At 46.4% G+C, this 275,936-nt stretch overlaps 14 protein-coding genes, 3 long non-coding RNA genes and 1 other non-coding gene across 69 annotated transcripts in view; 7 read left to right on the top strand and 11 right to left on the bottom strand.

The window, feature by feature from the left end:
* Positions 1-16,944, bottom strand: part of SMARCC2 (SWI/SNF related, matrix associated, actin dependent regulator of chromatin subfamily c member 2) — a 17,026-nt gene extending 82 nt beyond the window's left edge. Inside the window, exons 1-30 of one of the 10 annotated variants that reach the window (XM_056797861.1) lie at positions 16,812-16,944; positions 14,818-14,937; positions 14,520-14,605; positions 13,722-13,845; positions 13,532-13,624; positions 12,919-12,988; positions 12,627-12,696; positions 12,359-12,434; positions 11,886-12,017; positions 11,697-11,812; positions 11,377-11,501; positions 10,833-10,892; positions 10,584-10,621; positions 10,211-10,341; positions 9,683-9,754; positions 8,767-8,880; positions 8,399-8,552; positions 7,688-7,780; positions 7,430-7,549; positions 7,232-7,294; positions 6,771-7,029; positions 6,391-6,552; positions 6,121-6,185; positions 5,772-5,907; positions 5,516-5,682; positions 4,822-4,956; positions 2,919-3,300; positions 2,262-2,345; positions 1,926-2,009; positions 1-1,356 (exon numbers count right to left, since the gene is read on the bottom strand). The exon at positions 1-1,356 is cut by the window's left edge and continues 82 nt beyond it. In XM_056797861.1, coding sequence (XP_056653839.1) covers positions 1,283-1,356; positions 1,926-2,009; positions 2,262-2,345; positions 2,919-3,300; positions 4,822-4,956; positions 5,516-5,682; positions 5,772-5,907; positions 6,121-6,185; positions 6,391-6,552; positions 6,771-7,029; positions 7,232-7,294; positions 7,430-7,549; positions 7,688-7,780; positions 8,399-8,552; positions 8,767-8,880; positions 9,683-9,754; positions 10,211-10,341; positions 10,584-10,621; positions 10,833-10,892; positions 11,377-11,501; positions 11,697-11,812; positions 11,886-12,017; positions 12,359-12,434; positions 12,627-12,696; positions 12,919-12,988; positions 13,532-13,624; positions 13,722-13,845; positions 14,520-14,605; positions 14,818-14,937; positions 16,812-16,922 — 3,516 coding nt within the window. In that variant the 5' untranslated portion in view covers positions 16,923-16,944 and the 3' untranslated portion in view covers positions 1-1,282. Of the gene's footprint in view, positions 1,357-1,925; positions 2,346-2,918; positions 3,301-4,821; positions 4,957-5,515; positions 5,683-5,771; positions 5,908-6,120; positions 6,186-6,390; positions 6,553-6,770; positions 7,030-7,231; positions 7,295-7,429; positions 7,550-7,687; positions 7,781-8,398; positions 8,553-8,766; positions 8,881-9,682; positions 9,755-10,210; positions 10,342-10,583; positions 10,622-10,832; positions 10,893-11,376; positions 11,502-11,696; positions 11,813-11,885; positions 12,018-12,358; positions 12,435-12,626; positions 12,697-12,918; positions 12,989-13,531; positions 13,625-13,721; positions 13,846-14,519; positions 14,606-14,817; positions 14,938-16,811 lie in introns of all 10 variants that reach the window. The other 9 variants (XM_056797862.1, XM_056797857.1, XM_056797863.1 and 6 more) reach the window with 9 other exon arrangements.
* A 5-nt stretch (positions 16,945-16,949) lies between these two features.
* Positions 16,950-43,846, top strand: LOC103094710 (uncharacterized). 8 transcript variants are annotated; one of them, XR_008911990.1, is made up of 8 exons: positions 16,950-17,064; positions 18,169-18,329; positions 19,327-19,439; positions 22,447-22,553; positions 23,108-23,182; positions 39,747-39,871; positions 43,035-43,124; positions 43,330-43,846. It is a non-coding gene; the product is annotated as an uncharacterized LOC103094710 (long non-coding RNA). The 8 variants fall into 8 exon arrangements; XR_008911985.1 differs by lacking the exon at positions 39,747-39,871 and having other exon boundaries at positions 43,035-43,170; XR_008911983.1 differs by lacking the exon at positions 39,747-39,871 and having other exon boundaries at positions 22,447-22,561.
* Positions 18,064-18,145, top strand: TRNAS-CGA (transfer RNA serine (anticodon CGA)). The gene has a single exon. It is a non-coding gene; the product is annotated as a tRNA-Ser (tRNA).
* A 6,868-nt stretch (positions 43,847-50,714) lies between the features above and the next one.
* RNF41 (ring finger protein 41) lies at positions 50,715-76,168 on the bottom strand. 5 transcript variants are annotated; one of them, XR_008911982.1, is made up of 8 exons: positions 75,904-76,162; positions 72,661-72,845; positions 59,633-59,744; positions 56,138-56,409; positions 55,280-55,415; positions 54,879-54,982; positions 53,393-54,129; positions 50,715-51,589 (listed from the first exon to the last, which is right to left on the bottom strand). XR_008911982.1 is itself a non-coding variant. In XM_056797886.1 (7 exons), exons 3-7 carry the CDS (start codon positions 59,720-59,722, stop codon positions 53,778-53,780), a joined length of 954 nt encoding a protein of 317 aa, XP_056653864.1. In that variant the 5' UTR covers positions 59,723-59,744; positions 72,661-72,845; positions 75,904-76,168; the 3' UTR covers positions 50,715-53,777. The 5 variants fall into 5 exon arrangements, 4 of the variants coding, with proteins under 4 accessions (XP_056653864.1, XP_056653865.1, XP_056653866.1 ...); XM_056797886.1 differs by having other exon boundaries at positions 50,715-54,129; positions 75,904-76,168; XM_056797887.1 differs by having other exon boundaries at positions 50,715-54,129; positions 72,629-72,845; positions 75,904-76,144.
* Positions 57,255-67,620, top strand: LOC130454349 (uncharacterized). Of its 2 annotated transcripts, XR_008911994.1 has the most exons (4): positions 57,267-57,382; positions 58,045-58,145; positions 62,244-62,288; positions 67,472-67,620. It is a non-coding gene; the product is annotated as an uncharacterized LOC130454349 (long non-coding RNA). The 2 variants fall into 2 exon arrangements; XR_008911993.1 differs by having other exon boundaries at positions 57,255-58,145.
* Positions 76,169-76,239: 71 nt separating the features above from the next.
* On the top strand, positions 76,240-82,966 carry NABP2 (nucleic acid binding protein 2). Of its 11 annotated transcripts, none has more exons than XM_056797895.1 (7): positions 76,240-77,023; positions 78,503-78,605; positions 78,889-79,027; positions 79,124-79,195; positions 79,532-79,613; positions 80,480-80,543; positions 82,463-82,966. In XM_056797895.1, exons 2-7 carry the CDS (start codon positions 78,527-78,529, stop codon positions 82,657-82,659), a joined length of 633 nt encoding a protein of 210 aa, XP_056653873.1. In that variant the 5' UTR covers positions 76,240-77,023; positions 78,503-78,526; the 3' UTR covers positions 82,660-82,966. The 11 variants fall into 11 exon arrangements, with proteins under 11 accessions (XP_056653873.1, XP_056653879.1, XP_056653871.1 ...); XM_056797893.1 differs by lacking the exon at positions 76,240-77,023 and adding an exon at positions 77,991-78,173; XM_056797896.1 differs by lacking the exon at positions 76,240-77,023 and adding an exon at positions 78,026-78,173 and having other exon boundaries at positions 78,506-78,605.
* A 103-nt stretch (positions 82,967-83,069) lies between these two features.
* Positions 83,070-87,017, top strand: SLC39A5 (solute carrier family 39 member 5). Of its 4 annotated transcripts, none has more exons than XM_056797882.1 (12): positions 83,070-83,145; positions 83,480-83,564; positions 83,715-84,075; positions 84,194-84,356; positions 84,641-84,803; positions 84,957-85,126; positions 85,329-85,448; positions 85,683-85,773; positions 85,871-86,047; positions 86,161-86,241; positions 86,436-86,626; positions 86,752-87,017. In XM_056797882.1, the coding sequence occupies exons 3-12, from the start codon at positions 83,786-83,788 to the stop codon at positions 86,893-86,895; spliced, it is 1,590 nt and encodes a 529-aa protein (XP_056653860.1). In that variant the 5' UTR covers positions 83,070-83,145; positions 83,480-83,564; positions 83,715-83,785; the 3' UTR covers positions 86,896-87,017. The 4 variants fall into 4 exon arrangements, with proteins under 4 accessions (XP_056653860.1, XP_056653859.1, XP_056653858.1 ...); XM_056797881.1 differs by having other exon boundaries at positions 83,071-83,145; positions 83,480-83,581; XM_056797880.1 differs by having other exon boundaries at positions 83,071-83,145; positions 83,480-83,585.
* Positions 86,977-102,168, bottom strand: ANKRD52 (ankyrin repeat domain 52). The gene is made up of 28 exons (XM_056797870.1): positions 101,967-102,168; positions 101,644-101,727; positions 101,435-101,513; positions 101,286-101,356; positions 100,376-100,576; positions 100,100-100,187; positions 99,825-99,967; positions 99,419-99,631; positions 99,036-99,114; positions 98,392-98,506; positions 98,210-98,292; positions 98,004-98,121; positions 97,820-97,888; positions 97,544-97,684; positions 97,375-97,455; positions 96,628-96,739; positions 96,414-96,485; positions 95,902-96,103; positions 95,153-95,240; positions 94,951-95,068; positions 94,157-94,376; positions 93,911-93,998; positions 93,723-93,806; positions 93,452-93,597; positions 93,213-93,295; positions 92,963-93,045; positions 92,742-92,833; positions 86,977-92,332 (listed from the first exon to the last, which is right to left on the bottom strand). Exons 1-28 carry the CDS (start codon positions 101,991-101,993, stop codon positions 92,082-92,084), a joined length of 3,231 nt encoding a protein of 1,076 aa, XP_056653848.1. The 5' UTR covers positions 101,994-102,168; the 3' UTR covers positions 86,977-92,081.
* Positions 102,169-103,929: 1,761 nt separating this feature from the next.
* LOC130454348 (uncharacterized) lies at positions 103,930-110,968 on the bottom strand. Of its 2 annotated transcripts, XR_008911992.1 has the most exons (3): positions 110,887-110,968; positions 104,661-104,872; positions 103,930-104,554 (listed from the first exon to the last, which is right to left on the bottom strand). It is a non-coding gene; the product is annotated as an uncharacterized LOC130454348 (long non-coding RNA). The 2 variants fall into 2 exon arrangements; XR_008911991.1 differs by lacking the exon at positions 110,887-110,968 and having other exon boundaries at positions 104,661-110,221.
* Positions 110,068-114,724, top strand: COQ10A (coenzyme Q10A). 2 transcript variants are annotated; one of them, XM_056797890.1, is made up of 5 exons: positions 110,068-111,832; positions 112,285-112,431; positions 112,918-113,110; positions 113,250-113,351; positions 113,943-114,724. In XM_056797890.1, the coding sequence occupies exons 1-5, from the start codon at positions 111,702-111,704 to the stop codon at positions 114,108-114,110; spliced, it is 741 nt and encodes a 246-aa protein (XP_056653868.1). In that variant the 5' UTR covers positions 110,068-111,701; the 3' UTR covers positions 114,111-114,724. The 2 variants fall into 2 exon arrangements, with proteins under 2 accessions (XP_056653868.1, XP_056653869.1); XM_056797891.1 differs by lacking the exon at positions 112,285-112,431.
* Positions 114,725-115,886: 1,162 nt separating this feature from the next.
* On the bottom strand, positions 115,887-136,531 carry CS (citrate synthase). The gene is made up of 11 exons (XM_056797879.1): positions 136,268-136,531; positions 125,646-125,693; positions 124,318-124,425; positions 123,721-123,786; positions 123,419-123,550; positions 122,957-123,145; positions 119,047-119,246; positions 118,418-118,547; positions 118,209-118,310; positions 117,822-118,031; positions 115,887-117,493 (listed from the first exon to the last, which is right to left on the bottom strand). The coding sequence occupies exons 1-11, from the start codon at positions 136,514-136,516 to the stop codon at positions 117,323-117,325; spliced, it is 1,605 nt and encodes a 534-aa protein (XP_056653857.1). The 5' UTR covers positions 136,517-136,531; the 3' UTR covers positions 115,887-117,322.
* A 14,841-nt stretch (positions 136,532-151,372) lies between these two features.
* CNPY2 (canopy FGF signaling regulator 2) lies at positions 151,373-152,888 on the bottom strand. 5 transcript variants are annotated; one of them, XM_056797907.1, is made up of 6 exons: positions 152,673-152,888; positions 152,486-152,590; positions 152,206-152,321; positions 151,802-152,011; positions 151,628-151,724; positions 151,373-151,501 (listed from the first exon to the last, which is right to left on the bottom strand). In XM_056797907.1, exons 2-6 carry the CDS (start codon positions 152,571-152,573, stop codon positions 151,458-151,460), a joined length of 555 nt encoding a protein of 184 aa, XP_056653885.1. In that variant the 5' UTR covers positions 152,574-152,590; positions 152,673-152,888; the 3' UTR covers positions 151,373-151,457. The 5 variants fall into 5 exon arrangements, with proteins under 5 accessions (XP_056653885.1, XP_056653886.1, XP_056653882.1 ...); XM_056797908.1 differs by having other exon boundaries at positions 152,739-152,844; XM_056797904.1 differs by having other exon boundaries at positions 151,373-151,724; positions 152,673-152,861.
* A 169-nt stretch (positions 152,889-153,057) lies between these two features.
* PAN2 (poly(A) specific ribonuclease subunit PAN2) lies at positions 153,058-168,227 on the bottom strand. Of its 2 annotated transcripts, none has more exons than XM_056797868.1 (25): positions 167,514-168,227; positions 163,164-163,333; positions 162,897-163,017; positions 162,609-162,686; positions 160,854-161,121; positions 160,156-160,498; positions 159,861-159,957; positions 159,033-159,152; positions 158,676-158,795; positions 158,173-158,301; positions 157,871-158,070; positions 157,612-157,757; positions 157,399-157,505; positions 157,130-157,228; positions 156,955-157,028; positions 156,725-156,866; positions 156,434-156,574; positions 156,257-156,316; positions 156,005-156,095; positions 155,230-155,387; positions 154,999-155,142; positions 154,723-154,902; positions 154,498-154,591; positions 153,704-153,901; positions 153,058-153,602 (listed from the first exon to the last, which is right to left on the bottom strand). In XM_056797868.1, the coding sequence occupies exons 1-25, from the start codon at positions 167,769-167,771 to the stop codon at positions 153,568-153,570; spliced, it is 3,573 nt and encodes a 1,190-aa protein (XP_056653846.1). In that variant the 5' UTR covers positions 167,772-168,227; the 3' UTR covers positions 153,058-153,567. The 2 variants fall into 2 exon arrangements, with proteins under 2 accessions (XP_056653846.1, XP_056653847.1); XM_056797869.1 differs by having other exon boundaries at positions 156,434-156,571; positions 167,514-168,217.
* Positions 165,325-174,992, top strand: IL23A (interleukin 23 subunit alpha). 3 transcript variants are annotated; one of them, XM_056797910.1, is made up of 6 exons: positions 165,325-165,396; positions 165,610-165,698; positions 172,655-173,178; positions 174,022-174,123; positions 174,264-174,410; positions 174,545-174,992. In XM_056797910.1, the coding sequence occupies exons 3-6, from the start codon at positions 173,014-173,016 to the stop codon at positions 174,698-174,700; spliced, it is 570 nt and encodes a 189-aa protein (XP_056653888.1). In that variant the 5' UTR covers positions 165,325-165,396; positions 165,610-165,698; positions 172,655-173,013; the 3' UTR covers positions 174,701-174,992. The 3 variants fall into 3 exon arrangements, with proteins under 3 accessions (XP_056653888.1, XP_056653887.1, XP_056653889.1); XM_056797909.1 differs by lacking the exon at positions 165,325-165,396 and having other exon boundaries at positions 165,419-165,698; XM_056797911.1 differs by lacking the exons at positions 165,325-165,396; positions 165,610-165,698 and having other exon boundaries at positions 168,384-173,178.
* Positions 174,993-175,602: 610 nt separating this feature from the next.
* Positions 175,603-203,468, bottom strand: STAT2 (signal transducer and activator of transcription 2). 8 transcript variants are annotated; one of them, XM_056797874.1, is made up of 26 exons: positions 202,659-202,743; positions 187,847-187,933; positions 186,314-186,399; positions 185,934-186,191; positions 185,701-185,851; positions 185,479-185,577; positions 185,284-185,376; positions 185,118-185,196; positions 184,797-184,882; positions 184,474-184,622; positions 183,182-183,334; positions 182,947-183,039; positions 182,188-182,247; positions 182,034-182,054; positions 181,766-181,853; positions 181,402-181,449; positions 181,246-181,329; positions 181,062-181,160; positions 180,831-180,966; positions 180,634-180,683; positions 180,455-180,549; positions 180,181-180,320; positions 179,850-180,032; positions 179,635-179,692; positions 176,344-176,600; positions 175,603-176,227 (listed from the first exon to the last, which is right to left on the bottom strand). In XM_056797874.1, exons 4-26 carry the CDS (start codon positions 186,062-186,064, stop codon positions 176,070-176,072), a joined length of 2,511 nt encoding a protein of 836 aa, XP_056653852.1. In that variant the 5' UTR covers positions 186,065-186,191; positions 186,314-186,399; positions 187,847-187,933; positions 202,659-202,743; the 3' UTR covers positions 175,603-176,069. The 8 variants fall into 8 exon arrangements, with proteins under 8 accessions (XP_056653852.1, XP_056653850.1, XP_056653856.1 ...); XM_056797872.1 differs by having other exon boundaries at positions 186,328-186,399; XM_056797878.1 differs by having other exon boundaries at positions 176,344-176,507; positions 186,328-186,399; positions 202,659-202,742.
* Positions 203,469-203,568: 100 nt separating this feature from the next.
* APOF (apolipoprotein F) lies at positions 203,569-205,721 on the bottom strand. 2 transcript variants are annotated; one of them, XM_056797884.1, is made up of 2 exons: positions 205,630-205,721; positions 203,569-205,375 (listed from the first exon to the last, which is right to left on the bottom strand). In XM_056797884.1, exon 2 carries the CDS (start codon positions 205,347-205,349, stop codon positions 204,441-204,443), a length of 909 nt encoding a protein of 302 aa, XP_056653862.1. In that variant the 5' UTR covers positions 205,350-205,375; positions 205,630-205,721; the 3' UTR covers positions 203,569-204,440. The 2 variants fall into 2 exon arrangements, with proteins under 2 accessions (XP_056653862.1, XP_056653863.1); XM_056797885.1 differs by having other exon boundaries at positions 203,569-205,371; positions 205,630-205,692.
* Positions 205,722-212,601: 6,880 nt separating this feature from the next.
* On the bottom strand, positions 212,602-234,087 carry TIMELESS (timeless circadian regulator). The gene is made up of 29 exons (XM_056797855.1): positions 233,975-234,087; positions 223,840-223,994; positions 223,584-223,737; positions 223,389-223,503; positions 223,242-223,304; positions 223,040-223,141; positions 222,805-222,960; positions 222,587-222,720; positions 222,405-222,492; positions 222,145-222,321; positions 221,657-221,874; positions 221,429-221,532; positions 221,176-221,345; positions 219,349-219,486; positions 219,111-219,262; positions 218,899-218,996; positions 218,675-218,810; positions 218,386-218,587; positions 218,111-218,256; positions 217,675-217,760; positions 217,229-217,356; positions 217,069-217,147; positions 214,741-214,871; positions 213,954-214,149; positions 213,807-213,875; positions 213,585-213,703; positions 213,333-213,507; positions 213,153-213,245; positions 212,602-212,971 (listed from the first exon to the last, which is right to left on the bottom strand). Exons 2-29 carry the CDS (start codon positions 223,922-223,924, stop codon positions 212,886-212,888), a joined length of 3,600 nt encoding a protein of 1,199 aa, XP_056653833.1. The 5' UTR covers positions 223,925-223,994; positions 233,975-234,087; the 3' UTR covers positions 212,602-212,885.
* Positions 234,088-235,416: 1,329 nt separating this feature from the next.
* Positions 235,417-240,865, bottom strand: MIP (major intrinsic protein of lens fiber). Its single transcript, XM_056797854.1, has 4 exons — positions 238,566-240,865; positions 238,119-238,283; positions 237,834-237,914; positions 235,417-236,893 (listed from the first exon to the last, which is right to left on the bottom strand). Exons 1-4 carry the CDS (start codon positions 238,923-238,925, stop codon positions 236,708-236,710), a joined length of 792 nt encoding a protein of 263 aa, XP_056653832.1. The 5' UTR covers positions 238,926-240,865; the 3' UTR covers positions 235,417-236,707.
* Between the last annotated feature and the right edge of the window lie 35,071 nt (positions 240,866-275,936).

The raw sequence follows: 275,936 nt of genomic DNA, 5'->3' as shown, positions 1-275,936 counted from the left end.
ACGGGAGGGGAAGAGTAAGTGTGGGTACATTGTCAAAGGGGTGGGGGTGGGGAGGGGGGTGCTGGCTCCAGGAGGAGGGTAGATCTGAGTCAGCTTTGCTTTTACATCCAGGATGAAGCAAGAACTCAAGAGTAGGAGAGGTGCTGGCAGGAGCCCTTGGCTCCCCAGGACACCCCACGTTCCTCCCTGCAGCCCCAGGTTCCAGAGATGGTGGATCCCTTGGAGAACTGAATGCTTCTGGTGCTCTCGGGAGGGGAAGGGTTGAGATCACAGGAGGGAGGTGCTTAAGTGCTTTCTTTTTTCATTCTCATTTCAGGTTTTCAAAACCTTCCATCTTCTGCCAACTCTGCCTTTCATCCCCTCATTTAAGTTTAGGCAGCTGGGATGCAGACTCCAGTCCCTCCTCCTGAGCATCTTCTGAAGGGCTCTAAATCCCTGCCAGCCCGCCCCCGTACACTCACACTCACACTCACGCTCACACTCACACACACTCATACTCACACTCTAAGCAGCCAATTAAAAAAAACACACATAAAACTAACATTTAGAGGGATTTGCCTAGCTGGGGGCAGGAGGGAGGGCCTAGAACAGTGACATTATCTGAGGAAGCAGCAGCAGCAGTTTATTCTCAATGATCTGGGGAGAGGACTGAAGGGACCTCACAAGAGTCAGGAGGCTGAAACTGGGGAAAGGAAGGGGAGCCCAGAGGCTACTGTCTCCCTCTAGAGTTCCCTCTAGCTCTCAACCCTGTTCTTGTCAATCCATGGCATCCCCTCCCACCTTTCTTTTGCATTGGAGGAAGGGAAGGGGGAAAGCTCTAATGGGTGGGATTCCTCTCCAATTCCTTCTTTCCCTTTCAAAGTGTTTGAATTTATTATCTCTTAAAAAGGATTCCACAAAGCTGCATGAAGAGGGGGCGGCACCCCGAGAAGTGGTTAATCAGAACCTGGTCTAAGTGCCCACAGCCAACAGCTCCCTACTAGCCCCCCATCCCCGGGCCAAGCTCTCCTAGTACCTTCCTCAGACATCAGTAATCTCTCTTAAATACACGTCTTCATACAATCAGATAGCAAATTTATGCCTGAGAGGCACAAATGGGCATGGTAGGGAATGGGAAGAGGCCTTTCCTTACATGGTGCTGGGTCGTCCGGGCCGGGGAGAGGTCCACCTTGTAAAGGGTTTGGGGAGGCAGCACATTCTGTCCTTTGGGGTGGCCAGGCGGTTCCAGGAGGCCAAGTCTCCAAACCAGGAATGGGCAGAGAAGAGGTGTCCTGCTGGCTTCTCACTGCGGTGGCACCGGGGTCACCGTGCCGGGGCTGGGGGCTGTAGGGTCAGGGGGTATCGGGGTGCCTGGGTCTGTGAAAAAGAGGAGGACGAATCAGCTCATCTGAAAGGCAAGACTCCCATTTGGGCCAAGGATGGGTGAGATACTGTGGGCTGGTACCTAAGAACGGAGAAGGCTGTTGCTCCCCCAGCCTCTCCCTTGCTCCCCTGGGCCATCTAGTAAGTGATCCAGCGCAACCCCAAGCAGGTCTTCTCAGCCTGTAAGCTCGAGAGCCCACATCTCTCATGACAGGGTCAAGGGTTGCAACAGGGACCATTTGGCCACAAAATAAACATGCAGAGGAGACGCCGGTCATGCAAGTTAGTAACATAGCGGAGTCCACAGCGTGAGCGCTTTGCAACACGACCCTCTCTGACCCTCTTCATGCCAACTGTTACAGCTGTGTCCCAGCCCTGGGCAGGCTGGGCTCCTAGTTCGAGGGTTGGCAGAGGAGCATTAGAGGGTCCCCTTGTTTGATATGAGCAGAGTCAGGGTGCAGCAAGGGACGGGAAGCTCTAGGGAGCTACTGATCTTCCTATTTGTCCCTGACCCCCCCATTCCCTCCTGTCCTCCCCCCAAGTCCCCTCCTGTCCCTTCTCACCTGGCAGCAGGCTGGCACTGGGCATGAAGTTGCCCTGAACAGCCGCCACAATAGCAGGGCTCTGGGCTGCAGCGGATCCCAGCCCTGGCCCGAGAGGCAAGGAGGATGACATGGTGGTGGTCGCCGGCAGGTTAGGATGTAGAGGGCTCGCCATGGACACAGGCAGGTTAGGTGGAGGGAGGGTTCCCGGGGCAAACGGAAGATGGTGGTGATGCCCATGCAGGTTAGGAGGAGGAGGGAGGTTAATATTGATGGAATCAGCTAGGCTACTAAATGGGATGATGGATGACGGAGGAGGAGGAGGTGGCATGCTGAAAGGCAAACCCAAAGCATTACCGGCCACACTTGGGTGCCCACTGCCTGGCACTGCCCCTGGTATCATTGAGGGAGGAGTTTGTTGGCTGGGGAACGGTGAGGGGCCTAGAAAAGAAAGAAGAGCATGTCAAGAGTTAAAAAGTCCATTTCCTACTCTGTTTGCTTGGCCAAAGAAACCTCCTTCTCGTCAGTACTGCATGAGCCAGGACAAAGGACAGCATTGCAGAGTAAAGAGCATTGAATGGTCAAATAGGGTTCTCGGTTCCTCTAACTTAAACTCCTCAGAGTCTCAGTTGCTTCATCAGGAAAATGGAGACAAGCACATTCACACACCTAGCCAAAGGTATTGTCACAAGATACATAAAAATTGTAATGAACCGTCAGGAAAAAGTCTCGTATTCGGTTTCCCGGGCATGGGGTTGGTGCTGTCAAATGTCAGGACAAAGAGCTTGCCAGTGAGTGACCTCTACTGGCTTACAGATGGAACATCATCTGGCCACTGGGCACCCCTTCTGTCCCTTCACCAGGCCCCCTAAGAGGGCAGCCTCGACCATTTGGCTAGTGGTCAGAGTACCCTAACACCGGTACACTATGCCCAGAGGACACTGGCCTCGATGGGCCACAATCCCCCCACCATTCTCAAGGCAAGAAGTTCCAGGACATAATCTGATAACTCACCATGGGGTCCAGTGGGGGGTGCTCCAGGTGGCACGGTCCCAGGCTGGGGAGCTCCGGCTGGCTGGAGCTGTTGTGACCCTGAAGCTGACCCTGTCTGTCCCATCTGTTCAGTGGGGGCCAAGCCACCAGGAGGGGCTCCAGTACCAGCAGGAGTGGGAGCCACAGAGGGTGGAGCCACAGTCAAGCTGTGGGCAGGGGGTGGCACAGAAGCTCCTGTGGGTGGAACTGGCTGGGAGCCAGGGGGTAAGTTTTGGGGAGGCTGCTGTTGTTGTTGGTGCATTTGCTGGAAATGCTGCTGTCGGGCCCTCATCTCTGCGTACTTCAGTTGTTCCATGTGGAAGGCTTGTCTGTCAGCCAGGAGCTGTTGCCTCTGGTATTCCAGCTGTCAATGTGATTTGGGCATTATTATGCCAGCTCAGGAGGCAGCAGAAGCAATACCTTGACACCCTCATTTGTTTCTGCCCAGCCCCTAAATGCCAATTAGATGACCCAAGCATGGTTTCATATTTGTTAGGTCAAATCAAACCCGAATCCCTATGCTTGATTTCCAGAGTATCTTCCTTAAAGGTGCTTATTACAGCATATAGTCTCCCCTCCCCAACAAGGCTCCCTCCATAAGCTCTAAGGAAGGTGGGATCAGGTCTCACCCAGTACCTAGCACAAGGATGGTAATATTTGTGGAATGATAAAAGAAATGAATAGATGGCTTCTTCAGCCTCACTCAGCTAACTGGCCCTCCACCTTTTGCACATAACGTACTCTTTCCTACTCTCAGCTCTCCCTCTCCCTCCCTCCCTCCACCCTCCCTCTTTCTCTCCTCTCCCACATCCCTCTCCCTCCATCCTTTCCCCTCTCTCTTTCCCTCCCTCCCTTCCTCTTTCTCTCTGCCTGGGTTTCCCCTTCTTCTCAAGACAAGGGGCTGCTCATAGGCCCAATCCCCCTACTGGTCTACATAGGAGTTGTAACTTGTTCCCCTTTCTTTAGGTAACTCGGTGGGCCCCAGCCCCTGGAGGCTAGCTCTATTGGTCCCAGACTTAGTGTGAAAACCCAGTTGGCCCAGTCTCCTGTAGCTCTAAACTCTAGAATTCCAGAGAACCAGCAGCCATAGCTTCCCCAGGAGCTGGGATTATAGGTATGCACCACCATGTCCAGTTGTTTATCCCCTTCTTCAAAACCTAATTCAAAGTTCCCTGACCAATCCACAAACGCTTATTAAGTGCCTTCTCTGTGCTAGATATTGTTTTTGGTGGTTAAGCTACAACAACAAAAATGAAACCATTCCTCAACTCAAGAAGGGCAACATACATACATACATATATATATATATATATATATATATATATACACACAAGTATGTCCCCAAAAGATACAACATAGCATGGCAAGGGAGACTTGTAGGACCAGGAAGGGCTTCATGAAGGTGGCACCTAAATTTTGCCTTAAGGCCTCTGATTCTGAGCTCAACTGAACTCTCTGAAGTCTTCTTGGGATTCATCTATTTACTGTATGTTTGCATTAAAATATTTGCATTTATAGGTCCTTTATCTCCCCCCAAAAGTCATTGTTCCTTCCCATGGTCACTCTTTCATCATCAGCCCCTTCTGCTCCTTCCCCAGCTCACATTCTTGATAGTAAGCCCCCCACCCTTTCTCCACCCCCAAACCCGTGGCCCTTTCTTCACTCACCTGCACTCTCACACCCACTGCCTCACTTTCCTCTTAGCTGCCTGGGGTCGACTTTCCCCTGCTCTGGCCTTGGCTACTCTCCACTTGTCAGGAGCCCTGCCAGACACCGCTTTCTCTCTGCTCTGCAGCTTCACTTTCTGTCCTAAACTGAAACACTGGCTCAATGATGGGGGTACTTCCAGAGCTCCTGCTGAGACCCTGGGGGAGGCGCTACTCACGGCCTCTCGCTCCCGGTCCATGATAGTCTCCAGCTCCTCAAAGTGCCGAAGCTTGATCTCCAGTTTCTTCATCTGAGTCTCCACTAGCAGGGCCACCAGGGACTTGATCTTCCTCTCTTCAACAGCAGCCAAGTGCTGAGGGAAGGGGAGAAGAGGACACTGAGAGGCATTCACTGGGGAGATCTCAAAAATTATAAGGACAAGAAAAAGTCTGGCAGTCTCCAAGAGGTCGCCAACTACCCTAGCCACAGTTCTGATCCAATATGGAGTCTGACATTTTAAAAAAGGTATTAAGAAATTGAGACAGACATCAAAGAACAAAACACTATGTGTGACCTTGGGTCACACATTTAGCTTCATTTGTCTAGCCTCTTCTATCTTATCTTAAGTTGTTACTAGGATAGAAAGGTTTTTTGTTTTTTTTAAGGAAGAAAGAAATGAGATTATTTAAGGTAGAGAAGGAACTAAAATACACTACCTATAACAGTTGGGTCACCTAGTATTCTCCATCTCTATTAATGATAGTAGAAAGGAAAGAGGTAAGAGAGCAGAGAAGAATTTCTTGTGAGCAGTAAAGAGAAAGCAAAGAATGTCAGTTCCTTTCCCAGAGAACCTAAAACAAAAGTGACTCATGGACAAGCAGGCTGACTGAGTGGGAATCTATGCTCTGGTGATCTCAAGGCCAATGCCTCACCTTGGCTTTTACAGCAGCTGCCGCCAAGGCAGCAGCAGCTGCAGTGGAGAGGTTGCCTTCACCAATGTCCCGTTCCACCTTGGTTTTCCTGTCCCCCTCAGCCTCCACCACATCCTTTAGCACCTCCTCCTGTCCTTCCTTTGGCTCTTTTTCTTTTTCCTGGTCAGCTAGAAATTGGAAAACAAAGATTAAATTAGCTCTATGGGTTGCCATCTTTCCCTCCTGGCCTCTTGCCCAACCCATCCCAAAGCCTCACCCATGGGGTCTCCATCACTCTTCTCTGATTCTTTCTCCATATCCCCTTCCTTCCCCTTCTCTTCCTCCTTTTTGGGTGCTTCACTCGGTTTATCCTTCACTTCTTCCTCTGTGGCAGCTCCTCCTTCCCGAGGTTCCTAAAGTCCCAGAAGGAAAAAGGGAATCAGAAATGGAATCTCTGGATACACATGGAAGAATGAATCTTATGTGAACCTCGTATATTGCTTTGCCTTGAGAGGCTGATTTGGGGATACACAAGACATATCCAAAATGCTTCACACTAGTTTCCACTTGTTCTCTACCCCATGGTCTAGCCAGAACACTAATCCAAGAAGCCAGAGCTGCTGTACCTTGGGCTCTTTTTTTTCCTCTGCAGCCTGGTTTTCTGCCCGAGGCTCATCGGTTCCACTTTCTTCTATAAGAGAGAGAGAAAACAAGAAATGTGACCAGAGAGGTAGGGTCTAAAACTGACCTCCAATTTTTTCCACTATGCTGGTCAGAACTACAGGGTGAGGACAAACAAAGGAGGGGCAGAGATTATCCGTCACAAGTCTCATAAGAGGCCTCTACAGAAGACAGAAACACCTGCCCACGATAACACAGAAGGGCAGTGTCCTTACCAATCCGATCAGGTTCATCAGAGGTGGTTCCTGCGATGCCACTACTCTCCAAACCAAAGGATGGGTCTGCCTTGCCCGTCATCTTGGCTGCTTCCTCCACCTTTCGAACATGGGCCTCCACCAGGGCTGTGGGAACTTCCTCTTTCATCTTGGAGAACTCCTCTGCAATGCCCAGAAAGGATGCATGGTGGTCATTAAATCTGACGGTCTGGAGGGTCTTCCCCACCTCAGAGGGAAAGATCAGTACATCTACTACTGACCATGCAGAGCCCAACTGTTTGGAGGCCTGGGCTGGCCCTAAGCCAGTGGGGCTGGTGGGCCAGACAACCTTTGATATAACTGGCTGTGTGAACAGGCAGAGGACACCGTTTCCATATTACCTAAGGCCGACTTGGCAGCAGCAGAAGCCACGCGGGGGTCAACCACAGAGGCCAGGAAGGCAACGGTACTCATGACAGGGTTGCCAGACTGGCTGAAAGGGATAGGCTGGTAGGCAAGGGGGCCCAGCGAGGCCTCGGAGTCTTCAAGATATGGGTCTTCAATGGGCAAACGGAGGAAGTGCAGGATGCACTCATCCTGTGTACGACTCCCTACGTGCTCTGACACCTTGTTCCAGTCATCTTTGTACATTTCCAGTGCCTGGGAATGGGGAAAGTCATGACTTAGCCAGGCAGCACCAAGAAAGAGGGAAGAAGGGTGTAGGACAGTTCTTCGTTTAAAATATGACATTTGTTGACTGAATTGATGGTTCAAATTCTGCGTGAGAGAGTTCTCCAGAGCATGGTGAGAGGGCAAGTCCGGAAGGGGAGAAAAGACACAATGCCCTGGATGTCCCAATTACCTCCAGAAGTAGTAGAGTCTCCTGTTCTGTCCACTCACGGGTTGCACTGGCTGCAGCTTTGCTCTACAGGGAATGTAGGGAAGGGTAAAAGGAAAGAAGGCAGAATCTGTAAGGAGGTAGCTTCCAGTACTGATTGCCAGGCAATCCGGATGCTGCCCCCCCCACCCCCGTCTCTGAATTCCACCCCAAGTTTCACACCTTGGAGGGAACATTCTTTTTGGTGTACATATCTGTCCGCAGTCCAAAATTCTGCATGTCTGTTGGTTTCTCTTTGCCTTTGTCAGGAAAGTTGAGCATTTGCTGGGACGCTGAGGTCTGCTGTTATGAGGGCAGATTGAGCAAAGACAGGGTAGATGAGACCAGGACAGAGAGCCTCCTGCCCCGCGCTCTTTCCCTCTATTTTAGCACTTCGTATTTCCACAGCCCGCCCCTCGAAGGGTGCTGCGCTCCACCTACCAGCTCTGGCTTCCCCTTAGCTGTCTCTGGCACCAGATCATCTAGCTCTTTGCCTTTTCGCCCAGCCTTGTTGTCAGCATCCACTTGGCGGCCCTGGTGGACAAAGCTTGGGGTCACGGGGGCTGGGCAGGTTCAACATGTGAAGTACGTGGAAAGTGGGGACCGCTCTCCCTGCCATGGCAATGTGGCCTATTCATTCCCTCACAGAACCGACAGGAAGAATTTGGCATACTCTTCACTTAGATATGTTTCTCTGTTCCTAGAGAACTGACCTATATTTGTGGTTCTGACTCTGAAATGTATGCATGGCTGACTTCTAAGCCTTTTTTATAGGTAAAATGGAGATGACTGTCTACCTGCCTTACTCTCCTCAAAGGGCTGCACTGAAACACTAAAATGCCTCATGAGGAAAATGTTCTAAAAGCTCTCTCAGAGCTCTGTTTTCTTGGGTTTTTTTTTTCATACACGTTTGTCTCCTGTATTAGATAGTCTGTCCCTGAGAAATTTTTCCTTTCCTTGCATGTTCACTTGGCAAAAGGATGCTATTAAATACGTGGGGTCTGACTTGCCTGGTCCCCTTTATCCCTCCCAAAAGAAGGTAGAACTCTAACAACACCCTGGGGTCTGCCCATCTCCCCATTCCCCAAAACCATAAATGGAAAGTCACATTTGTGTGCCCCCAGCCTATTCCCTCTAGCAGCCCACTCGTACCTGGGGTGTCTTGGGTTGCAGGGGCACCAGCCCTGAGGGTGTGTCAGCGAGGACGTGGAAGTGAGAAGTGGGTGGGGGTCCCATGGGAGTTGGACGACTCTCTGCATCCACCTGGTAGTTGATCAGACCCCACTGTTCCAGGAAGGCATGGACCCTGCGAGGGCCAGGAGGCAGAGAAAGAGGTCATTGCCGGGCACTCCCAGAAGCAGAGGGAGTGCTTTCTTTCTGTGCCTTCCCCTTCTTTCCCAACAGTTCATCTACCTGGGGTTTCTACTTCTGCCCAGAGACACTTGAGGGCAACCTGGACTCAGGTCTGGCAAGGGAAACCAACATCCTCACTACCTTCTTTCACCAGTCACAAGTCCTACCTCATGATGGCACAGACATCACCTGCCAGGTTCCGGCGGCAGGCAGTGGAGGTGAGGTACTCTTGCGGGTTCAGGCGGTAGGTATCAATCATGAAGTTTCGATAGGCCAGGTAGCTGAAAGAATGGAAGAAGGCTTGGCACAAGCAAAGACAAGTTAAGTGAAAGGGCTACAAGTCAGATCAAATACAAGATTAGCATCTAAAGGCAGCAAGGTAGCACAGTGGAAAGAGAGCCTAGCCTAGAAATGGGAGGTCCTGGGTTCAAATGTGGCCTCAGATACTTCCCAGCTATGTGACCCTGGGTAGGTCACTTAGGTCACTTAACCACAATCACCTAGCCTTTACATTCCTTCTGCCTTGGAACTGATACTTAGTAAGTATAAAAAAGAAATAATTTTTTTTCTCTCTCTAGAATACAGACCTAGTAGTGATATTACTGGACCAAAAGGGTATAAGTTGTTTTATAAATAATTTTTTCAAAATGGGAATTTATGATCTAATCAAAGAGTTGGCTTGGCAGAAGAGAAGAATAGTAAGGGTTATGCAATTGAGGTTATGTGACTTGCCCAAGGTCACACTGCTTAGGAAGTATCTGAGGGCAAATCTGACCCAGGACCTTTTGACACCAGGTCTAGTGCTCTATCCCCTGAGCCACCTAGCTGCTCCCGCTATTTTCTCTTTAGAATCAACTTCATGTGGTTTCCCCTCTTGGAGTCTTTGTGTTCTTGTTAGAGACTTGTCTAGTGTTTAAAGAACCTCAAACAAATATTAACATGGACTTGGGTTAAGGAAGTCTTTCAGAAACCCCAACAATGTACCACTCATACCCAAACAGCACTCTAGGGCCAAAAAGACCACCCCCGGCACTGAAGTATTAACACCGAAGGTAGGGGAAGCACAGGCTGAGGCTTCCTTACATCTCTGGGGTCTTGGATTTGTTCTTGCCGTTGAAGAATTCTGGCAGAGCCCTCCTCTCAATAGCGTGGACGCTGTAAGAGAAAGCAAGGAGGTTTTAGAAGGAACCAGTGGGTAAGGAGAGACTATAGAGGCTTCAGACCTAGGATTTAGAGCTAGAAGGTATTCATTAAGCAGAGTCCATCTGTTCTGAATAGGAGAAAACTGAGCTGCATAGACAATAAGTGACTTGCTCAAGGTCACATAGGTAGTAGGGAGTGAACCAGAACATGGACTCAAAGGCAGATCCTCTGACTCCAAAGCCACTACATTGGACAGAGGAACAAGTAGCCAAAGTTGGCAGCAGGAAGGATAGAAACTGGCTGTTAATCTTGCTGGCCAGAAGGCTATGGACTGAGGCAACCCTGTGAGGCTGGGTAATCTTTCAAGACAAGAGAGTGTTATCTTCTATCTGGGTTAGAGCAGGGGCTCCAGAAGACATCAGCAAACTAGAAAGAAAAAGAGCCATCAAGAAGTCGAGATATTCGTACCTATTGTAGTCAAACCAGGCCGCGTAGCTAGGGATGATGATGTGGTGGGTCTGTTCGGTCACATTGTCTTCATGCAGGTCAGGGTTCTTGGTCTGTTCACCCTTGTTGCCAGTGCTGCTCTCATCCTCATCCTAGAAGCACGGAGAGGCCGACGATGGAGCAGCCCCCTTTCGTCCTTGTACCAGCTCCCATTCCTCCCACATCTTGGGTGGCGAACATTTGGGACAGGGAAGGGGGGCACGTAGCTAAGGGCTCCAGGCCCTCTTTTATGAGGCTTGAAAAGCAGCCAGAACTGGCCCTAGATGGCAGACCCTCGCCAATTCTGGAAAGGAAGAATCTTTGTATTTATTATTATTGTTGTTCATCTTCCCACCTTGCCTGCAGTCTCCATGCTCTCATCCTCCTGCTCATCTGGAATGAAAAATGTTGGGCATGAAGGGAAGGTTAATTTCCTAGACAGGTGAGTAAAAAGCACCCCCACAGGAAACCCCTAGCTAGGCCAACTCACCTGGAGCAGAAGGGCTAGCCAATCCCTTAAAAGGTCCCTCTCCTTCCCCCTGGCAAAGGTAGCCACCCTCTTCCCCACCTCAGGTTCTTCCTCGTTGCAAGTCTCCCTCCTTACCAAGGTCAGTCATGGTGCCTCCTTTAACGGGTGCCGATTCCGAGTCCTTCTTGGTATTGACTATATTGAGACAGAACTAGGCTTTATTACAAGGCTCCAGCTTCTACTGCACAGAATGCTTTACAAAAATGATCTCAGGCGAGCCTCACAATAACCCTGAAAGGTAGATGCCGTTATAATCCCCATTTTACAGAAGAGGAAACTGAGATCAGCTGGTCAAGCGGCTTGTCCAGAGTCACACCACTAGTGAGGGTCTGAGGCCACACAGGGGCTGGGCTCTATCTACTCTAGCTGCCTCTGCCCTCCAATCCCACCTTCTTCAGGAAGCTGTTTTACTACAAAACGTCTTTCCTTCTCATTTGTTCTCAAACGCGCCTGCCTCAACCGCTTTATTCTCCTCTCTGTGAGAGTCTTCCGAGCCCACCTGTCTGGCCTAAGGACTACGAACCCTTGGCGGGCAGGGGCTAGGGGTGACCGCTGCTCTCCAAGGGGCCGACTGGGCTGGGGGCCCTGGGCACAGGTCTAGGCGGAGGCCAGCGCTCACCGGTCTTGGGCAGCGTCACTTCTTCCACGTTGGGGACTGGTGAGGGCTCATCCATGTCCTTGGTCAGGTCCTCTTGTTCTTCTTCTCGGTGGCCACGCTTGGATTTCGTGTAGGGTGTGGAGGGCCTACATACGATAGGGAAGGGGGGAAAGAGGCCAATGGCAGCTTCCAGAGAGGCTGGAAAGCCTCGGGAAGAAAAGCAGGACAAGGTCCTTGGATGCGGGCTAGGTCTGAGGAGAGCTTCGGAGGCAGGCACAGGCTTTGGCTTTAACAAACCAATGCGAGCCCAATGATGGACAGAGGTGCAGGCGGCCACCTACCCCTTCTTTGCATTTTTCTTTTTGGCTTCGGGGGTCGGAGAGGGGGAGGGGGAGCGCTTCCTTTTCTTGTAGTTGCTGCCCTTCTTGTCTCGCCGGTCTGAATCGGGGCTGTTCACCTGCAGATGGGGAATTGTGTCAGGAGGGTGCCCGCGGGCGTGACGAGGGCAGGAAGCAGCGGCGGCGTCTCACCTCGTCCGTCAGGGTCTTCGCCGAGATCTTCTTGCGCCGGGACACAGGGTTCTTGTCATCGTTCACTTCGTAGTCTTCTTCATTCATCCACTCGTTGAAAGTATCCGTGTCCAGAATCCACTTTGCATGAACCTGCAGAAGCGAGGCCAGGCTCTGTGAGGCCTCTCTAAGGCTCCTGGGCTTCCCCGCGTGCCCTGGGTCGCTTATGAACCCAAAGGGGAGGCCAAAAAACCCTCTGATTTGCCCTCAAAAATCAGTCCTGGACCCCAAATAAGGCAAATATCTTTCTCTAGGCCTGGAATAAATGCTGTCTCTGTCTTTGATGGTTCCTGCCAGGCCCAGCAGAGGCTGTGAGCTTCAAGCCATTCCTCCCTAGCCTCCGAGTTCCTGGAGAGCAGGTCGGCGAGCATCCTCCGCTGCCCCAAGCGCAGTGGGGGCTCAATAAATGGGCACAAGCCGGCTGGGCCGGTTACCTTCCTCGGCTTCTCGGGTGTCGGGGCGTCTTCCACAGAAGCTTCCACTTCACTGGCTGGAATCCAGGTATCATAACTGTGATGGGAAAAGCGAGCAGGACTGTACAAGGGAGGAGAGCTCTGAAGAACCAGGTCAAGACAAGGCGCTCTCGGATATCCGAAAACCCCTCCAACCAGGATCCCTGCCTGGCTGCTGCCTAGCCACCCAGGGGGCTGCGTGCAGATCATCCCTCTCTTCGAATGCTGTCCGGAGGGGCCAGCTCCTCACCTGTCGGGATAGTAGCCCCAGTGCAAAAGAACTTGCTTGTCCCTCTTCATGACTGGCCGTACCCATTCCTCTGGGAGAAGGAAGAAGAAAGGATGTGGGTTGGGCGTGTAGGAGGAAAGCGAGGCAAATCACCCCGAGGTGAAGCTGCCTCGGGGTCAGGGGCCCGGGGCCTGAGAGGTCCCTCTACGCCTCTCCTCGGCCAGGGAGCTTTTCCTGAGTGAAGGAGAGGAGGCCCTCTTCCTCCCTCTCCCGTCCGCAAGCCTCTCTGGGGATGCGCCCAGCTGACGCTTACCTTCCTCCAGGTTCCCCGGAACAGGGCACACTATATGCGAGGCATTGCTCTTATCTTCAGTCACTGTTCCCTGGGAGCAGAACAAAGCACATCAGGCGGGGTTCACTCAGTGACCTCTGCTCATCGAAAGAAGCCAGAGCAAGTCTCCCCTCGGAAGGGATCCTTGAGTGGCCGACTGGCCTTTCGGCAGATGGTTTTCTTTGGGTGCTATGAGTCGAAAGTCCCCCGGAATTTACAAGTTAAGCAGCTAGGTATTTAGCCGAGAGCTTAAAGACTTCTAACCTACCCAGAAGACAAGCTCTGAATGAAAAAATTCCGATTCAATGTACCTAGCAGCAAATGCCTGCTCAATGCGCAGGTAGTCATTTCACGAGCTGCCTTCTTCCTATGATAAAGTTCTAGCACTAACTCTAGAGGCTCCATTGTGGCTGGGGTTGGGCAGAACAGAGCCTGGAGCAGGCTCAGTGTCTTGAGTTTCTCCTTCCTCCTATTTCCTTAGCTAGTGAGAAGCACTAGCCAGCAGCAAGGACTCGTCCAATGCTACTTCTTGAGAAAAAAGCTTGAAAAAGGAAAGTCACGGGATTTCAAGGGTCCCTCAGGCCCCTCTATTTACCTGATGCCTTTTGATAATATCCTTCAATTTCCCGAGCAGCTTGAGGTCAATCTCTGGGTGTAGGAAAATATTGGGTCTTGCCAAACAGTTATTCTGTAGGAAGGATAAGCCGACAGTCAGGTGGGTTGGAGTATTCTGAATTCTCCCTGCAGGATAAGGAAGGGGCCAAAGGGGCCATTCTGGCATGTACCTGCACCAGGGACTTCTCAATGGTCATGAACATTTCCACATTTCGGTCCATGCGGGATGGATTCTGGAAATCATAACGCCGCCTTGTGGAAAGGCAAGAGCCCAGTGAGTGGCATAGCCCAGGCCTGGGGATGGGGGTGAGGGTGGGAGGGACACATGACTTCATAACTTGGGGAATTTAAACAAGGAGCAAAAAGAGCCTCTCCCTGGCAGGCCTGTTGTCCCCACGGCCAGCTGGTCTGAAAGCCTCAGGCTCTCACCTCTAGAGACCACCAAACCCCACCCTCCTGCTAAATCCTTTGGCTAGCCCATCTGTTTTGTTTTCTCACCTTACAGCCAGGGGGGAAAACCTTAGCCCTTCTCCCACTCCCAAACTGGGCACAGATTCTTCTCAGAACAGAAAGTAAAAAAGATATCTATTCTAAAGGAGAAAGAAAAAGACAGCTCAAAAGAATCCCTGCTCTCCCACTAGGTCAAGCCCATTGATACCCTCACAATAAAATGATCACTAGCATTCCTAGCCATATCCCTTCAAAGACTCTGGGTTAAAGGGGCAGTTAGATGGCTCAGCAAATAGAGGGCCTGACCTAGAGACCCAGAGATCCTGGGTTCAAATGTTACTTCAGGTAGAGTGACCCTGGGCAAGTCATTTAATCCCAATTGCCTAGCTCTTACCACTCTGGCTTTGGAAACTGTTCTGAGATAGATGATAAAGGTTTAAAAAAGAGACTGAAACTGGTTGATCAGGGTGGCCCATTCCCATCAAACTGAATCTAAGAAGAGTCGGAGGATCTCTCACCATCCCTGGTCACTCTTGAACTTGTAAGCAGCTGCAAGGATGTGACAAAGGGAGCCTCCCGCTTTGAAATCTAGGAAACATTTGATCTGCAAAACCAGAAGTGATGTTGAGAAGCTGCTGAAGAGTGGTAAGAGTGTGTGGGTGTGCTGCCTCCCCTCTTCATTCACATTTATCTTCAGGAACAAGGGACAGCCATAATCGGGGCCCCAAGCCCTTAGGTCGTTCCCCCAAATCCCCAGATAAGAGTAGACTAGTCTAGGGGTGAGAGGGCCTGGGATCCCCCCCCCAGCAGACTCACCGGAAGTTTGGTGAGCGGTGCATTGCTCACATGCTTGCCAAAGACCTCCTCTTGGAATTGTAGCAATTGTACCACGAGGCTAGACAAGGACTTGTTGGTGGGTGGTTCCGCTTGGATATACTAGGGAGAGAAGGAGTGAGGAGGCTCTCATCAGATCTCCCATAACCCCCGAACTAGAGGGAGAAGCCTCCCCAAAGACAACTCTGTGAAGAGGAGGCTGAGGAGAGAACCCTTCACCCAGGTGGGAGCAGCTCCAGGAGCTAAAAATCCTGCAGCCAGCAAATACGAGCGGCCAAGAGGGAAGAAGGGCCTTCTTTCTCCAGCTTTTCCCTGCAGTGGGGGCTGCCTGGACCCTCTCAGCTCAGGGCCATAACAGGCTTTCTGGAATCCAGCCTATGTTGTGGGGGGAGAGGAGAGCCCTTTGGGACTCCCTGAACAGAGGAGGAGGGAAAGAGATGAAAATCGTGGGCAAAATTGCTTAAGAAAGGCAGGCCAAACACAAGGGCCTTCTTCGGGTCTGGTTGTACACTGAGACCTCCATTAGATCATGAGGTAAGGAAGACCTTCCCTATAATACCCTGCTAAGGGGGGCCAGCCCTGAAGGGGGAGGGAGGAGCCCGATGCCTACAGACCCTCACAGCCACCGCCTTTCCCAAGCATCCCCAGGCACTACTTCTCTCTAGGAACTCTGGGCTGTAACCCTTGGAAAGGAAACCTCTAGGATTTCTTTTAACCTTCTGACCTCGAGAGGGAGGCTGGCACAAGAGCTCCAGGGGAAGGAGAGGTAGCCCAAGGGAAAGGGAAGTGACCAAATGCTCCCCAGCTCCCAGAATTCTCGGGCCAAGCCCCCAGTCCGGTCTCCCTCCCAAAGGTCAGGGCTTGTCCCTGCCTGGGAAGCAGAGCAGCAGCTGACTGTCAGGATTCTGACACCTGCACAGAGCCAGCGAGCACAGCTAGCTTGTAGCCACAGTGTATCCAGAAGCCTGAAGAAGGAGCGGAGCAGAGCTCCGGCAGCAAGGCGGGGTGGCGGGGCAGACTTCTGAAAGCCAGAACCCCCCAAAGAAGGGCCCGAGCCCCGTACAAACTGGCCTTCCCCCCGGGAAGAGGGGGGGGCCTCGGAGGAGAAGCCCGGAAAGGCGGCCGCTGTCTGGCCTCCAGACAAAGGACCGGACCGAGAAGGAGATAACACTCCCGGAACCTTTTGTTCACTGCTTTCCTCCGGCCAGCCTTTTAGGGGGAGGCAGAGTGGTCCGAGCCAAGTCCGGGCCAGGAGGGTACATTATTTCACTGTAAACTGGTAAGGAGAGAAGCACAATCCCTCTTCTTGGGCTCCCTAAGCCGGCGATGGGAACCCCTTATATGGAGGCAGAGCGGACAGGTAACAGCTAGATCTTCTCCCCCGCCACTGGGCAGGACAGCGGCCTTCCCTGCGAGGTCTGCTCTCGGGCTCTCCCTCAACCCCAGACCTACACAAAGCCAGGGGGATTCCTCGAAGCTCGCCCCCCCCCCCCGGGCTTCAGGGCTTCGGCCCCCTTCCACCCCCGGGCCGGCTCCCGGCCTTCCCGAGAACAGTCCAATAAACCACAAAGAGGAAGATGATGGCGTTAATAATAGCCAATAGTTCCATAGCGCTTTCAGGTTCGCAAAGCGCTTTCGAAGTGTTCTCTCAGAGGAGGGCGGCGATAGGGGGTCCGCTGGAACCTCGGAGCTGGAGAGGGGAGGGGGAGGGGACGCGAAGTCCGGGAGTGGGGAGGGGCGGCAGGGAGCAGCGGGGCACCAGAGAGGGGACAGCGGGGGAGGGGACAGCTGGCGGAGGCGGGGAGGGCCGGGCCTTGCGCCTCGAGGTTGGCCCGCAGTGTGTGGGGGCCGCGGGGCCCCTCCACGGAGGGGGGGTCGACTGTGGGGTTTCCAAGCTTAGCCAACGTCCCCCTTTGTCGCGCCCGCGGCCCCGGCCCGGCCCGGCCTGGCCCGGCGAGCCGTGCTCGGGCCCGTACCTTCTTGTAGTTCTTGCCGAGCCAGAGCCGCACGTTATCAAATTGGGTCACGGTGTCTGCGGCCTCGTAGTACTTCACGTTGGGGCCGCCATCCTTCTTCCGCACCGCCATCTTCTCCTGGCTCCCCCCCCCAGCTGCCGCCGCCGCCGCCACCGTCGCCGCCGCCACCGCCCGCCCCGCTCCCTCGCCTCGCCTCCTCCTCCTCCGCCCGCCGCCCGCAGCCGCCTGGGCCCAACGCAGCGCCCCCTGCCGGGTCAGGCCCGAGTGGTGCGGGCCCACGGGAGGGAAGGGGCGAGTGACGGAGGAGGGGGTCAGGGAAGGGCGGGGGAGTAATGGGGGACCGGGGAGAGACGGTGGGGTCAGTGAGTGATAGCGGGGAATGATGGGGAGAGTGAAGGGAGTAGGGAGTGATGGAGGGAGTGACGGACTGGGGCTGTCAGTGAATGACTGGAGGAGTGACGAGGGGATCTGCGAAGGGCGGGGGAGTGACAGGGGGTAGTGGGGAAAATGGGGAGAGGTGACTGGGGGAGTAAGTGAAGGGAGTGGGAGAGTGATGGAAGGTCAGTGAAGAGCGAGGGAGAGTGACTGAGGGGCGATTGGCGAAAGTACCGATTGGGGTTCAGTCACAGACCTGGGGTCAGTGGAGAGTCGGGGAAATATGGGGTGGGGTGTAAATGGAGGACAGGAGGAATGACGGAGGCATGATGACCGAGGGGTTACTGAGGGACGGAGAAAGGGGAGAAGGGCAAGGACCGAGGACAGAGGAAAAGGGGGAGGGGGGGGACGGAGGGAGGTCATTGAGGGGCAGGGTAGATCGCCGAGGGTCACGGGGGAGAGGGGGGACGGGTGTCTAAGCTCTTCCGGGAGAAGAAAGCCGTCCTGTCTTATGGCAGAAGCCCCCCTCGGAGGTTCTAGTCCCTGGAAACCCTTGCTCCCCACTCCCCGTGAGAAGCCCCCAGGCCTCCACAAGCTCTTCTCTCCGTCCCCTCGGACACCAGGTCCCTCGGACCCCGCCCCCCCTTCAGGCAGCTCCCGGACCCCGCCCCTTCCTGAGTGGCTCCCGCGCCCTCCCTCTGTCTCCAACTCCGGAGGGGGAACTAGCCACAGTACAAGTAGAGGGGGAAGGGGATGGGGGGAAGAGGGGGTTGCCCCTGAACCAAGACCAGAGGAAGAAATTTCCTCCTGGAGCTCAGCCCTTTCCGCGCTGCAGGCGACCATTCCTATAAGCGCGCGGCAAAGCTTCAGGCCGGGAGTCACGGTGGCCGAGTGGTTAAGGCGTTGGACTCGAAATCCAATGGGGTTTCCCCGCACAGGTTCGAATCCTGTTCGTGACGGCCGCTTCGTTTTTTTTCCACAGTTCCCTTTGGGAGGCTCCAACTGGATTCCTTCTGGACAGATTTCGGTTGGGAAAAGAAGGTTAAGCCCCTGGATTTTCGGGGTGTACAGGCCTAGGGAGCGTTTTGCGTAGTCGCGTTGGTTGCCGGTTGGAGACGGTCCTTCTGGTCGATTCTGTTCTAGGTCTGGCCGCTTTTGTTAACATTCCTGAGTTTCTTTTAGAGGAGTAGCAGGAGTGTGCCTAGGCTGAGGGTAGATTGTATACGAGGTTAAGACATTTTTAGGAAAGCTGGCCAGAGAGACTCTTAAAGAGGAGCTCTGCTGTAATCCAGCGATGGCATCTGCTTCTGGGAGTGAACGGAGAGGGAGAGGGTGACTCACCAGCAGGACGCACCAACAGCTGGATCTCCAGGCGTTTTTTAAGTGGAATGTGAGGGGGAAAGGGGCCAGCTAGAAAGCAAATATAATGTCTTTGTATTTAAAGACTCGCATATAAGAGTGGAGTCAGATAGGGGTTAGGGAGAGGACTTTCGATGCGAATATTAACCTGGTACCGAGGGGAATTTGTTACCTTGGAATCAGAAGGTTATGAGTTCCAATCTCCTTAGTTAAATAACTAGATCCCTCCCCATCTTTAAGGATATTTGTCGTTGTTGCATTCCGAGTGACCTCTACCTCCATCCCAATCTTCGCTATAAATAATTTACGGAGGCAACGGGGCTATTAAAAAGGAATTGTAACTGTAGTTTTAATATGAATGTTCTTTGGATCCTGCTCTGCTGGGGCTGTTTTGAGTCTTATCATATTTTTGTATGTGCATGAATCACCTGTTTGTTCCACACCGATGCACTTTATAAGTTTTAATACTAGTTAGACCCTAGGGCGCGGGGGTCGGGGTGGAGGTGGGCGGGGCGGTTCATTAAACCAGTATCTGCCTGTTCCCCAGGACTAAAGCTGGTTCTGTCACATGCAGGGTCCAGAGCAGGGGGCTCCCTAGGTGTAGAAGGCTGAAGGGAGTCCCCTCAAGACTGTAGCCCCGATAAGTGCAGAAGGGGATCGCTTTATCTGGGATTGTTTGATTTCTCCATTCACATTCTTGGCTCCCACTAACGCTACTATTGCTACTGTAAAATCAACGACTCAGAACTTAAGACGTGTCTTCTATTTTTTCAAATTCCAGTTGAATTTCAGAAGTCGTCTGACCAAATGGTGGCATTCTTCCCCAGGGTTTGAAATTTTGCAGTCCCTTCTACGAATCCGTCTTTGGGGTACAAGGCCTTTGGAATGATATAGGTTAGCTTCAAATAAAATATCAGCCCATCCGGCCCAGGATGATTACAGCAACATCCCAAGTCATCATCTCAAGATATTACAACAAATATACCCCAATGGTAACTTCAATAGACATGGCACCATGCAAAACGCGGCATATAGTGTCACCAAATACTGCATAGCTATCGAACACACACACAAATATGTAATGAGCAAACCAACTTAAAGCCAAAGTGGCACTGGTGGCTATACAAAATAGGAGGGAAAAGAAACATGAAAATAAACATTCAGTAAAACTACAGTTAAGCCAAAATGCATGCAAGATACTAGTACAGGAGCAAATGAACATAAGCAAAAAATAACACCGTAGCAACATGCTGTAAATAACATGCCTCAACAAACATATGGAATTACATACAAAGTATACCTAATGTGCATGAACATTAGTATCACTGGGCTCTATATTGTAACCATTTAATCTCTTTCCCCTGGTGTATCATAAGTTAGCTTGATCGCTAATATCTCCTCCTGACTCCTGTGCCCCTATCCCTGGGCTATGTTCATTGTGTAGTTGATCCAAAAATCTTCATCAGAACTATCATCTTGCTTTCTTAAACTGGAAATTGTAGAGGGTCCAGGCTGGCTCTCTGTCACAATATCCTGTCTCCCTTTGTATAAAGACCTAGGACTCTAGCTGGAGTGCTAAATAGGAAAGTGATCGCCTTTGAGTTTATTTATTCCTTCTCAAATATTTTTAAAATAGTTTTTCATTCCCACGGAGAAACACATTTTTAGCAATTGTTTTTTGATGTCTTAAAATTTGGATTTTCTCCCTCCTTACTCCTCACCCTGCCCCAGTACTTTCATCTTATAAGACAAATATCACACAGATGATGGAAATCTCATGAAAAAAATATAGTGGAAGATGGCATGCTCTGATCTCTATTAATACTCCAACAGTTCCTTCTTTGGCTGTGGATGGTATTTTCATCATGAGTCCCTTATGGCTATCATGGAGACTTGATTTGATGATAATGGTTTAGTCCTTCATAGTTCATGGTGCAATATTTCTTTTACTGTGTACATTGTTCTCCTCTTACTGCTTCCTTCACTTTACATCAGTTCATATGAATCTTTCCAGGCTCTTCTGAACTATTTTGTTCATTGTTTTTTTTAGCCCAATAATATTCCACTACAACCATATGCCACAGCTTATTCATCCATTCCCCAAGTGATGGGCAACCTCTCAGCTTTGTGAATTTTAGATTTACTCCACCCTGCTTAGTCTAGCAATCGGGAATGTATACACCCCTACTTAAGAATTAAGTATTGAGGAGGATGGCCTATGGCAGACATGTGCTAGCAAGGGACAAATAATAAACAACTGACAGACCCCCTGGGCTGTCCTAAGTCAAGCTTAAGCTACCATTGGTACATGTGAGATGCAGGAAGTGATATAAAAAAAGTCTATATATTTGCATCACTTCCTCTTTCAAGGAGGAGACATGGCTGGTGGCAGCATGCTGGGCATCTTGGCGTCTTGGCATCTTGGCATCTTGGCGTGTCTTCAGCTCTTGTCTGGGTTTGATGGTGAGCTTTCTTAGTGTGGTGACTGGGAGAAACTCAATATTGTGGGTCAGGTGAGGCGTCTTCCCTGAGCTCTCTCAGAGTTTGGGCTGATTCCTTTTTTTCCTTTACCTTTCCTAAAAATGCCATCTTCCTAGGAGGCCCCTCATCTCGGAGGAGGTCTTGTGGCTGGGAGGTCTCTGAACTCCCCTTGGCTCAGGCTAGGTCAGAGAAATTTTATACCCTTTTCCCTTTCTCTTCTTAATTCCTTCCCTCTATATTAATTAAACCACCATAAAATTCCCAAACTGACTTGAGTATTTTTATTTGGATATAGATATTAAATCCCTGGCGACCAGCTAAATTTATATTCAGTCTCAACCCTAAATTTACCCTTTATAGCTTCCAATTTTTTGCCACTACAAAAAGAGCCACTATTTTGGTACAGGGTAGGACTTTCCCCCTTATCTCTGATCTCTTTGGGATACAGACCCAATAGTAGTAATGTTGGGTATGAATAGCCTGGTTCCATATTGCTCTCCAGAATGGTTTTATCAGTGTCTCCATTTTCCCACTTCCCTTTCAACATTACTTTCCTTTTTGATCATGCTGATCATGCTGGTAGTTGTGAAGTAGTTTCTCATAATTGTTTTAATTTGCATTTCTCTGATCATAATGATTTGGAGCATTTTTCCATAGGACTCTGGATAGTTTTAATTTCTTCCTTTGAGAACTGCCTGTTCATATCTTTTGACCATTTTTTGATTGGGGAATGCTTTGCATTCTTTACAAATTTGACTCACTTCTCTATATATTTGAGAAATTATTTATTGCCTTTGACTTTAAATCTTTTCCATCATTTGAACTGATTATTGGAGTACAGTTATTAGAATGTTCTTCACTTGGAATGTCTTTTGGGGTCACTGAGTCAAGCAATCTTCATGATTAGAAGATCCTCTCTACCACTTGACATCCACTGAAATGAGAGATCATTACCTTTGATTTGCCTGTCAAAAAATCTAAATAATTCATCTATTAATAGGCTGTAAGTAGTTAGAGTGGACTGTGTTTCTGGGCCTGTTTTGAATGCAAAGCAATTTGACCAGTGACTCTATTCCTAGGTATGGAGTAACTTTGTCAAGTTGCTAATTTGTGAATCTGACAAAGATCATGACTTCTCAGCAAAATGTTATTTTCTTTTTTAACCCCTTACCTTCCGTCTTGGAGTCAATATTGTGTATTGGCTCCAAGGCAGAAGCGTGGTAAGGGCTAGGCAATGGGGATCAAGTGACTTGCCCAGGGCCACACAGCTAGGAAGTGTCTGAGGCCAGATTTGAACCTAGGACTTCCCATCTCTAGGCCTGGCTCTCAATCCACTGAGCTACCCAGCTGCCCCCCCCAAATGTTATTTTCTTGAAGGACTTGACAATTAATTTGATCATCATATTATCATTTATTTCAGTGTCCTTTTGGGCTGAAGTTGGAGCTAGCTGTTAAGCTTTATTTTCCTCCTCTTGAAGCCAAGATGATTGTGTTTGCTCTCTTTCTATCCTCTGGACCTCTAAAACAGTAAGTAGGTAGGTGTAGTTCATGTCCAACCATGAGAGGGAGGGGTAAGGCCATTGATTAGGAAAGGAAAGCCATACAGTGCTTCCACTGAGACTTTTGTCTCAATATCCCTAATATATGCTTTTAAAACGTTCGGTTTATTCTGAACTTACACACACAAACAATTGAGTACGCAGAAAAACACAAAGAGAATTGCACAAGACATTCACAGGTAGCCTGATTCATCATAGCTATTCTAGGTTGGTCACTGCCTTTGGTCAGTTATTTTTTATGCCATGTCAAATAAATAATGCTGTCATGTAAATTGTTCTCCTGGTTCTGCTCATTTTACTCTGAATAAGTTCACACTTCTAGGATTTTCTCAAGCTATCTCTTTTCTTCTTATGGTATAATAAATTCTTCATTAAAACAACATAGTACAATTTGTTCAGTCCTAAGCCAATTGATGGGGAAGCCTTTAATCTCCAGCTTTTTGTTCTTTGTTCTTTTTCTACTTTTAATTCTCCCTTTAGGATAAGTAAATTTGTTCTGTTTGTCCCTTCTTTCTTCACCAGTCCTCAAGCTCGCCAATGTCCTTATTGAGTATGATGTATTTCTGCACCAAACTGTGTGAGTTTTATTTATTTCAGGTAAGTTTTCTCTCTTTCACTTCCTTCATGTATCTTCTCATGTATCTCATTTACAAGAACTAGCAACTTCTACTCCTTTCTTGCTTGTTTCTATACTATGTGTATCTCCTTTTTACTCTCCCTTTTCTTTCCCTTCTTAAAACTGAAGGAATTGTGGAAATTGAGTGAACCACATGGGCTTCATCTTGTGACTCGGTTCTGGATCTAGCTCAGTTCCCCTTCTATTCAATTATGGGTCTAGTCCAATTTCTGCCTTGTAAGAAAACGTCATTCACTTATGAGAATTGGGAGAAAACTTTACTGCATTGTATGAATTTAGCCCTGCATTGCTGGGAAGCTTGATTATCTTTATTTGCTGTGTGAAACAGAACCCAGTTAGATTCAAAGATTGATGTGAGGAGCTTTTTCACAATTATACATTTCAAGCAACTCATATGTATTAACTGAAAACCGGGCCCACGTTGGTCAATCAGTTATCGTCTCCATGTTTACTGGATTAAATGCAGACACTTGGCGGGGAGTAGGATAACTCTTTTTCTGATTTCAGAGAATTGCACCTGTTGGCTCTTTCCCTCCCAATTTGAAAACTCTAATCTTTCCTCCAATTAGATATCGTTAGCTAATTTTGTATTCCAGTTTGTACTTTATTGTTTTCCTTTAATTAATTAGTCTTTTTAAAATTGTTTTTTAAAGCATCAAAATCTGTCTCTCCCTTTATTCAGGGTCCACTGTCAAAGCTGAGGAGGCCTGTTCTTAATTTTAATGAATCAATATGCTCAGAAGCTTGAACCCTTGTTTCCTCAATCATTTCAGATTTCACTTGCCACACAACCCTAAGAACATGATTAATCCACCTCACGACCTCTGATTTACTTTACTCCATTAATACCTGTTGAAGGCCTCAAGGTCCTGAAGGGGCACATCTTTCTTCCCTATATCATCATGTGGCCCATTTCAGTTGCTCATATAAATTTAGCTTTCTCCTTTTCTCTTGATTCTTGTCTTTGTATTTCAGTTTTCCCACTCAGTTTTAGGACATTCATCTGAAATGCTAGAAAGTCCTCTATTTCCCTCTTTTAATATTACATACAACTTTATAGAGTAACTTTCTTGGCTATGAACTCATATCTTCTGCCTTTTGAATGTTATAGTTCAAATTTCCTTGTTTTTTTTGTCGTTGTTGTTTTTTGGTGGTAGAAGGTACCAAGTCTTTGGTGATCCTCTCTGTGGTTCCTTGATACTTGACCTTTCAATATACCTGCAGGGTTTTTTCTTTAATGTGAAAGCTCTAGATTTTTGCTGTGATATTTATTGAACTTTTTTTCTTTGAGGTTTTTCTTTTTCTTTCTTCCTTTCTTTCTTCCTTTCTTTCTTTCTTTCTTTCTTTCTTTCTTTCTTTCTTTCTTTCTTTCTTTCTTTCTTTCTTTCTTTCTTTCTTTCTTTCTTTTTCTTTTTTTTTTTTGATGATCAGTGGATCCTCTTACTATTTTCACTAAAAATAGTTTAAATAGAACAGGGAAGTTTTCATTGATGATTTCTTGAAATATATTTTGGAAGGGGGGGAAGGAAGGTTGTATACAAAGGGTAAAATCACATATAAATAAATTGAATTTATGAACAATGAAAGGAAGGATGGGAAAGGAATGAGGGAGAGGTTTGCACCTGACTATAAGTCAAAGATATTTACCCACTATAATTATTTTCCTAAGCTACCCTGTCTAAATAACTAAACTACAAATGACTAAGGGGCAAATCCAACAGGGAACCCAGAATCTCACAGAGTCCTTGGCAGGTAGGTAACAGGAATCCAGCTATTGAGTCTTCAGACATCCCAGGGAACAGAGAGAAAGGCTCCTCCAACATACTCTGTCCACCAGAGTGTATGGGAAATCTTCCTCTCAGCCTTGTTTTTTATTCAGAGGTAGTCAGCTTCCAAGATGATCTTGTCTAGGTAGAGACCAGGCACACACACCCTTCAGGCTTCACCATAAGTTCCAGACAAACAGTTGAAGAACTGTGTCTTCAACGGCTTGGAACTTTTCCCCAGAATTCTCATGGAGAATTCTGAGGCTTGAAAGCTGTCAGTCAAACTCTTGTACTTCATACCTTCTTTTGCTATAGTCCTCCCCTTGCACAAAGCCTAAATCATGTTGAAAACACTATTTTGGCATATATTGTATGGCTCAATTACTAGGGTATTTAAGGTAAAGAGAAAAGCTGGAACAATGACTCTAAGAAATAAGGCCCAGTAGCTGCGCTCTTTGTGGTGGCCCAAAACTGGAAAACGAGGGGATGCCCATCAATTGGGGAATGGCTGAACAAACTGTGGTATATGTTGGTGATGGAGTACTATTGTGCTAAAAGGAATAATAAAGTGGAGAAGTTCCATGGAGACTGGAACAACCTCCAGGAAGTGATGCAGAGCGAGAGGAGCAGAACCAGGAGAACATTGTACACAGAGACTAATACACTGTGGTATAATCGAACGTAATGGACTTCTCCATTAGTGGCGGTGTAATGTCCCTGAACAACTTGCAGGGATCCAGGAGAAAAAAACACCATTCATAAGCAAAGGATAAACTATAGGAGTGGAAACACCGAGAAAAAGCAACTGCCTGAATACAGAGGTTGAGGGGACATGACAGAGGATAGACTCTAAATGAACACTCTAATGCAAATACTATCAACAAAGCAATGGGTTCAAATCAAGAAAACATCTAATGCCCAGTGGACTTACGCGTCGGCTATGGGGGGTGGGGGGGGAGGAAAAGAAAATGATCTTTAACGAATAATGCTTGGAAATGATCAAATAAAATATATTTAAAAAAAAAAGAAAGAAGGCCCAGGAGAGACTGAATTCTCAATTCTCCTCCCCCCACTCATTTTCTGCTTTCTTCTATTTGATCCTCACAGCTATTCTGAGATGGTAAGTGATAGCAGTTTTCAGTAGACTAATTTCACTTCAAAATACTAGAAAAGGTTTTATTTTAAAGGAAGAAAGGATAAGGAGTGGGGAATAAAGGTAGAGGGAATTTGGGGTTTCCCTACTCTATTATAAATTCAATATCAAGAAAGTGGAGTTGAATTGTCTTTAAGGGAATATTGTTAGTAATTTGAAAAGATCTTCAGAGCTAAGCCCAAGTCTTCAAGATGAAACTAGTAGCCAGAAACTACAGAGTAAATCTCTTTGTCAGCTTTCTTCCTCAGAGTCTCAAGGAAGAAGGTGAGTAAAATCAGATTGTGTGCCAGTTTATTCAAACTGTTTTCTCCCTGGCCACATTCTTCTTTAGAATTTTTCTGATTGACAGATCTTCAAAGTTCCATGGCTTCTTGCACTTACTTGCAAGTCTTTCTGTAGCGGTAATCAGTTTTTCACAAAATCCCCCTTTTACTTTTGCACAGAATACAACCTGTATTCTGTATCAACAGTAGTTATGTATCTTGAAGAATTCCTGTCTAATCTTTAACCTATCCTATTTTAAAATATTCCACTACCCCCAAAATAAAAAATCCTACTCTGTCTTAACTATTCTAACTATTCCTATTCTAAGTTTTGGGTATAGGAAAGTGGTGTAGGTCATAAAATTCAATACAGAAATATGTTTTTGAACATAATAGTAAACAATGCAACAATTTAAACAATATTTTTGACAATGTAACTTTCTTATATCCTAATGACTATAATTTGTTCTAAGTAAAAGTTTCTATGAACAACTGTTACTAATATTATTATGTAGCTTAACTTATATTAATAATGCTATACATCTGTCCCTAAATCATCTAGGATTCTGAACAACTTTTCTAAATCTTGCCTTATGTGTTAGTAATTAGAAAGTCAATAAATTACCCTAATATTGTTAGTCTGTTAGTATTAGTATTAGTATTTACAAATGTATATAGTTTTTATCTATACAGATTTTACATATGTACAGTTATAATACAACTTTGTATGTGATTTCTATGCAAATTCATGCAGACAAGAAAATTCTCTTTGTTTGAATTTTTCACAGAAACTTACAAGTATATCAGTATGAATTTCTTGTATGTTGCAATTATGAAATATTTTGTATACTTACCCAGTCTATAAGATTCCTTTCCACATTGTGTTTGTGTAGTTGCATATGTGTGTATGTACCTATATGTGAAGTTAACATGCATGTCACATTCTTACATGACTTCATGACCATCAGTTCAAGATTTCAAAACCTTTCCATGTCTTTGGTGTTGATTGTAGAAACATACATGTCTTGGGTTTTTCCTCTGTGCAGTATACACATGTTGTCTGTCGTCTCACCTTGATTGAAGTTCTATGTTCTTTAACATAAAGGAACATACAGGAATATACATACATATAAACTTTTTATTTTTGTGTATGTAAGACTGATTTTTGTTTGTGCATGGAAGTACGGTTTGAGTTCTTCATGTGTGCCTGTCAGTGTTCATGAGTTGATTCTTCATGCGTGGAAATATGCTTTTCTGTATGATAATCTTCATGTGTGGGTGTGTATAGTATGTTGTACTTTATAAATTTTTCTCCAGATGTATGTTATAATTTTGAAATATGATATTATTTTATATAATTTGATGTTTGATATCACAAGGGGGTTTCATTTTGTGTAGATTGCTTCTTTAAGATGTTAATATTAAGAGATTTTTTTGAATTTTGAAGTTTTCTTGGAGATAGAATTTTGCTTTTAGCCTTTGGGTTTCTGTGTTGGTATAGAGTGTTACATGATATAATATATTTTGTAGAGTCGTGTCTTCTTATTTAAATAACTTTGTTTCCTTCTCATTGTTGTTGCAAATAGAGACCATTTTTCTTTGGAGCTATTATCCTAATGTGTATGTATGTATGGGGCTATTTCATTTTCGCTTTTGTACTGCTTGTTTCTGTTGTAGCTTGTACTATCGTGTCCTTCCTTGATGTTATTATTATATGCAATACTTTCATATGTGTTCTTCTTGTCTTTTCATTCATTGCTTTCCATTTATAGGGACTGTTGTTAAATTTTGCTAGTGCCATTGTTGTTGATGCTATTTTATTCATCTTCATTGCTAGTGAGGTTATAGGTATAATGTCATTTTACATTTGAAGCGTGAAACCATGGATCTTTTTCTTCTACTTTTATAGATGTAGGAGTTACCATAACAGCATTCAAAGGACCTATCCATCTTGGTTCTGTAGGAGATTCTCTATTAAAATTCTTGACATATACTTTGTCTCTTGGTTTTATCTTATGCAATGAAAAATATAATGGTATTCTTTGTACTAGTAATCCTAGCTTTCTTAATTTTTCCAGCCTATTTTGTATTTCCACTAAGTATTCATGAAGTACACATTCCCCTTTTAAAATGGACAGATATGGTGGCTTTGCAGTTTTGCCATGCCATAATGGTTGACTATATAACATTTCAAATGGAGATACATGCAAGTCACCTCTGGGTCTTGAAACAATGCAAGAGGAATAACATCTGTCCATTTCAAGTGTGTTTCTGAACAGAGTTTTCCTATTAGTGTTTTTAACTCTTTGTTCATTCTTTCCACTTGACCTGAACTTTGAGGTCTGTAAATATTGTGGAAACTGCATTTGATACCCAAGTTCTTGTATATTTCTTGCAAAATTTGGGAAGTAAAATGCAATCTCTTATCCGAGTCTATGGTATCGGGAATGCCATACCTAGGAATAATTTATTTCAGTAGAGATCTCACTACTGTGGTTGTATCGTTTTTCTTGGCTGGATATGCTTCAACCCATCTTGTCACTCTATCCACAATAACCAATGCATACTTGTATCCCTTGACTTTAGGCATATTAATGTAATCTCTTTGTAGACATTGAAAAGGCATGTAACTTAGAGGTCTACATCCTAATGCTATGTTCTTAAAATGTCCTTGATTGTATTTCCTACATATTTCATATGCCTGACAAGTTCTAATGGCATTTGTTGTTATCCCTGGTGCCGTCCAGAAATGTTGTACTGTATCCAAAATAGCTTGCACCCCATGATGTCATTTTGAATGGATCATAGTGCATAGATGTTGATATAATTTTCTTTTTTTTTTCACTTTAAACATTATTTTATTTGGGCATTTCCAAACATTATTCATTGGAAACAAAGATCATTTTCTTTTCCTCCCCCTCCACCCCCTTCCCACCACCTCTCCCATAGCTGGCGCACAATTCCACTGGGTGACATAATTTTCTAGGAAGAATTGGTTTACCCCCTTGAACCACCCAGATGCCTTTGAGTAATTTAGCACCAAGTTGCTCTTTCCATGACAACTTCATCTCCATGGTAAACTTCAGTAAGATCATGGCTTGTCCACCAGAGGGAAATTCAGCACACGATAGGGGCTAAATCTTGCAGCATATTTTGCTGTAACATCTTCTCTTTCATTCCCCAGGGATATTCTGTCTATTCCATGAGTATGTGCCTTGCATTGGATTGCAGCCACCTCTTTTGGAGTTCTACAGCTTTTATAAGACGATCTATTAATTTGCCATATGAAATTGGTTTCCCAGATGATGTTCTGTACCCTCTGTTCTTTCAAATAAATCCAGATGAGTGAATGGTTGTAGAAAGATAAGATGAAGCTACATAAATGTTCACTCTTTTGCCTCTTGCCAAGGCTCCAGGGCTTCAAGCAGAGCTTTTACCTTGGCACCCTGGGCACTAACATGACTTGGTAATGATGCATACCAAAGCATTTTGACATTGTTAACTACAGTAGCCCCCGTGACCCTGTGTCCTCTATAAATATATGAGGATCCATCAGTGTATAATTCCATATCAGGATCACTAAGTGGTGTGTCTTTAACATCTTCTTTAGATTTGTATGTCATTTCCACAACTTGGTTGCATTCATGTAGTGGTTCTCCACCTAATGGCAAATCTGGAATTAGAGTAGCTGGGTTCAATGGTTCACATCTGTGAATGGTGATGTTGTCATTCCCTAGCAAAATGATTTCATACTGAGATATCCCTACATTTGTAAAATAATGCATATTCTGTGATTGTAGTAGTTTTTCAATTTGATGTGCAGAATATACATGTAACTTTCATCCCAGTATAATATCATATGCTTTCTTCACCATGAGAGCAGTTGCAACAATGCTTCTCAGGCAATGCACCATTCCCTGTGCAACCGGATCAAGGATAGAAATGTAAAATGCAAAAGCCCTTAAATTCAGCCCAAAAATGTTGTGCTAACATTCCAGAAGCGATGCCCTTAGCTTCATGGACATACAAATGGAACTCCTTTTTGTAATCAGGTATTCCTAATGCTGGTGCTGTTAAAATGGCTTATTTCAACTTTGACAAAGCATGTAGATGTTCTTTATTCAATTTCAAAGGTTCTTTAACTTCTTTCTTTGTCAAGTCAGTCAAACACTTGGAAATATAGATATACCCTACAATATACTGTCTTGAGAAACCAGCAACCCCTAGGAATATCCTAAGTTGTTTCTTGGTCCTAGTGATGCCTAGCTTCTGTATACCTGCTATCCTTTTACTTGAGATTTTCCTGGTGCCCCCCTACAGGATAAATCTAAGATAGGCAACTTTTGGGAGTACCCACTTGGCTTTGGACTGCTCAGGGGGTCAGCCAGTTGTTTCTGATTTGTCACATGCTAGCACACATGGGCCATAAATCATCCTCCCCCAAACTTAATCCTTAAGTGGGGGTGTATACATTTCTGGTTGCTAAAATTCTAAAGACTACGCAAGGTGGAGTAAATCTAAAATTCACAATATCCACTGTAGCAGTTAAAATTAGTTTCTCTGCTAGAAGTATTATATTTTATGAGGTTTATTAAAGATTAAGAATTTTAGAAAATACAAGTAAGAAAACACATGCCTAGGAGGGCTGAAAGGCCCATTTAATTTCACTTACATCATGAGAGACATATCTGCTTGGAAGCAGAAGTAGGAAGAGAGCTCAGTAGGCTTTTACAGCCAGTTAAATAGAAATTTTGATCTCACCCAGGTGGAAATCTCAGTGAGATTAGAGGGCATCCCGGGAACTAGAGCAAGGACTTTTGGGGATTGAAGTCCAGGGTTCAAATCTCCATTTTTACACCACTAGATCTACTACTTCTACACACTCATGTAATGGTTCACCGTTCTTTGGCAAATAAAGAAGAGGTGTAGCTGGATTTAATACACTACACTAACAATAATAACTGGAACAACAACAACAACAATAATAAAAATAATAGCTGGAATAATTACACAAGAAGGAATAATGGAAATATATGCCAGAATGCTTCCAGATTTCCCTAATCTATTATGAATTCAATATCAAGAAAGTGGAGTTGAATTGTCTTTAAGGGAATATTGTTAATAATTTGAAAAGATCTTCAGAGCTAAGCCCAAGTCTTCAAGTTGAAACTAGTAGCCAGAAACTACAGAATAAATATCTATCAGCTTTCTTCCTCAGAGTCTCAAGGAAGAAGGTGAGTAAAATCAGTTTGTGTGCCAGCATTCAAACTGCCTTCTTCCTGGCCACATTATTCTCTGGAATTTTTCTGATTGACAGATCTTCAAAGTTCCATGGCTTCTTGCACTTGCTTGCAAGTCTTTCTGTAGCAGTAACCAGTTTTTCACAATGTGCACTGACTTACTTACATATTACTTAAACTAAAATATCTACCCAAAATATCAAACAACCTACACTCGACTATCTCAACCTAGTTAATATTATCCTATTCTAGGGATTTAATCAAGGAACGGAAAAAAGGGACATAAATAATGAACAATTACAAATTTCAATCACAGATCAAATATATGCAAAAGAACAACAAGCAAATAACATCAAAACCAAAAGATAAATACAACTTTCATGCAAACATCATAAATACTATTCTTATCAGCTAATACAGAACATTCTACCACTATTGTAATGCATAATAGCAAACAGAAATTTTTTTAAAATTACAATAAACACAACATTGCATAAGCTTTACACTCACTTATGCAAACTACATGTAACAAAAGATAAAATTGAACATGTGATCTATTTACATGAATTTTATATATACATATAATAAATAAATGTATGCTATACATATATACTTCATATTTACATGTATATTACACATTGTAAAAATTAAATTAGCCTCTACTGATAAAAATATTATATTTTAAGGGGTTTATTAAAGATTATTAGAAATCAAGGATAAAGAAATACAAAAATAAGAAAAGCACATGCCTAGGGCTGATTAGACCATTCACAATTCACTTACTACATCTTGCATGCCGAGTAGAGAGACACATGTACTTAGAAGCAGAAGAAGAGAACTTGGAAGGCAGAGAGCCCTTTAAATACTAAATTGTGTTCTCACACTCAGGTGAGGACTCAGTTAGATTATAGGGAATTCTGGGAAGTACCAAGGACTTCTGGGAATTGAAGTCCAGGGTTCAAATCTCCATTTTACATTCCCCCTGTGATTGTATTGGGAAACCAGTTTCCCCAAAAGGATCATGGAAACATAATCAACTTAAAGATTACAATAGTTTGAGGATAAGAGGAAAAGAGAATAAAACCAATGATTGCTAGGCACATTGACAAAAAGCCAGTTAGGGGGCATTCCTCTTTGGCATAAGAGTATACATACAAATTAAATGTTCAATCAACCACACCCAAAGTTCATTCTTGATCTTTCTCATGCAGCTTGTGGAGGCATCTTCATGGTGTCTTCTCCAAACAATTCAGTTTCTGGATTCGGAGAGGTAGCATCTTTCTTAACCTAAAATTTCTCTCTCAAGGAATTTAAACTTTGCAATTTAAAATAATTATAATTATACATTCCCCCCTGAAGAGGGTGATTGAAAAATACAGGGATCACTTAGGGATGCATGGATGAGTTATGAAGTATATGAATCAATTGGTAAGAGAAATCAAAAAGCATAAAAAAATCCAAATAAAAAAAGATAATTTCTGGATGAAATATAGACTATCAAAGTCTTATGTTTAAAAATTCCAAGTAAAGCAAAAGTAAATCTATAACAAGTCCTTGAATCAGGGCCCAATTAAAATGATATAAACCAGTAAGCATTTACCCAGTCAGTAGCTAGGACTACAGAAAGTTGCCACATTATGAAAGACAGAAAAGGGACTAGATTATAGGAGCCAGGTAGGAGCTAAATTTGAGATACTTGTCTGTAAGTATTTTCACAAAGAGTGTGGATACAAGGAAGGCCTACGACTTAACATATGTCAAGTGTCGCAACCTCAAGTCCACATTAATATTTCCTGTGTGCTCTTTTTGGCACTATTCAGGTTTAGCTGTGTGCTTCTTTGGCCCTGTGCAATGGCTCTTTTGTATATCTTGTCTTGGAATCGAACAGAATCATTAAGCAAAGTCCCATAATTTTTTAAAACAATTAGTGACATCATTTTTATAGTCTCAAGCTTTTGGCGCATGCATTGATATTATAGCAAACGTTTTTTAAACTTATATTACTGCTAAACTAAAAAAAATTAAAGAAAATCTTAATACTGGTGACATGTGCTTCAGATATAAAAAAGAGAGAAAAAATAAAAAACTGAAATAGTATATTGCACCTGCAAGAAAAATATAATAATAAAAAAGTTTTAAAATTCAAAAAAATAGCTTATAATCATTGACACACTGTGTCAGCTAAGAAAGTATAGAATACAAGGCTTTCTCACCAAAAATGAGATCCATTTCCTTTTCATATCTGACCATGATCCACTGTGAGTACAAGCAAATGAACTTTACAAGGTAACAGTTTTTTTTAAATGGAGGACAGTAGTACAAATATGTAGGTATCAATATCCCCAAAATTTTCAATAGCCCAATTAATTATAATAGCAAACAAAAACACTATCATATTTTACATAAGTTGCTGCATGGCATTTTAAAAGAAACTGGATACTTGTCACAAGTTTTTCAGGTGTAGCAATGTTTCAACCTTGGCAAACATATTTTTAAACAAAGTAGAACTTATTTGGGTCTAGAACATCATCAAGAAATCTAGATATCAATAAAAAATGTGGCAGAGGAGTCTAGGAAAAACCCAAACCCCTGTACTGTTGATGTTGAGTAAAGAGAGCTGAAGAGTTATAAATGAGAGATGCTCCTCTTTGGGGGGTCTTCTAGGGGTACAATGCCCTGGGATTAACTTCCCAGATCCATTCACAGTTTTATAAATGTGGGAGGTGGGGATTAAATCTGTATTTCACTTCAGTTACTAAAATGGGCCTTACTTCCTGTAAGGGGCAGGTAAAATGACCAGAGATTGTTAAAAAAAATTCTAAAAATCATGTCTAAAGACCCCTTAAAATCAATTTGAGATATTTAGCTCATTAAATTTTCCAAAGGATGTTACATAATTGTAACCAGTTCTGATGAAGTCCATCTATTCTCTTTGTGACAACTTACCAATTCAAAAGAGAAAAAGGCTGTTTTTATATATGGGCTTATCCAATAATATTTGTTCAGTATAGTTATAAGGGGAAAGCAACAGAATTTAACAGTAGTTAAAACCCAGTACATTAAAGTGATTCAGTGTAACAGAATAGTATTGAATATATTAATACATGAACTTAAAATCAACAAAATTAAATCTTAAACAAAACAATCAGCAAGATGCAATAAAATACAGAGATTTTTATAAAACATTGAAGTCTGAAATGCCTTAAAAATATAAACTCCAGTCTCTTTAAAGTTGGTTTGTTTTTTTTTTTAATTATCCATTTAGATGCCTATTGTCAGAAGGCATAAGATTGGTAAGGGATAGGCAATGGGGGTCAAGTGACCCACCCAGAATTGTCCAAGGCCAGATTAGAACCCAAGACCTCCTGTCTCTAGGCCTGGCTCTCAATCCACTGAACCACTGAGCTGCTCCCCCATAGTGAGGGTGGGTTTTTGGAATCTCAAATTGGGCCAAAGAATTGCAGGGAGTTGAAATTCTCTCCTGAATCTCAGGTGAGATAAATAAAAATACCAGTGCACTCAAAAGATACCCTTTGGAATCAGCCATGCTTATAACTTCCTGTTTGGAAAAGTCTCTTACTTCTCCTCGTTGTCCCCCCCATGGTCCCTTGCCACCACGTGGAGGCTAATTGTAGCCTAAGGAAAAATCACCCCCATTTTTTACCAGCTGGTGTTTGATTCCAAAGACAGACACAGGGCAGCTACCAGCAGCCTGGGGTGATGAGCAATCTGGGTCCGAGGCCAGAGTTGCTGGGGCCAGGGATAAGCTGGGCTAGGTGAGTGAGAGAGAGACCAGGAGCCAGAGCCCGACCCGGAGCTGGGGTGGGCAGAGCCGGGACCAGTTGAGCTATTTTGGTCAAGAAGGTGTGGAGAGGCAATTGGGGATAGCAGGAAGAAAGAGCAGGCAGCAGGAGCAGAGTTGATCAAGAGGTTTTTCTGAAAATCCTTGGAGGAACGTGGCTTTAAAAAAATCTAGGCAGTAGCTATTAAAAACTGAACTTAATCACAGTAGAGAAAAGATTTAGGAAAGTTAAGAAGATTGGGGGCATTTCATCACAACCAACATGGTCAGCCAAACTAAAAATTAAATTAGTCTCTATTGATAAAAATATTATATTTTAAGGGGTTTATTAAATATTATTAGAAATCAAGGATAAAGAAATACAGAAATAAGAAAAGCACGTGCCTAGGGTTGATTAGACCATTCACAATTCACTTACTACATCTTGCATGCCGAGTAGATGCGTGTGCTTAGAAGAGGAAGAAGAGAGCTTGGGAGGCAGAGAGACCTTTAAATACTAAATTGTGTTCTCGAACTCAGGTGAGGACTCAGGTGAGATTATAGGGAATTCTGGGAAGTACCAAGGACTTCTGGGAATTGAAGTCCAGGGTTCAAATCTCCATTTTACAACATATACATATACTATAATACAATTAATTTTATAATCCTAACTATAATATACACTATTATATATATTTATATATGTATTTACAGTTTTTGTGATATATGATGTTGGGTATGTTGTAATGCAATTTTGTAGTGTAAATCAGTATCTTACCATATTTTATCTACTTTAATCTTATCTAACTAAATCCATATTTGCAAAATTCTCCTGTCTACCTATATTCCTATACTAAACTAAGCATCTAACTATTTTTCTATAGCTAATTGTAACACTGTTAGTACTCTAGCTATACATTGTTTTACTCATTCAACTAGTGAACTATGAATCTCTACCTAAAACTTTTACTGAAGATGAAGAAACTAAAACAATTGTGTAAGGTCCTACCCAATTCTCTTGTGTTGCTGATGTTTTAGCAAAATTTTTGACATATAAGATGTCTCCTGGTTAGAAATTATGGAGAGAATAATCCAATGGACCAGGTTGGATCAATACTCCCATATCATGTAGTTCTCTAAGACGTTGTTGTAAAGCACTTAAATATGAAGCAAGTTGACAGTCTCTGCCTAAGAGAGATGTATAGACTCTTACAAGATTTTGCCTGCAAGGGAGCATGTCAAAAGAGCATTTCATAGGATGATATATGTAAATATGCTCTTGATCTCATACGTAGGTAAAACAAAGCTATGGAAAAAATATCTGGCCATTTTAGATGAGTTTCAGCAAAGATTTGCCCCATCATAGTCTTGAGATCCCTATTTACATGCTCCACTTGACCTGAACTTTGTGGAAGATAAGGAACATTACATTTGGGTGTTATTCCTAGATTCTCATAGACTCTTTTCAGGATATCTTGGGTGAAATGAGATCCTCTGTCAGAGCCTATGGTAAGTGGTACTCCAAATCTAGGAATAATTTCCTTAATCAACACTTTCACCATAAAACTAGCTGTATTTGTATTTGATGGAAACATTTCAGGACACTTAGTTAATCTGTCCACAATTACCAGACAAAACTTGTATCTTCCAGATTTTGGCATGCTGATGTAATCAATTTGCAGACTCTCAAATGGACAATATGCTAAAGGTCTACCACCTAAACCTTTCTGTCTGAATGCACCTTGGTTGAATTTTTGGCAAACAGAACAACTTGTATAGATCTTATTTGCTACAGTACTTATTCCCAGTGCTACCCATTGCCCCTTTACAGAGCCTACTACAGCTTGAGTACCAAAATGACCTTTTGTGTGGATGGCTTGACATAAATAGGTATACAAATCTTTTGGTAACAGTGGTTTTCCAGTGTCTGCAACCCATATTCCATGTTCTCTTCTTGATCCAAATTTCTTTTTCCACTTTTGAATTTCTTAGTCTACATAAGCTTTTTCTACATTATCAGATTCAATAGTTGACAAATTCATTACATACACTGGAGCATTCCTGGCTGAAAATTTCACAGTTATATCAGTGCTATGATTTCCTTTAGAGACCGAATCTCTGCCACTAGTGTGACTTCTACAATGGATCACCACTAGCTGTTTAGGTTTTTGGATAGCATCCAACAACTCAGTTATTATTTCTGCATGAGCAATTGGTTTTCCTGATGCTGTAATAAAACCTTATTGATTCCAGATTTTTCCTGTAGCATGACAAACAGAAAATGCATAATGAATGTCTACATAAATACTTGCTCTTTTACCTTCAGCTAGAAGACATGCTTGCTTCAATGCAATCAATTCTGCCCCTTGATCACTAAGGTTACTAGGTAATGAGCTATACCACAGTGTCTTAGATTCTGTGACCACTGCAGCACCTGTACATCTAATTCCATTACACAAATATGAAGATCCATCAGTGAATAACTCCAAGACTGGATTTTCAATTGGAGTGTCTTTTAAATTCATCCTAGGCATATAGTAAGGGGTAAATTTTAGGGTTGGACTGAATATATTTTTAGTTGGTCACCAGGGATTTAAATTCTAAATCCCAATGAAATACTCAAGTCAGAATGGAATTTTATGGTGGTTTATTTACAATAGAAGAAAGAAATTAAGGAGAGAAAGAGAAACAGAGAGACAGACAGAGACAGAGAGAGAGAGAGAGAGACAGAGAGACAGAGAGAGACAGAGACAGACAGGGAGAGAGACAGAGACAGACAGAGAGAGAGACAGAGACAGAGAGAGAGAGAGAGAGAGAGACAAAGACAGAGAGAGAGAGAGAGAGAGAGAGAGAGAGAGAGAGAGAGAGAGAGAGAAGGGAAGGAGAACTTTCCCAACCTGGTCTGAACAAGGCAGGAGTTCCAAGGTCTACTCCAAAAGATGGGTCTCTCCAGAGGCTGGTGCCTCCAGAAAAGCCAAGGAAAGGAGAGTCAGTCTTATCACTCACCACATTATCATCTAAGGGAAGCAGTCTGAGGTCTCACGCTCAAGCTCTTCCATGGCCGAGTCCACAGCCAAGCCTCTCTCACAGGAAGTGACTTGAAACATAAAGGCAGTTCTTTACACACTTCCTGTGTCTTGCATGTGCCAATGGAGGCTTAAACTTGGCTTTGGAAGGCCCAGGGGGTCAGCCAGTTGTTTCTGACTTGTCACTTGCTAGCACACGTGGGTTATACATCTACCTCCCACACACTTAATCCTTAAGTGGGAGTGTCTATATTTCTGGTTGCTAAAATTCTAAAGACTAAGCAAGGTGGAGTAAATCTAAAATTCGCAATATTCACTAGATCTACTACTTCTACACACTCATGTAAAGGTTCACCATTCTTTGGCAATTCAGGAAGAGGGATAGCTGGATTTAATACACTACACCTCTTTAACTGGATGTTCTCATTACCTAGGAATATAATTTCATACTTAGATATTTGTTGATCTGAATATGCTTGATTATGAAATTTCCTCATTAGTGCTTCTATTTAATGTGAATAATATACAGTTAATGGATATCCCCAAACTAAGTCTGCTGACTTCTGGACTAACACAGCTGTAGCTGCTACATCCCTTAGACAAGGATCTGTACCAGCAGCTATTGGATCAAGCTGACAACTATAATATCCAATTGGATGATAACTTTGTCCTAAAGTTTGTGTCAGTACACCAGAAGCAATACCTTTAGTTTCATTTACAAATAGTTGGAATGGTTTTATAGAATCTGGGATACCCCAAACAGGAGCAGATAAAAATCGCTTCTTTAAGATTACTTAAGGCTTGCAGATATTCAGGTTTTAGTTTCAGAGGTTCTGGTTCTATATTCCTGGTTAAGTCTGTTAAACACTTTGTTAATTCACTATACCCAGGTATCCATTGTCTATAGAAACCAGTTGTCCCAAGAACATCTCTGAGTTGCTTTTTGGTCATAGGAGCACTCAGTTTCTGGATATCTTCTATTCTTTTCTGCATGATACTTCTGAAACCCTCTGACAACACAAATACAAGATATTGCACTTGATGCAAAACCCACTGTAATTTTGCCTTGGAGATTTTTATGCTCACATTTATATAATTCTATTAAAATAATTTTGCTATCTCTTAGACACACTTTAGCATTTGGGGATGCAAGGAGAATATCAAACACAAAATGCACTAATTTACTTTCCTTGAATGTTTTTAGATCTCTATTTAATATTTGTGTAAATTGACTTAGTGAATCAATATACCTCTGGGGCAGATGAGTCCACATCCTCTGGGGTTTTTTTTTCCAGGTAAAAGCAAAGATCTTTTGAGAATCCTCTTGGATTGGTATTGAGAAAAACGCTGAGCATAAATCTACCACGGTGAAATATCTTGTCTGACTTGGCATGGAAGAAAATTATAACAGCTGAACTTGGTACAACAGGACGTGTCTTGATTACATAATCATTTTCAGCTCTTAAATCCTGTATGAATCTATACACCACTTTGCCATTTTGATCTAGCTTTGGCTTTTTGATTGGAAGAATAGGTGTATTATATTCTGAGAAGCAAGGTATTATGATCCCTTCTGGATTAGGGATTCAATGATTGGTCTGATACCCTCTATTGCTTCTTTAGTTAAGGGATATTGAGGTACACAATGAGCTGGTCCTTCCTTAGTCCTCACCCTTACTGGAGTAGCTGATTTCAATAGACCTACATCTGTGGTAGACTTTGACCATAAACCCTCGGGGATATCCTCAGATATAGGATAGATTGAATCCAAGTCATCCTCTGTACTGACTGAATCCAAGAATGGAAAAGCTTTCAGAGATTCTTCTGATTAATGTAATGATATATCACCAGTATCAGTATTGGATTGTTGCCTGTAATTTACATAATAAATCCCTGCCTACAAAATTTATGGGACAGTCTGGCATACAAAGAAATGCATGCTCCACATATAAAGGATCTAAAGTCATCATTTTAGGTTGTAATTTTGCTACTCTCTCTGGTTTTCCAGTAGCTCCTATTACTTCCATTGCACCCACAGCTCTACAATTCTTAGGAAGACTTTTCAAAACTGATTTACTGACTCCAGTATCAACCAAAAGATCATAAATCTGATCACCTATAGTGACAGATACATATGGTTCTGTACTGTTAGGAAGTTGAAATGTTTCCAACACTGGTGCAAGCACAGTAACCTCAGAACAAAGCTCAGTCATTTCCTGTCCATCCAAGTTTATATCTGCTTGAACTACATGATATTCTCGGGATTTAACATTTTTAACACCATCATCAGTTTTTCACTCTTCCCTTTGGTCCTTATACTCTCTACCTTGGTATCATTGTTCTCATTTACAATCACATTATCATTATCCAGTTTATATTCTTCACTGTTTTCCATTATTACACAATCATTAGAATTTTCTACTAATTTTACACTACAATATTCTTTTTCCTTGCAATTATTAACATTAATTACATTTTCCTTTGATTCAATCACATCATCTTCATTAATCTTATTACTATTACAATCACTTTAATTTACTCTCAATTCATTATCTCTTGATTTAAGTACAGAAGAACATTGGGTAAACCTTCATAAGGAACAAGCCCCTTTGCTTTGATCACCCTTAACAACCTGACTGCATTTAGGCCTTGCTCCAGACTTAACCCAGTTCTGCATGGTGTTTAGATCTGGTGCTTAAGATCCCTGACAGCAGGCATTCTGGCATATATTTCTATTATTCTTTCTTGGGTAATTATTCCAACTATTATTTTTATTATTGTTGTTGTTGTTCCAGTTATTATTGTTATTATTCCAATTATTCTGCCTACTAAATTCTCTATACCTGTTCAGTTGTCTGGAATACTGACTTCTATATCTGCATTCCCTGACAAAATGCCCAATTCTATTGCAGAAGAAACACTGTTGGGGACAAGGTCTTCTATATCTAGGCTTGTAATAGTTGTTATTAGGTTTCATAGATCTTAATGCTGCCACTGCCTTAATCTCTTTAATCTCACTTTCTCTAGCTTTTCCTTCTGCTTCCTTTAATTTCCTTTTAAGATCTTCTATAACTGTATCCCTTTCCTCATATTTATCCTCAGGATCTGTGCATAAGTGTGTTGCCTTCCTTTTAATATCCTCCAATTTTATCTCCTCCCAATCAGGGTAATTGTTTTTAAAGAATAGTTTTATTTTAGGGATAGCATTTTTCATAAAGATTTGTTTTATATGTGCTATTGTCCTCTCTTCCAGAACATCCATGTTCAGGTATGTTTTGACTGCTTCAGTAATATGATCAAGGAATGAAGTTAGTATTTCAGTTGCTTTTTACTTTACACCTTCAAACTTAGACTATGCATTTGGTCTCTTGGTATATCTACCCATAACCTCTAATATTGCTTGTCTGGATTCTTTCATCATGTCATATTGGGCTTTGTTGTTCATATCAATGTCATTATAATGTACCAGCCATGGTGTTAATAAGGGATCCTGCCTATTTCATCTATGAACTTATTCCTTTCCCTTTTTGTCAAAAGTTCTCTCATTAGTAGGGCAAAATCATTGTAATCTGGATCAAACAAATCAATAGCTCTTTTCATTTCTTTGATTACCTTATTAGGTTCGTTGACAAAGGCAGGTGTTCTCGTTTTTATGGATTCTAAGTCTTCAGGTATAAATCTCTTATGGGTTTTTACCTGGAATATCTCATCCCTAGAAACATCTCTTAATGGGAATAAGGTAACCATCCCTTCGGTCTCTTCCTTCTGCAGTCTATTCAAATTTTTAGATGTACCATCCTTTTCCTTTGCCTCAAACTCATATTCATTATTCATATACCTTTTGTCTTTTATATACATTTCCATTTGGTCCAGTTGCAGCTTCATCAGTATGACCATTTGCTTAAGTTCAGAATCCTTTGTTACCCATACCATCGTTTTCTTCAATCCATTTCCAAGAATAAATAACATCACTCTACACTTACACACAATACAGATACAAATACACAGTATGGGGACAAGACAGTTTGTACAGTCATTTCCATGAATGGCTTCATCCACTGATAGCCCAATGACATATGGCACAGTTTAGGGAACAGGGTAAAAACAATGTATGGGATGTGTAGAACACACTTCCACATTACATAGAAAAAAAATCCATTAACTAACTCTATGTCTGTCTGGGGGTTTGTGAGTATTCTTCCATCCTTTGACCAGTTTGGTTGAGAGTAAGGTTCAAATGTCATCAGTTTCCCCATCTCTTCCCTCCTTGTTTGTATATATTATATGGGTTTGGGAGCATGCCCTGTTCTAACTAGGAGCCCAATGAGTCCCCTACTACATGGGTAGGGGTAAACTCTTTTGACTAGCTGCCAGAATCTTTCTTTCTTTCTCTAATTCAGTATTTATTTGCCTGTATCTTTAAAAGTGGCAAGACTAAGCCCTTCCCTCTCTTTTCTGCACTAGCTGTACTCCTTTCTCTTTCACCCAGAATGTATGCCACGAACTCAACTGATGAGAGGGGAAAGATTTCCTTCTCTACTCCCTCTCTTTAACTTTAGCTTTGTGATGCTCTTTGTCCTCAGTTTCAGGTGCTGGAGGTGATCCTGACCAGACAGAGTTTGAGCCATGATAGCACTGGAACCAGGATTGCAAAGAGGGTAGTGGACAATCCGGTATGGAAATCCTGGGGAACTGAGGTGCCTGGACCTCGAGCTTAAGGTGTGGGGGGGTGCAGTTTGGACTTGAAACTGAGATTGTGTGCTCTATGGTAACCATGAGATTTTGCTGGGGGAAGGATTATGTCTTCCTAGTATTAAAGGAATAAATTTGCTATTTGTGATCATAGTTTCTGAAGTAAATACTCCTTTTATTCCACAGATGTAACACAAGCTACAGTGACCCTCCCTGCCTAAAAGACCAGAAATGTTACATTTCATTCTTCTCCCCTTGCCTCCACTCATTCCTCAGTCTGGGGAGGTGAAAGAGATTAGGTTCCTTACCTGCGTTGACTACCCCTTCTCTGCCTGCATTCATCTGTTCTAGGGTGCAAGTAATACTTGGCATCTATTTCTGCTACTTGCCCAAGGTTAATCCCAGTTCTAGAAAGTTCCATGAAGTATACTTCCAGGAAAATCCCATCCCCAGTGTCCACAGACGTCTCTGTCTTCCTATGCTGACTTATACTGGAAAAAAATGCATGAGTTATTCTGCCACCCCCCAAAATTTCTCAATCAAAACTCCATCTGGTATGTTTTACAGATTTTTTAATGGAGTAATGGTTGGGGAAGGTTTTTTCTTATACCATTTTGGCTGGTTCCTCCTCCTAATTTTAACCAGATTAAATTTGTTGGTGCAAAAACTTTTCCATTTCACATAATAAAAAATGTCCAATTTATCTTCTGTGATCCTATCACTTTATTACTTGTTTAGTCATGAACTGTACTCTTCTTTCCAAAGACACCAAAGAAAATTTCTTCCTTGCTCCTCTGACTTGCTTATGATATCATGTTTTATTCTGTCCAAGTCAAATCAATTTGAGAATTTTATTTGATAGGGTGAAATTTTGGCTGTTATCCAATTTCTGTTCAACTTTTCAGGTTTTTCAGTAGTTTTATCAAATAGTTTTCTCCAGTACTTGGGTCTTTGGGTTTATCAAATACATCATTTATGTGTTCATTTACTCCTGTATGTTGTGTAACTATTTTTTAACCAAAGCCAAAATGTTTTTATTTTAAGTTTATTTAATCTATTCATTTAGAGTAATTTTATTGATTTAGAATATTTTTTCATGATTCAAAGATCCAAAGAACATGTTTCATGTTCTTTCCCTCCCCTCCTCCCACCCCCTCACTAGCCAACACGCAATTCCACTGGGGTTTATGTGTGTCATTGGTCAAGACCTATTTCCATTTATTAATATTTGCATTAGGGAGATTGTTTAGAGTCTACATTCCCAGTCATATCCCCATATATCCATGTGATCAAGCAGTTATTTTTCTTCTGGGTTTCTACTCCCACAGTTCTTTCTCTGGATGTGGATAGTGTTCTTTCTCATAAGTTCCTCAGGATTGTCCTGGATCATTGCATTGCTGCTGGTAGAGAAGTCCATTATATTCGATTGTGCCACAGTGTATCAGTCTCTGTGTACAATGTTCTCTTGGTGCTGCTCCTCTCACTCTGCATCAATTCCTGGAGGTCCTTCCAGTCCCCATGGAATTCCTCCAGTTCATTATTCCTTTGAGCACAATAGTATTCCATCACCAACAGATACCACAATGTGTTCAGCCATTCCCCAATTGGAGGGCATCCCCTCATTTTCCAATTTTTTTGCCACCACAGAGTGTGGTGGATAAATATCAAAGCCAAAATGTTTTGATGATTATTGCTTGTAATACAGATCTGGTATTAAGAGATTCCCTTCTTTCCCACTCTTTTTCATTATTACTTTTGAACTTCTTGACCTTTATTTCTCCATATAAATTATTTCTAATTTTATAAAAATAATCTTTGAAATCTTGTTTGGAACTAAATAAGTTAATTTACTGAATAAGGTAATTATATTGGCTTTATCTACACTTGAACAATTGCTTTCTCCAATTATTTAGGTATATGTATATGGAAAATTAACATTGAATTGTGAAATGGTTTCCCTGTTTGGTCCCCAAGAATAGTTTGATTTTGAAACCACAGTCTCTCTCCCAGGAGCTGGCCTAGGTCCACTCTTCCTTTGTCTAGATCTTTTGTCTTTGTTAAGGATAACAAGGGGCTAGGGCATCTCATTGGGTTGGCTTTTGTTAGAGGCAGAGTGGAGACCTGTTCCTTAATTATCTGCAGATAAGAGCTCTCAGGTAATGAAGTTCTAGAGGCCATGTCGGAAAGTGTGGTTGTCCAGCACCTCACATGGTGAGGAGGAAAGCGTATTGGCTTCCTCCTGAGACCTATCTCTTTTGGTGATGAAGTATTGAGGGAGGGATTAAGTTTACTTTCTCAGAGATTGTTTTCCAGTTACAGATATGCTGGGGAGGGACTGGATGATGTCATACCAAGGAGTAAAGAAGACTGTGTACCAAAGGAAGTCAAACTTTTGCTCCTCTCTCCTGGTCACACTCAGTTTTTCTCACCCAACCTAGCTGCCTATTATGCTTCTTTGGCCCAGCTCTCCTTCCTAGATGCTCAAGTTCTTTTGCTGTTTGGGCTGTGGAGGGAGTCTACTGGCTAGTTAGATTTTCTTGAGTGACTAATTAACAAATTAACTTAAATTTATATATGTAGCTTTCAGAGAATTTAATTCATTACATCTCTTTTTGCAAAGGGTTTTATAGTTGGATTCATATACTTCCTAGGTATATCTTGGTAGATACAACTGCTAAATATTTTATACCTTCTGTCACTATGTTTTGTTTTGAATACCATACCATACCAATACCATATTGGTATTTTAGAAGGAATTTGCCTGGGCCTCCTCATGTATTTTTCAGTTTGTTATATTGGAATTGTTTTTTTAACTGTTTAGTAGAATTCATTTGTAAATTTATCTGTGTTCCTTGGAGTTTTTTTCTTTGGGAATTATAGCTAGTTCAATTTCCTTCTCTACTACGATGAGGGCACCTAAGTGTACCTGTTTTATTAATCTGTTTTTATTTTTGTAAATATCCATTTCATTTAGACAGTTTTATTGGCAGATTGTTTGATGAATAGATTCTAATAATTATTTGTATTCATTGGTGGTTATTTTTTTTTCATTTTAAAAAGCCTCTAGTTTTATTGATTTTTTAAGTTTTAATTTCAATTTTACCCATCTCCAATTTTTAAGATTTCTATTTTAGTGTTAATTGTGGGGTGGCTTTTTTCTAGTTTTTTTGTTCATTTGTTTGTTTTTAGTTGCATGCCCAGTTTATTGATCTATTCTTTATTTTTTTTAATTGACTCAAGAGATAAATATTCCCCCAAGTACTGCTTTGGTATGTTAACTCTGTATAGTCATTATCTTTAATGAAATTATTGATTTTACAATTTGTTCTCCGAGACCTGTTCTTTGGAATTAAGTTAGATTCCATTTAGTTTAGTTGTTTGTTTTTAACTCTTATCTTCCATCATAGAATCAATACTGTGTATTGGTTCCAAGACAGAAGAGTGTTAAGGGTGAGATGTTTAAAAGAAGTGGGTAGAGGAGGATTCTAAATGCTTTCTCCCTGCCATTTTGATTCTGTAACTTCTGTCCTTCCTTTGAATGGAATTTCCTACTAGCTTTTCCTGCTGAGTGATTAGTAACACACAGGAATGCTTATAGCTTATGTGGACCTGTTTTATATCCAGCTACTTTGCTGAATGTATTATGTTGTTTTTGACTCTTTAGTTTTCTAAGTAAACTGTAATATCTCGAAGGACCTTTTTGTTTCCTCTTTACCCATTTCTTATATCCTTGATTCCTCTCTAGTTTTAAGATAATAAGCATTTCTAGAATTTTGTGAGATAGTCAAGGCTATTTATGAACATCTTTGCTTTAATTCTGATTTTGCTAGAGAATTTTTCTTAATTACGTATATTTGCTTATTGTTGCACACCAATACTGTCCAAAGTTTTATTGGCAAAAATGCTGGAATGACATTTCTTTCTCCACTGGATTAAGGTAAGTAAAGGTTAAATAACTTGCCCAGGGTCATAGCTTCTGAGGTGGGATTTGAACTCCCATCTTTGTATAGAGACAATTTTAGGGTTGTGACTTAAAATCTAAATTAATTGGCTGCCAGGGAAAAATCCCAAATAAAATACAAAAGTCAGTCTGGAGATTTATGGTAATTTTAATTAATATATAGGGAAGAGGATATAGGATTTCTTCCACCTGGCCTGTGCCAGGGGGAGTTCAAGATATCCGCCACTAGGTCTCTGAAGGAGATTAGAGGCTTCTAAGAGGATAAAGTTTGGAAAGTAAGGGAGGAAAAACTCAACACCGAACTGGACAATAGCTGTAGCCACACCAAGATGCCGAAAGGCCCAGCATGCTGCCACCAGCCACCTCTCCGTCGCCAAAGGGTACCAGAGAGAGGCAGTGATGTGAAACATATAGACCTTTTACTCGTGTCCCCTCCTCTCAATTTTCATGTCTACCAGTCCCATCAGAGAGCTTTTCTCCAGGACTGCCCTTTCCTTAGTTCTCATCTTCTTTGATTATAGATTTATATCTTTTGAGTTACTTAACACTTCTTTGTCAAGTTCACCTTTTGTGAGTTACTTAACCTTTTTGTGATTAATTTAACCTTTATAGTTACTTAACATCTTTTTTGTATTGAGATCTTAAAATAGACTTAAAGTTCTAGCTTCACTTATAAAGTAAGAACTAAGTACCTTCATTGCTCAATCAGGAGATTACAATTCCATCTTCTCCATAAAGATCTAAGTAAGGTGGAGTAATCTAAATTTCACATTTGTGAACCCAAGACTAGTACTCTATCCATTGATAGAGGTTCAGCTACTTCTAATATTTTGCTTGGATTATTAACTGTATTAAAGGTCCATTTATTCCAATGCTTTCTACTGTCTCTAGCAAAAACGTAATTTGGATATCTAGAGATATAATCATATGATTTTATTTATATTAGTATAATTATCCAGTGTTGGAGTCAGTATAGGTTTAATTGCTTACAAATGCGTTAAAATGTTTTAAATCCTCCCTCCCCCCCAAGTTCAAGTCTTTTCATAGTCTTCTTTATGAAATCCAACCCTGCATTCCTAGTAACAACCCAAATTGGATAGTTTATAATTTTCCTAATATGTTATCAGAGCCTGTTTGCTGTTTAAAATTGTTGCGTTACCTTTTACCAGGGTGTCTATAGTTTTCTCTGCTTTCTCCATAGTCTAGGTATCATAACGATATATGTATTACAGTGATTCAGAAGGGACCTTTTTCTTATTAATGTTATGTTGGAATTGTTCCTTGAATGTTTGGTAGAATACACTGGTAAATCCATCTGGTTTTCAGATTTTTTTCCTTTGGCAATTTGTTATGGCCTGTTCAATTCTCTCATTAATCTGAATTTTGCATATTTGTGAAGATTCACCCATTTCCCCTGAGGATTTTCTCTGCTTTCAATTTGTATTCAGGTTCATAAATTCTGGGCACTTATTTATAATTTCTTAAAATATATCCCAGCATGGGGGGGGGGGGGAATAGAGGTGGGAGAAGAGCTGCCTGAAGTGGGCCATAATTTCTAGATAGCCTGATAATTCTTCAATCATCTTTCTCCTTTGTTTTGGAGGTCAATTTTATATACATTACATATCTATTTCCTCCCCATTTTAAAAGCTTTCGTTTTCTTATGTCTTATTGTCTAGCCCATTCTAATTTTCAAGGGATTCATTTCCTAGGCAGTTTTCAAGTATAAGATGCAATTTCTCCTTGCCATTCTTTCCTTTTTAGCTTGTCTTGCTTCATTTTCTCCTGGTATTTTTGTAATTCCTATAACTAGGGTTTTTTTTTTCTTTCAGTCTTTGGATTTATGGAGTCACTCTTCCTCAGTTTACCCTTTTAAGTTTCCATTTGGAAGATGGAAATGTGCTTGTGTGGGGCAATTTTCCTTAACTGCTCCTACCTGATGTGAAAAGGCCATGATTAGGCCCCTCCCTCCAAGAAATCTGGACTCTTCTTTGGGCCTCTTTACCACAGGCTCTAGGGGAGACATTTGCATTAGGCTCTGACTTTAGCACGACCCCAGACTCCAAAAAATTAGCTTTAGGATTGCTTTGACTGGTCTTTGCGTGGTCCTTTTCCTCCAATTGTCCAGAGGCTTTGTACCATTTTCAACATACCCTGACTTGTTCAATTCAGGGCTTCTGCAAAATTCCAGCAGTCTTTCTGTGAGCCCTTAGGCTAAGTGAAGGAGTCTATTGGTGACTTGTCCCATTTTCCCAGGTAATGGTGTATTTTGTTTTCACCAGGGTGTTTGCAAGGGATCTGGGCTTCTCCAGGTCCTAGCCTGTATCCATCTTCCTACAATTCCTCCCTGCAGAGTCCAATGATTTAAAAATTCTCATGTTTTCTAGGTAACTAAAAAAACACTTTATACTCCAATTTTTGAGCCTTTTGACCTTGTTCTGTTTTTAAACCATTACCTTCCTAGTCTCAGTACTATATTTTGGTTCTAAGGCAGAAGAGTGGTAAGGGATGGGCAATGGGGGTTTGGTGACTTATCTAGAATCACCCAGCTAGTTACTGGAGGCCTTTTGAACTCAGGACCTCCCGTCTTTAGGCTTGGTTCTCTATCCGCTAAGTCACCCAGATGCCCATTTCTAATACTATTTTATCTTCCAATTTCACTCTATTCAGGGAGTTCACTTCAGTAACGTTTTTCATGTTTCCAGCTCCTTATGTTCTCTAAGAGATTTATCAATTCTCCATTTTTTGGATTCACTCTTACATCTCTCCACTTCCAGAAGTTCTAGTTTTAATCATCTTAGAGAACATTCCATCGTGTTTTCTTCTGTCTGGTCTCAGTTCCTGATGAGGATATCTTGAGGCTGAGCTACACTCTACCTTGGCACCATCTTGGATCGGAGGGGAGTTCAGAAGCAGAGAAACTCCTGCTCCTGCTGCAATGTGCCATACGGTCCAGACAGGGCAGCCTTCCCATTCCCTCCTGTAGGCTCTGGCCACCCCCAATGTGTCCTGAACTGAATAAAGGGGCTTTCTTCATCTTGGTCAGAGGAGCTGCTCAGGGAAGCTGAGGCTTGGTTGAAACCTCTCACACTGTATTATTTGCTAGCAGGTCTCTGCCTTCCCTTCCTAACATCTTCCAAGATTTTCTCTCCAGACCTGTTGGCACATCTTTGTGTCCTTATGCCCGCTGCCTCCATTTCTAGGTTCATTCCATACACTCTAAAAACAGCCTTACTTTCTCGGAATGGATGCTAAGTATTGGTTCCAAGGCAGAAGAGTGGTAAGGGCTAGGCAATGGGTGTTAAATGACTCACCCAGGGTCACCCAGCTAGGAAGTATCTGAGGCTAAACCACCCTAGGCTGCCCCAACTTCTGCCAGATTGTAAAACTTTCAAAAGCTACACTTTCCTATTAGTTTAACTCCAAACCTGAATTTGGCCCCCCCAAATTGTAGTACCACCTTTAATTTTCATTACTTCCCCAAACAATATGCTTCATTTGTTCCCTCTGATGTGTCCCCTTAATATAGAGATCCTTCAGGCCCAAGGGATGGGGCCTTTGAGATACTGCTCAAGCCTCTAAAAGGCTTTTAAAATAGCATTTTTTCCCCTTAGAATTAACTCACATTTATTAATAACTTACATTGTAAACCATAAAACATGTTCAGGCTTACAAAGCACGTTCCTCACAACAACCCTGTGAGGTAGGCAGTGCAAGTATCACTTCTGATTTGCAGATTCGAAAAAAGAAAGCTCCAAGAGGCTGAGATTTCCCCAAGCGGTTGTCTGGCTAGAGAGTACTAAGTAGCCGCTGGGCTTCAGTCCTCTTAAGCGACTTCAGGCTTACAAATGCGCGTCTTACAATCACATCTGTATGGTGCCTCCCAACTCTCAATTGCTTTGTGCCCCCATTTTGTGTCCAAAATTTGTCACCTAGTAGCCAACCGACTTCTGTATAGCCTCTCCCAGCTGAGCTACATCGGTCCTTGGCCAACAAGTTCTTAAAAAAAATAAACGCCAAGTTAACCACTCCTATGCCAGTTTGGGCTTCAAATGAGTTGGGGGTAGGGGTACAGGATTAAATCCACTTTCTGAATGAAGGTACTACTGAATGGTTTTCAAAAGATTTTGCCACAGGCTTTGAAGATACTTCAGAAAACATTCTGGGCAATGCAGGCCCTGCTCTTGACCCATCACCACGTTTAAGGGAACAGCTCTGTCACAACATTTGAGCCACCTCATGTTTATGCCTTGTAGTACCAAAGATACTAACATTCTGGGGAAACTCCCTGCTAATGCAGGGCAGGGCCTTCTTGGCAAATGGAAACCGTAGAGTACTGAAGTGTTAGGTGGATAGCCCAGGTTCCCCAGGCTGCACTGATCAATGGGGCTGGCTCTAAGGCCAGCTCTATCGAGTAAATGACACTCCTCTTGGGAACGGTGCTATTGTGTCCTCAGGTTCCCTCTTCATTCTCTTGGAGGATCTCTGATCAGGCAATGAAAGAGGGTCAGTTACCTTCTCTAGGAACTAGATTCCCAAAGCAAAAAGTGAGAGAAGGGGCAAAAGTTCCCACTACAGGTATCGATCCGAGGCCTTGGCTATATAATTCACAGCTAAAAACAAGAGGGCTGGATGGACATAAAGAGAGGGATCTAGGTTACAGATAGAGGTGGCTGGCAAAAGAGAAAGATAATTAAGAAAAGGACCCCTGTACCCCCCAAAAAAGGTTTGACTTCCAGAAACAAACACAAGAGTCAAAAGCAGGTTACAAAGCAAAGCAGTGGAAGGAGTTAAAAAGGAGAGACATCCAAGGAGAAAAGAAACCCTGGGAGAGAGGCCGAAGTAATAAATTTGGCTGAGTAGGTGGTTTATTATTCATGCAGTCAATACCATGAAACACAAAGCCAGAACCTGTAGAAACCGGCATGAGGTTCAGGGAAGACTGCTCAAATCACACTTCCCAGATTCATCTTTGAGTTGAGGGGCAATGATTACGTTTGGAAGAGAAGCTCTTTATAATTCCTGAGCACCTGATGGAGCTAGAACGACATATGGCTGACCTGTCTGTTCCTAGAGGTACCCCAAATAGGGGGGCGACTCACCAACAACAGCAAGCAGGCCTCCAGAGGACAGAAGCCAAATGGATAGGAAAGGAAGAACCTTAAGTCAAGCCTTGAGAAGCAAAACAATTGTCCTCCCACCAGCTTTCAAGCAGCCAATGGCCAGTTCAGAGTTTGGGAGTTGCTCTGGATGACCAACCTGAACCTAACCAAGGACAAAGTGGCCAAACCCAGCCCTCACAACTCAAGGGAGAAGAGAAGCTTGTCTACAAAATTGAATGCTTCAAACTCCAAGGAGGCCAGGCCCTCCAGCTATCCAAAGGGCAGGAGACCTGATGTGGATTTTTCAAGAGACTTTGAAGGGAGTCAGACAGAGGGCTAATTGGGAAAGGAGACACAGACAACCAAGGGCTGGTCACCTATGCTCAAGCAAAAGATGAGAGGTAATGAAGGGGAAGAACAGGCTCCATGCCAACCCTCACACCCTGGATGATCCCCCACAGAAGGAATAGCAAAGGAATAATGTTTTTAATTCTTGTGGATTTAGGAAAGGGAAGGATTTGGGTGAGGAGAAGAGGTTAGCTTTTTTGGTCTTTTTCCAGGAAGGATAGAAAAAAGGAAAGAAAAAATAATGTAAATAAATTAAACACCCAACAGTTGGCCGAGTGGAGAATGAGAGAGACCAGAGGTGTTTCTCTCTTTAAACACAAAACTAGCCCAATGGGGAAACATACAAAAAGAACAAACCTAAAAGCAAATTACAAAAAACAAAAACAAACAAACAAAAACCAACAACCACAATCACAAGGGAAGAGAGGGAAGGGAAAGGGGAATCTGGAAACTACTACTGTCCCATCCATAAGGGACATCAGCTCGCCCCACTTTGGCAAAAGCCAGGCAGTGAAGGGCTCCACCAGCCTACCCTCCTCCCCCCCAACTCCCAGAACCCATCATTCTGTTTATGAAAAGGGGAGGAGGGAAGAGAGGACACACTTCAGTATCTACTTCCCCACCCATTCCACTAGAACCCCCCCCCCCCAAGGATGGAGAGATAGATTCTCACTTGGCACAGAGGTCATGGAGCACCATTGGCACCCCTGCCCACCCCAGCCACCAGTGCTGATCCACTTCTATTTGGCATCACTCACCACTCCTATGACTTTTCTTCTAACCTTGCCCCTCCCCTGCAGGTTTCCCCCTCAATCCTGCTGAGGACCAGAATGCCTACCTGCTCCAGCCCCTTGGTTTGAGGTGGCGCCACACCTCACTGCACTCCTCTTGGGGGCAATGGATGCGTTTGTGCCTTCTGCAAACATCTGGACCCAGGGGAAGTGGAAGTAGGGGCCCTTCCAATCAGGCTGAAAATTTACAGCAATGGGGGGGGAGGGGGAGGAGTGAGATAAGAGAAATAGCATCCATATCTGGATCTCCCTCTTGGGCACAGGGGGCTAGAGGTATGAGGGAGGAAGAAACTAATGCCCTGGGGCACTTTAGTGCCAGGAGACTGGGAAATTGGGGCTTGAATATAGGCAAGTGGGGGTGGGAGGGACATGCCCAGTGGAGTGGTGGGGTTTTCAGGTTTCCTTCTCGCTTTATAGTCTTGCTGTGGTTTCCTAGATTTCCTCCACGCCGTGCGCAAATATCATGACAAGCCCTGGTTCCTGCACCATGTCATCACCCATATGCTGGTTCTCACAGGCCATAACCACCACCGCCTGCTTGCCGGGGATCCGTTTGGCTACGTAGTTCTCATAGTAGCGCCGATTCATCTGCCGTGTCTCTAGTGTGGCTAAGCCCTGGGGCCAGCTTCGCTCATGGGCATTTTCAATCAGCTCATTGACTATGGAGGCCGGGCAGCCACTCTCCACCAGAGAGCGCTTGATGACTGCTTGTAGCACAGCATCCGGTGTGGAGATCATGCCACCCCAGCGCGTCACCCGTGCGGGCTGCAGGGAGTTGACCCACCTGTGTAGAGGGCAATTGAAGAAGTCACTCCAGCTTGCCCTGGGCAGCCCTAGACTCTGTAATTTTATAAACCCTGGACATCCCATACTTTCTCTGAGCCAAAGTTTATCTGAAAAGAGGGACAAGAGCGTCTATATCATCAGTGTTACTGTGGGAAACAAAGGAGACACATAAACTACTTTTTGCAAGCTCTAGAATGGCAATGTGTATGTGAGCTATTGAATGTACTAGGCTTAACTGGGTGCTTCTCCCTTTTTCCCAAACTTGGCTCTGCCCCACCTAATTTCTCACCCCATAACACTTTTTTCCACATATTAAACTTTCATTTAGAGCTAGAGGGGAATCTTAATCACAATGTTCAATCTCACTTGTGCTTAGGGCGCATTTTAAATATTAAGAAGTTGTTCTCCTGGTTGTATATATTGTCTTCCCTTCGAGTATGAGCTCCAGAGGGGGCAAAAACAGCAGCTTCTACCTGTGTCTAGAACCCAAAACAGAACTATGGGTGATGAGCGTTATCTAAGCCTCTACCTACGGGTGGAACAAATCTCAATCCAATCTCAATCTCAATCAGGGGAATCCTGTGTTGAAACCAAGAAGCCTTCTTTTCTCTCTTTGCCCTAGATCTCTCCTGCCAAGGAGTATTTTTTCCCCTGGCAAGGCCTGAGAGGCCAGTGGCCAATAGGGTTTCCTCTATCTATCTAGGTATCGTCCTGCACCCATTCCTCTAAGTCCGGGATTCCACTTACTCTAGGATCTCATTGTACTCAATGGTCTCCTCCAGGTTCTGAAGGTTGGGATTGACACTGCGGATAGCACGCATGTAGGCCTTCAGCAGCTGAATGTCCCGCTTCTGGCAGAGGGAAGGAGAAGAAGCAGGAAAAAGGTCGAGGTCAGCCAAGTTTAGGGGGGTTTCCGAGAAGACAAAACAAAAGGGCTGTGGCATGTGCTCAAGGCAAGGCCACTCCGCAGTAACCGAGGGGACTGGGAAAGGGCAAGGCCTTTCTCCGTTTACATTCCATGTTGTCTGCATGAGACCCAGTGTTGGCTTTTCTCCAACACACCAACACGGACAGTCAGTCAGCCTCTCTCAATGGCAGAATCATGATTGTTTCCAATAGCTACCCCCAGCGCCCTGGGCACAGCATACCTGCTCAGCCAGCTGGTGCTTGTGCTCAGCCGAGGTCTTCTCTAGCTCTGCAATCCGGGTCTGTTGCTGCTGCACCACTGAACGTAGATGCTTAATGCAGTTGTGGTTGGGCAGCTCATCTTTGGGCATCTCCAGGCTGAGGGAACGACAGGGGGCTCAGTGGTCAAGGCTGGGATCCCGCTAGGCGTAAAGCAGGCTCATTCCACTGCAGAAATGGGCCATGTTGACTCCAGCCTTCTCCCCAGTCAAAGCCTTCACACTAGTACAGCTTCTACTCTTCTATGTTCCCTTCTGCTCTCTTTTAAAAACCAAACCTCAACAGCATCCTCTCCCCTGGTCTTCTGCGGGCCCCAGCGGTACTGCCTTACTTTCTTAGAAACCCTCCAACCACTGCCTCAACACTCTGCTGCTTCCCCACATCCCAAACCCCCACCTCCCGTGTGAGCGGGGCAGAGTGGAGTGGAGATGAGAAGGAGAAGGGTGGAACTTAGGACAGTTAGCCTGAGGAGGGGGCCTACCCCTAATGATGTGCAACCAATCGGCAGAGCTTGAAAGGGTTATTGGACAGTACTGAATTTGCCTTTCACCACATTAACTGAGGGAACAGCTCACAAATTCTACATGAAGCTTAAACCTCAGCAAGGCCACTCCCTGAATCGTTAAGCCAGGAGGGCACAGGAAAGCCAAGGCAGACAAGGCATCACTTTGCCAAGAGCTGTATCTTGGCATTCCCTGGGCACAGAAGCAAGAGTGCAGACAGGCTAAGCTTCATTTGTTCGGATTACTGGCACGGTAACGGGGAGATGGAAAAACCTCCACTTCTGTGGACTGGAGGAAGGGGTCAGTCACAATCCTCACCCACAGCCCTGCTCGCAGGTGACAGGCCGCTTAGGGTTGTGCTCGCAGTCACTGAGATGAGACATGAGGTTGTCCAGCCGTACAACGGCACTGCAGCCAAACACAGCGTTGTCACAGGCAATCTGTAGTTTTGAGAGCATGTTCCGCATGATCCGGGGGACAGGGCGCAGGTGGGCAACTGTCACTACACTTCGGTCCACCGGGCACGTCTGCTGCTGAGAGAACCACTGAGTGATGCAGGCATTGCAGAAGGCGTGCTCACAGTGAGGGGCCTGGCAGGGAGAGAATCACCCAGGAGAGTCAGGGTCTGGGAGTGGCAGCAGCACTGGCACCCTCTCCAAAGACCAAGCTGGTCAGGGCTGCCCTAGGTAACCATTCCAAAGTTTTCAGGAATTACAGGGCTCCCTCCTCCTCTCCTCAAAGTATCGATTTCTGACTCAGCCAACAGAGACTAAATGCCCTTTGGGGTCACAGCAGATCAAGCTAACGAATATTGTTGGGTATCTAGGATGTGCCCTTCACACTAGAAGTTATAAAGAACTACAATCTAATCCCTCAACAATAGAGTCTAGGTGGGGAGATGAAACATAAAAGTTAAAAAACTATTTTCAACCCAAGGGAAAACAAGTCAGCATGCAATTAGCAAATGAATTATAAAGAGAAAAACTGATATGAGGCCAGGATGGTTGGATGGAAGGAATTCCTGTGAGTAGCAGGAAGTTTCTGGAAGGAGCAGAATTTGGATGGGAGAAGAGAGGGTCCTGCCAGTCAAAAGTTATGGTGGAGGGGGAAAAGGAAGGTATATTTAAAAAACTGATTGCCAAGGTTAGAGGAGTCTCCTTCCAGATAGACCTAAGCTTTCTTACTTATGAAAGGCAACCACTTCCTAGCTGTTACCTGAAACCCAAGTCCCTGGTTTGGAACTCACCCATCCCTGCTGATGTTAACACTTTGCGTTAGCCCCGACAAAGAGGCCAATGAGGCGTTTTTTGAGACCAGATTCTTCTTTGGCTTTATATTCTTCACTTCAGAAAAGACACAAAAAGATTTCTCTTGTCCTTGCCCTCTCCCTCTTGCTGCCCAGCCAGCCTTTCAAAATCCCTGGGGTCAGTAATTTTGAAGTAGAAAAAACCCCTGGGCCTTTGTGAGGTCATCACCTAACAACCAGTCCCTGCTGAAGACCAACAAGTCCCCCAATCACAAGAAGGCTGAGGACAGAGATGCTCCACACTACTAACCAGAGCTGTAAGAAAGTCTCTCACACAGGATACATACTTGAATCTCTCCCCTAAGGCCACTGCATGGTCTTGTTTGGGGGTGAGGGGCAGCCACCCATTTGTCATTTCAGTCAAGCAAAAAAACATTCAGGGTTCAAATCAAGGACACATGTGATACCCAGTGGAATCGTGCACCGGCTATGGGAGAGGTGGGGGGGAGGAAAAGAAAATGATCTTTGTTTCCAATGAATAATGTTTGGAAATGACCAACTAAATCAACGTTAAAAAAAAAAACATTCAGTGCCTACTATGGGCCAGGCACCATGTTAAACACTGGGGATACAAAAAGTTGTCAAGAGACAGTCCTTGCCCTCAAGGAGCTTACAATCTAATGGGGAAACCAACATGCAAAGGGAAAGCACTAGGATTAAGAGGAGCTGAGGAATTCCCAAAGATGGGATTTTAGCTGGGACTTGGAGGTTAGTACTTGAAAGGGAGAATGCTTCAAGAGTAAAGGAGAGCCACATTGCTTCCCTACACACTTGATTCACATTAAATGACAGTGCCTAAAAACAAGGCTCAGCCTAGATGGAAGGGGGGTAGGGAAAATGCACACACACCCAGGGACCCGCTGACACGGTCACAGAACTTTCTCCTGCATTTAACACTACTACTACGCTTGATTCAAAGCTGCAAAGTCTCGAAGACACAGCTAATTTCACCTAGATGGAAACGGAATTCGTCCAGACATCGTACCTGTCCTCTGGGCAGTAGAAGGACAGAAAGAACAGGTAATCTGAGAGCTGAAGCCACAGGAGCAGGCGAGGAGGGGATTCCTTGGAGTAAAGACTACAGGCCTCTCTGAAGGGATCTTCTAACCTGAGATTCTATGGGCCTGACTAGGGGAGTCAAGTTAAAGGGGAACCACTAGTTATAGAAATGGGTATTTACTTATCCTAACCCTAGACGCCATAGAGCATACTTCCAACTGTATTTACTGGGGCAGCTAGGTGGCTCAGTAGATAAGACAGGTCTGGAGCCCTGGGTTCAAACCTAGCCTCAGACATTTTCTAGCTGTGTGACCCTGGGCAAGTCAATTAACTCCAATTGCCTAGTCCTTATCACTTTTCTGCCTTGGAACCAATACTTGGTGGTATCAATTCTAAAACAGAAGGTAAGGTTTTTTGTTTGTTGTTTTTTTTTTAATTTGGTATTTACTAAACAAGAGCACCAAGGATGCTACAACAGATTATTAGGAATTCATCTTACTCATGGTTCAGGCTTTCTGGTTGGTACTTTAACTTCTCACATGTGACAGGTTTGTAGAGAAAGGGGTGACTTAGTGGCAAGGACAGCATCTTTGTGATTAGGCTGAGAGTAGCTTCTGTCTCCACTAATCCTAGCTGGGTACCTGCAGGAGCTGGCTCCAAAGATAGGTCTCAGGAAGAAAGACAGGCAGGCTGACTTCTAGACTAAGGGACAATGATGACCAATTAAGAAGTTGTGTGAATCTTGTTCACTTTCCCCAGTCCCCTTCCCCCTAATCATACATGCTGAGGACAGGGGAAGTAGATAACCACCAGAGGCTGGAGCAGCCAGGAGGGTATGGGGCAGATCTCCTGAACAGATCTAAAAAATCAGAGGTCCTACTTGCAGGAGACCTAGCTGGAAGAGTCTGGCCATTCCAGCACAGAGAGAAAAGCTAAGGAGCACCGCAAATTCCCTGATTACCTGTGAGCAGTTAATGGTTGTGCTCAGCTTTTCCTACCTTAAAAAATAAATAGGGGCAACCAGGTGGCTCAGTGGATAGAAAGCCTGGCCTGGAGACAGAAGGTCCTGGGTTCAAATCTAGATATAGACAGTTCCTAGCTATATGACCCGGGGCAAATCACTTAATCTCCATTAAGCCAGAAGGTAAGAGTTTAAAACAAACAAACAAAAAAAGTTACAGAGGTCTCCTGGGACATTCTATCTGCCCAGAGAGAAGTGTGTGTGGGGGGGGGGTCTCCCCCTGCTTTCCTCCCATTTTGCATTAGGGAATATGAAATCATAAATGGCAATGGTTTTGTTTCAGTGGTGGCTTTCTTGATACTCGTGGGGGGTTCCATGCTCTGGGCCTCAGTACTCCACAAAGATTATTGTTTTTCAATGAAGAATGGCTCAAGATAAACTTGGCTTGCAAAAATGGTAACTGCCTCCTCTTTTCCCAATCACCAAGCACTGTAATAGAGATACATACACAAACAACACCCATTACCCTTCTACTCTGCCAATTCACCTGCACTGGCTCCTCCAGAACTCCACTGCAGATAGGACAGATAAGGTCTTCGTCAACATCCCCCTGGAAACGGGCTACATCATACCCCATGTCTCATCACTGAGACCAGGCCCTGCATGATAGAGAAGAGAAACAGCATTAGGGGTAGTCTACAAGTGGGCCCCCAGTGGCTGGGCCACATCCCTCCAAGCCAGGGGATGGCTGTTTGTGGATGCATTCTGAGGCTAGAGCAGGGCATGTGTATTTGGTTGGTAATTCAACTTTTCATCTCTATCAGATACAACTACCTGCTCTGTCGAGGAACGAGAAGATTCCTCCTCAAATACTTTTACACCATGGTTGTATAACTCCACTTTTGCCAAGACAGATCAATTAGTTCAGCTCAGCCCCTGCATGGTATCACTCTTGTCTTCTGGCAATGACTGCTTTGCCCACAACGCACTTTAAAAAATGGGGAAGGAGGGGGCAGCTGGGTAGCACAGTGGATGGAGAGCCAGCCCTAGAGACAGGAGGTCCTAGGTTCAAATCTGGCCTCAGACACTTCCCAGCTGTGTGACCCTGGGCAAGTCACTTGAGCCCCATTGCCTAGCCCTTACCACTCTTCCACCTTGGAGCCAATACACAGTATTGACTCCAAGACAGAAGGTAAGGGTTTAAAAAAAAAAAGGGGGGGGGAGGAGATGATCCCTAGTCCTCTTATTTCCCAAAGAACAAAAGCTGCTGGGGCAGAAATTCATGGGCAGTCAAAAGAAGGGACTGTAAGAGCTGGGAGATACAGGAAGTCGTTGCACCTTCAGAAAAGGGTCAATCAATGTCACTGACTCAATTCCCACTATAAGCAAAGCTGCCTTATAGGTAAGTGTCAGGCAAAGATTACAGAGGGGGGGGGGGGGAATAGATATCCCTTTCATATCACAACTTTCCCTATTGGAGTTTTGACATATCACAAGTCAGCATAGGAAATCAAATGGGAATTTGGGGGAGTTTTGAGGGAAGCTGCAGATGGCATGCAAAGGCTAGCAGATAACACAAGAAAAGGTTTTAGAAAGTTCAGAACATATAGCCTATGCCCAAATACTTAACCTAAATTTTACAAGATAACTGTAAACACCCCATAAAAGAAAATGACAAAATGTAGACTTCTCTGGTATGACTCAGATTTTCTAAATGTCAGGGTTCAGGGATGCAGCACCATTCTCTATAATGTGGAAGGGATACCTATAGAGTCTATGGAGTTTTCATCTATAGTTGGGAATTAAATCTAGTACAGATATGCAAAAACTGAATACACTGAACGGTGTACCAGAAATGTGTGAAGTAAGCCTCTATTAAGGGCCAGGCAAAGAATCTGGGTTAAGGACCCTTTGAGTCCTGAGGAGGGGGTAGGCTAGCAGCCTGAGAACATCCTTGTGAGTTCCTGAAGACTCTGGGTTGGCCAATGACTAAAGACAAAATTATTTAATCATTTATAAGCGAATGAAAAAGCCCCTGGCCTTAGGAAGGAGAATGGGAAAGATGTGTTAGAAGTTAGAAAGCACCGTCCAAACAGTCCTTGCAGGAAGCCTGTGGGATCATCCCAATGATCTTTGACCAGCAACTTGTACAGGGAGGGAGCCAGAGAGAGTACATACCAGCCGATACCTGGAGACGGGTCTTCAGGTCTGGAGCAAGCACATAGTCTTACTCACATGAAAACACCAAAAGAGGGTAGAGGTAGTAATCCAGCAGCCAGGACACAGAAGATTGCTGTCAACCAGAGGTGCTCTTGGGGACACGAACTAATCTAAATTTGTAGCACACAGTGAGTCTGACTTTCCTGCTGTAAATAATACTCTTTACACAGACATCCCTAGAACCTCTCCCTAGACATTTTTCTCAGTGATCATCACTTTCATTCCACAACTGAGGAATAAATGCCAATTTCATTTGCTTTTGCAGATCCCTTACAAGGGGGTTGAAGAGAGATACTAAGTTAAAAAGGGAGGCTTTGACTTGGTAACAAATCCTGGTATTGATTAGTTCCTTCCAGGTTGATTGAAGCAGGAATTTCTTCTAGTTCCAAAATGAGGATGGGGAGAGGGTGGGGGGGGGAAGGAGCTAAGGGAGACTCTGAAAGCAATGACTAAAGCCTAGAGTCCAAGATGGGTTTGTAGCCACAGTAGTCTATATTCTACTCAGTTGTCAGACTAATTTCCCTAGAGCTAGGTCTGACCATGTACCTGCCCATTCAATTAGCTTCAAGATCAAATTTGGCTTCTAAAGCCCTTCATAATCTGACCTCCTAGCTTTCTAGTGTTCTTGCACCTTAGTCCCTCCTCCATGTACTCCACAAACCAGGGGCCTCCTTGCTATTATTCACAAAAGACATTCCATTTCCTGACATTTTTGCTGGCTGTTTCTCCTACCTGGAATTCTCTTCTTTCTCAACTCTACTTCCTGGCTTCTTTCAACTCTCAGATAAAATCCCACCTGCTGCCAGTGCCTTCCTTAATAGGTGACACCCAGTTTATCTGGACTATATCTTTAAAAATATGTGTTTGTCTGTTGTCTACCCATTAGCCTATGAACTTCTTGAGGGTAGAAACTTTTTTTTTTCTTTTTATCCTCACAGATACAAGGTGGCAGGAGAGTGGCTGTCACAAAAGCACTAATAAAGGTTTGTTAACAACATCAGTATCTTGTCCAATAAAATTAAGGAATGGAACCGATTGAGAGGAGGGAGTCGGGGCAAAGCTGCAACTAGCACTGGGATTCTTGCAGTGTATGATTGGAAGTTACTTTAGTTACCCTTTAGACCTACTACTCTCAGAACCAGAAAAGATAGATAAGCAGAAAATGAATTGCACTGGACACCAAAGTTATTAATCCTTCAATCATGAACACTTTTTGTGGATAAATTCCAACCCAAAGCCTCATGTAAAAGATTTTCTGCCTAGTTTTGTTAAAGATAGCATAGTAGTGGGAAGAAAGTAACTCATACCCTCTTGTTTGTGCCAAACTAGAGCAAGAAATCAATATTGCAGCAACTCCCATGGAGTTAAAGTGGGGGGAGATCCATGACTTAAAACATAAACAAATCTATTTTTTAACAAGTTTGAGTTTGAAATCTGTTTGCAAAGTTAGTTGGGTTACTCCCTGGTTTTCGAAAGTATGATTTATTTAACAAGCTGATTCACTCAGTGTAACATACCTAAAAGGAAATCCCAATACAATGAAGGATTTAAATCAAGGCCTCACAATTTAATACAAACACCAAGACCCAAATCCTAAAATATTTATATTGCATCTCAAAAATGTCCCCACTAACTCTTAAAAAAAAATAGCTTAAACATGTGTGTCTTACAGGATAGTAAAATAAACTGAACATTCCAAATGTTTCACTTTTGAATCTGTTTTATAGAAAAACTTGTCTCCCAACATGCACTTCAAACAGTGTGTCTAAGTATTGTGGTAAAAGAGCAACATTTAACATAACTGAAACTGTTTCAACCTAAAATATAATTGTCTATAGGCCTAACTTAGAATACACTTCTAAAATGAAAGCTAGGGGGTAGCTAGGTGGCTCAGTGAAAAGAAAGCCAGGCCTGGAGATGGGAGGTTCTGGGTTCAAATCTGTCCTCATACATATTTTATCTGTGCTACCCTGAGTCTAGCCCTCTTCTGCCTTAGAATCAAAACCTAATACTGATTCTAAGACAGAAGGTTTACAAAAAAATGAAAGCTCAAATTTTTATTTTATTTTTACTCTCATGCAAAACATACTTTCAAAATGATCATTGTTGTAAAGGCAAATTCATACATAACCAACCCCCACCCCACCCCCCCAAAAGTCAGAAATATACTGATATGAAAGACAATGCCAACAATTCTTTCTCTGGAGGTGACTTCAATGCTTAATTTGTTTTTTTAAACCCTTACCTTCAGTCCTGAAGTCAATACTGTATATTGGCTCCAAGGCAGAAGAATGGTAAGAGCTAGGCAATGGGGGTCAAGTGACTTGCTCAGGGTCACATAACTGGGAAGTGTCTGAGACCAGATTTGAACCTAGGACCTCCTGTCTCTAGGCCTGGCTCTCAATCCACTGAGCTACCCGCTGCCCCCTTCAATGCTTAATTTTTAAAGAAAGTAATACCAAGTGAACTAGTGGAAGATACTTTAGCCTGTGAATTCAGAAATAAGAACTACAAATATATATAAGAAAATTTTTTCTTCTCTTCAATTCTTAAGTAAAAAATAATTTGGGAATTTTTTTAAATGGAAAATTCCCTCCCAGGCTTTAAATTAAATAAAACAAACAAACAAACAAACAAATGAAAACTGAACTAGCTGCTCCGTTCTCAAAGGATTCCTCTTTTGGATCCACTCCTCTTAAGGAGCTGTTTAAACCAGACTATTTTTAGTCATTTTTCCTCGTCCTCTCTTTAACAATCAGTTAATAGTCTTTCAAGAAAGAATGAAACTTTCAGTCTCCTCACAACTCCTCCCAGAATACAGTTAAACCATCACTATTATGAAGATCTTTAAAGATACAGTCTAGTCTCTGTGGTAAAGACATGCTAAGGCTGTCTGTCTTATGTTTTTACTAACAGCCTTTTCCAAATAATAACAGAAGTATCTCAATAACTTTGATGAATCTACTGGATTTGAGAATATACCTTTACATAGAAAACAAAAAATATTTCACATATGTAACTAAAATAGTTTTAAACTTTATAAACAATATATTTATTTTTGGTTGCTGAAGACAATAAGCCAGGGCACACAAGCTGTTTGTGTCCATTAAGTAAAATTAAGCATTGTTCATAGCCTTATGTAAATTATTTTAAATAAAGGCATAGCTGTTGGAACCCAAGACTTGGACAGATCACTGGACTCTGGGTCAGAGGTCATGAGGCCACATCTAATTTCAGGTACTTACTAGCTCAAGAGTCCTGGGCATGTCACTTACACTCTCAGACTCTGCTTCCCCATCAGAAAAACCAGAGATAGTCATAACACTCACCTCACAGGATTGTTGTATCTAAGGGCTAACATATATATAAAGTGATGCGCCAACTTTAAGATGCTATTTAGGGATTAACTATCATTATTATTACTATTATTACTATACTTCAATCTATAACAAGCATAGGCATACCTCAAAGAAAATGTAGGTTTGGTTCTAGACCACCACAATAAAGAAAATATCCCAATAAAGCGAGTCACACAAAGTTTTGGGTTTCCTGGTACATATAAAAGTAACATTTATACAATAATGTAGTCTATTAATTATTAATATTATGAATTTTTTGGTTACCCTTAATTTTTATACTATCACATAATATGTAATATAACAACAATATTGTTATTTGTGGTTTGATTGATATTGCCTGTAGTTTGATATAAATACATAAGTTATTACAAAGGCTATACATTATAAATCATAATTATAAAAATTTTAATAAATATGCTTATCCAAGAGAAAAAAATAAAATAAGTTTTAAATTTTATAAACAATATATTTATTTTTGGCTGCTGAAGACAACAGCCAGGGTACACAAGCTGCTTGTGTCCATTAAGTAAAATTCCAGAGAACAATAGACTCTTCGTGATTTGGGGACCTCAGGGGCCAGCCTCTTACCTAAGGGATAAATCCTCATTACAACTTCCTGATGGCATGGGCAGGTGGGGGGATAGCATTCAGTATATTAATAAATATGGTAATAATAATATATTGGATAGGTCACTTGGGCAGCTCTAATTGCTGCAGAAGCTTTTTTACTCCCCTCAGGAGTCCAGAGTTGAGGCACTGTCTCTTTTACAAAGCAGAGGAAAAAGCTTCAAATTCTAGCACTGCTACTTAATAGCTGACCCCGGACAAATCACTTAGCAAGCCTGTTGTTATGATCAATTTTATAATGTACTAGATTTCTTTCTAGCTCTATATAGTCTAATCAGTCCTACTAAACAACTATTAAGACCACAGACTCACTAATATAAACTTGGAAGAAATCTCAGAGGCAAAATTCAATCCTGAGGCCTTGAAGATCCAAGTACCCTCCCCAAGGTATCCTCTGGTTCTCTAGAGAACCCTAACCCTAACTCTTTCCTACACAAAAACCTTTATTATTTCCCTCTGGTTACTGTCTTCTCCAAAGTTAAACATATCCAGTTCATTCAACCATTATAAGGCACCATCAAAATATGAGTTATATGACTTGGTCCCATACACTTTATTAGCAGGGAACCCTGTCTTCATCAATATCTCTCATAAAATTTAAGTGTCCAGGAAAGGACACTATGTGTGTTCTGAACAATGCAGGAGATAGGTCTACTACCTTCCTTTGTTCTGGATCCATGTTGGTGAACCTAAGGCATGCGTGCTGGAGCATGCTAAAGGGGGCTGCTCCCCTCTCTATGCATGCCTGAGGACATTTCTCCCATCACTGCCCCTCTGCCTAGCAGTCCAATGGAAGCATTTCCTCCCTCCCCTGACCTGTCTGGAATAAGGGACATGAGGGTTGCAGTTTGGGCACTCAGTGTCTAAAAGATTCACCATCACTGCCCTAGATACTAAGCTTCAATTAAGATAGTCTAAGATTGTGTTAACAAATTTTGTTTTAACTGAGTTTTTTCTCAAACAATAACAAAAATATTCCAATGTTTATGACTAAGCAATTCAATTTGAGACAGTTTACCTCCCACTTTCACAATGTTTCAAATAGTTTTGTTAGGGGGCAGCTACTAAGCCAGGAAGTCAGGGGTTCAAATCTAACCTCAAGTACTTCCCAGCTATGTGACCCCTGGGCAAGTCACTTAACCCCCATTGCCAAGCCCTAACCACTCTTTTGCCTTGGAACCAATACACAGTATTAATTCTGAGACAGAAGGTAAGGGTTTTTTGTGCAATAAATAAATAAAATTTTAGAGCTTTAATAAATAAAATAACCAAATCCCCTTTTTCCAGTATAGCTGTAAAATCTAGGAAAGTATCAAAATTATTGCTGGTATGTAACTTTAAAAATGTAAAAAACAAATTAAGAGTCTACTAAAAATATGAATGGTCTTTGCAGAAAAGAAGTGATTACAGTTCTCTGGACTGATGCTAAATTAAAACAAGAAAGGAATTTAGAGATCACTTGAAACAACTGTCTCAAATGCTATCTCATCTCATCTGAGGGCTGTTCTGAATGAAAAGGACTCCAGCAGGTTTCAATTTTTTCACTCTAAATTAAATTCACTCTCTAGTTCTGACAAAACCTACTAAGATTTGCCATCTAGTCTTCCTTGGCACATATCTTCCCATCCCAGGAACCTTTTAATTTTAGTAGTTTGGATGAAATCATACTGCCTATGCCTGCTGAGGTTTCTCCAGTTATACTACTTCTGTGATATACATCTGCCCTAATGGCAGGTAGAGGTAGAATGTCTGGGCCTCTGCAATGGCTCTCACTGCCATATCGGTACCTAGATCTAGAGAGTTCTCAGGGACTCTTAACTAGCTAGTTCAGTCCATCCGAAATAAGAACAGACTGACAGAAAATGAAGAGTGTAGGGGATCTAAGGCTCTTTCCACTTACCCTAACAATTTCCCCCACAAATATAGTTCTGAGAAGCTGAATGCCTGAAAGGGGATTCCATAATCTCTTACTATTTCCCTCTATCCCTCAGAAAGAAGTATTTAAGTTATAAAAAGCTACAGGGAAGGTGAGTAGATACGAGATCATCAAAGTGAGAGCAGTTTGGGCAGGAAACACATCTAAGAGAACAGTTCTGGATTCAAGAAATCTCAAAGTCATCATTCTCTGGTTTAGTAAACCTAAACCAAAGCTAGAGCTTGTTTTGCTTTGCTTTAAATAGAGAAAACCCAAAAGGGAGGGATGGAAGGAAGAGAGACCATTGACCTAAATGGCAGAAGTATCCATGGCCCCAAGCTATATGTCTACTAAGTAAGTATCCTTTCAGAATGGGGCCCATGAGGTTTTGTAAATGGAGTCTGGAGATTCTGGACTAGTCCCACACCTTATTCTCAAGGTCAGGGCTGACACTAGAACCCTGGGGTTCCTTCTTTGGCTCATCAGGGATCCTCCCAGGTCCCAGGTGAATCTGCCTCTGGAGCAACTGGAGCATCTGAAAAATTACATTTTTTTTTTTTATCATTTCTTGTCCCTGTATCTTCCTCTTCACTCAAGTGTCCTCACATCCACAATCATGATTGGCAGAAATAGTGGAAAAGTTATCCCAATCTCGTGGTCTTGTGAATTCCCCCAACAATAATCAGACACTCCCTCTATCATGGTTCAGAGATAAGCCAATTCACTAAACTGTGTTTTCTATGCCCATAACCTTTCTTTTTAATAATAACTTCCAAAAAAACAACAAGCATTGTTAAACACTACATATTGAGTTCTGGGAATACAAAGAAAAAAAAAACAGCCCTTGGCCTCAAGAAGCTTACATTCTAATGGGAGAGACAGTATATTCATATTAATCATCAAAATCTAGCATACAAGAACTGAGCCACTTGAGCCCGAATGGCAGGAAAGGAAGAGAAGCTCCACAATGACATCTCAATTCCTCAAGGAAGTAAGTCTGCTCCTAAAGGGGCAGATGAACCCTTCCAGATGAACCAAACAAGCAGCCTCTCAGCTAGCTTGCTTCTCTTCCTTTGGGAAGTCCAAGGGCTTATAGAAGACAGCCATTCAGGGGACAGCTGGATAGCTCAGTGTATTGAGAGCCAATCCTAGGTTCAAATCTGGCCTCAGACACTTCCCAGCTGTGTGACCCTGGGCAAGTCACTTGACCCCCATTGCCTAGCCCTTACCACTCTTCTGCCTTGGAGTCAATAGTATTGACTCCAAGATGGAAGGTAAGGGCTTAAAAATAAATTAATTAATAATAAAATAAATTAAAAAAAAAAAGAAGGCAGCCATTCTCCAAGGCCCAGAAAACCTTTAGGGATCCTTTTCAGCAGTAACACATAAGAAAATATGGCACTCTGAACACAACTTCACTCAGGATCCACTGTGCAAGGTTTCCGCATTCCTCAAGTGCCAGAGTTGTCTTAGAAAAGTTCTGTATACTTTGCTTAAAGAAATTGGTCCTAAATACTGGTCCCAAACATTTTGCTCCAGCCCAAAAAAACCCAAACTGCTTGGCTATTTAGATGCTGATGTATCATAGGTATTCTCAAAGTAGTGAATGGCATTTTACCACCTCTCAACAAAGATGAGGAAATGACAAAAATAAAGAAAACCAGATTGTCTGAAATCATCTCTTATGCTATCTTCCAGCTCTAAAATTTTCCTTTACAAAAGAACCTACCATTAAAAACCAGGAATTTTTAAAACACTAAAATTCCCTTACCTTGAATGGATCTATGATGGCATTGATTTGAGTATTTCCTTCAAAGATACCTATCACAGTCTAGCCATGTGACTCTTGTTCACTTCTCACAAATTTACCACAGCTGTCCACATATTTTCCCTCACCATATGATGGACTATCTCACCTTCCCTTTTGAACTTACATTTCCCTGTGGACATCTTTAATTCCAGTTCTCCTTTCAAGTTAATTTTTTGTTCTCTGATGCAGTTTGCACACACCATAAGCCTATTACCCTCCGTGTAATATTCATTTTTGATTCTTTGGAAACTCGTATTCCATATCTTACAGCTACACAACACAAGTAGAAATTGGTATTTTAAAAAGATGGGTTTTTGTTTCTAGGAGAAATTTGAGGGTTATTAAAAGAACCGTGCATTTTTTTTAAGTCAATCCAGTCCACTCTCCCTTCCCTCCCCCATTTAATTCTAAGTCCAACTCAATTTGGGTCCATTTATATTGGGTTGTTGTGGGAATCCTCAGATATAAATAATGGTGGAAAGCTTTATAGGTTGTCCACTTAACTCTCAAATCAATTTGGGCAATAGACCATTTGTTACCTGTTTGTTATGATCAAGCCAAATCATTCCAGTGGTGATGGATTTCTTATGAGTCTGAAATGTTTGGGGAACAGCATCATCTATCTGCAAATAGAAACTGGAAGATCTCATCTAATTAACTTGGTCTATGTGATGGCTCTCCTCCAAATGAAATGTCAAATACTGTTGGCAAGTATATATTTTCTCCCTAACGTATTTCTCAACTGATGTTTTAATCAGAGGTAGGTTAAAAAGGTTCTACTGTTATCTTTTAAGAAATCTTGAATGTTTGTGAGGTATGAATGAGAACCTTTAGTGTGTTATGCTCTAAATACTCTTTTGTAACCAAATGATAAGGACAGTAGGATCTTGTATCCTTATCATCTTTCAGTAAATTGTGTGGTGGTGAAATTAAAACCCACTGTGGAATATCATTTGAAAAATCTGTTCCCTACTTACACAATATCTGGAAAGACTTCTCTCAAGAAGTTTGTATATTCAGGAAAGCATCAGTTTGTCTTTTTTCAGGATTAATGTCTTAAGTTTTTCCTACACCTTTGGTTTCTTCCTATCTTTCAGATACTTTGTAAATGATCCCTCAATGCCTTCTATTTATTTATTAAACCCTTACCTTCAGTCTTAGAATCAATACTAAGTATCGGATCCGAGGCATTCAAGTGGAAAGGGCCAAGCAATTGGGGTTAAGCAACTTGTCCAGAGTTACACAGCTAGGAAGTGTCTGAGGCCATATTTGAATCCAAGACCTCCATTCTCCAGACCTAGCTCTATCCACTGTGCTACCTGCTCCTGAATGCACAGATCTACTCTATGCACACTGATCTATTACAATCCGTTAGACTGGAAGCTCTTGGAGGATAGAGAATATCTTTTGCCTCTTTTTGAAGGTCCAGTGCTTAGTTAGCATAGTGCCGGGCACATACTAGGTGCTTAACGCTTATGGAACTGAATCTAATCCAGCTGCTTTCCTTGTCTTTGTTCATTTTAGGGTTCTACCTACATTCTGGACCACTACAAGACTGACATCCATGTAGGGTACCTCTGCTGACCTTGATAGTGAACATTTTTTTCATAAAATCTTTGCAGGTCTTTTGTTTTCCCTTAAATGGCCTCAGGATGACTTTGCTTAATGAGGTTCCTTGCTAAACGTCCTCATCTTACATCTCTCTGACCCTCTATTTTGAGGTCAACACTGCTCATAACCTTCCATCATTTTTCTTCGTGTGTGTGTGTGTGTGTGTGTGTGTGTGTGTGTGTGTGTGTGTAACACATTAGCTTATCATCTCAATGCCTTTGGGTGTCATTTCCCTCCACAATTAAGTACAGCCAGCGTGTACTCACTGGAGCATTTGTTTAGGACTAACTGGTCTCACTATGGTGACTAATTTACATTAGTTAAAAACTGTTATATGGAATTATAATCAATGTCCATGCCTCTTTTCTCTGTCCATTGCCATTTGTCATGTTTAGGTCAGGCATCTTTTTAGCATTTCCCCTTCTAGCTTCATGCCAATTTTGACCTTTGCTCTGAAAACTTGGTTGACTATACAGAGACAAGTAAACTAAGAATGACTCAAAACAAGAATGGTGAGAATAAGCATTAAGTACCCACTATGTGCCAAACACACTATGCTAAGTGCTTTACAACACTTCCTCATCTTTTATGGGCTGCTCAATTGTAGCCAATTTCATGTTTTGTGACGTTATTTAGTGCTCGCCATATCTGGAGCCTATTAAATTCTTTTCTCAGATAAAGTATGAACTAAAACAAAAGAGAAGCATCATGGCTCTACAAGTCTTTGACCTTTCCCATCCCTTATTCCTGACCAATATATTTCTCACCACCATCACCTATTCTGACTTTTACACTGAAGTTATTGTGTATAAAACTCTGGTCATTTAATTGCATTGACAATTCTGAATTTTTCTAAGAAATTTCTCCACTTTTTTATACCATACAACCAATGTTGGTGCATAGGTTGCAATAGTTTTTATGGTAATCTTTTTGCAAATACTGGATATCCCACAAAACATTTCTCACTATCTTTGATGATGTGATAAAACTAATTCCCATATTGTGATGGAATACTATTGTGTTATAAGAAATGATTGAGCCGGATGCTTTCAGGAAAACCTGGAAAGATCTGCATGAACTGATGCAAAGTGAGCAGAACTAGGAGAACATTGTACACAGTTAACAGCAATATTACACAACAATTGACTGTGAATAATTTAGCTATTCTCAGCAATACAGATACCTAGTCAATTCTGAAGAACTTAAGATGAAAAATACTCTCCATTTTCTGAGAAAGAACTCATGGAATCTGAACGCAGATTAAAGCACTCTGCTTTTAAGGACTTTATTTTTCTGGGGTTTTTTAAAAATCTGTTTTCTTGCACAACATGACTAATATGAAAATGTGTTTTGCATGACTTCACATGTATAATCTTTATTAAACTGTTTGCCTTCTGAAAGAGAAGAGAGAAGATGGAGTGTGGGAGAGAATTTGGAACTCAAAATTTTTAAAAATGAAGGTTAAAATTATTTTTACATGTAATTGGGGAAAAAATTTAAATATAAAAAAACTAAAAATACAATCCCATTTATAAATAATTTCCACTTGTACATAATTTCCCAGGGAAAATCTAATGCATAAAAACAAGGCACAATTATATCAAAAGGCCAGTTATTTGTCACTTTAAAAACATTCTGAACACTTGGAATAGAAAAATTCTCCTACCCTCACTGCTCTGTGATTGGCAGGATTGGTAGGAAAGGCACAATAAAAGGAATCTAAGTTAATTTCTTTCCCCAAAAGATTTTTCACTCAAGATGCAGCCTTAAGCTTGTTAGTAGACAGGACAGAGACATATGAAAATAATTAAGATTTTTCCAGGCACCTATAAACAAGTGAAAATGAATATAGGAAGTGGAATGTAAAATGCTGGGGAAAGAAAACCACAAAGAAACAAGCAACATTCATGTAGTGAATCAGAAATTAGGGTTTCTGCCTAGAAAGACTGACGTCTGAGGAAGGGAATGAACATGGCTTGTTGGAGGAGATCTAAGACTTACAGCATGGTCTTGAGCCAATGGTCTGTCTTTACCTGGCAGGTGGTGTGGGGCAGGGTCCCTGTTCACAAGGCTCCAGCCCCTTCACGGCTCCACTCAGTGACTCTCATGATATGCTCCCAGTAACCCATCTTGTGTGTTATGCTCAGACTCATTCTTCCATCCTAATGATGAGCTCCATCACCAAGGGGATGGTCGTGATGTCATAATCAGGATTGCTCTATTAATAGGAACAAGGAAAAGAAAGGTGAGTCAGGGAAAACATGACTCTACTCAATCAGGGGGTAGGGGAGAAAGGGAGAAATAGGTAAACAGACTTGGAACTGGCAGTCAAATGGGGAGGATGAAGCAACTGTGTCAATCATGACAGTTTCAAGAAAGGCCCTCCCACTATCAAGAAGGGTTTGGATATATAATTATAGTTACTGTGGAGGAGGTTTAAACACAGGTTTTAAGAAAAGGATAGAGAGGAACAAAAAAAAAGATGAAAACATTATCTCAAACAATCATTTGTTGTAAGATACTCTGGGAAGAAACATAACTTCAGTTATCCAAAATGCTATCATTCTTCAGAGATTACAAAATGTTTTCATGTACATTATCTCACTTAACCTTTCTTCTAAACAGAAGATACAAAATAGTTTTCTCGAAAGCTAAGTTCTTGCTCTGATGTCAATAAGCATTTATTATGACTTCCTATGTGTCAAACACTGTTCAAAGGAATGAAGATACAAAGAACAAAGATGTAAAAAACTCCCTGCCCCCAAAGAGCTCACATTCTAATTGGGGAAACAAAATCCACAGTATGCACAAAATGAATACAGGGCAAATGGAAGGTAACCTCAGAAGGAAGGTACTAATGGAGGGAAAGGCAGAAGGAGGGAATTGAGCTGCATTTTGAAGGAAGTCAGGAGTCAAAGTTAGGGAGGGAGAGCCTTCTAGGTATGTGAAGATGAGATGATAGTTGGGGAATGCTTGGCACTGAGAGAAATTCTCCACTCCCCAGTTAGTCAGAAAGTGATGGACAGACTTTAGGATAAGAAAGGCTGAGGTAATATAGGAGGGAGTAGTCCCACAGCAATGTTGTTGTTGTTCAGCTGTTTCAGACTTCTCCATGACTCTATCTGGGTTTTCTTGGCAACGATACTGGAGTAATTTGCCGTTTCCTTCTTTGGTTCATTTGACAGATGGGGAAATGGAGGCAAGCAGGGTAAAGTGACTTACCTAGGTTCACATAGCTATTAAGTGCTTGAGGCCAGACTTGAACTCAGGAAGATGAATGAGTCTTCCTGATTTCAGGCCCAGTACTCTTATCCACTGTCCTAGCTCTCAAAGCACTAGAGAAGTTTAAAAGATTCAAGTGAAGGGATTAATCTGCTAAAGAGACAGCTGCATAGACACAAGCAGAAGTCCAGATAAAGGGCATTAAGGATAGAGGGGATAAGGCCCTTTTGTACACCCTAACCACATATAATATCTATGTACTACTCACATGCTTCTCATGTTAAATAATCTTGAAGGAAATGACAGTAATTATTGCTATTATATATAATAAAGGATATGGTTCATCTTCTGAGATGAGTGTAAATGTCAATTAGTTTGACACTGGTCAGCAATAGTGACATAAGTGTGGTAGCACTATTTAAACCAGAGATTGACCCTTTGATAAAAGGGTTAGGCTAGTGCCACTCATTCCCTGTCATCTTACAGGTTCTTTGGTTCAGGAAACTCCAGAAAATGATAAAGCACTGCCCATTCTCCTCTCTACTACCAAAGATCAGATGTCATACTCTTTCATTCAGTCTGACAACACCCCATCAATTCCAGAGACTATCTGTTTAATTCATGGCCCAGGCCTAATTAGAAACCTAAAATTGGTGATTCAGCAAGCACTCACCATGCCCTTAGTGTCTCTAAAGAGCAGGTCACTAAACCAGCCTCATTCTGCACCTCCCTTCCCCCCAAGCCTTCCCTAGGTACCTCAAATCCTATCGTTTCTAAGCTCTCTTAGTCAGGACAGGATGACAGTATTTCACAATTTTCCAAAAGAGTAAGGACTGGAAGACAGAAGGCCTGAGATGTTATACAAATTCTGACCCAGGCAGTCTAACCTCGATTAGGTCAACTGAAGTCTTCATATTTCTGTTTTGTTGTTTTGTCAAATGTAAATGATTCCTTCCCAATGTATAAGTTGTTGTAAGAGTCCACAAGATAGGAGAATATATACAGAAATATAATGTGTAACCAGCTGAGATGGTATTCTTACTATATTAACAATGCAAAAGAAATTTTAGTTGACAAATCGAAAGGGCAAATTGTCTCCAAAGGGCATCTAAAGGCCAATCTCCCCCAGAAGCATGAATCTTAACTAAAACATCTACTTTGAAGTCCAATAATGTGGAACTCACCAACCTAAAGGCAGTCCATTTCTTTTTGGTCAACTTTATATGTTAGGTTAAGTTGATGTCTATTTCCTGGTAAACTACCTTACTATCACCGAGTTGGTCCTAGGGTTAGGGTTCTGCCTTGTATTGGAAACCAAGGTAGGAATGCTTGAGAGGGACCAGAGAGTGAACTGGAAGATAATCTTAGCTGCATACTCAAGGAAAATAGCATCACTGAATCAATCATCAATGCTCCTCTCTACAATTCCAGCCCCTGTAAAAACAGGGTTCCACAGCTGTCCTTTATAAGCTGTGATGGGAAAAACGCTTCTATCTTGTCATACCATTTTGCTGGCCTAATTAAACCACATCTTTTGGGATTACTTTTGAGCACTGATAGGCAAAATGAGCTGCCTGTTTCTGGGTAGAGGAAGTGTTAGCCCATTCTTCTTCCTCTTCTCCCCTCTCTAGTCTCCCCTTGGCCTCCACTTTGGAAAGATGTCTTTGCATTCAAATGTAAAGGATAGGCAGAAAACCATGGGCAAAGATGAAAAGAGTGTGGGATTCCTCCCTGGAGTAAGGAGAAAGGAATGAGAGCAAGGCAAGAAGTGGAGGAGGAAAGGAAATGCCCAGTTTCCCCTGGGGGAAAGTGGGTGAGGGAGGTCCCGGTGGGGGAGTTTGGGTTCCCAGGCTTGCCCCATCTTAAAACATCATTTTGTTCTTCAGCCCCTGCCCACTCTCCTTCAGCTTTTCTACCCTCCAGACTCCTTCCTCGGTTCTGGCCAACGCCTATACTTTAGGGTTATCTTCCCCACCTGCACGCCCCCCTTCTCCAAATCCCGACCCCTCAACCCCACCTCCCAGACACCCCGCGCGCGCAGACGCAGTACGCACCACTCTGGGAGCGGTCTCGACCCGTCGCCCCCCCGGCTCGGCCTAGTCCGGTCTCCTCGAGCTGCGGGTTCCTGCTGAAGGAGAAGCGGCTGCGACCTCAGGTCAGCCCTAAAGACCTCTAGCCCGTAGATCCCGGGAGAAAGAGGGAGGGGGCTAAGCCTCTGACCCCAGTCTGGACCCGTCCAAGATAGCCTCTTCGCTCCTCCCACCACCGCTACGCATTCCACCGGAAACACGTCGACACGCCACGGCCCGCCTCCTAATGGGCTCTGCGGCCGGAAAGGGAGATCGCGGATGGCCAATGAGAAAGGCGGATGCGCTTGCTAGGCACGCCTCCCCAGACCGGAAGTTTTTGTGATTGCCAAAGAAGACTACGTAGTCGTGTGGGAGGGGAGAGGATTGCCTTTCCCCCACCCCAGGGAAGCTGGATACTTTGTTCCTCAGGGGGCGGGGCTCCTTTGGGGAGCTGCACGTTCGCACGTGTATCTCCTCGCTGGCTTGTTTGGCCGGAGGTGTGATGGAAAAGGACCTCGTTTGGGCTCCGATTTCCTCCATTGGGAACCAGGCCTCCACCCCCTCCCTTCTGTCTTCTCCGCGGGCTCCTCTAATCTTCCCCTCTCTCCTCAGGCGGATGTAGAATCCCCCCTCTCAGAATAAGAGCTGCTTGTCCCTTGAGGTTTGGGGAAGAGGACCAGAGATGCCCCAGGCTCCTTTTGGAAGTCATACTTATGCTCCTGAATGATCTTTTGGGGGTGCTTCCCCAGAGCTACCCCCAAGAATGCTCATTTGAATGGATTCCCTCAGATGCTCTGAGAGGTTTCAGGGACAGATATAAGGGACATGAGAGACCAAGGTGGGCCCCCACCAACTCGTGCTGGGGGGGAGGACTCAGGCCCCGTTAGTGAGCACAGTCCACCTGGAATGGAAAATGGAGGAAAAAGCATTCACTAGGTGCCTACTTTACAAATATATCACATTTGAACCTCCTGGTCTTGGAAACCAGTGTAAAATACTGTGATTTCTGGGAATTCAATTCAGCAAGTATTTATTATTCGCCTACTGTGTACAAGGTTCTGGAATACCAAAAATTGAATCAGGAGCTTAAATTCTGCTGGAGAAGGTAGGTGACCTGTAAACCCAAGGTATTATTATGTTGGATTTTCTCAAATTAATCTAGGCTTTAAATTATTGATTAGTCATGGACACTTGCTATGCATATAAACATTTCTATTCTCAAATGGATTATAGTTCTTGCACAGTAGATATTCAAGTCGTTTATTGTTGATTGGTAATTTTCTCTGATTATTGTAGAGCAAGGAAAATCTGGCATCCTGTTCCCAAACTGATGGAATTAAGGCCCCTTTCCCCCTCCCAGCAGAATAGACATGAGTTTGGAGACTGCTGATGGTCCTGTGTTTAGGCTATCTTCTGGAGCCAAGAGTGGGTGAACAGTCTTAGGGCTCCCTCCTCTGCCCAAACGGGAAGGGACTGGATGGGCACTTTGAAAGGAGAGGCTCAGCATCAGGGAGAAAATTATACCATAGACTGTAAGCGACAGGCAAGGCATTGGAATCAATAAGCATTTATTAAGGGGCTACTAAGTGGTAGGCACAGGTGATAGAAAAGTAAAGACCAGCCTTTCTTGCTCCCAAGAGGTTACGGTTTAATGGGGGCGACAACATGCAAAGGACTAACTAGCGAATTACGTGATAAATTGGGGAAATGACCACAAATAGAGGGCCCTAGAATTAAGGAGGGTCGAGAGGAGGGGGGCTTTTAACTGGCACTGGGAGACAGCCAGGCGGCAGAGATAAGGAGGGACACAAGCAGGTAAGGGTGCCCGGAGATGGCGCGTTTCAGACGAGGATCCCACCTCGGGCCCTGCTGGCTCTTGCCCAGATCATTTTCACTCCGAGCCCGGGATAATTAAGGGTCCCGAGGCGTGGGCCAGCGTACTGCCCAAGGCCTCCCCCTGGTGGGCCGGCTTTCTTTCCAGTGGAGCGGGAACTGGCTCGAGGTCCCTTTAACACCCAGGGCCCGCCCCCTCCCTCTTGGGAGGCGGGACGAACGCGCGCAGGGAGGGAAATCGCTGGGGGGAGGAGTCACGAGCGCAGGCTCGGCGTCTCGAGCGCCCTGATTGGCCCGCCTCCGCCGGACCCGGGATACTTCCTGGAATGTCCGACGCTCTACGTTCCTTCGGGCTGCATCCGGCCGCGGCCAGGACCCTGGCTCCCCCTGGGGGTGGCTGAGCGGCGTGCACCATCCTCCCGGTGCGGTGGGTGGCAGTGACCGGGGGTGGTGGTGGAGGGGGGAGGCCCGAGTCCTTGGGTAAGGGAGGGGCCCTGGTCTCTTTCTTTCCACCCCTCCCATTCTAGGAATGGGCAGGCCCTCCCCGCCCCCACCCCAGCCCCAGGCCGCGCTCCCTTGGCCCTGTGCCTCCAGGCTCAGGGGCAGCCTAGCCTGGCATCCTCACCCGGGTGGGGGCTATGGTCCAAATGGGGAGCAGGGCTCGAACAATGGGGGAAGGCTGGTGGTTGTTGTGGACGAGCGGGACAGTGGGCAGCTACAGTCTGCCACCCTCACCCTTTCTCCCCTCTAGTAGGGAGTGGAGGCCCAGGGCAGCATGACGACCGAGACCTTTGTGAAAGATATCAAGCCTGGACTTAAGAATCTGAACCTCATCTTCATTGTGCTAGAGACAGGTGGGTGTGGGGCGGCTCAAGGCCAGGGGGCACACCCACTGGCATCTCCTGAGCCAGCCACCTGCCTGCCCAGCATGAGCATCAGACAGCCCAGTGTCTGGGGGGGGAAGAGTGCACAGTGGTATCTCCATCCCTGTCCCTGGAACCCAGAGCACCATGGATTCCAGGTTATCATCCTAAAACTCCCTCAGACTTTGGGTCCCTTGTGGCCTTCCTTTTCTGTCCTGGCAACTGATCTCTTCATCTGCCTCTGATTTCCCCCCACCCCCCCAACCCTTTCCAGGCCGAGTGACCAAGACAAAAGATGGACACGAGGTGAGGACCTGCAAAGTAGCAGACAAAACAGGGAGCATCAATATATCTGTTTGGGATGATGTTGGCAACCTGATCCAGCCTGGGGACATTATTCGACTCACCAAGGGGTAAGGCCAGTAAAGCACTCCTCCATCTAGGTGTGGGAGTCACTGGAAAGCCAGGGGGCTTCCCTACATTTCCTTCATCCTATCTTCCCTCTTCAGGTACGCTTCAGTATTTAAAGGCTGTCTGACACTCTACACTGGCCGTGGGGGTGATCTGCAGAAGATTGGAGAGTAAGGCTGGATTGGAGTGATGGGCTTAGGTTGGAGAAAGGAGGGGAGAAAGTGGTAGCATTAGAGAAGGTTCTAATGATGGGGCATTCCATGGAAAGAGTGATGATTCAAGAGTCCTCAGTCTCTGTTCTAAATCTGGCCTGCCACCTATAGGAACTCGAGCAAACCGCCTCCCGGTCTTGCTTTCCTCATTTGTAAAATGAAAAGATTAGATTCAATGGTCTCTTAAGTTCCTACTAGCTCTAAAACAATAATCTTATTCTATATTTCTTTGGCACCATTGAAACTGGCCTATGAGTATCTGAGCCAGGTTTCGGTTGTTTCCTTTCCTGATAGATTCTGTATGGTCTATTCTGAGGTCCCCAACTTCAGTGAGCCAAATCCTGAGTACAGTGCCCAGCAGCTCCCCAACAAAACGGTGAGTCCCTCACTGGGATCCTTGACAGCTAGAGGGGGAGGAAAAAGAGTCACTTTGACCCAGAGATCAGTAGGTGGATGGGGAGATAAACAGTGTTTAGTTTGCTGTGTGCTAGGCTCTGGGTATACAAGTACAACCAAAAAGATAGCCAGTCTTGCCCTTAGGGAGTTTATATTCTAGGTGGAGAAGACAAACCATAAAAGGTAGCACAGGGAAAGGAGGGTTCCCATGGCTGGGTGGAGAGGTGTTCTGAGGCAGAGGTATCAGATTTGCAAACTGCTTGCTGTGGAATAAAACTCCAGAGAGTAGCAGACCAAATTAAAATGTCATTGGGAAATGTTTACCAAAAAATAATGTAAAAGAACAATATAACATAGATAAGGTTAATCTGTGGTATCCTAAGTCATAGCAAGTAGAATCTGTTTCTATTTGAGTTTGACAGATTAGTTTGTGTTTCAGCCAATTAGTAAACATATATTAAGTGACTTCTGTATGCCAGGCACTGGGCTAAGTGATGGGGATACAGAAAGAGGCAAAACACAGTCCCTATCCTCAAGAAGCTTGCAGTCTGATGGGAGAGACAGCATGCAAACCAGTAAGCTGTATACAGAATAAATTGGAAATAGTTAACAGATGGAAGTAGGCACTAGGGTTATAAGGGGGTTAGGAAAAGCTTCCTGCAAAAGATGGGCTTTTAGTTGGGATTAAAAAGAAACCAGGGAAGGTTATAAGAGAGGTTTGAGAAGATCATGGTAGCTGGCCTTGAGGCTTTCTCAATTGAACTTCCCATATTCACCCATGAGTTCAAGAGCTCAGGAGAAGAAACGAGAGTCACGCAGGGCTTAATTGTGTTTGGGTCTCCTCAGGTACAGAATGACAGTACCTCTGCCACTTCCCAGGCTCCAGCTGGCCCTCCTGCTGTGTCTCCAGGTAAAATTCTCCCTTGACCTTCCCTCCCACCAAATGGGAGATCATCCCCTGTGATCCCATCCTTGGTATTCTCAGTCCACATAGATGTGAATTCCTACTCTGCTTTTTAGTAATGGTGACAGCCAAGCCCCTCTTGATTGTTCCAGTTTGGGAGAGACACTAGGGGATGCTGTCTGAGGTGCGGCTTCATTCCTTTTACTGTCTCACTGTCCTCTGGGGGGATAATATTTCATTCCCTATTAGCACCTCTCTGAATCTTTCAGAATTCGGGGCTAAAACTCCTGAACCTCTTCTCTTTCTTTGCTACTTTTGTGTACATCCCTGACATGGAACCAAATCTGGCACCTTCTTTGCTCTAGTGGTAGGTCTTAGGACATCCTTCTGCTGTCATTGCCTAAGGACAAAAAATTTGGAAGTTTTCTGTTAAAGAAAATCCCTTCTTACCAACATCTTCCCCAGTCCCTTTTTCTTGGCATCAAATCCTCCCATCCCCTTGATTTTAATGGCCCTATTTAGGAATCCACTTGTACTTTTAGCATCTATTTAAGCCATATGTGGTTTTAGCATACTTCTGCCTTAAATTCCCCTACACACCAGCAAGAGTTTTACTTATTCTTCTCTTCGGTCCGTGATGGCCATCATTTATCACTTCTACTCTATTATAATAATAATGATGAAAATAGTAACTTACACCTTTACAAATGTCTCCTTTGATCTTCACAGTAACTCTGATAAAGCAGGTGCTGTTGTACCGATTTTACAGATGAGGCAGCTAGCTGAGGGTGAAATTTCAAATGACTTCCTCAGAGTCATACAGCTAGTCATCATTGTCTTAGACTAGATTCACACTCAGATCTTCTTGACTCCCAAGTCTGTCTCCCTCCCTCTCCCCCCTCCCCCCACTTCCCCCCTTCTCAGTCTCTCTTCCCCTCCCCCCTCCATCTCTCTCCCCTTCTCTCTGTCATTCTCTCTCTGTCTCCCCACACACACCCCATCCCTGAGTGAAAATTCAGCCTCAGACACTTACTTACTATATGGCTCTGGGTAAGTCACGTGACCCTATTTGTCAGTTTCCTCATCTGCTCAATGAGCTGGAGAAGAAAATGGCAAATCATGCCAATATCCTTGCCAAGAAAACCCCAAATGGGGTCACAATAGAGTTGGACAAGACTGAATAAGAGGAACCCAGGGTGCCATTCCCTGTAATTTCCCTGCAAGAGAAAGTGGGGGAACACAACCCCAAAACGTCAAGGAAGTTTTGACGGTAGATACAGTGATCCACAGCCAGAGTCCCTCCACTCTGCAGAGAATCGAAGGAGGTTCCACTAGTCTCTTTAGCCACTCTTTGGGTATCCAGAAGAGGAAGGTTCTTCCCAAAGTGGCCCTGTAGGCCTTTGTCGCCATCCTCGCTGCATCCCTGGCTTCTGTGCCCAGGTAGCTCCTCTCCTAGTCTGCCCCCTCGTAGGCTCCGTGCCCTGGATCGATGATCCCTGCCCTTCCAAACAGCCTCTGGCTTTGGAGTTTCCTCCTCCTCCGAGGCGCCTTCTGTTTCCAGGCTGCCGGGTGTGGATGCCTCCATTCAGGGGACCAGAGTGCCCCATGGGCAGGGCAGCCTAACCAGATGAAACACTGGATATTGGCATGTTTCCTGCCCAGGCTAGAATGGAGGGGCCACTTTGCCGGGCTCTTGAGCACAGAATTCAGCAGCCCCAGGTGCAACCTCAGCCCTGCAGAGCTGGAGGGGGGCCCAGTGGGGGACGATGGCACTCTGTCCTGCTTGACCTCTGTCTTTCCCTCCTTTTCCTATGACTGGGAGCCCCCAAGTGGGAGGGTCAGTGCGTGCCACTTTGGGGGGCTGAGCCGAGGTCTGTCTGCCTGTTCTATTCCTCTCCTTATTTCGTCCCCTTTCCTAACACCAGCCTCTGAGAGTCAGAATGGAAACGGCCTAACCACCCCCACCGGCCCAGGCAGCGGCCCCCACGCACCCCACGCACCCCCGCATCCCATCAGCACCCGGATTACTCGGAGTCAGCCCAGCCACACAGCTGCCGGCCCTCCGGGCCCCTCCAACCCCGTCAGCAACGGCAAAGAGACGCGGCGGAGCAGCAAGAGATAGCAGGACGCCCTTCCTTCCTTCTGCCTTGCCCGGGGCGGCTCTCGCGCATCTCCCCGCCAGGAATTGGCGTGGCGTAGGATGTGGGGGGCATCTCGGCCTCCAGCGTGGAGGTGGCGCACGGGGGCATCGTCCCGCCCCCTCAGGCCTTAGGCTGCCCCCGCTCCAGAGCGAATGTTTGTCTGCTGCCCCTTCACTCTGGGCACTCCAGGCCTCCTGCCATTTTTAGAAACCAGACCTGGGGTGAGTATCGAGTGTGATGTGGGGGGCTGATGCCGCTCTCCCCTAATAAATGCTTACCCTACCTGCAGCTGGTTGTTTGTCCTTTCTGCCGTCGGTCGTGAGGGGCCGGGGCATCCCCGGGCCGTATCCTGCCCCTTTAAGGCAGTGCCCCTCCCCTAGCTCGAGCCCTGACCCTTGACACCCCCCATCCTGACTGAAGACAGGGCCCGTCGCCCTCGGGGCTCCTCCCGGCTCTGTTGCGCTCAGGTAATGCCAGCCCGGAGCAGGCCACGGGGCTCCCCTGCCCGGTGCGGGGGCACCACTGGGTGGGGCAGCCACACGCGGTGCCCCTGGCAGGCCGGGATGGCGGGTTCCAGGCCCAGCCTGGCCTCCCTGGCTCCAGGAAGTGGGGCGCTGCGGGGGGCCGGGGGGGGGGGCTGTGCAGCAAAGAGTGGGAGCTGCTGGGGCGGGGCAGCCGGTGACCCTGGGGTGGGGGGCAGAGGCCGACCCTCCCTGGCCCGTGGCCTTCGACCCGGCAAAGCGGAGCCAGGTGAACCATTAACCTCAGATATGAGCCCTCCTGCCCTCACCCCGCCCCCAGGCAGGTGTCCCGGCCGCGGCCTGACGTGTCTTTGCCCAGCCCGGAGGCCCCCACGCAGAGCCCCGACCGAGGTGCTGCCTGGAAGGTTCTCACGCGGCCGGTGTGGGTGAGGCCGGGGAAGGGGGGCCCAGAGGCAGATGGGGGACCGGCGGGCACTGCTCCTGCAGGGGTGGGCCCTGACTGGGCGTGCTGCGAGGCCCCCAGGGGCTCTGACTCCCCTCTCTTCTCCCCTCAGGTGCCCTGGGCCCAGGATGCCCCGGGGGGAGTAGAAGTCCCAAACCCGAAGCCTTGGCCCTGGGGGCCACCATGGGGCCCCTGTTGGCTGCGCTGTGTGTCTGGATGGCTCTCGGGTGGGTGGGGGCTCTGGACCCCTCCGCAGACCCCCCGGCCCCCCTGGGCCCCGCAGAGCAGGAGCAGGGCCATTACCTCGCCCAGCTGTTCGGCTTATATGGAGAGAATGGAACCCTGAGCATCGGCGGCCTGGCGCGGCTCCTCCACAGCCTGGGCCTGGGCCGGGTCCAGGGACTTGAGCTGGGCCACTCGGGCGTCTCGGGGGGACGGGCTGGGCCCTCCCCTGGGGACAACGGCACCCACAGGTACCGTCCCCTCGCCTGCTCCAGCCTCCACAGCCCGGCCCTCCCTGCCGCTCCCCGCCTTCCCCTCTCCCCTCCGGCGGCCCGCGGCCCCCCTCTTCCTCGGCACCATCCTTTTCAGGCTGCCGGACTCTGGGCTCAGCGTGGACGTCTGGCCAGGACTGCCCCTGGGCTCCTCGGAGTGGAGGGACCCCGAGAAGCCGGGGCCTCCGTCCTCTGGCCTCGACCTCTTCCACCGGCTTCTGCTGCTGGACCACTCGCTGTCCGACCACCTGCATGAGGATGTGAGTAGGGGCGGCCGGCAGAGATCACACGCTCTTCGGGCCTTTGGTCTTGGGCTGTCGGGAGGCGGTGAGCGGGCAGAGAGAGGGAGGGAGGGAGGGGGAATTGCCGCGGCCTCCGAGCATCCGCAGAGGCAGCAGCAGCTGAGAGCTTTCCCCCGGTCTCCGTGATGCCACGGGGCCTGGCTCCCTTTAGCGTGGGCCGTACAGAAAGCCCCGCGATTGTGTGGGGGCCGCATGGAGGCGGAGTTTGGGGGGACCCTGACCTCTGACCTCCAATTCCCCAGTGTCTCAATGGCTCCCAGCTTCTCGTCAATTTCGGCTTAAGCCCGGCGGCTCCCCTGACCCCTCGCCAGTTTGCCCTGCTGTGCCCGGCGCTGCTCTATCAGATCGACAGCCGAGTCTGCATCCGGCCGCCGGCCCCTGCCCGCCGAGGGGACTTGCTGTCGGGTCAGTGAGTGGGGGTGGGCGGGGGAAGTGGCCCCAGAGCCTGCCCGGAGCCCCCACTCTCCTCCCTCCTTTCCACCCTTCCTCCCAACCCTTGCCTTTGAGACCCTCCTCGCCCACTCCGGCCTGACCTCCGCCTGTGCCCCCTTCTCCCAGCCCTGGCCCAGAGTGCCCTGGCTGTGCTGGCGCTCAGCGCTCTGGCTCCCTTCTCCATCCTGCTGTTACGACTCCTGGGCTCCCGGCTGCTGCGTCCTCTGCTGGGCTTCTTGGGGGCGCTGGCTGTGGGCACACTCTGTGGAGATGCTCTGCTGCACCTGCTGCCACACGTACGTGACGTGCCCCAGAGCCCCGGCCCTCGGCCCCTCTCCTGGGGTGCTTTTGAGCTTCCCGCTCCCTGCCTCTCCGCTCGCCCTCTCGATCATCCGATGGAAATGGGGAGGGGGGCGCTGTCTTACTCTGCTGAGGCTTCCTTTCTGGGGAGGGGGAGACTTCCTGGGCCTTGATGACCTTCCCTCTTCCACGTCTCAGGCTCAGGGAGGCCGTCACGGGGGGGACCTGGGCCCCGGCGTGGCCATGCTGGGAGGCCTCCTCCTCCTCTTCATCTTGGAGAATCTACTTGGGATTTTCCGTCAGGGTGGGCTGCATTTGGTGAGTAACTTCCCTCCTCCCAGGCCCCCCGCACCCATTCAGAGAATTTGCCCCCAGGGTGAGCTGCCCAGCATTCAGCAGACCTCATGAGTTCCTTCCCATGGCCAGGCGTCCCACCTCTTTCCTCTGAGGGAGAGCAGGGCGCCCTGGGATGTGGATGATGGGAGCGGGTGTCACCCCACAGCCCCCCGGCTTTCCTTCCCCGCTTAAGTTCCGGGCTCACTCCTGTTTTAGAGATGCTGTAGGCAAACCAGAAGAGACCCTGGAATCCAAGACCCAGAGAATGTTTGGGGAACGACTCTTGAGCCCCTGCGAGCAGTTCCAGGTAGTTTCCCAGGGGGGCCAGACTTGGAGAACGGGACAAACAGGAGTCCGCGCTCCCCAGTTTGGGAGTCACCTCCAAACTCTCTCTCTCCCTGTAGAAACGGCGCCCCAAGGGCCATGGGAGCCGGAAGGCCCCCCTGCCCCAGCCCGGCTTCCTCAAAGACCTCAGGGCCATGCCCATAGCCACGGGCACCCAAGTGGCGGGAACTCTCCGATCACGTGGATGGTCCTGCTGGGCGACGGACTGCACAACTTCACTGATGGGCTCGCCATTGGTGAAAGAGAGGGCCTGTGGGAAGGGGATGGACGCTGGCTCTGAGGGGTGCCGGCCAGGGGCTTCTCCATGGAGCAGGGGCTAATCCCATTCCTGCCTTTGTCTTGCTTTTAGGCGTTGCCTTCTCCGATGGCTTCTCCAGTGGCATCAGCACCACGCTGGCTGTCTTGTGCCATGAGCTTCCCCATGAGTTGGGTAGGGAAATGACAGGAACAGGGCAATCATGGCGGCCTGGAGGAGGGAGGCCAGAGCGCTCCACCCCATTGCCCTTCGGGGTTTGGGGGAGAGCGATGGAGGAAAACCAAGGCTCGCCTTGGGTCGTGGCGGGAGACGCCCCGATGGGCCTGGGCCAAGGGTGTCTCGTCCTAGCGCCTTCCTCTTCCCGACAGGTGACTTTGCCATGCTGCTGCAGGCCGGCCTACCCTACCGAAGGCTTCTGCTGTTAAGCTTGGTGTCGGGGGCCCTGGGGCTGGGTGGTGCGGCCCTGGGCGTGGGCCTCAGCCAGGGCCCTGCACCATTCACTCCCTGGGCTTTTGGGATGACTGCTGGGGTCTTCCTTTACGTGGCGCTGGTGGATATGGTAAGAGGGGGTCCAAAAGGGGTGGTGGGGTTCCTCCAGGCCCAGAGGGCCCTCTAGGGGAAGAGAGGGCCTGGAGGCTCTCTGGGCCGCAGGCCCTGGGTCTGACCACCATTTTCTCCCTCCAGCTCCCTGCCCTGCTTCACCCCCCAGATCCCCTGCCTCCATCCTATATCCTGCTCCAGGGGCTGGGGCTGCTTCTGGGGGGCTGCCTCATGCTGACCATCGCCCTGTTTGAGGAGCAGCTGCTTCCCCTGCCCTCGGATGGCTGAAGCGGAGGCGCCCGGGGCCGGGGCCGGGTCCCTCCCCTCCCACCCCCTCCTTCCCAGGAACAGAGGCGGGACACCGGCCAGTAGGAGCAATAGGACTTTAATAAACAGAACCCATCCCCAAACCATGATGACTGAACAGTTGTTCTCACACCAAAGAGGGTAGAAACCCGGGGTGGGGCCCGAGGGCTCAGGGCAGGAGGCCCCCAGCCTCGGTCCGGTGGGGGGCCTGGGCACGTCCATCTGCGGGGAGTCTTTGTGCTTTACCCCGGGGCTGGGGGACGGCGCGAGGGCCCCCGTCCAACACTCCCCGTGCTGCCCTGGCTCTGGCTGTTCTCGGCCCAGGAGGTGTTGGGGCCCAGTGGTCAGACACCCTCTCCCTCAGGCCCCTCCCCGATTCCAACGCTAGCACCACGGGGTGGGTTTGGGGGGGGAGGACAAGCAGGTGTGACAAATTGCTTAGAGAAAGATTCCACTAGAATCCAGTGAATTGTGCTCAGTTCTCTTTACTTCCTACAACCGAGTACATGGGTCACGGGGTGGGGGTGGGGGAAGCCCCCGGCACACCTGCACACAGGATGGTGTTTGCAGCATCACAGGCCATGCAGGTCAAGGGGGAGAGGAGCAGACAGAGGAGCCCCCCGCGGGCACTGGACACCCAACATTCTCACAGGCTGCCCTACGCACAGCTGGGCACGAGGAAGTCCTCAGGCCTCCCCTCTCCCCTCTCTTGCTTGGCTCCCAGGAAGGGGGAACTGTATTGCTTTGAGAGCCGCCTTGGGGGGGCCGCCCCACCCCAATTTGGCACATCTGCCAGACCGAAGCCTTGAGGGCGGATGCCCTCACTCGGGCTCCCGTGGCTCCAGGGAGGCTTTCCTTCTCCATTCTCCTCCCTCCCGTCTTCACTAGCTGACCCCTCTCCAGCCACATTCCCTCCTCCCTTTGCCCTGGACACCCCCCAACGCTGAGCTATCCAGGTGTGACAAGGGGACGAGATGGGGGGCAGGTTTGGAAGCAGAGGCCCCACCCTGGAGTGGGGGCAAGACTGGCACAACAGCTACTTTAGTGCAATTGGAGACGGTGCCCAGAAAGAGGGGGAGCTCCTTGGGGGGCTCCCGATGGGCAGTCCAGTGCTCAGGCCCGAGGGGAATGGGGGGCGAGAGGAATGGGACTGGGAAGAATCCATCCTCCTCACTGTCACATGCCCTCCCAAGTGCTAGTTACAGTTTCTATCACTTCACACAAACGGGCAACAGCAGCCTTGGAGTTAGTACCTTCAAGTAGTTAAGAAAAGCAGCACCCCCGCCGCCACCCCCCAAAGCTGGAGTTTGGTCACTTCTCTGGAAGGGCTTTAGGGGAGACGAGCCAGACCCCCCTCTCAGACCTCTGGGCTTGGACCTCAAGTATTCATTGCCTTGACCCTTCCTTCCTCGCCGGTGGAGAGCCAGCCTGACCATGCGAAGGACCCCATGGAAGGAGAGAACCCCTTTGACCAGGCAGAGGAAGGGGCCGCTTAGTTCCCCTCCCCGTGCCCCAAACTCTGAAATGACAGGGGCAGGAGATCCCCAACCATCCCCCCTAGGAGGGCTTCTGGGCTGTTGTCTGTAAGGCTATTTTCCTTTGCTGGAGTCGGGGAAGGAAGGGAGAGGGGAGAAACACAGACTGGGCCTGGGGTGGGGAATGGCCAAGGAGGGGAAAGGAGGAAAGGGCTTCCTTCCTGGCACGTGAGGCCCGCTGGAGCCGGGACCCAAGAAACACGGGTGCGCCGTCACGTTCAGAGACCCCCCACCCCCTGCTCTCCAGCCCAGCTCTCTGAAGGACTCTGGGGAAGACACTCGAGGAGCCGCTCTGCAGAGCATTTCCCAAGGCCCTCAGGCCTCCTTTCCCCTTCAAGGCCAAGGGAACACAGGGGCGGTCCAGTGGGGCAACATTGGTGGACGTTGGTGGAAACAGTATTGAGTTTTCCTTTGGTTACATATTGAAGGCAAAGGTGAGCTGGACTTACAGTCTAGACGGAGGGGGTGAAGAGAGGGAAAGGGCCCTGGGGGGACAGGAAGGAAGGCAGGCCCTCCCCCGCAATTCCACCCCAAGAAACACAAGTCTTATTGGGGGTGGGGGTCCCTCAATGTTATCTCCCCCACCCCCCACAGCACCAAACAAGAAGAATAGAAGCCCCTTCCCTACGGGCTGCCCCCACCCCAACCTGGGCTGTACATTCAGTGGTTTTCAGCAGTCCTATGGCTCGAGGTGGCAGGGTGGGGGAGGTAGCCCCATCAGTCTCAGCTGGACAAGTGGCAGTGACCCTGGTCTCTCTGTTCTACCAGGACTCACGGTTTGTGCCTTTCTTTTTTAGGAGTGGGAGCATGGATGCCCCCTTCCAACTGCCCAATGTCCCTCTGATCAGAAAAGCCCCCCAAATCAGAAACTAAAAACTGGCTCTCATCAGCTGTCTTTTCCCACCAGTCTCCTTTGTCTCCTCCATAACACTCTTTGCTGGGACCCTGGGGCTGCTCTCCAGGACCTCTCTAGGGAGGCTTTTCCACAAAAGTGCTTATTACTTGAAGCAAGTGCTTTAGAGCTTTTTGGGGGGTGGGGGGTGGGGGGGAGCCTAGGGAAGGAAGGGGAAAGAGATGCCTACTCCCTCCCCTTCCTGGGGAAGGACCGGGGCCATTCTGCCTTGGTTTAATTTCTCCACACCCGTTTAAGTCAAAAAGGTTTACAAAAACTGAAAATTAAAATAAATATGCAGTGGCCATGAGTATGGGACAAGATGCTTCAAAAACAACAGGGGCATGGGAGCCCAGGGTGGGGCAGGGAATTTCCTTTGGCATAAGGAGAGGAGGCTGCTCATCCTCCAGGCCCCCTCACCAATTACACAAGGAGCTAAGGGAGCCCCCTCTTTCCCCAGCAATGCTGACACCGTGCTGAAGGGGCAAAGCCTGGGCAGCCACCAGAAATCTCTTTTAGCACAAGAATGGGGCGCTTTGCAAACACTCAGATTCTTACTGACATTGTTGAGCATCAATAAAGGAGAACACGACTGACACCCAGACGGGCTCCTCTGGAGAACCCGTATTGTCCCCTCTACCCAAATCCCTGCATCAAAACGAGGATGGGAAGGGGGGATGAGAAGGCTTGGAAGAAAGCATCAGAGTGGGCGAGTGCACTTTGAAAAGCCAGCAGAGACTGGGGGGCAGGGGCGGGGCGGCAGCCCTTAGAGAGGTCATATTGATTGTCATCTAGGGAAGGAGCAAGGAGCAGGAGGGCAGGGGAAAGGGGCAGCGAAAGGCCCTTTGGCTTTAACAGGATGGAAAACTAGAAGCTGCACAGTCCTTCTCACCAACAACGGTCATCTCAAAGCTTTGAAATGTTTGGGGGAACAGTGATGGGGACAAAGGGGAACACAGAGAGAGAGTGGGGAACACAGAGACCACAAAGAACAGCAGAGAAGAGGTCTCAGACAAGCCACAGAAAACTGGATCAATGAACACTTGGGGTGTCGAGAGGGAGGGGTCCCTGGGATATCCCCTAATGCCCCAATGTCATTCTAGGCAGAGATGGCGGAAAAGAAGTCCAAACAGGAAAGGAAGTAAAGCTGGGAAGAATGTGAATGAGGCTGGGGGCTGGGGGAGCGCCCAAAAGCACTATGTAAACGAGGCCAGTCCAGTTTTCAGGAAACAATACTGATGGCAACCGAGGAGTAGTGAGGGAGGGGACGGGGTATGGCCTCTGTTCAAGTTATGTGTCTTGGCTCCTGGCTGAGGTATTGCGTGTGAGGCGGGGAACACTGGCTGGGGGGCGGGAGAGCTGAGAGGCCTGGCTGGGAGATGGATGGTTAGGGCATCTAAGGGGACCAGGGCCAAATTCAATGCTACATTTAGAGAAAAATTTGCCCCCACCTTCCCTGGTTCACCGTTTGGGGCAGGGCTTTAGCAAGCCAGTTAGTCAAGGCCCCGGCCTGACCCCCCAGCATCCCCAGCACCTGGGGTCAGGGACTCTGGGCTCCAGTCTCAGGCGGTGGTGGTCTCTAGTCTGCCCCCGCCCCTCCCACCATCTTTGGCTTCGGATCATCAGGGATCGGGGTGGGGTGTTCTTGGACATACAGGACGATCGAGGCAAAGGGGGAGGCCGGAGGAACCCAGGATGGGGATGGCCCTCCTTCCACACACACGAACAAGCACATGCTCGAGACATACACAGAGAACATGAGAGGGCCGTGGCCTTGAAATGGACAGGAAATTCATTTGTGTCTTCCACTAAGGGGGAAATGCTTCCTTCAAAAGTCAGGACAAGCCTAAGCATGGAGAGCTGAGGAGGAGGAGGAGGGGGAGGAAGAAGAGGAGGAGGGGGAGGAGGAGGGGGAGGAGGAGGGGGAGGAGGAGGGAGCCACAGGTGCTGCTCTTCCCCAAAGGAGTGAAAATGAAGAAGCAAGGTTAAAGTGCATGGTGAGGGGGCCAAGAAGGGGCAGAGCCAGCCCTTGGTTTGCATATGAGGAAGTGGGGGGAGAAGGGAGCAGATCTCGGGGTCCCAGGTACAGTAGTTGTCGCTTCAAGTGTTTTGCATTTGGATCGGAGGGGGAGGGGGCACCAGGGTGGACGGGAGGGGAGAGGAAGAAGCTCCAGGCCTCAGTGCTAAAGGTCTACCCCACCACCACCCAGCTGCCCCTACCGGGCGAGGGGGGCACCTCCAGAGTGCTCACACAGTACCAGAAATTAAGGCTTCTCACTGCTTCGGGGGGTGGGGGGGGAAGGCTAGCCGAGCAGGAAGGGCAGTGATTGGGACAGGGATGGGTAACTGCCTGGCTCCAGAGGCAGGAAAACTGGAGGAGGGACAAAAAAGGAAGCAGGAAGGGGTAGAGGGGAGGCAGGACGGGGGTGGGCAGCGAGATCAGAGGAGCCAGGCATTTAGTAATTTTGTTCAGGTTACTGGGCAGAAGGGCCTGCCCTGGGGGCACCGAGAGCGCCTGCGAAGTCCCTGGTGGCCCACTAATGCCCTGCTCGGTTTGGGTGTCACAGGGGTGAGCAGCTTCTCTCCGGCCCTTTCCCTCCGTCCCCCGTAACTTATCCCCACTCCCAGCCCCCCCATCACCCAAGTCGTGTTCTCCTTTAAAGTGCCCTATATTTATAGACATTTTCTAAATAAATAGAATAAGATATCAGGTCACCGGTGTGGGGAGACCAGCGGAGGATCTACTCTGAGTAGCAGCCGTCTAAGCCGATGGCGCCGTGCCGCTCCTGGCTGTAGGGGCAGGAGGCCCCGTGGGGCAGGGCGCCGCAGCCGCCCACTGTCTTGGCAGCAGCGATGCCACAGTTCTTGAGCAGGCTGAAGCTGAAGGGGCTGACGGCGTCCTTAGGTGGGAAAGGCTTCATGGTGGAGAGGATCAAGGCCAGACAGTCCGCCACATCTTTGTTGGGCGCACAGGCCAGAGCTGGAGTGTGACCTGCAGGGCAGATCAGGGGAAACTGAGGTACGGGCCCTTCCATGTCCTCCCCCATCACCCTGGCTCCCCACAAGCCTGTGAAGGGAGCCCAGGCACTCAAGTGCCTGGCATGCTAAGCGTGCAGCTAAACACGTCCCGGTTCAGGAAAGAGCGTGTGTGTCAGTGCGTCGAAGAGGGAAGGGCAGGCAAGGAGGGCGCAGGAAGCATGCCTGCCCGGACCCTCTCAGGGCTCTCCTTTGTTTCCTCCCAAAAGGAAACCCTGTCACTTGGCCTCCTCTCAGGGGCCCCAGAATGCCAGGGATTGGGGGTCTGGGCCCCCTACCCTGAACGGCTCCCCTGGTGTCAGGAGGTCATCTCCTGTATAGTGTCCCTGACCCCAACCCAGGGGGGGCTCTGGGCCCCACCCCACCTTCTTCATCTACAGCCAGCACTGTGGCCCCACGACTGAGCAGCGCCTGCACCACAGAAGCCAGGCCATTCCGGGCAGCGATGTGGAGTGGCCTTGGAGGGAGAAAAAGAAGAGGAATAAATGAGGGGGACCAGTCTGCAGGGGCCCCCTGGCCCCCAGGAGGACCCTTCTCTTCCCCCATCCGCCACCCCAACCGTAGGCCCTCCCGCGTGAACACTCACATCTGCAGTGCACTGTTGGTGGCATTGATAAGGCCAAGGTCTTGAGTTTCCGCCAGGATTAACAGGGCACATTTCTCGTGGCCCTGAGGGAAAGGGAGGGAAGGATGACTAAAGGGAGGACCTGGTCAAGAGCAGGGGAAAACAATGGGTGCCACCAAGTCTGACCCCAGGGAGCCCCTAAAGCTACTTCTGGGCTCCTCATTCTATCCCTTCCTCCTTGTCTGCTGTCCCCACCGGGGGCTGCCCCTACCTTGCTGCATGCTAGGTGCAGGGCAGTGTTCTTATTCCCATCCAGCACAGTCAGGTCTGCTTTTGCTTGATATAACAGAAACTCTGCCATGGCAAAGAGAAAGCACGTCACGAAGGCCCTGGAGCCTCCAAGCCGTGGCCCATCTCGCTTAGCACGCGTCATCCTGCCCCAGAAAAGCTCTCGACGCTCTCCTCCAGCCTTCCCCCTCCCACGAGCCCCCCGCCCCACCCGGCACGCACCAACGGCAGCAGTCTGCCCATTCTCGGCTGCGGTCATGAGAGCCGTCCTGCCAGCCTGATCGATGGCATCCACCTCAGCTTGGTGCCTCAGCAGCATCTGGAGCCCAGAGACATTGTCTGCGAAGGCAGCAGCATGAAGGGGGGTCCTGTAGGTGGGGGAGGGAGTAGAAAAAGCAGGGGAGGCTACTCAGCCTAGGGGAGTGAGGCTAGTGGGGAGGGAGGGGCGGTTAGTTGGGGGTCCCGGGCACCCCCCAGGGGCCGCTTCACTCACCGTCCTTTGGCATCTCGGCTATTCACAATCTTGGCACCCAGCGCTCCTAGCAGCATCTCGGTGGTGCTGTCCTGGTTGTTGATTCTGAGCAGAGAGAGAAAGGGTCTCATGGGGGCGAAGGAGGAAAAAGCCCACAGGACAGGACCAGATACTGGACGGACGGGCGGGCGGGCGGGGGCCTCACTCACACTGCACAGTGCAAAGGAGTGAAGGGGTTTCCTTCTAGGTACGAGAATGGGCTGTGTTCAAGTAGCAACTCCAGACAATCTTCATGTCCTAAAGGGTGCGCAAGAGGGGACGGAGAAGGGGACGGAGTGAGAGCCAACTCCCGTTATCCAGCCATCTCCCCCAGCAATCCCACCCTACGCCCCCATCTCCGGTCCGCGGGGCGGACCCGCCCCAATCCCCAGTGCCACCATCCCTTGGCCCCTGACCAGTGTAGGAGGCCCAGTGCATGGGAGAGTAGCCACTGTAGTCCACTACGGCATCCAAGGGATCTGTGGACAGGGCAGCCTGTAACAAGGTCCTCAAGACAGCGGTGTGGCCACAGGCCGAGGCCAGGTGGATCGGCGTCCTGCCCTTGAAATCTCGGCATAGTACAAAGGCGTCGTGGTCCAGAAGGGCAGCCAGACAGTCCTCGCAGCCAGTCACCGCCTAGGGGTCAGAAAGGGGTGCATCTAGCCCTTCCCGCCCTGACCACTGGGGAATTCCTCCTTTTCCTCCCCGCCCACCACCCTGTATCTCCCTATGGAAGCCAACCAGCACAGAAAGGAGGTCCCAAGGCTCAGGAGTGGGGGATGACAGACACAAGAGGGAGCCAAGGAAACTCTGGGGTCCGTGAGCTCGCCATCCCGGGGAACAGGGGGAAGAGTGGATGACGGGGTGTCTAAGTGAGCGGTGTGCAGAAGAGCCAACATTTACGTGTGTATAATAAAGCCGGAGAGACAGACACCCACAAATACTTCATTTTCAGGTCTCTAAAGCACTTTACTCTGAATAAGCCTTCGAGGCAAGTGATCTCCTGATTCCAAGTTCAAGGTCCCTTCTATGTGGCCCCCAGCAGCAGGGTATCAGGAAAACAGAATGGAGGTGGAGAGCAAGATGGCTCACTGCCCGTCACCGTGCGAGGGGTCCCCAAACTGACTCCCCAACACTGGCCAGCATCAGCTTCCAAAACCTCAAATTTCTGCCCGTTAGCACAGCCCTGCCTGGAAGACCGAGCACTCACCCCACGGTGCAAGGCGGTTCGGCCCCGGCGATCGGCTGCATCAGCCGTCGAGCCTTTTTCCAACAGGAGGTGTACACAGTCCACGTGGCCATTCATGATGGCCAGCATGAGCGGAGTCCTGAAGGCAGGGTGGGAGAAGCAGAGCGTCAGGGTGAGCAGTCGGGCCCAGACCGAGTGTCGAGCCCCTGACCCCCACACTCACTGTCCATGGGCGTCCATGACATCAGTGATGTCAGCGCGCTCTCCGCTGTCGATCAGCAGGTGCAGGGAGTCAGTGTGACCAGAAGCAGCTGCGGGAGAAGGAGGCCCGTCAGAGCCGGGTCAAGGGAGAAAAAGGAAGCAGGGAAAGAGATGATGGCGGGGAGGTCCAGAGGAAGCCAGGCAGCTCCGGAGAGGGGCGATGTGCAAGGACATGGGATTCTCCTGGGGAGGACAGAGAAGGAAGGGAACCCTACGGGATGCACGGGAGAGACCCGAGCTAGACCTTAATATCCTATCACAACGTGACTCAGAAGAACAAAACCAATGGGCACACAGGGATGAAGTATTCTCCAGACTGTCCCTACCCACATCCAAGGCCTTGCTAAGGTGTAGCAGCAGAAGTGTCAAACGGGCTGGCACCAGATGGAAATGGTGAATAAAAACACAGGAAAACCGAGAGGATGCTAAGCTGTGGTTTTCTAAGCCTGTAAGCGGGCAGCTGGCCTGGCTTCAGTCTGAGATCGACATACCAACGGTATCCAGCAGTGCTGTCCACGCCAGAGACGGGGGCGCCAGTAAAGCATTCCTAAGGATTCCGACTTAGAAAACCGCAAGTTAGTATGATCTCTGCTCTGCTGCATTTAACGTTTCTAATCACATCTTCACCTGTTCTGAGCATGTTGACCCCTCTTATGTACAGAATGACTGAATGAGTTTCTGGGACTCGTCGTGGGCAGGAGCGGCCCCTACCAGCAGCATGAAGGGGCGTCCACTTCCGCTTGCGTTCCTTGACCAGGGCAGAGGCTCCATGGGCCGTGAGCACCTCCACACACTCTGTGGAGCCACGTTCTGTGGCCAGGAACAGCGCAGTCCGGCCTTTGTGGTCCCTCACGTCCAGATTCACCAGCGTCTCCGCCAGTGTCTTCAGTGCTTCACAGTGACCATTATAGGCCTGCGAGAGTAAGGGAACGAAAATGGAGATGCTCCTAGGCAACTCTGCAAACCCCTCGGACCCAACGGGCAAACACTGTGCCAAAATGTCTCCCAAACCATTAGACACAAAATGGGCTTGACATTTGTGGTTCAGTCCCTTTCCCTCAAGGTTACTCCCCCAAAAAGGCCAGGAGAGAGACTCTAGGTAGGCTGAGGCCTCCAGTGTGCCTGCTCCCAGGCTGAGCTGACCCTCAGGGCTCTGCTCTGTACCAGGGTGGGGGAACAAAAGCAACAGCCAGGGAGGGAATTGGCCCACAGGAAAGACTCACAGCTAAGTGCAAAGGGCTGACTGGAATGGTGTTCTCCACATCCTCCAGGCAGTTAAAAGACATTTCTAGGAGCTGAAAAGGATGAGCCGGCAGTGAGGAATCTGGAGCTGCCTGCAGGCTGTGGCCCAGGGCCCTCTCACTTCCTCCCAAGGCCTGGCCCCCACCTCCTCCTGCTCTGAGGCCTCTGAGGCTGCGCCAGGCCGCCCCCACCTACCAGCTCAAGGTTCTGTCTGTTGCCATAGGCAGCTGCATAGTGCACGGCTGTGTAACCCTGCCTGTCCCGCAGGGAGGGGTCTGCACCGTTATCCAGTAAAAACTCCAGACAGCTGTGGGAAGAAAGGCTGTTGGAGAAGGCCCCCAGGAGGGGCCAGAGCCTGGGCTGGATATGGGGGCTCACAGGAAGGCAGGCCAGAGTATTCTCTGCGCCCCATGATGCATCCTCTGCAGAGTCCCTGCCTGCTGTGGAAGCCTCCTGGCCTTGCTCCCCCATCTCCACTTTCAAAGCTAGCTTAGGCGCCCGCTTGTCCACAAGACTTCCTGGTGACACCAGCCCTCCCCAGGCTCCTCTCTTTTGTGTGTCCCTCAGTTGGGGCTCCACTGGGAGGCAGGAGGTGAGTGGGAGGGCCTTCCTCCCTCAGTGGTTGTGTGACTCTGGACCAGTCACTCTCCGAGTCTCATTTTGCTTTGTAAAATGGAACAATCTCTCGACGGCCTGTACTGCTTCCTTTCCAAGCTTCACCAGGGTCAAAAAGAGCAACTCCATAAGAGCAGGCCCATTCTGCTATCTCTGATCTCAGCTGAAGCATGAACCCCTTGCTTTGCAGCCCCCCAGGTCCTGGAACTGAGCTCAGAGCCTCCCGAGGATGGCCATAGAAAGGGATGAGGCAAGCCCAGGGGAGGAGGATGGGACACAACGAACCCAGGGTATGTGGGCATTTCAGGGGACCTTGGGGCCACTCACAAGAAGGCCTCCTTCCTCCGGGACGCCTTCAGTGGCTCGTCCTCTTCAGGGTCGTGGCTGGCAGCCGAGTGCGGCTCCGCTCTAGGCACAAAGGGTATACTGAGAAGGGAGGGAGGGAGGAGGCACGCTCCGGAGCCAAGGGCCAGGGGGCCGGGCAAGGGGAACTCACCTCCGGTAGGTGTCGGAAGCGGCAGCATAGTGCAGAGGGGAGCAGCCTTTACAGTCGGCTTCGTTGATGCCCGCTCCGGCAGTCACCAGCGTCACCGCACACTGGTAGCTGCCATTGGCAGCTGCATAGTGCAATGGGGTCCTAGTGGAGTCAGCGAGGGGGACAAAGGATTAACGGAGATCTTAGCCCTGCTGGGAGTCGAGGCACGAGCAGCCTCACGATGGTCCCCGCCAGACGTTCCGCGCTGGCCCAAGCCCACCCCGCCCGGCCACACACCTTCCAAACTTGTCTCTCCTCCTCAAGTCGGCTCCACTGCTCAACAGCAAATTAAGACATTCAACATTCCTAGAAGGAGGAAGGTGGCAAAGGGTTAGCAGCAAACTGGCACTGGGGAGGGCCAAGAGGGACAGACGCAGCCGGTCCGTTGTCCCTGCAGGTGCCATGGCGGGTAGCAACGCACCCTCCAGAAGCAGCAGCGTGGAGACAGGTCCGGCCAAGGTTATCAGGCGTGTTGATGTCAAAACCAGCAGAGAGAACGTGCTCGTTACTGAGTGAAGACACGATGCTGTACAGCTGACCTGCAGCAGGAGGAGGGGCATGTTTCAGGCCTCTGGGCAGCCTCAGAGAGGACCCGTTACCCGGCAGGCGGCTAACAAGCGAACGTACCTGAGGAGAGAAGCTTACGACAGCAGTCTGAAAATCCAAAGAGAACAGCTAAGTGCAGGGGGAACATATCGTGGATGCCTCGCCTAGAAAAAGCACAAGGCCCGGTGAGCCCCGGGGCGAAGCAGCCACTGGCCGCTTCCTTGGTCCTGGCGCGCCTGGGAAAGGGGCAGAGAGGTACTCACCGGGCGGTGTCAGCACCGTTGGTCATAAGGGTGCTGATGAGCAGCTCGTGTCCATAGCGGGCGGCCACGTGCAACGGCGTATTCCCGTATTTGTCAGCACAGTCAATCTCACTGCCTGAGAAAGACAAACAGAAATAAAACTAACTCAGACACAGAAACATGCCTTGGGCCTGAGGCTGGTAACAAACTCTGGGGGTCATACCTATAAAAAGTCATAAAAAGTAACCCCAAGGTGGCTCAGTGGCTAGAGAGCCAGGCCTAGAGACAGGAGGTCCAATGGGACTTCAGACACTTCAGAGCTAGGTGACCCTGGCAATTGCCTGGCCCTTGCTGCTCCTCTGTCTTGGAACTGATACTCAGTATCAATTCTAAGAGAGAGGATGAAGGTTACTTAAAAAAAGAAAAAGAAAGGAATAGAAAGGGCCTGAGCATGAGATAGAATTAGAAAGGAGGCAGGCAATATTCTTTGTTATGTAGAGATGCAGAAAATGTAAGCAATGTAAAAACAAAGGTATCCACAAAATGTTTAAAAGAAAGAAGAGGGCAAGAGTGACCAACAAAATGGACTCTTTGGAAAGCCCGCAGGGGATAAAGATCTGGAATCCCTATGGGAGGGAGAACAACATAACCTCTGGGGTCCATACCATTCTGGATAAGGATCTGAGATCGGGTGAAACGCCCATGGATGGCAGCCATATGTAAAGGACTCTTTCCTTCCTTGCTCTGGGGAAAACAAAACTGGTCTCAGCATAAAGCAGAGAAGAGCCTAATCCAGCTTCCCTCCCAAAGGACACATTTGCAGACAGCAATGCCCAAAGTGGACACTTCCCTGGAGACTAGCAGAGTATCATGGACAGCTCTGGAGAAAAGGGAGACCCTGTGGCTTTAAACCTTTTCTCAATACTTTAGTGACCAGGGAATCTTCCAGGCCCATCCAGTGAAGATTCTAACTTTGGCCCTGCAAGACCAGAACTCCCCGAGCGAGCTCCCTGCTCTCCACCATTCAGAGCCCCCCCCTTCCGGTCACCTGGAAATTGACGTCTGCCCCATTATTGACCAAGAGTTCCAAGCAGAGTGCACCATTAGTGGAGACTGCGGCCACATGCAATGGAGTAAATCCCTTGTCATTGGGCTGGTTGACATTAGCGCCTGCATTCACCAGCTCATTGGCCACAGCATCCTGGCCCAGGTAGCAGGCAATGTGCAGAGCCGTGTTCCCATAGGCGTTGGGCTCATCGATCTGGAACAAGGGAGGAAGGATGGCATAGCTGGCCAAAGAACCCAAATCCCAGTGCTCCAGCCTTGTCCACTCAGGCTCCGAGCTCCCACCATCGGTAGCTGTCGGTCCTGCCTCCCCCTCTCCTCTGTGCCCGAGCTTCCTGAGGCTGACTTCATCTCCCCACACCCTCTCCCACAGCTCTTAAGTCCCTGACCTCGGCACCTAGCCGTAGCAGGTGCTTGACCACATCGATCTGGCCATTGGCAGCAGCTGTGTGAAGCAGCCCATAGCCCTTGCGGTCCTTGCAACTAGGATCTGCGCCCCGGGCCACCAACAGCTTCAGGACCTCCAAATGCCCTAAGAGGGGAGTGAGGGGAGAATTAGAGAGGCGCTCAAGCGACCAGGCCCCCTACCCCAGAGCTCCCAATCTCTAAGCCAGGGCTATCGATGTAGGCCAAACATCCTTTTTCCACCTAGATTCTTCCTCACCTAGAAAAGCTGCCCAATGCAGTGGCTGCCGCTCCTTTTTGTCACAGACATTCAGACTGGCCCCCTTGTTCAGAAGCAGGTTCACCATCTGCGTGAGAACAGGGGAGACTTCCCTTCAGAGCCGGGCATCAGTCTCTTCTGCCCTTCCCTAGCCCTAAAGCTTTGCCCCGTTCTCAGGAAACAGAACTGATCGAGGCTGGAAGGACCATGGACAGGGACTAGAGCACGAGGGTAGGGGCTGAGCCCCAGACAGGGTATCTGGCCCAGAGAACTCACCTCCAGGTGCCCACTGTGCACAGCGTGGTGCAGAGCACTGCGCCCACTTCGGTCGGCCACGTTGAGGCTGCTCAGCAGCGGGGCCAGCGCTTCCGCACACTTGGTGGCCCGGTTGGCAGCAGCCACATGCAGTGGTGTCTGCCATAGCTTGTCCCGGGCATTCACGTCTGCTGAATGTGCTAGGAGCAGCCCCAGAACTTTCTGTTTGTGGAAATTGGTCAGACCAAGAAAAACAAAGAGCGCTAGGTGAGAGGACAAGCAGCCGACCCGGGGGAAACGGCCACGACATCCAGAAAATACAGAAGCCCTTTATCCAGTCTGCCTTCCGGTTCCCCTAAAGAACCCCCCGAACCCCTCCCGACAGCCGTCTGAGCAGAACCTCTCCTCAGCTTCCCGGAGCCAGCACAAGCAGCATCGTTCTCCCCCTCCCCAAGCCAACACAGGCCTCCGAGAGGTTCCTGGAGCCACTCTCCCCCCCCAGAGAATTCTAGGGGAAGGACCGCCTCCCACCTTCCCCACGACGCCCACCTCCACTGCCCAGCCCCCCACTTCACTCATGCACCTGGGCAATCCCCCCAGAGCTCTAGGATGATGGCTCAAGCCAGGGGAGTGCTGTGGCCCCGGAAGGGGCCCCCCTCCTGCGGCCCCTCAGGGAGGGATGAGTCATTTCGGCCTGGCATTGGGGCCCCCTGCAGTTTGCCAGCAGAGTGCTAAGCTGCCCCTGACGTCAAATCAGCTGGCAGAGCTCAGCCCCCCATCCAGGGCCTGCCAGGAGGTCAGGAGGGAGGAGCCAGGTCTGCCTTTCCTCCCCAGAGGGGACAGAGATGAGCCCAGAAGAGGATGACGGAGGTCTGGGCCTCCCCCATGGGCCTCCCTGAGCTGGGGGGCTGGGGCGCCCGGCCGCCCCTACCTCGTTCCTAGAAGCGGCAGCACGATGGAGGGGGGTCAGCCACAGTGTGTCCTTAGCATTGACATTAGCACCTGCAGAAAAAAAAGCCGTGGGTGGGTGGGCAAGCGGGGCCCAGCTCAGCCTCACCCGGGGCTGGTGGCCTCCCTTACCTGACAGCAGTAGCAACTGGAGGATGGGGACGTCGCCCACGTAGGCAGCAGCATGCAGAGGGGTCCTTCTCTCTTGGTCCTGGAGAGCAAAGGGCCGGGCTGGGGGAGCGCGCACTCCCCGCCCCCGCCCTCGCCCTCCCGGCCCCCCCATCCTCTCCCCTCCACCTTGCCCCCGCCCCCTGCCCCCCGCCACGGGCCGCCGGGCTCACCAGCACGTTGATGTTCTCCTTCTGCGAGAGGAGGGAGCGCACTTCCTCCACATCCCGGCTAAAGATGGCCTGGACCAGGGGCGGCTGCGGAGAGAGCGGAGGGCGGGCGGCTCATGGCTGGCCGGGAGGGCGCCCTGTCACCGCCGCAAGGGCAGCGGGCCGCGGGGGCGGGGCGGCGCGGGGCGGGCCCGGAGGAGGCCGCCCCGGCCCAACCCGGCCTGGGGGGCCGCGGGAGGTTGGGGCGCGGGCCGGGCCTAGGCCGCACATCCCCGAGCTCGCGTGGCGGCGGCGCCCAGCGGGCGGCGGCTAGCGCGGTGACTGACCTGGTCCGTGATGCTGAGGATCCCCATGGCCCGGCCCGGGCTCCGTCCGCATCGAGCTCCCGGCGGCAGCGGCGGCGGCTCCACCGGGGACGCGGGGCGACAGCGGCGGCGGCGGTGGCGGCGGCGGCAGCGGCGGCGGCGGCGGCAGCGGCGGTAGCGGCTGCTGGGAGAGCGGGGCCCCGCCTACCGGGAGGCGGGCGAGCGGGAGCCGGCAGCGCCCCCTGGCGGCCACAGCGGGCCCCCCCTCCCCCCCGCCCGACAGGGCCTGCCGGACCCGCCGCCGAGCCGTAGCACCGGCGCCGACCAGACCTGGCTGCGCTCCGCGCCCCCTGGCGGCCAACGCTGGATCTCAGCGCCCCTCAACTGACCCCACTGCGCCCCCTAGCGGCCAGACCTATCTCAGTAGGGCCCCGGCGGTCAAACCCAGGCGCACAGCTCCCCCTGCTGGCCAAATGCCAAACCACAGCGCCCCGGGGATCAGACAACCCCAGTGGCGGCTGAGTGCGCTGGCTGATGGAGCCTAGTATCCAAGCTACAAAGAAACGCAAAGGCCATCTAGTGCAATTCCTTCGTTTTTACATATGAGGAAACTGAGTGGCTGAAGAACTGGGCTAAGTTCACATAGGTAGTAAGTGTCAGAGGTGGGATTTGAACCTAAATTCGCTCTTTCAACCATCTAGTCCATTTTACAGAAAAGAAAACTGAAGCCCACGGATGAACTATTCTTTTAGCCACAGGTCACACAGCTAGTAACAGAGTTACTACCAATTCAAGGCTTCCGATTCCAAATTTAGTGCTCTTTCCACCAAACTATGTCCTTCTGGGGAGAAAGCTGAAAAGACCCTTTTAAAAAAGTTTTTTAAACCCTCTTCTTCCATCTTAGAATCAATACTGTGTATTGTTTCTAAGGCAGAAGAGAGGTAAGGGCTAGCCAGTGGGGGTTAAGTGACTTGCCAGATTTGAACCCAGGACTCTCCACCTCTGGGCCCTGGCTCTCCATCCACTGAGCCACCCATCTACCTCCAAAAGACCCTTTTAAAAACAAGATTATAACCTAGTTAAAGAGATAAAAAAACATTTCCCCACCAACATTTTCCCCTGGATCTCTGGAGGGGAGTATGAAGCATTGGGCCTGCCAAATTCACTTTGGAAATGTGGAATATCAAGGATCAAGATGCTCCCTTGCTTGTAGGACTCAGTCATTTGGCTCAGAGACCAGCCAGGTGGAGCAAGAGAAAGCAATGGTAGCTTCTCCTCATCCTGACTGGGAAATGCAAGAGTAAAAAAACCTGAGTCATTTTTCCAGCTAGGTGGGTAGAGGGAGGTGTAAAGGGATTGCCCTGCTGTGCGCTCTTGTCTGACCCTTGTAACCAAGAACAATAGGACCATAAATGGGATTGGGGCACAGTCTTTGGTCATAGAAAAGAACAAAATCAACTTAACTCGAGGAGTGAGCCCATGTCCTTATTGGTCCTGTGCTCTGAGTGAACCACCAGATTTCCTTAGATTCTACCTCCCCATAGTCCGCCCAGCCAATTTGCTTACTATCCTCCCCCCAAAATATATTTGCCAATTTCTGTCCCTTGTACTTTCACTCCTATCTCTCCCCAATTGAACACCCAACTTCCTGCTTCTTCTCTGCCAATTCACCATTACCATTTCAAAGACTAATCTAAAATTTAGTTCCTCCAAGAAGCCTTCCCTGATTAACTTTACTGATTAACTTTACTTCCCTGATTTACTTCCCTGATTAACTTTAATCTGATCTCCCCCTTCTTATTTATATGCACTCAGTGCTTTCTTTTATGGTTTATGTTATTTTAACTAGCATTTTATATTTTACTTTGTAAGCATTCTCTATTTGTTTCTTTATGTGTTTATCTCCTCAACAAAAATATACAGAGCCAATTTTTCTTTTGTACATTCCCCAACTAACAAATAAAATACAGGGCTCTGCATGAAGTAGGTTCTCAAAAACATTTATTGAATAACTAAATGAAAACAGAAGCCCACAAAAGGCCAAACCCTTGCCTTGAGTTCTATTTCACTAACTCTGAAATAGACAATTCTTTTTCAAACTTCTTTGAGCCTGAGGTTTCAAACTAGAACATTCCTGACTCTCCACTATCCCCAGGTTTTTTACTGGGCTCAGGAAAAAGCAGCCTCTACCATCCTATGTTTTTTCTTTCATTAGGGAGTCTCCTTCTTGTGCTGTTGGATGATAAAAATAACTCCTCCTTCACGTCTTCCAGCTGCTCATGGAACCCAGTAAGTGCCTTCTTTTCACCTTCACCCCTTCCCAGATCCAGACATGTGACCTCTGTTCATCCTCTGACTAGAGTTCCTCATATTTCCAGGGGCTATTTTTGGGCAGCATCTTTAGGCCAATCATCTAGTGATATAGCTTTACTGGTTTCTCCTCTGGAAGTTATTCTTTTCCCCTACTCCACTCACTCCTTGTTTTAGCTCCAACTCTTCATTCTATTTGATTGTTGAGTTGTTTTGGTCATGTCCAACTCTTCATGATGCCATTTTAGAGTTTTCTTGATGCAGATCCTGGAGCAAGTTTACCATTTCCTTGTATATCCCTATAGAAATTAAGAGAACAAGGACACTAGAGATTATCCAGTCAAAATACCTCATATTGCAGTTTAATCTGAGAGCTTTCAAGCTCAAGACTGGAGTAGAGCTGACCTGAATCCATTAGGGTCCAATGTACTTTCCACCAGACCATCTTGTTTCCTGCATCGTTGTATGCATGCCATCAGAATCCATAGAAGGTGATCATTAAGTATTTGTTTACACATGCTTATATGGTAGATGTTGTACAGAATCATTTAGATAGATACCCTCATCGCACTTAGACTCGTCTTCATATGATGATTGTAACCTAATCAAGGAATTACCTTGAAAACACATCAAAAAGATACACAAAAACGGCTGGAAAATTGGAAAACAAGATGGCAAAAATTAAGTTTAGATCAATATCTCACACACTATAGAAAGATAAGTTCCAAATGGATATATGACTTAAACATAAAGAATGGCATTACAAGTAAATTAGGCTTACTTGTCAGATCTATGGTGAAGGGAAGAATTTAAGACCAAACAAGAGATGTAAAATGGATAATTTTGATTAAATTAAATTTAAAAGTTTTGTACAAACAATACTAATGCAACCAAGATTAGAAGGGAAGCCACAAACTGGGGGAAAAAAAATTTATAACAAAATTTTTTGATAAAGGTCTAATCTCTCAAATCTATAGAGAACTAAGTCAAATTTATAAGAATCAAGGCCTTCCCCAATTGTCAAAAGGGCAAGGGTTCTGAATAGACAGTTTTCAGATGAAGAAATCAAAACTATCAATAATCATATGAAAAAAATGTTCCAAATCCCTCCTGTTTAGAGAAATGAAAATCAAAAGAACTCTGAGGTGCCACCTTACACCTAGCAGATTAGCCAATATGGCAGCAAAGGAAAATAATAAATGTTGGAGGGGATATGGCAAAATTGGGACACTAATGTATTGTTGGTGGAGTTGTGTGTGAGTTGATTCAACCATTTTGGAAAATAATTTGGAACTGTGCCAAAAAGGCTTTAAAAGAATGTATGCCCTTTGATCCAGAAATACCACTACTATGTATCCCAAAGAAAATGTTAACAATGGAGAATGGACTTGTTTACTGTATACAAAAATATGTATAGCTATGCTTTTCATGGTGGCAAAAAAATTGGAAAATTAGTGGGTGTCCCTTGATTAGGGAATGGCTGAACATTTGGAATCTGATGATGATGGAATACTATTGTGCTTTGGTATGATAAAAACGATTGATTTCTATAAGAATTGGAAGGACTTACATGAACTGATGAAGAGTGAAATAAGCTGAACCAGAACATTATACACAGTAACTACAATATTGTGAAACAATAAAATGTAACTGAGTTTGCTACTAATAGCAATGCAACAATCCAGGACAATTCTGAGGTTTATGCGAAAGAACTGTGGGAATGGAAATGCAGAAGAATACTTGATTTATCACTTGTTTCTATGGGTATGTGACTTGGGGGCCTCAGTTTTAAAAGATTACTGTTACAAAAATGAATAATATGGAAATCGTTTTGAGTGATAATATATGTATAACCCAGTGTAATTGCTTGTCAACTGGGGGTGGGGGGAGGGAAGAGGGGAGGGAAAGAAGATGAATCCTGTCACCATGGGAAAAAAATTTTTTAGAATAAAAATAAAAAGATACACAAATGAATGCAATATAAAGATCCTATAGCATATAAAGCTTTTATATACCTGGGGAAGGGATGGTGTCCTTAATTCAACTTCTACTTAGACACTGAAGAATTGGATCTCCAGAGTGCTGGCTAGGTTTATTTCTCCATCGAGGTTATAAGGGTCACCTTGAAGAGGATATTACTATCTTCCTAATACTAGTGGCTTGAGCCCACACTTCAGTGTATCACTGATTAGTACCCCAAATTCGTTAAACAATGAACAACAATGTTTATGAAGGGATCCTTAAGAAGACATAGGAAGAACAGAAAATTTATTTGTAATGAAAGAGTTCAGAAATCATCCTTAACAACTGTTGGCATCATTACAGAGTCCAGCTACTTATGCATCACCTGTTAATGGTGACATGCAAGAAGGATGGGAAGATGTGCAAGTGTGTAGATTACTGGACTTGAACATCAGAACAAAAGTGGGCCAGTATACCATGCCGAAAATTCAAGTTCTCCTTGACTATCAGTCATCCAGTGGTTCTCAGTGTTGGATTTACACTGCGGGGACTATCAAATTGTTATGGCAGAAGACAATTAAGAGAAAACCACATTCATCTATCTAAATAAAATTTTACCAGTCCAACCCTAGTGCAGATATCAATAATATGGACATAGGTCTTAATCAATAACACATGTAAAGCCCAGTGGAATTGCTCATTGGCTATGGGGGGTGGGGGGAGAGGAAAAGAACATTAATCTTGTAACCATGGGAAAATATTCTAAATTAATTAAATAAAATTTTAAAAAAATATATTTTAACAAATTTTACCAGTTCAAATGTATGTCCCAGGTCATCTCGGACACACAAGGCTATACCAGCTTGAACTAGCTCTTGAGTTGATGTTAAATTTTCAGGGTAAGCATTTATACTTTGGAAATCAGTAAAGGCTACCAATCAGGGTTTGATATGTTGTGTTATTGATCATCTAGACAGGAGGGTGATGGAGAAAATGTTAATGCAGATCAAACTTAAAATTGTTTTATGAATACATTTTCCCCCAAGAGAGCCAGTTGTTAAACATTTACCAGCACACCACTGGGGACCTTGCCACTTTCTAATGGCTGGTGAAATTAATCTGAGATATGAATTAGCTGGAAGGGTTGGGGTACTTACAAACTCATTGTCTTTGGAAAGACATCAAGAGAGACTGATGAAAGTATTGTATCAGCAGAAGAAACTTGTCTGAAACTTTCATTGCTTAGGCAAATTCTAATTTTTCAGGGCCCTATGGATTATGTAGGGCATGTAGTATCACAGCAAGGCATGATCACTGACCCAAAGGACATAAAAGCCCTCTTGAATTGGCCATGTCAAATGCTAGATTTTTCTGGGATTTTGTGGTTGGCATCACAAATTCATTAAGAACTCTGCTGAGGGGCCACTAAATAGCACAGTAGATAGGGTACCAGGCCTAGAGTCAGAAGGACCTGAGTTCAAATGTGGCCTCTGATACTTCCTAGCTATATGACCCTGGGCAAGTCACTTAACTCCCATTTGCCTAGCCCTTGCTACTAAGATAAAAGGTTAAAAAAAAAAAAACAACCCAATCATGTTGTTATTGTTAAATCACTGAATGACCTCACTTGTGGAAGTCCGAGAACAAAATACCAAAAACAATCACAACAACAACAAAAAAAGATTTGGATTATCCTGTATATAATTTAGACATTTAGGCACTAAAGCCTCCTGTCAAGTGATATTTTGCATTGTTCATGTAATGAAAGTATGGATTTGATGTAGATGTTCCAATGGCATGATAACCTGAGTTATTGAAATAATCACCCTTGTTATTTTGAAAAATATTGACTTTGGTGATTGTAACAGATATTTGCAGATTTCAAGTAGATCTCAACTGATTTTGTAAGGGACTGAACATTTTTTGTCCAGGAAGTTTTCCCTTTTGTTAGGGTGTAAATATCCTCTTCTTCCCAAATGCCCTTACAGAGGCTTGGTGAACCAGAAGGGTCTTCTTATGGGTAAGCAGACCTTACCCAGATTTCTCCACTTTCCTATGGCTTTGGTGGGGACAGCCCAGGATTCAGTGCTAAAGAGTCCCAGGAATAGCAGTGTTCCCCAGACTACCAGCCCTGTTTCCAGGTTGGTCCTTGCAGCCATCATCCAGGGGAGTAACCTCTGTGGAAAAGGAGTCCACCATCCATGCCACAACAACAAATAGATTGTTAATGGGTAGGTAAGCATAAGGGCCATAGGAACAACTGTGGTCCTCAGGCCATTATCCCTGCTTTCTCCCCCAAGGAACTCCCTTTTCCCCCAACCATCATCCCAGAAAGTAAACCCTGAAGGTATCTAACCTGACTCTCAGCAGTTGTAGCTGCTGAAGACCCAGAAAAGGACACTCTCACTTAGTAAGTCTTTACCATTGTCATGGAGCTCAACATTAGAAGTGGATACAGGTCTATAATTTTATCAATGGAAATGACACTAAAGATGCATTACAATTTGCCTTGGTACCAGACTCCAAAGATCAATGGATCTTTCCATTGGAATTACACCTGAAACCTACATGTATTCTCTTCTTTGATGAGAATGTGAGCTCCAATTTGTGAATTTCAAAACTACTCAACCCTGTTCAAACCATTCTTTAGAGGATGGGATTTGGCTATTTCCTGATCAATAACAATAGAGATACTTGGAATGACAGAATCAGGTCTTGGAAACTACAATCTCCACCCTACTCAAGGTAACAGGATTTAGAAAGGGCTGCAGCAAAGCTCAAGATTTAATTATTTGAGAATATGTCCTTCAACAGACATGTGCAAAGGGGTCAGACCTCTGGGCGGTCCTGGGTTAAGCTAGAGCCACCATTAGCACAGGGTAGACACAGGAAGTGAGGAGAGGAGAGCTCAGGAGTGCTGGGGACTTCCTGTGTGAAGAGAGAGGAGGTTGTTGGAGACAGGTGTTTGGGGTGGAGGCCCTCAGACTGTTTCTCCATTTTGGTCACGTGAGTGATAGGGACTGATCTCTTTTCTTTGCCTCGGCCTTTGGCCCAGCCTAAGCAGAGTAGGTATTTAAGCCCTATTCCCTTCTCTCCCCTTTCTCTCTCTCTCTCTAATACCTTTCTTCCTACTGTTTGTAATTAAAAACTCCATAAAAGGTTGACTGCTGACTTGAGTTTTCATTTAGGAATTACATAGCTGAATTCCTTGGCGACCTTAAATTAATATATATCAGTCTTTTAAAGTTATTTTCATATCACAAATTTGACTGTATTTAAATTAAAAAAGACTAAAATTACTCTATCTGGAGACTCCACCACTAGGCTTATAACTCCAAGAAGTCCATTGGTAAGAAAAAAAAGTCCTTGTATCCAGGATACCAAAATATTTATAGTGGCACTTTTTTTGTGTGTGATAGCAAGGAATTGAAAGCAATAAAGATGTCCATAGACTGAGGAATAGCTAAACAAACTTGTACATGAATGTGGTGGAGTATCACTGTGCTGCAAATGCTGAATATAGAGATGTATGGAAAGATCTACATGAACTGATCCAGAGTGAGTAAACAGAGCCTGTATATATACTTATATAATGACTATTACAGTATACATGGAAAAAAACCATACCAAAAAAAATATCAAAAGTGAATGTTGCAAAATTACAAAAAACACACAACCCAAAAGAAGAGATATGAGAAGTTATTCTCATCCCCTACTTGGTAGAGGCACACAAATGTGGTACATTGCACATATTTTCAGACCTTTTCTTTCAAAATATTTAGCTCTCTGGGAAGGGAAAGGGGAAAATTATGGTGATGGAAAAAATGACGTAAATATAACCATCTTTTAAAAATAAAATTGTATTTTTAAAAATGTGAGCTACTTGCCATTGGTTACTGTCTTCCTTTCCTGTATTCCTAGCAGTAGGCATTTATGCTGATTCCCATTCACTACCCAGTTGCCATCCCAACAATCTCTGGATAGCTTGAGGCTTTCAATATAGGCAATGCTTAAATGCCTTTTGTTCATTCATTTTAGATCCAGAGATTTGGAGGGCTCCCAAACTCATGATCTGTGGAACTGATCAGATCAAAATTTGGGGGGAGGGCACTACCCACATGCCAGTAAGAGGTGGCTGAGCTACGACTGGCCAGAGGAGTAAAACAGTGGTTTGGGCTGAAACAGCAGAGGGTAGTTGTGATGATCCTGGGTCCCCCATATTCCTGGGTCATTACAGCTTTGCTAAGCCCCTGTACCCCCAGACTGGGGGAACTGCTTCCCACTTAATAAACCATTACTCATTTCCTGTTTTTCCCTCCTACTTAGGTTTGGGGTGGGGTAGGAGGGATGGAGAAAAGCTTTTGTTTTTTCCTCGATCAGCTGCCGCATTTTGGAAGCTTTATTTCTTTGTTTTCATGCCTTTGCCATTTACAATCATGGAAAAACAGCAACTAAACGAGATGGTCACCTGCCTTGTGTTTGTGGCTTAAAATACGCCCAACAGGACTGAGGCAGGAGAATTTAAGGCCGAAAGGGAACAGAGATTTCCCCGTTTGTTTGCTTCTTCTCCGTGTAGGCTGGATAGGGAACTGAGGCAATGAAGAAATAGAACCTTCGTTTGCTATTCTGAATAATTTTCCAGAGTTCTTCTGAATAAGCTCACACTGACCTCTGGACCTTTTCCTCGAACCCAGAGAGACAGAGTTGACAAGCCACAGGTGACGGTGGAGGGAGGAGGTTGGTGCCCGCGGTGCCCTTAGCTGAATTGGCCGTCGCTAGCTTTGCCTGGCGCTGCTGTGGGCTGCACCTCGCTATGGCTTGCGGCGGTGGAAGCTCGCACATTAGGGCCCCGGGTTCTCAAGTTACAACGGCCCCATTCGCCACACGCGCCTGCACCCCAGCAACATTAGTCAAGTCAAGGCGCAGCGAGGTACCGGTTGGTATGAGCAACGGATCCAGTGAGGTGTTGACACTGTGTCCCAAGCGCTATCAGGAGCCCACAGGATGGAAGCATCCATCTGAAGGGTCACACCTCCCCAGAACTCGGGCAGAGCAAGCCCAAGCCTCAAAACGTCCAATGCTGTCAAGTAACGTCACAGGGTCGGACAACTGAGCGATGCGTCCCACGTGGGAACATCAAGCTGGAGCAGCAACCCCTCGCCCTTACCCGATAAAGTTCGGGAAACTACAATCCCCAGAAGCCTCCGTGATTTCGGTCCTTCCTCCACCCTTCACCCACCCTCTGTTGCATAGCAACGGCGTGACGTGACCCGGGGACCCGAGTTGGAGCTGCTGCGGCAGCCGGCTTCAGTCTCAGCCCAGCGGGCTGACGGGGAGGAGTGTTTTCGAGGCCCATCCTCCCAGTCTCTCTAGGCCTGGTCTCTCTGCGCAGCTTCTTCCTCACCCGGCAGCCGCTCCCAGCCTGCAGGGGTGGGGAGGGCGAGAGCGGCGCCGGAGGAGAGGGCGAAGAAAGCAGGAGCGCGCATGGCGATGGCAGGCGCGCGGCGGCTCCCCGCTGGAACGCGCGCGGCGGCCCGGCGCTGCTGCTGCTGCCTCCGACCGGGCGCGCGCCCCGCCCCGCCCCCGGGCCCTCCGCGAGGGCTGCAGCCAATGAGGTGAGGCCGCTTGTTCGCCCGAGCTGGAGTTGGGTAAAGGGGCCCACGCCGACTTGTGCTGTCCTTCCTCGCTCTGTTCAGTGCGCCTGCTGCCGCCTCCTTGGGCTACTGGGGGTGAGAGGGTGGGGTGGTGCAGCACGATAGGATCCCGAGCGCACCCCGCGTCCGGCGTGCTGGCCCCGCCTCGAGGGGGCTCCGCTCGCGCCAGAGCCCGGGCCCCTCCCCCGGGCCCGTCCTCAGCCGCCCCCGACCTTTAGCACTCGTGACGGCTTGGCAACGGGGCTGGGCGGCTTGCAGCTGGTGTTGGGGGCGGGGAGCTCACCCGGCTGACCTTTCCCCTGGGAAGAGCCCCCCTCGCTCTGCTCCTGGGGAGGACAGGCGCCTAGGTAACCTGGACCCTCGTAGCAGCCCCGGCGGGGCCGGCTAACGCTGCCTCCTTCCTCTGCCCCCAGGCTCTTGTCTACCTGCAGCCTCTTGCTGCCCAGAGCTGCCCAGGCCCTGTGGGCTGAGGCCGGCCTCTCCCACAGCCGCTCTTTTATGGGCTTTGCTGCCCCATTCACCAACAAGCGCAAGGCCTACTCCGAACGCAGGATTATGGGGTGAGAATCCTCTCCCTCGACCCCCAAACCAGAAACCTGGGCCAGCCAGGGCGCCCCCCACTGGTTGATAGGTGCAGAACTTGACTCCAGCTCCCACCCCTCTAGAGAACGATGCAATTAAGATTGGAGGACTAGCCACAAAAGCAGAGTCCAAGACTCCATGAGAACTGGCCCTTCTAGAGGCAAAGACCTCACAAGAAACTATTCTGTTCTCAGTCTCGCCACTGATGCCATTTTTCCTACTCCCAAGCCCTTCGACATCCACCACATTATGGGACTGGCTTGCCACAAGACACTGGACATTTCCTGTGGCCTTTTCCAGTTCCCAGCTCGGCAGGGGCCCACTTTCAATGTGCTCTCCTGGTTTGGCATCATGGGAATCTGCCCCTGTGGTCTGGGGAGGCCGGAGGGGTGGGTTGTGTGTCTGTAGGGTCAGTGGTGAGGGGTAACGGGTGCCCTGACTCCACACCTAGCTTATTTCCCCAGGTACTCAATGCAGGAGATGTTTGAGGTGGTATCCAATGTCCAGGAGTACAAGGAGTTTGTGCCTTGGTGTAAGAAGTCCTTAGTGGTGTCCAGCCGGAAAGGTCACCTGAAGGCCCAGTTGGAGGTTGGCTTCCCACCTGTCATGGAACGTTACACCTCAGCTGTCTCCATGGTCAAACCTCATATGGTCAAGGTAAGGCCCTACCCCTCCCTAGCCTGGTACTGTGAAACTGAAGGGATGAGGGGACAAGGAAGTTATTTTCTGTTCTTTGCTCGCTTTGTCATTTTCGCCTATAATGGATGACTTTACCGACTCTCCGTCTTTCTACCAGGCCGTCTGCACCGATGGCAAGCTCTTCAATCATTTGGAGACAATCTGGCGATTCAGCCCTGGGCTTCCTGCCTACTCCCGCACTTGCACTGTGGACTTTTCGGTGAGTAACGGTGCTGTGGCCCGGAAAGCCTGGACTGTTAGTCCTGAGCTCCAAGTGGGGTCAGCAAGCATTTAAGGGGCCTAGGGAGGGAGGCCACGTTGGCCACCCAGCTGGCAGAACTCCTGGGGCAAGCTGAACCAGATTAAAATCTAATTGGGAAATGTTTAACGAAATAAAAAAATACAACGTGGTTAACTTGTGGTTTTTTAAGTCAATATGTGGCCCACAGAGATGTTTCTATCAGTGCCGGGCCAGGAGTCAGGTCCCGCTGCAGTTATTAGCTGTGATGTGACCCTAGGCCTGCTACTTGACCCTGCTGGCCTCTTCTCTCGTCTGTAAATTGAGGGATAATAGCAGCACCTAGCTGCCCCTCTTCCCCTCCAGTTGTTGTGAGGATCAGATGAGCTCCCTGGAGCACTGTGGTAATGTTAGCTATTACTGGTTGGGCGTCACTGACCCACGCTCCCCGAGGGGACTTCTGGTCTCAGTTAGTGTTTTTGAGTGGCCTCTGAGCAGAGTGGATTGGTTGTTCCAGGAAGCCATCCTTATTAAAGGGAGGGTTCCTGTCTCCTTGTTTGCCCCCACGCCTAGATTTCCTTTGAGTTTCGATCACTGCTACACTCTCAGCTGGCCACCATGTTCTTCGACGAGGTTGTCAAACAGAACGTTGCTGCCTTTGAGCGCCGAGCCGCCACCAAGTTTGGTCCGGAGACGGCCATCCCCCGTGAACTCATGTTCCATGAGGTGCACCATACATGAAACCAGCCCCAGCACGGATTCGGTTGGACACACGTGCCACCCTCTGGGGCAAGTCTTGTTTATATCTGCCTCCCTGCCCTAATGGTTCTGGCTCTCCAGGGAGAGAGAACTCGGGAATCTGGGGTGAGCTTCTCCATCAGGAGAGGCTGAGAGTAAGGGAGATCCCTAAAGGTCGGCTAGCCTGTCTCCTGGGAAATGGAATCAGAATAGCTGGGATTTTAGATCTTGGGTTGTGTCTTGTGAGCTAGGGCTAACTTACGGTTGCCTCCGTGTCTCTAGAAGGGTAAAGCAATGCCAGGTCTCTCTTATTTATTAAGGAGCTAAAGGAAGAGGGGCAGTCCTTTAGTGTCTCGAGAAGAAGCCTTTTGAGGAAAAAGTAACTTTCGGTTTGGAATCCAGGCATGAGGTACTACCTAAAGGCTGCTTTCCCAAAAGAGAACTCCCCCCCGCTAATATATATATATGTGGAAATCTCTTTATATATATGTAATACAGGGTGTCAGAGGAGTTCTTGTCCCCCTCTCGGGGGAAGAAAGGCACTTACTCTTGGTCTGTCCCTTTCTTCCACCTGGGCTGAGTGTTTTGATGAAGAGCCAATAAACCAATTGTGTGAATTTTGATTTTGTAATGCTTCCTGGGTAAAAACTGCAAGGCAGAAAGAAAACTCAGAGGGAAAAAGGTAGCCCCTCTCGCTCTCCAGCCTCTGTGGACACAGTGTCCCTGCTAACTATAGCCCTAAATTCCTATGGCTGAGGCCCGCTCTCCAGCCCCTTCTTCGCTATTTATAGCTTCTCTTCAGAAGGTCAATTGTGGAAGGAACCTGGTGGGGGAAGGGTTTGGGCGGTGGTGCCACAAGTGAGAATGGATCTTTGCCTCCTGCCAGGAGCAGGAGCTGAGGAACTATACAGCTCTGCCATTCTGGTAAAGAAGCCTACAGACACTTTCTTAGAATGAGGTCTTTAAATGCAAATCCAATAGCCCTGTGAGTACAAAGGAAGGCCAGAAATCACCTTGGAACCCCACCCAGAAACAGGAAGTTCTGGGTTCCAGTACAACCTCCAACACTTCTTGTGGCCAAGTGCCTGTTTCCTCATCTGTAAAACGGTGATCCTTTCTAGCACTAACGATAACCTCAGTAAGTTCACCTGAAGCACGGTCCAGTCCCATCCTGCCTGTTTGGTGGGAGGTTGTTGCCCCACAAGAGGTACCAGTAGTGCATGCTATGGCCACCTTCTGGCGAGGGGACAGAAGGAGCAGCCTTTGACTAAAGGCCATGCATTAACTCCTTTCACCCAGTAGGCTGGGTAGAAGGGAAGGAAGCATACAGGTTGGGAATTACTGTCCAACAAACGTCATACACACACCAGAGTTGTTTTGTAGTCAGTGTTCATCAGCTGAGAAAACATGGATTATGGATCCCTTTCCCAAAATCCCTGGTGCCTCTTCCAAGAGGCTGCCAACAAGTTGGGAACCCCATGCTGAAGGGAGGTAAGAAAGCCTTTGAGGGGCAGCCAGGTAGCACAGTAGACAGTGCCGGGCCTAGAGACAGGAAGTCTTGGGTTCAAATGTAGCCTCAGATACTTCCCAGCTGTGTGACCCTGGGCAAGTCACTTGACCCCCATTGCCTAGCCCTTACCACTCTTCTGCCTTGGAACCAATACACAGCATTGACTCCAAGACAGAAGGTAAGAGTTTAAAAAAAAAAAAGCCTTTGAAACAGGCATGGCCAAGCCTTCCTCTTTTATCTCCATGACTTATATGACATCAAGACCCAGCTTTGTTAATAAAAACATTTATTTTGCATTTTATACAGAACAACCTGAAGTCTGCAACAGGACTCTTGACAGTTACCCAGGGGTTCATAGACAGTGTGTCCATCTCAACAGCTTGGTTCTAGGGGCAGGGGGATCCACACAAACACAGGCAGGATTGGCGGGGTTGGATGAGGGGACACAGTGAGAGGAGTGTATTTCAGTTCTTTCTCAAAGAAGAGGCAGCAGAGCATTCTGAATCACTGAAAAACCTGTGCAAATGGGGCTCTAAACAACGAACTGTTCGCAGTTGGGGGCAGAACTGGGATAAATAATTTTGAGGGATCTTTTTTCTGGGGGGGGTGGGGTGCTGTGATTTATTTATATTAATGCCCTAAGCCCTGGGGTCTCATAGTAACAAGATGAAATCCTTTTTTAAGCCATACTTCCAAGTTTTAAAAAACAAAAGTATTATCCCTGTGGCCACATTATGAAGACAACATGCTATGCCATTTGTAGGCCCCCCCACTCTTTTCAACCCAGAGAAAATGTATGGGGGGTGGGAAGTGTATAGTGGTTAGATTATGCCCAGATGTAAATATTAAAAGGGGATAGGGGTGGGGAGACCACACCAGAAAGACTGACAGAGGAAGAGGCCAAAACCAGTGGTATGTACAAAACAAGGGTAAGGGAAATCCCCAATATAATTCCTGCAAAGCTCTTCCAGCTCAGGGAGTCACAAGGACATAAAGTCTGCACTAAGGTAGTTCCTGTAAATAGTGAGACATGAGGTTTCCCAAGACCTCCTCTTCTGGGTGCCAATCTTACGGCTGCCATTGCCTCTGTTCATCGGGTGGCAGAGGGTTCCAAACGGTGCCCAGCCACTTAACAGCTCAGCTCTTGATGTGTGTGGCTGTGTGGCGGGTTTGGGGTGGGTTTGGAGCTGCAATCCAACATGATTCCTATGGAAAAGTGACTTTGGGGACAGAGTTCTGGTTGCTGGCCTACTGGTCGGGAGGAGTTTGGGTGGGTGTGGAGGGGTTTGAGCTAAGTAAAACAACCCTAAATCTCCAAAGTAAAGAAGTGAATGCAGACCCCCTGTAACCAGCATGGACCCTGTTGGGGCAGGGCATGCACTAGATTTCCACTCTAGATGAGGCAGGGGGCCCATCCTCGCCCAGATCTCTATTAGTCTTGTTCAAGCTACGGTCAATGGACAACTACAGTGGGCAGAGGAGGGGGACTAGTCAGAAAACATAGTCTCATCTTTGCCTTTTAAAAAATCTGAATTTATACTTTAAATAACCTCAAACTTAGTGTCAGCGCATCATATATAATTTAATCCTAAAAATCTTTAAAGGCCCCCTGAAACAAAAACAAAAAAGTACGTACTGTCTCTTTTAGTCCCCTCATTCTGGTAGGCATTCTCTTCCCCTTCCCCACTCTGCCTAGTCCCTGTCTTTACCCAGACTTGGAGCTTACAAACTTCATCAAGCCATCTGTGCTCATAGACTTGGGCCTCTCCAGGGGGAAGCCCAGGGCTCTGCTCCAAATGAGCTGTGCCAGCACCCCCAGTGCCCGTGAAACCCCAAAGAGAACCGTGTAGTAATTCATCTCTGTCATGCCGTAGTACTGCAGGGTAGAAAGAAAGAAAGAAAAAAAAGGGTTCAGGATGAGGGCCCAGGAACAGCAACAAACAGGAAGTAGGGTCTGGTGATTGTGATTGAGGCTTTGTTTCCCTCTTATCAAGCCCTGGGTTTAGTGCCTCAAAACTGGGATAGAGCTGGGGGAGGTGTCCCAGCTTGGAATCTAGAGGGGGACACCTCATGGACATTTGTTCCAAGGATCTTGGGAAGCACGTGAAAGACGATTGGGGAAACGATCTGGGGAACCTGCCTGTGGGGTGGACAGATGGCCCAGCAAGAGAGATCAGGAGGAGAAAGAGGTGGGACAGCCTTACCTGCAGAAGCACCCCGCTGTGAGCATCTACGTTAGGCCAAGGGTTCTTTGCTTTGCCTTGCTCCAAAAGGACATTGGGTACAATCTTGTATAGCTGAGCCACCAGCTTAAACATGGGGTCATTTGGTAGATGTTTCAGGGCAAATTCCCGCTGACAGGTGTACCGGGGATCGGTTTTTCTTAGTACAGCATGGCCATAGCCAGGGACCACCTACAAAGGGAGTGGAAACAAATCAGAACCTGCAAGGGAAGAACTCCCATTCCCTTCCCCCAGTTCTTCCAGGCGGGCAGCAGACTCCCAACTCTCTTGAATCGAAAGCTGGAATTCCTTCTTTTCTCCTACAAAGTCTACATCTGGGATTCTTCTCACTTGAAGTGCTCGGCTTACCCTGCCTGAGTTGAGCGTGTTCCAGATGTATTCACGCAGCTTTTCATCAGACACATCTTTGCCAACTTCTTTCTGCAACTGCGTCAGCCAGACTAATACCTCCTGTGGATAATGCGGCAGGGAGGAGGCCAACACATGGTTAGAAGGAGAGGAGGGAGACCAGGAATAAAAAGAGCTGGAAAGTACGAGGGCCAGGAGCCTGCTCTTACCTGATTGGCTAGGCCATGGAGGGGCCCGGCCAGTCCGTTCATGGCTGCTGCAAAGGACAGGTAGGGGTCTGAAAGGGCACTGCCCACCAGGTGACTGGTGTGGGCACTGACATTGCCGCCCTCATGGTCACTGGGGGAAATGAGAGAAATCGGGTCAGTGTATCCTCAGACACGTGTGCACACGGGAGGGGGCTGCTTGCAAACAATAAAGGCAGAAGACTGGAAAAACAACCCCGGATACCCTGCCAACGTGGTTCCCGCCCAACTAAAGGCACTGCCTTATTCTTGGGCCGGTTGATTTGACTCCCTCCCCTGTCCTTTTTTATAGTAACCACTGTAGTCCCTGAATCCAGGTTTTAGGTTCACTCTTGCCCACAGCTCCTTCCCTGAAGACGTGAATTCTGGAGTGGCTTTTTTTAGACCTTTACCTTCCGCCTCAGAATCAGTACTACGTACTGGTTCCAAGACAGAAGAGCAGTAAGGGCAAGCAATAGGGGCGAAGTGACTTGCCCAGGACCTCCCATCTCTAGGCCTGGCTCTTAATCCACCGAGCTCCTCAGCTGCCCCCTGGAGTGGCTTTGTGCCAAAATTCTCCACAAAAGAGGTACCTGGTACCTGGTCTGGCTCACCTGTGGATTGTGAGGTATAAGCGCATAAGCTCAGTGAACTGGGCATTGGTGTAGCCCAACATGTTGGTGAAGTTATGAGACCAGTCAAGTTTGGTGTCGATGGCCCCAATGCTGCTGCCCTCTCGATACAGATTCCGGTAGATCTTTGCTGCGACACAAGGCAGCTTGGCAACGAGATCCATGCAGTCCTCATAAATCAGCTTGGGAAGGGGAGAGTTAAGAGTGTTAGCTTCAGAGCTGGATGAGACCAGTTGGTGTCTCTGTGGTACTATCTCATCTCAAGAGACTAGGCCACCAGAAGGCTTTGCTGAGGGCGATACAGTTTAACCCACGTCACTGCAGTTACCACTTTGCTTATGCAAAAAACTAAGAAAGACGACCCCATGGGATTAGAAGTAGCAACAGCCATTTGTTCAACACATGTGCCCAAAGCATCACGTTATAGGGATGTTTTGTCTGCATTCATTGATGTTCTACGAGGCCCAGAAATGACATCTTAGAAGGCCATGATTGTTCTGGAGTTCTATCTATGGGACGATTTCTCTTTAATATACCACTTACCTCTTGGCTATATATTATTTCATATTGTTATCTATTAGTCTTATCTCAATTAGATTTTCTTTGAGAGAAATGCTGCACAGGGATTAGGACACAAAGAAGATGCTCAATAACTGTTTGATATCAAAGTGATATTCAATACAGCTTAACTGAAATACTAAGGAATAAGAAAATCTTGAAGGACTAACTAACCTAAATAAACAAATCTACTGAAAATTTTGCAGGAACAGTATCAATGTAGTCAGAATAAGAAGACAGCCTGGTGAATGGGGAAAATATTTCCAGTATCTGATAATAGAAGACATACAGGAAATTGGCACAAGACTATAAAGAGATCAGTGGCTAATGCTGGAGGGGCTTTGGGAAGACAGGCATGCCAATACATGGAACAACTATGAACTGTTCCAAGCATTACAGAAAGCAGTTTGGAATTAAATGGCATTCACCCTTTGACTGGGAGATCCCACTGCTGAGAATGTACTCTGAGAAGGTAGGCTGAAACGTCCCGCATATTTTGGCAAGTATTAATTAAAGCTGCTTTTGTCAAAGCAAGGAACTGCAGACAGAGAAGGGGAATGGCTAACCTATGGCACATGAATGTATAAGAACAGACAAATGGGAATTCAGAGAAACAGGACAAGTCTCCTATAAAGTAATGTAGAAAAAAGGAAGCAGAACCGGGAACATCATGACTACAACCGTTTAAATGGAAAGAACAAAAACAACGAAGCTTCATGTAAAATTGTTCAAAGCAAGCCCTGAGAAGAGCGAGAAAGCCAACCTCCCTCCCCTTGCTGTGGCTGGCAGACTAAGCTGTGACACCCGTATGCACGCAGACACCTGCTGGAGGCAGGCAGTTCGCTGAATGACTTTTTGTTTTAAAAAATCTGTTGGGAGAGAAGTTGGGGAGGCATCACTCAGACATGGAAGGGATGTGAAAACAAAAGGCAGCCACCAAAGTTGTTAAAGAAACAGGATCCTCACAACGGCTGTAACTTTACTCTTCAAGGACACTACACACAATCTAAGACTGTAATGAGAAACAGAGGGGAAGGCTATCACCGACTCCCTCTCAGACAACATTCGGACACGAAGCACCAGTCACCACGGTGAAAAAGAGAGGAGTCACTGGAAGGATGACAAAGAGGGCATCGATATGACATCAAATTCAACCAAGAGAAAGGCCTATAAATACTGATGTTCCGCGTTCTTTTCATAAACTCTAGAGCCCGCCGAAGCATCCGATCCTGCTATCTATTCCACTTTACTGAACAATCAAGCTCAGGTCGGTGGCACAGTAGATAGAGCAACGGGCCTGGAATTGGGAACACCGGAGTGCAAATCCAGCCTCAGACACTTTTAGTAAGCCCCGGATAAGCACAGCGAGTGCTCCTCAGAGTTGTTTGAGGACCAAATGAGATACCGGTCAAGCCTTTGGCACCGTGCCTAGCCCATACGAGGTGTTTTAATAAATGCTAATCCCCCTCCCTCCTTTGTGTTCGTCAATGTCATCTCCGAAGATTTGACTAGGAGATGCCAGCAGACCAAAGGCTGACCAGATGTCTCCATTTTGTTTTTGAAAGGCGAGCTTTTGAAAAAAGGAAAACCCCGTAAACTTGACCTCCGTTCTAACAAAATTCTAGAATGGGTTTCCGAGTGTTTAGGAAGGAATGTAATGATCACTAGGAGGCAGCATGGAGCCACTAAGACAAAGTCGTGCTGTGAAGACATTATACTTCAGCAGGATAAAAAGGTAGCTCACCCTAACCTGATGGAGAAGAAACAATGTGGACTAGAAAACAGTTAAGGGGACCTAGAAGTGGTAGATGATGCTAAGCCTGCCTGACCCAAAAGGAGAGGCCGCATCTGGGGAATATTTGTGAAGTCCACTGAAAATGAGGCTGAAAATGATTAGCCAGCATACTGGGAGACGCGCCTGGAGCAGTCCATCTGAAAGGCTTGGGGCTTAGTTTACTGCAAAGTTTAACATGAACTGTATTACACAGCTGCCACCCCTCACCCCCAACTTCTCTGTACTAGAACAAGAGAAGTCAATGTCACCCAGCCCTGGGGTAAGGACTCAATATCTGACAAGAACTTCTGGGAAAACTGGAGAGCAGTCTGGCTAAGTCTGGACTAATGCTTCACTATTATACCAAGATAAGCTCCAAATGATTACATGACTTCGATACAACTAAGGCTAAGGGAAGAGGTCCTATTAGACAAGAGATAGAAAGGATTCACTGAAGATAAAGAGAATTTTGATTACATAAATATTGAAAAGTTTTTGCACAACAAAACCAACACAGTTAAGATCAGAAGGGACGGATTTGCAGCAGGATTCTCTGATGAAGATTTCACTTCTAATGTATATAAGGGAAACAATTCAAATTTATAAGAATAAGAGCCATTCAGGGGCAGCTGGGGGCACAGTGGATAAAAGAGCCTGGCCTGGAGCTGTTAGTCCTAAGTTCAGATCTGGCCTTGTATACTTCCTGGCTGTGTGACCCTGGGCAAGTCACTTGACCCCCACTGCCTAGCCCTCACCACTCTTCTGCCTTAGAACTAATATACAATATTGATTCCAAGACAGAAGGTAAGGTTTAAAAAAAAAAAGAAATTTTTTAAAAAGAAAAAAGCTCCATTCTCCAATTTATACATGGTCAAAGCATATCTACAGGCAGCTTTCAAAGTCAGATATCCAAGCTGTTAAGAGCCATATTAAAAAATGTTTCAAATCACTAATAATTAAGAGGGAAGGAATTTAAAGCAATTCTGAGGCTTGTTCCATTCATAAGAAATAGAGGACATTTGCTCCTGGGCTCCCCCTTTCCTTTGTACCCCCCTCTGTCTATGGAAAGCTGGAGAACACTCAAGAGCTGTGGCTGACTGGAACTAGTCCCTTGAAAGGAATGATGATTTTAGTCCAACTATAATGGCAGAGCCTGAGATCTTCAGAGACAGGATAACAAACTATCTGGTTACTAGGAAGGAGAGGAAGGTGTCAGAGAAGAGGAATGAAGAATATTTGGTAGTTCCAAAAGCCTAAGAAGAGGCTGCTTGGCAGGTCTCAAGGAAAGCTAACTCTGGAGCAGCTAGGTACCACAGTAGATAGAGTCCCAGGCTTGAAGCCGGGAGGCCCTGGGTTCAAATCTGGCCTGAGACACTTTCTAGTTGGATAACCCTGGGCAAGTCACCTAACCCCAATGGCTTTTCTGTTCTTTTGTGGTAGAACTGACACTGAGGCAGAAAGTAAGGGTTTTTAAAAAGTGAATTCCTGCAAGTCCCGACCCTCACCTCCCCAGCCTCACACTCTGGAACCTCCTCTCATTTTATATTGCAGTTATCCTACCTCCCAGTATTTGGCCCGATTGATGCCTTCAGCATATCCCCGAGCGAAGTTACTTTCACTGTTGAGAGCAGTGACTGCTGCGCTGAGCTGAGACATGGGATGCAGATTAGTGGGGAAGTTGTCCAACATGGTGACCACGTGGGAGGGCAGAGCCGCTCGTTTTGCCCACTCTCTGGAGAGCCAGCTCACCTGGAGATAAGGAATTAAGATAGAGAACAGTGGGGATGGAAGGAAAGTGGAAAGGGAGCCAGCAGCAGCTGCAGAGCAGCAGCCAGAGCTTCGGAGAGAGCTCAGCCCAATCCACTTAAATAGCAGATCTCTGCACTCAGTCCCATCCCTCATCTTGTCCTCACAACCACCCCGATCAGGATTAAGTGTCTGGTAGAAAGAGAAAGGGGGAAGGGAGAGGAGCAGCACGCCAACTGGGTAGAGGAGAGAGGTGAGGTGTGTCTCACGCCTTACCTGTTCCTCGTTTGGGATCTGGCCAGTCACCAGCAGCCAGAATAAACCCTCGGGAAGGGGTTCTTCCCCTCCTTTGGCCTTGGGGAGCAACTTCTGGCACTCTGGGATGCTGTAGCCACGGAAACGGATCCCCTTGAAAGAAGGAAGAACGAGAAGGGCACGCTGGGGATTTGTCCGTCTGGAAAGACGCTGCTCTCCCTACCGCTTCACGACCGAACGCAGAGGTGTGTAAGAAGGAAGCCCACACGTCTCTCTGCCCAGCAGCACGAATGCAGTTACTTAAGGATGCTGTTCGTTCTTACCTCTTCAGGATCCAGAACTGATGTTTCATATATTAATCCTTTCATTCCCCGCATGCCACCATACATCTAAAGAGATAAGCAGGAGCACAATCAACCTAATCCAGGCCAGTTCTGGGAAAACTCCCCAGAAAGAAAGCGGGTCAACCCTGACATGGAAGAGACCAAGTGACTCTCAACAGAGCCATAAACAAGAGAATGGGAAGAGTGGAGATGGGGTGCGCCTAACTTCAAAATCTAAAATTAGCTCAAAGGGGATAACAAATCAGGCCCCCCTCAGTGCTCCTTTGTTCTTTTTACTGAGCAGGCAGTAGCAGCATCACCCCTAAATCCCTGTTCTGGACTGCTCAGCCTATCTGTTATGCAATGTAGTGGGAGACAGCATTGAGGTTTACAGCACCCAGGATCTTCGTCCTCCTGATCTCATAAGCAGAGCAGAATCTCCAGAGAAGGGGGAGTTACGAGGGCTGAACAGCAACAGAGGATGTACTTCTCCCCTCTTTGAGGGGTTTAGATTAGGTTCAGAGGCTGCGGGGGTACAGGGGGTTCAATGCTTCTCCATACTGCTGATTCTGCCCACCCAGCACCCAGAGCCCTCACCATGTCCACAGTGATTTGCCCCACGACATCCTTGCCATGCTGCTGCCTGAAAGTCTTGATTCTAGCTTGTTCCTTAGGTATCATGTTGCTGAGGACATCCTTCAGATTCTAGGAGGAAAGAGGCAAAGGCTCAGAGAGCAAATCACTTCATCACAAAACAAAGAAGAATGCCCACCCCTTCATCTCTAGAACGTAACTCCCTATTTCTGTCAAGACAATTGATTCAACTGCCTTGTCCAAGTGGAGCTCCCCCCAGCCAGAAAGAAGATTCCATATTTGCTTTCTACCCTAAGCTTAGCTAATGTCTCTGAAGACATATAAAGGCCATTTCCAAATAAAGCTAAGAAACAATCCCATAATTATATGGCACTTAAGGTTTACCAATGCTTTTAGTATAGAAATCCAGGGAAGGCATTATAGAAGTATTAATTCTAATAAATAAAAGAGGAGACCGTGGATCAAAGGGAAGGGCAAAGGAAGGGAATGAGCATTAATATAGTGCCTACACTGTGCTAAAGCACTTCATAAACATTACCTCAACTGATCCTCACAACAATCCAACAATGCAGATGCTGTTGTTATTCCCATTTTATAGCAGAGGAAACTGAGGTGATCAGAGGTTAAGTCATCTGCCTAGGGTCAAGCAGCTAGTATGTAATACTAATGCAGATGATAATGGTGCACTTTATAGAATTAGATAAAATTATAAACTTTACATAGAAAGAAGCAGAACAGGGAAATAATTAAAATATGATCTGCTAACGTTCAAAATATGCCCTAAAGTAATTACAAAAAAAAAACAGTGTTGAATTAGAAAAAAAAAGATGATTAGAACAGAACCCAGAAGTAGAACCAAAACCAAGAGACTAATGTTTGATTAACTCAAGATTACAAAACATTGGGGAGAAAGCAATTACTGTTCAATAAACTGTTGAGACAATTAAACAAATAAGGGAAAAAAGATTAGTCCCACATTTCACACCATATAAGATAGTAAGTTCAAATGAATCAATATGTAAATATTTGTTTTAAAAACATCTCAAATGTGGCAGAACAAAGAAATTGTACAATTAATCTCAATTCATGTTAAATAAATCAGGGGCCAGAACTTGCTACAAAAGCAATCAGGACTTTTTGGGGTAAAAAAAAAGAGAGAGGAGTCACAGGCATGGCTCATGCTTCTTCAGAATGAGCACTGAAGAGAAGGAATACACGTCAACCCTAACTACCTGTTAATGCTGGGAATCAAGAATGATCAGGTGGAGTTTTATCGCTTGTTTGCCCACCCCATTCCCCAATCCCTACTGGTCTTCAGATGTCTGACTTACTGTGGAAGCACTGGCATGTCGGGCAGCAAGAACAATACAGGATGCATTCTGCAAGAGAAAACAAAACCCAGAAAAGGTGAGAACTTGGTATCACTCATCAAGAGTTTCTGCCAGACTACTGTGCCAACCTTGAGAAATCACAGAGAAATTAAAACGTGACATTATCATTTCCTCTTCCCATCCCCAATTTGGCATTTGAAAGTAGTCTAGACACAAGAAACATGTACAAGAACTTCCCCCTTGTCGGTCAGGAAGCAGCCACTAAAAGTATTGGCCAGAGGAAGTCATCACAGCCCTATTAGCATTCACCAAAGAGAGGCAGCTCTGGTCATCTGGGCTCCAGGTCAGGCTTCACGACACACAATAGGAAGCACCAGTGAGCCAGGGCTCAAGCTGCCTTTAGGAAGCATAGGGCTGGTAGCTAGCTGGTTGTGAAAGGGAATTTTTTTATTCCCTTTGTCTATTTTAAGTTAATCAATCAGGAACTTGAAGTACCCCTACTTAACACTTAGTAACTCATTAACAAAGAGAATTCACACTTACTTAGTCAGTACCACTTAGTCCTGAAAGACCACAAGCACTGCAGTGCTCGGCAAATTGAGAGACTTCGATTGGTTCCCGAGATGTGATAGACCAGCCCATAGTGAAAAGGAGAAACCAAAGAGACAGGAAGTGACCTGGAGAAAACTGCTTATCAAAGCCAGCAGAAGACATTCTGCTTCACTTCTGCTGCTCTGGCAGGTGGGGTGGGTGGGTGGTTGGTTGGGTGAGATGGGGGGGATGGAACCTGTGACTTTGGCAATAAAAAATTTAAAAATTCCATTTCACCATCCCCCTTGTGATTCTATTGGGAGACCACCATATTGAAATCTCCCAGATTTACATGCCTAGTCTCCCCAATGAATCATTTAAAATATCCAGCTTATACCTCTAAGGATCTTCTAGCTAAAGGTGCATACAATACTGCACTTTCTAAGGGGAAATTACAATAATTGGAGATAAGAGGGAAATATAAGAGGAAGAGAGCAAAACCAATGATTGGTAGGTGCATTGACAAAAAGCCAATTAGGGTGCTGTCCCCTTTTGCATAAGAGTTTACATTCAAAATAAATGTGTTCAATCTCCTTCAGTTCAATTCACTACATCCAAAGTTCATTCTGTATCTTCTGATGCAGTGTATGGTTTTCACAGGCTTCTTTATTCTTTATTATACATGGTGAAGCAGCCTTCGTACCTAGAACCACTGGCAAGCCTTTCACAGAATTGTTTTCAACCCTCCTAGGGGACTGAAGGTAAGGGAGAGGGTCTCCCACTAGCCATTTATTATACCAAAAGGAACCAAAGTGGCTTACTCCCCAAAATGCTTTCACTTCCAGAGGAAGATGGACATAGCCAAGCAATTTCCTGGGAATATTTTAGATTTGATATAAAGACAGCATATAACTCAGCAATCTTCGAACTTAAATGAAAATTTGGAAATGAGGGACTAGAATTCTAATGTCTACCAAGGACATAGGTAGAACTTACATTTTGTAGACATTTTCCTTGATAAACTTTTTTGGGATTAACTTGGACGTGTTCCCCCTTCCCACAGGATACCAAGGATAGTGTAACATATACTTCAGAAAGAGCTGGGCCTGGGGTCAGGAGGACATGGGTTCAAATCTGACCTTTGATACTTCTAGCAGTGTGACCCTGAGCAAGTCAATTAACCAGATTGCCTAGCTCTTGCTAGTCTTCTGGAAAGAAAGAATATGCCAGGTCACTAAGACTTAGCTGGTCCTTTTATCATTTCTTTGTGTTCTGTTTCTCCTATACCAAAAGTAAGACCTTATGATTCATTAGCCTTTCTTTCTTTTTAAAATTTTTATTAATAGAATTTATTTCCAGGTATTCCACTCCCTCTTTGCCCTCATTGCACCATAGAAGTCATCATCTATCAAACAGATATCTATATACAGATTTTGTGTTTCCATTTTTCAGTTCCTTCTCTGGAGGTGAACACAAGTTATTCTTCAAATATTAAATATGTAACTATGCAATGTTCTCTTTGTTTCTTTCCAAGAATCTGCTCATTGTTTCTTATGGTACCCTAGTATCATTCCATCACCATCATATACTACCACAATCTGTTCAGCCATTCCTCAATTGATGGATATCCTCTCAATTTCCAGTTCTTTGCCACTAATCATAAAGGGAGCTGCTATAAATATTTTTGGAAAATATAGGTTCTTCTCCTTTTCCCCGATCTCCTTGGAAAACAGACATAACAACCCAGCAGCTTTTCAGTAAGCACGGCCAAATCAATACAATTTTGTTTAAGTTATTTTGATGCTTTTGGTTGTTTTTCTATACTAATCATTTCCTTACAGCATCCTTCCTTATCCCACCAACCTCCCTTGAGATAAGAAAACACCTAAGCAGGGGCACAGTGGATAAAGAACCTGGCCTAGAGATAGGAGGTCCTGGATTCAAATTTGACTTGTTATTTCCTAGCTATGTAACTCTGGGCAAGTCACTTACCCCAAATCCCTGGACCTTAAATCACACTTCTGCCTTGGAACCATTATATAGTATTGACTTTAAGATAGAAGGTAAGAGTTAAAAAAAAAAAACCTACTAAGCAAACCTAATTTAGTAGACTGGCACCAACAGCATTTGCAGTATTCTGCACTACCAGTTCCCCTAATTGCCTAGTTGTCGACCAGTTGCCCTACCAATAGTAGAGAAGTGTATTTTACCACCTATTTTTCCAGACTGGCAGCCATCCAAGGCAATGAATCTTTTAGAAAAATCTAATTAAAATTTGATACAGGGGTAAGGAGTGAACCACAGGGTGATTGCCACCTATAAAACTTTACAGATGGAAAAAAGCCCGCTAGAGAAATACAGTGATATCAAGATCTTTTTTTCTTTCAAACCCTTACTTTCTGTCTTAATATCAATTCTAAGATTGCCTAAGGCTTGGGCAATTGGGGTTAAATGACTTGCCCAGGGTCACCCAGCTAGGAAGTGTCTGAAGCCAGATTTGAAACAAGGTCCTCCTGACTCCAGACCTGATACTATCAACTATGCTACCTAGCTGCATTTCCTGCTCCACCCCATCCCCATTTTCAAGGTCATAAGGTGCCTAGAAAATTTCAGGCACTTAAACCAATTCCAAAAAGTGAGGAAAGGAGTGAATAGGCCTCCTTGAAATTCAAAGAATCCTGATTAAAGATTGGCTTGAATCCCCAACAACACCCCTTTCCTGCTGAGGATGGGGAAGAATGAAGCTTACCCACCTCAAACAGGAAAGCAAATATGTTGTCAGGATTAATTAGCATCATCCTCAAATTAAAAGGGAAGCTTCAGCTTGTTAGCCAGTGGGCTCATAGACTCTTTTAGCTTTTCCTGCTAGGCTCAAGATAAATTTCAACCCCATAGTAGGGTGTGAGGAGAAAGTAGAGGGAGAAAATGTATATGTAAAACTGCAATCTTTCCTACCTAGGTGACCCTGGGCAAGTCACTTACCTCAATTATCTAGCCCTTACCCCTCTTCTGCCTAGGAAATGATAAGTTGAATTAATTCTTAAGATAGAAGCAAACCAACCAACCAAAAAACATGAACAAACTACATACTCTCTAGTATGACCTTGGTGAAGTCAAGCCACCCTTTAGCCCTGGAAAGCTGGTCATTGGACTGTTAGAAATGAAGGTTATCTAAGTCTAAGTGACTCATTTTATAGTTAAGGAAACTGGGGTTCATAACTGCTAAGTGAACTTGTTCGAGGTAACAGGCTTCTGCACCAGCCACCCCCCATCCCTTCTCACCTGCCTGGAAGAATCCCTTACTTCCCTAAAGGCCCTTTAGAGAAAGCCCTTCCCAATCTCTCCCAAACTGCTTATGCTTTTCTTCCCTAAATTTCTTTGATTGATTCTACACATACTTATATATAGGTACAGGATTCCCCCCAATTAGAATAAACCAATGCCTGGCCATTGCCTTGGGGTGCGAGGCCAATGTATGCGCATTCACTGGGTGTGTTAGTGACAGGAAGTAAAACCTATGCGGCTATTTCTACAAGTTCAGAGGCTCCTGGGTCCAGCCCCTCTTTTATAGCAGAGGAAACTTGAGGCCCAGAAAATGAAACCCCAGCCTGCCTCAAAGAACCCACCACAAAGCTTTAGGGGTCACCTCATCTGACCTGCTGCTAGTTAGGCAGGCAGAGCTGTGCTGTAGTCATCCAGGTTAGGCCTGATTTACTCAAGCTGTGCAATCGAAACAGCACACTGTCTACTTCATCTATATCCATTTCCTCATCTGGGTCCCCACTACCCAATTCCCCCCAGGGCTGTCAGATAGAACAAATGGACCAACACAGGAAAGCATTTTGAAAAATATAACACCTGGACTCAGATGGATTTGAATCAAAACATACTATTTTTCACATTAGAGTGTTTACGGTTTTATTTTGGGGTTTTGGTACGAGTGTGTTCATACAATAATGACCAATATGGATGTGTTTTATATGATAATAAAAATAAAATAAAAAAAAATAGACCATACCACAAAAAGTTGTAGGTTTCTTCTGGAGGGAGTGCAGGAGTAAAGGGAACAGGGAACAGTGGGGAGGAACCTGCAGCCATTGACTCATATTTACAACTGTTCTATGACTTGCATAGAAAGTTGCCCTGACACACTGTGAAACTAAGTGATTGCATAGCCAATGATATGGCAAAGGTGGGACTTGAATTCAGGTCCTTGTGATGTTGAATCTGGTTAATACTGACTCACTAAACAAAAACATGGTGCAATTTATTTTTATGGAGCTTGGAAAATGATGTTGGATTATCCCCCAGGGATCAGAAGGCTCCAGAACTCTGACCCCCAAAAAGGTAGACAAGGTTCAGAAGACCACATATTCAAATTCATAGGATCAGAGGATCCTCTGAAGTTAGGAAACAGGAAGCTGATCCCCAGTCTTCCTGGTAAGTGGCCTCACATACAAAGGAAGGTCCTCAGAGAAAGAAGAATACATATACCAAAGAGCTGGTTTCAACTGCCTTTTACTATCCAACAGGCAGTGCCAAACACGTAGGAAAAAAATCAACTGTTCCCGAGAAATGGGATGTTCCTCAAGATTCAGCAAGAGTCACCCTACTTTACTTGGCAGAGATTGCTATCTGATCCCTGTAAACACAGGCTCTAAGGTTTATCAGATGTAAATAAACAGATTTCAAACCTTTTGGTCATCCCTGTCCTCCTCCCACAACTTGGAAGGAAGGGTGTCTGGGCTCTGCCCCTCTGCCCCAGGTGCCAGGCACCAACCACGTGGAAAGTCATTGTACTATGACAACTGCTGTCAGGTGAGTCAGGCACTGCTCATTCACTCCACCCAACAGGTCATTTTCTTGATGGAGTCACTTCCCTCAGTCAGCCCAGCCACTCCTCCCTAGCATGAGCTATCTGTCCTAGAGAGCGAACTCAAAGGGAAATTCTGGGTAAAATAGCATCTCATCTGCACCAAAGGAAACCACACATGAAGAAACCCATCTCTCCTTTGGCTCTTTTAGTATATTCCTGTGCGGTCTGTGTCCAAGGAAGAGCCATTTCTTTTCTTTACAGGTAAAGAGATCATGCCGCTCTTCCCATTTGCCTTCTCCCACCCTGTCCTGCCCACCCCAATGTCTGCAAGAATATCAGAGTGGAGCAGATCAGGCCCCTTGGTTCTGTCAGATTAAGAAAGAAGCCAAGCCTCCAAGCCAGCAAGGCAGGCATAGCTCTTTATTAAAAGAGATGAGGAGCTTTGGGCCGTGGGAGGGCTCCCAGGGCAGAGCAACTTCATTAGGAGAAAAACAAACCAGGACAGCACAAAGGCTCTTCTCTCCTCAGAACCAGGTCAGAGAACTCAATCAGCATTTGTATTTCACAATAGTGTTGATTGGAAGTTTTCCTCAGTCTGAACACTTGAGGTCTGAGTCTCCATTTCAGACCCTACACACTCCCCAGGAAAAGGATTTCCTTAAGAATTTAGTATCCTTATATACTTAATAATTAAGAAACAGAATTGGTTAAAAGATACTTAAATGACAGCTTGGTGCCTCAGTGGCTAGAGCCAGACCTGGAGATGGGAGGTCCTGGGTTCATATGCAGCCTCAGATAATTCCTAGCTGTGGAACCCTGGGCAAGTCACTTAACTCCAATTACTTAGGTCATACCACTCTTCTGTCTTGGAAACAATACTTGGTATTGAACTAAGACAGAAGGTAGAAGTTTCAACAACAAAGATACTTAAAGCACATCTGATTCAAAACCTTGCCTGATGAAACTCCTTTTATAGCATCCCTGAGAACGAGTCAGAGACTCTGAGAATTTCTCTGGGTCATCTAGTACAACCCATATACAATATATAGTCATCTAGGCTCCACTTTAAGCCCTCCAGTGAGAAGAAATCCCCTACTTCCCTGGGCCAACCTATTTCACTTTTGGATAGCTCTACTTATTAGGAAGGAAACAGTGAGGTAGAGTAGAGCACTGGTCCTAAAGTCAAAAAGACCCGAGTTTAAATCTGGCCTCAGATACTCACTAGCACTAGTGCAAACCTAGGCAAACCACTTAACCCAGTGATGGTGAACCTTTTAGAGACTGAGAGCCCAAACTGTAACCCTCACACCTCATGGGAGCCCCCATCTTACCCCAGACAAGGGAGGGAGGAAGTACTGCCATTGGACTGCTAGGCAGAGGGGCAGGTGATGGGAGAGATGTCTTCAGGAATGACAGAGAGGGGGAGGGGAACAGCTCCATCAGGCATGTGTGCCATAGTTTTGCCAACGTGGACATAATTTATTCCCTGAGAAAAAAAATGGCAAACCACTCTAGTATCTTACCCAAGAAAAATCCCATGTGGGGCCACAAAGGACTGGTCACAACTGAATAACTGTTAGGAAAGGTGTCTTTTTAGCAACTCTAAACTACTACTCTGAAACTGCCTGGTCCTTCCCTCTGGGCCTAAGTGAAACAAGTCTAATCCCTCTCTTCTACATGCCAGTTTTTCACTGAGATTACAGTCTTCTAAACACTACAGATTTTACTACATGTTCTCCCATCATATACCTGAACTTCTACTACCCAGAAATTCATTTCCACACAAAGTAGTTTATTCTGTGCTACTCCACAACTGTCTGCTTTGTAGTCTGTTGCCCAAAGTTCCCCTGATAGTCTGTGAGAAAAAAAGTCACCAAATAGTGTTCCCCCAAATACTGGACTTTGATTCCTTTCTGATGCGTTTTTTTTCTTCCTACCTCCAGCTTCAGGGACCAAAATCAAATTGACCAAATACTATGCTACTCTTTTGTTTTCCTTTCCAGAATCCAAATCCACTTAGCAGCTTTAGCTTCAGAACTGCTCCAGGAACTTTCTTTGGGCTCTTTAAAGAAATGTAAATATGCCTGGTGAAGTCAGTTCAGAATGATATTCAAAGTTTGGTGAATCAGTAGCTACATGTGGAACATTAACTAAAAGAAATGCAGTAGTATTACTACTACTACAACTACAAACCCCGCCACCACTAACTACTATATAGTCTAATACAGAAATGAGAGTTCTTAATTATTGTCATGCAACCCAAGGGCTTTGATCTGAAGAACATGAGGAGAGATGGTTTTGAATAGTGGAAGGAAGAAGTTTTAGGGCCCAAGGAAAGAGAAAAGTTTGTGGTATTTGAAAAGGTGCTTTATGAAACAGGCCAGGAAAAATCCATGCAATCCTGAGCCCTTTACAAGTACAGATCTGTGATCTAGCTGAACAGGGTGGGAATAGTAGCTGTCTTCAAGCAGAGAATTAAAATAACAGAGAACCAGACCCAATTACTAGGTGAAGCACTCAAGAGGCAAATTGTGGTTCAATATAAGAAGGCACTTCCCAATAATAAAAGCTATCAAAGATTAAAAGTGCTTAGACATGTACAATCTCTATCAGATCATCTCAGGGAGGGGGGAGAAATGGAGAGAATTTGAAACCCAGAATTTTTAAAAAATGAATGTTAAAAAATTGTTTTTACATGTAATTGGAAAAAATATTTAAAAATAAAAAAAGAACAGTTGCTTAGTCACTGTATTTCTTCACATCAACATTTTTTAATTCTCCCTATTATTTCTAAAGTTCAGGTAAAGGAGGCAATGATAATATCCTGGATGGCTAAAAGCCTTAAACTTACATTTTGCCCTTCAAGTTTCACTGCCCACTACTAATGTTGCTTTGTAGACCCATAGGAGCACAGAGCTGGAAGGAACTACATATGCCATGTGGTCCAAATCTATTTTATTGATGAAGGATAAAAGATCCAAAGAAGTTGTGCATCCAGGTTAAAGCTAAAAGCTAGGACTTGAACTGAAGTCCTTTTGAATCCAAATCTGGTGTTCTTAGCACTGTACCTTGGAGGACTTAAGTCAGCTCTAGCATAGGAATCACAGAAAATGCTGATCCAGTGGAGTAAATTAAAAGGAAAAGCAGTTAATCCAGGTAGATTGGAAAAGGAAACACCCCACAGACAAGGAGCTTTAGGCTATTTTCATACTGCCAAAAAATTATTTTTTTTAGCTACAAGAGTGGCAAAGCCAAATCAGTGACCTCAGGGGCCCGGAAGTGAATTACTAGCTCTGTTCAGCTCCCTAATACAGGTACAATAAGCAGTACCTGGGAAGGGAATAGTGGCATCACGAAGTAGTTACTCACAGATTTTTTCACTCCTCTTAAACTCCAAGAAAAGCTAGGTGATGGACATTACTCTTTAGGCATGAGTCATTCAGATAAATGAGGTCAAAATCCCTAGCCTGAACTAGCACATCTAGGGTTCCAAGGGATCACTTAAACTACTTGCCAAAAGGAAATCATCCAGACCTCTCAGGAAAGGGAAAGAAATCTCAGCTGGGTAGAAGGGCCTATATTTGACCTTGAAACTCAAAGGACCAGGGGACATTTCTTTGAGGTCAGATCTCCTTCTGAGGCTCACATGACAAAAGTAATGATGCTTGCTGATTAATTCTTCAGCTACCTCTGGGGGTACTGAGGCAGGGGACTGGCAGTCTGGATCACATAACCCTGGTCTCAGTACTTCCCCAATGGTGATCATTTTAAGTGTCAAGAAAAGGCCACAAAATTTCAAGTCAGGGCTCCTTAGGGCAAGCTTTAACAGCCTACCAAATAAAACTAGCAGTAGGGCCAAATTCCAGTCCAGTCACTTCTCTCCCAAATAGATTTAAAAGTTAAATTTTCTTTACAGTGAAGTTAACCTATCTGGTTTGAGTTACCAGCTTAGGAATGTGCTAATTTTAGTGTCTCCCTTTCCTTTGCCAACACACTTGCCTGAATTTCCCAAGAGATTTCCTCACCCTGTTCCTTGGCAGCAGTTAGAAATTAGAGCCAAATAGCCACCTTCCAAGTGACTGGCCACTATCTTTGGACTAGAGAAAGTCCCCAGGTAAAACTTGGGGATTCCACCCAACCTGGACTACCCACTAGGCCCAATCGGGAAACAAAACCAACTCCAAACTCTTCTCTCCCCTGGGGCCTTAGCAGGAAGGATAAGGAGATCTTGTTGGAAGGCAAGATCGACCAAACATAGAACTCGTCTAGGGCTTGGACAGTTTTCCTGTGTAAAGGGCATACTTAACAGCCAAAGTTTCTGGTAATTTGAAACCTCAGACAAGTAAGACAAAACTCTCAGAGCCCAAGAGGCAATGAGGTTCATAGATATGGAACTGGAAGGGACTTCAGAGGTCATCTGGTCCACTCCCTCTCATTTTACATAAGAGGAAGTGGCCCTTCAAAGATGTGAAGTAACCTACATAAGGTCACACCCATTGGTGACCTAAGGCTAGTAAGTTCTCTGCCTCCGAACCCAGTGAGGGACCCAGGCTTCCAAGAGTTTTGAAAGGAAGCTGATTGTGTCTAGCATGTGGCCTTGTGCCTACCCTTTTCGCCGTGCCTCCATTTACTCATCTGGAGAATAGGTAGAAACCCGATCCAGCTTTAGGCTAGATGGTCAGTGATTTTGCCTGGATCTTACAGAACGTTCGGCCTAAACCATAGTCCCTCGCGGTAACGGGGAGAGGGAACCCCAAGAACCATGCCTACTGCTTCGACTTCCAGAACGCTAAACATAGTGAGGCTGGGCATGAAGTGGAAGTACCTACCTACACACACACACACACACCCACACACACACCATCAGGAGTTAGTATCCTGCCGGCTGCTGTTGCCCTAGGGCAGCGGTCAGGAGCCCATCTGGCTCGCCCCCCCATCAGCTTTCACAAGTTTGGACCCACGACTGGGGGCGAGGCTCCGGACCCCGCTCGCACACAACAGGGGTCCCCCACCCAGCACCAGGGCGGGAGAGACGCCAGTGCCGCTCCGGGCCCCGCGTCCCGGATGTCCGAGGCGCCCGGCACACCCGGGGGAGCAATCGATCCCACATGGCCCCGGGCACCCCTGCCGCGCTTGGCTTCCAGCCGAGAGCTCGGCCCCTTTAAGGCGTGAGGACGCCGGGAGGGGATCGGGCGGGGAGGTTCGGGGGCGCGCGCGGGCCTGGAGGCCGCCTCCACCCACACCGAGACTAGCTCCTGCCGCCTCACTCACTCACCTTGGCCCCAAGAAGCCGGGCGGCCGCAGTGAGTAAGGCCATGGCGGACAGCCTGGGGAGCCGCTGGGCAGGGAGGGAGGAGGGGACCCACGGCAGGAACCGAAGCCGCAGGCACGTTAGAGGCCGCGCCGAGGAGTGGACAAGGTTGAAAGGAGGCGGCTGAGCGAAAGGGGAGACAAACCGGCGGCGGCGGCGCCCTGCCCGGGGTCCTCGCCGAAGCCCCGCCCACTCGCCGGAGCTTATTAGCATGGCCCCACCTCCCTATGGCGTGGCCCACCCTTCACCATACATTGGCCAAGAGGGGAAGCTGGGGCGGAGCCTACGCAGCAGAGGGGTTAGCTGCGGGGAGGATTGGACTGGCGGGTTTGGGGAGTAAGGAAAGGAGGGGAGGAGAGCCTATAGGTGTCTACATCTGTGCCTGACAACTTGGGTCTGTGCTCTTGTTCGGGGACCCAACCAGGACCGGAGGCCGGGACAGAGAAGAAATGTGGGGGGAAAAAGGCCCTAGAGTGGGACCGCCGCCCAGGGCCTTTTGACGGCGTGGAGCACCGGCCCGCCCCTCCCCCCAGACTCTCTTTGGGGAATGTCATTGGCTAATGACATCACTCCTGAGATAACCTTAGATGAGGTCAGTGGCTGAAGCCCAAGAAGTCATCCTGCAGCTTGGTGACATCACTCAGGGACCAGCCTGGCTTATAAGGATCCTCTGTAGCTTGTCAGCCCCGAGCTTGGTACCAAGGGCCCTGCCTCCCTCTGTTTTTTAAATATATATACATGTGTATATTTATATATCACATATGTATATACGAAAGAGGGGCTCTCCGTCCTGCTTTCTTCCACTATACACATACATATGTGTATATGCATAATTTTATATATGATCCAGACTGTAAGGAGAATCTCCAACCCTCCTTCCTCCTTTCTCTCTCTCTTCCTCTCATACAAAATATATACAAAAAAAGACCCAGGGACCTCCTGGGTTCTCCCCTGCTGTCTATATCTTTATATAAACATACACACATATGTATATGCATGTATATGTATGTACATATACATATATAAGACCCCCTATCCTTAAGATCCTAAGGAGGATCTTCAACCCTTCTCTTCCCTCCTCTTTTAAATATGTTCATATACACACATATCCATACATATATGCCTATGTGTGGGTGTACATGTATACATGCAGAGATGTGTGGGTATCTATATTAAATACGCCTGGACCCTAAGATGTCCTCCTGTCCTGGAGCTGTCAGAGTGACCACAACCTTCAGGCAGCTCATACTCCTTCGGGCTGGGAGTGCAAAGCCCCATCCATAGCCGTTCTTTTAATTGCATCTTTCTGCAACCCACTTTCTTCCCCCAGAACATCTGGCTCCTTTCTTCATTTGGCTTCCATCTATAATCCACCTTTTTCATCTTGTCCTCTATAGGCTGATGCGTGAATTAAAACCAAGGTGACTCTTCTCCTAAAACACAGCCAGTTCAATCCCACTTGAAGATTCTCTGACCCTTTCTCTTTTTCATTGACTGAGAAGGCTAATTGCAACATCTTTACCTAGTACCAAATTGTGAGAAACCCTAGGAACATGAGTGGCAGGGTTTAACTTGGTTTCAGAAGCTCTGGTCTCTCAGACAGTGGCTTTTAGAAACAAAAAATGAGGACTTCTGGTTCCCAGATTCCCCAGCTGTATACTTCTCTCTACCCATTGCCAAATTGTGGAATGGACATAGAAAATGTACCCACAGTATTCCAGATCCTCTGTGGTCTGTCTTTGGGACCAGATGATACCGAGTTTCCAATGAAAGAGGGATCCCCTCCAAAGAGAAAGGAGAGGATGGATTTAGAGTTTTAGGGAGACCTTTAACTCAGCTGCTTCTTCGGCATGATAAAAGCAGCAGGAATCAATATTTACTCCCAATTTAGGGTCTCCCAGAGGATTTGCTCAGAGCCCTAGCACACAATCTGACCTGAATACATTCCCTCTGGTTAATCATCCACAGAAATCCAGTCAGCAACTTCAGGACAGAAGTATCCCTAGAGTGAGATGTACTCTCAGAGTGGGATGACAAAGTGAAATGAAGGGTGATTAGAATAGGAACCATGCAGTAAATTTGAATTCCCCCTTTTAATTTTTCCCTTCTATCCAGTATTCTTTTTAAATCCTTATTTTTCTGTCTCAGTATCAGTTCTAAGCCAGAAGAATGACAAAGGCTGGTTATAGACTTGACTTTGCGAAAATTTCACTAGTGCCACTTGTTTAACTTGTTTAAATCAGAAAGCAAATAATTTGGGAATAAGCAAAATTTTATTTTTGGAGAATTCCACCATTGTCACTGTTCCTCTTCTGTGAATGATTTAACAGAATGTAACTGTCTAGGTGGCCTGGAAGCAAAGTTAATGGAAGGAATTGGAAGAAACTATACATTTGCAATCCTTTCAGTAATCCAATTGGAAGCGTTTTACCTGAGGAGATGAGAAAATGTCTGAACACCCTAAAAATTTCTATTTTGATCAAGGAAAGAGTAAAAGTTTTGGCAATCCATCAGGTGGTATAAGAAAATTAGTTCTGAAGTTGATCTGAGATGTTACTGGGAAATAAAGATGTGAGACAGAGAAAGTAGACATGAAGGAAACTGTGGAAATCAGTCTAGAGGGTGCTGCTGCTGGAAGTTTATGGACCTTTAATCTGAGTTCGTAGCCATGACGAAAGTGCAAGAACCATAGGCACCTGCGAAGCTCAATGAGAAGGCGATATGAAATAACAAATGGAGGGGTGAGCGATCCTGAGGAGGAGCTGCCCAGTCAATCCCCAAAAGCTCACTGGAATCAAAAGCCGTGGTCCCCCAAGAGCCTTCCTTACCTTGTACCACCTATTCAGGGAGCTAGGGGTAAAGGCTGCATGATGGCACCCCCCAGTGGCTGTGACCATGTGTGGAAGGTGGCCTGCCCCCTTGCCTTCTCAGTGAGCAGAGCCTTGGGCAAAGCAATGCAGAGGCCTGTGGGGTTAGGGCTGAACTCTCCAAGCCTGTTGTTTTAACAGATGAAGAATCCTGGGGGAGAAGCCCTTTGGACTCCAGGGCTCAGCCAGACTTCTCTCCTCTCCCCTCCTTTCTTGGGGGCAGCTGGGTCTCAACCTGGCCTCTGAAGGTTCCCAGTTGTGTATGACTTATTTTCTTAGAGCTGATACCAGGACAGAAGATAAGGGATTTAAAGTAAGGAAAAAAAGAAAAGTTATCCCTATTACTTCAATACAATGCCTTCTCTCTGATCCCCAAAGCCAGAAGTAAACACCGCTTCCTCTGGATGGACTCTCGCCATTTGTTCTGACTGAGGAGTACCTTGTGATATCCTTGACATGGGTTATCCCTGCTGTCCTTGAGTTTTGGCCAGGGAAGAAAACACATCCCATCCCACTGTACCTCTCAGGGCAGCAGGCAGGACGTTAACATTTTGGGGCACCATGTTGGAATGCTGACTCCGTGGACTGCTCAGGCTCTTTTTTCATGGGATAAGTCTGTAACTTCTTTTTATTGCTACATTTCAATTATGTTCCATCATAAAATAAGGAAACTGCAGGAGCAGAATACAAATGAATAAAAATACTTTGCTTTAAAAAAAAAAGGTTTCAATTCTGTAACCATCCTTTGACTTCACAAGATCTTTTTTCAATGAAAGAATGTTCTCTTCTGCCCTTGCTCTCCCATTATGGTTCCAATACTCAGCCATAGATCAGCTACACTTTGAGTAAAACAAGAGGCAGCTAGGTAATGTAGCTAATAGATGGCCTGCCAGGATTGGAGTCACCGGGGGTTCAGACACTTAGATATACGACTCTGGGCAAATCACTCTGCTTACCTCAGTTCCTCATCTTGAAAATGAACTGGAGAAGGAAATGGAAAACCACTCGAGTATCTTGCCAACAACACCCCAAATGGGGTAAAGAAGAATAACTTCTGATACTTCCTTGCTGTGTGACCCTGAGCAAGTCACTTAACCCCAATTGCCTGACCCTTGTTTCTGTTCTGGCTTAGAAAGTATGGATTTTAAAAGAATATTGGGTAGAAGGGACAAATTAAAATAGTGTAAATTCAAATTTGCTGCACAATTCATATACTAACTACCTTTCATTTCTTTTTTTTTTTTTAAATAAAAAAGCCCATTAAAATTGACCAAAAAACAGACCAAGTAGCTGACTTAACCAACTACAGATTTGTTGTTGCTTATGGTGTAATTTTTTTAGCTCTGAACTATAGATTTGGAAGTGTACAGAAATAACATCTTATTTGGCAAGATCATATACAACCAATACTTGAATTAGAGAGCCTGGGCATTCCATCATACTATTATAGCAACCAGTAAAGACAGAGGAAGAGACATATTCCTGTGGCTTATCCTAACTATAGGTACCTTTCTAACTTGTAGATTTCTAAAACCTATTCTGTTCTAGTAGTCAAACTCCTCCCGGGCAAAGTGTTATTTTTTGTTCCCTTCAAGTTTGTAGGAATCATTACATTAAAAATATATAAATCCTTACACTTTGAAGAAAAATCTTGGTCAGAACTCATGTCTCCAATTCCACGAATTCACTGCTAAGGCAGAAATACAAATCTTTAAGAAATATTGTCTATCTAAATGGACATCCTAATGCAAACACTGACCACATGGAAATGGGTTCTGATCAAGGACACATGTAATACCCAGTGAAATTGCATGTCAGTTGGGGGGGGGGGTAGGGGAAAGGGGAGGGAGGAATACAAAATGATTTTTGTAACCAAGGAATAATGTTTGAAATTGACCAAATAAAAATTAAAAAGAAATATTGTCTAAACATTTATTGAATTTTTTAAAAGACTATTTAGAACTTTTTCATATTGATCTTTTTTTGTTTTGGTTTTCCATGATTAAAAAGTCATTTCACAAAAAATATTTCTGGGTTTAACTCTAATGTATACCTTAAAAGAAGATATTTTAATAACAAATGAGAAAAAAAGTTTATCAAATTTGTGAGGAAATTGATTGTAGATAGTCCATATGTGGCGCATGTAAATATTTGTCTTTTGCAAACTGCTTTAGCAGTCAACCCTCTTTCATTTACCTTTCATTTACTCCAAAGCCTCAACTCCTTCATTAATAGCTGGATGCCACTGAGAACCTGGCATCAAAGAAGGAAATGAATCAGGTATCAGGTGGTTTTGGAGGATCTTACAAGTTGTTGTGATTCCAGGCTTTTTTAGGAGGGCAGGATAGCACTGGCAGCTCCAAAGATATGTTCTACTCATAACCTGTCTGAGGAATTCTTTAAAATATATTAAACTGGGGCATCTGGGTGGCTCAGTGGATGGAGAGCCAGGCCCAGAGACAGGAGGTTCTGGGTTCAAATTTGACCACAGACACTTCCAGCTATGTGACCCTGGGCAAGTCACTTAACCCCCATTGCCTAGCCCTTACGTCTCTTCTGCCTTGGAACCAATAACTACTATTGATTCTAAAACAGAAGGTGAGGGTTTAAATTTTTTTTTAAACTGCCATCATTCTGCAAAAATTAGTAAGGGGGCGGAGGACTATAGGGAGGAAGGAGGAGCAAAAAGGTGTTTCTGGATTTAGCACCTTTTTCTTTTGGGGTATGAACCCAGAGGACTATGGCCATGCTGCAAGGAACACTGCAAATATGTCTTGGTTGTCGTTGGTGGAATGTGGGACAGCCCATGTGACTGATTTCTGTGGGACTCCTCTGTCAGCCATGTCCTCAATAGCTCTGGCCATTTGGCACTCTACTGATAAGAGGCCATTCTCTGGCCCCTCCGCTGGGCTCTACTGCTCAGCTACTGGATCATCTCCAATAGCACGAAGAGTAGAAATACAAACTCTTCCCTCAGGATCAAGGTTTGGGCCAAATATTTCCCCCAGAGACAGTCAAATGGAAAATTCAGAACAGGAAAAACAAAACTGGAAGCAGGTATGCTTTAGCCCCTAGATCAAGGCTTCTCTTTTTTAAGAATTATCTTTGTTCAATAATAGATTATATCTTATCCCTGATGGTAATGAAGTAGCCATCTCCACTAGGGCAGCACCCTCACAGAACTTTTTTTTTATTTTCACAAGATCTAGCCATACCTTTCCCAATTTCCATTTGTGAAACTGAATTTTTTGAACCTAAGTGTAACACTTCTCCATTTATCTCCTGTTAGTTGACCCCCATTGCCCAGCCCTCACCACTCTTCTGCCTTGGAACCAATACACAGTATTGATTCCAAGACAGAAGGTGAGGGCTTAAAAAAACAAACAAATAAATAAATAAAACAGAAAATAAAGATTAAAAAAAAATTTAGTCCATTGTTCTAGCCCATTGAAATATTTTTTTAATTTTAATATTTTTGACATGTTAATCATCCCTTTTAGCTGTTTCATCTTAAAATTTTGGACATAATCTAAATATGTACTTACTTTATGATATGTAAGTATGTGTGTATTTTAATATACGATTGTCTCCTCCCTGTGCTTGAGGGCAAAAGTTGTTTAATTTAGTTTTATATCTCTAGTATGTCGCTTAGTGCCTTGCATATAACAAGCATTTATGGCTGTTTATTGATTGAAGTCATTGATACAGGTCTTGAATAGCACTCTGAAAACATTCCATTAATGCTTTCTCCTAGTGGACGTTCTTTGACGCATTAATGACTAGCCTTTGGAATATTTTAACCAGGTCCAAATCTACCTAATAGTAATATCGTCCAGCCCACATCTTCCCATCATGTCTACAAGAAGAGAATGACTGTTAAGTGCTTTGCTGAAATCTAACTACCCTGATTGGCCTGGCAAGTAACACTAGCAAAAAAAGAAATTAGTTTAGGCTGCTACAGTTTTTCTTCCTAAAGTCGTAGAAGCTCTTAACCAGATTCCCTGGTGACCAGATCACAGATAGTCCATTGAATAATTAATATATTCTAGAATTCTGACAGCAACAAAAGATATGCTTTCCCTTTGCTCATGAACTACACTCTTGAAAAAACTGGGATATTTGTAGTTTTCTGGTCCTGTTACACAACCTTTTTTTTTCCCTTGATCTTTCAAAGATCAGAGAATGGTTCATCAATTGGTTCTGGCAGTTCTTTCAATAACTGGAGTGTACTTCATCCAGGTTTGGTTACTTGCATTCATCAAAGTCAATTGGGTGCTCTCCTATAACCTCCTTATTTATCTTGGACATTAACCATTCTGTTGGCCACCTTTGCTCTTACCTTTTCCAATCCAAAGTTCCTTTTCTTTGGCAGACAAAACAGAAACAAAATATAAGGTGAGTAGTTCTTCCTTTTATTCATCTGTTTATCATTCTCCGTTCTACCTATGGAATATAGCCTTCCCTTCTCTGATCCTCTCATTTTCCCCAAGATAGCTAAAAATATTTTGTTTTTAACATTCAGTTTATTCTGAGCTTTAGTGTCCTATGCCATTGTTCTGAAGTGTCATTCTTTGTGTTTATCTCGTGTTACTTGCCCTAGCTTCCCTTCTGTGTGCTTTCTTAAAATCTTGTAATCCGTAGCCAAGATGTTAGGAAGAAGTACAGAGAGCTCCCTCATGACCATCCTCCCTCCCAAAATTCCAAACAGATCTAGAAAAACCTGAAACTCTAATTAAGAAATCACAATGAGTGCTGAAAGGAATAATGAACTGGAGGGATTCCATGTGAACTGGAAAGACCTCCAAGAATTGATGCAGAGAGAAAGGAGCAGAACCAGGAGAACATTGTACATAGGGACTGATACATTATGACACAATCAAATGTGCCATCGAATCAACTTTTCTATCAGCAGCAATGCAATGACCCAGGACAATCCAGAGGAACTTAAGAGAAAGAAAGAATCCACATTGAGAGAAAGAACTGTGGGAGCAGAAACCCAGAAGAAAAACATATGGTCAATCACATGGTTCCATGGGGATAGGATTGGGGATGTTGACTTTGAATGATCACTCTAATGCAAATATTAATGATATGGAAATGGGTTTTGAATGATGCATGTAAAACCCAGTGGAACTACTTGTCATCTCTGGGAGGGGCCAGGGAAAGAACATGAATCATGTAACCATGGAAAAATATTATAAATTAATAAAAATTTAAAAATTAAAAAAAATCACGAGTCATTTTTTCTAGCACAGGTGAGCAGAGGGAGACAGATGGAAAGGTCTGGCCAGTGGGGATGGGGTCTGGCCATAGATACATAGGCATAGCATTCCAGCACAGGGAGAAGCTGTGCCTCAGGACAAGAAAGGGTCACACATCTAAGCTGGAAGATCCTAAACTGGTATTGGATGTTAGAAAAGAAGCCCATTAATGCTACCCACCACCAGGGCTGACTGAGGAGGGAACTCGTGCCCAGGGGCATGATTCCACAATGAAGAGCAGTCACAAGTCCTAGGCTATGTCCTTAGAGAAAGGAGCAAATTCAAAAGCAAGCAGCAACTGGTGGCTTGAACCCCCAAAGCAGATTCAATTCAGATGCAGTTTCTAGTCCAGTGTGAAGTCTAAAAAAGAATAATGGGGGAAGGAATCCCAGACCAAAGGGAAGCCTTTATCACTTAATCAGCAGAGCTTTCCAGCTGGCTGATAATAATTGACTCCAACAGCAATCTTTTAAAAGTCCAAACAGGCTAAGCCTTCAAGCCTAGGCTCTGACCCAAAATCAGGTCAGAAACTTGCAGAGGTGAGATCAGAGGGGCAGTGATCAGACTTTGCCTTGGATCAGACTACTCTAAGATCATTGAAAGAGAGCAGACCCAGAACCCCAGTTGTCCCCAAAAACCTGGCTATAAAATAACACTTGGTGGCCCCAGAAAACAACAAGAGGACCACTCCAGATATTCCCCTCTGGAAAGCACAGAGTTTGGTGCTAACTTAAATTCCTAAGTCAGGTAGATGATTGAGGCATGAGCAAACAAAAAGAATCCCCCCTGCCCCCAATAAAAAGCTATTATGGTTAGCAATGACACTCAAAACAGAAACCCTGAAAAAAAACCTACAAAAACATCTACAAAGCAAAATATCTATAAGGAAAGCCTCAAAGAAAAACAGTGCTTGGGTACAATTTCAACTAGAATTCCTGGAAGAAAAGTAACAGTTTTTAAGAGTTTAAAAAGGTTATTTTATAAATGAAATGAGAATGCAAGGCGGGGGGGGGGGGGGCAGGGGGAGATGTAAAAGAAATAAATGAAATGGAAGAACAAATTGGAAAGGGGATTAACAGCTTGGCATAAGAAGTACAAAAGTTCAAAAGTACAAAAGAAGTACAAGTGCTCAAGCAACAAATTCCCCTAAAATTAGAATAGTCTAAAAAGAAACTAATGAGCCTATGGAAAAAAATATTAAAAATAAAGGCAAAGATCAAAAAACTAGAAGAAAATGTAAGGTACAGCAAAAACAAATGACCTGGAAAATAGATCAAGGGAAAAAAATTTAAGAATCAGTGGACTGACCCTTTGACCCAGCAATATCACTAGTAGACCTATATTCTAGAGAAATCAAAGAGGAAAGGACCCTTATATTACAAAAACATTTATAGCAGCTCTCTTTATGGTGTCAAAGATTGACAATTGAGGGGTTGCCTATCAATTTGGAAATAGCTAAGCAAATTGTAGCATATGGTTGTGATATAATATGCATGAATTATAATAATGAGCAGAATGATTTTAGGAAAATCTAGGAAGCCTTATATGAATTGATTCGGAGTGAAATGAACAGAACCAGGAGACTCATGGACAGAAATAGCAATATCATAACAATGATCAACTGTGAAGGACAGCTACCCTGATCAGTACAATGATCCAAGCCAATTCCTAAAAAATGCTATCCATCTCCAGAGAGAGAATTGATGAACACTTAAGTGCAAACTGAAGTATAATTTTTCTCACTTTATTTTTCTTGCTTTTTGTGTGTGATATGGCTAATATAGAAATAAATTTCACAAATATAATTGAGATCATATTGCTTGCCTTAATGGATTGAGGGAGGAAGTGGAAGGAAGGAGATAATTCTGAATTCAAAATTTAAGTAAATAAATATAAATTTAAAATAATTGGAAAGCTGTGCCCCCAAAGAGAGCCTCGACATCATATTTCAGGAAATTGCCAGATCCCTTAGAACCAGTGAACAAAGTAGAAATAGAAGGAATTCACTAGTTACCTCCTGAAAAAAACCATAAAATGAAAACTCTCAAGAACACTATAGGCATATGAGAAAGAGCTCTATCCTCATTCAGAGGAAGAACTGTGGGAGTAGAAATACAGAAGAAAAACAACTGCTTGATCACATGGGTCGACAGGAATAGGATTGGGGATGTAGACTCTAAATGATCACCCTAGTGCAAATACTAATAATATGGAAATAGGCCTTGATCAATGACACATGTAAAACTCAGTGGAACTGGCTATGGGAGGGAAGGTGGGAGGAGGGGAAGGAAAGAACATGATTCATATCACTATGGAAAAATAGTCTAAATTAATTAATAAATAAAAAAAAGAACACTATAGTCAAAATCCAGAGCTTCTATATTAGAAGGGGGAGGGGGGAGAAATCTAAGCAGTTCAAGAAAAAATTCCCAGCACCAAGGAGCCACGGTCAGGGTCATGAGTTAGCAGTGACCACTCTAAAGAAGCAGGACTCTGAGAATACTATATCCCGAAGGCAAAGCATATGTCCTTGGGTTACAGCAATGAATAACTTACCCAGCAAAACTGAGCATAATCCTAGAGGGATTTTGACATAGTTAATAAGGGAATTTTTCTTGTTGACTAATATTTATTCCAAGAGTTTTTTATTTTTTCTTTTCTTGATGGATGAAGTCAGAAAGAGAAAAAATAAATACTTGTTAATTAAGCAGAATTTTAAAATAAAAAAATGGTCCTCCATGATTTGAGCACACATTCGTCTCTTTAGTCAGAACCCCCTTTTCTCCCTCACTGGATTATCAAAATTGTTTCAGATGGAATCTTTTTTTATTTTATTTAACCCTTACTTTCCATCTAAATACTAGTTCCAAGGCAGAAGAATGGGCTACGCAAATGGGATTCAGGGACTCCCCCAGGGTCGCAGAGCTAGGCAGCACAGACTTATTCACTTGAACCTGAAATACTGAGGGGTCTCCTTGGAAACCTGGAAGGACAAAAACACCCTCTGACGAGAGCTCCCCACTTTTGATCTCGTCTCCTTGGACTTTTGTCTGCCTAGTCGGTCCTATTCAACATGGATTGACTGTCTGCTCTCTCGTCTTCATCCTCTTCCTCTTGGTTTCTTCTCCATCCACAAATGTGTCTATTTTATTTGTTTTATTTATAAACGCTCACCTTCTGCCTTAGAATCAATATTGTGTCTTGGGTCCAAGGCAGAAGAGTGGTCAGGGCTAGGCAGTGAGGGTAGAGTGACTTGGCCAGGGTCATCCAGCTGGGGAGGGTCAGGCCAAGTGTGGTCGCCTTCTATTTTAAAAACACAATTCTCACTTGGCCGCCATTCTCTCAAGCTCTTTTCTCTTTAGTACCAGACCTTTATGAAGAGTAGTCTTTAGGAGGCAGCTGGGTAGCTCAGTGGATTGAGAGCCAGACCTAGAGACGGGTGGTCCTGGGTTCAAATCTAGTCTTTACCCCACGTGCCGAATCCCCTTCCTCCTGGACCCCTCCAAGTTTATCTTGTGTCTTCAGCAGCAGACTCGGGCTGCTCTAACGTCGCCATGGAGCTCCCAAGTGCCACATCCTGTTGTTCTTGTCTTTGCCATCCAGGATAAGGGTCAGTCATGGCCTAGTCTTCTCTTCTCCCACCGCCATGCTCCTGCTCGCTGCTTCTCCAGATCATCCTCCAAACCTGGATCTCTGGTTCTGCCTTCTCCCATGCCCTCACGCCCAGCCCATCCAAAATGGCGCCCGTTCAGTGTGTCACAGCACACTCTGGGCACCTCATGTGAGGCCTCCCCAGCTCATGGCTGCCAGGAGAGTCTTCACCATCCCTCGGTCAGGCCTGTGGGCACTTGGAACTCTCCACCAGCTCCCTCTTCTTCCAGGAGAAAGAAGCCTCCTCCTCGCACCCATGATTTGTGTCCGATCTCATCCCCGGCCTCCCCTTCCTGTCCTCACGAGGGCTTCGTCCATGCTTTTCATGATGTGCGACTCCGGGTTGCGTCTTCCCTTTCTTGGAGGCTCCGCAGCCTCCACCCGGGAGAGCATCTCAGTGCCTCGAATGGCCTTGTTTCAGAGGCTGTGACGGCGGTCTGGAGTCAGGGAGCCGCGAGGCCCTGGGCTCATCCCTTCCTCTCCGGGGAGTTTCTCACCTATAAAATGGGGATAACAAGAGCAGCCACGCCATGGAGTAGAGATCAAAGGAGGCCGGTTGTGAAGAAGTACTCGGCACAGGGGCAGCCAGGAGGTCCTGGGTTCCGATCCGGCCTCGCTGTGTGACCCTGGACAAGTCACCTCCCCCACGGCCTGCTGAGGAGCCAACACTCCGCATTGGCACGACGCTGGAGGTGGGGTTTAGAAAAGAAGCAAGCGGGCCGGGGGGCGGCCTCGGACCAGGTTCAGGAGGGCTCTTTGAGACCCTCCAGAAATCACTTCTCTCTGGCCGGAGCAGCCCGGCCTGCGAGCGGGTCCTGTTGGAGTTCGGTACACGCAGAAACAGAATATGGACATTTTAGGTTCCAAATAGGGAGGATCAATTCACAGACCATTTCCTAGAGTAAAACCACAGCATTCAGACATTGCCGGGGCAGCTCCCTGGACAGAGCCTGGGCTGGCGGCAGGAGGGTCTGGGTTCAAATCCAGCTCACGGGTCACCTCGTCCCATTTCCTCCTCTGGAGGGGACGTGGCACACCCAAAGGGGGTCACGGAGGGTCCTCCTGAGCGGGCGGGCGGCGGCGCCCGGGAGTTAGAGATTCCAGAAGACAAAAGCCTCCCCCAAACCTCGAGGACACACACGGGCCTGGTAGAACCGGGAGGGGAGCCGAAACTGGAACCCCAGATCCGGCGTTCTCCCCCACAACGCGCCGGCCTCGGCCGGATAGGGAGGGGCAGACGGCCAAAACGCTCCCCCTAAAGACTGGCCTCTCCTCCGAGGCTCCTGGCAAGGCCGGTGGGCCTCGGGCCGCACCGCGCCGACGTCAGGGGAGGCAGAGCGGTCGCGTCCCCGGGGAAACGGTCCCATCTTGGGGTTCGGACCAGTCTCTTCCCCAGTCCGAAAGGGCCTTTAGGGGGAGGCCCGCCTCCTCCATTCTCAGCGTCTGAGTGAGGAGGCCGAGCCGGCCTCCGGGCCTTCCTCCAGCAAGTGCTTGCCCAGGAGGGGAGAGGACCCCTCCCAGGAGTCTGCATCAGTTCTGGAGCAAGAGACGGAACACCAGGGAGTGGGCACTGTGGAGGGAGCCAGGCAGTGCCCAGGGGGCTGGGACAGAGCCAGGACACAGGCGGCCTACCTGTGAGTGTCTGGGAGGACACGGGGAGTCGGGCAGAATGAGCCGGGCTGGGGGAGGTGCCAAGTATCCCAGGAACCCTCAACTCGGCATTCAAGGCCCTCCTTATTTTTCATGGTCATAGAACCAGGAGGTGGGAGAGCCCATGGCCTGCCCCTCCTGTGCCTGGATCCGGCCCCGGGGCACGTGTCCTCTGGGGTTCCCCCCAGGGAGCCCTTCAGGCCCACGCCCTGGAGGAGGGGAAGGTGGGATCTCCCCCAGGGGGCAAAGCGCACCCCCAAATGCAGGCCACAGGGAGTCCCAGGGTGCGGTGCCCTGCCCTGGGCGCTCCATCACCCGCCAGACCCTGCCCCGGGCTCCCGGCCCTGGCAGATGCCCTTTGCTCTCCCTGCCAGCCCCACGTTGCCCCGGGCCGCCCCCGAAGGTGAGCTCCCCAGGTGGCTGCCCCCACCTTGGCGACTGGGACTCCATCGTCCTTTTCCGTTTGTTCCCAGCAGGAGCTGGAGCCCCCCAGCGCCCATCCGCGGGTATTCGCCCCCTAACTTCAGCCCGAGGCCCCCCTCTGCTCCGGAGGCTCCCCCTCCAGGCACACCGGGTCTCCCTACTCTAAAACAAGGAAGAAACCCACCATGGGGGCAGCTGGATGGCTCAGTGGCTGGACAGTCAGACCAGAGACGGGAGGTCCTGGGTTCAAGTCTGGCCTCGCACTTCCCAGCTGGGTGACCCTGGGCAAGTCACTTGACCCCCATGGCCTAGCCCTGACCACTCTTCTGCCAGAGCCAATACACAGCATTGATTCCAAAAAAGGGAACTCCCACCTCTTAGCAGGCTACTCCCTCGGGCCCTGCATTCCTCCTGCAGCCCCCCCCAGTGACCTCCCTGCCACCCTGGCCTTTCCCCTCCCCCAGCCTCCTCCTCCCTACCCAGAAGGCCGTCCCTTCCCCTGCTTCAGTGATGTTGGGCCCGCAGCAGACTGCCGGGGCGCACCTCAGGCCCTCCCAGACCCGGGGCTGGGCCGGGCTCCAACGGAATCAATGGCTCTGCGGCTGCAATTGGCCCTCCTGCTCCGGCTCGCTGCCTAGGACGGAGGCCCCCTTTTCCACCTGCTCTAGATTGTGCCTGGGGCATCCTGCAGACCCGCCTGGCCTCCCTTTCCGGAGCAATCCCTTCCCAGCCCAAGCATCCCGCAGGCTCCATCCGCGCCTCCATTAGCGGCCAGCTCACCCGCACGCTAGGGCTCTCCGAGCTCCCGGCTTGGAAGGGAGGGTGAGGAGACTGGCCGGGGGCCTCCATCTCCCAGGCTTCCGTCCCCTGAGCCTCCATCTCCAGGGCCTCCTTCCCCGGGCCTCTGTCCTCCGAGCCTCCATCTCCCGGGCCTCTATCCCCTGAGCCTCCATCCCCCGGGCCTCCATCCCAGGAAGCTTTCCCCAGTGCCTTCCTCAGCTGAGCTGACTGGGCAGGGCTCTCCCTGGGCCCAGGACGGACGCCATCCCGCTGCCCCACTTCTTAGAGCCCGTTTTCTGTCTTGGCACGGAGGAGCCTGGAGTGGGCTCTCGGCAGGACGCCGGATAACTCTGCCCCCCCCCCCCAGGGTCCTTCCTGGCCCCAGCCCCACTAGAAGGCAGAGAGGGGGTGGGGAGATACAACTTGGTTGGCACAACTTTCCGCCCTTTCGTGAGTTCATTTTAGTAAAAACATCACATCAAAGGCCTTGGGGGCGTCCGGCAGGTCCGCAGCGGCTCCGGGTCACAGCTCGTCGTGAGGGACGCGCAGGGCGTGGTCACACAGGTCTGCGGGCACAAGACACGGGATCTGCACCCAGACCGCCCGCGCTTAATGCTTCCTCGCCCCCCCCCCCCACGGGCCCGGAGGCGGCGCCCCCAGGCTGGCCAGCCCTCCGCAGAGCTGGGGCGTACCCGTGCGCTTGCTGCACAGCCGGTCTTTGACGTTGTCCGTTTCCCGGGAGAAGAACTCGATGAGCTCGTCTTCGTACTCCTCCACGATGCTCTCGCACTGCCGGGCCAAAGGACGAGACGTGAGGCCCCACCCCCAGAGAGGCCCGGGGCGCCCCAAAGCCCGCCGGCCCTCACCGCAAACTTGAGGCTGGCTCGGATGTCGCCGTCGATGCGGATGCCTTCCGGCTGCGGCTCGGGCTGCGCCGAGCTCGTGCGCCGGCTGGCCACGCGGACGTAATGCTTCCTGTGGGTGGCCGGGTCCGCCTGCTCCCCGTACTCCTTCATTTGCTCGCAAACCCGCTCCAGCACTTCGGTCAAGTGCGCCTCGGAGCGGGCGTAGGGCGCCTGGAAGGACAGCGCAGCGACACCTCGAGCCCGCCCCAGGAGCTCCACTCTGGGCCGCGCGCGCGCCCCCCGCTGCCGCACGAGAATCGGCCCGGACAAAGCCCTCGCCCGGGGCGCTCCCCAGGGCCTCCCAGAACACAGCGGGCCCCGTGGGGCTCTGGTGGTTCTTTCGCGGGAGGGGCAGCCAGAATTACCTCCACGAAAGACTGACTGCCGTCAGGATTGATGCGAAAGGAACCCATCTGGATGGTCTTCTTGGGATCCACTTGGGCAATCTCCCACTCCAGCTCGTCCACTAGGGCCCTGCAGGCTGCCGGGATGGAGACGGTGAACCTGGCGGGGGCCCTCCCCGGGGTCCCGCTATCGGGCGGGAACGCGCTCGGCCAACAGCATCGAGCCACAGTGCCCGATGGGATTCTGCGAATCAGGGAGGAACCGCCCCGCTCCCCGCCCCTGTCCCGGGGTCCCCTTTACCTCCACAGTGCAGGTCCTGGCTCCTCCGCGCCCACGCGCTGCCTAGCAGGGCGGCCAGGAGCAGGGTCAGTCCCCCGCAGCCGGCCATGGCCGTGCGCGCGGCGCCTGCGGGGAAAGGAGCGGCTAGGAGAGCGTTCCCTAGCCCGCCCGCTTCCCGGCTTCCCGGCGGCAACCCAGCACTCCCTACCCCAGCTCCTAACTCCAAGCTCCCAGTCTCGAGGCCCGCCCGGCCGGGCCCAGCCTTCAGGCGCACCGCTCGCAGCTCCGCCTTGGCAGGCCCGGCGGCGGTAGCAGCTAGGGCCAGGCGCCCGGTGGCAGGACCTGCGTGGCAAAGGAAGGAGGCGGCCGGGACGGAGGCGGGGCCCGAGGGGCGGGCAGGTGAGGGGGGAGGGTCCGAGGGAGAACCACAAGTCCCGAGAAGCTTTGCGCCTCCCGGCCGCTCTCCAGCGGACCGCCCCGGCCCCGCCCCCTCGCCCAAGACTCAGATTTGTTAGAGAAGGAAGGGAGGGGGGTGCTAATTAAAGAGCATCTGCCGCCGCGGCCCCGGGGACGGGCCAGTTAGACTTCACCACTGAGAGTTCGGCTTTTATTTTATAAAACATTCCATTGCAGACAAAGCTTAGGAAGAGGGGGCCGCAGGCCTGGGCCTGCCGAGTTTGTAGCCAAAAGGTCACGGGCTCAGGACTCGCAGGTCCCTATGAACCCGCTGGCCCCTCCGCTCAGCCATCAGTAAGTCCAGAGCCGCTGGCCCCTCTTCTTGCACCGCCCAGCAGCACCGGCGTCCCTAGCCAGCTAGGGACTCTGGGTAACCCGGGGCCAGTGTCCGGTTGCGCTCTCCATGCTGCCAAAGGGGTGGGGGAGCTCAGCTCCTGCATATTTTGTAGCATCCTAGCTGCACCGAGGAGATTCCAGCAGTTCTGAGAATAGCACCATCAGCAGGGTCCCGAGAGGTCTGGGTCCCCAGGGCAGTGCTGGAGAGGGGGCCGCTCGTCCCTGATGCTGCTCCTGCTGCGGAGCCCCAGAGCACTCAGGGAGGGGGACTGATGGACGGACAGAAGGAAGGGGTGGCTGGAGAGGCGCCCTCAGAGTGCCAGCACGGTGGAGTACACAGCTGAATCTGGGGGGGAGGGCACAAAAGGGAGACCTGCGGGTCAGGAGGAACCAAAAGGCGCCCAGAGCCACTGACTGCACACCCACCCCACCCCGAATTACTCTTACTCTTGGGGCTTGCCTGGCCATCTGGCTCAGGCACTTTCCAATCCATTTTCCGGCCCTTCTCATAAAGCCCCTTGAGCACTTTGTGGAAGGACTCGGGCTCGCTGCCATTTTTGCTTAGCTCCAGATACTTGCGGTAAAGCTGAAGAGCGGTGCGAGCATCCTCGATGCTATCATGGGTTTCCCCCTGGATCTTCAGATCTGAGGGGAGTAAAGTGGTTTGGGGGTGTGGTAGAAAGGAGAAAGGTGGCCCACTATCAGCTCCTGGAAGCTTCCTCAGGGAAAAAGCAAATTAACACCCCTATTGCAGGGAGAAAATGGTTCTTAGGACTCCAGTTTTCAATTTAGTTTTATGATTTCTTTAAACCCTTAACTTATGTCTGTGCACTGCTTCTAAAGTGGAAGAGCATCGAGGGCTGGGCAAAGGGGGTTAAGTGGCCTGCCCAGGGTCCCATGGCTAGGATGAGGCTGAGCCACATTTGAACCCCAAACCTGCTATCTCTAGGCCTAGCTCTCAATCTACTGAGCCATCTGGCTGTCTTTGAGCTTCAGAATCATTACATGAAGGAGGAGGAAAAAGCACCAAATCAAAGGCCCTAAGCTGTTAAATCCCAGCACTGCTATTTATACTTATGACTCAGGTAAATCATTTCTCTATCCTGGTAGCTTCTGGGTAAAATGAGAATTTCCCTAGGTGCTCTGCAGTCCTTTGCTCTCGTCATGTGCCACAGATTGGGTCCTCTTCCTTCTCTGCACTAACCCCCCCCCCCTTCACTTTGAGGAATTTGGTAACTTACCCAAAAAGTACCAAGCAAGGAAGCGCAAGGAGATCATTCGTTTTCGAGGCATATGGAAGAGGTAGACAGTATCAATGACCTGGTCTTTGGGCACCTAGCAAAGATGAAGGTGGGAAGTTAAGGGCTGAAAAAGAAGGAAGAACTGAGATACTCAATTCCCCAACTCTGGAAACATACCCTCCCCTCCTCAGCCCACCCCCAACTCTGGGAAAGTTGAGTCCGAACCATGAGATTGATGACCCGGAAGTCCTTTTGCAGTCCATGACCCACAAACTTGACCCCAATATCTATGAGGAAGCGAAGTTTCAGGTAGGTAGACTTGAGAGTGGTGAGGTGCTTCGAGGAAATCTTGGCATCGAGGTCTCCAGGCTTTATCCCTGAGTACTGGGTCAAGTAATCCACCACCTAGGAGGGCAAAGAACAGAAAAAGTTACTTTAGAAGAGGGAGCCTCCACCAGGTTTTAAAATCATCCGCATAAAGTCTTTTTGAAAGCCTGGTACCTGTTCCTGTGTAGAGATGTAGTCATCGATGAAGGGGATGCCTTCATTTGGCCCTTGGCCCCGAACACAGGTGATTCTAGCCACTGACATCTGGCTTGGTTTGATGGTGGACTTGGTGCCATCACTACGCAACTCTGCCTCCTCCTGAGGGGGTGAGGTAGGGAAGGTGCTCATGGCCCTGTCTATGCCTCCAGGGTTCCTTAGGGTTCTGCTTCCAGTCCCCAGAATTACCTCATTAAGAGTGACAAATTCAGCATCCAGGCCCACCAGGTCCCCGGCCTGTGGCATCTCACTCAGCATCAGTGGGATGAAGGTAGCATGGGTCTTGCGCTGCTTCCGGGCCAGTGAGGCCTCGGCCAGCAGCACGCTTGCTTCAATAGGGTTCTTGACTGGAGGGCAGAGGGGCAGACAGCCAGGGCAAGGATGGGGAGTGGTGAGGGGAAGGAGGCTCAGGGTGACTGGGGACTCTGAGTCTGCATCGTGGCCCCTCAGTAATCAAAGCACATAAGTAGAGGGAATGAAGCCTGGTGGACAGGCTGATGGAGAGGTCAAGCCAGGGAGTTATCAGGAAATACACAAAGTAGAGGCTGAAGAAGGGGCTGAGGGATGAAATAAGAATTTCAAAGTCAGGGTCCTAGTTCAGTTAGCTCAGGGCCAAAAAGAGAGAAGAAGAAAGGGTGTGAGGGTGTTCAGAGTTTGTGGACAGATAGGAAGTCAAATATTGAGACTATTCAAAGGAAGGTGGGAAAGCAATGGGGCCAAGGCAAAGTAGCAGAATAGCTGGATGGTTGGCTCTCAATAGGGTAGGGACAGCTTTGGGCCCAAATCTGTGGACTGACTTCCAAAATAAAACTCTTGCCCTGGAATCCTTAACCTTAGTTAAGGCTTCATAAGCAGGAATTTCTACAGGATCTCCTGACATTAAGAAGAAATGTCCTGGATCACTTAGTTGCTAGAGGGCCCCATTTAAACTCCGGGATTCCTGCGCCCACCCTGTACCACTCACTGCTCAGGTTGTATTTGGTGTTGAGGTTCCTCTTGACATAATACAGGATGGCAGGCACCTTCCAGCTCATGTCAAATTGCACAGCCTCACACTGTGGGATGGAAGAATCACTGTCAATGCAAGGTATGGATTTTCAGGTTTGCTAAATCTTCACTGTTGAACTAGTAAGCCATCTCTCCCTCCTAGGAGAGGTGGGGCTTTCTAAGTTCCTTGAGATGATGAGAGGGTTGGGGAGAGAGAAATAAGACCAACCTTATCCACAGGTTCAATAAGGAAGTCATTGAAGAGATACCACTGCTGGTGAGTGACACCCTATAATGGAAAAGGATAACAGCACATGGCTGACCACAGTGGGTCCATCTCTCAATTAGAACTTCCCTATGGCCACCAGTTTAAGAGCTTTCTCCTTCTGCTCATAGCACAACTCACCTCTTTACGCTGGTGGTAGGTCTCCCCAACTTTGATGTGACCCACAAGGCTGCCCCCTGTTCGTGAATCCAGAATGTGGACCACTGTGGCCATCAGATCATACACACACACATTATCCTCCTCTTCTCTGAGTGGGCTCTGCTGTGAAGGGAATTCCCAAGTTGTTAAGCTAGGTAGAAAGGTGGGGGCTGAAGGGGGAGTAAGGACAGAAGCCATGGAACCAGGGCCAAGACAGGCCTCTGAGATGTTAGAAACCCTCCTTCTCCCACCCAGTCCTTCTGGCACAAGCACCTCATCCCCATCAGTCCAGTTGCTGACATCCAACCCTTTGTTCTTTGTCAGCTTCATCTGAATAGAGTATGGAAGCCAGACATTCTTTAACTCCTCAATGGAAGTGCACAAAGGCCGTCCTTTTGGACTCCCGAGGTCCTTCCTGCCAGATAAGCATTTATGGAATGGAATTAGAAACTCTGTGTGAGTTATTAATACTTCAGCATTCCAGCCACCAAGCCAATACCTACCAATCTGCTAGAGCACTCTCTTTGTTTTTAGGGATCTCCCCACCTGCCTTCTTTACCGCCATCTTGAAGGCAAACTAGACAGAAGAGAGAAGATCAGCTTCCTCAAGAAGGTCCCAATATTAGGAAGATAAGGTATCAAGGCACCCCTGCTTCCCAACTAAGCTCTAGACTTTACCTCCGCCTGCAGCTTCCAGAAATCAGCTTCTTTAGAACTGTTAACCTCACAATTGATAACCAGAACATCTGGCAGACAGCGAATGTTGCGGGTCTGGACCTAGGGAAGGAAACTGGGAGATGAGGCAATCTAGAAATTTTGAGTAGATCTGTACCCTTGGCCTCAGGGTTTCAGGGCTTCCTGAGGCTTCCTTCTCTCCTGCTTGGTCCTCCAGGGAGACCAGGTGAGGGAAAGGAAGGGGGCCTCAAATCTGTGTACAGTATACTCACTGTGGGCTGGTACTTCTCACAGTTCTCACACCAAGCTTGTGTGTTCTGTTCTAGGCAGATGCTTCTTTTCAGCACCTGAGCAAAGTCATAGTTCTTCACACTCTTATCTGAAGAAAAAGGAAGGCAGTCACTCTAGCAGTTTTCTAGTCCCTTGGCAATGGTGACTAACTCTCCTACCTGGCTCCCATGCCATCCCCTTCCCCAGGGTCATACCACTAGTGTGGCTCTCAGGATAGGAGAGTGTGAAGAGCAGGGTGGAGGACACACGCACTGTCTCTTTTCCACATCGGCAAAGGCTACAGTTCTCCACCTCACAACTGAAGAGCTGTCCAATGACTGAGTCTCCTGATGAACAAAAGCTATTAGGAGCAAAAGGGAAACATACAGCTATCAGGGAAAGGCCCTCATACACATCAAGGGGATGAGAGGACCACACAGCTGGGGGGGGGACCCCCATGTTCCTATCCTGTACCTGCCTCCTGCACCCCTATAAGCCTGTGGACCCTCCTGCTCCTGCATGTCTTGGTGGAGCTGTGTCAGAATGAAACGATTCCACCTCTGGATGAGCCTGGCCAGATTGCCCTTGCCAGAAACCTCATCTGAATCAGCCAGGATCAGACCTAAGGCTGAGGCTTCAGGGATGGTGCGGAATGCCCTCAGGAAATTACTGCCCTAGAAGAAAAGGAAGAGAATGAGCGGTAACAGAGTTGGCTTCTCAATCCTAAGAATTTGGCACAGAGATAACATATTTTCATGAGGTGGGTGGCCTCTAACCTGACATGGATCACCACGAGACAGATCCAACATGTGAAACAAGAAGCCTAGCTCACAGCCCAGACAGAACTCCTTTTGGCACAAGTGGTTCTGGATCAGACATCGGACAGGCTCCAGGAAGTACAAGACCTAGAAAGAAGGGCAGAAAGAAGAGCTCTAGGGCAAAGCAACAGAAGAATCTATAGAAGTGGCAGATTCCAAGGTCCTAGGATAGGAGTTCTTAACCTTTTTTGGTGTCCTGGACAACTTTGCCAACCTGGCCTTTGCCAGGTTGAGACTTTTCTCTGGACTCTTTCTCAGAAATAACTGAAGGAAATGCTAAATTTCAATTAGAAGTTAATTTTTTTCCCATCTAAGTTTATACACTCCCTGAAATCTATCAACGGACTATAGGTTAAGTACTCTTGTCCTAGGAAGAAGGTAAAGGAAGTTGGGAAGTGGAAATGAATAGTAACAGAGCTTCAAAACATAATAGTAGGCATATTCCGTCAGTGGGTCCTTACCTGGATCATGCAGTTACAATAGGCATTGGGGATATGGGGTTCTAGCCCAGCAAACAGCGTCTTATTGTAGTGCTTGAAGTCAAAATCTTCTAGCCCTAGCTTTGAATATTTGATAGTCACCTGGAATGAAGAAAATGACCTGGGTGAAGGGAGGGACAAGTAGGCAGTTCTCCAAACCTCATGTAACATTTACATTCCTTGGGACATCTTTCTTCCCCGAGTCCATGGTGGAGGATTGGGACAGGGGGAATCCTACCATTCCTGCCAGTTAACCATTTTGGCCTCTCCAAGACCTTTCCAGTTATACTACTACTTACCACCTCCCAAATACTAGCACAGGCCCTGACCCCTCAGTACCTTTCGGTATTTTTTGGAGACCATGTAGAGATGTGGCTCTTCTTCCCTCCCTATGGGTGACTCAGGAACCTGGCTGAAGTTGTCAAACTCACTATCTAGCTCTTTGAGGCGATAAGGGATCTAGAAGAAGGGAAAAGTACAAAGGCAGGAAGGAAATCTCTATCATTTCTGCTTCTGATATCACTCTCCTCACCACTTACCAAATCTTGTCAATAATCCTTCAGAACATTCCTTGATCCAAACCCTTCCTTTTTTCCAATTCTACAGTCCAAATTTAGGCCTTTATCGACTCTCAACTGGATTATTAAAAAATTTCCCAACCAGTCTCCCAATGCCAGTTCATCCTCTATACTGATGTTTCAATGAGATCAAACATTGGGTTTAGTATCACTTTGTTATTCAATTAATTGCCTACTATTTATAGGATAAAGTTTGAAATCTTTACCCTGAAAGGGGAGCTTGGTAGCACAGTGGAGAGAGCACCAGGTCTGGAATCAGGAAAGCCCAAGGTCAAATCTGGCCTCAAATCCTGGGCAAGTCACTTAACCCTGACTGTCTAGCCCTTGCCACTCTTCTGTCTTAGAACTGAGAGTAAGACAGAAAGTAAGGGTTTTAAAAATAAAATAAAATCTTTACACTGGCATTCAAGGTCTTCCAAGTCTGAAATATCATTTCTGAAATTTTTTTTACCCAAAATAAGGATGCTGGTTTACAGCAGTTACAAGGCTGTCACAGAAGCAGCACAAAGTGGGAATGGGGGGTCGCAAAGTAAGGAGGTACAAGAGGCTGAAGGTGAAGCCTATCCCTTTCATCCCCTCTCATACACACCTGGTTACGAAGCCTGGTTCGGGGATTGGGTGCATAGCCAATGAAGCCCACCTTCTTCATGGTGCGCAGAATCTCTGCATCCACTGGTGGTGCCCGCCTATAATGTAGCATGGCTCTGGGCCTTAAGGGGTTGTGGGGCCCACAATTGCCCAATCCCCAACTCCCAGGGAAAGGGGAAAACTGCGGCCCAAGAAAAAAGGGACACTAGCTAATAGATGGAGCAGTAACAGAACAAGAGAAAGAGAATACTGGATCTTGGTCCCTCCCTCCACCTGGACCAGAGGTAAGTGATTACCTGGGAGCAGGAGCAGAGTTGGAAGCTGGCCAGTCAGAGAGAAGAGTGTCAGTGGTAAGCGGAACTGGGATAAGAGAGAGAGGCAGTAGGTCCTGGTTCCAGTCCAGGGGTGGCAGTGAGTCAACAAGGCAAGGTAGGGCAAATTCAGTTTCACGGGAGTAGGGGTTGAAAGATGCCTCAGGTGAATCAGCCCAGAGGTGCACACAGCCCTCTGAGTCCCCAAAGGCTAGGGCTTGCTTGCTAGCCGACACATCAAATGTCATCAGCAAAGGCCCCACAGGATTCACATGGAAGATGTCTGCTGGGTTGGCCAGACCTGTGGGTTCACAAAACTGGCACTGCCCTGGAAAGAGAATGTGAAGATGCTAAGTCCGTGAAGAAAATACTGAATTATCCTCCATGCCTAGCCATGAGCAAAACTTAGAAGGGCTATGTCCTCGCTCTAGTAATGGATAAAAACACCACCCCATCCAGAGAGAGCTACATTAGCTGCATCTGTCATCACTAAACAATACCATCATTGTCCTTGGAAGGAGAAAGTAAGGCAGAACAACTCCAGGGAGAAACTCCAAGCCTGCAGAGAGGTTCCCTCCCCTATCCCTGAGTCTGGTTTAGCTCTGCTATGCCTCACCCCACCTCCATTACCACCGTCCAGTACATTTCTCTATAGAAATTCCCTTTCCCCCGTCGCTGTGCACCTGTCTGGGAGATGATGGCAAGGCGGGAGGTATAAGTGGGGATGAAACGCAGGAAGGCAGGGTCAACGTGCACTTGTAGTGGTGTGATGGCTCGCATCATGCGTAAATCATACACCTTGAGGAACCTATCACAGGCCAAACCACTCAAGCGGCTAGAGAAGCCACAGGCTGCCAGCAGGTTGCCATGCACATCAAAGTCTGACAAACTCCCTGAGAAGGCATCAAATTCGTGCTCCACCTTGAAAGTTCGAAGATCCCGAAGGGATACCTACAAGAGAAATAATGTAATCATCTGATTCAGAAAGAACTCCAGCAAAAGGTATTTGCTACCTACCTACCTGAAGGGCAGAGCTGGACCCGGAGATCTGGGGAATTAGCTTAAGAATCAAAAGAGACTCAGACACTACCTAACTGTTCCCTTGTTGCTAAAAGCTGAGAGAAAATGGGCAGTAAAGGTAGGAGTAGATAGAAAGACAGTTGGGCAGCTGGGCCCAGCTAATCTGATGAGATAAAAGCCAGAACTGGAAGGGCTGGGGGGAAACAAGCATATGAATATACTGTTGCTAAAGTTGTGAAATGGTCTGGTCCTTCTGGAGAGTAATTAAGAATAAGGCCTCCAAAGTTACTAAACTGTGCTATATACCTTTGCAATACCCCAAATACTTATAGCAGCTCCTTTCTGGTAGTGCAAAGAACTAGATATGGGATGGGGGTGGGAGTCCATCAGGGGAATGCCTGAACAAATTATGATATATAAGGGAATATTAAGACTGTGCCATAAGAAACGATAAAATTGATGGTTTCAGAGAAACCAGGAGAAAACTTATACCAACTGAACCAGAGTGAAATAAAACAAAGAAATCAATCTATACATTCCCAACCTTGTAAAGACAAGCAATTTGGAGAGACTTAAGAACTCTGAACAATACAATGATCAACTAATATTCCAAAGGACTCCTGATAGATGATACACCCCACCCCCCTTCCCTCTTAATAGATTCAAGAGGCAAAATAAGACAGACAATCTTGGACATGGATGATATGATAATATTTTTTGCCTGACTATGCATATTTGTTACAAGAGTTTTGTTTTCCTTTAACTTGGAGGTGAAGTTTTATCCCAAAGAGAGAAAAAACTGGGCAAAGGCCTGTTGGCCCTCCACTGACTCAGAGTTTAATAAGCAGAACCAGAATATTGTACACAGAAAATGTAACACTGTGGGACAATCAAATGTAATTGAGTTTGCTACTAATAGTAATGCAGTGATCCAGGACAATTCTGAGGGGCTTATGAGAAAGATGCTTATCCACATTCAGAGGAAGAACTGTGGGAGTAGAAATCCAGAAGAACCCATGTGATTCGTCACTTATTTATATGGATATCTAATTTGTGATTTTGGTTTTAAAGGATTGCTTTTTTATTAAAATGAATAATATGGAAATGGGTTCGAGTGATAATATATACATATAACCCATTTCCATATTATTCATTTTTATATACATACATACACACACACACATATATGTATATGTATGTATGTATAACCCAGTGGAACTGCTTGTCAACTCCGGGAGCAGAGAGGGATGAGAGGAAGGAGAAAGCATGAATCATGTAACCATGGAAAAAAATAAAAAATAAATAAATTGGAAGTGAAAGGAGGAGAGAAAATGCATACTTGTTTTATATATATATATAAAGAGTTAAGACTCAGGCTAAAGGGTGGCCTGGGCACCAAAACGAGAGAAAAAAGGCACCTTGCCAGATGTGTGACCACAGAAGAAAAAACGACTGGACTGCCTCATGATGGTGATTCCGGGTACCTCCACCGCATACTGGGGAAGGAAGCAGAGGGACTGTCTATGAACAGAATGACCACTCTCTCCCAGCATAGAGGCAAGCACCCTGTGCCCCGCCCCTTCCACTCCCTCCATCTCAGGCAAGGTCCCAGGCCAGGAACTTTCTTCCCTGCCAGGCCTCTGAGCTTGGGAAGAGAAGATCCCAGGCAGCCATCCCACACTGCTCCTCACTGCCCAGGCCTGCACCTTCTGTGTCTCCTGGACAGTGTTAAGGTCAATCTCCAGCACATGGTTTTGTAGTCCACCTACAAGCAGGGTGCTGCTTTCAGTCACAAGGAGGCTGTGCATGTCTTCACTCTCATCCAGGCTGTGGAGGCAGGGAAAGGGTAAGGACCCCCAGATACCTTGGGTTTTCAGCCCAAAGCGCCCAACCCTGGCCCTGAGCCCTCTCATGATGAATAGGGAGAGGGCTTCAGGCTTTCTTGATCAGTCTAGGGCTGGGAAGTCACTTACAGGTAATCAAAGATTATGAGTCCCCCACGGGCCATGTACTTTAAGTTGTTCTTAGTAAGAAAAATAACACCATTCTCCAGGCTCTGGATCTGCCGAATGTCATCACTGCCATTGACTTGGAAGGATGAATAGCGCTCCAGGGCTGGGCCAAAGAATGAGGTGGCATGGCCCTAGAAGAAGGAAAAAGGCAAAGAGACAAACACTGAATCAAAGTACAGGGCCAAGCGGTCCGCAAAACAATCTAGTAAGCATGTTAAAAGCCTCCTCTCCCCCAAAAAAGCCTACTATGTGCTAGGCAATGGGAAGACAGGCAAAAATGAAAGTCTCTGCCCTCAAGGAGCTTACATTTTCTGAGGGAGGCAATATGTACAGAATTAGACAAAACAAATACAGTGGATTTTTTTTTATGGGGAGGGCACACTAGTAGCTGGTAATACTTCTCAGAGTGGGTGGAGTCTGGGCAGGGTTTTGAAGGAAATAGGGCAGTGCTAAGATGGGAGTAGGAAGATAGAGTGATAAGTGCAGAGTCGAGGAAGAAGGCTAGTTTGACTGACCCATACTGAGTGGAACAAGGAGCATTATATAATAAGGTCAGAGAGTGAAGGGTTTTCTGTAGCATCCCAAGCATATTCACATCTATGAAATATAAATGACTGTATGATTACTGTGTCTCCAAGCATAAGGTTATACCAATGAGGCTTGTGAATGTAACCTTGAACTGGCCATGCGGCCCTTGGCTAAGACAAACTCATTAACATGCTCGGACTCAATTCCCCTGGAAAGCCGGTTTGCAATCTACACGCCCAAAGGTGTTCCCTCTGCCTTGCCACCCAATCTTAATTGTCTATACTTTGTGATGTGGTTACTACGTCCTTGGGAGTACCGCCCAGGCAGGACAAGATTAAATCCAGAGGCAATCCCATGAACTTCCTATTGGCTCTTGGCCTTTCTCCCCTTCCATGGAGCTCCACTGGGCTCCTCAATGACTATGTCTCTCTCCTCTTGACCTTCTCCTTCCCCGAGGCTGTAACCATCTCGGCCTGCATTTCCTATCTTAATCTCCTCCACCTCGTGTTCCTTTGTACTCATACTCTCCTATCAAAGGGAGTATCATAGGGATTGCCTGCCCTATTCAAACACTGACTTGTCCATGTCTTTCATTTCCACCCTGGTTCTCGGTTCCTACCTCTCCTCGGGTCCCATCACAAAGGTGAGCCCCTTCCCTTGTGGGACCCTGCTGGTCAGGGAAGTCCATTAAGGAAAACCCCACAGTTTTCAGACCTAACCAGAGGGGTTTAAATTTTATTCTGGAGGCACCAGAAAGCCGGGAAGAATCAAGGATGAGGTGTGAATCTGAGTGACTTAGAAGGGCCATGGTACCCTCAATAGATATAGGGACATTCAGAAAGGGGATTGAGTTTTAAGGAAAGATCACAAGGTCTATTTTGGATATGTTGAGTCCAAGATACTTACAGAACTTCCAGTTAGAAATAGCTAATAGGGGGCAGCTAGGTGGCTCAGTAGATAGAGCCAAGTCTGGGGATACATGGGTTCAAATCGGGCCTTAGATGCTTCCTAGCTATGTGACCCTAAGCAAGTCACTCAACCCCCATTGCCTAACCCTTACCACTCTTCTGCCTTGGGATACTTAGTATTGATTCCAAGACAGAAGATATGGGTTTAAAAAAAAAAAAGGGCAAGTCACTTGACCCCCATTGCCTACCCCTACCACTCTTCTGCCTTGGAGCCAATACTCAGTATTGACTCCAAGACGGAAGGTAAGGGTTTAAAAAAAAAAAAGACAAGACATAGCTAACAAGCTGTTGGAGATGCATGAATGGAGCTCAGGAGACTGAACGAGATATATAAATATGGGAGTCTTTTATATTGACATATTTGAACCTATGAGAACTGATGAGATCACAGAGGGAAAATACGGAAAGAGGATCTAGTCTAGACAATCCAGCAAAGGAGAATTAACAATGGATGCTGAGCATGTCAGATAGATAGGAAGAAAACTAAGACCAGGATTGTGAAAACCCAGGAGAGTAGTCAACAGTGGCAAATGGTGCTCTGATCAAGCAGGATGACTGAGAAAAGGTCAAAAGATTTGGCAATTATGACATCACTGGTAATGATGTAGCCTAGAGAAAAACCACTCCTTAATCAGAAACTGGCTTAAAGAAAGAGCACTGCAATGTCAGAAGGTTTTGAGATGTGGAGAAGAAAACACGTAAGTCACTCCCCATCCCCACCCTCCCAGTAAAAGTTTGAGGTCTTCTGCTAAGGATAAAGCTTAAAGAAATAAGAGGAGGTTTAGAACAGTTTCAGATGGGAGTGGGCTAGAAAATAATTAGTAAAAGGATTGTTTTGTTGAGGTAAAGGCCTAGATCGAATAACTTCTCAATCTGTAATGGTCATGATTTCTTCCAACTCTATTCAACAGCACTTCAAGAAGAGTAAATGCAAGTGTGAGCATCAATGAGGGTTTAAGTCAACAAAATGTCAAGGAAGAAGAGTTTAGGGTTGGACCAGGTAACTACAGGGTCATTATAGGGAAGGGAGGAAAGTGAGGCCAAATCAAGGAGACAACTTGGGAAAGTACAAGGAACAAGGAAATTAGAGGTCCTGACAGGGAGACAGAGCAGGTTTAGGCAAGTAAGGCATTGAGAGAGATAGAATAACAGGAGCCTAGGGTCAGGTAATGGGAGTTGTTGATTACATTAGTGGACCACTTTGGGGTGGTACTAGACCTGGTATTTAGACTTTCCCTGTGTATTTGTAACACAAACATATGGGGTAGAGGGAAGGACTAGGGCTTGGCAAGCAGAAGACTGCCAGCATTATACCTTTGACCTAATAACAAAATTATTGGCAATATGCCCTAAGGGGGAAAAAATCTACTTACTCAAAAATAATTCTAGCAGTATGAAAACAAGCAGAAAAACTGAAAACAGATCAAATTCCAACAACTAGGGAATGGAGGATCAAACTGGAACATTAAGGTACAAATATTTGAGTGATAAATAGTAAAATTATAAAAAAATGTAGAAAGACATCTGAAAGGTGGCAGCTAAGAGGCTCAGTAGATTGAGAGCCAGGCCCAGAGCCAGGACCTGGGTTCAAATTTGACCTCAAACACTTCCTAGCTGTATGCCCCTGGACAAGTCACTTAACCCCCATTGCCTAGCCCTTATCACTCTTCTGCCTTAGAAGCAATACACAGTATTGATTCTAAGATGGAAAGGAAGAGTTAAAAAAAAATTAATCAGGAGAACCAGATGATTTCCAAGGTTCCTTCTAGCACTAAATTCGGAGTCTGTTGGCAATTAGGGTACAAAGCTATGTACCAAACAATCAGCATATATTATCTTGAGTTAATTATATGCATTGGTTAGAAAAATGACAGGGAGCCTGAAGTCATGGTTTCAGCCAATACTGGCTCTGGGTAATTTCTTGTTCCAACCCCTGAAACTCCCATCTTGAAAAATTTTCATCAGAGGAAAATTGAGCAAGAGAGTGAAATAGTAGCAGAGATTTATTTTTGGAAAAACAAATTTAAAGCTTTGTTGGTAGCTCAGTAGTTTTATTTCCCATATACAGTGAACACCACATTATTCTTTACTGAGCTCTAAGAATAATATAACAGTTTATTGGGAACCAGAGATACACCAAAATTCCATTTCATTCAACAAAAACTCAGAAGCACCCACTCTCTGGAGAGCATTGTGCTAGGGCCTTGGGGAGTTTCAAGAAGTCAGGGTTCGATCAGTCAAGGTTTCTGAACTCAGAGAGGTTAGAATTCAAAATGAGAAGTTCAGACTATATATATACATATATATATATATATACACACACACACACACATATATATTTTTTAACCCTTTCCGTACTTTTTGGAATAAATACTGTGTATTGGTTGTAAGGCCGAAGAGGAATAAGGGCTAGGCAATGGGGGTTAAGTGACTTGGCCAGGGTCACACAGCTAAGAAGTGTATGAGGCTAGATTTGAATCTAGGACCTCCCGACCTGGCTCTCAATCCACTTAGCTGCCCCCCAGATTATATATTAACACGTAAATATATGGACAAATTCGTGCATGCTCCCTAAGTACATTTGGGAGAGAGGGAAGATAGAGATGCCATTTAAAGGGCCCTAAAACTTAACAATGGAATGAATAAGGGAGTCTGACAAGCAAATGCGGCAGATCTTGGCAGAAAGCAAATACCCACTGGGCAGGGATCCCTCCCCCCCCCCCCCCCCCCCCGCTGCTGGCCCCAGGAGACCCAGGGCCCTTGCCTCGTTTTCTCCCACCCAGACCCTACAGCGGGTCAGCAGGAAGCTCCTTACCCCATGGCTCCCCACCCACAGCATCTCCTCGTGGAGGTCGAAGTGGGAGACGGACACGGGCACGCCCACCTCGGCGACCACACTGTGCAGCTCCGAGTAAACCCCTTCCATGATGTGCACAGATTCGGGGACAGCCAGGGCGTCCAGGCCCACGCCCTCGGGGTCCAGCTCCACATTCTGCAGCAGACTAGGGTCCAGGGTGGGATGCAGGGCTGGGGCATACTCCGTCAGGCCGGGATCCAGGCCCTCAAAGTTCATGACGACCGTCGCGGCAAGCCAGGTCCCCCCTCCCGCCCGCCCGCCCCGAGCTTTAGGAGGGAAGCCCCTGCGGGGACATCCCGGGGTGCTAGGGGAGACGAAGAGGAGTCCCTGCGCCAGGTAGCCCAGGCTTTCAGGCCACCTCCATCACCAATGGGGGACTTCCACCCTCTCAGTATAGACCCTCACCTCCTACCGCCCCATTCCGGCCCCGCACCTCTTCCCCACACGCAGCTTCGCCTTACCGCCCACACCATTCCCCCCCCTTACCTGCCCGGCTTAGCCCTGAGGCACCTGGGGGCGGGGGGGGGGTGAGGACGTGGGGATAGTGGGGGAGGGGGTATGGATGGAAAAGCTACCCAGAATCCTCCGGGGGAAAGGGGGACAAGGGACAGCAAATTTTCCGAGAGTCTAGGGCCTACTTGTTACCCAGAATCCTCTGGGAGAAAACAGGAAGGGGCGGGGATAGGAAAAGCTATACCCATAATTCTCTAGGAGGGAAGTGGGCGGGGGCAAATGATGAGCTCCTGATAAACCACCAGGGAATGAGAATGGACGGTTACCCAGAATGCGCCGGGGGTGGGGGTGGGGCGCCCCTGCTTGGGTCCCGAGGCCCTAGACATGCGCGCTGCTAGCCTCGGGCCTCGCGCTGCGGCAGTTTTCCGTGAACGGGACCCTCAGAGATTAGGACCAGGGAAAAGCGAGTTCGGAGAAAACGGCTGTGCGGGAAAGCCCCCTCCACCCGGACCCTCTCTTCGGAGTCTCTCGGACTTTCGCGGGCGGAGCGGGGGTTCGAGCCTCAGCGACGGCGGCCATTGGCGCTTTGGGGTGACGGGGAGGAGGAGGGAGGCTCGGAGCCGCCGCCTCCTCCTCTTGGGTGTCCCTAGTGGCCCGCAGCCCTTTACTGACGGGGAAGAACCTAGCTTCATCCCGGTGGAAAAGAAACCTTTGGCGTCTCGAACGGGCGTGGGGGGGGGCGGGTTAGGTTTGGGCACGAGGTGTCGCGGGGAGAGCCCCGGGTCTGGAGTCACCAGTTCTAAAGCAGCCTCCCTGAGCCACTCAGCCTCATGGGATCTCTCAGATTTCTCATCTGCAAAGTAAAGGGGCCTAACGAAATCCGGAATTCTTCACCTGGGGGTTCCCTAACTTTAAAACCCCTTTTCATGACTCGTAGATAGAATTGGTTTCCCCTATGAGCCTCTGGGTCTTAGGGCGTTTAGAAACACGATCTTGAGCAGGGGCACCAGACCTACACCTCATTTCCCCTTGTCCTGACTTCCTTTAAGGCCCAGCTGAAAGCTCACCTAATTACAGAAAACCCCCTCTTCATTCCAGTAGTGCCTTCCCTAGGTATAAGGATTTCCCATTTAACCGGCATATACCCCCTTGGTGTGTGTATGTGTGTGTGTGTGTTTTAACCTTTTATCTTCCATCTTAGAATCAATACTGTGTATTGGTTCCTAGGCGCAAGGGCTAGGCAAGGGATATTGAAGTGATTTGCCCCCAGGGTTGAACAGCTATATATTTTTGGATGTTGTCTCCTCCATTCCATTGTAAGCTCCTTGAGGGCAGGGACTGGCTTTTTATCTGGTACGTTAAAGACACTTGATAAGTGAATTAAATAGATTGATACAAAGAACAGAAGAACCTCTGGACTAGATTTTACCTAAGCTTCCTTTCAGCCCCACATTTAATCCTGTAACTAATGAATATTAAGCTATCCTGTAATCTACTGGTCCTGTCTTTCCTCTTCCCCTGATTTAACCCAGTGCATACAGTGGAAGTATAGATGGGCCATAGAACCCTATGACCTACTGATCTTCTTTGACCTCCTGGCCCCAAAACTTCTTTGGCATTTCCTGTGGCGTACAGAGACATGAAAGAAAAAAAGGAAGTGGGAACCAAATAGCAGCCCAACCCAAGTGACTGCATCTGCCACAACTCCCTCCCTAGGCACCTCTTTTCTTGGAAGTCTGCCTCTCTGATTGCACCTTCCCCAAAGGAAACATTCCCAGGGGACAGGGTTATGCAGCTGGGAAAACTCCCTCAGCCCCAGGAGCTGAATTACATCTCCCAGGAAATGTGGATGGAAAAGGGCTTTTCCCCCTTCAGAAGGGAAACAGTTATGTTTCCCTTCACCCCACTAACATAAATAATCCAGAAGGGAAAATGCCATAGGCAATACCTCTTACAAAAAGGTTTCAGATAATAAAGAAACCCCAAGGTGCCCCCTATGTTATTATTACAATAACAAGTATGATAGTATTATTACTACCATTATCAAAGAGCACACAGAGACATGGAGGAATACATCTCTAACCACACAGGGGTCAGATCGAAAGTATCCTCTCTCCAGCTATGTGACCCAAAGACAATGTAGAATTGATTTAAAATTCAGACTATTTTGGACAAGGGTTTGGATTAGAAATGTTTTAGCCTGAGAAACACCTTGATTTAGAATGTCAGTCAAGACTTGACAAACATTAAGTGCCTATTATGTACAGGGGTGGTACCCCCCACCCCATACAAGAAGAGGCAAAAGACAGTCCTTTCCCTCAAGTACCTCCCAATCTAATGGTTGCTTCCCAACTTCAGAAGTGTTAGGGTCTCTCAGCCTCTGACCAATTGCTGCATGTAGCCACAACAATCCTAGCAATACTCTGAGTGCTCCTGAACCAGATTTAAGCTGTAACTAGGAAATATTTAAATAAAAATACAATAAAACAGCATTACATTTTAAAAACAAGTATATGGTCAGCAGAGATTCTGAGGCAGTATCGATACCCCCCCCTTTCTATTTCGATCTGACATCACCATGTAGTTCTAGAGGATTAAATATTACAGATACCCCCATCCTTCCCCAGTGGCCCTCCACCCTTATTTTGAAACTATATAATAAAAGTTTCAAAGTCGAAGGCTCTCAGAATTAGAGGATCAACTTTCTGCTTCCCATCCTTAACTCTTAAGACTTTAGAATAGGTCTTGGAATGAGAGAGACTATTCTAACAGAGCCCTAGGCTAAAATAGCATTAGGCTCCTCAGACACCCCTTCACAGAGTTCAGACAAGTCCAGACTCCACAGAGGTCCTAAATGACCAAGTACCTAAGTTTTAACCTTGATTCCCAGCCACTGGCCTCCCTCCTTCCCCCCCCCCCCCACCCCAGATGAAGGGTCAGTTGGATCAGGAGCCTTGGAAAGGCCAAATGTGAGGGGTGTCCTGATGATTTGCATAGTGGTCAAGCCCTAGCTGACGTAAGGGACCTTGGCAGCTCCAGGGCGGGTGGATAATAGTCCCATAGCTGTCCCAACAATCTGGCTTCTTAGCCTGCTCCTGTGGTTCCAGGAAGTGAAACAAGGCTGCTGAGCCTTCATTCATCTTCAGTTCATCTTGATGCCTGCTATGCCAAGTCATCCCCAATCCCCCTAGACTCCTAAGTCCCACTTCTAAGGGCTTGTAGACCACATCTCTCAGGGCTGGAAGTGGTGAGGAAAAGCAGGTATGTTTTTTGAGTGGAGAAAACTCCCTACAGGAAGAAAGGAAAGGCCTTTTCTCACACACCCCAAAACTGATCCACCCCCTGCAATTGATGGTGTTTCCCACCCAAGACTTGGCTGGATCATAGTCATCTTGCTTGAATTAGCTCAACATCCATCATCCCATTATCTTTTTCTTAGTTCTCTGAGAAGGGGAGGGAAAGGGAAACCCCAAATCCAGGACCTCAGTGGATAAGAGTCAGACTCTTGGGGAGGCCCTGAGGGCTAACAGATCACAGACACACCATGGTGGTCAACCATTGCCTCATTTCATGACGTCCAGAGTGCTCTGGGTCCTTCAGACTCTTGGCATTGCCTGGGGGTAAGAGGAAGGGCTGGGGCAGCCCCAACTTCCCACCACTCTCCACCCTCCACTCCCACACCCACCCTTGCACTCTCTGGTGCTTTGCTTTATGTTGCATCATGATAGGTGATGAAATCAATAGTCAGGCGGATTTTACATATGTATGCAACTGACTTCAGGGCCCTAGTGCACAGGGGATGGATCTCAATGGGGCAGGAGTAGGGTGGAGGTATCAGGGTGATGCTACTATATTATTCTTTCTGGCAAGGGCCTGGATATAACTGGCTTGGGAATCCATCCCCTGATGGGGTACATGGTGAGTAGCATCTCCTAGGAGGAGACGGGATCCTAGGGAATAAATGTTTTTATAGGGCCTACTATGTGTCAGGCACTGTGCAAAACACTTTTTTACTATTATCATCTTATTTGATCAGTCAGACTCAGATGTGGTTCAAAAGTCAGGAATGGGTGGACAAGTCTGGGGGTGTCCATGGACCAAGCAGGTACACAATCAAGAAACTTCTTTATGCCCTCTCGTGCCTTAGTTCCCAGTCTACCAGGAGTCAGAATGTTAGAAAATGATATTCCTGGATTCGATTTTATCTCCTTAAACTGACCTCAGCAATCAGAATTCCTTCTGAACCTCAAAGACTATGGCACCCACTGCAGACCTCAAGACTAGAATGCCCAGAACTATTCATACCCCTCTAGGGAAAAACAAACAGGCAGCCTTGGGAATTGTCTGGGAGCCATGAGGTGAGAAAATTGAAGCTCAAGCCAGAAGGTATTGTACCCATTCCAGATAGGGAATCCAGGAATGTCTGGCTCCTGCTTCAAAGAATGAGATTTATAGGTCCCAAACTGAGCCATCTTCTCTTCTGTCCGGAGGGGAGTAGATACCAAAAGGAGTAGAGCTGTAATGTTTTGAGAGACTTTGTCTGGGGGCTACAAAAAAACAGAAAGAGGCTGGGGGGGGGAGGGGGAGTGTTGTGGCCAAGATTTGTTTCAGTGGGACAACCCTTGCCTTTCCTTCCCTTTCCACAGAGGTTTTGATTCTTGGATAGCATTACACATGTTTCATTCCTGGGCTTTAGCCACAAAACCACATGACTTACTTCCTCTGGAACTAGGGCCAGATACCTGGGATCCAAGAAAGTTGGGGGGGTGAGAAAACTAGGAGGGAAATCCCACCTGCTGTGAGTCACCTGCTCAGTATAAAGGGCGGTACAGAGTGGAGAGCTTTAAAAAGACACAAGAGGCAACCCAGGGGAAGAAGAGATAAAGAGCCAGAGAATTCACAAGGAAGGCAAAGAATAAAACGGAGGCAGAGCTGGGTCCCAGATCGGTGTGAGGGAGGCCTGTGTACTCAATATAGAACCAGCTGCAGCCAACTTGTTAGGGAGATGGAGTCTGGGTTCGGGGTAATGCTGCTGTCACTGTTGCTGCTGTGGACTGCTGAAGGCCGGGTACTGCCTGGTGGAAGAAGCGTTGCCTGGGATAGGTGCCAAGAGCTGTCTCAGAATGTTACTGCCCTGGCCTGGGGCATTCAGCTGCAGATGGGAAATCTGGTAAGTAGCCCCCCTTTCTGCTATAAGGTAGAGGAGGATGACCAGGCACTAGGGCAGGAGGAATGATACATGGGTCTTATGTCAAGGAAAGATGGAAAGATCTGGCCTGAAGCCTTGCTCTTAACCAATGGACTGGGGATCCATGTTAACTTGGCAACCATCCAGGTACTCACCAGATACTAGATGAACGAGATCTTCTACAAGACACGGAGATACACAGATGCAACATCTTCCCTATCCCTCTTCCCTCCCTCCCCCCCAGTCATTTAACAATTCTAGGAAAGCTCTGTACCCAGTCCTGCAAGGCTGAGAAATAAGACCTGTTGCTTAGAGACTAGATTTGCTGAATGCTCATGCCCTTGGTTGTGCTGACCAGAAACCCAGTAAGATCCCAAGACTGAAGCTCCCACCCTTTAGCTCAACTAACTGATGGCCATATCCAGAGATGGCACCCATGCTGGCCAATCGACTACTATTTCCTTATTCCACATAGAACTAACCGAGTGGGCCTCCACTTTTTGGGCTCGCCCCCTTTGCCCAATGACTTAATAAACTTCTTTCTAAGCTATTTCAATTCTGGGTTTTGTCCTCTGCCCATCACAATTTACTAGATTACAAGAGATATATAAAGAATGATGCAAGGAGGGAAAGAAAGAGAACAAGCTAGCAACTATGAATCAGTGAAGTGGAATTGGAGAAGGAAGGCCCTAAAGGAAGTCTTGAAGACAAGAGGGTAAAGGAGCTAGGCAGAGAAGTTCGGAATCTAAGACTGGGCAGGGTCAGGATGGGGAAGACCCAGATGGATTTAAATCTGCCTTGCTTCACATCTAATCTCAACTCCAGGAGCTACGAAGAGAGGAAGGTACTGGAGATGCTATTGATGGTGTGCCCCGAATCCAGTGTGGTGATGGCTGTGATCATCAGAGTCTCAGTGCCAACAGCCAGGTACTTAATAATGGATGCTGAGGAGGGGGACACAATCTGACAGAAGAATGGAGGGGACTAGAGAGTGAAGGGCTGAAGGCATTTGGGGTGAATGAAGAAGTGGCTATCATCTCCCTTCTCATCCTCTTTCCTTCCTTTAGCTTTGCTTGCAAAAGATCCATCGGGGTTTAATCTTCTACAGTAATTTGCTGAGCTCCAATATTTTCACTGGAGAACCTTCTCTACTCAAGGATGGTTCTTTGGGTCAACTCCAAACATCCCTGATGGGCCTCAGCCAACTCCTACAGGTATGAGGATGGGACCAGGGCTGTGGATTCAGGAGAAAGTAAACTGGAGGGCCCTCAGGAGTTGAAGATAGAAGGTGGGTGGCTGGGTTTTGAGGGCCAGGACTCTCTTATGACAAAGTTCTGAATCCCAACAGCCCAAAGACCACCTCTGGAAGAAACACCAGGTCCTGAGCCCCAGTGAGCCATGGCAACGCCTCCTCCTTCGCCCCAAGATACTACGAAGACTCCGAGCCTTTGCTGCCATTGTTGCCCGAGTTTTCAGTTATGGGGCAGCCACTCTGAGCTCCTAGAATGGTGGATTAACAACTCAAACATCAGGGTGCTGACACGGATGAGTCAGACCATGTACAAAATGGACATGCAAAGAATCAAGTAACGCTAAGTCTCACCCTTCACACAATAAGACATCATGGGTGCTGATAAGCTCCCAGCACTGATGGTGGCCTGAATGGCTGAGCCCCCTGTAAAGACAGATATTTATTAAGGACAAATCAAAGTATTTATCCCCACAGAATTGTGGGGGAGGTTATTTATATATTTATACTAACATATGAATTCTCTTCAATAAATGTATTTATATATTAATTGTATCTGACTTATCCAGTGTGTGGGGTAAAGTGGGGAGAAAGATGGCACACAAATGGAAAACGTTCTGTCCCTCCAATTCATCATCCTCCCAGGATGGACAAAGTGACAATGAGTTTCTAAGATCTCTCCAGCTTCGGGTTAAATCCTACGGTGGCTCTTGGTAACATCCCCTTGTAGAGGCCAAGGGAAGACGGGGGATCCAGGAGGAGCTGAGAACAGAAGGTGGGGCCCCTCTGTTGTCTGTGCTGCAACGGACTCTCCCCCCAGTTTCTCAGCCCAAGGTTTAGCGATTGAAAAATCACTAAATGAAACGAGCCCCAATCATGAAGAGAATGGATATTGAGTTCAGCATGGAACCTACAGGAGGTTCCAGGGACATAAGGGTAAATTCCCCAAAAAACCAATGGGATTCTCCCTTCAAGGACACTGATGCCCCTACCGCAGGGGATTTTATCACCCCAGGGAAGCTGAAATTTTGGGGACAAGGGAGGGGTTAGTGGTTGCTTTCTTCCCTCTGTTTCACTGTGCTTCCCAGCTTTCTTCCCCCTCCTCCACCCTGCCCCACCCTTTGGCCAGGGAAGGGAGAGAAAAACAAGACCAAAGAGCCATCTGAGGACAGTTTATTGTACAGAGCAGGCCCCCCTCTTATTAGTTTTCAAAGCCTCAGGACAGTGGGGATAGCCACCCATCCCGAAGGGGCTCCAGCCATCAAAGTTCACATAGAAGAGTGCCAGGAAGGCTGCCCAGGTACACAGAACAGTCAGGAAACCTGGGGTGGACGTCACAGAACGGTGTGAGCCTGGGTCAATCCGTGCACCGTGCTGAGGGCGGGCTTCCACGTTTGTAAGGGGAATCCAGCAAGGCCGCTCATTGCCACGAGGAAAGTGCTTGGTCAACACGAACGCCGGAGAGCCACGTGACTGGCTCTCGGTGCAGCTCCTGCCTGGGAGGGAGGACCCTGGACACGGCCGCTTTTGTTTCTCCTTTTCCGGAGACCACCCAGGCTCTCGATGTCCACCCAATGCCATCGTCTGGAGGGCGAGGGGGCGGGGAGGAGGCGGAGCTCAGGTCCTAGTATTTGGGGACGTCGAGCATGGCGGCGACGTCGGTGAGGAAGGGGCTCCCCGAGGAGGAAGGAGCCTCCTCTCCGAGGGGCAGCGCAGGCAGCACGGGGTCGCCTCTCAGCAGCAGAGCCTCGCAGGTCAGCCCGTCACAGTCACCGTTCAGAGCTAGGCAGGGCAGAAGAGCGGACGAAGGTCAGGGGGCGGCAGGAGGGAGAGCTGCTGTCCATTTACACTCCACGGGGCGGCCGTTCTCCGCAGGGGCCCGGGCAGAGCGCACTCACCGCTGGCGATGTCGTTCATGTTGAGAGTCAGCAGGTCGGCCCCCAGGCTCTGCAGGTCCAGCGGCAGCTCCGACTCCTGCTCCCACTCGGGCTGGGGCTCCACGTCCCAGGACAGCACATCCAGCTGCTCCAGCGGCTGCGGTGACGGTGCCTCGTCCACCTGCCTGGGGGTGGGACAGAGGGACGGGCTCGGGTCTCGGGGGAGGGCACAGGGCGAATGCGTGGCGTGTCCTCGGGGGCTTACGGAGGGGGCACAGCTGTGAGGGGAGAGAGCCAAGGGAGAAGCAGGGAAGGGCACCGCATCTGGCTTCAAAGGGCCCCCTAAATCTGAAAGAAACTGCCGCAGCCCCAGAGAGCCAAGGCTAGGAGGCAGCCCTGCACAGGGACAGAGTGAGGGGGAACACGAGCGGGGATCCACCCACGACTACTGGCCCTGAGAGCGAGGAGGCGCTGGAGGCGGGGGCAGTCCAGACCAGAGGCTAGGGGTGTATGTTGGAGCTAAGGGGGTCTGGGCAGGGGGTGTATGATGGAGCTAAGGGGGTCTGGGCCGGGGCTGTATGATGGAGCTAAGGGGGTCTGGGCAGGGGGTGTATGATGGAGCTAAGGGGGTCTGGACCAGGGGGTGTATGATGGAGCTAAGGGGGTCTGGACCAGGGGGTGTATGATGGAGCTAAGGGGGTCTGGGCCAGGGGGTGTATGATGGAGCTAAGAGGGTCTGGGCAGGGGGTGTATGATGGAGCTAAGGGGGTCTGGGCCGGGGCTGTATGATGGAGCTAAGAGGGTCTGGGCAGGGGGTGTATGATGGAGCTAAGGGGGTCTGGGCCGGGGCTGTATGATGGAGCTAAGGGGGTCTGGGCCAGGGGGTGTATGATGGAGCTAAGGGGGTCTGGACCAGGGGGTGTATGATGGAGCTAAGGGGGTCTGGGCCAGGGGGTGTATGATGGAGTTAAGGGGGTCTGGGTCAGGGCTGTATGATGGAGCTAAGGGGGTCTGGGCCAGGGGGTGTATGATGGAGCTAAGGGGGTCTGGGCCGGGGCTGTATGATAGAGGTAAGGGGGTCTGGGCCGGGGGGTGTATGATGGAGCTAAGGGGGTCTGGGCCGGGGCTGTATGATGGAGCTAAGGGGGTCTGGGCCAGGGGGTGTATGATGGAGCTAAGGGGGTCTGGGCCAGGGGGTGTATGATGGAGCTAAGGGGGTCTGGGCAGGGGGGGTATGATGGAGCTAAGGGGGTCTGGGCCGGGGGGTGTATGATGGAGCTAAGGGGGTCTGGGCCAGGGGGTGTATGATGGAGCTAAGGGGGTCTGGGCAGGGGGGTGTATGATGGAGCTAAGGGGGTCTGGGCAGGGGGGTGTATGATGGAGCTAAGGGGGTCTGGGCAGGGGGGTGTATGATGGAGCTAAGGGGGTCTGGGCCAGGGGGTGTATGATGGAGCTAAGGGGGTCTGGGCCGGGGCTGTATGATGGAGCTAAGGGGGTCTGGGCCAGGGGGTGTATGATGGAGCTAAGGGGGTCTGGGCCGGGGCTGTATGATGGAGCTAAGGGGGTCTGGGCCAGGGCTGTATGATGGAGCTAAGGGGGTCTGGGCCAGGGGGTGTATGATGGAGCTAAGGGGGTCTGGGCCGGGGCTGTATGATGGAGGTAAGGGGGTCTGGGCCAGGGGGTGTATGATGGAGCTAAGGGGGTCTGGGCCGGGGCTGTATGATGGAGCTAAGGGGGTCTGGGCCAGGGGGTGTATGATGGAGCTAAGGGGGTCTGGGTCAGGGCTGTATGATGGAGCTAAGGGGGTCTGGGCAGGGGGTGTATGATGGAGCTAAGGGGGTCTGGGCAGGGGGGATGTATGATGGAGCTAAGGGGGTCTAGGCCGGGGGTGTATGATGGAGCTAAGGGGGTCTGGGCCAGGGGGGGTGTATGATGGAGCTAAGGGGGTCTGGACAGGGGGGTGTATGATGGAGCTAAGGGGGTCTGGGCCGGGGGGTGTATGATGGAGCTAAGGGGGTCTGGGTCAGGGCTGTATGATGGAGCTAAGGGGGTCTGGGCCGGGGGGTGTATGATGGAGCTAAGGGGGTCTGGGCCGGGGGGTGTATGATGGAGCTAAGGGGGTCTGGACAGGGGGGTGTATGATGGAGCTAAGGGGGTCTGGGCAGGGGGTGTATGATGGAGCTAAGGGGGTATGGGCCGGGGCTGTATGATGGAGCTAAGGGGGTCTGGGCCAGGGGGTGTATGATGGAGCTAAGAGGGTCTGGGCCGGGGCTGTATGATGGAGCTAAGGGGGTCTGGGCCAGGGCTGTATGATGGAGCTAAGGGGGTCTGGGCCGGGGCTGTATGATGGAGCTAAGGGGGTCTGGGCCGGGGGGTGTATGATGGAGCTAAGAGGGTCTGGGCCGGGGCTGTATGATGGAGCTAAGGGGGTCTGGGCCAGGGGGTGTATGATGGAGCTAAGAGGGTCTGGGCCGGGGCTGTATGATGGAGCTAAGGGGGTCTGGGCCGGGGCTGTATGATGGAGCTAAGGGGGTCTGGGCCGGGGGGTGTATGATGGAGCTAAGGGGGTCTGGACAGGGGGGTGTATGATGGAGCTAAGGGGGTCTGGGCCGGGGCTGTATGATGGAGCTAAGGGGGTCTGGGCCAGGGGGTGTATGATGGAGCTAAGAGGGTCTGGGCCGGGGCTGTATGATGGAGCTAAGGGGGTCTGGGCCGGGGCTGTATGATGGAGCTAAGGGGGTCTGGGCCGGGGGGTGTATGATGGAGCTAAGGGGGTCTGGGCCGGGGGGTGTATGATGGAGCTAAGGGAGTCTGGGCAGGGGGTGTATGATGGAGCTAAGGGGGTCTGGGCCGGGGCTGTATGATGGAGCTAAGGGGGTCTGGGCCGGGGCTGTATGATGGAGCTAAGGGGGTCTGGGCCGGGGCTGTATGATGGAGCTAAGGGGGTCTGGGCCGGGGCTGTATGATGGAGCTAAGGGGGTCTGGGCCAGGGGGTGTATGATGGAGGTAAGGGGGTCTGGGTCAGGGGGTGTATGATGGAGCTAAGGGGGTCTGGGCAGGGGGTGTATGATGGAGCTAAGGGAGTCTGGGCAGGAGATGAGCAGAGAAGAGGCTGAGGATAAAGGGAGAAGCACAGGCCACGTTTCTCTTGCCCCAAAAGCTTGCCTGCAGTTCAGAGGGGAAAGGAGGGCTGGTGTAGGGAGAAGGCCCAGAGCGGGTGAAGAACAAGAGGCCAAGGAAGGAGCAGGCACTTGGGGAGCCAGGGATGGAGCGGGGCTGGGGGAGAAGCCTGGCAGCTGGGGCCACTCTCACCTGGTGGACACCATGATGAGCTCGCGTTTTAGGTACTTCTTCTGGTTCATGAGATCGTCTGCCATGGGAGAGATCCCGGAGCCTGCGTGTGACCGGGAGGAAGGAGGCCCAGAAGCCCCCCCAGCACCCCCCCGCCCCACCTCCCGCACAGAGGGCCTCCGGGACCGGCTGTCCTGCCAAGAGCTCCAGGAGGGCCCCTGGACCCTCGTCCGTACCTTTCTCCCGGTAATAGCGGCCAAAAGCTTCATCCCGGGGTATGCCGGGGTACAGGAAGCACAGCGGGTTCTCGGGCACGTTCTCCTCGGCCACCAACTGGTATCTGTGGATGACGTCTGCCATGGGGAGGACCTGCAGCATTTCCTTGGTGCACGGCTCCAGGGACTGGACAAGTATCCGGTCTGGAGGGGGGGAGGAGGAGGAGGGGCGGAGGGAAGGGAGCTGCAGGGATCTCGGCCCTCCCCGCGCCAGCTGCGGCCCCCTCCCCCTCTGGGGGGAGGGGCTCCCGCGAGGACAGGGGAGGGGGCTCAGGGCGGCCCTCGGCCTTACCATCATCCTGATGTTCTACCCACGAGCACGTGATGCCCCCCTCGAGCGAGGTCTCACTGAACCGCAGCAAGAAGGTTCCGGGCAGCTTCTTCTTCAGGAGTCGCTCTGCTTGATTCCGGGTCACGAAGCCCTTAATGTGGCTGGAACAGGGAGGGAAAGGGCCGGCCCGTGAGCCTCGGCCTTCTCGGCCTGTCCTGGGCCTGGGAGAAAGGCCGGCCTGGGCTCCCACGAGGGCCCCGCCGTGACGGTGAGGGGAGCCCGGGAGCCTCCGTACCCGTCTCTCCAGATGTCGGCCAGGTGGCTGTGCACCAAGTCCCGGATCTTGTCCAGCCAGGTCCAGAAGGGCTGCTTCCCGGGGGGACTCTCTTGCTGGGGGCAGCACAGAGAGAGAAGGCGTCAGAGGGTGCCCGAGGGCCGCGGGCCGGAGGGGCCTCCTGTCAGGGCCTTCCTTACCTTGGAGAAGGCAGGCCAGGACAGCAGCAGGGGCTCCTTGGGCTCCTTCCCTGCAGGATGGAAGGACAGCGGGGATGGCGTTCTGCTCCGGACACTCCCCCATCTCACAGGGCACCCTGAGAGGCGAGCCGCCACTGGGGCCGCGTGTGGGGCGCCCCGGGGCCCCCCATTTGTTTAGGGAATGGCATTGACTGTACCAAAAAGCTTTTTCTTCAACATGTGGAGCTGCTCTTGGTCAAGACCTCGGCCAGTACAGGAAGAGAACTGCCAGCTGAGAGCCGGGCCCAACTGCGCCCACGGGGCCTTGGGGGGATTGGAAAAGAACTGCTGGTTCTGGAGACAAGACAGGAAGGAGGGCTCAGAGGCGCCCCGGCACCCCGCCCATGCCGTGACTCCCCCGGCCCGAAGGCTTCTTCCCCATCTCACACCTCGGGGTCGGAGCTGAGCAGATTGAACCAGAGAACAGAGGCCCAGGCACTGGAGAGCTGGTTCATGTTGGAGATGATCACCACAGGAAGACTGTTGGTCTGTGGGGAAGAGTCCGGAGAGCTGGGAGCCCCATCCCCAAAGGGGGAGCTCCCCTCTCCTCCTCCTGCCCCCACTCTCCCTTACCTTCAGCTCTAGTTTCAGCCCCTGGTAGGAGTACTCCACAGTGAAGTTAATGATGTGAAGTTCCTCCGTCACCACCAACAGTGCCTAGAGTCAAGCTGCCGGTCAGCAGGTCCGGCTCGTGGTCAGCCCCCAGCCCCATCCCGGCCCTACCCGTACCTCGCTGCAGCCCTTGCCAGAGCCGTTTGCTTTCTGCTCCTTCAGGCTCTGTGAATGGGAAAGGAGGCGAGGGGGTCAGGACGCGCCCCTGCGGCTGAGACGGAAGCACGTCACGCTCCCAGCCTCCACCTCCCTCCCGGAACACCGGGGCGGCCATCGCCGCCCTCCTCCAAAGGAGGAGAACACTTCAGAGAAGTTCAGGGGCGAGAGAGGGTCTGAGGAGGGACTCAGACCCAAGTACCTCTGGCTCCCCAGCCAGCACCCCGGAGCCTCTTTCCCCTTGAGGTGCTGCGGCCTCGCCCCCGACGGCTCCCCTCCGCCCGGGCCCACGACACCAGGACTCTACGGTTCTGCTTCTACCCACCAAGCAGCGGAAGTCCCAGACCAGGCCTTGGCTCCTTCCCTTCTCCGGGGTCAACGTTTTCTGCTCAAAGATATTGAACGCCCGGAAGCTGCTCCAATGGAAACAAACAAAAGCGTCAGTGACAGACACTGGCGTGGCCCGTTACGCCCATCCGAGCTGCCTCTGGGCTCCCACTCCTGAAGGACCGGCCCAGGAGCAGGGAAGTCTGCCCAAGCCCAGCCCCCTTGTCCTCGTCACCTCCCGCCCGCAGGAGTCCCCCGGCTCTTACCCTTTCACTTGGGGAGCATTCCTGTGAAACAAAACGAGAGAGTCATGGGGGAGCCCCTGGGACTGGAACCCCTTCTGGGGAAGGGACAGTCCTCAGATCCTTAGCCTCCCTCCTGCAACTACAGCTCATCCCAGGCCTCCTCATACGCACTCACTTGTCAATGGAGACACGAACAGTCAGAGACTCATTCCCGTCCTGCAGCCTCACCAAGAGCCTGCAAAGGAAAGGAGGGGCTGCTTAGCTTTGGTCTCCTAGCCTGGCCAGATGCCTGCAGGGTCGGCGGCTCTGAAGTGGTGAGGGGGAGGGAACGGACTTGGATTCAAACCCAAGCACTATCATTTTCTATCTGATTCACCTAGGGCAAACCCCTTCCTGTGCAAGGGCCTCAGGCTCATCAACTAAAAAGAAAGGAGTTAAAGTGGGTGACTTCTGAGATGCCATCCAGCTCTGCATCGATGATCAGGTTTCTCCCAAGTCTGGACTCTGCTCTCACTGTTTCCCATGCCTGGAACAGACGTCTCCCAGCCTAATCTGTAGCTATTTAAAGGCCCTTCTTCCTTTTTCTTCAAGGCCCATCAGCTCTAGGAAGCCTGCCTTCTTCCTTCTCAAGTTTCTCATAGCACTCCACCTGGACCTTTCATTTTCATTCATCTTAGTTTTGCCTTGTATTTGGGAATTTCTTTCTCCCCTTTTAGACTGCAAGCTTCTTGTGGGCAGGATCTATGCCATATCCATACATATCCTCAGCACCTGAGCATATTAAATATCTGTTCAACTGAAACTGAGAGGAAAGGAAAAAGGAGATGAGGAAGGCAGAAGAGAAACTTCTTTTTAACCACAAAGGAAGACGTCCGTTCAACAGGTGGGAGAAAGAGGGAGTCATCACTTGGGAGATTATCCCCAGGATACCAACCGTGTTTGAACAGAAAACTTATTCCCAGTCTTGATGATGAGCGGTCGTTTGATAGGCAGAAGCATCTGAGGCTGAGACTCCACTATAAAGGCACTGAGGGCAGGGGAGGAAGGGAATTATTGAGAGCATGGCACAAATTGACTCCCAAGGCTCCTAAACCCCAAGCTCCCCCTGTTCTTCATCCTCAGAGGCCTCCTCTTTTCTCCCCAGGATTAGAGAGCTTTCCTGGTCATACCTGTGGAGCAGATGCTGCAACAATTCCGTGACCCCCTTTAAAGGCAGATTGTTTTTCAGGGGGTCATTCTCATAGGTGACTAGATGGCTTAGATCTTCAAGTTCCTTCAACTGCTGCTTTAGCTGAAATAGAATCTTGGCCCCAGCTGTGAACCTGGTTGGGGGAGATGGAGTATGAGAGAAAGGACAAGATGACAGCCCATGAGAGTCCCTAAAAAGCTCTCAAAACAGAACTGATCAGAGAAAAAGCAACGAGATTGGGGGTAACTCTATGACTCCCAACAGAAAAGGATCATTTCCCTAAAAAGAAATACAAATGACTGACTGCTGAAAACTTGTTCAAACCTTCTGATGCCCAGAGAAATGCACATGAAAACAGCTCTGAGCTACCCAATGACACTCGTTAAATTGAGTGGTTAATAAAAGCAAAATTTAAAAAGTGGGAAAGGACCTGGTTAAACAAAAATATTCAGAGCTGCTCTTTTTGTGGTGGCAAAGAATTGGAAAATGAGGGGACGCCCATCAGTTGGGGAATGGCTGAACAAATGATGGTAAATGAAGGTGATGGAATACTATTGTGCCAGTAAGGAACGATGAACAGATTGATTTCGGAAGGAACTTCATGGACTCATGCAGAGTGAAATAAGCAGAACCTGGAGAATATTTATATACAGTAACAGCAATATTGTGGAAGATCAGCTGTGAGAGACTTTACTACTAACAGTAATATAATGATCCAGGACAATTCTGTCAGCTACCTCTAGAGAAAGAACTGTTGGAAAAGGAATGCAGATGAAAACATGATTTATCACTTGTTTATTTGGGTTTATGTTTTGGAATTTTGGTTTTATAAGATAAAACATAAGAAAAGAAAAAGAGTTACAGTCTGCACTTTCTGGTCTGTGGTGAGATACACACACTATTGCAGAGTTGGGGATCTTTTTGGAAAGAAACGTGGCACTTCTGAGGTACACCAAGTTGGATTTGGCTATGTCACTCAGACCGTGCTTTAAGGATGTTTTTGGTGGGTCTTTCCCCAATTTATGCCAAAAAAGGGAAGCCAAAACCAAAACCTTTTAGTTGTTTTTGGCTCAAGTTAGCAAACCCCCCTACGTAGAACCAATGATTAGAGAATGGCTTCACAAACTATGTTCTTCCAGTGTATGGAATCCTCATGTGCCACAGGAAATAACAAAATAAGAAGAGGAAAAATATCCTAGACTAGACTGCTGAGATGAGCTGGGGTCACCTGGAAGATGGCGGTGCCAAGCGAAGCAGGAAAGGTCCCCTTACCAGCTCTCCAACTGATCCAGCCCTTGGTCCACGGGGGCCCCAATGCAGGCCCTTTGCTGCTGGCCTTTCCACTCCTTTAGCTCCTGCAGCAGGAGCTCAGTCAGAGTGGCGCACTGACCCAGGATCGCTCTGGAGTTATCCAACACCTCCTAAAGCCAGAGGTCGTTAAGTCTTGACCTCAGCCAGTACCCACTACCTGCCTGCCCAAGCTACAACATCAAGCCAATAGCCAGGAAATCGGGGTCAAGGGGTATGCCCCCTCCCAGACTCCAGGGCCCCCTCCTAGCCCCATAGGGCCCTCGCCTTTCCCTGCTGCCTCCCACCTTCCTCTTTCGGTCCAGCTCATTGAGTGTCTCCTGAAGGAGTTGCTGCTGCCGGGTCTGGCTGGCGTTCATGGCAGATGTCTTTGCTGGACAGCACAGTCAAGAAGCAGGATCAGGACCAAGGTTAGCTCCCTGGGTTTCTCCTGCCTGGCTTGGGCCTCTGGGAGGCCTGATGTCCTCATAAAGGGTGAGTTGGGGAGGGATAGAGAGGGAAGCCCAAGCCAAATACAGGCCGCCCTGGCCTCTCAGGCCCCGTAGCCCCCCCAGGAGGACTCCCCCATGTCCCCCACCATCCCTAGGAGTCCCTGGGCCTCGCCATACCTGTGGGGTTCTGCGTCTTGTACCGAAACGAGAAGACATCCTGCAGGTCACTCAGATGGTAAATGTCCCTCACCAGCTTCTGCAGAGAGAGCAGCGACCAACACAGCTGAGCCGAGAAGGGGGAGGGGAGGGCCCCGAAGGGGAGACCCCTGCCCATCCCCGCTACCTTCATCATGTCCTTCAGCTCCTGGATGCGAGACTCGATCTCCTGCTGCTGCCTCGTCTCCATGGGCACCTCAGAGCCAGGGTCGGCCTGGTCCTGAGAGAGGGGCCAGATCTAGCGGCCGCTGGGCGCGAGGGACGGCGGCCCGCCAGCCCACGCCTCGCTCCACGGTCCCCTACAACCTAGAACTGTCCTTACCGGCTGGCTCCTCTGCGCCTGTTGAAGGATATTTCTTTCCTCCAGCAGCAGATTATAAATCAGCCCAGCCAGCTGGATGGGATTGTCCTGGTACAAAGCCTAAATGGGGGAGCGGGACACAGTGACTCCCTCACGGCCACCCAAGCGGCCCTGCCTGGCTCCTGCCATCATCCTGCCCCTTCGGTCAGCCCCTCCAGCCCCGGCACATCCCCCATTCAGGACCTGAATGTCCCGGCAGAACTTTCTGAGGTTGTGCTGTAGAAGGAGGTCAGAATCCTGGCCGCAGCAGCTGGACTGGGAGCGCAGCTCGTCCAGGAGATGGTGGAAGAGCAAACAGGCGTGAGACGTGTCGGGGCCCGTGGCCGCCTGGTGCCTAGAGAAGGAGGCGAGGCGTGGCGGGGTTACTGTCCTGGGGCCTCCCTCCCGCCAGGCGTGCCCCCACTCCCGAGCCTCACCAGTTCTGGTCTTCAATCCAAGACGCCAGGTGTTTCCGGACGTCCATCGGCAAGAGACTGGCCGAGTAAAGGTCATGCAGCCGCTCCTGGAAGGGCCGATCCAGCCGCTGCAGAAGCTCCCAGCTGGCCATCTGGGGCAGACGCTGTCAGCCGCGCCGAGAAGAAGGGCATCCGCCGGGCAGCTTCGCGAGGCGAGGTCCCGTCCAGGCACAGCCCAAACGCAGCACAACAGGAAGGTCCCTCCGGCCCGGCAGACTCCTGTTATGGAAGAGCACCGCCAGGCCACGCTTACAAAGCTCTCTCCAATCACGAGCCGGGGCTCCTGTTTAGCAGATGCGGTCCCGAGACTCAAGGACAGAAGGTGACACGGCAGCCAGTACCTTGTCACGCCTACCTATGCCCTCCGACAAGTCATCTCACAGCGCGGGACCTCTGCGTTTTCTCACCCTCGGTCAGAGGCAGCAACCTGGAGAAGAAACGGCTGGCTAAGTGAGAGATAAACCCGCTTAGGAAGCGACCTACTGACCGGACGGTGCTCTCCTGCCTCCCCCCCCTTTTTTTATTCTTGGAGTCAATACTGTGTATTGGCTCCAAGGCGGAAGAGTGGTAAGGGCTAGGCCATGGGGGTCAAGTGACTTGCCCAGGGTCACACAGCTGGGAAGTGTCTGAGGCCAGATTTGAACCTAGGACTCCCCCTTTTGTTAATTTCCCAATTATACTTTCATCTGCTTCCCACCACAGCGAGGACTCTAAGTGGATGCGCTCTCGCGTCCCTGGCGCTCTGCCGTTGGCCCTCTCCACTCAGGGAGAGCCAGAAGCAGGGCCTGGAACAAATCCTCTGTCTGCTTGGAGTTCAGAGCCCTCCCTTCTCAGCCTCTCTTGGCCAGTGCTTGGAAAACACCACTTTCCAGACTGACCCCAAAGCCCAGCTCTGATTTGGTCTCTGTCTAACGAGCCTGAAGGAGGCTCGTTCACTTTGAACACATGCCCAAGTCCCACCAGTCTGCAATAGCCTCAGCCAGGGCGCAGCCTCTGAATTTCCCACTGCTTCCACAGCTATCTCGCATAGTGGTTTAAACGGCGTCTCCTAAGGGAAAGCCCCTATAGACCGACTTTGCCTTAGTCAGGGAGTGAAGACCAGAGTTAGAGTATGCTATGTGACCTTAAGTAAGCCTTTTTTTTTTTTTAAAGGCAAACAGGGTGAAGTGACTTGCCCAGGATCACACAGCTAGTAAGTGCCTAAGGCCAAATTTGAACTCAGGTCTTCCTGACTCCAGGTCCAGCACTCTTTCCACTGTACCACCTCGCTGTCCCAAGTGTGCTTGCCCCTTAATCTGATTCTTCTGAGCTGTATTTTTCTGAGTTCCCTCTGTGAGATGTACACACCCCAGGGAAATCAAAGACAGAAAAGAAAAAAGGAAAAAAATGCTTTTACATAGAAATCAAGATATTCCCATAAGCACTTCTCTAGTGGTCAACCACTGGAAAAGGGGGGAAATGGCCAAACAAATTGTAGTCTAGGGATATAAAAAACATTCTAAGAAATAAATACAAGAAATTCAGAGAAACAGAATTAGAATTTTGTGAGGTGACACAGAAAAAAGTAAACAGAACCAGGAGAAAATATATACATTGTATAGGTGATGTAAAGGAAAAGAAATGCTCAAATGAAGCCAGGAGCGTAAACTGTAAAGTGGCTTAACCCCCATTGCCTAGCCCTTACTCTTCTGCTTTGGAGCCCGTACTTAGTATCAATTATAATATAGAAGATAACAGTTTAAATAAACCAAAATGGAGAGGTCTGTCTCATTGGGGTCAAAGGAAAGCACAGTCCACCACAAGAACCTTGGAACCCCTCCACCTTGGGAGCAGCAGAGGCACAAAAGAGCTATTACAGGGCAGGAATAACACACCTCAATCAAATTCTCATCAGAACTGGCTCAAAGGGGGCACAGCACACACACACAGGATCCTACAGATGTGGTTTACAGGAAATGCATCTGAAGTAGAGAGATACATACAGAATAAAGGTGACGGGCTAGAACAGTTAAATCTAATTAATTTATAAATAATCTCCTACACTGCAGTTAACATTTAAAAAGTAGGTGTAGCAACCAGGATTTCAGGCAAAGCTAAAGCAAGAAAAGATCTATTTAAAAGAGATAAGGAAGAGGCAGCAAGGGGACACTGTGGATTGAGAACCATGGGTTCAAATCTGACCTCAGATGCTTCCTAGCTGTATGTGTGACTCTAGGCAAGTCACTTAACCCCATTTGCCTAGTTCTTGCCATTCTGCCTAAGAGTTGGTAGTAAGACAGAAAGTAAAGGTTTTAAAAAGAGAGAGAGATAAAGAAGGAAACCATCTTTATAAAAAGATAACTTTAGACAATTAAGTAGTAGCAATACTAAATATATACACACCAAATGGTATGGTCTCCAAATTTTAAAAGATGTTACATGAGGAAATAGTAAAACTATATTCATGGAAAGCCTCAACTTTCCCCTCTCAGAACTAGATAAATCCAACAACAACAAAAAAAAAAACAAGAAAGAAGTCAAGCCCACATCAAATTACCTGCCAGATGTAAGATTCAAATTAATATCAATAACTCCAAGTATTATATTTTATAAGATTTATTAGTAATCACTTGAAGTAGAAGAAATAAAAGAACAAAAGTATATAACCTAAGTAAAACCATGTGAGTAAATTTCTCCTGCCTGACTCTCATCCAACCTCCACAATCGCCTTCCTGGGAGCAGAGAGAGAGCAAGGAGCTATACTCACAACTTTATCTTCAAAGTGTAAAGATGTAATGTGAAAAGGAAACTAGGAAACTGGGAAAGAGAGTTCTGGGGAGAAAATTCTGATTACACACAGCTATGGGAAGAGGAAGGGAGGGAGACAATTTGGATCATAGAACTTTGGAAAACTTACGTGGAAATTTGTTATTACAGGTAATTGATAAACTATCTTTACATAATAAAAAAGAATGAATTAAGAAGGTAAATAGAATTTTAGAAAAGTTAGATATGCAATGACATATGTAAAACCCAGTGGAATTGCTTGTTGGCTATGAGAGGGGGTGGGAGGAGGGGAGGGAAAGATGATGAATCATGTAACCATGGAAAAAATTCTAAATTAATTAAATAAATAAAATATTTCAAATCACAAAAAAAAATAAAAGAAAAGTTAGATGTGATAGACCTCTGGAGAATATTGAATGGGAACAGAAAGGAATATCATATATCATTTTCTCAATGGTACATGATGTCTCTATAAAAACAGATCATGTAAAAGGGCATAAAAACCTTATCGGCAAATGCAGAAATGTTAAATGTCTCCTTTTTAGATCATAATGCAAAAAAAAATTACATTCAATAAAGGACTGTGGAAAGATAGATTAAGGATTAATTGAAAACTAACTACAGATAGAATACAGCTAACGCAGTACTTATGGGAAAATTTATCTCTAAGCATTTACATCAATAAAGTAGAGAAAAAGCAAATCAATGAAAGGGGCATGCAACTAAAAAAAACTAGAAAAAGAACATATTAAAAATCTTCAATTAAAGATAAAAGTGCAACTGGAAGTCCTAAAAATTAAAGGCAAAATTAACAAAATTGAAAGTAAGAGAACCACTGAATAATAAACAAGACTAAAAGCTGGTTTTATGAAAAAACAAATAAAGTAGATACAGCTCTGCTTAATTTGGTTAAAAAAAGGAAAGAAGAAAAACAGTATCAAAAATGAAAAGGATGAACTCACCAATGAAGAGGAAATTAAAGCAAAAATTAGGAGCTATTTTGCCCAATTACATGCCAATAAGTCTGACAATCTAAGTTAATAGATAATATTTACAAAAATTTATAATTTTCATCGCCCAGATTAATGGAAGAAGAAATGGAATATTTAAATAATCCTATCTCAAAGAAGGAAATTGAACAAACCATCAAGAACCTCCATAAGAAAAAATCCCCAGGACTACTTAGGTTCACAAATGAATTTTATCAAATATTTTAAGAACAATTAGAAATAGGCAGAGAAGGAATTCTACCAAACTCTTTTTATGACACAAATATGGTACTGTTACGTAAGCTAGGAAGGGCAAAAACAAAGAAAGCTATAGGCCAACTTTGTTAATGAAATAGATGCAAAAATTTAAAGCGAAAGATTAGTAAGGAGTCAACAACAAAGTATCACCAGGATCATTCACTATGACTAGGTGAGATGTATATCAGGAATGAAAACTATCAGCATAACTGATCATATCAATAATCAAACTAAAAGAAATCACATGATTTATCTCAATAGATGCAGAAAAAGCCTTTCACAAAATGCCACACCTATTCCTATTAAAAACACCAGAAAGTATAGGAATAAATGGGCCATTTCTTAAAATGATAAATAGTATCTATCTAAAACCACAGGCAAGTTATCATGTAATGAGAAGTTAGAAGCCTCCTCAAGTAAGACCAAGGGTGAAGCAAGGATGCCCATTATCACCACTATTATTTAATATTGTACTAGAAATTCTAGCTTTAGCAATAAGAAAGGAAAGAAATTGAAGGAGTTTAAGTAGGCAATGAGGAAACTAAACTATCATTCATTGAGGTCTACTTAATCCTAGAGAATTAACTAAAAAACTAGTTGAAATAATGAATAACTTTAGTAAAGTTGCAGGATACAAAATAAACCCACATAAATAATTAGCATTTCTATATATTACCAACAAAGTCCAGCAGAAATAATTAGAGACATTCCATTAAAAAAAACTCTATACAACATAAAGTACTTGGGAAACTACTTGCTAAGACAAATCCAGGAATTATATGAATATAATTACAAAACATTTTTGATATAAACAAAGCAAATATTAATTGCTCATGGGTAGGCTGAGCTAATATAATAAAAATGGCAATTCTACAAAAGTTAATTTACTTATTCAATGCCATACCAATCAAACGACCAAATAATTATTTTAGAGAACTAGAAAAAAAAATAATAACAAAAAATCAAGAATATCAAGGGAATTAATGGAAAAAAGTGAAGGAAGGAGACCTAGTAGTACAAGATCTCAAACTGTATTATAAAGCAACAGTCATCAAAATAATCTGGTACTGGCTAAGAAATAGAATGGTAGATCAATGAAATTAATTAGGTACACAAAATGCAGGGGTAAATGACCTCAGCACCTAGTGTTTGATAAGCCCAAAGCCCCTAGCTTTGGGGATAAGAAGTTGCTATTTAACAAATGTGCTGGGAAAATTGGAAAACGATATGGCAAAAACTGGGTATAGATCAATATCTCATACCCTAAACCAAAATAAAGTCAAAATGGAATTTAATATAAAAAGAATGATATCAAAACTAAATTAAGGAAACAGAATACTTTACCTGGTATATCTATGGAGAAGAGAAGAATTTATGACTAAACAAAAGATGGAGAAATATTATGAGATGTAAAATGAATTATTTTGATTATATTAAATTAGAAAGCTTTTGTATAAACGAAACCAGTGTAACCAAGATTATAAGGGAAACAACTGGGAAAAAAATTTTACAACAAATTTCTCTGATAAAGGTCTAATCTCAAATCTATAGAGAACAAAGTCAGATTTATAAGAATACAAGTCATTCCCCAATTAACAAATGGTCAAAGGATATGAAGAAATAATTTTCAGCTGAAGAAATTAAAGTGATCAAAAAATCATATGAAAAAATGTTCTAAATTCCTCCTGATTAGAGAAATGCAAATTAAAACAACACCTATTTAACTGGCCAATATACAGTAAAGGAAAGTGATAAATATTGGAGGGGATATGACAAAATTGGGACACTGATGCATAGTTGGTGGTGTTGTGAATTGATCCAACCATTCTGGAGGGCAATTTGGAACTATGCCCAAAGGGCCATAAAATTGAACATACTCTTTGATCCTGTAATACCACAACTGGGTCTGTATCCCAGAGATCATAAAAAAGGGAGAGGACCTACTTTCACAAAATTATTTCTAGCTGCTCTTTTTGTGGTGGCCAAAGAATTGGAAATTGAGGGGATGTTTATCCATTAGGGAACTGCTGAACAAACTGTGGTACATTTGGTGATAGAATAATATTGTACTATAAAAAATGATAAGCAAGATGAATTCAGAAAAAATTGGAAAGATTTGTGGGAACTGATGCAGAGTGAAATAAGCAAAATCTGGAGAACATTGTACACAATAACAGCAATATTGTCAGATGATCAACTGGCTACTCTCAGCAATGCACTGATTTGGGACAATCCTGAAAGATTTATTTCGGGGAATGCTATCCACATCCAGGGAAAGAAATGTTGGAGTTGGATGGATGTGGATCAAAGCCTTTTTATCTTTCACATCAGTGTATTTAGGGTTTTATTTTGGTGTTTTGGTTTTACATGACTGTGCTCTTACAAAATGACCAATATGCAAGTGTATTTTGCATGACAATACATGTATGGCCCCCATCAAACTACTTAACAGCTTTAAGAGGAGGAGGGAAGGGAGGGAAGGAGGTGGTTTAGATCTTATAATTCTGGAAAATATATGTTGAAAATTATTACATGTAATTGGTAAAATAAAATATATTTGAATAAAAAAACAGAAATAAAAAAAACTCAACACAGTTATCCCTTCCACATTACAGGGTAAGGGGTGATCTAGAAAATTCATGTAAACATTTTTGGCCCTTCCTTCATACCAAAGAAGTCTGAATTTTTTCTTTTTTCCTTTATGAGGTGTTACGTGCATTTATGAGTTACTAAACTTTTAAATATATCTCTGCTTTTCTAACCTTTGTGTGTTAGCTGGCTTTTGCATTTTTTGAAAACTTTAATTTTTTTTTATTTTAACCTTTTAAAAATTGTGTATATTTATGGTATTAAAACATAAAATATGTTGATATTATATAATTCTATACATATATTTTACATATTTCTGAGTTTCTAAACTTTTTGTGTCATCTGCTTGCTTTCACACATTGTCTGCTGCTTACACAAAACTCCCCCCAAATCTTCAATTTAATTTTTTTATGCCAACATGAACATGGAAGATGTGATGTGGGAGGGATATCTATGATCCTAAAGAATGAGTGTGTCAAAGAACAAATCAGAAATAATCAATAATTTCATTAAAGAGAATGACAAGACAACATATCAAAATGTATGGGATGTTGCTAAAGCAGTACTTAGGGACAATTATATCTCTGAATGCTTAAATCAGTAAAATAGAGAAAGAACAGATCAACAAATTGAGAATTTGCAACTAAAAATTTTTTAAAAAGAACAAATTAAAAATCCCCAATGAAATACTAAGTTGGAAATCCTGAAAATCAAAGGAAAGATGAATAAAATTGAAAGTAAGAAAATCATTGAACTAATAAATACAAATAGGAGCTGTTTTTTTTTTTTTATAACCCTTACCTTCCATCTTGGAGTCAATACTGTGTATTGGCTCCAAGGCAGAAGAATGGTAAGGGCTAGGCAATGGGGGTCAAGTGACTTGCCCAGGGTCACACAGCTGGGAAGTGTCTGAGGCCAGATTTGAACCTAGGACCTCCTGTCTCTAGGCCTGACTCTCAATCCACTGAGCTACCCAGCTGCCCCCTAGGAGCTGGTTTTATGAAAAAATAATGGACAAAGCACAGGTTAATTTGAATTAAAAAAAAAGAAAAGATAAAATGTATTAAGCATCAAGTAAATGCAAGTTACTATGCTAGGTGCTAGAGAGTCAAAGACAAAAAAGCAATAGTTCCTGACCTCAAGATGCTTATGTTTTACTGGGGGCAATACAACATTTATACACATAAGTATGTAAAAAGTATTGTGTTTAATTAACTTCTGGAGAGTATGTTTTGGTTTCAGTTTGCATGGTATTATGGTATTAAAATGAAATTTAGCAAGGATGGCCAGATGGTTCAGTGGATAGAATGCCAGGCCTGGGGTTGGGAAGTCCTGGGTTCAACTCTGGCCCCAGATACTTCTTGTGACCCTGTGACAAGCCACTTAAACCCAACTGCCTAACCCTTACTGCTCTTGTGCCTTGGAATCAATACCTGTATCAATTCTAAGACAGAAGGCAAGGGTTTAAACAAATACCCCCAAAACAGCTGGAGCCCTCCCCTGGCAGTTCAATGTAGGGCAGTCCCTTGGGCACTCTGAGTGGGAGCCCAAGAGGAGGCCACCCAGGTGAGGAGGCTGAGCCTTACACAATTCTAGATGGAAAGTGAGCAGCCAAAGGGTGATACTGGTGGAGAATAAGACAAAGAGGCTCAAACATAAAAATAGTCAGAGAAAAAACCTCCAAAAAAACCTGCCATAAACTGATGAACCAAATAGAGAGGACCGTAGAAATATGAAACTAAGAGGCTGAGGGGGAAAGGTCCAAAGAAGAGAAACAAAAGAGAAAAGCTAGTTCAGTAAATTCAAACAACTCAGGATGAGCCAAATAAAAGGGAGGGAGTCGCCTCTGGTAAAAAGACTAGCATCAAAGTAGTATGAGTAAGGAAAAATTCACAAAAATATTGTCAAATTACAGACAGCTGGGTGGTTTAATGGATAGAGAGCTAGGCCCAGAGATGGGAGGTTCAGGGTTCAAATCTGACCTCCAATATATCCTAGCTATGTGACCCTGGACAAGTCATTTAACCTCAATTGGCTAGCCCTTCCTACAGGAACTGATACTCAGTATTGACTCGAGGACAGAAAGTGAGGGTTATTATGAAAAATATATAAGTATAGGGATATTAAAGGAGAAAAGGGATAAAAATCAATTGTAAATAAATGAAGGAAAATCCAAATGACTCTCAACATGAAGGGATTATGCTTTTCAATGAAACAGAAGGGTAACAATCTGGATAAGACAAAATCCAATAATTTATATGTACAAGTACATTTTTTAAAAAGGTGAATGCAGAATGAAAATGAAAGACAAAAAATTGACCATATTAAATTGTATTTATACAGCACCTATTTTGTGCCAAGCACTCTGCTGAATGCTTTACAAATATTACTTTAGGAGATGCTCACAATAACCCTGTGAGGTAGGTGCCATCATTTTTAAAAAATTTTTATAAAACCCTCACCTTCCATCTTAGAATCAATCTAAGGCAGAAGAGCGGAAAGGGCTAGGCTATGGGGGTTAAGTGACTTGCCCAGGGTCACACAGCTGGGAAGTGTCTGAGGCCAGATTTGAACCTAGGACCTCCTGTCTCTAGGCCTGGCTCTCAATCCAGTGAGTCCCCCTGCTGCCCCAGGTAGGTGCCATTATTAACCGTAGGTTAGGTAAGGAAACTGAGTCGACAGACTTTAAGAGGCTTGTCCAGGGTCATTTTCTAGCTAAGTGTCTAAGGCTTGATTTGAACTTGGATCTTCCTGACTCCAGGTATAAGATGGGGATGGAATACTATTGTGCTGTAAGGAATGATGTGGTTTCAGAAAGGGCTGGAGACCTGGAGTGAAACAAGGAGAACCAGGAGGGCATCGAACATAGTAACTGAAATAATGTGCAACGATCAAGCATGAGACTTCGCTGCTCTCAGCAATACAGGGACGATTCTGAGGGACTTAAGGCAAAGGATGCTCTCCACTTCCAGAGAGAGAAATGTTGGAGCTGAAATGCAAATCAAAGCACTCCATTTTTCACTTTAATTTATTTGGCTCTTTATTTGGGGATTTTGGTTTTATAAGATTATTCTCTTATGAAAATTAACAATATGGAAATATGTTTTGTGTGAGAACACATGTATAACCCAGATTAAATTGCTTGTCAGCTCTGGGAGGAGGGAGAGAAGGAGAGAATCTGGATCATATTACTTTAGAAAACTTATGTGGAAATTTATTACATGTAATTGGTAAACTAAAATATATCTTTATAATTTTTTTCAAAATTGAGTTGAAAAGTTCTGACCTCTGTCTTAGAATGAATGCTAAGTATCATTTCCAAGGCAGAAGAGCGGTAGGGGGGGTCTGCTGGGTGGCTCAGTGGATTGAGAGTCAGGCCTAAAGATGGGAGGTCCTAGGTTTAAATGTGGCCTCAGAAACTTCCCAGCTGTGTGACCCTGGGCAAGTCACTTGACCCCCATTGCCTAGCCCTTACCGCTCTTCTGCCTTGGAGCCAATATACAGTATTGACTCCAAGATGGAAGATAAGAGTTAAAAAAAAAAAAGAAAGACAGAAAGAAGAAGAGTGTTAGAGTGCTAAGCAATGAGGGTTAAGTGACTTGCCCAGGGTCACACAGCTAGGAAGTACCTGAGACCAAATTTGAACCCAAGACCTTCTATCTCAAGGCCTGGCTCTCTAATCTAAACTACTTAGCTGCTCCCATCACATGACTTGTTTAAAAAGCATATGCTATGGGTTGGTTGGGATATATTGGGGAATGTAGATTCTAAGCGGTTACCTAATACAAATAATAATATGAAAATAGCTATTGATCAATGGCACATGTAAAACCCAGTGGAACTGCTCATTGGCTACGGGGGGGGGGGGGGGGAGAACATGAATCATGGAAAAATATTCTAAATTAATTAATTAAATAAAATAAAAATTTTCAAATAAAAAAGCATATGCTATCATTTTATCAGATAAAACAAAAACAAAAGATTTACAAAGTCTCTGAGCTGAACACATTTAAGTGAAAAAGAAATAACATGGAAAATGTGAAATGATATACACTTTGGAGAACTCAGATCTGAAAGGCTCACAGCATCTTCAGAACCGTAGCATTAAAGAATATACATGTACGTACATACATGTATATGTGGGTGCATTTCTCGGGACCACGCGGGGCCTTTAGAAAACTAGACATGACTAGACAATATAGATGGCAATCAGTACAGCAGATGACAGACATCAATGGAGATTTCATAATGCCATACTGACACCCAAGGGGACCACAGAATAATTTCTAGAAATGATTACATGAAAGAGAATGATAACAATGAAGCAATAGAACAACATTTCCAGGATGCAGTTAGTGGAAACAGTCCTCAGAAAAAAAAAAGCATGACTGAAAATATATACTAACAAAATAAAAAAGAGAAGTGTAAGCAATTGAGCATGCAATTTAAAGGTTACGAAATAGAAAAATAGGGGGGCAGCTGGGTAGTTCTGTGGATAGAGTCAGGCCTAGAGATGGGAGATCCTGGGTTCAAATCTAGCCTCAGACAATTCCTAACTGTGTGACCCTGGGCAAGTCACTTAACCCCCACTGCCTAGCCTTACTGTTCTGCCTTGGAACAGATACACAGTATTGATTCTGAGTTTGAAGGTGAGGGTTAAAAAAAAGAAAAGAAATAAATCCCCCCCAAAGAGCACAAAAGAAGAAATCCTGAAAACTAGAGAAAGATGAAAGGAGAAGCAAAGCTAAGAGCTAATTCTTTGAAAAGATTAAAATCAATGAATCCTTAACAACAAAAGAAGAAAATAAAATTAAAATTAAAAAATGACCAAGGTGAGATTTCAAATACAGAAGGAAAAATAATTCCTAGAACCAAATTATACACTCACAAAACTAGTCTATATTTTTGTGAGGCTTGAGAAATACACAATTGATTGAGCTGTCCAACCATTCTGGAAAGCAATTTGGAATTTTATTTTATTTATTTATTTTTTTAAGCTCTGACCTTCTACCTTAGAATCAATATTGTGTATTGGTTCTAAGGCAGAAGAGTGGAAAGGGCTAGAAGATTGTTGTTAAGTGACTTGCCCAGGGTCATCCAGCCAGGGTGAGGCCAGATTTGAACCTAGGACCTCCCATCTCTAGGCCTGCCTCTCCATCCATTGAGCTACTCAGCTGCCCCCTGGAATTTTATTTTTTCAAAAGTGGCTGAAATAGGCATTGCCTTTAACACAGGCATTTCTTGCTAGACCTACACTCTGAGGAGACAGGTCATCAGCTAAGGTTTGCCACAGGCCAAAAGACTCACTGCAGCATTTTTTTGTGGTGGCAAAGTACGGGCAACAAAATATACACCCTTTGATTAGAAACCTGCTAAATGTATGGTGATAAATTAACATAACGGGTAGGTTGCGGTGTAATAAGAAAAAAGTAACATCAACTATTCTTAGAAGCACAAGAAGGAACTGATACAAAATGAAATGAGTGCAATAAATCCTGCAAATGTCAATAAAAAAGAATGAGAAAACCAGACTAGAACATTAGTTAATTATTATAAAGCCCAAGTTTGACCTTAAAATAGATCATTGTATCATAATCTTTTCTGACTTGGTCATTTAACGGATGAAAAAAATGTTCCCCCTTCCTTCTTTGTAGAGCTGGAGTGTGGAACATTAGACATTATTGATTGCCACTGATGTGTTGGTTAGTTTGGGGGAGCCACATTTTTCCCTGCCTCTTTTATTCTTTATAACTACGAGAGACCTGCTTTGTAAGGGGGTAAGAGAGATACATTCAGAAATGAAGGTGATGCAAATGAAAAAGATAGATTTATTTTTTAAGAAAAGCTAAAATATTTGGAAGCTCATTTTTCCATGGCTGAGCTGGTCTCATATCATAAAAAATGATTGTATTACCTGAAATTTATTTACCGACAGTTCAATTATCAAGGGTATAATTTATTTATTTATTTTTAAATCTTAAACCCTTCCCTTTTGTCTTAGAATTGTAAATATTGGTTCCAAGGCAGAAGAGCAGTAAGAGCTACGCAATTGGGGTTAAGAGACTTGCCCAGGATCACATAGCTAGGAAGTATCTGAGGTTACATTTGAATTTAGGACTTCCCATATCCAGGCTCTCTATCTACTGAGCCACCCAGCTCCCCCAAAGGTTATACTTTATTTTTTAAAATTAATTAATTAATTTTAAAAATATTTTTTCCAAGGTTACACAATTCTTGTTCTCTCCCTCCCATCTTCCCTCCCCACCTCCCGGAGCTGACAAGTAATTCCACTGGGTTATACATGTTATCACTTGATACCTATTTCCACATTATTCATTTTTGTAATAATCTGTTAAAACCCAAACCCCAAATCATACACCCACATAAACAAATGATAAATCATATGGTTTCTTCTGCATTTCTTCTCCCATAGTTCTTTTTCTGGAAGTGGACAGCATTCTTTCGCATAAATCGCTCAGGGTTATCCTGGATCGTTGCATTGCTGTTAGTAGCAAAGTCAGTTACATTTGATTGTTCCACAATATTGTAGTTACTGTGTATAATGTTCTCTTTGTTCTGCTCATTTTACTCCGCATCAGTTCATGTAGCTCAAAGGAGATACTTTAAAGAGCCAAACAAAATAATAACCAAGTTCATTTAGAGAAATAAAGGTCTGGAATATCTTCATTTTTATATAGTAACAAATTTCCACATAAGTTTTCCAGTTATATGATCCAAACTGTCTCCTTCCTCACTCCCAGAGCTGGCAAGCAATTCACTCTGGGTTATACATGCATTATCAAAAGTTCTGGAATTTCAAGGGAATAATATAAAAAGGTACTTAGCTAAAGATGGAATTGCACTTCTAGACTTCGTGTATTATAAAACAGCAATAAACAAAGTGATTGAGCAGTGGTTAAACTATGGCTAAGTAAATCAGTGGAAAAGTCTAGTTAAGCAAGAATCAGAAACAATCAAATTCAATAACTTCGTGTTCAATAAACTGAGAACAGAAACTTCTTTAAAAGAACAGCTCGGGACAGGAACAGTGGGAAAACTGGTGAGCACTTTGGCAAAAATAGAGGCTTAGGGGGCAGCTGGGTAGCTCAGTGGATTGAGAGCCAGGCCTAGAGACGGGAGGTCCTAGGCAAATCTGGCCTCAGACACTTCCCAGCTGTGTGACCCTGGACAAGTCACTTGACAACCATTGCCTAGCCCTTACCACTCTTCTGCCTTGGAACCAGTATTGGTTTAAAAAAAAGAAATAAGAGGCTTAGACCAGCTTCCTTGTCATCAGCAGAAGAGCTTATATTTATATAGCACTTAGAGCTTGCCAAGTATTTTACATATATTATCTCACTTTAAACTCACAACTGACATGGAAGGTAGGTACTATTATTATACTCGTCTAACAGATCAGACTGAATATTAGACAGTTCCAGTGACTTGGCTAAGGTCACACAGCTAGTATCTGGATTTGAACTCAGTTTTTCCTCACTCTAGCCCTAGCATTCCATCACACTGAACCATCTAGCTATCCAGTGATCTATATTCCACAATGAGTCATAATTGCATACTTGACAAATATTAAAAAACTGTTAAAATTTGGAAGAAAATGGATGGAATATCTTTCACAACTCTTACTAGAGGGGGCATTCTTAAATGATGGAAAGAGAAAATCACAAAAGATGAAATAGATAGTTTTAATTATGTGAAATTTCAAAGCTTTTTACACAAATAAAATCAATGCAACTAGGATAAGAAAGGAAACTTGCTTGGGGAAAAAAATCTTTGCATTAGACAGAACCATAAAAACAATAAATAAATTGAATAAAATGTTCTGTAATTATAATGACCAAGCTTGGCCTGTGAAAAGAACTGGCAAAACAGAGCCCTGTCCTTTTACTGAAGAGGAGGGGTACTCTGGTGCCAGGACATTGTACAGTTTTGGTGCTGACTGGCTTTGCTGAACCATTTTAATTCTTGTTTATAAGAGAAGTTTCAGTTGGTAGGAGAAGGGAAATAAATGTGAATTATAAACAATGAGGAAGTAGACTATAGTTACAGGCTTATTCAAAATGGTCCCCAAGGTGCAATAGGAAAACTTGCCTGAAGACTGGGCCCTGAAAAAAATCAGATCTTAGGAGTTTTAAGCCTATCTATACAGAACTATGTATTGTATATAAATATATGTATATGTCGATATTACTGCATCTGCATATATGTGTATGTATAAAATGCATGTATATACACACAGATGTGTATAGATTTAAAACTCTTGTTGCAGGCAAAATTTAACAAAAAGGTAAACTGAGATAATTCTCTATGCAAAATATCATTCATTTATTTATTTTTAAACCCTTCTGTCTTAGAATGAATACTGTGTATTAGTTCCAAGGCAGAAGAGCCATAAGGTCTAGGCAATGGAGGTTAAATGACTTGCCCAGGGTTACACAGCCAAGAAGTTCCTGAGACCTAGGACTTCCTGTCTCTAGGCCTGGCTCTACCTACTGAGCCTCCCAGCTGCCCCCGAAATTTTCATTTATTAGCAGAGGCAGGCAGTCAGATAATAAAGGATAGGTCAAATGGCCCTAACTCTAGCCAAAAGATCCCAAAATGAGGATGCAATATGTTTTTGTTTTTGTTTTTTATCAGCATAGCACAAAGAAATCATCTCATTGGCCAGCATCACAGAGATAAAAGATAATTATTGGCTGCATCAAAAGAAGCGGGGAGGATCACTTCTCTCTATCTCTAAGGATGGCCTGTGTAAGTTTAACGGTCCTAGCTGCATCCTATGGTGGCAACTAGGGAATGAGAAACAGTCCCCTTAACTGTTAAAGAAGGGACAAGGTCAAGTTCCCAGATGCCCCAGGAACCAGGAAATGCTGAGAGCATTGAGAACAGAGCTAAGAAACAAGAATCCACTGGAGGTTCTCCACTTCAACCTCAGAGAGAGGCTTCAGGTTTATCAGAATATAGTTACGGGAGGAAATAAAACAGAAAGTATGGTATCAAAATTAATTCCCTCACACCTGTCTAGGACCTAAAGACATATGTCCATGCCTGTGCGTAGAGAAATATAGATTGTGGGGTGTGGGGGTCTAAATATGGATATATGTCCCTTCTACCCTATATAACAAACGTGCTCTTCCTTTGAGGCTATGAAAAGTTGGGAAGGAGATAAGAATTTAGGTGGGAAAAGGTGGGGCGGGGGTGACAGACAAGTTGATCAAGAGACTTGTAGACTACCGAATGGTTTTACCGGTTAATTCCTAGACTAAACTGAGCGGAGTCAAAGCGGGTCCTAGAGATGGAGAGTACATTCCCAGAGGTCCAGGGTTGGTGGCCCCTGATGGGTGGCCACTCGGGGGCTGGTGCCCCTGGGAGGATACAGAAATCAATCACAAACATTTCTGAAGCGCTCCCCCTGGGCGAAGTGCTGTGAAAAGCCTCATAAATTGGGGGCAGCTAGATGGCTCCGAGGATTGAGGGCCAGGAGGCCTTGGTTCCAATGTGTGTGGCCTCGGACCCTGGACAGGTCTCGTGAAAGGGATTATACACCGTATTATCGGAAGGTCAGGGCTTAAAAAAATTAAAAACTAAAATAAAAAGCCTACTGTAGTGGGGGAGGCGGGCAGGAAGAGGCAGCTGGATTTAATTAGCTGTTCTGACCGGAGCCGTGCATAAAAAGACGCACTCAGGGGGCAGGATCAAACAGCCCTCCCCCCTCTCCCCGCCACATTAATAGATTACATCCCGTTTTTTGAAACCAGCTTCCTCCATCGCCTACTGGGATTGAACTAAGGCCTAGGGGGGAGGCCAGGGTATCAAGCCAGGAGCGTTGCAGGGAAAGGGGTGGGGGGACAAAAGGGAAGAGACTGGGGAGGGCCAGGCCAGGATGGGAAGGGGGTCCCGGCACGCTGTCTTGGGGGTGTTGAGGGCGGGGGCGGGTCATGCCTCCAAGTTCAGCGGTCATGGGGGTGAGGGGAAGGGGTCGGGGACTCCTGCGCTAGCCGGTGGACTTTCAGCCGCCAAAGACCCACGCTTCGCCCTTTCCGAGGGGAGTCCTCTGCCTCCTTACCTGACCTGAGTCTCTCCCGGGATCGCGGATACAGCGCTCAATTCTAGCCTCCCCGCTCGCACCCAACACTGGAAGCCCCTCCCTCCCTCCCAGGCTCCACCCATGGCATGGCTATTCCGGTCCCCGAGTACCCCTCCCTCCGGGACGAGCGCGCGCTCAACTCTCTACTGGAGCCTCGGCAGGCTCGGACCCTAGACAGGTCCCGTGAAGGGGATTATGCACTGTATTATCGGAAGGTCAGGGTTTAAAAGGCTCCGCAAACTCCAGCCCCAATTTCCTACGGGAGGCGAGGCGTGAGAAGCCCCGCCTCATCCGATCAGCCCTCCCCTATTTTTCTGCGGAGGGAGGAGGCTCGCCTAGAAGAATAGCCCAATAAAAACTGGAAGATAGAACCAGGGTATCGAGGAGTTTCCGGGAATCGAGGCGGAGCGATTGGGGAATTAGAGACTGAATGAAACTAAGGGCTGTCTGTCACCGGGGATTGGCATCAGAGGTAGTGAGCGGCTGGGTCCCGAGTCAGGAAAACTCATCTTCGGCTCCAGCCTCAGAGTGACCCAGGGCAAGGCACTTCACTCCGTTTGCTTCAGTGTCCTCCTCTGTAAAATGAGCCCGTGAAGGAAAGGGCGAACCTCTCTGGTATCTCTGTCAAGAAAACCTCAAACGGACGTCACAGAGTGGGCTAAAGCTGGGGCAGCTGGGTAGCTCACTGGATTGAGAGCCAGGCCTAGAGACGGGAGGTCCTAGGTTCAAATTTAGCCTCAGACACGTCCCAGCTGTGTGACCCTGGGCAAGTCACTTGAACCCCATTGCCTAGTCCTTACTGCTCTTGGAGCCAATACGCAGTATTGATTCTAAGATGGAAGGTGAGGGTTTTTTTTTTTTTTAAAGTAACAAAGCAACAAAAACAAGAGGAGTTTAACAGGTTGGATTCAGATTAAAAAAAAAAAATATGAAGAACCAAAGTCCATCCCATTCAGTAATTCAGCAATCATTTGTTAACTAGTAGCCCCAAGGAACAATCAACCAGCATTTATTAAGCATCTATATATAATGACATATATATTGAGAGAGATGGATAGAGATATAGAGATAAATGGATGGATGGAGATACAGACGGTTGGATGGATAAATGGATTGGAGAGAGATAGATATGGATGGATAGAGATAGACATAGCTACAGATGGATGGATGGATAGCTACAGATAGATGGATGGATGGACAGACAGATGGATAGTGGATAGCTACAGATGGATGGATGGATGGATAGGCAGACAGATAGATGGTTAGATGGATGGATGGATGGATGGATGGATGGATGGATGGATGGATGGATGGATGGATAGGCAGACAGATAGATGGTTAGATAGATGGATGGATAGATGGATGGATGGATGGATGGATGGATGGATGGAGAGATAACTATAGATGGATGGTTGGATGGATGGCAGACAGGATAGATGGTTAGATGGATGGATGGATGGATGGATGGATGGAGAGATAGCTATAGATGGATGGTTGGATGGATGGCAGACAGATAGATGGTTAGATGGATGGATGGATGGATGGATGGATGGACAGACAGATGGATAGTGGATGGAGATAGATAGCTACAGATGGACGGATGGTTGGATGGGTGGATAGATGGATAGGCAGACAGACGGATGGATAGATGAATAGGTAGTTAGATAATGATACAGCTCTCTGACTCTTTCTTATAAACCACTCTCATCCCCTCCCACTCCCCCTGCTGCAATGCCAGCTTGTAGGCAGCCTCTGGCTTCTCTATCCCCAACTCTTGAAGGACACCCAATTCCACAGGGAAGTGCCCTGTGTCACTTCATCATCCACATGTTTGCCTCTGCCCACAGTCGGAGTCACCTCCTGGCTTTTCTGCCAGCTGCTGCCCATTTCTGTGGCGATTCTCCAGTCCTTTTGCCATCTTTGGTCTGTGCTTGGAGAAGGGCTGCTCGCCTCCTCCTTATTACTGTAATACTGGATGAGCCTCTGAACTCCCGCTTTGAACACTGGCCTGAGGGCCACACTGGCCACGACTCCTCCAGGACCCCCTGTGATCCCACTCAGCCCAATAAGGAAATCATAGCCTAGGTCCAGGGCTGCTTCCTGTCCTCGGTCCCAGGCCTGAGCAGAGCAGTCCTGGGCAGCATAATAGAAGGCTGTACCAAGGTTATAGTATCTTCCTAGCTGTGGCAGGAAATGGATTACACTGTGTACCTGTTGCTCCTTCTCATCAAAGCAATGTGCCCTGGAGAGTGAACGAGAGACCCTGCCCGACTTCTTGTTCCCCCTGCCTAGAAGCTGCAGAATGGAGAACAGGACCCAGTGGTTGTTCTTTTCTCTTCCATGCCCTCTCAGGTCTCGAAGCTGTCGGAGGAGGGTCTCTGTGGCTTTCACCCCACCCAGTCTATAGAGCTGCTGCCGAAGGGCATGAGCATCAGCCGGACAGCCAGCTCGCTCCAGGGTGAGGTACAAAGGCAGGCTGATCAGGAACCTAGGCAGAGGGTCGAGGCGACTGAAGCTGGGAAGAGACCCAGGCAGCAGGCTCCGACAGGGCAGGGGGCTGAGAATGGGCAGCTGGGACTCTCGTGATAAAGGATCCTTTGGCTGGGATCTGCCTGGGAGGGCCATTATTGGGCATAGCAGGAAGCAGCAGAGAAGCACCATTCCGGACATGTTGGAGGGTTGTGGACACAGCCTTGCTAGAGAGGAATACGAAGAGGACACAAAGCTATTCTTTTTTGGCTGACGTCCGAAAGTACTCGGGTCCCAAAGGAGAACGATTCTGCCCATATTACAGCCATCTAATCTTGGATACCACCAGCCAAGGCTGGAAGTTTGGGACCAATTATTTGAGAATTTAGGCTCTCCTTCCTCCCCTGCTCCGCCTTTGGTTACAGAAAGACTAATTGGTGGATAATTTGTCATCACACAAAAGAGACAGAAGGAAACCCACCTGCTCAAGAATGACCCTTGGTCCTTCCTTTGTAGAAATGTTTCAGTGCTTTGTCACCCTAACCCTATTATGTACCCCTCCGCACCTCTCCTCCTCCTATTCTATTGGCAAGATTATTCTATTGCAAATATTTGTCCATCTTGCACCAGAGCAGACCTTGCCCCTTGTGATGCAGAAAATGCCAGCAGCAGATACGGAGTTAAGTTTTGGGTCTGAGATTCGCCCCTTAAGCTCTATGTATCTCACCTTCCGTGAACCTGTTTCTCCATCAATATGCCTGGAGAAAGAACTTGGGAGTTAAGGAGACGGGAGTACAAATCCAGCTTCAGACACTTAATAGCTGGGTGACCCTTGGGCAAGCCATTTAACCTGTAAACTGTAAAATGGATCCAATGATGACCGCACCTACATCTCAAGACAGATGTGAAGAGATCAAATGAGATATTTATAAGATCCTTAGCATCTCCCCTGGCACAAAGAAGTTGCAATTATTGTAATAATTATGATGGTTCCTATTTCCACTGAAGACCAAAAGGAACCTGTATAAAGTACTATATATTTGTACAAGACTTTTTAAATTTAATATAGTCAAAAGTATTCATTTTACATCTTGTTAGGTTCTTTTATCTCGTTTAGTGTCGGTTCTTCCCTTCTCCATGGGTCTGCCAGGCTCTATGTTCCCCTAACTGACATAGTTTATGTCTAAAACATACATATATATATCCGTTTATAAAGTGTCTTATAAATGTAAGCTATTAGTATCATCCTATTTTATTTCCCAGTCCACCTTCCTGGCTAGTCTCTTCCATTCATACCCTGATGCTGCTGCTCAGGCTTGGAGAAGTCCAAGGAATGAACATTATGGAACGGAAAATTCGTTTCCAGACTTCCTGGTTGGTGCTCTATTTGTCAGGGCGGTAGACCCATCCTGGCTTGCACTACATCATATAACCTTGAAGGACCCTCCTAGCACAATTAGATGGGACATGAGTAAAGGCTAAACACATAGCAGGTACTTGATATTCCCAGGACAAAGAAGGGCTGGAAGTTAAGTGGAGACTCATGGAAATTTATCGCACCACTACAGCCTCCAGGCTGGATGACAGGTTTACTGAGAGGAGGCCAGTCTCACAATAAAGCCAGACTCTGGTCAGGGTCGAGACCAGAGCGCCCGAGCCTCAGGAGATTGCCTTTTTTTTTACATAGAAATCTGAGGATTATGTAGAAATCCTGTCATAGAAGACAGACTGAATACAGAATTTTTCACAGGGACAGATCACACGAGTGCAGTTTAAGCCAGAAAGTGTTAAAAAAAAATCACTAAGGGTGGCAACTTTGTCTCTCTTATCATTACTGACCTTTCCCAAACCTTTCCAGTAAAGGTTAGGATCTAATGTTTTTTCCTGCTGACAATTAGGAGTCAGCAGTTAGATGGACTGACATTTGCACCCGAGAGCATCCCTCTACCTTTGCAACAGGGTGGGGTGTGGTGTTGAAATTTTGGGGTTTCAGGCTTAAGGTCAGAATGCTTGTCAGCAAGATTTGGTAGCACCCTTAGACTGTATTTTTCTTAGCAAACTATTATCTGTGTTCTATTCATGAAGGCTAATACTATTATAAACACAAAAGGGGACAGGGGATTTCACCCTCACAAGACAGACTGCAAGAGAGAACAGGCCAGGCCTGGGGCCTCAACCCAACAGCCTGGAGCAGACCTACGCTGCCAGGGCCCCCAGGGTGCTGAGAAATTCCCTAGCCCTTAACATGAGGATTAGATTTTCCTGTTAGCACAAGTGATGGTTTTAGTGGGCTTTTAATGAACACTCTAGTGAAGTATTAAGTAAATAATTGCTTTAGCACCCTTTAAGCTGAACCTCCTATTGCAGGATGGGTCAGGAGGCCTGGCTCCAGCTCAGAACCGGGGGCCATCCACCACCACTCAGTCCCAGACCAGGCATCACTGCTCCCCCGATTTCCATCAAGGGACTCTTAAGTTATGGTCAAAAGATTTCTTTTCCCAAATACGAGGTGCTTCCTCGCTGACCTAACCAATGAGTATTGCTTCTGGGTGTCTCTCTTCTTAGAAGGGTGTATTTTCTTGAGCTATTTTCATACTTTAGCCCCCAAGAAATGAGACTTTATTCTTTGTGTACCTGTGTTTAGAAGAATTGTACAGTGGCGCTTCTTTCCCCTCTGCGGGGTCTCCTGGATCCCTTCATGGGGTTGTTGGTCATTCAACAACCTTTCATTAGGCAGCTATCACAGCCACTGAACTAGGCCTCACATCGGAACACCAGGAAGGTGGGTTGAAGGCCTTTCGGTGACGCATTTGCCAACCATTGGGAGACTCCATCCCCTGGTCCCCATCAAAGGAGGGCTGCCGGCTGCCTATTGGGAGGCTTTAGGGGACGCTCAGGCAGGACTTCATCGGCCGGGCACTGCGTGATGGCCAGTACTTCAGGGTGTCTCGGGTGACCCTGTGTGAATTTCAAAAGTCTCCATCTTGGTCTAGCACCCAAAAAAATTGTGCACACCCACACTACACGGGCATGTGCTAGTCAATGTCAAATCAGAAATAACTAACTGCCCACCTGGGCAAGCTAGAGCCAACCATTGGCACTTGTGAGGCACAGGAAGTGAGGTAGGGAACAGCCTCTGGAATTTGCTCACTTCCTGTGGAGAGATCGAGATGCCAGTGGGTGTTGGAAGCTTGGACAGGGAGGACACCCGCAGACAGCTTTCCTTCAGATTGGTCACGTGAATTAAGGACTGATTCTTTCCACCTTGGCCCTTTGGGCCTAAAACTCCCTCTGCCTTGGTCAGAGGTTGAATAGCCCCTTTCCCTTTTCTCCTCTCTCCTTCTCTCCCTCTCCTTTCCCTACTCCCATTATGATTAAACCTTCATAAACTCCATTCTGACTTGAGTGTTTCATTTTAGGAATTTCATAAGTAAATTCCTTGGCGGCCATTGTTCAATATTACAACAATCTTAAAAAGGTGAAATTTTCACCATTACAGTTGGCGTAACCACTTCGGGAAAAAAAGAAATATCTCAATCTTCTGATCTTTTTCCTTTTTGATACAATACTGATCACCTGGGAGAGGTCCCACCCCGACTACCCCCTCCGGCACTTGGCTCTTGGCCCTGCTTTAGTGCTTCGAAGGTTTCTCGAACCTCAATAAATTTCCTGATTTTTCTTGCCCTCACCCCCATTTCCTCTTCACTCCATCAGTCCTTTTACCAAATACCTTGGCTTAAAGACACAGCTGCCAGAACAGGTAAGTATAAAACACCTTTTCTCTCTTCTCTTTTCTCCTTAGGTTTTTTTTTCTCCCCTTTGTCTCTCATTTTCTCCTTCCTTTACGTTAAGGAGGTGGCTCAGTGGATTGAGAGGCAGGCCAGGCTTACCTAATCAACTGATTAGCAAGGAGGAACCTCAGGAGAAGGAGCTCTTAGGAACAACTAGCCCGCAAAAAAACAACAACAACAACAACAAAAACCAGCTGAATACAGCACAGCAGCATCTGCTCGATCATTTCTCCTAGAGACAAATGCCAAAAGCATATGTAGATTCAGTATAAATTGTTGCCTTTTTACCCTTGGCAATTATACAGGCATGTTTCAGAGCTATGAGTTCTGCTCCTTGAGCTCTAATGTTAGAGGGCAGTGAAGCTGACCACTCAGTGGCCAATTCTGTGACTACAGCAGCTCCACTGTAGCGTATGCCATCCCTCATGAAAGAAGAACCATCAGTAAATAAGATCAGGTCTGAGTTCTTTAAGGGAGTGTCCAGGAGATCATCTCGAGGCTTTTCTGCCATGGACACTAGTGTTTCACAACTGTGTAATGGTTCTCCTGAAGTTGGTAAGTCTGGAAGCAAGGTGGCAGGATTAAGGGTTGTACAGCTTTTCAGAGTAATATTTTCATTATTTAGCAAGGTTATTTCATACCTTGTAATTCGCTGATCAGAAAATGCCTGTGTTCTCTGTCTTAGCAATAATGCTTCTACTAATACTTGACAATTTTTGTCAATAGTAAAGCAGTAGCAGCCAGGCCTCTAAGGCATGGTGGTGCTCCTGAAGCTATTGGGTCCAGCTGGGCTGAATAATAAGCAACTGGACCCTGAGAAGGCCCCAGAGTCTGAGTTAAAATGCCTGAGGCTACTGCTCTTCGCTCATGTACATACAAAGTAAATGGCTTGTTGTAATTTGGGATGCCTATAGCAGGGGCAGATAGGATAGCCTTTTTTTTTTAGCTCTGATAGAGCTGACAGGTGTTCAGGCTCTAATTTGAGGGGTTCAGGGACCAAATCCCTTGTTAGTGCTCTAAGAGATTTAGTAATTTCCCCATAGCAAGGAATCCATTGTCTGCAAAACCCTGTTGCTCCCAGAATTGCTCTTAACTGTTTTTTAGTGGTAGGAGCACTCAATTTTTTAATATTCTCAATTTGCTTGGGAGAAATAGAGCGGGCACCAGCTGTCAGAATGAACCCCAAATATTCTACTTTGGGGAGACACCACTGAACTTTATCCTTCGAGATCTTATGATCTCTTTTGTGCAATTCCAAAAGGTGTTTACTATCTTCCTGACACGCTTCTGCATCTGCGGAAGCCAAGAGTAGGTCATCTACATATTTTATTAATTTGCTGTTTTAAAATTTTATATTATCTGTATCTTGTCCCAAAATTTGTGCAAATAAGGTCGGACTTTCTACATAACATAACCTGGGGCAGACAACTCCAGGAATATTGTATGCCATTCCAGGTGAAAGCAAAAATATGCCTCGAGTTCTCATGTATGGGTATAGAAAAGAAGGCTGAGCACAAGTCTACTACTGTAAAGTATGTAGCTGTGCTAGGAATAGAAGAAATGATCATATGTATGTTGGAAACTTCGGAGTGTCTCTTTATAACATGATTGTTCACAGCCCTCAAATCCTGTACAAATCTATAGAGGTGTTTGCCATTGGGCCCCCTTTTTGGTTTTTTAACGGGGAGGATGGGCTTGTTCTATTCAGATTTACAAGGGAAAATTATTCCTTGGTCAATTAAGGAGTTTATTATTGGGGTAATGCCCTCTGTTGCCTCCTTGGAGAGAGGATACTGAGGAATGCAAGGAGGTGGGCTGGATTTAGTTTTTATTTGCACGGGAGCAGCTGATTTAAGTAAGCCTACATCAGTAGAAGATGTGGCCCAAAGAGACTCTGGTATATCTGTAGGTATTTCAAAGGTGGGAGGCTCCTTTGCCTCCTGGCTCTCTGAGAGAAATACAGGGAGTAAATTTAAGGTTTCCTCGGGCACTTCTAAGGAGAGGGAGCCATCTGGGGCGCACATTATTGTGGCTTGTAATTTGCATAGTAAATCTCTCCCCAGCAAATTTGTGGGGGATCCAGGCATTAAAAGAAAAGAATGTTCAACAGTTAGGGGTCCCACGCGTACCATGCGAGGAGAAAGTTTTGGGACCTTTAATGGTTTTCCTGAAACACCTACTACATTTAAGGAGCCAATAGAATCACATTTCTCATCTGGTTTGCTTACTAGAACTGACCTAGATGCTCCAGTGTCTAAAAGACAGTCATAGTATGAATTTCCTACCTTTAAAGTGACATGAGGTTCCTTACTGTTTGGGGGGGGAATATATAGGGATTATTGGCATTAAAATATCAGGGTCTGGAAAATCAAAGGTTTCATTCTTTGATTCCAAAGCCCTCACCCCCCTTTCACACCTTCATAAAGATGCTTGGGCAGTTTTTTGGGACCCTCCACGATGTTGGGGGTGTTCACCCCGAGTGTAGCGTGGTCGAGCTCCATTTCTTATATATTGTTGTTGGACATTTTTTTGGGTAGTATCATTTTCTGTATTTTGAGCGCTGTCATTTTGATTGGCATTGTGATTCCTATAGTTATTATTCCTAAAGGTGTTATTTCCATTTTTCTGTAGCCAGATCCTACAGACTATCATTGCATGGCCTCTCTTCCCACAGAAGAGGCATATTAAGGGGTTTTTGTCAATGCGTTCAGCAATTATTGGTTTTATTCTTTTGTTTCTCTTATCCTCAAATTATTGTAATCTTTAAATTGATTATGTTTTCATGATCCTTTGCAAAAAAATTAATTTTTTTTCAAACGATCAAATGGAGAAATGTAAAAAATAGACTCGAATACAGGACTACAATCCCCACAAGCCTTTGCTCCACTTCCCCAGAATGCCTTGTAATCTCACCTGGGCCGAGATCGAGAAGGTATTTAAGCTGATTCAAAGGTTTTTGAAGGGACTTGGACTTCCATTTGGGGCAGATGTGGCTTTTTTTCATAATGTAGGTGAGGTTGTGTCTAGGCCACTCTATGGCCTGGACACATGTTTCTTATCCTGTATTTTCTTTAATCCTTAATCTTTAATAAACCTCCAAAAAATATAATACTCGCAGAGAGAAACTAATTTCTACCTGCCTCAGTCTCCCAGTCTCCCCATATATTCCCTAAATTTTAATCTTAACACCTGCAGGACACCTGGAGCCTCGGAGGAACACTGTGGGCATTGAGGAGGGCGAGAGTGGAGCCCGGGCAAGCTCCCATGTGCGCCACGAGAGTCAGGCTCAGGGACACCTGGAGAGGGCAGGCGGGCCCTTATCAGCGGCCCTCGGTCCTAGGTCTTCCTGCCTGTTGGTCTGGGCTCCCAGACCTTACAAGAGCTGCTGGGGAAGGCAGAGGTCCAAAAGGATCAAAAAGCGGCAGGGCACGTGGAGCTATTTCCCTCTTCCGGCTAGACTCTGGCCCCTTAGCAGGTGTCCCGAGGGGCACAAAAGCCCTCGAGTGCTCTCTTTCGCTCTGCCCCTGCCGATGGCCTCGGGGTCTCTGGGCCAAGAAGCACTCCCAGAAGCCAGGGGGCCAAAGGCCTGGAAGGACCCCAACAGTCATGGGGAGGGCCGGCTGAGGGGACCACGCGCAGAGATTCAAGCCCACAGAGGCAGGGACTGTTTGCTGCTTTAATTTCCCAACAAAGCACAGAACCAGAAGCACCTGTGAACCACCCCTCAACTCCCGCCCCAGGCTCCAAAGCCAGGGGACCAGGCAGGGAAGCCGGGGCCAGGCCAGAGGCCTGCTCTCCGAAGACACGGAAACAAAGTCTCCTCCAGGGAGAGCTTCAAGGGGAAAACCCCCGCTGTGCCACATGGGGCTCTCCCCGGACCCCAGCCATGGGGAGCAGCGGGGGGCATCTTCTCAGTCGCACCAAAGCCTGCCAGAGGGCCAGCTCCTCAGTCATCTTCATCCTCAATCAGAAACCGCCTCCTCTTGGGGATTCTGGGGGTCTCGGGGGAGTCCGGCTCAGAATCCAGGAGATCTGAAGGGAGGGGACAGGGTGAGGGGCTCCCTCATGGGACCAGTGACCAAGAGGGGTCACATACACGGACATACCCACGAGACACAGACACAGACATACAGACAGACAGAGACAGACACACACAGACATAAACACAGACACACACACAGACACAGACAGACATACAGAGACACAGACAGACCTCTGTCTTTGCTTCCATCCATCCCCTGCTCCCAGGCACTGTCCGGTGCCTGTGGCTTCTGGGGCCCAGGGCTGGATGGCTCCTCCGCCACTTCTGAAATGTCCAGGGAAGCATGTGGTAAGGCCTCTGGCCAGTCCTCTGCCCCCCCGCCGGTCCGGCCCCCCATCCCAGGCCTGTTACCTGGCAGCTCTGGGCCGCGCTTCCGTTTCCCAGCTGGCAGGGGGGTCTCCGGGGTGGGAGGCGGCTGCTCCACAAGGCCGGCAGCCTGGGACCCGGGGCCAGCCTGAGCCAGAGAAGCGGCTGCTGTCCGCAGCACTGCAGGGCTCAGCCGGGCTGGAACTCTCCAGAAAGATTCCTAAGTGGTCGGGAAGTCAAGGCTGACGTCAGCGAGAGGACGGAGCGAGTGTGCCCAGCCCCGGCTGAGGCCCTCACCTGTTCCGAGGCTGGGGGCCGCATCCCTAACTTTCTGAGCAGCCTCTGGAAGGCCGGGCTCTCCATCGCGTCCTCGTTCTCCTCCGTCAGAGGCACCAGGGGCACCGCCTGGGTGCAGCCTGGAACAGAGGGGCAGGCCTGGAGGGGGCAGCAGGCTCCCCCCACTCCCCCGTGTCTCGGGCCCCTGGGGCCGCTCCCTGGCACCCCCCCCCCCCCACTCACCAGCCTCCTCCCGGTCGTCAGCGATCCGGATCAGGCAGTTCTGGAGCCACAGAAGGGGGGCCAAGAAGTCTGGGGAAGGAAAGGGAAGGTGAGGAGCCTGTGCTCCAGCCAGAACCTCTGCCTAAGCCCAGCCAGTGGCTGCCTCACCTTCCTCCTGCAGGATTTGCCTCAGGCTCTGGGGCAGGGGCCCTGAGGGGCCCTCAGCTGCTTCTGGCCCTGGGCCTTGGTCCTCCTCACTGTCTTCCTCCTCCTCCTCCTCCTCCTCCTCCTCCTCCTCCTCCGGTTCCTCCCCTTCCTCTTCATCCTCCTGGTCAGGGACCTTCAGGGGGTCCTTTCCTGCTGGCTGAAAGGAAACAGCTACAAGCCGGGCTAGGACATGGGAGTGGATCCTGCCCCTCTCTGGGGTGACAAGGGGCCAGTGATGAGAGGTAGAAGGCTAAAAGGTCACGGCACCCAGAGCTGGGGGATGTGAGCTCGGACCAGGATGGGGCCACCTTCTGAACAAGACCTGCCGCTGCTTCGATTAGGCCAGGAGGAAGGCAAAGCCCCAGGCTGGGGGCCTGGACGAGGCTCGGAGTCCAGCCTCCCCCCACCCTCTTCAAGAGTGCAGAAGGAGGCAGTATTTGGCCCCGGATCATCAGCCCCCATCTGCACCACCATCTGCTCCCCATGGCAGGTGGCCAGAGCAGAGCCAGGTGAGGTCCACTGGACACATAGACCACAAGTGCCCAAAGAATCTCTTCTCTGGGGACCAGGAGGGACAGAGCATCCCTGGGAGCCTCAGCCCACCTGGGGCTCCCACCCATACCCTCACCGGCTCGCCCAAGCCCTCTGGCTCCTCTACTGCTGGGGTAAAGCACATCCCCCGACGTTGGAGGCTCACGGGCCGCCCACCAGGCGCTGCCCAGAGGCCGCTCACAAGCCCAGGACTCACAGGCTTCTTCCTCCGGCGCTTCTTGTACAAGGCCCGGCGTTCTGTCACCAGTCCCAGGGCCAGAAGCTTCTCAACCACCCGGGCACGTGAGCGCTTGGCTGTGATGTTCTTCATGATGTGACCCAGAACATCTGTGGAAGAGGACGATGGGAGGTGAGGGGAACACATAGGGAGGAGGCTGCCTTGTCTCCCCTGATGCAGATGTGAGCGCTTGCTGCCTCCGAGAATCCCTCCAGACCACATCTGCCAAACCTCCTGGACTGCTCCAGATGCTCCATCTCCCAGCCTGGAGAAGGCTGCAGCCTCGCCTCCACTCCCCTTCCACACGTTAGCCCCACTTTTCTCCCTCCTTTTCCTCTGGGCCCAGGGCCCTCAGTCTGACCCTTCTCTTCCTCTGGGCCGGGGGCCCTCAGCCTGACCCTCCTTTTCCTCTGGGCCGGGGGCCCTCAGCCTGACCCTCCTTTTCCTCTGGGCCCGGGGCCCTCAGTCTGACCCTTCTCTTCCTCTGGGCCGGGGGCCCTCAGTCTGACCCTCCTTTTCCTCTGGGCCCAGGGCCCTCAGTCTGACCCTTCTCTTCCTCTGGGCCGGGGGCCCTCAGTCTGACCCTCCTTTTCCTCTGGGCCCGGGGCCCTCAGCCTGACCCTCCTTTTCCTCTGGGCCGGGGGCCCTCAGCCTGACCCTCCTTTTCCTCTGGGCCCGGGGCCCTCAGTCTGACCCTCCTTTTCCTCTGGGCCGGGGCCCTCAGTCTGACCCTCCTTTTCCTCTGGGCCCGGGGCCCTCAGCCTGACCCTCCTTTTCCTCTGGGCCGGGGGCCCTCAGTCTGACCCTCCTTTTCCTCTGGGCCGGGGGCCCTCAGTCTGACCCTCCTTTTCCTCTGGGCCCGGGGCCCTCAGCCTGACCCTTCTCTTCCTCTGGGCCGGGGGCCCTCAGTCTGACCCTCCTTTTCCTCTGGGCCGGGGGCCCTCCGCTTGACCCTTCTCTTCCTCTGTCTGCCTTGTTCTCTGCCTCCAAACTTTGTTGAGCAGAGCCTTGCTGCCCTATCAGCCTGCACTCTGGGCTCCTTCTCCACGCCGGCTCTCAGGATATCACCGATGATCTCCTCTCCTTTCCTGGACGTTCTTCAGCCTCCGATGATGGCTCTTCTGCTTCCCGGCATTTCTGTCACGTTCTCTTCTGACCCTTTAGCCAGTTGCTCCTCGGGGTCCCCTCGGCCCTGTTTTCTTCTCTCCCGCAGGTTTCTGCTACTCCCAAAATGCCTTACCGAACTCCACATCTGAACCAACCTCTCCCCCAAACTCAGACGCCGGTCCGATGGATCAGACTGCCTGGCCTGAGCGGGGCTCATCCCCTCCCTCTAAGCCCTCCCCTTCAGATGCCACTTTTTCTGCCACTGAAAACTCGGTTTTTGCTCATTTCTCACAACCAATCAGCGATGGCACCCATGCCCCAAGATCGTCCCTCCCTGCCACATCTCTCTTCTACTGGCCAGACCTTCATGAGCCCCCAGTGCACCCTCCTCCTGTGGCCAGGCTTCTTGGGGGCACGGAGGGGAGGAAGTAGCTAAAGGCCAGGCAAGGCACTGAGCATTCTGGCAAATATCATCTCCTTTGCTCCTCAAAACAAGCCTGCAAAGGGCAAACTAAGGAAAACAACCCCGTCCAGGGTCCCCCAGCCAAGGCAGGGAGGAATGGGCTGGACTTAAACTCAGGTCTCCTTGCCTCCAGGCCGAGCACTTTATCCATTATCTGGTCATATATTGCCTCTCCACTCCAAAAGATTCCTGGTTCTCTACTGCCCAAAGAAAGAGAAAAACTCCTTGGCCTGGCATGCGAGGCCCTTCACAATCTGGCACACTCCTACGCCATGGCCTGTGTCCTAGCTGCCACAAGCAAAGTGGACTGCTCCATTTCCCAAACATGGTGCGCAGGAAGTCCCCCTGCTCTGTTCACATTCTCTATGTCTACATGCACTCGCTTGTTTTCACTCCTTGGATTTCTACCTCTCCTTGCAAACCCAAAGGGGCAAGAGCCCCCTCCACTGTGAAGACTTTCCTGATCCCTCCTAAGTAGCAGGCCGAGTGGACTAGTGGAAAGAACACCAGTGGATGGAGAGCCAGGCCTGGAGACGAGTGCTCATGGGTTCAAATCTGGCCTCAGACACTTCCCAGCTGTGTGACCCTGGGCAAGTCACTCGACCTCCATCGTCTCATCTTTGAGCTTTGGTTGTGACTAAGACAGAAAGTATGGGTCTAGGGGAAATAGAGAGAGACAGAGACAGCCACACTACTCGGTTCCCACACCAGAGACCCCTCCCCGGCAATCCCCTCACCATCTGAATCCTGGAACTCCTCAAAGAGCCGGTGCAGCTCTAACTCCTGATCCTCCGTCCATAAAACCACGTTGATCCCCTTCCTGCTTGGAGAAGAATCACGGTCAGGAGGAAACGAGCACCACAGAGGGAAAGATCGCCCCTAACCCTCGGAGGACACCTGCCTGGGTCGATGGAAATCCTTGACGCTGTCGGCCAGTCCGAGTCGAACCAGATGGTGGATGACTTGTTTCCGAGAACGAGCCCTAGAATCCAGGCGGGCCAAGATAGCATCTATCACATCCTCCCCTGGGGAGACAGGAGTGCAGTTGGTGGAGGAAGGCCCTGAAGCTCCTGGGCCTCCATCCCCGGTCCTTCTGGGCTCTAAGTCTCATCAGGATCCAAAACTGCACTGGAGCACAGACCGGGACAGAACGGAGAGGATGTTCAACCCTTTTCTTTGCCGGCTGAGGCCCAGGGAGGCTGAGCGAGCTCTCCAAGTCAGAGGGTTCAAAGAAGCAGGGCTGGGGTTCCAAGTGGCCTCATGGCTTTCTCAGTCTCTTTGGTGGGGTCATCATTCATTCCCATCCCCCCACCTCTGCTTAATGACCCGAGCTGTCCCTTTACCTTCTATGTCTTTGTGGGCCACGTACAGCTCCCGCAGCTGGTTGTCCTCCTCCGGAGTCCACTTGGAGGCTTTCCGGTTAGAAGACCTAGAAGAAGGAGGGAGGGGAAGGAACAGAACTGCTGGCCTTGGGGCACAGGCTGTCACATTCCCCAAATTACATATATTTATCTCCAAATTATCTTTTCTTAACCCTCACCTTCTACCTTAGAATCAATCAATACGGTGTATTGGCCCCAGGGCAGAAGAGCTCAGGGCTAAGAGATTGGGTTTAAGTGACCTGTCCAGGGTCACCCGGCTGGGAAGTGTCTGAGGCCAGATCTGAGCCCAGGACATCTCTCCAGATCCAGCGCTCTACACGGAGCCATCCTTTCTTCCAATGGTCTTGAGGCAGGGGGCCACTCCGCCTCCTCCCCACTCCCCCAGCCCGAGCCTTACTCAGCCTCCAGAGAACCGTAGCCCTCCGTCATCTCCCGAACCACAGCCGTGTTCTTCCAGAACAGAAGCTCCACAAAGGCCTTGCGGTTGACTTGGGTCAGCTTGAAGAACTTGGCCAGTACATATCTGGCAAAAGCGGCTAACTCCTGAGGAGGGGCAGATGGGGCAGCTCGCGGAGGCCCCAGGGTGTGGCCTCCATCTACACCCCCGGCCCCGCCCCTCCGTCTACACCCCGGCCCCGCCCCTCCGTCTACACCCCCGGCCCCGCCCCTCACCCCGTAGGCCCCAGAGGCTGGGTCGCTGAACAGCTTGTTGAAGAGGCAGAAGAGGGAGACGTGGAAGAGCAAGGGCTCCATCTTGAGATCGTGGGCCAGCCGGTGGAGCATCTTGATGGCGCAGTGGTTGGTGTGGGGCGGGTTCTCCCTGTAGTCCTTCAGCAGGAGCACGCAGGCTCGGACCACGTGGGAGCACGCGAAGCTGGGGGGGGAGGAGGGGGAGGAGCGGTGAGAAGCCACCCCACCCCACCCCCACCCCCAGAGCCCCCTGGTCCAGGTCCCCTCTCACCGCCTCAGGTAGTCCAGGAAGCTAAACTCCTTCTCGGAGACCTGGATGGCCTGCAGCTCCTCCTCCTCCTCCTCCTCCTCTTCCTCGTCCTCCTCACCTTCTTCCTCCCCGCCCGGCTCGGCAGGCTCAGGCCGCCCTACGAGCAGACGAGGCGGGAGGCCGTGGGGTACTTCCGGGACGAGACCCCCCACCCCAGCCCCAGGAGGTCCCTGGCAGCTACTCACGGGGAAGCTGTGCAGAGAAGATGTGTCGCAGCAACTCCACCTCCTCATCAGGGGAGAGCTCCGGGGAGCCGAAGGCATCCCCTTCTGGCCACACCTCCCTGGAAGGTGAGAGGGCGGGGTGAGTGGGATGGGCACAGGAGAAAGTGAGCATGCGCAGCCCGCCCCTGGGTCCCTTTCCTCGTCCCCCCCCCCCCCCGGAGGCGGGCTCCGACCTGGCTGCCCGCAGCAGGGTGAGGGCCTCCGAGGCCTGAGCGGCCCGGAGGCTGTCTTGGATCCGAACCAGGGCCTCGGTCCGCTGTTCTTCCACCGGCACCTCCGAAGCGGCATCAAAGGGGACCACGGAGTCAGGGGCGAGCTCTGAATTCTAAGGAAAGGCAAGGCAAGGTGGTGAGAGGAAGGCGCGGCCCCGCCTCGTCCCCACCCCCCACCCCGGGCTCAGCAGGCACGCACCTGCGCGCAGTGCCTCAGCTGTTCAGCCAGGGCCGGCCACGCGCCCTCCGCCCCCTCTGGGTGCTGGGCAGCGCTGTCCGCAGAGGCTGGCGCCCGAGGCAACGCCTTCTTCTTCTTCTTCCTTCTCCTCCTTTTGTTCTGTGGGGGAGAGCACAAAGCTGGGGAGGGGGAGGGGCGACTCCCCCATCACTCGTGCCCTCTGTCTGCCCGCGGCCAGGGCCGCTCTTCTCCCCCACTAGCTTGCCAGGGTGTGGGGAAGCCCAGGATTCAAATGTCATCTCGGCCACTCAGCGCGGGATCCTGGGCTCAGCCTCCTCATTGGTGAAATGGCCGTGGCACTGCTCCTGGGATTGCTGTATAAACTGGGCAAGCCTAAAGCACGACGTGAATCCTAGTTATTTACCCGCCGATGCAGCCTTGGGGATGGAGTCTGAGAGACCCAGGCCTTCCCCCAGACCCACTCTGGGCTCCGCTGGCCGGGCCTCATTCCAACTGGAAAATAATTCTCCCGTCTAAATTCCTGCTGCGGACCTCCGGTCCAATCCATCTCCAGCCCCTTGGCCTGGAGAGTTCTTACTGGTTCTCCCACTAGATGGCAAGTCCCGGAGGGCACCGATTATTATTTATTTTCTATCACCCTCCCCGACTATCCGAATGCCTTTATTCAAAGTCGGTCCACGATGGGATCAGAGATGGAAGCTGGAAGGGACCTCTTTTACGGATGAGGAAACCGAGCCTCGGGGTGGCCCAAGACCGCAGGATCACTAAGTCTCTGAGGCGAATTCAAACCCAGGTCTTCTTATAGTCAATCTAAGTGGTTGCTCACTTCAACTAAATGGGACATTTTAAATCTATTCCCCTCACTATCTTTGGTGAGGCACTTTGAGAATTGTATACTTTAAGAAAGATAAATGATGTATTTGAGATGGCTGAGGGGCTGATGCATCATCTTTTGGATGAAAAGTGCTCTGTGACTCATTAGACTACCTGTAGATTAAATGCATAAATGCCCCAAGTATGCTATTCTTTTTGTGTTTGTTTTTTTTTAAACCCTAGAAGCAATACTGTGTATTGGTTCCAAGGCAGAAGAGCAATAAGGGCTAGGCAATGGGTTAAGTGACTTGCCCAGGGTCACCCAGCTAGGAAGGTCTGAGCCCATATTTGAATCCAGGACCTCCCTGTCTCTAGGTCTGGATCTCAATCCCCTGAGCCACCTAGTTGACCCCTTGACTATACTTTGGTTACAAGGGAGAATAGTAGAGGATAGTGAAAACCTTCCAAAAAAAAAGGAAAAAAAGAAGTATCAATAAAACACTGAAAAAAACAGAGACTCAAGGAGGGTTCACTAACAAGCAGGGGCCATGAAAGTTGGGCCACCGATTCAATTTATGACATTATTTAAAAAAATAAGCTACACAAGGGGGCAGTTGGGTGGCTCAGTGGATCCAGAACCAGGCCTAGACATGGGAGGTCCTGGGTTCAAACTTAACCTCAGACACTTCTTAGCTGGGTGACCCTGGGCAAGTCACTTAACTCCCATTGCCTAGCCCTTATTGCTCTTCTGCCTTGGAAACAAAATACAGTATTGATTCTAAGATAAAAGGTAAGGGTTTAGAAAAAAATTTTTTTTTTATTTTTTTAAATAAGCTACATGTGGTAGATTTGTGGTTTACTATACAATCCCTATTTTTCTAGTTTCCTTTGTATGTGGAAATGTTCATGTGCATGATTTTCTAGTTCATAATTTTAAAACTTTTTTGGAAAAAAAAAAGAACGAAAAAGGAGGCTCTCCTCCCGCCGAGCCATGATCCTCCTGACCCCCAGTACCTGCACCATCAGGTTTCCCCGGTTCCGGCAGAAACGCTCCAGCATCTTCAGGAAGAGGTGGGTCGTCTCCACCAGATCTCGGAGATAGGAGCGGGGCTGTCGGGTCTCGTCGAATTTCCGAAAGAGGGTCAGGAAGAGTTCTCTGTACTCCATCACGTAGAAGACGTTGTCTGGAAGGAAGAGAAAGAGCTGGAAAGCCTGGCCGGAGCAGCCAGAGACAGAGGGGAGGAGGCTCGGGGGAGGCCGGTCTTACTCTTGAGGATCCGGCTGCTCTCCCTCACGGCCTCATCTGCCGACACGTCCATTTTGTTCACTGTGGCCAGCAGCTCCTGGTAGGCCTTGAGGGCGAGGTGCATTCTGGAGATGAGAAGAGCCCAGAATGAGAAGAGGAAGAAGCAGCTGCTGGGCTGACCAGGACCCCAGACCGGGATGGACACATGGCCGGAGTCCAGGGCCCCAGTGACCAGAAGGAAATGCTCACCGGCGACCCCATGAGACCGCCTCCTTCCGATCAGTCAGCATCATCTCATAGTAGTTGGTGAGGTTCTGTTCGATGAAGTGGAAGGCTCGGACACTGAGAGTCTCGGACACCAGGCTGGGCCGGAAGTCGGAGGCTCGATTGAAGGCCATGAAGAAGGCCAGGGCCCACAGGTAGTAGGTCTCGTCGTGCTGCTGTGCCTTCTCCCGGAGTAGGTGGTCCTGATGCCAGGGGATGGGACACCCCATCATGAGAAAGCCTTGGGGCCCCCTTGGTCTGTCTCTCACCCAGGCCTCCTTCCCCAGCCTCCAGGGCCTCCTCCCGCCTCATCTCTCACTGACGTCCTCTCATCTCCCACCACCCACACCCCAATGTCGGCAACACCCCTGCCCTTAAAGTGGGCTCCCCAGAGCTCCTGAGAGCTTCCCTTTCCCAGCCTCTGCCACGGCCTCTCTTCTCCCCATCCCTCTGGAGTCTCTTCCCGGGCTCACCTTGACCAGGCCCATGAGGCGGTTGTAGCAGTTCTCCAGGAACTCGGAACAGAAGTCACGGAGGAAAAGCCGTATGTTGAGGGCCGAGCGGCGCTGGATGGAGGACTCTGGAGCAGGCTGCCGGCGCCGGGGCACGTAACGGGCGTCCTTCCCCATGTCGGAGCTATAGGCCTGAAACTGGAGAAGGGGTCAGGAGCTGCGGCCCCGGGCTCCCCTCCCTGCCCAGCAGAGGCGGCGTCCGGCCCCCCAGCCCCACTCACGCGGTGCAGGCTCTTGTGAAAGACCACGTCCCTGTCTCCGATGGACTTCAGCCCCTGGACCACGTAGGAGCCCCCGAAACGGGAGTGTCTGCAAAGCGCACGGGTCAGCCCTCCCCGGCGGGAGTCCGTCTCCCCGCCCTGAAAGCCACGGCCGAGCCCAGCGCCCGAAGAGCCCGGCTCACCTGCTGCTCCGCTGAAGGGCCCGGCTCTTCTTCTCCGCCGTCTCCCTCTGCCGGAGAACCTCCAGCTCCGCCGTGTCGGCGCCCTGCTCCCGGGCCGAGCGGGCCTGGCCCGCCGCGGCCAGCTGCTCGGGGTTCTGGGGAAGTCACAGGGTTTGCGTGAGTGCTGGGGCGGCGGGGCCGGGGCGGCGGGGCCACGGGGGCCGGGGCGCAGGCCTCACCTGGTCCCGGAACACCAGGGAGACGATCTCGAGCACGTGGAGGCTCCACTGCTGCTCGGCCGCAGAGCTGGCCAAGAAGAGCAGCAGGTCGTCGAGGCCGCTGAGGTGCAGGGCCCAGAGCAGCCGGTCGTGGATGCTGGCCTCGTCGTCGACGTTCTGGGCGGGAGGAGGCCGCGGTCAGGAGCCCTTCGGGGCTCTTGCTGGGCCCTGCCCTCCCCCACCCCCTCGCACTCACCTTCTCCTGGCCAGGGTCGGCGGGCACGTGGAGGACGTTTCTGACCAGCAGGAGGATGCGCTCGATCAGCAGGTTGTCTTCTTCCTGACGCTCCTCCCAGCCCTGAAAGCGCACAAAAGAGGGGGGTGCAAGGGCAGCCGAGGCCCCAAGGCGCTGCAAAGGGGAGCCGGGACAGGGAGGCCCGGAGGCAGGCCTTGCTTACCAGCTGCAGCAGCGTGTAGAGTGTCTCGCTGAGGACCCCGAAGGTCTTCTCGTTGGCAAAGGCCTAGAGCAAAGAGGAGGCGGCACGGGCGTAAGGCCCCCCCCCCCCGGTCCCCGCTAAGCACGCGCACCTCCAGAGCGGCCTTACTTCTTTGTAGGACTGCAGGTAGCCCAACACTTGGAGGAAGTGGTGCCGGAAGCTGGGATCCTGGGGCACTTTCCCGAAGCAGAGCAGGGCCGGCTGGGTCAGGTTCACCATCAGCCTGAGGAGAGACGGGGGAAGATGGAGGAGGCGCCTTGGAGAGCGGAGCCAGGGCTGTGCACGGCATCCGGGGGCACAAACCTGACGACGGCGTCGAAGAGCGGCTTGTCCTGGCGGTGCTGCACCAGGATGGGCAGGAGGTCCCCTTGGAGGATCTGGGCCGCCCCGAGCTGCCGGCGCACATCTCGCGTCTCATCCTCGTACTTCAGGTAGCGGATCAGATCCTTCACGCTCTCTGCGGGAGAGAAGAGACGTCCCTGGGCCCGGGCTGGGGCTCCCAGAACCGCCACCTGCCCCTCTGGGAGCAGCGGGAGTCGGGCTCCCTCGGGGTCCTCACCCAAGCAGTCCGGCTCCCGGTGGTAAACATCCCCTTCCAGGTACCCGAGGGCGCTGCACGTGGCTAGAAGCTCGCAGTTCATCATGTCCAAGTCGCTGCTCAGCCAGGGGGGAAGGGAGGCTGGGAGGCCGAGAGTCCTTGGGGAGAGCAAGGCCCTAACAGGAAGAGGAAGATATTGGGGGGAGGGGGGACTGGTGACTGGTTTTCTCAGGTCACCCCTGGCTCAGAGACAGGCTAATAAAGGCTCCAAGCTGAGGCCTGAATCCCCGTCACCATCCTCAAGGAGCTCTGGCTCAGACCCTGGGATGCCCATGTCAACGTGGGATCTAGAGGTCCCCGGACTTGTAGCTTGGAGGGATTTGGTGATCCCCAGTTTAGTTTGGAGGCGGAAACCCCAGGTTTGACCTTGTCCCATGAGAGTTTCCTCCCTGAGGGAAAGAACACTTCTAGAGCACCAATTAGGAGCCAGGCGCTTCTTAAAAATAAGAACCATCAGAGGGTGGAGAAGGTACCCGGCCTCATCCAAACTCTACCAAATCACCCTCCAGAAAGCAATGCTAGAGAGCATGGAATTCCAGAGTCACAGAGCCCCCCCCCACCCAACACACCAGGGTGAAAAAAATTTTAGCCCAAAACAAGGTAGAAGGCAGGCTGGAGGGATCTAGCACATCCCGGTGGGAGAGTGCCTTTGGGGGAGGGGGGAGTCAGATTCTGGGTGTCCCTCTGGGTGCTCTTGTTCCACTGTGACAGACAGATCCCCAGAGCATGCTCTGAAGGTAGCTGCACAAAGAGCCTGAAGCTTGGCACACAGCTCCTTTCACCACAGGGACACAGCCCAACTTTACCAGTTTTTTAAAACCAAAAGAAATGAAAAAGGCTGTAAAATGAGCAAAAAGCAAAAAAAGAAATTCAATATAGAAGGCTATTTTGGTGACAGGATCTCCTCAAACTCAGAAGACAACCAAGTCAATACTGCCATATCCAAAGCCAATAAGAAAAATAGTCATTGCTCTCAGGCCCAAAAAGAAAGAATGGAGTTTCTCAAAAAGGATTTTAAAAACCAAATAAGAGAGGTAGAAGAAAAACTAGGAAAATAAAGGAGAGTAATATAGGAAAATTGTGGGGAAAAAAAAAGAATTAACAGCTTAGGACAGGAGCCATAAAAAAACACTGAAGAAATTAACAATGTAGGGGGTAGCTGAGTGGCTCAGTGGATTGAGAATCAGGCCTAGGGACAGGAGGTCATGGGTTCAAATCTGGTCTCAGACACTTCCTAGCTGTGTGACCCTGGGCAAGTGACTTAACCCCCTTTGCCTAGCCCTTACCACTCTTCTGCTCTGGAACCAATACACAGTATTGATTTTAAGATGGAAGGTAAAGGTTTTAGAAAGAAAGAAATTATTTATTTAAAAAACTGAAAATAAGTCATTTGGGAAAAGAGGCACTGTAGCATTCCAAGCATATTCACATCTAAGAAATATAAATGATGTGTGGTTATTGTGTCTTCAGACACAAGGTTTGAACTCTGATATTTGTGGATGGTAGTGGTAGTCTCTTGGTGATCAAGAATGACTATTGTCTTTGTGCATTATCATCTACGGTGTACCCTCATGTGGCTTTGGAGTCCAAAGGCTGAGGCACAAAGTTTGTGGCACATGGGGCCTGGGACGCCAGTTGTTAAGGAGGTGCGGTTGTGGCCTGGTGTCGGCTTTCACGCTCAGCAAGACGATGACTTTGCTCATCTTCAAAGGTGGTGGCGGCACCTAGCCATGCTGCCTTTGTTCAAGGCAAACTCATTAACATTTTGTGCGGAGTGAAATTGCTTTGTAAAAGCCCGGGTTGACATCAACAAAGACCCAAAAGGTGTCACCATTACCTTCCCATCCAATCTGAATTATCTATGCTTTGTTACGTGGTCATTGATCCTGGCAATCCCCAATAAAGCCTGGGGTAAAGGCTTGATTCCCTTCTTCTTGTTCCTGCAACCTTGAAGTTCTGGCTACTGTCTCTCTCTTCACTAAGGCCTCTCTTGGCCGTATGCTTTCTATCTCGGAATCTTTACTTCCACATGTCTGCATACTTCTCACATTTTCCTTTAATTCTTATTCCAGGAACAATGTCATAGGGATTCGCCTGCCCTATCAAAAATATTGACTTGTCTATGTCTCTCATTCTTCACCCATATTCTCAGACTCCTTGCTCCTTCTTGAGTCCCACCCCACAAAGGAAAAATTTCTTTTTGTAGCCCCCACTGGATGGGGGGGGGGGTGTTACAGGCACAAATATCCCCAAAGATGAATTTCTTAAAAAGCAGAGTGGGCCAAATGAAAAAAGGTTTCTAAAAATGTATCCAAGAGAAAAACTTTAAAAATAGAATTGGCCCTTTTGGCTAATATAAAATTCACTGAGAAAAAGAACTCTTTACAAAGTAGAATTGACCAAATGAAAAGGAGGTACAAAAGCACACTCACGAAAAGCATGCCGTAAAATTAGAATTGGGCAAGTGGAAGCTAATGACCCCATAAGACATCAAGAAACAATCAAAATGAAAAGAATGAAAAAAATAATAGAAAATGTGAAATATCCCATGGGAAAAACAACTGACCTGGAAAATAAATCTAGGAGAGATAATTTAAGAATTATTAGACTACAGTCATCCCCCGCTATATCACGATTCACTTATCATGGCTTCACTGTATCACGGGTTTAAAAAAAAATCTAATTCTATATGGTGGAGTTTTCATTATAGTGTGGTATTTTGCAGATGAACACTGTACTGTGGAAATACAGCACTACCACTACTGCTTGCATAAGTTTACCACTGTGAGATTGTATACAGCACACTACTGGCTGATGGAATAAAAGATGACCAACCAGAGCACTGTGTTCTATATCCTTGGCACTGATTGGCTCAGTGATTATAGCATTGGTCTGTTTGCTCTCCCACATGGTGCCCATATTCAGCACCTCTCCTTGTCCACTTCACATAGATATCTGATTGCTGCACATAGTGTTCCTCTGCAATGTTGTGTTTTTGTGAAGCTTTCATAAAAGTTTGAATTTATTTCAAGCCCTGTGCCACCCAAACGTTCTGTGCCTTCTAAGGCTTCTGGCAGTGAACCCAGGAGCCAAAGGAAGATGCTTATCATCATAGAATAATAAAATAAATATAACAGTTGCTACTTCACAGATTTCCACCTATTATGGGGGTCTCTGGAATGTAACTCCCACATAGGTGAGGGAACACTGGACTGGAAAGCCATTATCAAACAAAGGGCTTAGACATCATCTTTGATATTCTAGAACCAGAGGACAAAAAAAGAAATGGAAAGAATATACTCATCACCTCCTGAAAGAGATGTCCAAAGGCTAACTCCCAGGAAGATTATAGCTAAATTCCCAAACTCCCAGGTCAAGGAGAAAATATCGCAAGCAGCCAGAAATATCATGGAGCCACAGTCAGAGTAACATAAGATTTAACATTTTCTACATTAAAGGATCAGAGGGTTTGGAACATGATATTCCAGAAGACAAAGGAGCTAAAATTTCAACCAAGAATCACTTATCCAGAAAAACTGAGCATAATCTTTCAGGGGAAAAAAATAGAGGACTTTCAGACACCCTGGTGAAAAAAACCAGAGCTGTGGCTCTCAAATACAAAATTCAAGAGAAGCACAAAAATGGTAAACAGAAAAGAGAAATCAAAAGACATTCAATAAGGTCAAACTGTGTACATCCCTCTATGAGAAAATGATTCTTGTAAGGCCAAAGAACTTTGTCATTATTAGGGCAGTTAGGAGTATACATAGACAAGAGGGCAAGGTGTAAGTTGAATAAAAAATTAAATTAATGCTTGTCAACTCCAGGAGGGGAGAGAGAAGAGAGGAGGGAAAGAACATGAATCATGTAACCTTGGAAAAACTCTTAAATTAAAATATATATATATATAAATTTATTATTAAAATCAAATAAAAATAAGTTAAATTAAATTAAGGCATGAGAAATAGGAATGAGTTGGGAAGAGAAGAGGAAAAATAGAATGGGATAAACTATTGCACATAAAAGGGACATGAAAGAGCCTTAACAGTAGAGGGAAAGATGGGGTAGGTGGGAACTAAACCTTAATCTCACTGAGATTGACTCAATGAGGGAAAAACATACACAATTGAGTATATTGGTCTCTTGCCCATCATACACAGTAACAGCAATATTGTCTGAAGATCAGCTGTGAAAATTTGGCTTCTTTCAGCAATGCAATGATCTGGGACAATTCTGAAGGAAGGGGAATGCTATCCACCTTCAGAGAAAGAACTGTTGGAGTCTTTCACATTGCTGTATTTACAGTTCTATTTTGGGGTTTTGGTTTTATATGAGTGTATCCAACAACAATGACCAATATGGAGGTGTGTTTCGTGTAATAATACATGTAGGACCCAGATCAAATTGCTCACCATCTCTGAGTGGGAGGAGGGAAGGAAGGGTGGGAGATGGTTTGGATCTTATAATTTTGAAAAACATATATTGAAAATTATTATTACATGTAATTGGGAAAATAAAATATCTTTGAAAAGAGAGGGAAAAAGGGAGGAAGGGGGGAGTGAAGGAGGGAGGGAGAAAGAGGAAGGAAGGAAGGAAGGAAGGAAGGAAGGAAGGAAGGAAGGAAGGAAGGAAGGAAGGAAGGAAGGAAGGAAGGAAGGAAATCTCTCTTACCCTACAGGAAAAAAAGAATGGAGGGGGGATTGAAAAGGGGTTGGAACTGATCGAAAAGAGGGTAAATTGGGGGAAGTGGAGGTCAGACTCTAAACAGGGGGAAATAGAATGGAAGAGTAATAAATACATGGTCATCATAAATGGTGCAAAAATTTTTTACAGGTCTCTCTAATAAAGACCTCATTTCTCAAGTATATAAAGAAATGAGTTGAATATATAGGAATATAAGTCATTCCCCCAATTGATAAATGACCAAAGGATATGAACAAGCAATTCTCAAAATAATTAAAGCCCTCTATAGTCATCCCCAAAATGTTCTAAATCACTATTATTTAGAGAACTGCAAATTAAAACAATTCTGAAGTACCACCTCATACCTATCAGATTTGCTATTATGACAGAAAAGAATAATGACAACACTTGGAGGAGATGTGGGAAAGCTGGGAGAGGAATGCATTGTTGGGGCAGTTGGGAACTGATTCGATCATTCAGGAGAGCAATTTGGACCTAAGCTCAAAGGGCTAAAAAATAGCGCATGCCCTTTGTCCCAGCAGTACCATTACTAGGTTTGTATCCCAAAGAGATTAAAAACAACAAAAAAAGAGAAAGGACCTACTGGTATAAAAATATTTAAAATATAAAATATTTAGCTGGGCAAAGATTTGGAAAGTGAGGGGATAGTCATGAATTGGGGAATGGCTAGGTTATAGTAAAAGATTGAAATGAAATACTATTGTGCTGTAAGAAACAATGAGCAGATGGAGCTCAGAAAACCCTGGAAAGATTTACACAAAAATGAAGCAGAATGAAATGAGAAGAACCAGAACATCATATAGTGATAGGAAAACTGTACAATGAACAACTGTGAATAACTTAGTAATTCTCAGCAATACAATGATCCAAAACTATCCCAAAGGATTCATGATGAAAAATGTCATCTGCTTCCAGAGAAAAAGAACTGAGTCTCTACAAAGAAAACTTTTCACTTTCTTAATTTTGTTTGATTTTCTTCCACAAAAGGATTAATATGAAAAATGTTTTTACATGATTGCATATTTTGTAAAATATATGATCCCAAGCAATCGCTTGGGAGAATTTGAGATTCAATATTTTTAATTTTTTTCTTTTATTTTATTCCAGCAACAAATTTTCCAAGGTTAGATGATGCACATTGTCTCCTTCCCCTCTTCCATAGTTGATATGTATTATCACTCAAACCTATTTTCATTTTGTTCATTTTTGTAATAATCGTTAAAAACCAAACTCCCAAAGCCTATTCCCATATAAACAAGTGATAAGTCCTATGTTTTATTCTGCATTTCTACTCCCACAGTTCTTTCTCTCTATATGGATAACATTCCTTTTCATAAGCCCCAGAATTGTCCTGGGTCATTGCATTGCTACTACTAGAGAAGTCCTTTACATTGGATTGTACCACACTGTATCAGTCTCTGTATACAATGTTCTCCTGTTTCTGCTCCTTTCACTCTGCATCATTTCCTGGAGGTTGTTTCAGTTCACATGGAATCCCTCCAGTTTATTATTCCTTTCAGCACAATAGCATTCCATAACCATCAGATACTACAATTTGTTCAGCCATTCCCCAATTGAAAGACACCCCTCAATTTTCCAATTCTTTTGCCATCACAAAAAGCACCACTATAAATATTTTTGTACAAACAGGTCCAGCCCCATTTTTTTGGAGATTCACTATTCTTTGAAAAATGTTGGAAACTGTTTTTACATGTAATTGGGGGGCAATTAAATTAAATTTTAGAAAATATATATTCTCTCAAATGAGCCTTACCACAGCCCTGTGAGATAGGTACTCTCATTCAATCCCCATTTTACAGTTGAGGAAATTTAGTCAGACAGAAGTTTTACCATACTTTCCCAATGATAAGTGTGTGTGGCCAGCTTTGACCTCCAGGTCAGCTCTTTATCCACTGTGCCACCAGCTGCCTCCCACTGAATATAAACATTATTAAAACTATCCATTGCTAGAATTCTGCACCTTCCCCTTTTCTGGGACAAACATTTAATTATCTACAGATCCCTCTATGCAGAAAGGTATTAATATAGCAGGAGAAGGGAGGAGGGGGCAAGGCATAATCAGACAAGCAGGCAATAATTACTCTCTTCCCATAATTCTACTAGTTCGGGTATAGATGAAGCCTCAATAACCTCTCTTCAAAAGCCAGAGATCTAAGCTTCTGTCTTCTGTCTTTCCCCAGCCTCTGGCCCTTTCATCTTGAATGTCTCTTTTATCATCCAGTGTAAAGGAAAGGTTTGGAAACAATCCTCCTCCAGTGTCTTTAGGAACATCAGAGGGTCCCTTTGGGGTTTAGAGGCTGGGAGAAAGGAAGAGATTCCACACCTGGAGCTTCATCATCAAACCTCATCCCCCAACTCAATAAACTCTAGGGGTTATCTCTTACCTCTAGGATCAAATATAAACTCTCAAAGCATCGATTTAGAGTCGCCTTAAACATTACTTCCCTCTGCACCCTTTCCTCCCAATTCTTCAGGACAGAAATGAGGAAAACCAGCTCTATGGCAACAAGAAAAAAAATCATCCTTTTCCATGGATCCTGGTTGGTTGTGTTTAATAGAATCCATTTCCAGAATGATATGTGCTCCATTGTTTTGTTTCGCTTTTTAATTTAAAGATATTTTATCTTCCCAATTACATGTAATAACAATTCTCAACATATGTTTTCCAAAAGTATAAGGGGACTCTATTGTTAATAGATAACGAAGAGAGATTTATTTTTGTCTAGTTGGGAAGATAAGACATAAAACAAACTATGAAAGATAACTAAGATGATAAAGGCAAAAGGAATGGTTTTTACCATATTTTTTTATAGACTACTTCCAACTGAAATGATCAAGGAGGTTTTTGCACAAGAGGTAGGTCAAGGATTTTAAATTTAAAAATTCTTGGGGAAAAAAATCTCTTGGGGGCAGAAAGCAAATGTAGAGAAATGGAAGAATATAGAAAGTAAGTTTGGGCCAGATGATGGAGATTCCTCAAAAAAAAAATCGCTGATTTAGAGCTGGAAGGAATACTAGAAGTCATTTAGTCTAACCTCAACATTTTATACAGGTAAGGAAATGCAGGCACAGAGAAATTAGGTTATCAGTTCTTGGTCCCATGGGGAGTAAATGGCAGAGCTGAGAGGAAAATCCAATTCTCTGATTCATAAAAGTCAGCATCCTTTTCCTGATCCATTGAAAACTTTTGAGCAGAGCAATGTCACCATTACAGCTGGGCTGGCTGTACTTATACACTTGTAAACAGTAATGTTCTGGGGAAGACAGGAGAAAGTTTAGAAGAGGGATGAAGATTGAAACAGGGAGGTCTATGACCAGAAAAAGGAGACCAAAAATAATGGTCAGTTCTTAGAAGAGTTTCTGATAACAAGGGGAAAATGCTCACTACCTCTAATTACTCTAAAGATCCAGTTCATTTTAGTCTTTCAATAACTCTAGAAGGTAAGTGCTGTTATTTTATTTATTTACTTTATTTTATTTATTTACTATTTATTAAATCCTTACCTTCCATCTTAGGATCAATACTATGTACTGGTTCCAAGGCAGAAGAGTGGTAAGGGCTAGGCAATGGAGGTTAAGTGACTTACTTGCCCAGGGTCACACAGCTAAGAAATATCTGATGCTACCTTTGAAACTGGGGCCTCTAGGCCTGGTTCTCTATCCATTGAACCATCCAGCTGCCCCCAGTAGATACTGTTTTCAAATCCATTTTACAGATGAAGATAATGAAGCTTTTTGCCACTAAATGCCTACCCCAAGGTCTGATATCAATGAGATCTAATGAATATTTGACTGAACAACTCAGGTTTTCCTGATGGCAGGTCAATACTCTATCCATCCATTATACCTAGCTGCCTTTCTCTATACACAGATAGATGCACAGATATAACCAAATGAGAGAACTATAATATACAAATTATATATAACAAACTCAATATTATAGATACACAAACACATGTAATATATAACATAAAATATGATAAATACAATATATAAATATATTTTAAAGTATATTATTATATATAAACATAAATACATCAATATATGACATATTTTTTAAGTAAACATATATATATATCCCTCATTTGGTCTTCACGACAACTCGAGTTAATGCTATTATCTTCACTTTATAAATGAGAAAACTCGGGCACAGAGAAGTTGAAAATTATTTGCCAAAGGTCAAGTCATCTAGGAAAGGTCTGAGAGAGAATTCAAACCCCCAAATCCTGACTATCCATCCTGGCCTCCAAACCACATTCCTCCTTCTCCACAGGAGGAAACACCCCCAGATTTGGAGTGAGAGGGCCTCATTAATAGGCCAGGCTGCTACTTCCTAGCTATGTGACCTCAGGGAATCCTTTTAACCTTTCTGAAAGGAAGGGGGCTGGCCCTTCCAAGCCTGTTCCACAAGGTAAGAATCCTCAGTCTGAATTTGGATGGAGTGGGGCCAGTCGAGTCAATAAACATTTAAGTTAAAAGTTCCTCCTTCAAGAAGCCTTTCTGAAACTCCACCAGCCCCTTTAATGCTCTACTGCTGAGCCTTCCAATTCTGTTGATTATCTCCAGTTTACACGGGCTAGATCTTGTTTCTGTGTTTTGCTCTGTTTCGAAACCCTGACCTTCGGTCTTGGGATCAATCTTCGGTACTGGTTCCCAGGCAGAAGAATGGTAAATGGCAGGCAACTGGGCCAAGGCCAAGAAATGCAAAGAAAGGCAGAAGGCAGCCCCTGCCCCAGCGGAGCTCACAGGGCCACAAGAGAAGACATCGCTGCCACAACTCCATACAAACGAGATCTAGTTGGGGCAGCGAGGCGACTCAGTGGATGGTGAACCAGGCCTGGAAACGGGATGTCCTGGGTTCAAATATGACCTCAGACACTTTCTAGCTGGGTGCCCTGGACAAGTCGCATAACTCCCATTGCCCTTACTGCTCTTCTGCCTTGGAGCTGATACTTAGTATTGATTCTAAGAGGGATAGTCAGGATTGGGGCCTAAGAAAGAGCCTCAAGCTCCCTAATCTCATCTTTGACTCTCCAAACCCTTTCCAACCATAGCGCAAGGTGAACTCATTTGCCTTCCTCCTCCCAAAAGTATTTCTCCTCTCCAATTCCTGCCTAGAGGCTCAGCAGAGAAATAACAGGAAATAAACTAGAGTAGCCACAGGCTACCGCGCACGCGCAAATCTACCCTCCCTCCAGTAGTCAGGAGCGACCACGCACCACCTCGCATGCGCGAACTCCCGCCCCCAACCCCCTACAGTAGAAGTAGTAGGAATGTGGGGTAAGAGTCCCCTCTACATCCCCAGGAGCATGAAGGGCATCGAGGAGCCCACCTCTGTCGAGTGCCCACCACCTCCGGGGCATGCACTCACCCCTCCGAGGCACCGGGTCCTCCAGCGGCAGCGGAGGAGCCGGCTTCCTAAGCCCGCTCCGCCGGCTATCTTTCCCGCCACTAGGCTGGGCGGGACCATCCACTCTCGGGGGCGGGGGGAGCGGGCGGAGCCAGGCTAGTCCATTGCGTCCGAAGGTGGGTTTCGACCCTCGCTTTGTTGTCCTAGCGCTAGCCCACGTGCTGCTTCTGTGGGGCTGAAACTGCCTTCTGGGGACTCCTGCCAGAGGGAAGTTTCCCTGGATTTATTTACCCCTGATATTTGTCTGTTTGGGGCGGGGGGCAGTCGTACAGTGGAGTCATTGGCTTAAAATGAGGACCGTGGGTCTGGATTCAGATCCTGATGGACCCTTGGGAGTCAGTTTCCTTAAGCTGTAAAATGGGAAGCTCTAGCAGCTGTCCCCAGGTCTGCGGTGGATAAAGTCCTGGACTTGTGGTTGGGAACACCAGACTTCAAATTCTGCCTTGGACAGTTATATCCTATATGTGACCCTTCCCAAGTCACTTCACCTTCAGGCTTCTGAGACCTCCCCCTACAAATCTTCCATCAGGTGACACTCATCTTCCTGATGTTAAGAAACTCCATCTCCAGACTCAGGCTATATTCACTGGCTAGAAGGAAGGGCTAGGCAAAAAAGGGGGTTAAGTGACTTGTCCAAGGTCACATAGCTAGGACATATCTGAGGGCAGATTTGAAGCCAGGACCAGGGTCTTTAGGTCTGACTCTCAAACCACAGAGCCACCTCTCCAGGAAGTCTTAATCCATCTCTCTTAATTCTAGTACTTTTCCTCTGCTGTGTATGTCCAAAAACATAGGTCCATAGTTGTTTTCATGTTTTTTTCTCCATTCAATTGTCAACTCCTGGAGAGACTTTACCTTTCCTTGTATTGCCAATTCTTAGCACAGTGCTTAGAACCCAATAGTAGCTTGATAAATGTTTATGGACTGGCCCCAGGACCCTGGGTCTCTCAGTTTCCTCATCTGTAAATGAGTTTGAATCTCAGTTCTAAACTTGTGTATTGGCTGTGACGAGGTTCACAAAAGAAGGGATCAGTGACATTTTTGATGGACCTATTTCTGTTGAGTTCTGCAAATAACAAAGAATAAGGTGGAAGAAGACTTTTTTTTAAGTTTGGCTTGAATTCTTGACTCTTGGGTAGTAGTTTTCATATATTAAAAAGAACCCTAAATTTAAAGGTAGAAGCTTTCAGGATTCTAACTTAGCCTCTTGCTAGCTTGGGTCACTTCACCTGAGACTCATTTTCTTCACTTGTAAAATGGGGATTATGACTCCTCCAGGCCCGAACAGAATTTGTTGAAATCAGTAACCGAAATCTTAGACAATATAAATGTCATCTATAAACGTCAGCCATAATCAAAACATTTCAGTAGAGGGGATGAGAGGTTGGTATTAGATTTAGGAGGCAAAAAAAAAAGTTTTATTGAAAGAACTGAGGGAAATATATAATCAAACATGTAGATTGATAGGATTATGATTAGGGTTTTGATGTTAAAGGATCACTCTACCGCAAATATGGAAACATGGAAATAGGCTTTGAACAATGATACATGGATAACCCAGTGGAATTGCTTGTTGGCTATGGGAGGAGAAAGAGCTGGGGGGAGATCATGAATCATGTAACCATGGAAAAATATTCTAAATTTTAAAAAAGGACAAAAAAGAAAGAAGTGAGAGAAAAGAAGTAGAGAGAAGAGTCATAAAAGTGAAAAGGGAAAGAACAATGCCATTTGAAGGATGATGTCAGATGAGGAGGGCTCCTTCTTAGACCAGTTCTTCCTCTTCCTTCTCTTCCTCCTCCCAATCTACTATCTCCTTCCTGGACCAAGGCCTAGACTTTCTGTATTGGGATTCAGAAACCATTTGCCATAGGACGGGGAGGGGAGAGGGGAGATGGGAAACAGAGGGTTCCAGATGTTTAAGGCATTATGACCAAAGTGGAAAGCTAGCCAAGGCCCCATCCCAGAATGAAAACACAACCCAGCCATTTTGTGTAGAGGGGTTTATGCTGCTTTACAAAGAAGCCCAGATCGGAGGAGTCTGTCCTGGACCCGAGTAGCCAGCCCAGCCACTGGACAAGCCAGCTCTCTGAGTTGGGGAGAATTCACTGTCTTCACTTATCATCTCACCACTTAATCTAGGTGGGATTCCTCTCCCTGGCAAAGTCTCAGCCTTACCCCCATAGAGATCCTGAGCTCCTCTACCCCCCAATAACTTAACAGCCGTTCCTCCCTTGGAATGCACCGGTCCTCTGCCAGCCCCCCACACCCAGAGTTGGAAATCAAGGGTCACACACAGCTGGCAGTACAATGAAGGGGGGAAATTTAGGGTGCTCGATCTGCCCTCACCCTTTGCACACCCTGAGTGGGTTGTGGGGAGAAGCAGGAGAAGCATAGGGTGACACACAAACCTGGCCCCCTTTCCTTCCCCCAAGTTTCATGCCCCTAAACACAAGCAGATACACACACACACACACACACATCCACATACATATGCACAAGCAAGTAACCGTGGCATGGTGGGGGCGGGGGGGTGTCTGCACTAACCAGATCTCACACAGCAAAAAAGCAAACACCTTGCCCCCACAAATAAATAAAAAAATAAAGAGGTACATGCCCCCCACTCCCCTGGGGCCTGGCCAGCCCCCTGCCACCCAAACCAAATCGCCTTTGTCCACCTTGGGCCTACTGGGGCCCCTAGAGGGCTTGGGTCTTTAACTCCACAGGCTCCCCAGTGACCTCAGGCTGCCCCTCGGAGTCATTGGGCCTGATACCCTTGAGGATAGTCAGTCTCTCTGAGACACTCTTGATCCGGGGAAAAAGCAGGAAGTCATAGAGGAGGCCTCCCAGAGTTCCCCCAATGATGGGGCCTACCCAGTACACCTGTAAGGAAAGGAAAGGAAGTTTGAGCTGGAGAAGGGCAAGACCCACCCACAGGGCATGGGGGGTGTGCAGAGGACAGTGGGGGGTTGGACCTGCCACTGGACAAGGCCCACTTGTTTTTCTAGATGAACCATTCTTTTCTCCTTCAAAACCCAGCTTCAGTAGCATCGCCCCTCGGATGTGAGCAAGCCCATAGTGGTGCCCGTCGTCTCACTTTCTAATTGAGACACTGAGTGACTAATCCACTTATAAAGGTAGAGAAACAGAGGCCAGGGAGACTGTGTTTTTGTTTTTAAGCCCTCACCTTCTCTCTTAGAATCAACACTGTGTGTAGGTTCCAAGGCAGAAGAGCAGTAAGGGCTAGGCCATGGGGATGAAGTGACTTGACCAGGGTCACACAGCTGGGAAGTGCCTGAGGCCCCATTAGAACCCAGGATTTCCCATCTCTAGGCCTGGCTCTCCATCCACTGAGCCACCCAGCTTCCCCCTTGAGACTATTTTTCTTAAATCCTTTCTGTTGGCTGCTCTGCTTTCATTCATTTTTAAAGCCATAAATTCATATTTTCACGTTTTAAGTGTCTTCTTGCCGCCAGGTCTGTGTGAACTCTATTCTTTCCAACAAGTCTATTCATTCTTCGAGGATCCCTTTTTATCTGCCATCCATGGCCGTGAGGAGGGGCTGGCCTTCGTTGCACAGATCCCTATATATTCCTGCCTCAGCTTTCCCGCTTGATCTCTGATGACCTGCCTTTAACGCAGTGAGGGGTTTGGACTGAGTTCAGAACTGCGGATCTACCGGAGGGAGGATTCAATGCCGCGCAGGTAAACCTTGTTTTGAGACCAGGCCGGGATGTGAACTGTGTGCAAAAGGACCATCCCTCCGGGGGCCCTCCCGGTGGCAGAGTGGGCCCCGATCCCCCCTGCCTGCCCTCTCCCTTACCCAGTGGTTGCTGAAGTTCCTGGTGAGGATAGCAGGAGCAAAGGATCGAGCAGGGTTCATGCCCGCACCCGTGTAATACATCTGCAAGAGACGGGGCGGTCACAGAAAGCCCAGCGCCGCAGGCTGAGAGGACTGCAGGGATGGGGCGCCCGCCCTTAGAGGTAAGAAGGGGCAGCTCTCTGGGAGATGCCCGCCCCGCCCCGCCCCCCCATCTCCGCCCTCAGGAAGGTCTCCAGGCCTGGGAGAGCCTCGGGCCCGGCATCCCTCCGCAGGGCTCTCGCTTACCCCAAACAGGTGGCCCAGGGTGAGGGAGACACCAATAGCTAATGCCACGGACCCCAAGCGTCCATTCCTCCTCTCATCAAACGTGGCAAAGATGCAGAGCACAAACTGAAGGGTCAAGAAGATCTCCACGATAGTGGCCTGACCCACGCTCACCCCGGGGTGCAGCTGGGCAGGGAGAAGAGAGGAGATCCACAGTGAAGGGCCCTGCAGGCCGCCCGCCCCCTCCCCCGCCCCCCAGACAGAGGCTAGGCACGGGGATGCTGCTGTCCAAGCTTTATTTCTCTTCAGGAAGCCTGGCGGGAGCTGCTAAGTTGTGGGGGGCACCCCAGTGCCGGGGCCCTCTCTCCTCTCCCAGACCCCCTCCGCCCTGCCCCTCTCCCTGCGCTCCCCAGGCCTGGCCTAGGGCCAGGAGGGTGGCCCGTCCCTGCCAGCTCCTGGGGCCATTACCGTGTTGAGCGCCAGGTTCCCGCGGACAGCTGGGGGGGTGACGCTGTACAGCACGGCGGCCCCGGCTACGGCCCCCAGCAACTGCGCTACCATGTAGCAGAGGGCGCGCAGCAGGGACATCTGGGAGCCCACCAGGAAGGCGAAGGTGACTGCTGGGTTGACATGGGCTCCGCTGACATGGCCTACGGCCTGCACCAGCGTGGCCAGGGCTAGTCCGAAGGCCACGGACACCTGCAGGACGTGGACCGGGCCGGGCGCCCAGCGCAGCGAGGCCCCCAGCCCAAAGAAGACATAAAAGAGGGTGGCGAAAAACTCAGCAAAGATGGCCCTCCAGAAGGAGGCTGAGCGGAGCTCCCACATGGCAAGGGGGCGGTGGGGGGAACAGGGGAGATGGACGCAGTGCCTGGGTCCCTGCTGCCCCCCTGGCCTGGCCCCACTGGACAGCTTCCTTTATAGAAGAGCCCCTAATCCGCCGGGAGGGGCAGACAAAAGGCTGCTGGCCCGGCCTCTTAACCCTGTCGCTGCTGAGGAGAGCCGGCCCACAGACCTCACCTATAAAGCCGCTTCTCTCCCCCTCCCCCTCCCGCGCCCCACCCCAGCCCCCTCCAGCCTGAGAAATGGACAGCCCGCAGGGAAGGCCTGGGATTTGGGGGCATTCTGGGAAGGGGGGGGCAGCGACTTGATTTGAAGCCCAGAAGAACCAGCGGAAGGCTGCTTGGGGTATGAAGGTCCGGCTCAGGGAGCGCCCCTGGGGGCTCAGGGCACTCGGGAATTGGGGGATGGCAGGAGGGTGGGCAAAGGAGACCGCTGCCCATCCGAGAGGATTAGGGGAGCCACTGCTATTGGCTGGCTGGGGCTGGCAGCCGTGAGCCCTGCAGGCCTGGGACAGAATGATTTTTGCTGCGTTGGGGCTTTCTCTGAGCCCTGGTGTCCCTCTGCCCCCTCTGTTCCAAGCCCCAACCTGGCCTCTTGAACCCTGCGGTGCCCTGTGGAGTGGGGGGTGTAAGAGCCCAGTGGGGGCCTTCCTGGGGGCACCAGAGGGAGATGTTGTCTTTGGGCCTAAAATCAGCCCAAGTCAAGCCTTCACTAGCACTGAATGGAGGACCGGAAATCAACAAGGGCAACTGACGAGGGCAATTGACGAGAGCAGGCTGTTGAGGATCCAGAAGTGGCCTAGACAGAGGCAACTCAGACCAGGATGGAGCCTGGCTCAGGCTCGGGGCGGGCCTTGGGGAGCGCTGCTGGACACAGAGGACTGAGACACATGGACAGCCTCCACCATGCCCACAGCCCCACGCGGCCCACACACCGCCAGCCTTCTCCGAGAAGCTCCCGAGGAGAGGAGGAACTCAAAGGAGAGGCCGGCAAGGAGGGCCCCCACGGTGGGGCCCATCCAGTACACCTGCGGTGGGGAGAGGCCCGGCATCAGGGGGGATGTGAAGCCGGTCGATGCCCTCTCTGCACCCCCAGCCTCCACTAGCTAGAAACCCAGACTTTCTTCTTTGAAAGCCTCACCTTCCGTCTTGGGCAGAAAAGAGAAAGGGCTGCGGACTGATTGGCCTAAGTGACTGGCCCAGGCTCACACAGCTAGGAAGGGTCTGAAGTCACATTTGAACCCAGGACCTCCTGCCTCTAGGCCTGGCTGCCTCCCAAACCAGGATCTTTACAGAGAAAATCCTAAATGGGATCAGGGAGCACTGGACGAGACGGAAGGACAGACGTGCCTTCCAGCTCTGAGTCTCTGCATAGCCCAAGTGACTGTGAATGCTGCCCAAGCCACCCTCAGCCTCTTGGGGCTTCTCACCCAGTGATAGTCCCAGATTCCAGTCACCACCGCAGGGCCCAGGGACCTGGCAGGATTCAGACTGCCTCCAGAGAAAGCCCCCTGAACCAAAGGAAGGAAGATATCCGTCTCTGTCCCCAACAGGAGTCTGCAAGGGGCTGGGGGCTCCAGCCCTTCTGCCCCCCCCCCATGGGCAGATCTGTCCTGGGGGAGCCAGCAGCCTTTTCCCAGCATTAGCAAGAGCCCTAGAGGGCGTCCGGGGTCTCTGTCCAAAAGGCTTGGCCTCAGGAAGAAAGGAAAAGAGCAGCCCACCAAAGGCTGCGGTCCTCTGGGAATCCCACACACTGTCCCACTGGCTCAGCCTCTTTCCCTCTCCTTTGAAGTCTGTTCCTAGGGCCGGCAGGGGGAAAGAGGAGCCCAGGGATCAATACACATTAGATTTCAAAGACAGCATCAGAGCTGCAGCCTGGAAAGCTCACCCAGGTGGGCTTTTGAAACTGCTGCCCCCATGCTATTTGCATTTTGTCCCCCCCCCCCATTTGTGACTCCGTGCTATTTGCATTTTGATTGTTTTCACCTAGTTAAAAATAGGGAGTCCTAGAAAGAGGGAGGAGGAAGGGGGCTCCCTCACCGAAGCCAGCGTCCCAGCAGTCACGGAAAAGCCCACAGCCAGGCTGCCCAGCCCACCGGCCTGTGGCCGCTGCTCAGTGACGGCAAACACTGTGAGAATCAGCTGGAAGGTGAAGAAGAGTTCCATAGCCAGGGCTTGGCCTGCATGACCTCCGCTGCCTAGCTGGAGGAGGAGATGGACAATTTTCAGGGTGACTCCTTCATCCTTCCTGACTTGGGGTTCCAAAGAGCCCCGGGCAGACGCTGATTCCCAACACCGTTGATTTTTTATTTTTTGTTCAGAGACCGTTATTTAGAGAAATATTTCGTTACACATTAACGCGCTGTTTAACAACACCAATGAGGGCTTGTTCTTATTTCTTTTTCTTTCCCTTTCCCTTCCAGGTCACTCAGGTCCTGCCCATCCCTTCCACCCTTCTTGTCCCTCACTGGTGGGGAAGAGGGGGCTACTTACCCTGGTTAAAAGCTGAACCGCTGTAGTCTGGGGCAGTACCAGGTAGAAAATGGAAGAGGCCAGAATGGCACCTGTGCTTTGTGCCAGGATGAAGGCAGCTCCCCGGAGCAGATCAAGCCGGCGGACACAAACCAGTGCCAGGGTCAGAGCTGGATTGGTTTGGGCTCCGCTGATCTCCCCCAAAACCTGCCCCAGGGCCACTACTACCAACCCTCCTGCCAGGGCTGGCTGTAGAGGGTTTGGGGTCGTTCCTGGAACAGAGCCCCTGCTAGGGCAAGAGGCCCCAAGCACCACCCCCACAAAGATGAGAGTCCCCAGGCCCTCAGCCAACACTGCCCTCCAGAACTGCCAGCTTCTCAGGTCCTGGGAAAGAGATGGTTAGAGGCTCAGTATACAGCTGGTGCTTATACTAGGTGGTCAGAGAGAGCAATACCAATCTGCTGGACCCAAACTCAGAAATGGAGACAGCCAGAAATTTGGGGCTTCTTAACCTTTTTTTTTCTGTTGAAGCTCTAGCTTTATTTCTTTATTTATTCTAAATTTGACGGAACCAAAGGAAACAAGCATTTCCATATACAGAGAAAAAGGAGATACTACACAAATGAAATCACAAATCTCCTATATGTTTAGCTTACCTTTCTTCATATCTACATAATAAATTCCACCCACTAATGTTCCGGGTCCTGCCCAACCTCCCCACGTCCCAGAAGATATCATCAAGGTAAGCCAGCAGGTACATACAAATTAGTCTTTCATATGTCACCTTTCTGTTCATTTTCTGGAGGTGATAGTCACAGTTTAGTCTCCCAGCATTAATTCTCTGGCTGTATATAATATTCTCGTGGTTCTACTCATTTCACTGTTCATTTCATGTAGTTCTTGCCAAGATTTTAAAAAATCGATTTGTTCGTCATTTCTTAGGGCGCAATGGGATTGCCACACAATTATTCTTTGCTCAGCCATTCCCTAGTTGATGGGCATGCCCTCAATTTCCAATTCTGTGCCGCCACAAAGAGAGCTGCTCTAAATGTTTTGGAACAGACGGGTTCTCTTCCTCTTTCCCTGATCTCTTTGGGAAGCAGACCCAGCACTAGTACCTTCTTAACCATTTTTGTTTGGCAGTCTAGTGACTCTAAGGACCCTTGCCCAGAATATTTTTAAATATATAAAACAAAATATATGGAGCTACAAAGGAAATCTATTATATTAAAATATGTTTACCAAAATAGTATTAAAAAACCAACAAGTTGACAAAGCCCAGATTTTTGAGAAGAATAGAATCCTTGGGAAAGGGGTGCCAATCCTTCTTTCCCTCTCTCTCACCCCGCCCCCCCAACACATACAGACACACACACACACACACACACACATCTTACCTCCCAGATAGCCATTCATCTTCCTGGCTTGGAGTCTCTCCTGATCTCTGCTCTTTAGACTGAACTATCTTCTCTGAGGTCTAGATGGACTAGCGATCAGTGCACTGGTACAGTCACAAGCCAAGAAGTTCAGAGGGAGAGAGGTAGCCAAGTCTGAGCTATGCAGCTCCTCCGACACAAATTTATCCTCTTTCCTTCGGCCAATGGAAAGCAGCCTCCTTCTCCCCCTTCACTACCATCCCTAGCCCCATCCCTCACCTCTGGCTTCAGTTTTCATTCTGTCTATAGAAACTACTGCTTCTTTCTCCACAAATTGTACCCCTTCTCTCCTTTGCACTCCCTGCCCCAAACTCTCCTGGATGAATTGGAAGGATAGTCTCTAGGGGAGAACTGGGAAGGGCACACTCCCTCGTCATCATCTCTACCCCTTTCCTGAGACTGATTATCATTTCCTTGAGACTGATTATCGGGGACTCAGTTCAGTCCAGTTCAATGACTCTTTTTATTAAGTGCAACACACTTTTATTAGGAGCGAGACGTCTGGCTCCTAGTAACTTGGAGGTGTTGGAGATGGGGACAAAGTCACCCCCTTCCCTCCTCAAACCGCAATCTGGGTTTGCAGTTTAGGAGAACAGATCTCAGCCCAAACAGGAGAAAAAAGATCTCAGTTATATTCCCAATGTCTTATAATCTGGGCGCTGGAAAGGAACATGTAGAATACGGTTGGTGGAAGGCCATCCATTCTCAGCAACTGAACAGCCTGGACCTGAGTGAATCCCTGGGTCACCTTAGTGACTGGACTAACCACCAGAATCTGAAAGTAGACATTTTTTAAGTCAGTGGAGGAGGGCAGCTAGGTGGCTCAGTGGATAAAGAGCCAGACCCGGAGGCAGGAAGGCTTAGACTCCAATCTGGCCTCAGACACTTCTTTTTTTTTATTATTATTTTTTTATTTATTTATTTTTTTAAAATATATTTTATTTGATCATTTCCAAGCATTATTAATTAAAGACATAGATCATTTTCTTTTCCTCCCCCCACCCCCCTATAGCCGACGCGTAAATCCACTGGCCTCAGACACTTCTTAGCAGTGTGACCCTGGGCAAGTCACTTAACCCCCATTGCCTGAGCCCTTCCTGATCTTCTGCCTTAGATCCTACACTTAGTATCACTTCTAAGGGTTTAAAAATTAAAAAAAAGAGTGGAGATCATAAGTATCTGGTGGCCTATAAAGGTTGCCAAAGCAATTACTTTCCATCCCATAAAAAAAAAGAAAAAAACCATTGCAGAAGTTGATATTAGATGAGTAGGTATCTGTGTGCCCCCCCCCCCACACACACACACAAGTGCTCAACTGTATGATTACAAGAACTTACATTTATAAGAATAGCACTTTAAGGTTTCCAAAGAATTGTATGCTTATTATTTGATTAGGTAGGTTGTACAAGTATTATCATCCCCTTTTCAGAGTTAAGAATACTGAAGGTATAGCTAGTGCCTCAGTGGATAGAGAGCCAGGCCTGAAGGCAGGAGGTTTTAAATTCAAATCTGGCCTCAGACACTTCCTAAGCTGTGTGACCCTGGGCAAGTCACTTACCTCTAATTGCCTAGCCCTTGCCACTCTTCTGCCTTACAACTTACACTTAGTATATGGTTAAAAAAAAAAAGGAAAAGAATACTGAGATTCAGAAAGGATGTGGTGAGCATATTAAGATGTAAGATCTAAACCCAGATCTTTTCATTCCAAGGCCAAGTCTTTTTGTTTTCCCATAACCAATTTTCCTCCTTAGCAGACTTTACATGAGACAGAACTGATGTTGTTGTGTCAAGAGGGCTAGACTTGGGAGTCAAAAGACCCAAGTTTGAATTCTGCTTCTAACACTTTGGAAATGGGTGACTTTGGGCCTCTGTGGGTGGCCTTTAGTTTCTCCATCTCTAAGATAAGAAGACTGAACAAAAGACTTTCTAAAAGTTCCTTTAAAAAAAAATCCCTCATAACCTATTCACTTGTGTTTTAGGCCTTAGTACAAATATGTGAGGGTGAATGTGTAAAGAGGTTAGACTATTTTCACCAAGCAAAGTTCAGGGTATCCCCCACTTTATGGAGGATAGTCTATCTGGGACTGCTGCAAGCAGGACGAGTTACGTTTTTCAGAGCAGCTGGAGATGGGAAGCATGAAAGCCAGCGGGACAGTCTGCCCATACCAGGTTCCCTCCCCTGTGATCTGCGGCTCAGCTCCGGGCCCATGGGATGCCTACTCAGCACAGCAACAGAAGCCCATTGTGCGATGGCTTTAGTGGGACAAAGGCCCCAATTTAGTATCTGTCCAACCAGGATCAACCGCAGCCTCCCTAGTAACTCTGGGTCACCTCCTTTCTCTTTTGCCTTTCTCTGATGATGCTTTGCTGACTGCTGGCAAAGTCCAGAACAATCTCCATGCCACAGGTTGTGAGGGAACAGCTCAGGCTAGAAGGGAACAACATTGACTGTCAGATGAGTTTGCATGTCTCTAGCACCTACCAGTGTCCATTGTTTGGGGAGGTTCAAGGGTTGTTCCTCTCTCCTCAGAGTACTCCTTCACAGGCACGTCCACTGTTCACTCCCTGCAGCTTAGGTCCTGTCCCTCGTACGAACATCACAAAAACATTAAATGCTTTATCGTGTGTAGAGAACTATACTGGCTACTGTGGGAAGTTCTATCTGCCCTTTAGGAATTCATGTTGTGGAGCAGACTTCACTCAGGATGAGAAAGAATATTCAGCAAGGACACAGCATTAGTTCAAATAGACCCAGTTCTCCATACTTCTGCATTTGCCACAAGTGATCTGTTCAGCCAGAAGGGTAGGCTGGATGTGTTGTTGGAAAATCTGTCAAGTCAAGGGAGTATCCATCTCTTGGTGTGCTTGACTTTTAGACACAGGCAACCAGAAAACTATATCTAGGGTTCAAATCTTGCCACCAAGACCAATAATTTCATTAGTTCCTTAGAGGAAAGATTCCCCTCTCACATCCCACCCCTTGGTGGCAAGGGATTAAAATTCTTCTTGGGAATCTTCCACCGAATAAAAGGCCATAGGACCAATACTAATGAGTCAACCCTGGTCTTGGGGATGTGAGAAGCCTGACACAGGCAAAAGGAATAAAGACTCAGAGACAAAGAGTTAAAACACGAGGGATCCAGCATGCTTCCAGAGATGTTTCTCAAAAACAAAAAGGGCTGGCTTGCACGTGTCCCTGAACTTTTATTGGAGAGTTTTGGAATGTGTAGTGGGAGGTGGCTAATGAACATTTGACATGGCATAGGTTTTAACACTGGTTCAATTGACAATCCTAACCAAAGAGGAGGAGGTTAATGGAGCTTGTGACTTGGTATGGAATGTGGTCTAACAAGGTGGGAGCTAGGACCCTCTGGCAAATATTGTCCTGCCCAGGAATTCCTCTGTCCTTTGGTCTGAAGATTTGGAAGTACAATAATCAATAAGCAACATGACCATGAGTCTGGTGTATGAACACATAAGATACAATATCAATACACCAATCATACTTTCAAGATGCTAATATACCTGGTTTGCTGCATAAGCAATGCAATGGCCTTCTGGTGGATCATAGTACCGAACTACTGAAGATGGAAAAGAATGAAAACCAGAAATCCTAGCGTTGTCTCCGTCCTTTGGGAAGACAGTCTTGGATCCATGAGGTCAGTGATGTCAGGGACCCGTTTATATTAATAACCTGGTGGTGACCAGTGATAACAGCACCAAGAAAATCTAATGCCCAGAACTATCAGTAACAAGAAGGCATCTGGGGGGTCTGTTCTGAGAAGGACAGAAGTTCACCAGGGCCATCCATCCTCGTCACAGGAATAAGGAATTCTGGAATAAACCAGCTGAGAGATTATTACCTTCTTGCCTTCTTACCTTCTGTCCCAGGACAAAGGTCGATATTGACATTCCTCCTTCTTATCCACCTGACTTATCCACAGTCTCAAAGCTAGTGTCAGAGGCTGGATTTGAACCTGGGGAACTCAATATAATACAGAGACTGATTTGCTATTCTTGGGTCATTAGGCACTGGGGCAGCTAGGTACTACTGTAGATAAAGTGCCAGGCCTGGAGTCAAGAGGATCTGGATTCAAATTTAACCACAGATACTTCCTAGGTGTATGACTCTAAACAAGTCACTTAATCCTGATTACCCAGCTCTTACAGCATTTCTGTCTCAAGACGGAAGGTAAGGGTTTAAAAAAAAGCAAGCAAGCAAGCAAGGAAGTACCAATACAAACAGGACAGCTTTAAAAGCTACAAGTTGAACTTACAATAGACTTAAAAAAGAGAATTGTAGTTTCATGTATAATCTTCTTTTTCTGTTTTATTCTGTATATGGAAATGTTTGATTGGGTGTTTGTTAATTTCAAAAGAAAAACAAAATTTTAAAAAGAAAAAGAAAATCTCACGCTTCTAAACAATTCTCCCCTTTGGTCCTCCAGGTTCTTTCTGAAGAATTTTCCAAATCATCTTGAGGAAAGGAGGCATGTTACTCAAGGGGGACCTGTGCAGTTTCCCTGGGGTCTATGGAGCCCTCTAAGGGAACAGGTACCTCAAGACTCAGATAACTGAAATATCCTTAACATATATAATACATATAGCAAAGAGCTCATCCTTACAACATAACTCCACTCAGGGGCCAGAAGACGGAAGCCAATAAGGAACTGAAAGCAGTCTGTTAGACCTCAGGTTAAAATAGAGATGTGAAAGGTTGCAAGGAGGTCCAGCTCTTCTAAATATACTCCAGAAGAGATCTAAAAAGGGCATCAGACCAAAAAATGAACAAGAAATTCAGAGGAACATCAGAAGACTCCTTTACTTGGCCCAAGACTACACAAAAAGAAGCCACTGGCACTGGAAAAGGGCTCTTAACCAGGAAAACTAACATGGACTGTTGACTGACCTAAAGCATGCAGAAATGCCCTTGATTGGGGTATTTGAGAAGTGCTAGAAGACCATAATGCCTTGATTGGAAGCATCCTCCTGGGCTAGAGATTCAAGGTAACCTGCTTGGGGATGCCCATGTGAGAGGTGAGACTATCTCAGTACCCTGATGGGGTAGAACCTGAGGTGTGAGAAGATCTAGTTTTTCTAGAATCATTATTGATAACTAGAGAAAATTACAGTCCTTTTTCTATTCTACTATGTATCTAGAAATGTTAATTTTATTTTATATTAAGTTCAGAATGAAAAAACAAAAACAAACAAGGAAATCTTCCTCTTCAGTCAATAATCAAATAACATTTAATATTCACCTACTATATGCCAGGAATTGGGCTAAAAGAGAGGAATCTTTATTCTCTCTGTTATAGGGCACCTTCAACAATCAGGTGAACTCTATTGGGGGTGGGGGGCAACAGCTGGGTGGCTCAGTGGATTGAGAGCCAGGCCTAGAGACAGGAAGTCTTGGGTTCAAATCTGATCTCAGATAATTCCCAGCTGTGTGACCCTGGGTAAGTCACTTAGCCTCCATTGCCTAACCCTTACCACTCTTCTGCCTTGGAACCAATACACAGTAGTAATTCCAAGATGGAAGGTGAGGGCTCAAAAAAATTAATTATATTTTGGGTAAGTCACTTAACCCCCATTGCCTAACCCTTACCACTCTTCTGCCTTGGAACCAATACACAGTAGTAATTCCAAGATGGAAGATGAGGGCTCAAAAAAATTAATTATATTTTTAAAAAAGAAAGAAATCTGTGGGATTTTATTTTTTTTATTTTTTTAATTAATTTTTATTTTTAATTTTTATTAATTATTTTATTTTAATTTTTATTAATTTTAATTAATTTTTAAATCCTTATTTTCTGTCTTAGAATCAATATTCTGTTTTTAGAATAATGCTTTTAATATGATTTTTCACTTGTTTATTTGGGGTTTTGGTTTTATGTGAGTATTCTCTTACAAAAATGAACAACATGGAAACATGTTTTGTGTGATAATATACATATAACCCATATTGAATTGCTTGTCAGCTCTGAGGGGGCTGGGATGGTGGTGAAGAGAAAGGAGGGAAGGAGAAACTTTTGATCATATAACTTTGGAAAACTTATATGGAAAATTGTTATTCCATGTAATTAGTAAAAACAAATAAACAAATAATTTAAAACTAGAATAATGATTTTAAATGTATAAAATAGAATATATGATTATAAAGTGTGAGTGCAATTATCCCCTGTCCCCTTTTGTGATTATAATAGTATTAGCCTTCATGAATAGAACACAGATAATAGTTTGCTAAGAAAAATACAGTCTAAGGGTGCTACCAAATCTTGCTGACAAGCATTCTGACCTTAAGCCTGAAACCCCAAAATTTCAACCAAGCCCACCACACCCCACCCTGTTGCAAAGGTAGAGGGATGCTCTCGGGTGCAAATGTCAGTCCATCTAACTGCTGACTCCTAATTGTCAGCAGGAAAAAACATTAGATCCTAACCTTTACTGGAAAGGTTTGGGAAAGGTCAGTAATGATAAGAGAGACAAAGTTGCCACCCTTAGTGATTTTTTTTTTAACACTTTCTGGCTTAAACTGCACTCGTGTGATCTGTCCCTGTGAAAAATTCTGTATTCAGTCTGTCTTCTATGACAGGATTTCTGCGTAATCCTCAGATTTCTACGTTAAAAAAAAGGCAATCTCCTGAGGCTCGGGCGCTCTGGTCTCGATCCCGACCAGAGTCTGGCTTTATTGTGAGACTGGCCTCCTCTCAGTAAACCTGTCATCCAGCTTGGAGGCTGTAGTGGTGCGATAAATTTTTGCAACAAAAGGAAAATAATTATATTAAAATATAGTTGCTAAAAGTAAAAAAAAATATGTTCATAAACTTCTAGTCAAGAATTCCTGTTCTTTACAAACTGTCTTTAGCAAGCACTGAGCTGATCTCATTGGATCAGTGGAGGCTTCCTCTTGATCATGGTGGAAGGATGCCCCAAAATGCTAGAGTATTGGTTCAGGTAGACCTAGTCAAAATGAAATTCATTCGAGGGATCCTGAGTTCAAATTTGGCCTCAAACACTTCCTAGCTATGTGACCCTGGGCAAGTCACTTAACCTCAATCCACAAATCCTTACTGCTCTTCTATCCCAGAACCATTACTTAGTGTTCATTCTAAGACAGAAGGTAAGGAAAGTTAAGTGTGAAAGGCACTGGTTTTCTTAGTGGCTGACTATCAATGGCTCAAACTTTAGCCCCTTGAGCCAAGCAGGTCTTGAGGATATATTTTTTTCCTTTAAAGCAGGGGTCCCCAAACTTTTTTACACAGGGGGCCAGTTCACTGTCCCCCCAGACCGATGGAGGGCCGGACTATAAAAAAAACTATGAAGAAATCTGTATACGGCTATCTGGGATAGTGGAGGCTGCAGCGCTGGCTGGGATGGTCCGGTCACACCTTGCACAGACCCATCACCGCCACCACTATACCGGGCATCAGTCTACACAGTGCGGAATCCCCTCCCCCAGATCACCGCTCACCATGCTGACATCTTCCTTTGTGCAGCCACCGAATCCTTGTTCAATTACTCTCAAAACAAGGTGCCACACAAAGGATGATGTCACCGGAAGTAGTACTGTTACATGAGTGATGCCACACTTTGTGGCGCTGCCATATATAGTGATCCTCTCACTGACCATCAGTGAAAGAGGTGCCCCTTCTGGAAGTGCAGTGGGGGCCAAATAAATGGCCTCAGGGGGCCACATGTGGCCTGCGGGCCACAATTTGGGGACCCCTGCTTTAAAGTGTAAACATGTATGCTCTAACCCTTTCTTCTGCTACCTGGCTGCTACTTCTTCCTCCTTAGGGTTCTAGGATATCCTAAGGAGTTAAACTCTCTGTTGTGTAATTGGAAACCTTGTGCCTTTGAACTACATTTCCCAGGAGCCCAGTGACTTCCTGTTGTTATGCATAGACAGGAGATAAATTGGGTGGTATTATATATTAATTTTAATTTTTACATTGTCAAAACAGAGCCAGATCTTTAACCACAGGACTCTCCCAGTATCTTATTTTTATAACATCTAATTAAAAAAATGGGAACAAAAACAAAAAGGTGCTCAGAAGCCAGCAGTGGTTGGGAGGAGAGTTACAACAGGGAAGCCATCTTGAACCCTGGAAAATGGATGAGAACTTGGGGATGGGGATCGAATCAAGGAAAAGATGATTAAATAGGAAAAAGGGGAAATAAATGAATGAAGACATTACATCAATTAGAAGCACACAAAGAGAGGAAGGTGAATATTTAAGTAAGCCATGATGGTGGGAAGCAGGCCTTGATGAAGTAGTGGGTGTGCTCAATGCCTCTTGTGGAAAAAAAAAATAATGCATCAGTGGCCCGAGACCCTCACAGGGAGCCTAATCTACTGGGTGATTGTGACCAACTTTACCTGCAAGGGCCTCAAAGATAGCCAGAGGAGACCAGAACAGCTTTGGTATCTGTTTTGGAACCTCAAGATGATGGTCATGGATGAAAGAGAAAACTGAATCTAAAAAAGGGAAGGAAATCTTCCCAGAAATGGGGCCCCAAATTAATTTAGGCAGGCAAAATCTTCAGGAATGAGCTCATTCAAAGGATATGAAGTTAAAGAGAAAACATTTGGGTGTGGGGAGGTTAAAGTGACCAAACCCAAAGCGCCAGCCTCTTCAGCCCTATCACCAGCTCTAGCTCAACAGTCAAACCCTCCTTTTATTCCCTGGAGTGAGTTCATCCATGGTGGCAGCTAAGCACAAGCCCCAACCACTTTCCCTGCTATTTGTGGCTGCTCAGGAACCTACACCTACTAGGTCTCCTAAGGAAGAGAAACCAGCATAAAATCCAATTAAGCAAGCCTTTTTTGGCTTTTTTAATACATCCTGGACTTCTTTGGCAGTCTGTTGAAGCCTATGGATCTCTTCTTAGAACAATGTTTTTTTTTGTTTGTTTGTTTGTTTAAACCCTTACTTTCCATCTTAGAATCAATAATGTGTATTGGTTCTAAGACAAAAGAGTGGTAAGGGCTAGGCAATGGAGATTAAGTGATTTGCTCAGGGTCACACAGCCAGGAAGTGTCTGAGGTCAGATTTGAACCAGGACCTCCTGTTTTTAGATCTGATTCTCAATCCACTGAGCCATCTAGCTGCCTCAAAAATGTTTTGAATGTATAAAATAGAAGATGTAGAAGTACAAAGGAAACCAATGATACAGCTAACTATATATATATTTTAAGTTTGTGGACCACAGGGCTGTTAGGTAGCATAGTGGACAGGGTGCCAGGCCTGGGATCTGGATGTCCTGGGTTAAAATCTGGCCTTAGATACTTCCTAGCTGTGTGATCCTGGGCAAGTCTCTTAACCTCCATTGCCTATCCCTTATTGCTCTTCTGTTTTAGAATTGATACTAAGAGAAAAGGTAAGGTTTAAAAAAATAGTTTGTGTAACCAAAATTAGAAGGGAATCAACAAATTGGGAAGAAATGTTTATATCAAAAACCTTTGACAAAGGTCTCATTTCTCAAATTTATAAGGAACTAAGTCAATTGTACAAAAAAATCAAGCCATTCCCCACTTGAATAATGATTGAGGGATATGAATAGGCAATTTTCAGATAAAGAAATCAAAACACACATGAAAAAGTGCTCTAAATCTCTTATAATCAGAGAGATGAAAATCAAAACCTCACACCTAGCAGATTGGCTAACATGACAGCAAAGGAAAGTAATGAATGCTGGAGGGGATGTGGCAAAGTTGGACATTGATGCATTGCTGGTGGAGTTGTGAATTGATCCAATCATTCTGGAGGGCAATTTGGAACTATGCCCAACGGGCGATAAAAGACTGTCTGCCCTTTGATCCAGCCATACTACTGCTAGGTTTGTACCCCAAAGAGATCATAAGGAAAAATACACATACAAGAATATTCATAGCTGCGCTCTTTGTGGTGGCAAAAAACTGGAAAATGAGGGGATGCCCTTAATTGGGAAATGGCTATAGAATACTATTATGCTGAAAGGAATAATAAAGTGGAGGAAAACAGCTTGACTACAGGGGTGGAGGGGATATGATTGAGGAAAGACTCTAAATGAACAACCTAATGCAAAAACTAATAACATGGAAATGAGTTCGGATCGAGGACACATGTGATACCCAGAGGAATCACGCATCGCCAATGGGAGGGGGGTGGAGAGGAAAAGAAAATGATCTTTGTTTCTAATGAATAATGTTTGAAAATGACCAAATAAAATAATGTTTAAAAGGAAAAAAAATAAAAATAAAGTGGAGGAATTCCATGGGAAGTGGAACAACCTCCAGGAAGTAATGCAGAGTGAGAGGAGCAGAACCAGGAGAACATTGTACACAGAAAGTGAAACACTATGGAACAGTCCAATGTATGGACTTTGCTACTAGTAGCAATGCAACAAGCCAGGATATGAGAATGTTATTTATATTGAGAGAAAGAACTGTGGGAGTAGAAATGCAGAAGAAAAAACATATGATATCATTTATCACATGTATATATGGTGTCAATGTGGAATCTACAAGTTCCCAAACTTGTGGACCAGAAAGATTTAGTGATCCCCAGTTATTTAGCTGGGAGGTGGAAACCCCAGGTTTGACCTTGTCCCAAGAGAGTTCCTCCCTCAGGGAAAGTCCTACTTCACTGATTTCAGACCAACAATAGATTTTTAAGAGGTGAATTATCTCTTTTGTCCCAATGGTTTCTCCCCTTAGGCCAAAGTCCTTACCAAGGTGGCCCAGCCCTGGGCTGGGTCTCTTCCCTTTTGTGTTCATTGTAAAGCATCAGCCCTTTACTGTTATTCCTGTCTGGTACTCCTCATTTTCCTTTGTTACCATTGTAAAGTCAATCAACTGTCCCTCTCATCCTCAGCCCCCATGTTTCACAAAGAAAGATATTTAAGCTCCCCACTTTAATGGCTCCTTGGAATTGTCCAGTCTAGCACAGTTTTAGCCTTTCCCAGGGCTCCATGTCCAGAGTGGCCAGAGTTTAATCCTCGGACTCTGTTCAGTCATGCAGCTCTGTGTTGAGGCCTATTAGCACACTGAACCCCTTTCCCTTGATTAGAGGGTGATTTTTGATTATTTAATAGCTCTGTGTTTTTCCCAGTCAAACAATGGGGATGTGATTTGGGGTTTAAGCTTTTAAAGGATCTCTCTATAGCAAAAATGAATAATGTGGAGACAGGCATAAAATGATAACATTTGTACAACCCAGTGGAATTGCTTGTCAGCTCTGGGAGCGGGAAGGGAAAGAATGAATCCTGGAAACATTCTAAAAAAATAAATAAAAATTACAAGATAAAATAAATTTAAAGATAGTTTGGGGGCCTCTAGTTTAAGAACTCCTGCAGGAGAGGTATCTGTTAGCATCAGTCCAACATCGTATGATAAACTTACTGTCAGTCAGCTGGCATTACTGAATGCCTATGTCAACGTGGAATCTAGAGATCCCCAGTTTACTTAGTTTGAGGGTAGAAACCCCAGGTGGAGAGTTTCCCCCTGAGGGAAGGTCCCATTTCACCAGACAATAGACATCCACTTCAGTTTTGGCGCAGTAGGTAACACATCAGTCTCAGTTGAAGGTCCCGAGTTCGATCCTAGGAAGGAGGGTGTCATATACTGGGAAAGGCTTCTGGAGACAAAAAAGCTACTTGACTTGACTGTCTGTCCCCCACCTGAAGTGGATGTCTATTGTCTGCTGAAGTGGGACCTTCCCTCAGAGGGAAACCTATCCTGTGACAAGGTCAAAACCTGGGTTTCTACCCTCAAACTAAATAAACTGGGGATCTCTAGATTCCCACGTTGACACCTACTATGTGCCAGGCACGTTGACATCTACTATGTGCCAGGCACTGTGCGAAGGGTTGACAATACAAAGAAAGGCAAAACAACTCTTGTTCACAAGGATCTCCCAATCTAATGGGGGAAGACAATTAGCAAACAATCTTGTACAAACAAGGTACCCAAAGAATAATCTCAGATGGAAAGGCTGAGATCAAGGGAGGCTGGGAAAGAGTTCTTGGACACCAGAATCCAGCAAAGGAGCAACCTATTTTCTTGGAGTAGATGCAAAGTAGAGTGAACCCAAAGTCACAATTTGTGCCCTTTATGAAAGAAGGCTCTGGGAAGAGTTGGATGCTCTACCTTCCAGTCCTCCAATCAGAGAAGAGAGGAAACTAAGGGAGATGGTATCAGTCAAGGTTGGCAGGATTGGTGATAAGATTAGAGGTAATGAGTTTAATCTGGGAGGGGTATTCCCACACAGTTCTTTTGAGTCTTATATTCTATGAATTATATGTTAGTTTATTAAACAAAAATAGTGTCCTTTATTGAATACAAGTAAGATTGATTTGTTCTTCCACCTCTCAGAAAAGGAGAAGACTTAAAGGTAAACCAAAAGAAGTTCTAATCTGGCATCAAGAATAGCCAGGAAAAAAAAAAGGAAGTGAGATATTACAAAAGGGAAGTTAGGATAAAAAGAAAACAAAAGGAAACTAGAAGGCTCAGTGGAGTGAGAGCCAGGTCTAGAGATAGGGAGTCCTGGGTTCAAATTTGGCTTTAAACATTTCCTAGCTGTGTGACCCTGGGCAAGTCACTTAGCCCCCATTGCTCTTCTGCCTTGGAATCAATATACAGTATTGATCCTAAGATGGAAGGTAAGGATTAAAAGAAATTCACCTGAAAACATAATGATTTTGCTCTAGATATTGTGAGAATCTTTGCATTTCAGGTGTTTTTCTTACAAACAATGTTTGATTCTGCTACCCTCCTGCATTTTATGGGTAAGTTCCTTCCATTAGAGTTCAGGATCGTGGTTGTTAATTGTACATTTTCCCTACCATCATATCCTTGTATGTTTCTCTTTTTCTCTGCCCCTCTTGCAAAGAAGAAAGGGGTGGGAAAAAAAAGAAGAAAGGATCTGCATCAACAGTAATAGTCTATAATTGAAATAGTCTGACAGTTAGGTGGTAAAGTAGATAGAGCAGTGGGACTAAAGTCAGGAAGAACTGAGTTTAAATCCAGCCTCAGACACTTGCTAGTTGTATGACCTAGACAAGTCAATTAACCTGTTTCCTCAGTTTCTTAAAATATAAAATGGGGACACTTCCCAGCTGTGTGACCCTGGGCAAGTCACTTGACCCCCAATGCCTAGCCCTTACCACTCTTCTGCCTTGGAGCCAATACACAGTATTGACTCCAAGACGGAAGGTAAGGGTTTAAAAAAAAAAAAATATATATATATATATATATATATATATATATATATATATATATATATATATATATATATATATATATATATATATATATATATATAAAATGGGGATAATGGTACCTGCTTCAAAGGAAAGGGTGATTAGGTGGCACAGGTGAAGTAGATAGAGCAGTGGACCTGGAATCAGGAAGACTTGGCCTCAAATATTAACTAGCTATGAGACCCTGGGCAAGTCACTTAACCCTATTTGCCTTAGTTTCCTCATCTTTAAAATGAGTTGGAGAAGGAAATGCCAAACCATTCTAGTATCTTTGCAAGAAAACCTCAAATGGGATTACAAAGAGTTACATATAACTGAAATGACTCTACAGCCACAAAGCAGCAATCCTGAATTCAGACAACAATTAAAACAATTATTGTTAAAAGAGTAAAGCAAGGAAATGACATTATTCTTAGATACTATATAAAGTGAAATATCAATATTACACATGTATATATATATGTGCATATTTATACAGACATATATGTACTTAATGACATAACATCTACAAAACTAAAGGGAAAGTTAACTGAATTACAGAGAAATTATAGTAAAGAACTTCAATGTGCTCTTTTCAGATTTAGACAAACTTAAGAAAATAAGTGAAGGAACTTAATAGTAGAAAAGTTGCATTTGTTATATCTCTGGGCAATGGGAATTGAGTAACTTGCCTAGAGTAACCCAGCTACGAAGTGTCTGAGGCCAGGTTTGAATTTAGGACCTCTTATCTCCAGGCCTGACTCTCTATCCATTAAGCCACCCAGCTGCCCTGAGACTTACACTTCAGGAAAATCATTTTAATGGCTGAATGGAAGGTGAATTGGACTTAATGACAGAGTCTTAAAGCAGACAGACTCACCAGCAGGCAATTGCGTTAGTCCATGCATGAGATGATGAGACCTGCACAAGAGTGGTGGCAGAGTCAGAAGAAAGAATGGGACATACCTAAGAGATATTACAAAGGTGAAATAAACAGGCACTGGCAATAGAATGGGCATGGGGGGGGGCAGTAAAGGAAGATTAGGAATTCAGGATAACTCCTAGGTGGTGGGCTGAAGGATCTGAGTGGATGGTTCTTCTTCTATTGAATAGGGAAAATTGTACATATGAAGCCTAAGATGTCTGACACTGGACATTCAGTTTAAGATGTCTAAAAGATAATTGGAGATGTTGATTAGAAGTCAGCAGAGAGACTGGGGCAGGATAGATGTATTTAAGGATCATTAGCGTAGAGATGGTAATTAAGTCTATGGGAGCTAATGAAATCACCAAGTGAACTGGTATAGAGGGGGAGGAGAAGATGGACCAAGTAAGGGGGTGGGGGGCACACTTAGAGGATGTGATCTGTAGGTTGGTTCAGCAACAGAGAAAGAGCAGTCAGATACATAGGAGAACTAGGAGAAAACTTTGAACTCCCCCTGGCACAGGCCAGGTATGGCTCTACCGTAAATCCTGAACCCTAAAATTATCCTTACAGTCTGGCTAATCCATGAAGGGGATGACGAGGACCCCAAATTTCTGTGAAATCTCTTTCCTTTCTCTCTTTATTACTTCCTTAAGTCAGCTTTTAAGCAGTTTGAAACACAGCTGCAAGATCAGGTATAAAGAATAATTTTAGTGTCATGACCTAAACTATATTAATTATCTGGTCACCATGGATATCCCAAATATATTTAAAAAATACCCAAGTCAGCTGGAAATTTATGGTGATTTAATTGATATAGTGGAAAGAAATTAAGAAGAAGGAAGAAGGAAAGGGTGTAGGGTTTCTCCGGCCTGGCTTGTGCCAGGAGGAAGACCAGAGGCTCTAGGAAAGTAAAGTTTTGGAGAGTAAAGGAGGAAGGAATCAACCTGAACTCCAAGAGGGCTCAGCCAAGATTCCTGAACCTGAATTAGCTCAAGGGCAAACTCACCACCAAAACTCAGACAAATAACTGCCACCAAGCCAAGATGTTGGAATGCTTAGCACGCTGCCAGCCAGAGTCGCCTCTCTGGGGAAAGAGAGCGAAGAGTGGAAGTAATATGCCTTATATCAATGGTTTTACATCACTTTCCTGCATCTCATCTGTACCAATGATAGCTTAGCTTGACTTAGGACAGCCCAGGGATCTATCAGCTGTTTCTGTACATGTCTGTTGAAGGCCATCTACTTAGATACTTAATCCTTGAGTCTGGGTGCAGACATTCCTGAGCTTGTTAAACTAAGCAGGGTGGAGCAATGTAGAGTTCCCAAGACCTGATTCTGTTAGACCAAGAATCTCCATTGTTACAAATCAGGAAATAGCTAAATCAAATCTTCTAAAGTACGGTCTGAGTAGGGTGGAGTAGTTTTAAAATTCACAATCCCTCCTGATGATCATTCTGAGACTAGTTTCCCCATTGATCATTTAACATAATCATCTTGTAGTCCTAAAGCACTTTCAACTACAGATGTATACAATATTAAATTTCTAAGAGAAAATTACAATAGTTAGGGAGGAATAGAAAAGAGAGAAAGCAAAACCAATGTTTTGCTAGGCGCATTGACAAAAAGCCAAATTAGGGGCAGTCCCCTTTGGCATAAAAGTGTACATTTACAATAAATGTTCAATCAAACTTCAATTCAATCAACCACACCCAAAGTTCATTCTGGATCTTCTTGATGTAGTGTAGGTTTTCTGGCATCTATCTGCAATAGTTCATTCTCTGGATTTAGGAGTTATCAAGCTTCTTCCATGAAGATCTTTCTCGAACAAAAAATTTCAAAATCTTGAATTTTTCAAAAATACAATTCCCCCTGAAGTGGGTGTTAAAAAACAGCCTGTTCAGCTCAGGATGCAATGGTTGAGTTATGTGGGTGTATGAGTCAATTATTAAAAGAATTGAAAAAACCCCCAAAACAAAAAATATGAAGGAAAAAAATGTAAGAAAGTTAAACTTTTGGGAGAAAGAAAAAAAAATTCAAAATCAGAATCAAAATACCAAAATCTATGTATATAAAATGTTGAGTAAGCAAGAATAAATTCATAATAGGCCCTTGTACAGGTCCAATTTAAAATAATTTCTATCCTACACAGGTGAGTATAAAATTTTCTTTTTTTTCCTCTTTTCTCCTTAATTTGAATTGAACACAGCCTTTTTTTTTTAACCTAAAAGAGGCAGGACTGGGGAAGCTGTTTACGTATGAATCTCCTTTCCCTTAGGGAACAAACAAACCAATTAGGCAACCCTCACCCTTCACTGACAATACTGCCTAGATTACTCTTAATTAGCACTGAGAGGAACCTGGAGAAAGTTTTGGCCTTGTCCTGCTCCCCACGTGTCTTGTGAGGCTGCTAGGAAAATAACTACTATATATATATATATATATATATATATATATATATATATATATATATATATATATATATATATATATATATATATAAATGAATACTGCATTCTCTGACATTTATATGGCGGTCGAAGAATTAGGGACATTAAAGATTTCAGAATACCTCCAATTTCTTATGTTATTAGGTCATTTCATTTTTATACTCCTAAATACTGTGATAAGAAATACTAACTTGAAAAAATTTGAAGCTGAAATGCAGAAAAACACACAAAAATCTGAAGCTAAAATGCAGGGAACCATGTAAAAATCTGAAGCTAAAATACAGGAAATTATGCAAAAATCTGAAGCTAAAATACAGAAAAACTTACAAAAATCTGAAACTAAAATATAGGAAAACATTAAAAAAATTGAAGCTAAAATACAGGAGAACATGCAAACCCAGTTGAATAATTTAAAATGCTTCTTTCAGGATCAAATGGCAAATGTTGACCCCACCAAAAACAGGTCTGAGCCTGACAAATCTGTTTCTGAACCTCTAAATGAGGAAATTCCCTCCCCTGAAATGGAGATGGAAAACGCCTTTCCTATAGCTCAGCTAACAGACTTGTTCTCTCATGGTCTGCAAATCTTGGCTGAACTTAATTCCCAAGACCCTTCTCCTGAAACCCAAACTTCTGAAATCCCAGTTTCTCCTGTTCCTTCTCCCACCCAAAAACCAATTCCAGCCCCAAGAAAAATCTCGTCCTTCTAAAGAAACTCAATCTAGTCAAACTGACCCACAGGTACCAAATTCAATTATAGGCCTCGCAGCCGGGATGTGGTGACTAAGGCACAATTTACTGCTTACTTCCCAAGAAATAAATGAATTCACATGAAATGTTCCCACATATGAACAAGATCCCTTTCTGGTAATGAAAAAGATGACAAACATATTTTTTCAGTATAATCCATCTTACAAAGACATTGAAAACTTGCTCCAGTCTTTTTTTAACTGAACGTGAGAAAAATAAAGTAATTTCTCATGTCAATAAAACCCAGGGGCACAATGCAGCACATTGGCCATCTCAGGATCCTGAATGGGACTATAACAACTGTAAAGATTAAAATTTAGGAAATACTGGGGAGACTGAGGCAGGTAGAAATTAGTTTCTCTCTGCAAGGAGTATTATATTTTTTAGAGGTTTATTGAAGATTAAGGATTAAAGAAAATACAGGATAAGAAACACGTGTCCAGGCCATAGAGTGGCCTAGACACAACCTCACCTACATTATGAAAAAAAGCCACGCCTGCCCCAAAATGGAAGTCCAAGAGCCACGAGAGAGCCCTCAAAAGCCTTTGAATCAGCTTAAATACCTTCTTGATCTCGGCCCAGGTGAGATTAAAAGGCATTTTGGGGAAGTGGAGCAAAGGCTCATGGGGATTGTAGTCCTGTATTTGAGTCTTTTTTTTTAAATAATATTTTATTTGATCATTTCCAAGCATTATTCATTAAAGACAAAGATCATTTTCTTTTCCTCCCCCCTCCCCCCATAGCCGACGCATGATTCCACTGGGTGTCACATGTGTTCTTGATTCGAATCCATTTCTATGTTGTCAATATTTGCATTAGAGTTTCGTTTAGAGTCTCTCCTCTGTCATGTCCCCTCAACCGCTGTAGTCAGGCAGTTGCTTTTCCTCGGTGTTTCCACTCCCATAGTTTATCCTTTGCTTATGCATAGTGTTTTTTCTCCTAGATCCCTACAGATTGTTCTGGGCCATTACCCCACCACCAATGGAGAAGTCCATTACATTCGATTATACCACAGTGTATTAGTCTCTATGTACAATGTTCTCCTGGTTCTGCTCCTTTCGCTCTGCATCACTTCCTGGAGGTTGTTCCATTCTCCATGGAATTCCTCCACTTTATTATTCCTTTTAGCACAATAGTATTCCATCACCAACATATACCACAATTTGCTCAGCCATTCCCCAATTGATGGGCATCCCCTCGTTTTCCAGTTTTTGGCCACCACAAAGAGCACAGCTATGAATATTTTTGTACAAGTCTTTTTGTCCATTGTCTCTTTGGGGTACAGACCCAGCAGTGCTATGGCTGGATCAAAGGGTAGACATTCTTTTGTTGCCCTTTGGGCATAGTTCCAAATTGCCCTCCAGAATGGTTGGATCAATTCACAACTCCACCAGCAATGAATTAATGTCCCTACTTTTCCACATCCCCTCTAGCATTCATTACTTTCCTTTGCTATCATGCTAGCCAGTCTGCTTGGTGTGAAGTGATACCTCAGAGTTGTTTTGATTTGCATCTCTCTGATTATAAGAGATTTAGAACACTTCTTCATGTGCTTCGAGTCTATTTTTTACACAACTCTGAGGATTATTCATAACTATACCATTGTAGGGAAGCCATCTTATGACTATGAGACTTATGACTATGAGAGAGTGTAAAGACAATACAGATAAGTGGACAGAATTTGAAAGAATTAAGCAAAATGAGGACGAGACACCCTCCAGATTCATGGACAGAATAATTGAGTTTGGGAGTTGATACCTCGATTTTGACTTTTCTAAAGAAAATTGCATAAGACAAATTAGAAGGCACTTTGTCAATAACTCTTGCAAAGTGATTAGGGATTATTTTAGAATACATTGCCCAAGATGACCTCAGATGGACCTTTAAGAATTGTGGGAAATGGCTCTATATGTTTCAAAGGGAAACAAAGAAAAGGAGAAAGAGAATAATGATCTCATGGAGGAAATTGGGAAACAATTGACATATTTAAAAGATAAGATTGCTAAACTGGAAAGAGGGCATGATACTTAACCAATGGCACTTACCCCTCTCCAGGTGTAGGAGCCTCCTGCAGTCCCTACACAATTTGCTTTTGGGTGGTGACCTGAGAAGGAGAATGGAGACTAAAGGAAAATGGATGAATAGATAATAGAGATAGAGGGAGAAACACAGGAATAAAGACTCAGAGACAACAAGTTAAAACACGTGGGGTGAGGTGATCTCTGGTAATACTTCTTATGAGCAAGAGAGCAAGAGGAGTAATGAGAAGTATGAGAGGGCAACAGCGTTGTGAGAAACAAGAGGGCATGAGGAGCAATAGAGGCTAGAGTGGCAAGAGTATTCAGAGCAGTCAGAAGATCAAGAGGGAGACTCACTCATGTTCCCCAACTTTTATTGGAGATTTTAGGAATGTAAAGTGGGAGGTGATTAGTGAATACCTAACATGACATAGGTTTTAACATTGGTTGAATTGACAATTATGAAATCAAGGAGGAGGAGATTAATCCAACATGCGCTTTGGAAAGGAACGTGGTCTGACAAGGCATGAGCTAGGACACTGTGGCTGGTAATGCTCTGCTCAGGAATTCTCTTTGTAAAAGTTAAATTAGTTTCTAGTAATAAAAAGTATTATATTTTATGATGTTTATTAAAGATTATTAGAAATCAAGGATGCAAAATAATAAACCACGTGTCTAGGCTGATTAAACCATTCACAGCCTATTTACTACATGTTGCAATCTCCAAGTACAGGAAGAGAGAGCCATGTGTGAGCATAGAAGAGGAAGAAGAGGCTCTTGGGAGGCAGAGAGTCCATTAAATACTAAATTGTGATCTTGCCCAGGTGGAGACTCAGGTGAGATTATAGGGAATTCTGGGAAGTACCAAGGACTTCTGGGGATTGAAGTTCAGGGTTCAAATCTCCATTTTACATCTTGTCCTTTGGACTGCAGATTTGTCCATACAATGATCAATAAGTAACCTGACCATGAGCGGGTAAATGAATATATAAGATACAATATCAATACATCCAATATGCTAATATGCCTGGTATGCTACATATCCCCCTTTGTGTTTAAAAATTAAAACAAGAGTATATGATGTTAAAAAAGAAATTATAAACGAAATCAAAGACAACAATAAAAATAGTAATGAGTATAGCAAAAATAGCAAATCAAAAAATGAATTCCAAATCAAATAGCAAAATTAAATTTAAAAATTATGTAAGACCAATAATAAAAATAAAAATGATCTTAACTTATTAATCATCCTGCAAAAATGAGAAAAAATGAATTTTATATCAACTAGCAAAATCAAAGGTAAAAAGTTTATGAAAGACCAATAATAATTAAAAAATTATAATAAAATTATCTTAACTCCCTAGTGATCCTGATTTAATATGATATCAGTCCTACAGAATATAGGACATGTGCATTAATATAACATCTTACCCATGTACAGCCAGGACTATCAGAAGTTGCCAGACCTTTGGAATTAAAGAAAGGGACTATATCTCAAGATGAAAGGGTATTCTTTCCTTTCCTTTGTCCTGATCATGCATAGTCTTTGGGATATATAAGCCAAGATGCCTGCCACATAGATATTTGGTTGGAACTTTGGTACCAGGCCGACCTGTGAATGAGGGTGTCAAAACACCACGTCCTTTTACCTCCAACCTTTGTCACCAATGTTTATCCATCTTGTATGGATTGCATATCTCTCTATGGCTTAGGTCATCTGGCAAAGTGTAAGGTATCCATCATAATCCCTTCTTATGCAATCAGTCACAATAACTCATAATAGTCCCAGGAAGTTTAACAAATGCTGGCACATGCCTACAGCCTCAAGCTTTTGGGTATGTACAAAAATAAAGTCTCAGATTTATTGTTAATTCATAGTTCAGGATCAGAGTATTAATATTGTTTGGAATATGTTCCAAATTTCCATAAAAGAATATCTAGCAAAATGACTAATAAAAAGTATTCAGAAAAAGAAAATAAAAGAAACATATAGCAAAAAAATGTCTAATTGAAAATAAGAATAGAATAATAATATTGTTGAGCAAAAAAAAATTTTTATATGTCTTGTGGCAATGTGTCAATTAATCCATATTGTAACAGGAAGGATATACCTTCAAAAATTATTCCTATAGGGGGCAGCTGGGTGGCTTAGGGGATTGAGAGTCAGGCCTAGAGATAGGAGGTCCTAGGTTCAAATCTGGCCTCAGACACTTCCCAACTGTGTGACCCTGGGCAAGTCACTTGACCCCCATTGCCTAGTCCTGACCACTCTTCTGCCTTGGAATCAATACACAATATTGACTCCAAGATGGAAGGTGAGGGTTTAAAAAAAATGATTTCTATATTCCTAATGCAAGATGGTCAATATTCATAGTGAAAGCGTACCAAATATATTGGCATGTAACAAACTTTTCAAAACAATAATAGAATAATTAATGTAATTCTTAAAAGGTATCAACAGTCTCTTTAAACATTACATTCTGTGTGACAGTTGCTCTATATCATCATGCAATAAATGATAAGAATGATGAGACAGAGCCACTTCTGGCTGCATATTTCTGATATAAGTCTTATTTATACAACTTTTCCTGCAAAGTATGATTAAACCAATAACCAAAGTAACAAAGATTATGATATTGCCAATGTTTGTTAAATTAATTCTGCCAAACTAATTACTAGGGTCCATGGAAGTTAAAGTTGCTTCCCATTTGGAAGCAATCTTTACAGCTTCTTGTTCATATACAATTTGGTGTAACTTATTAATTTCTTGTTGTAAATGTATAATATCCAATGTGCTGTTATGATGTCCCCAAGCACCTTTAATGTGTTGTACTATGGATTGCCATCCATATGAAACATCATATTTTAAAGGTGTAATACAATATCCTGTTTGATTGAAATGACATGGATAAGTAATTCTAGAGTGTATAGCTTCAACCTCTTTTCCTAGCCAAAATACAGCATCTTTCAAAGTTTCCGATTCATCCTTAAAAGCTAGATCAAGACTTTGTTGTGTGCCACAATTCAGGTGAATTAGACACAACCTCTTGTATAAAATCTTGGTTCTGAATGGAATTAGTCAATGCAATTGTTGCTGTAGTTAATACCGTAATCATAGCAATGATGGACACTACTGCTCCTATCATTGTCAATATAAAACGTTTGGAGCATGCATAATGATATTAAATGCTTTTTGAACAAAATGGACAGTTGGAGTAGATGCCCGTCTCTGTGAGATTCACTGATAACCACCCCACTGGTGGTTGGTACATAATAGCTATATAGGTATTGTCATGTATAGAATTTATACATTGATGTAGGTGACAGTTTAGGCATTGAATCTCATACAGTCCCTTTTTGTTTACAGAGATGTTAAGAGTGTTACCCTAAATGTTACCCTAAATTTACGAATTGACTGGGTGGCAGCCATTATCTTCCACTGAGTATTTTGAATGGGACCTGCATCAATAGCAAGTCTGGGACCAGATATATCAGCCTGTGTGACTTCTTCAATCCTATGCTGTGTTGTGCATGGAATGTGCCACCTCTCATATCCTCTAGTTCCATTTAAACGTGTTATTAGATCATAAAATCCACAATGTAATTTAGGTCCCCAATTAAAACTCTCAAAGGCTAGTTTACCTGGCACATCAACCTTTCTAGGAGTTTGGACAGAGCAATCTGTCCATGATAAATCCCTGTGTAATGTTTCTACCTGATTTAAGCATAGCTTCTTGTTCTCGGGATGGTTAGGTTGATGAGAGGTTCCATCCCCTTTTCCTATAACACCCATACCTATGCCTATAAAATTGGTATCAGTAGCATTTTTTACAATCCAAGCTTGAATTCTAGGAGGTATACAGAATGCATTCCTTTTGTCAGTACGTATTGTAGACATACCAAATGGAGGGTATACAGTAGAGCCTGAATAATTGTAGCTTGCCCCTTCAGATTCCGTGGGAATGTCTTCCGCTAAAATTGGGTATGGTAGTCATTTAGTATCATTAACATACACAAGTGGGAGCTTGTCCATCCAAGTTAACATTCTTAATATGGGAGGTTTAGGTATAATAGACCAATAGACTTCAGCATGACAAATGTCCATCAGGGCAATAATAGTAAATATAATTTTTAAAAGTGTAATGTCAGTCTTTGGTATGTGTGTAGTCACTGATGATGGTTTCGTCAGGCGTGTCTTGAGTGTGGCTGCTGTGCAGTTGACTGATGTCATCTGTGTTGTTCGTCTATTTCTCTTCCTGGTCTCGAGCTGCGAGGTGTGTAGTGTTCTGCCCTGGTTGCCTGTCTGTTCCTTCTGCATCTGGATCTGGTCCTTTTGTAAAAAATAGACTCGAATACAGGACTACAATCCCCACGAGCCTTTGCTCCACTTCCCCAGAATGCCTTGTAATCTCACCTGGGCCGAGATCGAGAAGGTATTTAAGCTGATTCAAAGGCTTTTGAGAGGTCTCTCTCTTGGCTCTTTTTGGACTTCCATTTTGGAGCAGGCGGTCTCTTGCGTGATGTGAGGTTATTTTGTCTAGGCCTCTGGCCTAGGCACATGTTTCTTACTTGTATATTCTTTAATCTTTAACCTTTAATAAACCTCTAAAAAATATAATACTCCTTGAAGAGAGAAACTAATTTCTACCTGCCTCAGTCTCCCCATCTCCCCTAAATTTTAATCTTTACACTTTCCATGGCTTGATGCGCTTGGTGGGAGTCCAGACCTTCTCCATTATCTGTAGAAATACAAGCAAACCCTCCACCCATTGTTATCATCCTGTTCGGTCCCCCATATTCTTTTTCTCCTGGTAATCTCCAAAAAACCCAGGGCTGCTTACAGTGCAAACTTTATCATAACACTCAAAATGCATTTGCATAGGAGTAGCAGTTAGCCTTTCTGGGATGGAGAAGTGACGGATGCTTAGGAGTACCATTTTTAATAATTTGTTAGGAAGAATAGGCTTAGGTTTCATAATATTGCCTTTATAAATCATTTGGTACTCCCCCTTTTGTTTTTGTATTTGGTTCTGTTAGCCCTTTCCACAATAGCTTGTCCTGTGGAATTGCCTGGAATGCCCATTTTGTGGGATTTATTCCATAATTTGCAAAATTCTGCAAAGCTTTTGCTGGTATGCAGTTCCATTATCAGTTTTGATTTGTTTAGGAATGCCCAAATGTGCAGATGATTCTAGAAGATGTGCAATAATATGACATACTTTTTCTCTATTTTGAGCTGTAGCTCATAGAACGTGAGGGTGGGTATTAACAGTGGCATGTATATATTTTAGTCTTCCAAAGGAGCATATTGAGTTACATCCATTCGCCAAAGCTGGTTGGCTTTTAAACCTCATGGATTTACTCCTGCTGGATGTGGATTAGAAGAGAAAGGTGCACAAGAACTGGATTGCTGGATTATTTCCTTTGCCTGTCTTTTGGTTATATCAAATTGATATTTAAGAGATTTGGCATTTTGATGTAATAGAGAGTGCGAATTGACTGCTTTCTGAAATGCAGAGGCAACTAATGCATCCACCTTTGAATTTCCCTCAGACAGAGGTGCAGGGAGGTTAGTATGTGAACAAATGTGTGTTGTAAAAAATTTGTTTTGTCTTTCAAGTATCGCAGTTTGTGTAGTACGAAATAAAAGGAATAATTCTTCATCAGGGACAGGCTTGATTTTAGCTGTTTCTAGGGAGTTAACTAAATTCACCACATACAATGAATCACATATGATGTTACAAGGTTCTGTGATCTCCTTAAGTACATTCCTGACTGCTGCTCATTCAGCCTTTTGTGGGGAAGTGTATTGTGTGTGCTAACATCACACGATCATCTACGACTGCTCCTGCTTTACCATTTTTTGATGTATCCATAAAGACATTTACAGCATGAATAATTGGATGCATAGATGTTATTTTTGGAAAAATAATTGGAGTTAATTTTACAAATTGTAATATTTTATTACTAGGAATGTGATTATCAATCTTTCCTGTAAAATTTGCAAGAGCAATTTGCCATGGTAGTGACTGTGCAAATACATTTTGAATCTGTTTTTGTGTGATAGGGAGATGGATGGTGTCCGGGTCACCACCTATTAATTGTTGGGATCTTTTTCTGATCTGAGTGATTATTAACACCACGAGTTCTAAATGACTAGTGAATGATCTAGGCTGCTGATTAGCTAAATGTACCCATTCAATTATTAGTCCCCTTGATGCAACGCACCCGTGGGTGTATACCTTGTACTTATGACTGAAGCTACCAAAGGCAGAGAAGGATCAATCCTGTATAATCTAGCTGCTGATAAAGCTGCTTCAACTATTTGCAATTCAGCCTCAGCTTTGGGTGAAAGTACCCTGGAGGAGGACAGCGAAAGGTCTCCCCTTAGAGTGGCAAATAAGTTTTCTAATTGCCCTGTAGTAATTTTCAGAATAGGTCTAAGCCAGTTAATATCCCCCATTCATTTTTGAAAATCATTTAGAGTTTTTAAACAATCCCTACGAATCTCTCTTTTTTGTGGTCTAATCTCCTGCTCATATACAATTGTGTCTAGATATTTATAAGGAGGTCTAATTTGAATCTTCTCAGGGGAAATTACTAGCTTAGCTTTAGTTAAAGCTGCCGTGCTGTCTGCTAGCATTTCTAAATATTGGCAGATATATTGACCTTCATACTTTTTCCTCACTTCTTCTAGTGCTTGTGCTACAAATTTCTGACACAAGGGGATGCTATTTCTCATCCCCTGAGGCAGAACGAGCCATTCAAATCTTTTAAAAGGAATGTTAGAATTTATGGAGGGAACTGAAAAAGCAAATCTATGGCAGTCTTGCAGTGATAGAGGAATGTGGAAAAAACAATCTTTCAAGTCAATCACTATAAGATTCCAATTCATGGGAATGGGGCTAGGGGAGGGCATGCCTGGTTGGCGTGTGCCCATGTAAAGCATTTGTTCATTTACATTCTTTAAATCATGAACTAGCCTCCATTTACCTGACTTTTTTTTTTTAAACCCTTACCTTCCATCTTGGAGTCAATACTGTGTATTGGCTCCAAGGCAGAAGAGTGGTAAGGGCTAGGCAATGGGGGTCAAGTGACTTGCCCAGGGTCACACAGCTGGGAAGTGGCTGAAGCCAGATTTGAACCTAGGACCTCCCGTCTCTAGGACTGGTTCTCAATCCACTGTGCTACCCAGCTGCCCCCTACCTGACTTTTTAGGGACACGAAAAATAGGTGTGTTCCATGTGCTATTGGATTCTCTGGTGTGCCCTAAGCTTAGTTGTTCTTGTATTAATTTATCTAAATGTAGGAGTTTTTCTCTAGATATAGGCTTAGAATCAATCCAAGTTATTGGATCTGTAAATTTAGTTGTGGAGTTCATAACTGATCCAATAAATGTTGAATGTGCTGGACTGGATGTGGTTAGTGTTATATTCCCTAAGAGAATGTGGGATGTCTAGGATCTAAGGCCTAAATATTCCCTTGTGTCCTTCATCATCAGACCAAGATAAATCTCTGGCAGACTGTAGAATATTTTTGGGTATTCCAATACCAATTCGCTGCTGCTGAGGTGTAAGTATTGCCCAAGATACTGGCCAATCTCCTGTAGAGATTACTGACATGTCGGCTCCAGAATCTAAAATGCCTCTTATAATTTTGTAAATTTTATAATTTTATAAAGGGACATGATTAGTCTGTCTTTAGTAATTTTTTGAGTCCAATATAAATTCTGGGTTTGCGATTCAGAGTGATCTTTTTCCTCAGTCTTTGTTTCAAGGCAAGGAGTCTCAGCAAGTAAAAGCAATGAGGCTATGTCCATTTCCTTTTTGATTGTAAAGGAGGAAACAGCTCTTGCCCAGATAGTCAGTCTTTCTCTGGCCTGCTGATCAATTACCTGGGGCAGGACTTCTGGTCCTTTAGTAAGTAAATTACGTTTACCTAATAGCAAACCTATGTATTCTTGAGGAATAGTATAATCAAAGTCTGTAGGAATCGTGAAGATTCCCATTTGAGCTGTCATCACTAAATCTGAATTTGCCTTGATAGCAAAACTAGTTTGCTGTGGCTGTGGTAAGGAATTTACATCCAATTCAAAGTTCCTGGGAAGGGTGGCCTGGTTTCTGTCTCTAGTTTGTCCCAGGCCCGAGACCTGCCCAAAGATCAATTTTTTGGCACGTGTGTAAGATGTTTCTGTGGGGCCCTGTTTCTGCATGTAGATGCCCAGTGGTACCCCTTTTTACATTTATGGCAAATATCTGGTGGTGTTTTTGGTTGTCATTTCAGGCAAGCATTTTGAAAATGACCTGTACAGCCACATGAGAAACAGGGACCTTTAGGTTCTTTAGGTCCTTTAAGTTGTGCTGCTAGGACAGTCTTATGATCAAAGGTGCCCATGTCCTGGCAAGCTCTTAAGAAATCTGTTAATGTACCAGTTGCCTTAATGGGAGCCAACAACCTTTTTGAATCCTCATTAGAATTTCTACAGGCAAGATCTTTCAAAAGGACTTCTGCAGCTCCTTTGTGAGGAACCTGGCATTTAATGGAAGTGGACAATTTATCTACAAAATGTGCAAAACTTTCTGTGGGTTTTTGCCTCATGTCCATATATGAATTGGCCACCTTGTCCTTTGTTGGTAAAGATTTCCATGTTCTTTTTGCTGCTAGGGCAATCTGACCATAGATCTGTTCTGTATATAAGATTTGTCTATCAAGTACTACAAAATCTCCTTGTCCTACCAATTGATCATTAGAAATATTTAATCCAGCTCATCTGTTTGCTCTAGCCTGTTCTTGACATAAATCTTGAAATTTCAATTTCCAATTTAAATAGTCTCCACCATTAAGTATAGATTCTGCTATGACATGCCAATCATCTGGTATAAGAAATTGCTGACTAATATTCCTAATTAGCACTATAGTGAATGGAGCTGTGTTTCCATTTTGAACCACACTGTCTCTAAGAACCTTAAGGGTTTTGAAATAAAAAATCCTATGCTCTGTTAATTGCTCATTCGCATTATTTGGGTTGTCTCTCAGAACTACAGGAAATGCCAAAAATTCTGCTCTTTCCTCTGGGAGGGCTGTTTGTATCACATTCCTTACAGAGACAATTCTAGTAGTCTCTGGGGACAGAGGCATGAGGGGAGGAGTAGGTTGAATTTGAAAAGAAGAGGGTGTTAAAGGTAATTAAGGCATCTGGGCTATCTGGGGAAAGTCCAGAATTTGCCCTGAAGGTATCTAAAAATCTATTATAAAAATCAAATACAGATTCTCCTTCTTTCTGAGTGCAAGTTTGGATTTTTCCCCAATTTACAGATTTTGGAAAGGCCTTGGGGATTGCTTCTAACAAAGCCTCTCCCATCTTCTTTGCCTCCTGAAGATGGACTTCAGGTCCTTCCTTTCTGGCCATTAACTGATTAATATATTCTAAAGGGTTCTCCCAACTAGCAGTTTTAAACCAGTGAGTAGCATCTCCTGAACCTACTAGTATGTGAGCTAGCTGGTAAAGGTCTGATAGGCCAGGCTGGTATGTAGAGAGAGTTAATTCAAATTCCTTGGCAAATTCTATGGGGTTTTCTCTAACCTTTGGGAATTCCTTGGCCATGGCTCTGAGCTCTGTTTTTGTCCAAGGAGTAAAAGATACCTGCATTGTTTTGGTTCCTTCCCTTCCCTTAATTTTAAAAGGGAATTGAGGGATGGGTGCCTCAGGTGATTCTAGGGGCTCAGGTATGCTGTCTAAAGAGGTTGCTGGGTTGCTAGAGCCTTTCAGGAGTTCTTTAAGGCTTTCTACCTCCTTCTGTAAATCAGCTATTTGCTTTTTAGTGGCTTCCCTGCCTTGTTCACCTTGATTCTCCTCTTCCTCCCTTACCTTTCTCTTGTTCTTACCCGTCTCTTGTTCTACGGATCGTTCTGACCTGTGTTTTCTCTGGGTGTACTCCTTGAGCCATTTGTTGAAGACTTCTCTTTCGTCTCCTTCAATTTCTCGACCTGCTTCACTTAAAACAGACTGCAGAAACAACATCCTTTCCTCATTAAGTGAACCCCACCTTGGCCAGCTTACCTTTGGATTGGCCTTTGTCATTGCTTGCCATTTCTCTAAGTACTTGCTTGCATCAGGTCCATACTTCGAAACCATGTAACTTTCGGCCGTATTTCTTTGGGCTACAGACCGCCCCACCAAATTTTGGGACAACAGACAAGCTGTTACCCATGTCCAATGACTGGACAAATTGACTAAGGGTCCCTTAATTAAAGAGCGAGTTATTCCCAAACCAGAGATGCGAGTCCTACCTCCGAGAGAGCCGCTTACCTGGCCCTTGCTAACCGGACTCCTGACCCAACCCCAAACAGGTTGTGTGTGGTACCTCAAGTCTGGGGTCCTCGTTAGCTGGAGGGCTCAGGCCGCGGGGACTTCGGATCTCGGTGGGACCTCCATTAATGGTGGTGGTGCCGTGGGAAGAGGAATGAATGCATTAGATGGGATAGCATCTGAACGATTCCTTAAGGTTGTATTGGTCAGCGGAAATAAATTAGGATAAAATGCTGGCCCTGGAGAATTTTCATTTTTTGTTGGCACTATTGAGAGAGGGAGGGGATAGATGGAGGAAGGAGAAGCTGTAGCACTGAAAGGTGGGAGGGGGGGGAATTTGCATTTGTAGAGTTAGATTTTGAGCACAATTTAGAGCCTGGAGAAATGGGTGTGGAAGAATGAGGTTCCCTGTCCTGTCAAGGTTGCAGGAAACAAGAGAAGGACCCCCCCCCCCTCACCCCAGGCTTTATTGTGGATAGAGAGGTGATCAATGAATGCGTAACAAAGCATAGTTGATTCACATTGGTTGCATAGACAATGACAAGATCATAGCAGGTGGGGATTCACCTGACATACTCTTTTCAGAGGCATGAGGTTTGACAAGGTGAGGGCTAAGCCTTTGTGGCTTAGGCCCAGGAATTCTCTTGCCCTTAGAACTGCCTATACATTGATCATTAACTGCTCTGATCAAGTATTTATAACATCAACCATACTTCCATGCCTGGTATGTTACAGCTGGGGAGGGACCTTCTGTGCAAACTCAGAGCCACAATAACTTGCTCCCCAGATGGTTCCTTATCATTGGAAGTACCTGAGGAATCTTTAAAATTACTCCCTGTACTTCTCTCAGAGAGTCAGGAGGGGAAAGAACATCCCATCTTTGTAATATCTGCAGATATACCAGAGTCTCTTTGGGCTACATCTTCTTTTGATGTAGGCTTACTTAAGTCAGCTGTTCCTGTGCAGATAAAAACTAAATCTAGTCCACCTCCTTCCATTCCTCAGTATCCCCTCTCAAAAGAGGCAATTGAGGGTATTACCCCAGTAATAAACTCATTAATTGACCAGGGAATAATAATCCCTTGTAAATCTGAATACAATTCACCCATCATGCCCATTAAAAAAACAAAATTAGGGCCCGATGGCAAGAACCTCTATAGATTCGTACAGGATTTGAGGGCTATGAACAACTATGTTATAAAGAGACACTCCATAGTTTCCAACATACATACAATTATTTCTTCTATTCCTAGCACAGCTACATACTTTACAGTAGTGGACTTGTGCTCAGCTTTTTTTTTCCATACCCATACATGAGAACTCCAGGCATATCTTTGCTTTCACCTGGAAGGGCTCTAATTTACATGGAGTAGTTTACCACAAGGGTTTGTGGAAAGCCCGAGTTTATTTGCACAAATTTTGAACCAAGACACAGATAATATAACATTTAAAATCAGTAAATTAATCAAATATGTAGATGATCTACCCTTGGCTTCAACAGATGCAGAAGCATGCCAGGAAGATAGTAAACACCTTCTTTTGGAATTACACAAAAAAGGGCATAAGATCTTGAAGAATAAAGTTCAATGGTGTCTCCCTAAAGTAGAATATTTGGGGTTCATCCTGACTGTGGGTGCCCACTCTATTTCTCCCAAATTAATTGAAAATATTCAAAATTTAAGCACTCCTACCACTAAGAAACAGTTGAGAGCAATTTTAGGAGCAACAGGGTTTTGTAGACAATGGATTCCTTGCTATGGGGAAATTACTAAACCCCTTATAGCACTAACAAGGGATTCGGTCCCTGAATGCCTCAAATTAGAGCCAGAACACCTATCAGCTCTCTCAGATCTAAAACAGATTATCCTGTCTGCCCCTGCTCTAGGCATCCCAGATTACAACAAGCCATTTACTTTGTCTGTATATGAGCAAAGAGGGGTAGCTTTAGGTGTTTTAACTCAAGACTTGGGACCTTCTCAGCACCCACTTGCTTATTATTCTGCCCAACTGGACCCAGTAGCATCAGGAGCACCACCATGTCTTAGAAGAGTAGCTGCTACAGCCTTACTAGTGACAAAAACTGTTGATCTAGTATTGGGATGCCTATTAACAATTATGTTCCCACATGAGGTAGAAGCATTGTTGCTAAGGCATAGAAAACAGGCATTCTTGGATCAGCAAATTACAAGATATGAAATAACCTTGTTAAACAGCAAAAACATTACCTTGAAATGCTGTACAACCCTTAACCCTGCCACCTTGCTTCCAGATTTACCAACTTCAGGAGAACCATTACACAGTTGTGAAACACTAGTGTCCATGACAGAAAAGCCTCGAGATAATCTCTTGGACACTCCCTTAGACAAACCAGATCTGGTTTTATTTATTGATGATTCCTCTTTTATGAGGGATGGCATATGCTACAGTGGAGTCACAGAATTTTCCACTGAGTGGTCAGCTTCAGTGCCCTCTAATATTAGCGCTCAAGGTGTGGAACTCATAGCTCTGAAACACACCTGTAAAATTGCCAAGGATTAAAAGGCAACAATTAATACAGATTCTAGATATGCTTTTGGCATTTGTCACTCAGTTGGGATGCTATGGCTCCAGAGAGAATTTTTAAACTCAGCTGGAAAATCTATAGCTAATGCAGAAATTATTAATGAAGTTCTTTCTGCCCTCCAGCTGCCTGATGCCCTAGCTGTAGTTCATTGCTCTGCCCATTCAGGTGGCACTGACCTTGTCTCTAGGGGAAATGATTGAGCAGATCTGAATTAATTTTAACATTAACAACCACTGATGACTTAAATTTATCACTTTCCTATAATGAAAAGGAAGTGGAAAAATGGAAGCAAAAATTCAAAGAAAAACAAATTAATGGAGTATGTGTGTCGTCTGAAGGAAAACCCCTGCTCCCTAGAAGTTTCTATCACCAGATTTGTCAATCTATTCATAAAAATGGTCACTTTGGTATCCAGGGCATTGTGGACTCTGTTAAGAGAGTATGGATAGCCCCTGGTATAACTATAGCCTCTAAAGTGTGTACAGCCTGCTCTACCTGCCAAGCATATAACCAACATGCCTTTTGTAGCAAAGCCTTTGCTGGGTGTCCTCTGGCTTACACACCTTTTGAGCACCTACAGATAGATTTCACAACAATGCCAAAGGTCGGACATTATAAATTTTGTCTTGTCATAGTAGATCAACTGACCAGATGGCCGGAAGCATTTCCTGCAACCCGAGCCACAGTGGCTTTTATTGCTAAGGTGCTTTTAAAAGAAATTATTCCTCGTTTTGCCAGCATGTATTAATTCAGATAGAGGAAAGATAGAGGAAGTCATTTTACTGATTCTGTCCTAAATATTCTTGTTTAGGGATAACTCCCAAATTTCATGTACCATATCATCTCCAGA

The sequence above is a fragment of the Monodelphis domestica genome, chromosome 5 (assembly GCF_027887165.1).
Source record: "Monodelphis domestica isolate mMonDom1 chromosome 5, mMonDom1.pri, whole genome shotgun sequence".
In the NCBI taxonomy this organism is placed as follows: Eukaryota; Metazoa; Chordata; class Mammalia; order Didelphimorphia; family Didelphidae; genus Monodelphis; species Monodelphis domestica.
The sequence above is the reverse complement of the archived record's forward strand: the minus strand, read 5'-3'. Positions and strand labels throughout refer to the sequence as shown.

Bases quoted from the DNA above. Each gene is read 5' to 3' on its own strand.
- RNF41 (XM_056797886.1), bottom strand. From the start codon at position 59,722: ATGGGGTATGATGTAGCCCGTTTCCAGGGGGATGTTGACGAAGACCTT. The intron at 55,416-56,137 runs GTGAGGATTGTG...TCGTTCCCTCAG, and splicing joins ACCTGCGAGCAGGGCTGTGG to CCTGGAGATGCCCAAAGATG. The intron at 54,983-55,279 runs GTATGCTGTGCC...TCCCTCTGCCAG, and splicing joins AGCACCAGCTGGCTGAGCAG to AAGCGGGACATTCAGCTGCT.
- NABP2 (XM_056797895.1), top strand. From the start codon at position 78,527: ATGACGACCGAGACCTTTGTGAAAGATATCAAGCCTGGACTTAAGAAT. The intron at 78,606-78,888 runs GTGGGTGTGGGG...AACCCTTTCCAG, and splicing joins CTTCATTGTGCTAGAGACAG to GCCGAGTGACCAAGACAAAA. The intron at 79,614-80,479 runs GTGAGTCCCTCA...GGGTCTCCTCAG, and splicing joins AGCAGCTCCCCAACAAAACG to GTACAGAATGACAGTACCTC.
- SLC39A5 (XM_056797882.1), top strand. From the start codon at position 83,786: ATGGGGCCCCTGTTGGCTGCGCTGTGTGTCTGGATGGCTCTCGGGTGG. The intron at 84,357-84,640 runs GTGAGTAGGGGC...CCAATTCCCCAG, and splicing joins CCGACCACCTGCATGAGGAT to TGTCTCAATGGCTCCCAGCT. The intron at 85,127-85,328 runs GTACGTGACGTG...TCCACGTCTCAG, and splicing joins TGCTGCACCTGCTGCCACAC to GCTCAGGGAGGCCGTCACGG.
- ANKRD52 (XM_056797870.1), bottom strand. From the start codon at position 101,993: ATGGGGATCCTCAGCATCACGGACCAG. The intron at 99,968-100,099 runs GTGAGGAAGAAT...CTCCCCTCTTAG, and splicing joins GCATTGGGCAGCTTTTCTAG to GGCATTTGGAGGTCCTGAAG. The intron at 92,834-92,962 runs GTGAGTGTTCAC...TCTCCCTCCAAG, and splicing joins ACCAACAGTGCACTGCAGAT to GCCACTCCACATCGCTGCCC.
- COQ10A (XM_056797890.1), top strand. From the start codon at position 111,702: ATGGCGATGGCAGGCGCGCGGCGGCTCCCCGCTGGAACGCGCGCGGCG. The intron at 112,432-112,917 runs GTGAGAATCCTC...TTATTTCCCCAG, and splicing joins TCCGAACGCAGGATTATGGG to GTACTCAATGCAGGAGATGT. The intron at 113,111-113,249 runs GTAAGGCCCTAC...TCTTTCTACCAG, and splicing joins TCAAACCTCATATGGTCAAG to GCCGTCTGCACCGATGGCAA.
- CS (XM_056797879.1), bottom strand. From the start codon at position 136,516: ATGCTAATAAGCTCCGGCGAGTGGGCGGGGCTTCGGCGAGGACCCCGG. The intron at 119,247-122,956 runs GTAGGATAACTG...CCCCTTCCCAAG, and splicing joins ATCGGGCCAAATACTGGGAG to CTGATTTATGAGGACTGCAT. The intron at 118,032-118,208 runs GTAAGCCGAGCA...CTCCCTTTGTAG, and splicing joins ACACGCTCAACTCAGGCAGG to GTGGTCCCTGGCTATGGCCA.
- CNPY2 (XM_056797905.1), bottom strand. From the start codon at position 152,573: ATGGCCGGCTGCGGGGGACTGACCCTGCTCCTGGCCGCCCTGCTAGGC. The intron at 152,322-152,485 runs GTAAAGGGGACC...CCATCCCGGCAG, and splicing joins CCAGGACCTGCACTGTGGAG to CCTGCAGGGCCCTAGTGGAC. The intron at 152,012-152,205 runs GTAATTCTGGCT...CTGTCCTTCCAG, and splicing joins GCAGTCAGTCTTTCGTGGAG to GCGCCCTACGCCCGCTCCGA.
- PAN2 (XM_056797868.1), bottom strand. From the start codon at position 167,771: ATGAACTTTGAGGGCCTGGATCCCGGCCTGACGGAGTATGCCCCAGCC. The intron at 157,758-157,870 runs GTACAGGATAGG...TGCTCCTAATAG, and splicing joins TATAGGGGTGCAGGAGGCAG to CTTTTGTTCATCAGGAGACT. The intron at 153,603-153,703 runs GTAAGAGTAATT...CCTCCCCCCCAG, and splicing joins TGGCCAGGCAAGCCCCAAGA to ATTCAGCTGTGTACTCCACC.
- IL23A (XM_056797910.1), top strand. From the start codon at position 173,014: ATGGAGTCTGGGTTCGGGGTAATGCTGCTGTCACTGTTGCTGCTGTGG. The intron at 174,124-174,263 runs GTACTTAATAAT...TCCTTCCTTTAG, and splicing joins GTCTCAGTGCCAACAGCCAG to CTTTGCTTGCAAAAGATCCA. The intron at 174,411-174,544 runs GTATGAGGATGG...GAATCCCAACAG, and splicing joins GCCTCAGCCAACTCCTACAG to CCCAAAGACCACCTCTGGAA.
- STAT2 (XM_056797873.1), bottom strand. From the start codon at position 186,064: ATGGCCAGCTGGGAGCTTCTGCAGCGGCTGGATCGGCCCTTCCAGGAG. The intron at 185,578-185,700 runs GTCCTGAATGGG...TCCCCCATTTAG, and splicing joins AGTTCTGCCGGGACATTCAG to GCTTTGTACCAGGACAATCC. The intron at 181,330-181,401 runs GTACGGGTAGGG...GCTTGACTCTAG, and splicing joins CTGGCAAGGGCTGCAGCGAG to GCACTGTTGGTGGTGACGGA.
- APOF (XM_056797884.1), bottom strand. From the start codon at position 205,349: ATGTCCGGAATGGTGCTTCTCTGCTGCTTCCTGCTATGCCCAATAATG.
- TIMELESS (XM_056797855.1), bottom strand. From the start codon at position 223,924: ATGATGAACTGCGAGCTTCTAGCCACGTGCAGCGCCCTCGGGTACCTG. The intron at 223,504-223,583 runs GTTTGTGCCCCC...GTCTCTCCTCAG, and splicing joins CTCTTCGACGCCGTCGTCAG to GCTGATGGTGAACCTGACCC. The intron at 217,761-218,110 runs GTAAGGCTCGGG...TCCTTCTTCTAG, and splicing joins TACGGTTCTCTGGAGGCTGA to GTCTTCTAACCGGAAAGCCT.
- MIP (XM_056797854.1), bottom strand. From the start codon at position 238,925: ATGTGGGAGCTCCGCTCAGCCTCCTTCTGGAGGGCCATCTTTGCTGAG. The intron at 237,915-238,118 runs GTAAGCGAGAGC...CGTCTCTTGCAG, and splicing joins CCCTGGGCCACCTGTTTGGG to ATGTATTACACGGGTGCGGG. The intron at 236,894-237,833 runs GTAAGGGAGAGG...CTTTCCTTACAG, and splicing joins GGAACTTCAGCAACCACTGG to GTGTACTGGGTAGGCCCCAT.